We start from the raw sequence: 217,715 nt of genomic DNA, 5'->3' as shown, positions 1-217,715 counted from the left end.
AGTCAAGTAAACCTTCACCAATGAGCTAAGATACCTTTTGTGTTTCCACAATTTACTTAAACACACTAAGTCACTGTCGATTGCATACATTTGTTACTCCTGAATCCAGAAGCATACAACACGAACACACTATAGGTCAAAAGTGGAAAAAACACCTAAATTGGCTTGGGGCCTGAATTGCCATGTTCAATGACCCAGAGATGGTTATCTGAAAGCTCTGGGATTTAAACGTACAACCTTATAATAACTTGCTAAGCATCTTAAGACAATGTGTGATCACTTCAAATACTAGGTCATTAAAGTATTCTAGACAAGCTCCTGACAAGTCAGGACAACTGACCCTACATACAGCACATAATTAGTAAGAAAACGACATGCTTTTAAAATAAACCCAAAAACTTACCTGTTGGAAGACAGAACTTTAGCTTCACGAGCTAAGAAACACAAAAAACTTGAGCAAGTGTACAGATCATGAACTTGAGCTACTGTGCAGCAGTATGGATGGATAGATGGAGTGTTTATAGCCCCGCAGACAGTGACGTATAGCCGAACTGCTCTGGATGAGAGAGCGAGAGGGCTCAGAGAGAGACAGAGAGGAGAAGGGAGGGTGTGGGACCAGCCTCTCCACAAAACCACCTTCAAAGAAAATCATACTGGCAGCACACTTTCAAGACACAAATAGTACAGTGGACACGGCCTGCTGTCAAGCATTTACTTATTCAGTGTGCCTATATTGGCGATCCATGAAAATCAGGGCTAACGTTGGCGTTGGATGTGCTTTGCGTTCCAGGAATGGACAATGCTCTTGTTCTTCCCCAGACATGTGGTCTGATGAACAAAATATTTGCCCAAATTTAGGCTAAATACATTAACACAGATGTGTGCGACTTACATTTACTCAAGGTAGGCGTTAAAGCTAATAACCGCCGCCGCGTTCTCAGCTGGCTGGTTTCTGAATGAAAAGGTATGTTTACAGGATAAGCAGCAGACAGGACGGATCAGGATAAAATCCTCAGCTTAAACCACATAAGTGGGAAGAGGGGGCACCTAATACAGTAAAGAAGCTCTCTGTGTTTATTTACACACCCAGACCAGCACCCAGATCTTCTCTTCAAACACCGTTATATTAGCACGGCTATTCTGGATCAAAGTTGAGCTTACTCAGCAATTGCAAACAAAAGACTTTGCACCTTGGAATAAGACTAGTGAAGAGAGTCATTTAAGGTCTCTTATAAGAATAATCTACATATAAACCTTATGTATACCCCAAGTCTTTTGTCCATTTTGATGCACAATTATTGTTTAATTGTTGAATTTAATGTAGTGAATAAATCCCAAGAGGACTCATCCCTTGCCCCCCATCAACAAGTTAAATTTAGCACATTAACATTAATTTTGCATTAAATTTTGCATAAATTGACAGAACCGGTTGTTTAAAAAGGTTCAGCCAGATTTAGTGAGGTGCTTGATTTGTATGGTAGATCTTTACAAAGATTAGAAAATATCAGAGTTAAATCGAATGTACAAAATCTTAAACCTGCTTTTTACTACAGTGTTAAAAGTTACTGAGTACTGAATCCAACAGTTCTGAGATTCAAATGTGGAGTCACCCATAACCTTTAAAGAAAATGAGCCTGAATACTAATACTGTAATACATCCATGCAATCAGTTCTATGAACTTTAAGCAACAGACCAACAAACCTAATGTCAGTACATGCAGTATGTTGCTACAAATATAATCCTCCTCTACCATCTAGCGCAGTGGTCCCCAACCTTTCTTGCACCACGGACCGGTTTCATATAAGATATAATTGCACGGACCGGCAGGGGCGGTGAGATTTAAAATAGAATAACAATACTACTCACAAATTAGCTTTTTTCACTGCAACAAGACACTGCTCCCACCTAGGGCTGATTGGGGACAATAACACCCGTAAAAAGCAGTGTTTTCATTGCTTATGTAGTGAGCTCTAATTATTTATTCTTTTTGTGCGGCCCGGTAATAAATGACCCCGGACCGGTACCGTCCGCAGCCCGGTGGTTGGGGACCACTGATCTAGACCACATTCTGCATGTGTTACAACAGTGTGGTTTCATAGTAAGAGTGCCTGTGCTAGACTGACCTGTCCGCAGTCCAGACATGTCTTCAGCTGTAAGTGTGTGCCGTATTATGAAGCACAATATATGAGGACACCCAGCAGCCGTGTAATATCGAGCAAAAAGTAGAAAAAAAATCCACTTTTACATCAGTTTGTGTCTTCAGTTCCCAAACAAATTCAGAACGTTTTAAAAGTAAAAGTGATATACATGGTGCTTAACTTACCTAAGCTGATCAGTTAATACATTACAGATTTTTGTTATCCTGTTTTTAATTTTATGCAGATCAAAAAAGATTTGCAAATCGTTGCTGTCTGTTTTAGTTGCATTTTTCGTAATAGGTTATGTGCACACATGCACCCACAGTGAAGTTTTAGGAAGCTGTTATGTATTGAAGCATGGCCCTCTAGTGTACACAATGGGTGGTGAAGAGTAGGGTTTTTACCAGGATTAAAAGACTGGACAATCGGTGTGGAGTATTGTGGTGTTTCAACGATTAAAACAACAGCAATTATTATCTTTAATAATAATAACGTGAACATCATGATCATGCATAAGCTGAAGTGGATCTCATACAATAGCTGCTATTGAAAAAGGTTAAAGGTTATGCAATGACTATGTAATTGTCCTCTTTGTGTTAAATGCAGCAGATAGCATAAAGACCTGGGTGACTTTGATAAGTTATGACCAGAGGATTGGCTTGAATCTCCAAAACAGGGCTCTGAAGGGCTGGTCAGTGGCAGCTGTGGTGAGCACCCAAACTTAATGGTATTACATTTACATTTTTGGCATTTAGCAGACGCTTTTATCCAAAGCGACTTACAGTACAGTTACAGTATACAGTCTGAGCAATTGAGGGTTAAGGGCCTTGCTCAAGGGCCCAACAGCAGCAACCTGGCAGTGTTGGGGCTTGAACCAGCATCCTTCTGATTACTAGTCCAGTACCTTAATCACTAGGCTACAGCTTTGCCAGCTTGTACTGACATGATGGTTAGATGAGGGATGATACAAACTGGGGCAAATAGCTTTTGTTTGTTAAATGAGGGCAGAATTTGGAATGTGACATGATCATTAGTACTAGACAGACTAGTTTGAGTATTTTAGAATATACTGATATGAGATTCTCACAAACCACAGACTTTAGTGGAATCTTATTCACAATGTGCTATAGTGGCCGGACCTCCGTACCAACCCGACTAGCACTTTACCTGGTAGAACTAATCAGGTATTAGTAAAATCAAGACTAACTGAGTAGACAGGTGGATTTAGGTGTGAGTGTGCTGGGTTGCTATTAAAACATTTGGCCAATGGCTACTTGGGCCCTTTGTGGACAGGATTGGACATCCCTGCTTTAGAGTTTATGCTGAATTGAGCAGGGGGGACAGAAAACCCAAAACAAACTCAATGCCCAGACAGGTTGAAGACCTATGGTTGGGGTATAGAAGACCACTACTGAGTTCACTACTGGTTTCCAGTGTTTTACTGTTATACACTGGACACATGCTTACAGTAGCTTGACGGTAAAAGATGTGGAAAACATTATTATATAAAAAGTAAATAATATATGTGAGTTGTTACGTGTTAAATACTGAAACTTAACTGTAGTTAAACCCGTTAATCTGAAATTTAAATCCAGAACTTTCTCTGAAATCGAGAGTGAATCCAGCGTGAGGGGATAATTTTAGGACCCAGGGGTTGAGAAGTGGGTGAAGGTGGGCCGATGGGAGGAGTCAAATGACTGACATGAATATTTCGGAGGCACGGCAAGCGAGTAAATGTGTAGTGTAGAGCTGTTCGACTCCTGAACCGGCGGAGTCGACTCTGATTCTGATTCCGTATGATGAGAATCGATTACTGTAAAGATTCGATTCAACAGAAGGAATTTTCTGGATTATAAAAGCCATAAAAAAGGGATCGAAAAAAGAAACACGATCTTGTTTTACTAAATGTGTGAATCAGTATATAGACGAAGTTGCATGTATGATAAAATAAAGCAAAATAAACTTTTTAAGTTCTTAAAATTGAATATGTCTGCGTTTTGCATAGTGTTATTGAATTAATAGCTGGCTCCAAATACACATTCAGCAAATGAAATTGTTAAAGCTTGACTGAGGTTTGCTACTAGATAGATAGATAGATAGATAGATAGATAGATAGACAGATAGACAGACAGACAGATACTTTATTGATCCCGAAGGAAATTATGAAGGAAGTCCCAACAGCATTATACATCAATGACACACTATAAAAATTCAACAATATAAATTTGAAAAAACAGCACAAACATAACCAACACTGACAGTAATCTGAGTTTTACATATATTGAATAACTACAGCGCAGTTATTAATGATGAATGAATGAGAGTAAAACTGCAGGGAGGTGCAGTTCCAAGTATACATTTGTATTTGTTTGGTACAAATTAAGTACAGACTAAATATTAAATAGTAAAGTGAGTAAAAAGAGTGGTGAGTATTGCACATTGAATAGGGCCAATATAGCCATATTTATATATACATGAACATGCATATGCATGTGTACGCATGTGTATGAATATACTTAAGTACACATATGTTCGTTTGTTTGTTTATTAGATTTTTAACGTCATGTTTTACACTTTGGTTACATTCATGACAGGAACGAGAGTTACTCATTACACAAGATTCATCAGTTCACAAGGTTATATCAAACACAGTTATGGACAATTTAGTGTCTTCAATTCACCTTACTTGCACGTCTTTGGACTGTGGGAGGAAACCGGAGCTCCCAGAGTAAGGCCATGCAGACACGGGGAGAACATGCAAACTCCACACAGAAAGGACACAGGACCTTCTTGCTGTGAGGCGACAGTGCTACCCGCTAAGCCGCCGTGCTGCCCGTACACATATGTACATATATAACACATACATACATGGCTACATGTAGGGGCCTCAGTCCTTAGCTATGACCCGCTGTCCCTGAATGCTGAAGCAGGGTGATGTAAAGCCTGCATGACTGTGAGCAGGGTCATTTCTGTTCCTGTAGCTTCGCATTCATGGCAGATTTGCAATTTGTGTTCTGGTGCTTCAACGTCTGACCAACTTTTGGACAAACTTACATTTGACATTTTCAGCATTTAGCAGACGCTTTTTATCCAAAGCGACTTACGGTACTGTGACAGTATATCGTCTAAGTAATTGAGGGTTAAGGGCCTTGCTGAAGGGCCCAACAGAGGCAACCTGGCAGTGGTGGGACTTGAACCTAGGCTACAACTGCCCTGAGTACTTCTCTTTGAATTGGAAAGCAATGATTGTGAATGAAACAAAATAAAACAAAGTCTGTATTTAAATCAGGGGCGGAACTACCGGGAGGGCAGGTGCACTGGGGACCATGGCGGGTGGAGGCCCTCCACGACATGAACTAAACCCGCCACCGCACTGCCCCCACATTGGCTGCACTCACCAGGTCGTTATTATTATATTACAATATTCTCGTTAAGTAAAATATTAAAAGTGAGTACCTTTAATTCATTCTGATATAGCATTTATATATACAGATACATCAAATATATATGACATTTGTTGAGGGGGCCCAAAATTTATTTTTTGCACTGGGGCCCATGAGCTCCTAGTTACGCCACTGATTTAAATACTCAACATTTTATGATTTGCAGGTGATACAGGACCAATGGGCATGAAAGGTGCCAAAGAAGAGGGTCACACTGGACTGCCAGGTCCATCACTTACAGTAAACATACTGTATGAAAGAAGCGTAAAAGTGGATTCGTTGTTTTTTGTTTTTTTAGCAATGCTGAGTGTGGAATCGATTCCGCAGCTTCAGAGTCGACTCGTGATTCCCAACGTTTGAAATCGGAGAATCGACTCTTTTTGAGATCTCCCGTCCCAGCTCTAGTAATCTAGCAAACTGACCACGGCGATTCAGAAGTAAATAGCGGCTATTTTTGCGGTTGTCGAGGTAAATTCGTGTTAATAGTTTGGCGAATGTCTGAAACTCGGTCGGGAGGCGACGTCTGTGGATCCCAATGCTGGTTTACCGGACAGTCTTTCGGTAGTTGATAATGCTGAAGATGAGGCTGCCGACGGCGGAGGGAGACAGCGACACGGCCGAGGGCGAACGACGCAGGGAAGATAACGGTCAACGCGGCTTCAACCGGCGCTTTAATCCGCCGTTCAACGGTCATAACGGTTGTGAGGAGGCACCGGTGGCGCGCGCTTGCCGCGAGCTCGACAGGGAGTCGGTGTTCGAATGGTTCGGCTTGCGGCTGAGCCCGGCCCGGCGCGTGCACTTTCTCACCGGTCTGCTCCACATGTGCCAGCCGCTCGAGCTCCGCTTCCTGGGCTCGTGCCTGGAGGACCTGGCGCGCAAGGACTTCCACGTGCTGCGGGACGTCGAGGCGCGCGCCAACAGCCCGGCAGACCTGCGGCTCCTCACCGACATCGGTGACCCGGTCGTGCTCTCGCATCTGCTGGTCTGCCTCCCGCTGCTCAGCTCCAAGAACCGGGAGTGTGCCACCGTGCTGTACGGAACGCTGAGCCGGATCGACGCGCTGCACTCGGCGAACTGCTGTGCCACGAGCGCGCCGGAGCCGGTGGATCGTCTGGAGCAGCTGGCGTTGCTGTTCGCCATGGCGTCCCTGCACCCGGCGTTCACTTTCCACCAGAGGGAGGTGATTCGAGCTCAGCTGGACAGAGTGGACGCCTTACTGGAGGAACGGAACCGGAACCATTACGCGTGCACACCACAAACACTGGTAAACAAACCTGTAGCTCAGCTGGTTCGGGTCCCTGTGCCTCCTCTGCACTGCTCCGAGGTGCCGTCGCGATGCTTGAGTGCTGTGTTACAGTTTTTCCTCACATCACTATTAACATTTGCACAACAGTAAGTGCATTCCTCAAAACAGATGATTAGTACAGACTGCAGAACCTAGTTGATAACCTGCAAAAGCAAAATACAAAAATGTTGAACTAGTTGTCAAAATCAGTATGTTGTATGTTCCAATTCAGTTCCAATATGTACTGCAATATTGTTTACAGTTGTGCACAGCTCTACCCGAAGGGTGTTTCTTATGTTTGTTGTAAATACGTTTGCACTTCGCTTTAGCACAATGCTGTGAACAAAGTAGAATTGCAAAGAGCATGTGCAGTAAAAATGTGAAACATTCGTATCGAGTGTCTTGTACTAATTTACCTCATTAAATACAGTAATGTGTAACTTAACTGTAGATTTTAAATGTGTGTGCTAATAGTGTATAGTGCTGTCTTGAGCATTTTCAGGTAGTGTCACCATGATCTGACTTTTTTGCACTGGAAAACACTCATGAAACATGACGAAGCCATCTGACAATCTTGTTCATAAACACTGGTGTCAGGACTTGTTATTTTGATGACACTGACACTCGCTTTTGAGGGATGAACTCTCCATATTGCTTTTGCAGGTTATCAACTAGGTTCTGCAGTCTGTACTAATCATCTGTTTTGAGGAATGCACTTACTGTTGTGCAAATGTTAATAGTGATGTGAGAGTGATGTGCACCAAAGCGACTGAGAAAAACTGTAAGTTACACGTTACTGTATGTAGTGAGGTAAATGAGTACAAGACACTCGATACGTACGTTTCACATTTTTACTGCACATGCTCTTTGCAATTCTAATTTGTTCACAGCATTGTGCTAAAGCAAAGTACAGACATATTTACAACAAACGTAAGAAACACCCGTAATGATTCAAGCAATGAAATGAGGACGATTCGTTTCATAGGGAAAGGGAACGACTATTCAGCATTCATAAGTATAGTTCATTTTGACTGACATGACATAAGCAAATGATAATGTTATAAAACAGCAGAGAATTGTTGGGTCCGTATGTAGGGTCCATAACAGGGTTTCATTACCGTCCATGCAGAGAGCAAAGGTAGAGAATCAAACAACCAGGGACTGGGTTATGTTTAAAATAACTGACAGGATAGTTACAGTTGGGTTCCATCATTTACCCATTAATGCCATGATGCATCATGAGATTTCCTGCACCCACACTGTAGCTCCTTTAATACCTGGGAGTTAAAAATCACAGAACTGGCAACCTTGATCAAATAAATATATAAACTTCCATGTTTTAGGTTTGTTTGTGGGATAAAGGACATAAACAGGCCAGATAAGCATTCACTCGTTTCCCATCCTGAAGTCGGTGTCAGCATCATGAGTGTGGAGTTTGTAGATGATTCACCTGGTAGGCATCAGATGACTGTGAGGAGTTTCACATGACTGACAGCTGCTCCATGATCGTTCTTTCATTCATCATCCTGCACACCAGGCTTCCTATTGGCTGGACGGGTTAATAATACTCGCCGTCCGCGCCAGAATTATGGGTACCCATAAAATATCCAATGGTTTATTGAAGAAACTCACTTCAAAGGAAAGAGACCTCGACATGAACATTTTTTTCTAATCAAAACCACGTGTCAGAATTATCGGCACCCCTGAGTGTAATATTTTGTGCAGCCGGTGTAACGGCACAAAACCGTCCATGTAGTTTAGTGTCCGTTTCAAAGATGAAGTGACCACAACTCCAGGGAGCAAAATGTACCTGTTCCTGCAGGCGGCTCCAGTCGTGTTAAACTGCTTTATTTTGGCGTTTTCAGGTGTGTAGCTGTTTTTATCACTATTGTCTGTTTTATGAAGGTCGACACTTTCACACTACAACTACAATTATGATGGTAGTGCAATGGTTATGTTGTACAGTATGTGATTGTAGTCTAATAGTAATGTCATGTGCGATGGTTATAGGATATGTCATGGTAGTGTGATGGTTATGTGATAAGTAATGGTAGTGTGATGGTTGTATGGTATGTGATTGCAGTCTGTTGAGATTATTATGTTATATGTGATTGTAGTGCGATGTGATGGTTATGTGATTATAGTGTGATGGTTATGTGATGGTAGTGTGATGGTTATGCGATGGTAGTCTGATGTATGATGGTAGTGCGATGATTGTTATACAGTATGTGATTGTAGGCTGATAGTAATGTGATGTGTGATGGTTTTAGGATATGTGTTGGTTGTATGGTATGTTATGGTGGTCTGGTGTGATGGTTATGTGATATGTGATGGTAGTGTAATAGTTATTTGATGTAATGTTAGTGTGATGGTTATGTGATGTGATGGTTGTGATATGCAATGGTAGAGTGATGTAATGGTTATGTGATATGGTAGTGTGATTGTAGTGTGGTGAGTGATGATTGTGATGTAATGGTAGTGTGATGGTTATGTGATAAGTGATGGTAGTGTGATGGTAGTATGGTATGTGATGGCAGTCTGATGTGATGGTTATGTGATATGTGATGGTAGTGTAATAGTTATTTGATGTAATGTTAGTGTGATGATTATGTGATAAGTGATGGTAGTGTGATGGTAGTGTGATGGTTGTATGGTATGTGATGGCAGTCTGATGTGATGGTTATGTGATATGTGATGGTAGTGTGATGGTTATGTGATAAGTGATGGTTGGGATATGCAATGGTAGAGTGATGTAATGGTTATGTGATATGGTAGTGTGATTGTAGTGTGGTGAGTGATGATTGTGATGTAATGGTAGTGTGATAAGTAATGGTAGTGTGATGGTAGTGTGATGGTTGTATGGTATGTGATGGTAGTCTGATGTGATGGTTATGTGATATGTGATGGTAGTGTAATAGTTATTTGATGTAATGTTAGTGTGATGGTTATGTGATAAGTGATGGTAGTGTGATGGTAGTGTGATGGTTGTATGGTATGTGATGGCAGTCTGATGTGATGGTTATGTGATATGTGATGGTAGTGGGATGGTTATGTGATAAGTGATGGTTGTGATATGCAATGGTAGAGTGATGTAATGGTTATGTGATATGGTAGTGTGATTGTAGTGTGGTGAGTGATGATTGTGATGTAATGGTAGTGTGATGGTTATGTGATAAGTAATGGTAGTGTGATGGTAGTGTGATGGTTGTATGGTATGTGATGGTAGTCTGATGTGATGGTTATGTGATATGTGATGGTAGTGTGATGATTATGTGATGGTAGTCAAATGTGATGGTTTTGTGATATGTGATGGTAGTGTAATAGTTATTTGATGTAGTTAGTGTGATGGTTATGTGATAAGTGATGGTAGTGTGATGGTAGTGTGATGGTTGTATGGTATGTGATGGCAGTCTGATGTGATGGTTATGTGATATGTGATGGTAGTGGGATGGTTATGTGATAAGTGTTGGTTGTGATATGCAATGGTAGAGTGATGTAATGGTTATGTGATATGGTAGTGTGATTGTAGTGTGGTGAGTGATGATTGTGATGTAATGGTAGTGTGATGGTTATGTGATATGTGATGGTAGTGTGATGGTAGTGTGATGGTTGTATGGTATGTGATGGCAGTCTGATGTGATGGTTATGTGATATGTGATGGTAGTGGGATGGTTATGTGATAAGTGATGGTTGGGATATGCAATGGTAGAGTGATGTAATGGTTATGTGATATGGTAGTGTGATTGTAGTGTGGTGAGTGATGATTGTGATGTAATGGTAGTGTGATGGTTATGTGAAATGTGATGGTAGTGTGATGATTATGTGATGGTAGTCAAATGTGATGGTTTTGTGATATGTGATGGTAGTGTAATAGTTATTTGATGTAGTTAGTGTGATGGTTATGTGATAAGTGATGGTAGTGTGATGGTAGTGTGATGGTTGTATGGTATGTGATGGCAGTCTGATGTGATGGTTATGTGATGTGATGGTAGTGGGATGGTTATGTGATAAGTGATGGTTGGGATATGCAATGGTAGAGTGATGTAATGGTTATGTGATATGGTAGTGTGATTGTAGTGTGGTGAGTGATGATTGTGATGTAATGGTAGTGTGATGGTTATGTGATATGTGATGGTAGTGTGATGGTAGTGTGATGGTTGTATGGTATGTGATGGTAGTCTGATGTGATGGTTATGTGATATGTGATGGTAGTGTGATGATTATGTGATGGTAGTCAAATGTGATGGTTATGTGATATGTGATGGTAGTGTAATAGTTATTTGATGTAGTTAGTGTGATGGTTATGTGATAAGTGATGGTAGTGTGATGGTAGTGTGATGGTTGTATGGTATGTGATGGCAGTCTGATGTGATGGTTATGTGATATGTGATGGTAGTGGGATGGTTATGGGATAAGTGATGGTTGTGATATGCAATGGTAGAGTGATGTAATGGTTATGTGATATGGTAGTGTGGTGAGTGATGATTGTGATGTAATGGTAGTGTGATGGTTATGTGATAAGTAATGGTAGTGTGATGGTAGTGTGATGGTTGTATGGTATGTGATGGTAGTCTGATGTGATGGTTATGTGATATGTGATGGTAGTGTGATGATTATGTGATGGTAGTCAAATGTGATGGTTATGTGATATGTGATGGTAGTGTAATAGTTATTTGATGTAGTTAGTGTGATGGTTATGTGATAAGTGATGGTAGTGTGATGGTAGTGTGATGGTTGTATGGTATGTGATGGCAGTCTGATGTGATGGTTATGTGATATGTGATGGTAGTGGGATGGTTATGTGATAAGTGATGGTTGTGATATGCAATGGTAGAGTGATGTAATGGTTATGTGATATGGTAGTGTGATTGTAGTGTGGTGAGTGATGATTGTGATGTAATGGTAGTGTGATGGTTATGTGATAAGTAATGGTAGTGTGATGGTAGTGTGATGGTTGTATGGTATGTGATGGTAGTCTGATGTGATGGTTATGTGATATGTGATGGTAGTGTGATGATTATGTGATGGTAGTCAAATGTGATGGTTATGTGATATGTGATGGTAGTGTAATAGTTATTTGATGTAGTTAGTGTGATGGTTATGTGATAAGTGATGGTAGTGTGATGGTAGTGTGATGGTTGTATGGTATGTGATGGCAGTCTGATGTGATGGTTATGTGATATGTGATGGTAGTGGGATGGTTATGTGATAAGTGATGGTTGGGATATGCAATGGTAGAGTGATGTAATGGTTATGTGATATGGTAGTGGGATTGTAGTGTGGTGAGTGATGATTGTGATGTAATGGTAGTGTGATGGTTATGTGATAAGTAATGGTAGTGTGATGGTAGTGTGATGGTTGTATGGTATGTGATGGCAGTCTGATGTGATGGTTATGTGATATGTGATGGTAGTGTGATGATTATGTGATGGTAGTCAAATGTGATGGTTATGTGATATGTGATGGTAGTGTAATAGTTATTTGATGTAGTTAGTGTGATGGTTATGTGATAAGTGATGGTAGTGTGATGGTTGTATGGTATGTGATGGCAGTCTGATGTGATGGTTATGTGATATGTGATGGTAGTGTAATAGTTATTTGATGTAGTTAGTGTGATGGTTATGTGATAAGTGATGGTAGTGTGATGGTAGTATGGTATGTGATGGCAGTCTGATGTGATGGTTATGTGATATGTGATGGTAGTGTGATGGTTATGTGATGTGATGGTTGTGATATGCAATGGTAGAGTGATGTAATGGTTATGTGATATGGTAGTGTGATTGTAGTGTGGTGAGTGATGATTGTGATGTAATGGTAGTGTGATGGTTATGTGATATGTGATGGTAGTGTGATGATTATGTGATGGTAGTCAAATGTGATGGCTATGTGATGGTAGTCTGATTGTATTGTATGTGATGGTAGTCTGATGATTGTACGGTATGTGATGGTAGTCTAATGTGATGGTTATGTGACATGGTAGTGTGATGGTAGTCTGATGTGATGAATATGTGATTACAGTGTGATTGTAATGTGAAATGTAGTAGTAAATGTTAAACCCTATTTGTGAGACACATTCCCTTCATAGTTCCAGTTTTAATGGTCTTAGCTGAGTGTTTTTGTGCTAAGTAGAAGAACAGGGTGTAAATTGCATTTATCTTCATGTCATTTATTCAGTAGCTGTTCAGGCGTTTGCTGATAACTCTGTTATTAAGTTTACAAACGTATTTGATGTAATTTAATTTAACGTCCGACTTCCAGCGCTGCCCTAATGAGTTTTTGCGCTCAGGCCGGGACGCACCGGCTGTGTTTGCTTCTATTCTCCCTGCATCCTTTTGATCAGTATCGGTCCCGGATGAATGGGCTTATTGTGGGCTCAGCATTGTGTGACCAGACTGCGACTTGGCTGTGAATATGTGTGTGTGGGACAATCGGCAGCTACAGGACGCGGATTTTTCAGCTGATGGATTTACGATGGCCTCCAGAATGGAACCTTGGACCGCCGTTGTTGGCCCGTGCCTGATACTGAGAAGGCCGGTTGTGTGTGTAACTAACAGATGGCTAGGGTTAGGGTATATATATATATATATATATATATATATATATGAATGTATCCAAAAGTGTGTAAATCATGACATTAAAATACTAATAAATAAATAAATAAATCTGCACTGTGCCCCACCGCGTGTAACTGGGAGCTCTGGTGGGATAGTAACATTAGACGTGTGTTAATGCTGGTGTACGTCTGCTTTTTCTCTTTTGCTCCAGCAGAGCCAGTATTCTCGGCCAGACGAGCTCTGTCCACACGCGAAGGGCAGCAGAACCTGGCCGTCGTGTCACATCCAGCACCTCAGCAGCGTGCCTCAGAGCGAAGGTACTGTTCATCGTCAGCCTTTTTGAACCCTCTTATGAGTAACGGCTCCAGTTATAGCGGCGTGCGGAGCGTCAGACCTGAACTCTCTCTGGTGTTTCATGTTGCAGTGGTGCATATTGAGAAGATCAAGCTGAAGGAGATCTTGCTGGCAGGAGACAGCCGGGAGTACAGCTTCGAGGTAGGTCTGCTAATTTTTATTAGCTGTGAGCTGTCGGGTACTGAAGCAGGATAAGCAGTTCTGAAGGTTATGAAATAATGAAAAACAGTAAGAGAAACTAGACTGCAGGGTATATGGAGCTCAAGGTGGATTGATGAGGAGGACAGAGTGCAGCACATTGTAACAGCATCGTCCAACACTGTAAGCGTAACCAATCCAGTACTTCAACCGCTAGACTACAAGTCTAGTACTTTAATCACTAAGCTACAAATCCAGTACTTTAACCGCTAGACTACAAATCCAGTACTTTAACCGCTAGACTACAAATCCAGTACTTTAACCGCTAGACTACAAATCCAGTACTTTAACTGCTAGACTACAAATCCAGTACTTTAACCGCTAGACTACAAATCCAGTACTTTAACCGCTAAACTACAAATCCAGTACTTTAACCGCTAGACTACAAATCCAGTACTTTAACCGCTAGACTACAAATCCAGTACTTTAACCGCTAAACTACAAGTCTAGTACTTTAATCACTAAGCTACAAATCCAGTACTTTAACCGCTAGACTACAAATCCAGTACTTTAACCGCTAGACTACAAGTCTAGTAGTTTAATCACTAAGCTACAAATCCAGTACTTTAACCGCTAAGCTACAAGTCTAGTACTGTAATCACTAAGCTACAAGTCTAGTACTTTAATCACTAAGCTACAAGTCTAGTACTTTAACCGCTAGACTACAAATCCAGTACTTTAACCGCTAGACTACAAGTCTAGTACTTTAATCACTAAGCTACAAGTCTAGTACTTTAATCACTAAGCTACAAGTCTAGTACTTTAACCGCTAGACTACAAGTCTAGTATTTTAATCACTAAGCTACAAATCCAGTACTTTAATCACTAAGCTACAAGTCTAGTACTTTAATCACTAAGCTACAAATCCAGTACTTTAATCACTAAGCTACAAATCCAGTACTTTAACCGCTAGACTACAAATCCAGTACTTTAACCGCTAGACTACAAATCCAGTACTTTAACCGCTAGACTACAAGTCTAGTACTTTAATCACTAAGCTACAAGTCTAGTACTTTAATCACTAAGCTACAAGTCTAGTACTTTAATCACTAAGCTACAAGTCTAGTACTTTAACCGCTAGACTACAAATCCAGTACTTTAATCACTAAGCTACAAGTCTAGTACTTTAATCACTAAGCTAGTACTTTAATCACTAAGCTACAAGTCTAGTACTTTAATCACTAAGCTACAAGTCTTGTACTTTAATCACTAAGCTACAAGTCTAGTACTTTAACCGCTAGACTACAAATCCAGTACTTTAATCACTAAGCTACAAGTCTAGTACTTTAATCACTAAGCTACAAGTCTAGTACTTTAATCACTAAGCTACAAGTCTAGTACTTTAATCACTAAGCTACAAGTCTAGTACTTTAATCACTAAGCTACAAGTCTAGTACTTTAATCACTAAGCTACAAGTCTAGTACTTTAATCACTAAGCTACAAGTCTAGTACTTTAACCGCTAGACTACAAATCCAGTACTTTAACCGCTAGGCTACAAGTCCAGTACCTTAACAAATCCAGTAGTCGCCCATGCACCAAGATGCCCTGTAGGACGTTCCATTTTGCAACGTTCAGAAGTTGAAGGACCTGCTGGTATCGTCCTGGTACCGGATACCCCAGGCCTCTTTTACATGTCTCATAGTGTTATTTTGAAAGTATATTAGGTGGGTGGTCCTTATGTTTTGGCTCATCAGGGTACAGTAAACATGTTCAAATGCAAATTATTAATGGCAAACTAGCCACTACAGAAATAAAACCTGGCCGTATTTCGTTTTGTCCCAGCGCGTTCTCCATTCATACAAAACAGCAATCAAGATGCAAAAGTTGATTGGCGTCAGAAATCATTGTTTTATTTGACCATGCGAAGCAAGAAAGCTGATTTTTCACAAGTCTCCACCCGTAATGGAGTTTTTGCACAAAAGCTGCATTTTCAGGCACCCAAACGAGCGTTTTTGGGTACGTGGGAGGCCACATGCTGGAAACCAGACAGAGGAATGAAAAGAAATTTGTGATCTGAACTGTGATTTGTGTTTTCCTCACCTCCTGAAATAAAGTGATGCTTTCAGTGGGAATGCTCGCAGTGCACAGACTGTAATTCTCACAAAGCGTGAGAGACCCCACACATGCACATACAGACAGATTGCCCCCCACTTCCCACACACACACACACACACACACACATTCAGATCAGTCTGATCAGTCAGAGGAAATCTCGCGAGGCGGAATCTCTCGTCAATTAACGTGACTTCAGAGGTAAACAAGCATGGCGACCGCCAGCCAGATACCAAACCTTTTCGGCCTATAATTACATCAAGCAGCACTCGCACCCTCGCCCGAGGTCTTCTGCAAACAGCATAGGGATCTCAGTCAGCGAGCAGCGGCCGTGCCACCCTCCTCATCCTCTCCCTGCCCGTCGGCACGCTGTTTGCGCTGTGCTTGATCCACCTTGTTCCATTTGCATTATACATGAGGCCTAAAAATGGCAGGACCTGGGTTACACTGTGCTGGGTTACACGCCACGCTGAAGGAGCCTCAGTTCTTTCATTCGCAGAGGTCTGGCCCGAGAGGGACGCTGGGCTGTAAACATCCGCTTGTTGACGGAGCGGACGCTCTCGCCGGCCTGGCGTGAAAGAGACCGATGGCTTAGCGCCAGGGTGCCCTCTGGTGTGCGCGCGCTCTCTCTCTCTCCCTGTCCTGCCTGGCGGTGGAGGAGGGGTGTAGAATGAAAAGAAAGGGGTGTTACGAGCATTTTGGCTTCCCTGTTGTTTCTGTAATTGTCACAGGGTCACGCTTGTGGTTCTGATGGGGAAACGGTGCGTACATCTAGCCAGGGGGAACTCCTGCTCCTTAACCCCCCCCCCCCCCCCCAAATACACACACACACACCACCCTTCCTGCCGGGCTACAATAATGTAGAACGGATTTCTAGAGATTTGTTTTCCTCCACCAGAGACCAGTAGGAGTGGTCTGAAAAGTACACTATATGATCAAAAGTATTGGGACACCACTTCTAATTGTGAATTCATGTGTATTTAGTCACACATGTAATAAAGCACAAAGCAAGGAAAGCATCAGTGACCTGAACAAAGCCCTGACCTCAGCCCCACCGATCAGCTCTGGAATGAACCGGAACCTCTACTGAGGCTTTCTTGGCTGACATCACTTTTTTATCCCCACAGACATACGTCAAAGTCTTGTGAGACGACCGAACAGATCTGATAGAGGTCACTCTGTTTTAAAACCATTTATATTTTGAATGGGGCGTCCAGCACGCTCGTGGCCAGGTGTCCAAATACTTTTGGATGAATAAACCACACATGTGCAGCACAAACAGCTTAGCCAGTAAAGTGGAGGCTGCGCAGCAACACAGGACCTGGGAACCTGGGTTTGATCCTTGTGTTTGATCACTGTCTAAGAGGTTTGGTATGTTTTCCCAGCACTTAGATTTCTCCCATCTGTAATAACATGCAGAAACAGCCAGCCATGCCTGTGCAGACGCCCGACGGGCGATAACACAAGATTTAAGCATATTTGAGGTACAGTTGTAGTCTAGCAGCTAAGGTTCTGGACTAGTATACAGTAGGTTGCTGGTTCAAACCCCACCACTGCCACGTTGCTTCAGATAAAAGCATCTGCTGAATGTCTTCACCCGATAAAACTAGTGCTAATTATTCAGCGTTTAATGAGTAGAGCAGAAGTGTCAGAGGTGAGAAGAAAACAGAACCGAGTTGTAACAGGTCCCGGATCATTCGCATTACCACAGACGTAAATCCCAGCAATCTGGTGAGGATAATTTGGCAGGTTCCAGCGTTTCCAGACTCTACTCAGGCCTTGGGAAAGGTCGTTCTTTAACACTGAGTGTTTTCTTTACACTGGGGGAGCTTTTATTTTACATGCAAAACAGCGTTCACGCTTCTTTCTCCTCTATATGTGAGAAACTCTCCTGTCAGAAGTCAAAGGGACCACAACGTAGGAACCAGATTTAGGTAAAATAACTCAATTCGGACTGTTTTGTCCCTCCGTACACTAAGAAGAATTTATGAAGACGTAAATACAAATTAAAAGCTCCGGGGACCTGTCGGTGTGACGTTTTAATGGCTCAAGTTTCCTGCCGTCTCTCAAAACATGACAGTAAGTCAGTTTTAAAAAGGTTCAGTCAAAGCAGGGCTGTTTCTGTCCTGCACACCGTGGTTTACAGTGAAACCGGACCTGCCGCAACCCTGACCAGGGTAATTCGGTCTACAGAAAGCTCTAAAACACAGAACTCTGTGCTTAACTAGGTGTTCTAGTGATCAAATTATGTTCTTTTCTTAAACATGTTATAAAATCGTGTCCAAAGAGTTCAGTGTTTCACTATCTGTCCACAGCATTAATTCCCAGAATGACTTTGGTCTAGCTTGATCTTGTTTATTTATTTATTAGGATTGTAACGTCATGTTTTACACACTCCATGCAAACTCCACACAGAAAGGACCCAGACCAACCCGCCTGGGAATCGAATCCAGGATCTTCTTGCTGTGAGGCGACAGTGCTACCCACCGTGCCGTGCTGTTATAGCTGAAAAGATCACATTTTTAATACTATTTGTTTTTGGAACTGAATCTCCAACAAGCTCATGGTCTTGTGTCCAAATATTTTTGGCCATATAGTGTGTATGGATATGTCGAGTATACGAGCACTGTTTTTAATTGTGAGCTTTAAGCACTTGATCTCCTTTAGTTTGTGGACAGCAGTTTGCTTTATTTTTAGATCCTCAGTAAGTTGCTCAGAAAAGCTCGTGGTTTTTGAGTTTCTAAGAATAAAATCAGCCCTAAAAAGCTGCGACTTTAAGAGTTCAGACTGTACACGGCAGCTGAAGTTTCTCCTGCACAGCAGTCGGCTTTGATTTGTCGTTTTCTGGATCCTGCAGCTCTTGGCTCTGTTCGGCGCATCTCCGGCCTTTCTTCTCTCTCCAAGGGAGGAGCTCATTCGCCTCAGTGTTTTTTTAAGGGGCCGGGGGCGTGGACGAGACATATTGAGGCCACTTGTGAGGACGTGACCAGCCTGCTTTACGTGTCCTCCGGCTATAGCTGACATTACAGAGCGGTGATGGGAGTCACTCCGCCTGTAGAACGAGACGTAGCCAGCACGGATCGAGCGTCACAGCGAATCGGATCAGCTCCTGCTGTGAGCAGAGTGAGATTATTTACTCGGGAATTGACGGAGCTCAGCAGATCTTGATGTATTTCTGCTCTTATTACTTTGTGGTGGGCACGTGCTCAGGAGTATTTTACTCGATAATTAATTTACGATCATCACAACGAGACTAATTAGAATTAAATTGTTTATCGAACTGGACTGTGTTAACTGAACTGAAAACAACCCAGGATTGTTCCTCCTTTCTCTGGATTTGTCCTCCTTTATCTCCCAATCTAGTAATTTTTTTATGCATTTTCTCCCCATTTTCCTCCCGATTTAACGACTCAGTCTTGTTATCTGCTGATGAGAGAGCACGTCGCTGTACACGCCTTTTCCGACACGTGTACAGCCTTCCTCTTCTCGCCCCTGCATTCGGCACAGGCGTCTCTTCCGCCAATCAGGGTCCTTACACAGCATATGAAGACCCAACCGCCCGCCCACCCTGCAGATACGATGGCCGATTAGTATCTGCTGCAGGCACTGCCAATTACGCCCGCCAGATGGCGCCCAGCCGACCGGTGGCAACACCGAGTTTCGAACCGAGGAATTCAGAAACTCGGTGCTGGTGTGCTAGCGGAATATCCCTCTGCGCCACCTGGGCGCCTCCCAATCTAGTCATCTTAAATAAAAATGTAAATTTTAATCGCTCCCTCCGACACGTGTCCAGCATGTGGCTGCTTGTAACTGACAGTGTTAAGTTCCCAAAGAGCCGTATAGCGTACATAGAGCTCCATGTGAACAGCCAGGTCAGTGAATGCTGAGATTCGAGATCCTTAGATTATTAGATTATTGTTCTGAGGACCTGGTTCCTCATTGATACTTACTTACTAACCTCCCAAAAACATACAGAAGGTGGATTAGCAGCACTGTTGTAGGTTGTCGGAACTCCATCGACCTTTTGGCCAGTTGTCCACCTACGTTGGGTCGTATAGTGTACATCTAAAGGAGGAAGTGACTTTAGACAAGTCATTCTGCCCACACACACTCACACACAGCATGCCTGGTTGTGCCATCTGTCTGTATGGGGCACTGGGGAGTACACTCGTGCCAAAATATCCGTCTTCATTCGCTCAAGCTGAACAGAACCAATCAGGCCAAACTGTTATTCATTCAAATCAAACCAAGTTTTGACCAAATGAGCACAAATTCGCATACACAGTCTTCTCAGAAGATCACATAGATGCCACTCTATTATATTAACATTTGTTTTTGAATTGGGATACACTGCAAGCTCATGGTCAGGTGTCCAAATACTTTTGACCATATAATACATATTTTGTTCAGAATTTTGTGTATGAGCCCAGCTTAAATTCCTTCATATTGGAATCACAGCTCATCGTTACATAACCTTGGTATTCTCTCGTCGTACCGTTTGAATCTGAGTCGGTGTGAAAGCCGTCCAAAAGCACCAGTCTGTTCACCAAATGTATGACTGGCTCAATCAGCCCAGCGGTCCTGATTTTATCCTTCATTTCCAGTCGTATCTCTGGAGAACTGGAAGACGGGGACGTTACAGTCCAGGCCGGCTTTAAAACGAAGGATTTCCTTTCTGATCCCCGCTGATCTCGATGCCACCCTGCTATTAAGACACTGGTATTCACTCGTGCTGGCGAGAGCTCAGCCCAAACAAACCTCTGGTTCTTATTAAAGCCGAGGTGTTTGCACTCTGGGCTTCTTCGGTTTATAAAAGGCTGGTTTAGAGTTGCGGATGAACCTCTGGACACCGTAGTGTTGTCATCCGAGGAATGATGAATGACTATGATTATAGCCTTCCGATTATCGACTCCGGCTGCGCCCGTGTCTGCCAAAAAAGTCACACACACAATCATTACTTCTGTCTTTTTTTTCCCTCGGATGAATATGTGCACTGGCTGCACGGTTCCTCGCTGCACCTTCTGTTTTCACTGTAAATCCATTAGCAGAACTGAAGAATGACATTATCGGGCGCTAATCAGAAGGCCCGGTTACTTGCTTCCAAAATAATGATGCTGACCTTTAGTGAATCATGAGTTTTCCATAATGACTCACCATGTGATACAATAAGGATTCAACTCTGGATTGAAATGAAGCTCATCTGTTTCTGGACTTCTGCTGTTTTTGGAACTGGACTATTAATCAGAAGGTCACTGGTTCAAGCCCCACATCTGCCAGATTGCCTGTTGGGCCCTTGAGCAAGGCCCTTAACCCTAAGTTGCTTAGACAGTAGCTTCGGATAAAAGCATTTGCTAAGTGCCAAAAATTTAAATGTAGTTTTGCTGCCTTATGTACACGTAGATCTCTGGTCACAATATATCAGGGGTGGCACAGTGGCTCGGTGGGTAGCACCGTCATCTCACAGCAAGAAGGTCCTGGGTTCAATCCCCAGGTGGGGCGGTCCGGGTCCTTGTGTCTGTGTGGGTTTCCTCCTGGAGCTCCGGTTTCCTCCCACAGTCCAAAGATGTGCAAGTGAGGTGAATTGGAGATACTAAATTATCTGTTTGACATTAAACTTGTGAACTGATGAATCTTGTGTAAGCAGTAACTACCTGTCCTGTCATGCATGTAACAAAAGTGTGTAAAACATGACGTTAAACTCCTAATAAATAAAAACCCTGGTTTTGTAGGTTCTCCTACTGCAGTGCATCCAAACTGTAGGACGCTCACTAGACTATAAACGACAAAGAGACAAAAAGCTTTGATGGAATGTAGTCGTGTCCATAAAGTAGTGAAAGCAGAGCCAGTTTCAGTCATGCTGATGAGAAGTTGAACTCGGTCTCTTTCATTCCAGGTTAAATGGTCCGACTCATCGTCCACCGCTGTGACCAGGAGTCAGCGTGAACTGCAGGACTTTCTGCTGAAGGTATTTTGAAGCGTTTGCTGCACTTGGTTCAGATCCAGCTGTACGTTTTCAGTCCGCCTTGGGTGCACGTTTCTTTTTGTATGTTTTTTTAGACGAAGCATGACCCTCACATCCTTCTATTATAGAATTTAAGTGTAGTTCTCTCCGCCTGTGGGAAGGAAATGTTCCAGGACAGCCAGCAAATCTGAGCCATCAAGATCAGAACAGATAAAAGTCCAGAGTGTAATGGCATTAGTGTAATGGATACACCAGTGTGCAGTGCAGGTCAATGTCAAGGCGGATCAGGTTTCCCCAAAATCGCTGGGCGTCATGCAATAACGCAACGCAGACGTGACACTAACCTCAAACCCAACACTCGCAAGAATGAAGCCTTCATGAAAAAAAAAAGCATTTTGGAACACATCCCTTTCAATTTTGGTTAATTGAGGTTCAGTGCCACTTGAAAGCAGTATGTGGGCTGTCAGTCTAGCAAGACACGTCAGCCAATTAACACCATCTCTAAAGGAAAATACGGTGGTGGTAGCATCATGTTATTGCATGCTTTTCAAAAGCAGGGGCTGACCGTTTGGTCTGAATTAATGGCAGAGTAAATGGTGCAAACATAAAGATCAGAAAAAAGTTCATATACGGTTCGATACAAATCTCAGATTGTGATCATTTATGTGCCGATTAGAAGAGGGTTGAATACTTTATTAAAGGTTTTTCAGGATAACGTTTACTTTTTCCCCTCTGTGCAGCTGTGTAAGGAGCAGAACGCTGGAGGATTTGAGCAGGACGTTTTGAGCGTACTGAGTCAGGCCGAGTGTAAACACAGGGACCTGGAGAGAACGCTCAGGTGAGCAACACCTACACTCCTGCCTCCTCGTCCTCACGATTAATCCTCTAACACAGCTCTCGGTGCTCCGACTTGCTACCCGCACTACAATTTGCGATACACTTGCAATCACTTATATTACTCACCTAATTGTAAATAAATGTATGTGACTTCTGTTTATTTATTTTTAAAAGGGGGCTGAATGTGGTTTGCTGAGCACTGGTAACCATAATTTGCATGTATACGCTCTCAGATGCCAGAACATAGAGTCAAGATGGTGATGATGATGGATTAGACAGTCACAGTGTTATTGTAGAATCAGTTCAAAAACAACAGATCTCTGCAGATACATAAGCGGAGATTAGACAAAACAAACAATAAGTAAAGTAAATATTCCGAGTGCCCAGGTGTCTCAGCGGGATCATCCACTAGCTCCCGGGTTCGAATCTTGGCTGGGCGCCCTCTAGTGAGCACAATTGGCTAATGCCTGCAGCAGACGGAACTGGGTTATCAACGCTGTTTAAGGACCTGGTTGCCCAGGGATCGGGGCGTGGCTCTCTGTACACGTGGAGAATAAGAAGCGATTGGTGGACATTGGAGGGAGTGTGTGTCAGGCGAATATACAGTGTATCACAAAAGTGAGTACACCCCTCACATTTCTGCAGATATTTAAGTATATCTTTTCATGGGACAACACTGACAAAATGACACTTTGACACAATGAAAAGTAGTCTGTGTGCAGCTTATATAACAGTGTAAATTTATTCTTCCCTCAAAATAACTCAATATACAGCCATTAATGTCTAAACCACCGGCAACAAAAGTGAGTACACCCCTTAGTGAAAGTTCCTGAAGTGTCAATATTTTGTGTGGCCACCATTATTTCCCAGAACTGCCTTAACTCTCCTGGGCATGGAGTTTACCAGAGCTTCACAGGTTGCCACTGGAATGCTTTTCCACTCCTCCATGACGACATCACGGAGCTGGCGGATATACGAGACTTTGCACTCCTCCACCTTCCGCTTGAGGATGCCCCAAAAATGTTCGATTGGGTTTAGGTCTGGAGACATGCTTGGCCAGTCCATCACCTTTACCCTCAGCCTCTTCAATAAAGCAGTGGTCGTCTTAGAGGTGTGTTTGGGGTCATTATCATGCTGGAACACTGCCCTGCGACCCAGTTTCCGGAGGGAGGGGATCATGCTCTGCTTCAGTATTTCACAGTACATATTGGAGTTCATGTGTCCCTCAATGAAATGTAACTCCCCAACACCTGCTGCACTCATGCAGCCCCAGACCATGGCATTCCCACCACCATGCTTGACTGTAGGCATGACACACTTATCTTTGTACTCCTCACCTGATTGCCGCCACACATGCTTGAGACCATCTGAACCAAACAAATTAATCTTGGTCTCATCAGACCATAGGACATGGTTCCAGTAATCCATGTCCTTTGTTGACATGTCTTCAGCAAACTGTTTGCGGGCTTTCTTGTGTAGAGACTTCAGAAGAGGCTTCCTTCTGGGGTGACAGCCATGCAGACCAATTCGATGTAGTGTGCGGCGTATGGTCTGAGCACTGACAGGCTGACCCCCCACCTTTTCAATCTCTGCAGCAATGCTGACAGCACTCCTGCGCCTATCTTTCGAAGACAGCAGTTGGATGTGACGCTGAGCACGTGCACTCAGCTTCTTTGGACGACCAACGCGAGGTCTGTTCTGAGTGGACCCTGCTCTTTTAAAACGCTGGATGATCTTGGCCACTGTGCTGCAGCTCAGTTTCAGGGTGTTGGCAATCTTCTTGTAGCCTTGGCCATCTTCATGTAGCGCAACAATTCGTCTTTTAAGATCCTCAGAGAGTTCTTTGCCATGAGGTGCCATGTTGGAACTTTCAGTGACCAGTATGAGAGAGTGTGAGAGCTGTACTACTAAATTGAACACACCTGCTCCCTATGCACACCTGAGACCTAGTAACACTAACAAATCACATGACATTTTGGAGGGAAAATTACAAGCAGTGCTCAATTTGGACATTTAGGGGTGTAGTCTCTTAGGGGTGTACTCACTTTTGTTGCCGGTGGTTTAGACATTAATGGCTGTATATTGAGTTATTTTGAGGGAAGAATAAATTTACACTGTTATATAAGCTGCACACAGACTACTTTTCATTGTGTCAAAGTGTCATTTTGTCAGTGTTGTCCCATGAAAAGATATACTTAAATATCTGCAGAAATGTGAGGGGTGTACTCACTTTTGTGATACACTGTACATCCTCCAGTGGATTGGCTAGGCTAAATTGGGAGAAAAAGGGGACAAAATGCATAAAAAAGTGAATATTCCAACGTTTGGCTCCCAATATCATGACCTGGAACTATAACTGGTTTGCCCGGGGTGTCCATGCTACTTTTATCCTCTTAATATAAGTTTGTTTTACATAACTTGGGGGAAAAATAAAGAAATAAGGACAATTAAGATATGTCTAAGGTCAGCAGGGGAGACTTGCGCTTAAGGAGCATGCACCACTGTAACGGTGGATCCAGCATTAAAGGTTTCCTTTATTTTGTCCGACTCCTGTATACTGACGACCTTCTCTGAATAGTATAATGCTGCAGTATTTAGGTCAGGAACGTGATGATAGTACTGGATGGATTTATCTTCCTCTGGTGGGAGTGCCGCTTCCTCCCTCTGCTGCACAAACAGTGAAAGGGAAAAAATCACACGCACACACACACACACACACACACACACACACACACACACACACGCACACACAGCTGTATGCCGGGTTCGTCCTGAGGGAAAGCAGAGACTAACAACGAGCTACACATGACCTCATGGAACCATTATTACTCCTCCAGTGTCTTCCATGGTCTTGCTTCATCTCATTTCAACTCCTGTTTTGACTTTTCACCCCCAGACTGACCCAGTCTTGATGTGTCTTGTGCAGGGCGAGGTTCTCTTCGGTGCCCCAGGAGTTCCTGAAGATGTGTCAGGCTTCAGGGTTCTTTGTGCCTGCCGCGTCCCCCCCGCACTGCAGCCACTGTAAGCGATCGCTCCGTGTTTATTTACTCTCAGCACCGACAAGCTCACCATTACCCCACAGAATCACAGACCGGGCCGGCTGAGCAGCCTGTACTTTAACTCTTGATTACGGTCTGTCTAGCTTAAAAAATCATGAAATATGAGACTTTTGGTTAAATATCACAAGTAGTATCAGCTCCCATTGCAAAAGGTTTGTTATATTATGTGCATCCCAATAAATAATATCAGTACATCACGTCATTTGTTTAAATAAGCAAGCTTCCCGATATGCGTAAAATCTGTGCAAAACAAATAGCCTTCTTGGTTATTCTGGCATATTTAATATATCACATGACCAGATGTAGCTAATTAAACCATTAATTAAACCTTTATTTCATTTTGATGTTCAGCTTTTTTCTTGGTCTGGTCCTGGAATCACTGTGTCCAGTGCAGAAATGCACCCCGGACCCTAGAATGCACTCCATTCCATTGCGGGACAGTGGGAGCCTAGTGGGTAGAGCTTTGGACTATCGATTGAAAGGTTGAGAGTGCCATGCAGCCACTTTTGGGCCACTTTTGGGCCCTTGAGCAAGGCTCTTAACCCTTTCTGCTCCAGGGGCGCAGTAATATGGCTGGCCCTGCGTTCTGACCTGTATCTGTATGTATATATGACAGATTAAGGCATTCAATTCTAAAAGAAATAAAATAAGGGCAGATTGTAGCCTAACGGTTAAAATACTGGACTAGTAAGCAGAAGGTTGCTGGTTCAAACCCCACCACTGCCAGGTTGCCACTGTTAGGTCTTTGAGTTCAATTGTTTGGACTGTTTACTGTAAGTCACTTTAAATAAAAACACTTTGCAAAGTAAAAAAAAAAGCCAAAATTTGACCGTTCTCCTTCTAAATGTGTTTTTAACTAAGTAGCCTTGGAATAATCGAGGAAGCATCCATCATTTTATTTTGGCTGCGCCTATTTTATTAGATACTGTAGATAGTGCCTACAGTGGATGACTGTACTGGATTTAATTACATGAGGAAGGCGGGGTGTGTGTTTGTTAGTTATGGCCCTCTGTTCCTCTCTGCAGGTAACAGTGCACCTGCTGCCAGGGCTCTTCAGCTGGCTCCTCGTTTCTCAGAGGACTGCTCGGAGACTTCCAGCCTGGAGGAAGGTGAGACACAGTACAGTAGTGTGTGTCTGATGTTAGTTTCATTTAAACTTAGACGTGTCAGTGATTAATCGATTCTAACCACAGCTGACATAGAAGTCATTGTTCCATTAATGCTGTTGGTTTTAGGCTTGATTCTAATTGAAGGTGGAGATACAGACTGTACAGACTAGTTTTATAATTAAAAAAACTTAACTGTTTAAAGATGGAAGCTTTTGTTTAGCCATGATTATAGCCAAAGCAGCGGACGTGGTGTTAAGAATCGAACAAACCGACCAACTGACCTTTCTGTACTTTTTTACAGACCTCGATGCGTATGGAGTCTCCTGCTCAAGAACACACAGTGTTGTCAGCACGGGGTCTGGGTGAGCTCCCCACACAGACATTTACTTTGTTTATAGTGTGTTTTTTTTTTTAAACGTTGCCTAATTTCTTTCGGTTTACCCTTGCCCGCTTGGACGTGCAGTAAGCAGCACATGGATGGCTGCCAGTGGGAGTGTAGCAGGAGGAGTATCCACGACGAGTTGAATGGGGAGGTGACCGGAAGGAGGCGCGGTGCCCAGCCGTGCGGGACAGAACCTGACCAGGTCAGATTCTTAATATCAGTATGTACACGGGATGTAAAGTATCAGGACACCCCTTCTAATCATTAAGTTCAGGTGTTTGTTACACCCATTGTTAATAGATATAAATTAATTATATAGAGTGAATTAAATGCAAACGTTTGGGGAAGTCCCTTTCCTGATTCAGAATGATCAGGCCTACACAACCCTGACCTGATTGGTACGTTGATTGTGAGCCAGTATTTCTGTTCCAGTATCGGTGCCAGCTCTCACAAAGGCTTTTGTGACCGGATTTTTTGTGGATGGCTACCTGTCATGTAGTCATGTAGTGCAATAAACAATTATTTTAACAATAAGGACTTAATTATGTATAAAATATCATAAGAATAAACTCAAAAAAATAAAAATAATAATAAAAATGTGCTGTGAATGTTGTGGAGGTTGTTTTAATCTAGGGGTGTCCAAGCTTTTGCGTTACACTGTATACTGCTGCTATAGGAGCTATAGTTTTGTTTACTCTGCCTTTGCTTCGCTGTGTCCTGTAGGAGTGTGAGAACCCTGCGGTGGGTGTATCGGGTCAGAACTCCGCTGACGAGAGGACTCCGAAGATGAAAGGAAGACCAGTGGCTAAAAGGTTCATTTTTATTATTATTATAATTATTATTATTATTATTGGGATCATTTTAAATTACAGCTGTCAGTAAGGCTATGTATAATATGAATGTACAAGCTTTGCATGCCTGGATTTAGGCGTTTTATCTCATTCTTCATGGCAGATCCTCTCAAGCTCTGTCGGAGTGAATTGCAAGCCTCCGTAAACTGGTCTCACCACAGATTTTAATGGGGTTTATTTTGGGATCGATGGCACAATGAGACAGGGGATAATGGGGATCTGTGAACCTGTCTCATGAAAAAATAGGTTAAAATGCGGTCGGTACCGGACACTTGTCGGAGAGGGGCGTGCGGCGGTTGCGACCAATCTAAAACCAGAAAATACAAAAAAATAGTTGTAAATGATGTAATTAATGATCCAGATTTTATAAGCAGCACGGTTGTGGATCGAGGTTTTATCACTGAAGATCTGTGTGGTTCACAGGGACAGAGGCAGGAGAGCTACGACCACTAAAAGCTCTATAGCCAACGGCATTCAGCGAGTTCCGGCTGTACAGATGATGAACCAGGCCATGTGCAAGGGTAAGTACCAAAAGTGACCAAAAGTATGTGGACACCAGACCATGAGCTCGTTAAACGACAGGGCTTTCTGCAGGCTGCTTGAGTTTATTTGTTAAAGGGGAGATTCGATCCCACCCAGGAATCGGAATTGCTTTTATTTACCAGCTAGTGGATTTCTACTGCACATGCACATCATCGTGTAAACCTGTGTGTGTCTGTACTTTTGTGCTCTGTGAAAGTTACAGGCAGGGACACGTACGGAGACACGTCTTCAGAAAGCTCCAACTCGGTTCCGTCAAGCCCTGTTCATCACCAGCGCAGTCTGGAGACTCAAGGTCAGATCTCTTTATCCTATCTGATACCGTATCTGCTCAGTGTTCTGTGTAATAATACTGGGGGAGAGATTATTCAATGTCTGTGGTGCCTCTGCTTTGAAAATTGTTTTAAGATTTGTGTCAGAAAGCAGAGCATAGTTTGAGTTACTGCTTGTATACTTTGTATGCATCGTCTTTCTTGTTCACGCTATAAAATGTGAGTGGACAGGATCAGAATATATATTAAATCCTGTCAATTACCAGTCTAGCCAATCCACAATACCGATAATTATTTGCTCAGCTTTGGATCATCATGGGTGATGTTTGAAAGCTGCTCTTTATCTTATACTGCCGGGACCTTTAATGGCGACATGTCTTCCGCCACGTAGCACTGTAATCACTGCTGAGTATAGATATATTTAGTGGTTTTAGTTGCTCATCTGGTTATTAATAGTACATGACTTCATCTTGTTAAAGATCTGTGTTTCCCACTGAGTGCTGTGAGTCATGTGTTGTGGATTTCTGAGACGGCTGCGTCGACTTTATGCAGCGTGAATCAGACCATTTTGTGTGTTCTGATTCTTATAGACACCGAGAGTCAGTCGGACAACTCCGTTCCAGAGCCGCCTGACGCCGCCTGCCTTCCCAAGAGCCCCGGAAGGAAAGCGGTGGCCATGGTGAACCCACTGGTGACCGAACTGGAGCGGGCCAGAGCCGACGCCCCCGCTCCCCCCTCGGCCGCGGTGGAGGTGGCCGTGCAGTACGGCAGGGTACGACACGATTCCAGGCCCAGCATGCCCGTTTCGGGAGACCCACCTCCGCCCGTTTGCCCTGACCCACATCTGCCCCCGAGTGCACCCGGCACTGCTGTTCCAACATCGAGGCCCTGCGTCAAGACCAGCATCCAGCCACAGACCTCTCACACCAACTCTGGGTTAGTCCAGTGCCCGCTTGCTAGCAGTGTGCCCATCCAGATGCCCAGTACTGTTCCTGTCCCACCTGCTGCTTTTCCACAGACTGAAAGTACGAGCTACATCAATAACACTGCATGTCCAGGCACACCGGGGACGGTGCAGCAGCAAACGGGGTGCAACGCCTGTGGTTGCCGTGGCACCTGCGGAGGCACCAGTGCCCATCAGTCTCCTGCCAGCTTTTTTCTGCCAGCGCATCCCACGCGCCAGCTCTTCGGCCCACCCGCACCTTTTTTTCAGCTGGCACCTTCTCTGTGCAACACCACCTTCTCCACACAGGCGCACCAAGGTAACGGAACGCCGCTGCCTTTTTATGCCCACGCAACTCCCACCGCGGCCTTCACTACCGGCGCCCTTTTACAAGCCCACTCGGACCACCTGATGTCCGCGCAGCAGCCCGGTTACGCGGCTCTGCCGCAGGTGGCCGCCTTCGGTCGCTTCTACCCACCCGTCTTCCCACAAGTCGGCGCCGTACCCGGCGGCACCGGACTGAAGAAATCCAACAGTATGTCCTGCTATAACTGTGGCATGAGCGGGCACTACGCCCCGGACTGCAAGCAGCCGTCCATGGATGCCGGGCAGCCAGGTAACGCCAGTGCCAGGAGGTGACGGCAGACTGGCACTGTTTTAGTATTGGGTGCGTTTGAGTAGTGCAGATCTACAGATTTTATCCACACACACACACACACACACACACACACACACACACTGTTTGTTTGGTGGTGGCTGTTTTGTGTGAACTCGACGTTTAATGCCACACGTCTGAGCCGTGTGTGTGTGTTTTTGCAGGAGGATTCCGGCTCAAATACGTCGTGCCGCACTCGTCTGAAACACTAGATAAAGCCGATTGACAGTCGAGGACCAAGGTTTCTTCATCTCTTCCCTAAATGAGTGACGCCAGAGCGCCTGTGTTAAAGCGATGGAATATTTATGGTATGTTCGTATTAGAACTTTGATAATACAGTTCTGACTGATTTCGATGAATCTGCTCTTAATTAAAGGAATAGTTCGTGACGTTGTGTCTTGACCTTTGCATCGGAGCTACAAGGCTAATGTACGTATGTTCAGGTACGTGAACACCTGATCAGATCCAAGGAAATGAATGTTGCCCATTAATTTCAGCATTTTTAAACACACATCTCACTGTGCTGAGCTGGTTTGCCTTCATTTTAACTAGTGTTTTAATCCACGCTAGCTGAGTTTGATGCGAGGTGTAAGCGAGAAGCTTGTTTTACACACCGTCTCTATTTTATACACTTCATTCGCTCAGCAGCAGCTACTTTATTAGGTTTATCAGTATGGTACGTTCCTATATTGACCAATTTATGAGCTTCACCGACCTACCTTTCATTAATTCAATTGTCATCAACTGCTTTGTTCTGGTCAGAGTTGCGGCTGGTCTGGTTTCACCAGGAAACACTGGGCGAAAGGCTGGAGTACCTTGGACGGGGTGCCAAACTGCTTTGACGCCCAGGCGTCCAACTAAGTAGTGGACTATCTGTTGCGCGGTCCACTTAGATACCCTGCTCTACCCTGTCTGTCAAAGGAAAAGGACCCCTTTAATATTATTTGGTAGCACTGCAATGACACTGACATGGTACTGAAATGGTAGTGTGTTGTACTGGTGTGAGTTTAACAGGTGCAGCAGTGTTGTTGGGTCCATGCCCTGCGATCAGAAACTAAAAAGAAAATCTACTGATAAAAGACCAAGCAAAAGGGCAGTTGTAGCCTAGTGGTTAAGGTACTGGACTAGTAATCTAAAGGTCACTGGTTCAAACCCCACCACTGCCAGGTTGTCACTGTTGGGCCCTTGAGCACGGCCCTTAACCCTTAGTTGCTTAGATAATATACTGTCACAGTATTGTAAGTCACTTTGGATAAAAAAAAAAAAGTAAATGTAAGATAAACACAAAGGAAAAACTGCTACGGTTGAACTCAACATCTATAACGTGCTAACAGAGTGTGTTCCTAATAAATAGGCCACCATGTTTAAATACACTCAGATTCACTGATACCGGAAGACACAACACCATGTCTTTGTCATCTTAGTGTCACTGCAATAACTGATTGCAAAAATATCTGATCAGTGGAGGTCGTATGGATCTATACTGTCTAAGTGTAGCTCATTAAATGGTCAATAAATGTACATACAGGGTAAGTGTACCTAATCGAGTGGTCACACTTAACATAAGCGATCAAATTAGAATATAGATTTAGTATCATGATGCATTTACTTATCAAATGAAGCAGACAGAAACATGATACCTGTCTCGCCATGAAATGACACATACGTGTTAAACATGGCATTAAATCCAGCTAAATAAATATCAAATGAAACAGTTTATATTTTGACTTCTGATCCAATAACACTAAAGTAATTCTGATCACATTATACCCACAGTTACTCATGTATTATATAAAAGGTTATGACAGCTAGTAAATCAATTAAAATGCTAATTAGAAAGAAAACAAAGATCAAATTTTGGCTCAGGTTATCAGTCAGATGGTAATTATAATAATAATCCCTAAGCACCCCAAAGCAACCGGACTGATGTGAAAGATTTAAAACCTTCTATCAGGTACCTGAGTGGATGTTTAATAACATAATCACGTTTCTGTTACACATCGAGGTTTTCATTTGCTCAGCAAGAAAAAAGTGTTTTACATCAGAGATTTTCATCATTTGCCATGTAGCTCGAGTGCAAAACTGAAAGATTAAAAGATGAAACACGTCCTGGATATTTATTTACAGCAGGAATCACAGTCAGTATGATGGAGTGAAGAACACTTTAACCTTTCCTGTAGGGCAGCACTGAACGTCTTGTGTTTCTTAGTTGATGTTGAGAGACTTTTCAGCACAGGCTCGGTCATTTCTGACGACGGATCTTTCTGGATGAGGATTTACTTCAGAATTGTGTCGTGTGAACAGATGAAAATGCTTCCGAATTTAAGTTCTTGTTAAAAAAAAAAAAAAAGTTTCTATTTCATTGGAGTCGTGTCGGAGCCTAACTTGAGTACTTATCTGGCCTCTGAAGGTTTTTTAGACACCAGAGGATTTTTTTTATACTTGGAGCAGCTACTAAAAGCTAAAGACTGTATTTAAGATGTTTGATTTTTGTTTTATTGTTAAAAAATGGATCTATGTTTTTCAATTCAAGTGTTGTTGACTGTAAACTAAGTAAATGAGACGGTTGTCGTACTGTGAATCACGCTTCACTCATTCCGTTTAAGTGCCGGTTGGCTCTGCTTTGGATTGATGCACTATTGTTTTCAGGCCCGTGTACCTGTGTGCCTGTGTACCTGTGTGCCCGTGTACCCGTGTACCTGTGTGCCCGTGTACCCGTGTGCATGGGCTCCAGGTGTTTTAAGTGCACTGATAAATGACAGCGTTGCTGTTTGCTCACTGCCTCCGTTTATTAAAATGAAAATCTTACTTTCTCTGATCGATGCATGACGCATGAGTTTAACTCCACTACAGACTTCCATCAGCAGCATGGAGCAAAATGCAGCAGCACAAACGCTGATCCGGCACCAAGTGTTCAACGTTTCCACCAGAATCCTTTGTGTAGCCTTTTTTTAGGCCTTAGTGACATTACAAGGACTCGGTTGAGGATTTTGGCCACTGGGAGTCAAACCGTGTGTCTCAGTCAAGATTTATTTTTGACCTTGTTGTGAAATTGTGGGCAAAGTCTTTGTCAAGTGAGCCTGCCTGCTTATTAAATCATTATTTTTTAATCCTTAGAAGAGGTGGCCTATATATTTGTGCTTACTGCCACACGACGTTGACTATTAATTCAGACTGGTGTAAGTGTCTCCTGCGTTTAGGTCGTGCTCATTTCTAAAAGCAGAATTGCCAAAGCAGCAAAGAATCATTTTGTATTGAAAGATTCGGCAGGTTTTTTTCTTTGATTTTCTTACTGATTCTTAAAAAGAAGTGACATTTATTTTGTTTTGATGTTCTGTATGATGAGAACTCGAGGCCTTTAACCTGTTCCGGGCCGTTTTTTTCCCCCATGTACTGAAATGTAGAATTTGTTTGCAGTAATAAAACCCAGGAACCTGCCAACTGTATTTGTTCACCCTGTAGAGGTGTGAAGGTTTACGATGCTGTACTGTATATAAGTTTTATTTAGGCCTCAGAGATTGTTCACTGTATTTCGAATGTACATGTTGATTAATACGGAGAGGTTACACTTTATCTGATCGTATTTGCATTTTAAGCAAATTCATTGTTTTCTTTGTTTAATTATTATTAGCAATAAATGTTAAAAAAAAAAAAACCTCCTGACTCCTGTGTGTTACTTTCAGTAGTCTGTAGGTGGCGCTGTTTATCAGATTATAATGAAATGAAATGAACTTGGTGGTGCAGCAGGTACATGTGGTTACCATCTGATCTGTGTTTAGTTTGACATGTCATCAGTTTCCTCCCAAAATATGCAGGTAGGTGGATTTGTTTGTGTTTGGAGCCTTTTGGTGATTGAGTGTATACATTGTAGGTGCCCAGGATAGGACAGGACACCAGTACATCATCACACATTCACACTGATTTTATTTATAAATGCAAATAATCAAGTTGTTTTCAGGGTCATGACGTGTCTGGTGTCATGTACAGCAGTTTTTTTATTCACTGCCCTTTATTAAATGTGAATCTGGTCCAGAAACCCTTACCAGTAGGGGGATCAACCTGGATAATTGTGCCCATCCTTAGTTATCTTAAAATAACCCTTTATCCATTAAAGTTGGGACATTTTGTAAATTGCAATTAAAACAAGTATCTGTGATTTGTTGATTGCCTCAGTGGGTAGCACTGTCGCCTCACAGCAAGACGGTCTTGGGTTCGATTCCCAGGTGGGGCGGTCCAGGTCCTTTCTCTGTGTGGGTTTCCGCTGGGAGCTCTGGTTTCCTCCCACAGTCTAAAGATGTGTAAGTGAGGTGAATTGGAGATACAAAATTGTTCATGACTACTGAATGAAGCTTGTGTAAGCAGTAACTATCGTTCCTGTCATGAATGTAACCAAAGGTGTGCAAGACATGACGTTAAAATCCTAATAAATAAATAAATCAATGGTTGGAAACTGAGGACACAAATTTTTGCAGTTTTGCAAGTGTAATTCTCTCCATTCTTGCTTGATCTCAGGCTGCAGCTGCTGAACAGTCCGTGCTTGCTGTTACCTGATTCTGCTCATGATGCACGATACATTTTCGATAGCAGACCAATCTGGACTGCAGGCAGGCCTGTCAACCACACCTACTCTATGTCTACAAAGCCTTGTTGTCGTAGCACAGGTAGAATAAGAACCTGACATAAACACAGGCTCTCTAAAATCTCAATACATGCCTGCACATCAATTTGGCACGGAGAACTCGACGGCATGTTTCCACTGTCCATATGAGATGAGCATGTTTCCACAGGTCCATATGAGATGAGCTTGAGCCCAGAGAACACACCGACTCTTATGTCTACAAAGCCTTGTTGTCGTAGCACAGGTAGGATAAGAACCTGACATAAACACAGGCTCTCTAAAATTCCAATGCATGCCTGCACATCAGTTTGGCACGGAGAACTCGACGTCTGTTTTTGGACTCGTATGATCTTGGCATGTTTCCACTGTCTGTAGGTCCATATGAGATGAGCTTGAGCCCAGAGAACGCTGCGTTTTTTCCACACGTAACAGATGTGTCTTTCTCAACACAGGGTTTCGATTTGTTAAGTGTTAAGTGGCGGTTTCGAGAGGGCTCCTTAGCACATGGGGCTATTTTTATCACAGTATTATTTTTCTGGAAAATGTGCATGTAAACAGTTACAGATACTAAAAGGAAGAAAGACGAGCAGTGTCGTTAATCATACATCACTATTTTATTTACTGGATCTAGTTCCCAGTCTGACAGGCTGCTGTGGCGTTGATTACAACATCTGTATTTTCCCCTCATGCTGTAACTCATATTAATACATGTAAACTGTGAAAGGGGGACCAAGCACCTAGAGAGGAAATGCCTTTAGTGAGCGTTACAGTGAGGGTGTGACATGATTCTGTGTTCTGTTGAATCAGAGAAGCATCAGCCGGTTGTGGCGTCTAAAATATCTAGTGTTTGAAATGACCAAGGGCCAGTTTACTGTCCATCGTTCCTGACAAAGTGCGTCATAATGAAAACGTGATCGTGCTGTAGTCTGCTGATGCACCAGAGGTCATAGGTCAGCCCAGTGCAGGTTATTTGAGCAGTTTTGGCACGGCCATAGCGGTCATGGCTGCGATGGTTGGCACGGTGATGTCCCTGAAAAGAGGCGGTGTGTTGGGAGAGATGGCCGGTTTGCTCTGGTTCAGCGTCTCGACGATCATCTGCCTCATGTCACGCGTGGAATCACCCCGGACAGCCAGCAGGGCCACGATGTGCTCCTCCCTACAACACACACACACACACACACACACACGTACGTTTCATTTGCTTAAGTATCCACATCCTTAAATTTACATGAAAACTTTGCTTAGTTCTTGATTCCTCCTCTCAGCTATGCAGGTGAACATAAGCCCCGCCTACCAGAATCTACAGCCAATAGTCGGTGGATAGAAGCTTAATCTGACCTGATGTCTGGATATTTGGAGACCAGCGTGGACACCTCCAGATAGAGCAGAGTGGGGTCAGTCAGCTTGAACACCTCGGCTATAGCGGCGATGGATCCACACAGCCAGTCCGTGTCTTCACCCTAAACCAACCGATCACACCGTATGAGCGCCGAGCACCGATGAAGGTCTGAACTGTACCGAGTCACGGTTTATCTGAAGTAACTCACCGAAGAGAGTTTTTTAAAGAGAAAGCTGAACTGATCCGCCTCTTTGATCATCCTGTCGGCTCCTTCCTTCCTCTCCTCTGCGTTTTTGAACGTGATGCGCTTCTGCATGATGGCCTTTAGGTACTCCACCACCACACGCCGATGAGCCTCCTTCGTCAGCTTCTACACAAACGAGCATGCACATCCATACAGGCTTACAGTCCCAGTTCATCAGAATAAGTTTTATTTATGCTCTTGATAAGTATTATTGTAAATAATTAATGAATATATTTGCGTTTTAAATGTAAAATTTTCAAATACTTCCTCAGTAGTGATGAGTATACTTAATTACAATCTAGAGGCGTATGTTTCCCTCTAATTTTTATTTTTTTGGATGGCAAAACATCAATAAAACGTCAATAAAAAACACTTCACTGTTCTTCACAGTTTCACACGTAAACTCGGTGCTATATTATATATCATTAATACCCACAGACCCTATTTTTCTTTTAGAAACAGATCAAATGGTCTGTGGTCTGGTTTCACAGGGCAACACTGGGCGTAAAGCAGAAAAACCCAGCAGAGCTTTGGCCAACCCCCCTCTCGGACATAACCAGTCGTATGTCTGTGTAGACGCCCGGCTGGCTGATAGCACTGCTGAAATCCTGGCTCATATCTCAGCTGTGATGTGCCACCTAAGTGCCTACTCATGTTTTAACTACAGATGTGAATCTTTTGCTTGAATAATGAGCACAACAACAAACTTAGCTTTGAACTCACTATTAGAATTATTTTGTTTTTATTTGAAAGTCTTTAACAGCATTTATAGAAAAAAAATAAAAGCACATAAAGTGCTTTACTGACATCCAAACAGGCACAGCTGGCTGTCAATGAGCCAGTGAGCTATAAGTTTAATATCACGTCCATAACACTGGGGTGGTGCCGCCAATCAACACTTTCTACCTGACTGCATTAATAATAAAGACGTTCATCCCCATCCTCATTTTTTTCTGATCCTTAATTAAAATATTGAACACACCTGATTATAAGGCGTCTTGATTTTGGAGAAGTCATTAAAGTAGTCCTCCACAGTCACACAGATGGTATCCACCGCATGAGAGCCCTGCAGCCACTTCCGTGTTAGCAGCTCGTTCAGATGATTCTGTTCAGCATGTAACAGATGGATGATCACAAGGCCAAACTGAAGAGACTGTCGAGCTACGGTTAAAAAAACCGTCTTACCTCCAAATCCAAAAACACTTCATCCAGCAGGAACTGGCAACCCACTTTGGCCACCTCGTTCAGGGTCTTTTCGATGCTCGCGTCATTTTGGTTGGGCTCGGTCGACTGCGTGTACTTCCGTTTCAGACTGTTTATAGACTCCCTGATAGAAAGGAAAAGTGAGAGCATCAAGAACACAGATGCTAATGTTTATGCTGGTGTTGGAGTGATCAGAACATTTTAATTAATTTAATATTTTAATAAGATTTGGATTACAGTGGAACCTCGATCATATATGAATACACCGATCAGCCATAACATTAAAACCACCTCCTTGTTTCTACACTCACTGTCCATTTCATCAGCTTTTCTTACCATATAGAAGCACTTTGTAGTTCTACAATTACTGACTGTAGTCCATCTGTTTCTCTGCATACCTTTTTAACCTCCTTTTACTCTGTTCTTCAATGGTCAGGACCCACACAGAGCAGGTATTATTTAGGTGGTGGATGATTCTCAGCACTGCAGTGACACTGACATGGTGGTGGTGTGTTAGTGTGTGTTGTGCTGGTATGAGTGGATCAGACTCAGCAGCGCTGCTGGAGTTTATAAATACCGGGTCCACTCACTGTCCGTTCCTGCCTAGTCGGTCCACCTTGTAGATGTAAAGTCAGAGACGATCGCTCATCTATTGCTGCTGTTTGAGTCGGTCATCTTCTAGACCTTCATCGGTGGTCACAGGACGCTGCCCACGGGGCGCTGTTGGCTGGATATATTTTTGGTTGGTGGACTATTCTCAGTCCAGCAGTGACAATGACTAGTGGATGATTACTGAACTACTGGTCTTGGCTCGCTTCTCGCGGGAATTTTAAACAATCGGACCGGACATTTGGTTGTCCAGATTTGGCCCGTTAAATTGAGGTTCTGCCGGCAAACAATAAAAATTTTAATGTTTTAACTGCACAATCTGGTTTATCGTTGCCCAGTTACGTCTGTTAAATTATGCTTAATGTAGGAAAAGAGGTCTGTCATTAGGGGTCAGTGGAGGCTTTTTATTTTCTGGGTTTTTTCCTTATCTAGTCATTTCCAATTCCCAATCGTGAATCCGCTGTCGCATGCACAACCCGGTCCGATCTGCGGCTGCTTATCACCTGCCATTATTGTGCTCCCACACACAGCCGTACCGCTCAGAACACAACACAGGCGGAGACTTACTTAAAGGTCTGGCAGTTATTGATGATGGCGATCATGTACTGGACGTAGCACTGCGGAAGCTGCCGATCTTTCAAGTGCTCGTCCTTGTAGGCGATGACTTCATCTCTGTACCTGAATACGTGGTCGTAAAAGGAAGAGCGATGCTTCAGAACAAGCTTCAGACGGAGCAGTTTTGCTTTAAAAAGAACTAAATACCAACCTGATGAGGAAGGAATTCATCTGTTTCAGACAGAGCAGCAGCACCTGCTCTTTAAACGGTTCGTTGATCTGAGCTGCAACCTGCAGGTTCTGCTCAAACATCTGAAAAAAAAAAAGAAAAGAAAGACACGCAAAACACACAGCATTACGATACAGGTGAAAAAATATTTAAACGTTATTGAATAATCAAGTACGATAGGTGTGTACCTGGAAGACGATAGCTGGCAGGGTGGTCTGGTAGTAGCCGTTCTGGTCTGCCTCAGGCTCGGTCTCCTTCCGCCAGTCTTTCTTATCGGTTTCTAAAGCTTTCCGCAGCCAGCCTGTGATGTTAGACTGTTGGGAGAGTTTAAAAATGCTTTATTCTGGTCAGGGTCGCGGCAGGACGGGGTTCCGATACTCATACAGGCTCATACGATTTAAAGAAGCCAATACATCAACTTTCAGCAAGTTTTTTACATGCCAAACTCGGACTAGAGACAAGGTTTAAACCCAGGTCCCCAGGACACAGAATTAGTGCAACAATCACATTACCTGCAGGAAATTACAATTATTATCAAAAGTCTTGAGATAACTGTCAACTGTTTATGTAATAAGCCACTAAGAATTTCATTGTCATTTATTTTTATTCTGATCAAGGTTGCAGCGGGTACGGTTCCATCAGGAAACACTGGGAACCAGCCCCTAACCCCCCTCCCCTCAGACATAGTCAATCATGTTGTCGAGCCACTATGATTGTATTAATGTAAATAAAGGCAGATGCTGTAAGGCAGATGTAGCTTAGTGGTTAAGGTACTGGACTAGTAATCAGAAGGTTGCCGGTTCAAACCCGATCACTGCCAGGTTGTCACTGTTGGGCCCTGGAGCAAGGCCCTTACCCCTCAATTGCTTAGACAATATACTGTCACAGTTCAGTGATACGTTTTCTGAAATTGCAGGAGGACATGGCGAGTGTTCCGATTGACATATTTATGACTAGTCATGGTGCTTGGCAGCAGTAGCCCAGTGGTTATGGTACTGGACTAGTAATCAGAAAATTGCCGGTTCAAGCACCACCCTGAGCAAGGTCCTTAACCCTCTAGTTAAGGTCCTTAACTAGAAGTCGCTTTGGATAAAAGCGTCTGCTAAATGCCACAAACGTATCTGTAAATGCTTGGGTGGTGCAGTGCTAAATTACCCCAGCCCACTACAGCTACAGGTTTAGAATCCCCAGCAGTGCTATCAGCCAGTCGGGCGTCTACAAATCAAACTTTTGCTAGTCATAGATCTGGCACACACGAGAACTTACTGTAAAAGTCGCCAAGTATTTGCTGAGCAGGTTGTTCACAACGTCCTCAGGTAACAGCGGCTCCAACAGCTTCGCGTCACACTCGGGGGACAGATCTGGGTGGCCCATCATCTCCGCACTGAAAGACAGCACTTACTTTTTATGCTTTTGTGACAGATATGCATTGCGTGTTAGCTATCATTATCCTATACAAGCAAATGTCAGACATCAAACTCATCTTCACTATTTAACTCTATTAGGAGAATGACTAACTAACCATGTTCTTTTTTTATGAGGCCGAAAATGATCGTGTGGTCAAAGTTAAGCTATGAACTGCCCTAAAAAACAAGCAGTGTCGAACGACTGCACAAGTTGGGTCAGTCTAAGCATGGGGTGGCAAAAGCAGCATAGGAATTGCAAATGACAGGACTGGAAGAAAATTAGGCAAAGGTATCCATCACTGAATCTCGTTGTACCTGTACAATGACAATAAAGGTATTCGTATCACTTTAGCTACTTCCAGCATTGTGGAAACAGTTTGGGGAAGGCCCCTTTCTGCTCCAGCATTGGTTGGCTGAATTTGGTGTGGAGGAACTTGACTGGGCCAGCACAGAGCCCTGACCTCAAACCCATCGAACACCTTTGGGATGAACTGGAATAGAGAGTGTAAACCAGGCCCTCTGGTCCAACATGAGTGTCTGATTACATTACAAATACTGTTCTGGATGAAGGGGCAATAATTCCCACAGACACAGTCTTGAAACTGTGTAGAAATCCTTCTCCAAGGGCGACCAACTTCATATTAATGCTAATGGATTTAAAATAGAACGCCCTGTAGAAAAGCTCCTGTAGGTGCAGTATGGTGTCCCAATACTTTGTGATCATCTCAATTGGTAGAGGCGCATTAAAAAAATACTGTGCACTAGTAAAAAATATTAACAGTTTGTTGTTGTTTTACTCCCAAGAAACTAAGAAATGCAAATAAATATATTTTTTAAACATTATTTTCTCAGTGAGACCAGTAAAGGGTTAAAATATCTAAACGATGAAAGTCAGACTGACCTTTTGTACGTGTTAAGCACCCAGGTGAGCAGAGACACAATCTCGTTGGGCTCCAGGTCGTCATCAGCGAGTTCCTGCACGCGAGCCGACACTGCCTGGTGATAAAGGTCCAGGAACAGCCGCAGGGTGTCATAGTGCGGCGGGAAGCACTGCACCAGCAGGTTCTTCACGATGAGCAGGTCATCCAGAACGTAGCGGCGCGTGATCTCCAGCAGTCGCACCAGCCACATCTTATCGGACTGGCGCGTCTCGGCCTGCGCGCTCTCGATGCGCCCGCTCACCGTGCTCTCCAGCACTTCAGTCATGCGGTTCTTCCACCGCTTAGGCCGGCCTGGCGGGAGAAAAGAGGACTGCTTTTGGCGTTCCAGCAAGCGTCGGTCCATCTTCTCCTCGCGCTCGATGATGCGCATGGCCGACACCAGCATGGTGGGATCGCACCGCACCGTGACCAGCGCTCGCTGCACCACCAGCCACAGCTGCTTGGACAGCTCGCCCGAGAGGCCCTGCACCTGGCCGAAATAGGCGCCGATCAGGCCGGGCTCGGGAGCGCTCCTGCTGTCCAGCCTGTGCTGCTCGTACAGCAGGTTGTCGCGGGTGCACTCCAGGTCCATGAGACGCCGGTGCGCCTGCAGGAGCTCGCCTCGTTCGATCAGCTCACGTGTCTCCTGCACAATCTCCGGCACTAGTGTAGGATAAAAACAAACAAACAAAAAACAATAAGGAAGATCAAAATTTGCCCAGGTCCCTTCTTGTACCACCCAAGACCCCATGCGAAAAAACTACACACCACAAAAAATATTGGCTGCAAACCACAAACACTGAAACATTTTTGGCCTGGTAAAGCTACAGCTAGAGTAGTTTTCTACCTGAGAAGATGTTCTTCAGGTTCTGCACTGCGGAGGCCAGTTGACTGTGCTGTACCACGGCCTCTTTGACATCCTTCAGGTTCTCTATGGTGTTGATGCTCTGTCTCCAGTCCTTACTAAGGTCGGCCAGCGAGTTCTGGATGTCCTTCACGTCACACAGTGCGTTGTGGAGTTGTGTGAGACCCGTTCGTACTCCGTCAAGCTGAGACTGGATAGCAGCCTGAGAGAAAAAGTACAGAAAGCTTTTATATGTAGGGAGAACATGACTGGATTTGCCTTGTTCAATGCTGAATGTCAAATTATCATGCCGGAAGTGGCCCAGCGTTGGCTAAATAACACATTTCCCACACCATCAGCACCACCAGGCTGGTAGCAACAACCATGGCATAGTGGGAGTCACTTAGCTCACATTATTTCCCTTCTGACATTTAATGTGAACTTGTGACCTTCTTACTTTGAGTCTGGCCTCGACAGACGCCTTCTTGCGTGCCTCTCTGCGCCTGTACTGCTCGACTTTATCCAGCTGATCTGAGCGCTGCAGCATCCCGGCCACCCTCTGAACGGCTGTGGCGACGGCCTCTTTGTTCGTCTCCTCCATTACTGCACAACAAGAGGCTCTGAAACACACCAGACAGAGAGTTATAACGCAAACAAAAAAGAGGAAAGATGAACCAAGATCAAGGATGATTTGTATCTGGAGAAAGGTGTGAAAATCTCAGCTGTGGACAAGCATGGCAACACCCACAGTTCTTTCTAAAATCCTTCCTAACACTGGCATATAGTTCAATCTAAGAATCTAAGCTTAAACCTTAATGTTTCCAAAATAGACTCTTTATTTAGTTCTCTTAAACCTGCTTTTTTTGTGGGCAACAGCAGTTTGTTTTTACTGTACAAAGGTTTAGTATTAATTTTCACTACATTGTTTTCACTCGTGAGAAACGACTTCACACTTAGATCGCAGGTTGTCTGGTGTCTCAGACCAGAGCTGTGATGTAGTTTTTGAGCTTGTGAAGGAAATAATAGAAGGTCCAGTATCTCTAGGAAAGGGCATGGGCTAAATGATCATCGAAAACAAGCCCAGATGAATAGAAGTTAACTGAGAGCTTTTCTCTCAGCTTTATTTCACACAAACAGTAACAAAAAGCTCATGATAAAACCTACAACAAATAAAACATCTTGTTGTTCTAAGGTTTAAACTGACCACTATGGGTGGTCGATCGTTTACTGTGGTAGCTTCCAAATTGTGGAATACACCTAAGTCAATCGGTGATGCCTCCTCTCTTTCTTCATTTAAACCTCCATTAAATACTTAAAGCTTTCATTATGTTTTCATGGTTCTGACTGTACTTGAATGTTATACCTGTAATATCTTTATTATTTCTGTTAAATGTGTTCATGTTCTTTGATTATAAAGTGTCCTAGAGCACTGAAAAGGCACCAATATATAAATAAAAGTGATGATCTGTTTTGAAAAGCTACAGTCTGTATATTTACATCAGAACCGCTTAAACTAATTTATTACATTACTGGGAATAATCCGGCAGGTCAAACAGTATCTGACAAGTGGTGGTCCTGTAGTGGTCCCTTTCCATTGATGGATGGAATGGAGTCTGACAAACTTGGCAAAGCAAGAGCTAAATCACAGTCAGTGATTGTACGCCTAGTGACACAAAAGGTCATCCAAATAAAAATAAACACTGACTGGTGTGAAGGTATGGATCAAAAGTTGAATTTCGTTTTACTCTCGGTTTAGCCAACTAGTCTGCTCATCTTAACCTACAGGAAGAGTGGCACAGTGGCTCGGTGGGTAGCACTGTCACCTTACAGCAAGAAGGTCCTGGGTTCGATTCCCAGGTGGCGCGGTCCGGGTCCTTTCTGTGTGGAGTTTGCATGTTCCTCCCACAGTCCAAAGACGTGCAAGTGAGGTGAATTAGAGATACAAAACTGTCCATGACTGTGTTTGACGTTAAACTTGTGAACTGATGAATCTTGTGTAACTAGTAATTACCTGTCCTGTCATTAGTGGAACCAAAATGTATAAAACGTGACGTTAAAATCCTAATAAATAATAATAACCTGCAGGAAAGGACATTTATTACAAATAGTATTTCTGTAATTTAAATTTTAACGATTTATTAAAGGTACAATGACAGTAGTTTAGATTTAGCCTGGCGGTTCTGAGATCTCTAAATCAAAACAAACAACCTAGGGTTTGTTTTTCCCTACCTGTATTCTGCATCCCAACTCGTGAGCTACTGCGGGATTGACTAATGATCTGTCCAATCAGCGTTTGAATAAATTATACGATAGCGAATCAAATCTGAGTAGGCGGGGCAAGTCGGAAAACAGGTAGGGAAAAATACCGCAGGTCTATAAGGCCCGAAACGAGCTAAGCTAATGTTGCTAACAGACATTCTTGCATTGACAATTATTTATGACAATTATTTGTGATTGAATACAATAAAAACTAACAGGAATGACTTACTCAGACACGAATGATGTTATTTATGATCTAAACGACCATCCCTGTGGCGTTAATTTGTTATTTTTCAGCTACTTCATCCTTATCTGCTCGGTATGAATCTTCCTGGTTGTTCGCTCCGCCCAACAACAGCAGCTGCTCTCTGTGTGCCGAGGAGCCGGTCTTAAAGAGTCGATTCCTCTAATCAACTCTGAATTCATGGAGTCGATTCCACACAGTAAAATCGATTAAGTTCGGAATCGAGTAAAATTGATAGTATAAAGCATTTGTTTATTCATTCTTTTTCCCATTTAAGAAACACCCTGAGAGTAGCCAGTCTACCTACTGCTTTATTATTGCTTGGTATGAAGAAACCAAAGTAGTCAGAGGAGCATCAAACTGAAATAGAGAATCAAAATAGAAAATTAAACCTAGGACACTGGAGCTGTATGATTATCAGTACTTTGTTCATCTTGATCAGGGCTGTTGAGACTAACCCAGAAAAAATGGAATCAAGCTGGAAATAAACTCTGGAAAGGAAGCAACCCAAATTAATCAGACTACCCAATGACAAGTTTTTGGGAGATTAGTGAAAACTGTTGTTATAATAATCGAGAGAACATACCAAACTTCACACAGACTTTTACAAGAAGCAATTCCAAACCTTGATCCATGGAGCTGTGAGAAACTGGAATGGGATGTCCAACAAGCTAATGGTCAGGTGTCCCAATACTTTTGTCCATATAGTGTATTTAAATGTGCCTTTAAATTAATACTAAACAATACTGAATGTTTACTGTTTTGATTATTTTAAGTTTTAATTATTATCAAAGAAGTTTAGCTGCAATTTATTTTTGTCCCAAGCTGTTCTCTTCAACAGATCACTATAATTGGCCTAAAACTTGTTAAAATATCAAACAATTATTAACCTTCTCTATCTTTTTTCCTTTTTTATCTTGTGACCAAGACAAAATATTGTTGCAGTCTTTCTGCAAGCTTAACTGGCCTAAAGGAGGGGAAACGTGGAATGATCGAGGGGCTCCCTACTTATTTATTCATAGGCAATTGCTGTTTATAGACTGATTTTTGGTAATATTATTTCTCTTTTATCTTTTATTTGTTTTATCGCCATTATAAGCTCTGTATTTAGAGCCATCTCTATGGCGTGCCATTTGTATGTTTTAAAACATTCTTATAAAAAAAAAAGGTGAAAGGAGTTTTAGGATACAGAGCTATATAGTTGTTTACATGTGCATCAAAACTGTAGAGGTTAAAATTACAACAAATGTTTCAATTTTATGCTTTTCAGAAATTTTTAAATCTTAAAATGAGCAGTTATTCCTCTGGACTGGCATAAAATTTTTATTGGATAAATAAAGGTTAAGACTCTGTTATGCTGTACAACTATTACAAAACATTTATATTCCGACGGGTGTGGTGTCTTCTAGGTTAGCAATGCCCTCATCCACAAGGAAAGGAAGGGTTCCGGAGTGGTTTGCTAAGTATGAAAATTATGTAAATGATAAACTTCAGCCTTCAGTCACCGGAACACGACTCAAATGAACACCTACGGGAGGTTTTGTATAAAGTAAAAGCTAAGTTTACATAAGCTTGTAAAAGGGCACATATGTCACTGACTTTTGGTATTTCAATTACATCTTTTTCTTTTCCTTTCTTGCACAGCAACAAATTAACCTTGTATAAAGTAAAGCTTACTTGGCAGTGGACAGTGGCACCCAGTGTCCAGCTATATGTAACTGATGGCAGACTTGTTTTGGGTGGTTCTTGGATTACATCTGATAATCAAGACAAATTTCACTTAGCATTTGGAGATGAGTTGTACCACTGTTCCACGTACTGTATAATAGATGCAGTGCAACTAGCTTATTCAGTAGGCACAAACCATTAGGCAGTTTTAATTAGTAATAATCAGTAATGAGGAATTAAAAGCCCATTTCACACGATTTTGATAAAATTCATGTGCTGCATGTAGATTTTCGACCTAGTAAACATACAACAAATCCATGAAGGTTTTTTTCTCCCCATCATTCAGTCGGACTGGCATGACCAACAGGTTCCCGACATGTGTCTGCACTAGCACTGGAACTCCCTCTACAGAGATATAATGACCTAGGGCTCGGCCAGAGTTTTGGTAGGGCGTGCTGGAACCCGTCAGCACGTTTTATTACAAAAACAAGTCCATTTCTGAACCCAACATTAAATACAGTGTGTCACCGTTATAATTCTGTACATGATTTTAAGGGGGTTTACAAAAATGTTTATTGTAGAAATATATACTCATTAAAATCCAACAACAGAAGAGAATGAGAGTCAGTATTACCAACATGCAAAACCACACCATCTTGAAATAAGATGAAACTTTCAAAACACGGAATACAAGTTTCAGTGGTTGCTGCTCAGCAGCAAAGACGTGTACAAAAGTATGTGAACTGTGTTCAAAACATTCTGCAATACAAACATATTAATTTGCAAAAAAAAAATAATAATAATAATTTAAACTACAGGAATTGTAGCTCAGATGATGAAATGTTGTTAAGAGTTAGTTACAAAGCTCGAAAAATCATAAAAGAACCATAGAAACGTGTAGAACTTGATCCTGCTCTAACATTGAGGCACTTTGACCCAGATCGAGCTTCTCTATAAGTTTCATACGTTTCTGTACAGACAAAAAAAGCCTCTGGGTTTATTCATCAATATGCTCATATGTAGGGTTATAAAATCCACAATGCATGTCACACAACATTTAAAAAAGCTTTACATTTATTTAGAATTTAATTAACATTCTTTTCATTCTTTCTCTCTCTCTCTCACGCTCTCTCTCTCTCTCTCTCACACACACACACACACAATGGGGCGCTCGCACGCACATGCAAATCTGCTGCCAGTGACGTTTACACGATCCTCCTCAGCCGGCTGTACTGTCTTATTTTTCAAAAGGAGCAAACGTTCAGTTCAAGACCTTCAAATCAACAATCGATGGCTGGAATTCCAGAAAATGTTAACACTGTGTGAAAGAAGAAGAGGCTTTCTATAATTGGAAAACAATCACAATCCAAAACACCCCAGAATGACCAACATCTGGTTTCTACACAAACAGGCTGCTGGGACTCTTGACTCACAATGTAAATCCTGAACAGAATATCATAAAACAGATTCAGAATTGCTCTAGACACACAATACGGCTTGACATGTTTTTGTTGAAGTGCGCCAGGTTGTACATTTATAGTTTGTACATCAATAGACTGCAGAAGCACATTTCTCTGTACACAGTGCAAAATCCTAGAGCCATCAACTGTCATCATCAAAGTCTGACTAATACTGCATTTATGACTCAAACTGGTTTATTCAAAACACTCCTCTAAAAAAACTATAAACATAATTGGAGATGTTTGCCTTTTTGCTGCAGTGGTGGATGAAAACGACTGGGTTTATATATAAACTACAGGTACTACATATATTGTACCTTTTCTCAGGTTCACCTACTATTGATAGGTTGTGTATGATCTTAATTCTGGGGCCGCACCCAGCCCACACTGTCATTCAGAATCCTGACAGAGGTAGGTAGTAATGCGCTGAATAATAAGTAATGCAGGGCTTTTAATTAAAAATGGCCTTCCTTAAACCGTTTCTGCAAAGTTAGAAGCATCAATCATTTTCTATATATAACTGATTTATTACACCTGTTTGCAATTGTTGTGGCTGAAACACATGGATACTTTTGTCCATATAGTGTAGCTGTGTATTTTGTTTCAAATGTATTTTATTGTAAATTGTGTAAATGTTTAATATTAGCAATATCATCAGTAACATGTCCAGGAAGAAACACATTTCTCCCTCTTCTTTACATAGCTACTTTTACCTAAATATTTCCTTTTACATTGTTTATGGCGATTGAAAGGGTTGTGTGTCAGATGCAGTACAAGCATTTGGAGACATCAAATTTCTCCCTGGCAGCGTTCAAAACATAACAAATAGTAATTGACATCTTAAACATCCAAATATGCAGTTACAAGGATTAGACCAAAACATTTCAGGCCTTTATGTGCGCATTCCTGCATATGCTTCCCATCAATGTTCGTGGAAGTTTAACCCTGAATTTATAGAGTTTCTTTCTATACAAGATCTATACAATACATGCACAGACTGTATAGCATAGCATACTGCACATTTGCCTTCTAAAGATGATTGTAGCATTTAAGGCACTTTTCTTTGGAGTTTTGGTAATAAAACTAAATAGGAATCAGACTGAAGTTGTTTTATGATGTTTAAATGTCTGGTGGAGGTTTTGCATTAACCATGATGGAGGGAAACTACATTTGTTTTTATTATTAAATAAACCTCCAGTCCATGCATCAAATCACATCAAATCTTTTGACTTTGTACTTAGAAATATAAACAAATGTACTTACTAAGTATTTATTTGTAAAATATGTATTTTATATATAGCGAGTCGGACATTGGTGAGCCTGATTCCTTTGTTAGTGATTACGATTGGTTAATTTGGTTAATTTGAACCAAAATCAAAATATTTTTCCAACAGTTGACTGAATTAAACAATGAAACAAATCTAATCTGATCTTACAGAACGTCAATTCCCGTTTTGTTTTTGGTTGTTGTATTTTGCTAAATTTATCACCACTGTGTAAATAATTATGTGCAAACAAATAGTTTTTTGCTTTCTCTGAAAATAGCATCAATTACAATAATACAAAATGTTCCTTCTTTTGTGACTCGTTCGTTCACACGGCAGTAACGTAGGAAGGAGCTTTATGATACAAAAATAGATCTCAATGTACATATAACGTAAACTCCCACACCAAACAGGTTTTCTACGTTCAAAAGTGCCAAAATGTTGAAGGACCCCCTTTGAGACACCGGCCTCTAAAAAGGGATATACCTGAGCAGTTAACCTGAAAAGGTAGCACAGAGGTTCCCTCGACTCGTGACGTTATTGCATGTACAAATAGGCGCCGTTTTTGTGCACTATTGTGTTTATTGCACAGTTCGGCACATTTCTGTCGATCTGGTCTTGAGGAAGATCGTGCCCACAGTCAGTCCAGAGCATCGACTCCACCGGCTCTCTTTTGATGGAGTGGAGGAGACTGTGATTCCTCACCTCGTAGCTCATTTTGTAGTCCGGCTGCATGAACGTTTTGGGCTCGGCGGAGCTGTTGAGGTACAGGTGGCAGTTGGCACCCTGGTGCCCTGCAGGATCTGAATGATTCATGTCTTTGTTGAGGACACATTTAAGTGGTTTGCTGGTGCCCGTGTAGAGATATTTGTGGTGTCCGTTGATAGGCTGACTGACGCCCGGCCTGCTATAAAGATCATCGTAGTCTGTCTCCGTTTTAATTTGCTGTGTGTCAGGGTACGTCATGTTGTAGCGCCAGATGCCGTTATGATTTGTGCCGTAGACGCCGCAGCCGTTCTCCGAATCAGAGTCCTGCTCCGTTTTGATGGCAGTCTCAGGCAGAAGGAGGCCGCTGTAACAGTTATTATGTGCCATGTATTCACTCTCACTCTTCCCGTTCCCACAATACCCGTCCTTGTTGGCGTGCCCGTACTGCTTGCTCTGAGACACAATTGCAGGGCAACCAGGGGAAAAGCGAAATTTCCCGGACTGAACCTGCTTGCCCATCTTGCTGTTGAAGTAGCCAGTGGGAGGCGCGTACGAGGCAGAGGGGCAGCGCTCGTCCCAGGTAGCGTGTGGAGTCTGTGCTTTATGGACCCCCCCGGAGGACAGGCAGAAGTTGAGGGGTTCATCCTGGCTGTAGAAGCTTTCTGTATTGTACTGGGTGCCTTCTTTATTAAGGGCCTCCCATGAACCGGTGTGCCAGGTTTCTTTGGAGTTAAACATCAGCATGTCGCTTGAGTCACAAGAGCCATGCGAGACCTGATGCCTTTTTTCACTATGAAAATAAAAACATGGGATGAACAAAGCAGGTATAAAGTCATAATTAGTGCATTTCATATTTGTATAGTGTTTCTTACAATGCCAGCTGGTAGAAAACAGCATTGCCAGACCAGAACAAAATTAGGTAAGAGCAATGACATAACCCCCCATGAAGGTGTTAAATATATGTGTAAATTCTGTATTGTGCATCTAATTATAGCTCACAGTATAAAAATAGAACCCAGCTGTAAAATACTCCCACTTATGTTAAAAATAAAAGTCTGAACTACCAACCTGATGGAGGCTCTCTGTTTACTCTTCATCATCAAACCCTTGATTTTGAGCTCCGTGATGGAGGGTAGCACAAGGGGCACGGCTACACAGAACAGAGCTAGTTGAGGTGGCATCGGAGCTCCAGACTTACTCCTCCTCTTCTGACCATGCAGGAATTTCAGACTGCCCTGAAACTGCATCCTCTAGGTGGAAGAAAAGCAGAAAGCACACAGAATGCATGAAATAGCTCAGCTCAGAAACACACTGATTATGTTCTGATTTATAATGCAATTTATTTTCTGTGGTGTCAAAACAGCAGTAGTGGGTTAGAGTACTAAAACGTTCACTGAGATCTGGGGATCCAGGGTTCGAATGTCATCAGTGCTATTGGCATGGACAATTGGGAAAGGGGCGCTGGGGGATGATGGGTGGCTGAAACAGCCTATGCATTGGGGGGCGCACTTAGCTATTGTCAGTGCGCTCTCAGTGCCGGTCCCAAGCCTGGATAGAAATAGGAGGGCTGCATCAGGAACCAGATTCACTGAGGTGACCCCCATGTGCAGAAGAAGACGAAAGAACAACAAATAAGGGTGATTCCACTATTACAGATTTAAATACTACAGTCACTAAACAGTTCCACTGCCTGGAAGTCGGCTCAGGTTTTGACTTGCTCATTGACACAGGCAACATCTCTACTGCTTATTAGACATGCAAAGTAAGTAAAATTTTAATAAAACTCATTTAAATAGATCAAATAAAGTTTTTATGGAAAGGATGTGACATCTAAAAAGGTCCTTCAAAGACTTCATAACAGTCTCACAGCTATGCAAGTAACTTTGCAAGTAATATTTTTATCAACAGCTTTATTCTTGTTAAAACTGGAAAACACAGGGCGCTAGGCAGGTATACCCTGGACACAGCATAAATCCCCCCATAAAACGTAGCCCATCATATTTGTGTAGGCACCTGGCTGGCTGATACCACCGCTTATATTCAAACACAGATCTCCAAGAGAAGTGGTCAGAACCCAGTTCTCAAAGGCCATGCAGCCAATATATAGATACGCTAGATTAATCCTAGAAGGAACAAGCTTTTCAGGCACATGACTGATGAGTGTGGTAGAGCTAATACCTTCAGATGAAACATAAACTGTGACCGTGTAAACAGATGACTAATGATTTACCAGAAAGCCGGACTTGCTGTCGAGAAGGCAGCGCATCCGGGTGATGAAGCAGCGAGTGAGGAAAGGAGAAAGTTCAGGAGGAACTCCGTCGGACTCCTGAGCGTTGAATAGATTTCTCAGCAGATAGTCTTCATCTGCATGGTTATATATAAACACACAAAGTAGGGTAAGAGGCACTCACTGCATCTCCAGAGTTAACAAAAAGCTTAGGGTAAACCTGATCAGAAATGTGTAAATCACGGTTGGGCTTTTTTGGCAGTGATTTGGAGACGTGACAAGATAAAAAGAGGAAGTGGGTACATGAAACGTTATTGCTTCAATCGAGGGCGCATTAAATCTTATTAAAGAGCTATTAAGTCATAACAAATGATTCCAGGATTAAGAAATCTAGGATTAATATCTATAATGTAAACCCGGTCACAGCTCGCTAGTCACCATGCTGCATTTTTCTCACAATGCCATTAGAAACATTATGCCATTAGATTAGTGGAATCCAACATTTCCGGGTTTTTGTAAAACAATGAGAATTATTTTCACTCCACCATGTCTACGCATCACTTTTGGCAATGCCATATTATCCATTTGTCTCACTGGCAGAGCTTTGAAAAGGTCAGCAGTAAACTGAGTTAAAGTTGAGTGAAAAACGATCCTCAATGCAATGAATCCAGGGGCTGCACAAAGTAAACAATGGAAAAACGGTGTACCAACTAATGATGATGTAGTTCTACATACCAGATCCTGAGGGAGTGTGGTGGTCCTGCTGAGAGGGGTGCATGGCCCAGTGGAGCTGTCTTCTAAACTCCTGCCTCTCATCCACATGGATGTAATCAAACACATTCTGGTGCATCACATCCGTCTGTCGCAGAAAGATGGAAAAACACAACCGCATTTAACCCCCTGCGTCAGTGAGTCCTTTGTACTCGGTCACAGCGACGATCCGGCCACTTAACCTGCTCCATGGTTGGCTGAACTGCACACAATAGCCTGCCACTCCAGCACCAACCTGGTTGACACTGAATGTGTCAGTAACAGGAAACCCACGGAGCGAGCGGTGCTGCTGATACTCCCAAAGGCCCTGATCATTTGCACAGTGGCTCAGAGATGCTACTACAGTACCAGATTTCTAATGACTTCAAGAATATTTTGGCTGCTCTATAAGATGATCAACATGAACATGAAACACTAGATTTGATGGATGATCGACTTCCAAATAACTTTCCTCACAACACAGTGACTGATGCAATGGCAACAGTGCGGTGAGCCAGAGCGAAAGCATAATGTAATGCAGATTAGCAGTGAGCACGTCTAAAATAATCACAAATCAAAAGGGATGTACAAAAGCCTTGTCAAGTAGCACAACTGCAAATAATTAGCCTGGCAATAATTTTACTGATGTGTTTACGATGTACTTAGTTAATCCAAAACTCAAGGTCTACATGAGTATGTGGATTTACAGTTGCTTTACAACCCACTAAAACGTCTGGCTTTAAAAGTTTCTTTTAAAAGCATTACTTTTTAATGGTTTCAAATTGCACAATCCTGACCTTCACCAAGCCGATGAGGTGTTTGTTGCTTTTTGAGAAGCTGTTCTGCATTAAAATAATTCCTTGAAATCTAATAACAGCACTAATCTGATAAAATATAACATGCCAGCATTTTTTTGACCGGCATGAATAATCTGCTCACTGCCAGAATTAGATTATGGTCATATTATCAAACCCACTCGGTAGGGAGCAGTTTAACACAGTCCCAATTGTGTGGCTTTGGTCCTTACAAGCTTTTCTATAATTAGCCATGTAAGCACTTGAAGGCTTCCTTTAATGTGTTTGACAGTTCTTGTGCCTCTCTCTTCCTTCTAGCACAGAAGGGTGGGGAGGGGGGGCGGTGCAGGGCTTCCTTAGAGCTAGTTTTGTTTGGGGTTTGCGTGACAACAGGTTGGCATGCATGATGACAGACAAAACCAAGCAGTGATGAAAAAGAAAAAAAAACAGAAGTGCTTGACCACACTTTTTTCACCCGGTTATGTTCGGCTTTACTATCTGTTCGCAATAAAACCAGTACAACGTTCAACCTTTCTATTATAACACCGACTGCAGCGCTCTAAATGCTTTTGTCTCACGAAGGCTTGCTTGCATTTTCCATCAGCTGCCAGCTCTCATGACTGCTTTGTCAAATGACTTTTGTTAGACGAGCTGTTTTAATGCTTGCCAAGGAAACCTAACACCCTGCAACACACTCAGAAATTAACCTAAGGGTGAAAAGAAGTGACTAGTCTTGCATGCAAACACGGACCGTGAACCTTTCACAAACACAAATTACTTTATTTTGAGACTTTAAATGAAAGAAACAATTCCTCTATTGTGTGAACAGATGTTGTAAGGCATCAGACCAGCGGTTCAGTCCAGGAACCCTCGTTCAGGGCACTACCTTTAAACTATGTGTAATACATGTACTTGAATATGATAAAAGTAAAGGTTTAAAATTAAAAGCTTCTGTTACGCTAGCCCTACATCGCAGAGATCTGGGTTCGAATCTCATGTGCTATCAGCCAGTCGGCTGCTATGTCTGAAGGGAAGTTGCCAAAGCCCTGCGATGGATTGGCACCCTGTTCAGGATCTTCTTGCCTTGCACCCAGTGTTTTTCAGATACATTTGGACCAGGATCAGCCAACAGTGATCAAAAATCACCAGCAAACAAAGTCATCAAGTTTGCTGAATGTGAGTCTGTATGTGATTTGTTGAGGTCAGGTCCATGAGGAGCTTCTATCTTTAAAACAAACAAACAAACAAACAAACAAAAAAGCGACACGTATTACCTGATGGAAGCCCAGGTAGTCTACAATTGAAGACGAGGCATAGAAGATGACTCCATCTGTACTCACAATCAGTGCGAACCCTGTCAGAGACTGGAGAAAAACACATAGCCACATTATACAGTTATACAGCCACAATTACAGTTTTTATTATTATATTTAACATGTTTTTCTTTCTGGTTGCCCAGGTTGTGCAGCAGTAAATCATGCTAGCTCACAACTGCTGGGATACAGGGTTCGAGCAGTGCAACAAGGCTTTTTCAAGGGCCCAATAGTGGTAGCCTGCCAGTGCTGGGGCTTGAACTAAGGACTCTCTGATTAGTCTAGTTCTTGACCACTGAGCTGATTCTGCTCGAGGTTCATTATTTCTATTAAAAGTTTGACTCATCAGAGCAACATATATTTAATATATATGATGAGAAGGCCAAGGGTTCACTTACAGCCATACACTTACCTCAAGTAGATCACTCTCAACAATGCTGTTTTCTAGGTTGGGTTTCTTGGGCTCTGGGCTGCAAACTGCTGTGTTTTGCTTTCTACTCGATTTCTCTTGAATAGCTGCGTACAAGACAAAAGAATAAAATCGTATCAGATGTGTTCCATGCATGTCAACAAACTAAATACTCGTAAATATGGCATGTATAATAGTGTGAAGAGCATCTTATATATTTTTAAATAATAATAATAATAAATAAGCGTCCTGTGCCATGAAGTCAAAGTGAAAAAATCCAGACTGAAACCTCATGACCTTAGGTTGAATTTAGGTTGTGAACTCGGCATTAGGTTCATCACCAGCCTGTCCTGAGCGTCTCCCTCTACAAACACTCCACGACTCTCTCACGCCATCGAAGACACATTCCTCCACACCCTGACCCACCCGGCCAAAATGTAAGACTATGCATGATTCCACTGCCCAAGTCTGTGGCCTGCTGGCGTGCAGGCCTTCACTTTTTAACCCTGACCCTTCGAGAACACCAGCTCCTGATGCTTTTCTCAGAGCTCACCACACCGCTTTCCGTGACCGGCAGAGAAAGACGGGGGGAAAAATAGCTCCCAATGTTCGTGCCTTTGTTGAATATGGTGAGTCAAGTGGCATTTGTTTGCTTTGCAGATCAAAACGGCTGAATGGTGAGAGGCTGTGTAAAACTGTGGGTTTTCCCAGGAATGCTTCTTTAACACAAAACATTTTTACTAGCAAGTGCATGAGCCAAAGGTTAGGAAAGGTTCAGAAATTAATTCAAAACTTTACAATAACTGCAAGACTAGACACTGAGCTATAAATAAACGTGAGACCTTTATATAAACAAATATCAGGTTAACCATTAGATAATTGTAAGACAGTCTAGTAGGAGTAAAGAAGCTATTTTTGGGGAAGAACAAAGTTGTAGGGATTCAACGTGATTTAAAAATGTGAAGAAAAACCTTTTTTTTTTTGCAGGGTGACATTCAGCCTTAGAAACTATTGATGTCTGCTGCTAATACTACTTATATAAGCTGTTATTTATACCAGTTAGTTTGAGGAGAAAATCCTTATTCATCACGGCTTGACGAGAGAAATTCATTAAAGCAACTGCTATTAAAAACGATCCCGTGCTGGAAGAGAATTTAATGCTTTCCACACAGTTTGAATTGAATTTAAATACAGCCTTTAATTTTAAAGATGTTGTAAATAGCCTGCAGTTGAACAGATGTTGTAAATGCTTTTGCCATGTTCAATTATTCAAAATAATTACAGTAAATATGTCAAAAAAAAAAAAACTTTGGATGTTTTAACTTGTTGACCAGCCCAAGTGCTGAAAAGAACACTCAAAACTTCTGAAACTTTGGCTGCAACCCAAACCACATCCTGTGCTAAAAATTATGTCAAATAAGCGCAATTTAGATAAAATAACATTATTACATTCAAGTAAAAAGAAAGGATGTAAATAGTATCACATAAAACACACTTTCTAAAAGAGAGCAGAGAAAAACACAGTAGCTAAAGGAAGCCTGTGACATAGAGAACACATGAACCATGTGATCAGAGGCGAGAATAAACCCAGGTCCTCAGGAACCATGTTGCTGTTCAGCACCCACTGTACCAGCTGTGCCACACAACAATACATTTTATATTAATGATTGTAAACCATCTGTTGTTCTGTATAGCTTGTTATCCTTCTGTACCCTGTCCATCATGAGAGAGGAACCCACTCGGAAGCCCTCGCTGACCAGATACTATTTGGGTGCTGGAACATTCAGCAATAACACTGACATTGCTGTGACGTGGTAGTGTGTGTTGTACTGGTATACGTGTATTATGTGAAGCATATTATGTTTCAATCAAAGTGCAACTACATGGTTGGTGTAGCTCCTAAAATTAAAGTAGTAGGTGAGTGCATTGTATAATATTTCACTTAAGGTGAATTAAAGGATTAGGGTCTGGATTTGGGATTGGGATATTTAGGTGTAGGGTTGCAAGAGGTCCAGTTCCACAAGGAAACACTTGGTGCTAGACAAGAATACCCTGGACCAGGCTTTGGCCACTTTCACCCCAGAAATAGCCATTCATGCCTGTGTAGATGCCTCATGCCTGTGTAAACCCAATAGACTGCTGCACCTCTTGAGCGCCAGTGTAAAAATCTTCTTTCCTCTGCAGGGTTTAACGGGTCTGATGTCTATTTTTAAGTGAGTTGGTACAAAAAAGGATGTTAAATGAGTCACTGTTTCATCTTTCCAAAACAATGTCTGCAGCATATCATCATTAAACAGCCCTCAATCAGTAAATACCAGTAAATACTTTGCTATCTCTGAAAATAATTACAAACTCCGAACAGAAATATACATTCAGTGGAATGTCTGTGTATGGAAAAAAAATGCAATTAGTCTTTAGCTTTGAAAATGCATCCTATAAACGTGCATCTGAGTCACACTGAGTTTGTTTCTCCTGCAGTAACGAATACACTGTCCCGACTGAGGAAAACATTACTGAGTTTCAAAGACAATGGAAACAACGTCTCTTAGTGGACGTCCCAGCTCAGAGCGTGTAATGCCTAACATGTGACTCAGATATTCACTTCCTCTTTCTTAATAAGTGACAAGACGTGCGTCATAATCCTTTGCACGCAGGTAGCATGTGTACCATATATACAGAATACAATTTTTAATAAAATATACAGTAAGAAAAAACACTAATGACTTTTTGTATATACTTCCAGCGTATATAATCACTTTTAATGTACACACAGTGCCTTTTTTGGACAGAAACAAAAAGTACATTTAATTAGAAGAATTCAGAAAACAATGTGGTTTGATAGTACTGCTGCAAAGCCATCGTGGGGAATTACAGCTTTAAGACATTTGTAATAAATGTCTTTGATTTATTTTACATATTTTGTTTTCCCACATTTCTCTTGGCAAATTGTTTTTGATTTCCTAGAGTTTCAGTGGTCCCCCAAATGTACTCCAGAAATCCCCATACATTTTGTTGTATGATTTGCAGTACAATTCTCTGGAACTGTTGTGCTTGCTGGCATTTTACCTAATCTAAAAGAAATATTTAAGGTGTTTGCTGCAATACTTATTTTATTAATTCAGACATGAGCAACAAGCAAACCTCCCCCTTCCCCCTCACCTTGTCCTGGCCACGGGAAATGACGAGTTCAGCAACCGTTTTTGGTTATTTTAATTGTGGCAACATAGATTTACACATTTATTTACTCTTTACAAATCAACTGCTTTTATTTGTTGTGTTTTTCACAGGCAGCAACAGAGATTTCTAATTATTACTGAATTATTACTGTACTATATTATTCTCATTCCACAACAAACATAAGAATATTAAGCTCCAGTTTTGCACAGTTATAATGAAGACTGTTGAGTGAAACATATTCATTTTTTCCTCATGCATTAAATGTATTTCTAAAGAAGGTTTTCTAAAACAGAGTATTACACATTAATATTATTATTTTTTACACGTTAAAAGCTTCAAAACCCAAACCATCTATTTAATCCGTCAGGCACTTTCGCATCCCTCTTCCCTCATATTTTCCTCAGTCATTAGTCACGCAACAGGCTGATCCAAGGTCACTGAAGTTCACAGACATGAAAGCTTCTAGTCATAATGAAGTTGTTTAACAAGGCTAGATATCTGCAGGCATTTATCTGGGCTTTATGCACCTTGTGAGTGAAAAGGGCAAGCAAGTAAATAATGGCAGCAGCAGCAGATGTACCCTAAGGCCACCAGCCATTTTCAAACAAGCCTCCATTTCTATGAATAGGCAGGAGGGCGTGTGGATCATTCAAATGGCGACACATCATTTTACCTATTCATTTAACCCTGACGTTATTGGAGATATTTCGGAATTAGCACTTTCATGATCTGCTGAGCGAGAGAAAGTGGGATTTCACCTGATCTGTGTTAGATCTAACCGCTTCCGATCAGAACCAGAGCTGAACAGAGGAAAGAGAAAGGAAGGATGTTACACAAAATCAGAATGGCTGGGAAAATGTGCGCGCGACCAAGGGAGGGGGGGTGGGCGAGGGATTCCCAAATCCGTCCCGAGTTAATCCCCGTTGCGTGCGGAGACTCAGTGCCTCAGTGTGTGAGAGTATCTGGCCTCCCTTGCCCCTCATATACCAGTGTGAGGAGCGATCTGTTCTTGAATAGATGGTAACTGGATCAGGTTCGGGTTGAAAGCTCGCTCAGTGGCTCCATTTATTCTCTCTAATCTGCTGGTGTCTGACCCTTCACTCCACAACACACAAATATTCACCCACCATTTTCCCTCTCACACGAAACACAATAACAGCCATGCTTCCACCACCCCCCTTCCCCACACCCAGTTTTTTTTTTTTGGCTACACATGCCTCTCGATTGATTCATCCTGATCCTGCTGCCAAAAGCTCCAGGTGGTTTTTGAAGGCAGGTGGATGAGCTACTTTTCACAATCCCGCTGTTTTCCATGGCAGAAAATTTCTCGCAGCAGTGACCTGCTTGCCACATTTCACTCTTGGCTTGTTTTGATAAGGAGATGAAAATAAAAGCGGGCCCTCCTCCTCACCACGACGTTCGATTTACGACCAGATGTGTGATTATGCCCCAGCAACATAATGCAGAGAAGAACTGAACGACCCCCCCGCCGAACACCATGTTTACTCAAGCCTTGTTTCTAAAACTGTCCACATACCACATTTCTAAAAATCTGAAGCCTTGTTTGGGTTGCAGCAGACAGACAGATTAAGCGGCATGTGTGTTAGACGTCATGTTTAATTCAGTGTTAGCTACTTTTTTAGATGTGGTCATTAAGCCTGATGCATCTATGAGGAAGGTTTAGTCCGTATAAGCCTCAACAGAATCTGAACTGGGATTACACTAGATTTATTAAAGCAGTGTCGTGATCTTTACCTGAAGCTCCTTTTCTGTTTCTGTGGTAGCTAATGAGACAGTGATGACAGAGCTTTAAGTATTAGGGCAGGTTGGTTAAATTACTCTCCTGATCTTTAGCGTGTCCAATTTTTACCCAATTGCGTTATGCTTCCTTCCCCTCTATGCTTCTGATCTCGCGGATCAGCCTTGTGTACGGACAGCCACACCCAGATAAGCATTATTCCTGAACTCTGTGTAGACGCCATCAAACAGCCAGCAGAGGTCGTAATTGCATCAGTTACGAGGTCCCTATCCGGCTCCCTCCCTGTACGAACAACAGCCAATCGTTGTTCATGTAGGCGCCCAGCCCAGCCTACAGGGCCAGCCTGTCAGGGATCTACTGTACATACAGACATGACTGGCTGTGTCTGAAGGGGGTGGAAATTGGCTAGAATTAGTTCATCGTCTAAAGATATAGCAAATATAATGTCACAGTGATTTGATTATGTAAATGAAGTGAGTATTAGATAATAAACCTGAATTGTGGTACGTGATGTGTAATAACTGAGACAGTCCTTAATATTACAAAGCCCTACTACTACTACACAATACTAAAACATGGACATGCTTGCCATCTATGCCAGGTGGAATCCATTTGCTGCTGTTTAGGACAGCTAGCTTCAAGTCTGTGTTTATTTTAGCTAGCTATCCCGAGCAGTAAAACACATTCCACATGGTCTTCCAAATAACACTGGATATGAGCTCTGTTCAATCAAAATGTACAATATTACAGGACTCTTCTTATCTGATAAAAGTTTAGTAACACTTATTGTGTTATTGTCAACCAGATTCAAAATACCACAGACAAATAATATTGTAGCCTGAGAGCGGTTACTGGTAAGCACTTCATTTCAGATGAATATTAACCCCAAACATTCACAGAAACTGCAAGCATTAGTAATAGCAGGAAATAAAGAACTATATTTTAGCCACACTCACAGATGACTCAGACTTTACATCCATGGTCGGCACGCACATCTTGGTTTTTGTTTTGGTTCCCTATGTAAACAATTAGAGCTTCATAACGCAAACATGGACGTGTGTGTGTTCTATCTCAGAAGTCGTTCTGACTCCTAAGTTGACACTGAGCTGCTGCGACGCTTAGAAAACTGAAACCAACTCTGAAAATCAATCAAAACATTGTTAAAAAGTTAACATTGTTGGGAAAGTTACATAATAATAATCTACGTAACTAACCAACCAGTCGATATTTTGGGGGGGAGATTATTAAAACCAGTGTAACAGGTTACACTACATACACACAGCTCTTATGAGGGCTACGTAACCTAGGCTGATTCTACATTTACATTTTTAGCATTTAGCAGACGCTTTTATCCAAAGCGACTTACATGATGAGCTGAACACGATGAGCAATTGAGGGTTAGGGGCCTTGCTCAGGGACCCAACAGTGGCAACTTGGTGGTGTCGGGGCTTGAACCGTCAACCTTCTGTTTACTAGTCCAGTACCTTAACCACTGAGCCACCACTGCCATGTAAACAAATTCTAAACAAATGCATACGCTCTGATGTGAATATCAGACCAAGAAAAGACAACACGAACTTTCTTGTGGATGTGGAGAGGGAAGGAAATGTTAAAGCTTTTTCCTTCCCAATTCAGCAAACTGAACCGTTCTGTAGGATGTGCGAATGATCGTGCGTGCAAGCTAAAGCAGTCAGACTGTGGCACTGCTCATGCCACACAGACGAGTTGTGTGTAAACCGGGTGTAAGCTGTTTGCTGCTTCCAAGGTGTCAAAGAACGTACCTAAACTAGCTAAAAGCGGAAGATAGATGCCAGTGTACACCTCTATATCAATGGTACCTTCATTCATATGCAAGTCACCCAAGCTGTGGGCACTGATGCACCCCTATACCATACCAGCATAACAGATGTTGGCTTTGGCTGATAACTGAAAACGTTTTTCCAAAAAAAGCTAAAATGTGGAACTCATCTAAAGACAGCATTTGTTTTCACTGTCTTTAGATCCATCTGAGATGAGCTCGGGCCCCCAAAGAACATTTCTGCATAGAATTAGTGCCATAGATGTCTGTTTCAGATTGCATTTCTTAATGCAGCGGCGGACTGTGTTTACTGACAGCATTTTTTCGAAGTACGTCCGAGCCCATGTGGCTACATTTATCACAGTAGCATGTCATCCGAGGCCCAGAATCCTAAATCTTTTCACAATATTATGTACAGTAGATGGCAAACAACCTATATCATCTGCAATCTTGCATAGAAAAATATATATTTTTTAACAATGACTCTTCTCTCTTGAAGTTTGGTACTAAGTGGTAATTCATGACCCATATTGGCTTGCAGAGACTGAGCCTTTGGTAAATCCTCCTTTTATATCCAATCATGATATTCTCACCCGCTACCAATTCACCTGCTTATTGAGAAATGTTTCAAAACAACATAACTTCAGTTGCTCCATTCTTGTTTTTATTGCACTTGTCTCAACTTTTCCAGAAATAAGATTTGTAACACTTAGGCCGTTTGCATTCATTTTTTCCCATGTCGCAATATAATGGATCCCGTATAATTATGCCTCATGTATATATAAAAAACAAAATAGCATTTCACCAGCCAACATGTAGTCTGTCATCTGAGACTTCTGTTTATTAAAGAACTGTTTTATCTATTTACACCTTTTAGAAGTCTCAGATAGCCTGAGTAAGCTTAGATATTTCCACACAGCAAAGCAGGTCTGAGCTCAGCTGGCAGCTATACAGAGCTGAATGCAGGTAGCTACGCCTTTCCCCTCCAAAGCACACAGTGGGACTATAAAAAGCTCACATAATGCTCCTAAATTTATGCACCAAGAGAATGAGTGCGGTAGTTCAACAGTTGACAGTAGTAGATGAAGGAGTAGGAGTCAGCAGGCTCATTTGTGCAGAGCTGGTCTCATGTGCCCTGATGGACAGATCATTTTCATAAGCGTCTCTCTGAGGTCAGGGCCCAGTCTGCTGCAGTCACGCAAGCCCTGTTTTTTTCCATTCTCATTGCACGAGCAGGCTCTTAAAGGGCCAGTACGCCTGTTTCAGCGCCGACACAGACCGCCGCTATGCGCTCTGAGAAGCGTTCTACCTGCTGTGAGTCATACCGACGGTCCTCAGTGAGATTTTACACGGACTGAAGGTGGAGGATATCAGGTTTAGGGCTGTGAATTCCTGCTTTGTTTTTGGTTAAAGGAGGAAGTGGAGAGAGTAGCGTGCAAAGAGGGCGCCTCAGTTTTGGAGGAGGTTGGTGAGATGAAGCAGATCAGTCGAGTGGGGTGGAGCGAGCGGGGGGTTTGTGGGGATTTTGTCTTTCTCTGTTTAGCCTTCTGTTTCGACTCAGGCTACGGCGGTGATAAAACGACAGGCGTATTCCCCATGACTACGCATATGCAAACAGATGTTACGTGTGCACGCAAATGCATATGACAGAGACAGAAGCCAACTAAATGTGTTGCTGCATCAGTGTCTAACTTAACTCAGGCTGTGGTTTGTCATGCTAAGAAAGTTTGTCTTTCAAAGGGAAACCACTTCTGAGACGAACCAAACCACTAAAATGTTCTAAACCACCATCTGACAAACTATAGAGCCTTTTTACCAACTTTAACATGTTTGGTTCTACTAGAGCTGTCAGTTAACATATTCATTCCTAATAATAATTTATAGCTAAACCTGGTACAATAAATTAATCCCTTAAACCTGGCAGATGTTACTTTCTATGCACCAATATGTCTTTATTATTTATTGATTTTTATTTTTTTTAATGTTCTATTTTTCCCACTTTTTTACCCCCAATTTTCTCCCCTAACCTAGTCGTGTCCAATTACCCTGAGTGCGTCCTCTATACCGATTCGACCCTTCACCGCTGACTGAGGACGCCTCTCAACTGACATACGCCCCCTCCGGCATGTACAGTCAGTACAGACTGCATTTTTCACCTGCACGAGTCGAGTTCATACACCGACGGGCACTGTGTACGGAGGGCCACACCCCCATCAGCATTATTCCTCAGTCGCACCAGTTATGAGGACCTATGATCCGACTTTTTTGCCCCTATGAACAACAGCCAATCGTTGTTCGTGCAGTCGCCCAGCCCAGTCGGAAGGCAGAGCTGAGATTCGATACGATGTATTCGAAACCCCAACTCTGGTGCGCTAGCGTACTTCACCGCTGCACCACCTGAGCGGCTATTTTTGTTTGTTTTTTAACTATTCTTCAGTTAGCTCTTGTAAAAACAAGAAAGAAAACATTAAATCAAGTGTAGCGACCCTTGAACGTTGTCTTGAACACTAAGAAAAAGGAGTAAGGGTTGCAAACCAATACACAACAACAACGATTTTGGTTCCTAAAAATCTGTTTAAAAAAGCTGAAGATTCGTTCATGGAATTTCATTTTTCACTTTATTTTGTTTATTTCGTTGACCTGGGTCACAACAGGTCAAGTTTGACCAGAAAACACTGGGTGCAGGGTAGGAATAACCAGGAAAGGACGCCAATCCATCGCAGTGCTTTGAAAACTAACTCTCTTCAGACATAGCCAATCAGGTCTGTGTAGACGCCTGGTCATTCGATAGCACCGTCTAGCATAATGTCTGGGCCACCCGAACACCATTTACAGAATTTCGGGAGAAAAACAATCAAAGGAATGTAAATGGTTAAGAGAATTAAGGTGTTAAATATGTCTGGCAAATATTACAAATCTACAGCCTACATATGGCTACAAACGTAGCAAAACGAAAACACGGCAAATCAACTCCTGCAGTAAAACCACTGAAATCTGCTCGTTTTCCTCCTGAGGATAAAATCTAGAAAAGAAAACATAAAAATATCCTAAATTAATGGAGAGCATGACAAGAGAACAAAGGATTTGCCAAAAGGAAACACCATGTCAGGTGTACATAATTGCAGCTGTCACGTAACAAAAAGTACAGCTCAATGCCAAACTTTATAATTTGGGTCATTTATTGCTGCTTTGCACGACATTGCGTGCAGATGGAGTTTTCTGTTGCCAAAATATATAAAGCTGCTAATAATTATACATTTTCATTCAGCTAAATCACTGTTATAGTCCGTAAAGTAACAATTTCTCAAAATATTTCAACTATGTCAAACAACTTTTCTAAACCCTCCACACAAACAATTATGACAGGCGGAGGCATGAATGGGATGAAGACACATGGATTTCTCACGAAACGGCGTTAAAAGTAGGACTCGGCCCCCGCGCTAAACCACATGTGAGGAATGTGCAGATTCTCATGGATGTTAGATGCTTGGAACTTTCTTAAGCTCTAAGCTGAGCCTGGCAGGAATCTAACACATATACACATGATAGAAAAAAAAATCAGGAGTGTTTCGCAGGACACGCAGGCTGTGCAGGAATTTCCTCCGATCTGCACGCAATGCCCTGTCAGGATCTGCCAGAGAGAGTGCAACGGCTGCCAAGTGCACACGTAATTGGGATTCCTTCGTGGGTCTTTATGACCCGAGGGCTCAGGGTGCAGCAGTGTAGTGGAGCACCAGACCGCTCTCGAACTCCAACATCTGCTCACTCAGGTTAGACCTGAATGAGCTCTCACATTACTCCTGACGACTCCGCGGTTCTTTCTGAAAGCTGGCCACGTACCAGCGCTGAAATGTTGCGGGAGGACGGAAAGAACCCCAGTTAAAGGTCGCAGATATGACACAAAACTAATAAAATTAATAACACTCTGCTGGAAGTAATTTTAGATTGAAAAGACAAATAAAGACATCTGATTCCTTTTTGTGTTGGTTACAGCTACATTCCTGAAAATTATGAATGAAAAGGAAAGAACTTCCCAGGCTGCAGACTGTAAAAGCAGCTTACCTGGAGCTTTACAAGGAATTATTTACAATTCTGGCAACACTTTAAAAGATCAGATTAGCCTGGGTGTAAATATTCATTCATGCTAGACTTGGAATTTAAACCAAGAGGTTTCATTTCATTTCATTCACTTTTATTAAACCGTCCATCTCATTCAGGGTTGCAGCGGGTCTGGGTTCAATTGCACTGAGAAAAACTGAGCGCCCTGGACAGGGTACCAATCCATCACAGGGCCTCGGACATGTCATCCATTTTAAACCCTCACCCCCGGAAATCAACAATCATGTTGGTATAGACACGACCCTTGATCTCAGTGGTCGTGGACTAACATGATACAACTTGATCACCAATAAAACCAATAAATAGCCTAGGGGTTAGAGTACTGGACTAGTAATCAGAAGGTCACTGGTTTAAGCCCCACCACTGCCAGGTTGCTGCTGTTGGGCCCTTAACCATCAATTGCTATACAGTCGCTTTGGATAAAGGCGTCTGCAAAATGCTGAAGATGTAAAAAGCTCTTTTATAAAGCTCTTTCATTAACAACGTTATCCTGGCTTTGATGCCACCTACAAACACTGGGAGAAAGGCATGAATAATAAAACACATTTATTACAGGGCAACAAACTGAAACATTCACTTACTTCCACCTAGCTAGTCAGAAACAAAGCAAACAAGGCAATACACATACTGGCATGTTTTGTGAAAAAGAGGGGAAATCAAAGTACCCAAATCAAACTCACACAGACGTATGGAGGACACCAGATGGTGTGGTCTGCCAAGTGGAAGACTATGCCTGTCCTGCACAAGAGCCCTGACCTTAACCCCACTCAGCACATTTGAATGAATTAGAATGCTGACTAAAAGCCAGGCCGTGTTTCCTAACATTAGTGATTAGTGATTTAGACCTTGCGGCTAAATGGAAGTGAATTCTTTCAGTCATCTTTGAAAATCTAATGGAAAGGCTTGACTAAAGAGCGGAGGCTATTCGGGCACATATGGTTATGATATTTGAATGTGAGTATACTGTGTGCCATGTCATGCATTTTTGTCTGAAACTGGATTACAGATTTGAACACAGACGTAATGATTCAGTATAAAGTAATGTTATACAAAGCTTAGCTGACATTGGCCTGAAATACTAGATTGATATCGGATCATATTTTCCTGTGTGGACCTCTGAGATGTTTTCCTCTGTGACTGTGGGTGATGTTTCTCCACATGACAAATCATGTGTTTGAACAGAAGACTCCAATTCACTTCAGACTCAACCCAATCACATCTGTAAGTGTTTGGAGAACTTTTCAACATAAGGTAGCGGTCAACACGTACTGGTATTTTATTTCAGTGTTTTCACGCACACTTCTTAGTTTACTAGAATTATTTTTACCCTGTTACACAAAATAAGATAAGGATAAGTCCATGCTATCCCTTAGACACAGAAAGCGAGCCACTGCATATTTTCACACTGCAAAGCAACTGAATAGATCAACACACTTGAAGGAGAATGCTAACATCCTTCTTCCAAACCTTGGGGGTCCTATGAGAACTTGAGAAAGGGAACAAGATTAACCTTATTTACATTATTTAAGATGACCAATGACAAAGAAAACTTTTTTTAGATGGAAGTAAAGCCAAGGTTAAACTAAATCTATTGCAATCATTAATAAAGTACTAAATAAATGAATATAAAATATACAGAAGTATAGGCAAAAGAATGGATATTTTTCCCAAACAAAATGTTTGTGTTGCGCAGTTGATGGCGCAACGCTTAACTGAGCTAGCCCACTACTGCTAGGATCCAGGGTTCGAATCCACAGCGGTGCTATCGGCCGGTTGGGCGACTACATATAGGCGTGATTAAGTCTTGGTGGTGGATGGGTGAGACTCCACGATGATTTAGCACCCTGTTCTGGGTCTATGAGAGGAATATTATCCCTTTCACCCAAGAAGCAGGGTCAAATATGTTCTCTTGGACTCATGAAAGGACGGCTATGGCATCATTAATGATCAAACTCCCAGTCTCCTTGTGCTTTACTTTACTGTACTCATAAGGCAGGGACCATAAGGCTTGGCCCAGCAGCATCAGGAAAACTCCCAGAAGGCAGTGGAACATTCAGTACAATAAGTCACGTCTCTGAGGGGCCACCGTCCTTTCCACGAGGAGCTCAATTACTCCCTCATGTGCTGGAATGCTGGAGTTAATGATTTAATTTAATATGAATGTCTCCTTCATGGTGTAGGGCTTCTGATACATCCTGAACTGATGGTGGCTTTGGGTGGTTTACGGACACACAGGACTGGTAAAATTCTCATATCTCACAGGTCAAGACCTGAGAAACTACTCGATGGAAGTTCTAAAACATTGATATTTATTTTTGCTACACAAAAAGAAGACAAATGTAGTAAACTAGCAGTGCCAATAACTTCATTGATTACTTAGGTCCAACTGTTCGTAGTGTGAGGACAAGACAGCTAATGAAGCATGTCCAAAAAGCTATAACATCTTCATTGAAACGGAGGGGTTTAAGGCAGTGATGCCGTTTGTAGAGCGCACTTAGAGGAAAGCCAAGTGGAAATTCATAGATAAAATCTGAGGCTCTTTTGCAGTAACGGTATCTGTGCATCATTTTTATGTGGATTAAATCAATAGTATTTCTACATTTACTTATAGAGACAGTTTAAATGGTTGTACAGGAAAACAAGGTCCTTGCTGCCCTAAATCTGTTTTCTTTTATAACAGTTTAGAAATCAAAACCATCAGCGGACTTAAACGTCCTGCAACAAAGTCTAAAAATGACAAATACAATGGCCATCGCTTATGACATGTCTCGGTGTTGCCCCATGCTATGTGCCCCACACCAGTGAGTTCAATCTGCAGGAAAAAGTGAGCAAATGTAGCATTAAAGCTAAGCACGCAAGAGCTGGTTAATAGTTTAAAAATGAATATAAATGAAATAATAAAAGGAAACTTAGTCATAATTTGTCTTCAATTTCAGTTTAAAAAAATCTGGAAAAAATTGTATCATGAACACAGTATCGTGAATCGCATTGCATCGTGGGTAGAGTGTATCATTACATCCCTAGTAATATTGGATTCTAATTGTCATCCAAGTAAATGCATTAAAAGCGCATTTTTATAGTCTTATTCATGGTGTGTGTGTGTGTGTGTGTGTGTGTGTGTGTGTGTGTTGGTGGACTAAAAGAACAACGAATCAAAAGTCATTTAAAGTGTATTTTTGCTTGAGAATAAGTCATCATTATGGATATTTATTATAAAATGCAATTCTGTAATGATAAAAGTAAAGACTGTATGATGATCTTGGGTGGAGTTGTTTTTTTGCAAAAATAAAGCACATTAAAATGATGATTTGAAAGCAAACAAGGCCTTATTTGAGTATACAGGCAGCATTTTATGACTAATGTGGCCTCGTTAAAACAAATATTAAGAGGTGCAGCTTTAGAGGTTTAACATGTGATGCATCCACAGCTTTGAATTGGAAATTACTTAATAAATTAACCAAAGTTAGAGTCATGCCCTGACTCATTTTCTTAATCTACACACGGTTTCTTATTAGGCTGTAGTTTATGCTTCTTCTTCATTTGGTGACTTTTACATTTTCCATGTTTTTAAAATGGTTAGAGATGAGACGAGTGAATTCTTATGCATTAAGTGTGGAGCATGTTCAGCTAAAGCCTTTAGCTAGAACAGCACAACATCCAGCAGCGATCCATTAATTCAATATTAAATCGCTTTGCTTTTAAGATAAACGTCTTTATTTTTGTTGTTATGGTGTAATGTTGTAAATTGTCATTTACGAGCAAACAAATGATCACAACATAGCAAACTTGCCAAAAAACTGCCAGTGTTTAGCCGTTTCATTTTCATACATGCAGTTTTTTTAAATTGATGTTGCAGCTGCCAACTTTTGATCTATTGAAACAGTTACACAACAGGCTAATAATGCAAATTCGATGTGTGTACGCAAAATCCTGCACCCACACTGGCTCTTTCTTGTTTGGATAAGAAATAGAACTAAAGGTTGAAAGTCGACTACTTGACCTTCCACTTCCAACAGAGAGTCACCAAAGTTCCATAATACCATACTATATAATTACCAGGTAAAGACAGACACCTTGTACTAGATGAATGATGGTAGTCCATGCAATTTGTTTATAACCACGTTACCAAACCTGGAGAAGCCACACGAGTTTCCACCAAGCAGAACCTAAAATGATAAAATACTAAAATGGATAAGCTTTGATCATACCCTGAAAGAAGCTCTTGACCCGTAGGTAGCTCACACTCAGGCGCAGCACAGAGAGCTTGTCCAGTTTGGAGATGACGTCCGGTGTGAAGGGCAGGAGGCTGGCCAACCGGTCCAACTCGGCATTTAATCTGTCCCTGTGTCGCTTGGATGGGTTTGACTTCTGGTTCGCTGCTGTTGGCTTTCTGTTTGCACATAAAGACAGGATGTGTTACAAACAGACACCCGCCATACACCACTGAGGATTTTAAATGAAGTGGAAGAGTAAACACAGTTTGATGAAAGTTAAATGTGGCCCGGCTGATTCGTTCTCATTTCACTCACATAGATACTTATGACTAATAAAAGGCTTCAAAAATCACTCAACAGCGTAAGGACTGCAAAAAATTCTAATCTGATAACTGCTTCGTCTTGATGAAATGAAAACAAGTTTTATTCATTTTCAAGAAATTAATACAAAATCAAAAACTGAAATCCCTTATTCCCAAAAGAATTCAGACCCTTTGCTGTGGTACTCCAAATTGTGGTCAGGTGGATCCTATTTGCTTTACTTATCCACTGAGATGTGACTAGAACTCAATTAGACTCCACCTGTTGAAATTTGAATGATCAAACAGTTTGGAAAGGCACACCCGAGTCTATAAGGACTGACAATTTACACTGCACTGCCAGGTCAGAAATCAACCCGTGACTTCTACAGAACTGTCTGTGGGTCTCCACCATCAAAATGTGGTAAGAAACAAATCAGGGTCAGCTCTACGTAAGCTGAAGACAGAAACAACTGTTGAGTAAAAGGTAGATGACAGCCCATAAAGGACTCAACATGAGGAATACATTTTCTGGTCTAATGAGAAGAAAATAAAAACAAATAAAATAAAGAATAGGATAACAGCCCAAATCCAAATGTGCAAAGCTTGTAGAGATGTGTCCAAGATGACTTACAGCTGTCTAAGGGGACATCTGTAAAAAATATTTTTATTTAGAATTTATTTTGCACATTTGGGATTGTATGTGGTCTATTTACGATTATAATAAGTTGATGAAATCAATATACTTTTGTAATAGGCAAAGAAAACAAGAAGTCTTAATACTTTCTGAATCCACTGTACATCCCATGACTGATTATGATTTAACCCACCATTTGATTTTTTTTATTTACAGTACAGTAATAACAGAAGGAAAATGAATACTCAGCTGTTTCTGAATGGGCTTTCTTCTCTTTCTTCCGGCGTACATACAGTCTCCAGGTGGAATCATGATTTAGGCGTGACTACAGAAAACAATAGATCAGATACCTGTTAAAATCCCTAATAACAGGAGTTCCCTAATGTTCACTTACAGACTGAACGGGAATCATTAATAAAAGATGCGGCCAAGGTGAGAACAAACAGCAGTAAATATTTTATTAGCTGTACGGCTAAAAATAAACATATCATGCTGTTGCGTGATATTTTTGTATGTCATTGAATATGCCAGCAAAAAAGGTACAGAAGTAGGTGTCGTAATTGATTTTAATACTGATGTAAATTCAGCCTGCATGTAATGGCAGCAAATTTATTACCATATAATACATTGCAAACAAAAGAAGTATAAAATTAAACATCAACTAAACCTAGTTATCAATGTCTTAGTTTTAAAGCTAGAAGTTAGTTGCCAAGCGTTGCCAAACTAGTACATAATGTCTAGCACAAAATTTAAGTTCGCCAGCAAAACACCACATTTAAAAAATATGTCTAATCATTAAACGTTTCTGTAAAAATGTTATTAATTTTACACTTTCTAATAAAATATTTACAATGGTAAGGGAAATATTTTTAAAATAAAACCGAAACAGAAATGTTGGGACAGATGTGGAACGATCAAAACACTTTGGAAAGCTTTGGAACCTTCTTAGGTGATACTATCATAATTGGGTGTAAAAGAATATTATTATAAGGCTCACATTTAGGTTCATTGCTGCAAAAAATGTGTAAGCAAATGGTTAAATTACTTAAAAACAAATGTTTTTCAATGCATTATTGCAAGAAATTGAGATTTTACAACGTACAGTCAAAAACTTTAAAGAAACCACTACTGAATGCTGGTGCTTTTAATCCTTCAATATATACGTACATAAAAATTTAATACATGTCAAAGGGAATTTGCTAAATCCTTTGTATTCCGTACTTCCTATACTAGAAGCATGCATGTAAGCAAAGTTAATATTCGGAGAAACCATTAAATAGCAGCCTAAAGTGTAAGAAATTAAAACCAAAATCCCAGAAATACATAAACAAGTCAGCAGGGATTAAAACTTAAGCACAGCCGACTCTTTAATTGTGATGTGCAAAACACTGTAGCCATATAAACTTACATTACATTACGGTACATTTAAAATCAGATAGAAGCTTACTAGCTGGCTTAGTCTGCATAGTGAATGGATGGATGTTTTTTTTTTGCTGTTTTGACATTCAAAACTTAGTCTAACATGTAAATACCAAAATCAATATTACATCAGCTGTAAAGATAAAAGCATATTTGTCGACAAAACCTAAATCTTACAGACTCTTGATCATGATTGACTGAAGCTGGTGACTTCTGCGTCCATATAAATGGGGCTAGTTTGACTGCCCCATTTAAAAGTCATTAAAACAGTCCTCTTTTGCAAAAGCCGGAACCAATGATTTGTTATTATAATCAAAAGCACGCCATGAAAACACCAAACAGGCCTGCCATAAAGAAAACAAGGAACATTAGTGATACTATCCATGCAGTCAGCTGAGCTTTTACATCATTATAGGTATAGTATGAAATACTGTAAATAACAAGACAATAATAAGTCTCTGCTCATGTTTTATCTGTTGTCTAGCGGATCAGCAACCAAATGAACTTATTCATTATGGTGCCGATTATGAAGCAGGAGCTTTTGTCTTGTTCAGGCTCTAATGCTTGCTTGACTGTGGACAGTGACACTTGTGTTCTAGCATCTTGTAATGTACAGCAGACCTGTTTTTTGCTGGTTTGTTGATGATATCCGACTCAGCATGAAGTGAGATTGTCATATAGTCATTATAAACACCTTAATATTATCACTGTCTTCGAATTTGCTGCCTTGTGCATTAATTTGACATCATATTGCATTTCTTTAATTTATTAATAACTGTTATTATTTTGATTTGTGTCTTTTGAGAGGAGGTGCTCAAATTTGTCTTGTCCTTCTGTACAGTGGGGTTACCTGTGTCTTACCAGAAGTATTTTAATGTACAGATGTCTCTGGCATTCTGTGGACATAATAAATGACTTGATTATTGTTTTCTACTGACCTTGGAATGAGACCACTGTTCCATGTACGTAAAAGTAAACTGTTTACATGGGCACATAAGTGTCACCATATACATAAAGGTTAAATCAAATCACCACCAGAGTTTAATTATATATTTAATTTTGAGAAAATGCACAAATAAACTAAAAGCATTCAACTAGAGAAAAACATACGTTAGCTTGCTGGTTAGCTATGTACACTTTTAACTGTTTACCCAGTTGCACGTCTGTTAATTTGTGTATTTATTTCAATACAAACACACTCTGTACTTACCAATAACTAACCGAGAGGCCCTCAACAGCTGTTAATCCAACTCCTTTCCTCCTGAGGTGAATAAATGTAGCGTGAATATAAAGGAGAGTAAAACGTCCAGCATGTATGTGAGGTGATGTGAGGCGCATCAAGCCGCGGTGGCTGAATGAAGTGAACAGTGAACACGACTCATGTGGCTGATGGGCCTTATATACTCTCGGCTGGGTGGCGGTTACATCCTTGTATTTCAGGCTCGAGCTTGGCACGCGACGCTCTCACGATTCAAACTCGCACTCTCTCGCGCGCGCACGTGCACGCTGTGATGAGTTTAAACCGGCGGATTAGAGCAGCAGCTTTACTCGGTACATTTAATTCTATTTATTTTTATTTTATTTCACTTTTATGTGGATAAACAACACGGACCTGCAGTGTTGTACAGAATTCACTTTTGTCGATTTTCACAGGATTCGGTCGATTACGGGGAAAGAAATTATTAGTATTAATAATAAACCACACAGACTCAATGTAAACAAACTGATACTCACAAGCAATGCAAAAACCTATATATCATTTAAGTGAAAATCAAAAATGAGTTTTCGTAGCCTACATATAAAAATACATATTAATTAAAACATATAAAACATCTTTGTATCGTATTTAGTGTTAATTTCAGTAAATTTTGACATTAAAAACAGAATTTAGTCCATTTCTTTTAAACCTATATGTAATTGATTGGCACAGTTTTCATTGTCGAATATAACAAACATAATATATAATAAAAACAATCCAACTTGCTTCAAAAATATGTATGTAATAAACGATTTGAACATCGGGTGGCACTGCAAACCACTGCAGTATAAACAAGGCACTGAGTAATTATGGTTTGTTGTAAGTAAATAAGTTATAAGTAGTAAATTATTATTAAATATTTGACATTTCTAAGTATTTGGTATTTTGTATTTTGTTTATAATCAGGGCAGTTTACTGGCTAGCTAACTCTGTGTGGTAAATGGATGGTTGATTTTTTGACATTCAAAATTAAGTCTAACTAAAATATTAGAGTGTAACTAAGATCTAACAATGTAAATAAACCAACTTTTTTTAACAAAAAGTAAGGTTTGGTAATATCACATTAGCTGTAATTTAATACAATTGGGCCAGTGATAGCTCAGTGGTTAAGGTACTGGACTAGTAAACAGAAGGTTGCCGGTTCAAGCCCCGCCACCACTAAGTTGCCACTGTTGGGTCCCTGAGCAAGGCCCTTAACCCTCAATTGCTCATTGTGTTCAGATCATTGTGTAAGTCGCTTTGGATAAAAGCGTCTGCTAAATGCTGTAAATGTAAATAAAAGAGTATTTCTATTTGTCGATGACAAAATCTAAATATTTCTGACTCTACAGTACATATACTTGATCATGATTGATTAAAGCTGGCTAACTTTTGTGTTCAAGGTATTGAACTAGTAATCAGAAGTTTGCTGATTTAAGCCCCACCACTGCCAAGTTGCCACTGTTGGGCCCCTGAGCAAGACCCATAACCCTCAATTGCTTGAATTTTATTCAGTGTTAATTGTAAATCGCTTTGGATCAAAGTGTCCATTAAATGCTGCATATGTAAATTTCATTCCAAAAAAATATTTTTGGTTACTCATCCGCTCACAAACAGTATTTAAGTACCAAGTTCTGTTCCAATGCCCCAGTATTTCAAAATACAGTATATGACCAAGCCTCAGACAAAGCCTAGTGTTTAGATGAGCTGTGCAAGAACAGTCGAAGGAAGGATGATGTGATTCACATATTAATTCATACCATAAAAATATTGATTCATAATCATGGACTAGGTTTTTTTTAAACACTAAAGCAAGTTTTGCAGCACCCATTGTTATAGGTACATTTGTGGATGAAAAACGTTTAAAGTAAACATAAAGGAGGTAGATTTAATTCCACAGTACATGCATAACTAATGCATTAATGCTTTCAAGTTAAAAAAAGTTGCGTTTTAAAGTTGAAATCATTTCATCTCACTAATACTGACACAGAATGACCAGCTTTGTGTTTTTTGCGTTTCTTTGGACTGTAACGCTGTAAGAAAATTGCGCCACCTAGTGTAAATATCAGCACACGTACATCAATTTTACCAAAATGTACTTTATTTATTACCACTTTTTAAACAATAGAATAAAGACAGCAAACATGGGGAGAAAAAACAAAACCACTATTCACTAGTCTTCCAACATGTAATTGGGGTTGACTACTAGGAAAGGGTCTTCCTCCTCCACAGGCTCGTCTCCTTCATCCGTTACCTTTTTCAGGCCGGTTTTTGTCAGCTCTATGATGATATGATCCTGTCACAAATGAAAGAAAATCCAGTCATAAATAAACCACAGATATATCGCTTCTTAGCTGCTTAATTTAAATTGTATGCATTTGATAAACCTAATAAGGCAAATTTAGTCAATTTGCATACAAAGGACACAAAGATCAATGTAGGAACAACGTATGTATTAAAAGTCCTGTATTTTAAAGCTTTTAAATAAATAGTGTTACCTTAATATTAAGCATTATTTTTTATTAATTATTTATTTTCACTCTCTGCTTCATCATGCCAAGCGTTAAAATGGCTCATTTACAACCAGAAACACTGGATGCAAGACACAAACCCACCCTAAACAGGGCACTAAGCCACAGCAGGACACCCCACTCATACTCATTACTTCCCAGCTAAAGGCATTTTACTATTTTAGTGCATCTAATACCACTTCTGTATGTTTTTAGGAAATGTGAGGAAAACAAGAGTGTCTAGAGGAAACAGGAAGATGATGTGAAACTCCTTACCGACAGTGGCCAGCATCAAGGATCAACCCTAGAAAACTGTGGAACCGACTGTACTGACTGCACACCACTGTGCCATCCATTAACAGTAAGAGTTTAGTGGCATTAAACAGACTTTTATGAATAGTTTATATTCATTCACTGCTCAGATTTAAGGGGCTGGAGTCCCTCTACCACCAAGCTACCATGAATGAACCCTTAGTTGGATCCTCACTTGTATCTGTTGTAAGTCGGATAAAAAAAAAAAATGTCTTTAAGTCTGTGAATTCTCTGTTATATTTTTTATGACTAGTTTAGTCTGTCCAAATGTAAAGGTAGCTGAGAAAACAGTCCTGGTCATTTTTAATATTGAAAAATGCTGGATGATGTCTTTTTTCTATTTAATCCTTGCTGTATGTTTTGTGGGTAGCATGGTGATCCGCTGTACGTTTTGTGTGATGCAGCTGGTAAACATTTTACACTGTAGTATACTGTGGCAAAATCGAAGGCTCATAACAGCTTGTATAGTTCATTATTTCTAATCATACTCACATAATGGACCAATCGGTGCAACACTTTCTCAACAATATTCTTCTTGGCAATGAGTTCAGCTTCGGACTCGATCTCACTCTCAATTTCCTTTAAGTACCAGTTGATGAGCTCACTCTTCTTTAGAGACGACTCTTCATCCACTGAGAACACATAGCAAAAACCAGTTGGTGATGTGTAACTGGGCTTTTTTGTCATTTTATGGTTGTTTACAGTTAAATTCACTCGTGTCCATTAGAACAAACAATACAATATCTCAGGGGTGGAGGGAAATAAGCATGACTTACATTGTTCTGTTTTCTGCATGTGTAGCACGAGCAGGTTGGAGATTCGACGGTACTCTGCGAAAGACATTCGGAGAGCCGGTTTGGCCGTGGCCGTCTTCTCCTGCTGTTCTGTCTTGCCGGTGTCCATGGGCTCCACTGCGTCAGCAGCAACACCGTTCTGTCCCCCTACCTCCTTGTCCAACAACTCATTATGACCTAGACGTAAAAAGAGTCATGGAATTTGGCCGCCGCATGTTAATGATCATACAGAACATGATCTCAAGTGTCAGGGATCGACCTGCTTAAATCATGCACCTGATTTTGATAAATGCAGTAAGTCAGGTTACCATTCATATCATCTTTTTGCTCCTGATCAAAGTTGATATCAGGAGAGTCAACTCGAATGATCGATTTATTCAGGAGTCGGAAAGCTTCTTTGACATGTTTAGGTTGAACCTGGGGGGACAAAAACCGTCACTCAAAAGCTTAAAACATAACTTGTTGTTATACTATGGCTGAAGTTTGTCTGACCTCGTCTGAGCAGTAGAGCCGAGCCATGCCCTCGGATAGCCGCAGCATGCTCTCCAGCTGCCGGACCGTGATTCTCCAGGCTGATTTAGTGGTGCCACCGCCATCTCTCTGACGCAGCCGCTTATACTGTTCTACCACAAACTCCTGCGCTTCTGGGGTGATCTAAACAAAAAAATGCACATGTACACACTACACATTTGCAATAGCAATGTCAAACGTATTGACAAAGATAGCACAGAGAGAATCTGGCACCGCAATCTAATCTGACAGAAGAATTATAAATAACTTTGTGTTTAAAAAATGTGTTTAATCTCAGAGTGTACACTAAAGTGACAAGTGCCAAGCATGCCCAGATGTGTTTTTCATAAAAGGGTCAGAGATGATCAGACCAAAATAACCAAGAGCTAGTTAATCTGTGCCCAATGAATACTCAGAATTAGTTTTTGAAATCGTAAATAGCTACACATTTAACCTAAATGCATAAAAATGTATGCATAATGTTACATTATAAATCAAAGGTTAAACAACTCATGTGTAGGTTGCTGTAAATGGAGGTGCTCTACAGATGTGAGGATGCTAATAAGCTCTCTTATCTTAGCATTCTAATGCAAGTATTCTGGGCCACTACTAACATCGTATAAAGTAAATCATGTGTCAGACTAAATCAGTCAGCAGACAACCTCTGAACCTCTGAAATTACAGTCGCCCTCTAGTGGTCGGTGTAACAACGTCAACCGGAGCTAAATACAGAATTTAGACAAATGCTGCAAGCTACACTTAAAATACTTTAAAATGGTCTTACCTACATGTTATTTTACAACACTTAAAAGCTACACAACAGTAATTGCTACAATAAAGGTGGTTTATACCATTTTAAATATATCAAAGCAAAAATAACATTAATAAAAATGTTGTGTAAAATGCCATGCCAGCTTTAACAGGTACTAAGACATTAAAGTGGAATCTCTGACCTTTGGCTGAAACTGTCTGGCGAACAGTATGTATCTCTGTATATCTTCAGCGGCATATACACGTTCAACCGACTCTACATTCCTGGCGTGGAGGTCTACAATTCGCCTTGCGATGGCATAATCTGTTACCTAACAAAAAGCCAAAAGAATTTACAATACAACACTAGACAAAAAAGGTTTTAAAACATATGAATATTTAAAAGATGTGCCTGACCTCATTGCACTCATCCACCAGAATGAAGAAAAGGTCAAATCTGGACATGATTGGGGCAGACATGTTTACATTCTGCTTCAGAGACTTGGCACGATTGTACCTGCCATCAATAGGATTGGCCGCTGCCAAGATAGAGGTGCGGGCATTCAGTGTAGCCTAAATATGTACAGACAAGAAAATCTTTTATGTATAATACAGTAGTAGCATAATGGTATGACAGTTTTTAATAAACAGTAAACTGTAAAATATATACTAGACGACTTTTAGATATGTCATAGTACTAAAAGCAGGAAGTCAAAATTAAATTTATTAACCATTTTTAAAAATCTGGCTCTTTTTTATCCATATGCAGCCTCAATTTTGGCGTTCAGTATTAGAAGTGTGAGATTTTGAATGCATTGTACCTTCACGCCAGCCTTGGTGATGCTGATGGTCTGCTGCTCCATAGCTTCATGAATGGCTACTTGGTCCTTAAGGTCCATTTTGTCAAACTCATCAATACAGCAAACTCCCTGAGTCAAACAAACAATCCGTACCTCAAAGTTACCAACAGGTTTAAAGCAGAATCAATGCAAGCCGGTAGTTTAACCTGCTCACGTTATCAGCCAGCATGAGAGCTCCAGCCTCGATGACAAACTCGTGTGACTCCTCATCCTTGACCACAGCGGCTGTGAGACCAGCAGCAGTGCTGGCTTTACCGCTGGTGTACACCGACCTGGGCACAAAGTCCTCAACGTGCCTGAGAGAATGAGAGGAGTGTATGTTTATTTTACCCATAATTAATTCAGACCATTTTTTAGTTTCCACTTCTATACCATGTACTGTGCTTACTTGAGAAACTGGCTTTTTGAGGTACTGGGATCACCGACGATGCAGACATTAATGTCTCCTCTTAGAGAAGTTCCCTCCAAGGTGGTCTTGGCGACACCACCAAAAAGCATAAGCAATATCCCACGTTTGATCTCATCGTTACCTAGGAGTAGTTTTGGCATTATTTGTGAAATGTGGTAATTTGTTTAATCAAAAACAAACCAAATGAAGTAGAGCAGCAGTAAAAGGTCTAACAGCTACCATTTTTCTGACCCTGTCTGGGTACAAGTGCAATAAAGTTTATTAGAAGCTATAATGACTCAATTAAATGTTCTGTAGAACCACACTTTACCTGAAATTAGTCTGGAGACAAAAAAAATTCAGTTTGAGCTTTCTAAGCCAAGACTTTCCTCCTGAATGTACAGTCTTAATAATCAACAGCATTAAAAAGTAAGTTTTCAATAATACTACTAGTATATTTAATAAATGCACTTCCAGTGGTATAGTTACACACTATGTAGCACATTAGATGTGGCTTAGAAGACAAGAGACAGGAAATTAATTCTGTTCTGCAAAAACAATATCCACCAGTGATAACCATGGATGTTTTAACAATGCTCCCCAGCTCACCATGGATAGTAGGGAAGAGGCTGGTGCAGAGGTTGTGGTAGAGGTTCTTGTCCTGGCTCATCTCAAACACCTTCTCCCACTCCTGGACGGTCATCTGATTCTTCACACTTTCAGCCGTCTGATCTTCCTGGCGCAGCTCTTTACCTCCAAACTGCACAAAATTCAGCCAACTTGTGTTTTAGTGAGACTTTATAGCCGTTTTTGAACTGGTCCCCTCATTTACAATGTTGGAAATCTAAGTATGACCTCAGTTGACTGTAATGCTAATCATCTTTGTATGCAGCACTGATGTGTCATGGTCAACTCCAAAATTGTCATAATTCCAAACACTAACCCTGGGATTTGTGGGTGCAACGTAATTTGCCAGAAAGGCCAGTCTGTAGGACAGCTCTCGAACTCCCAAAGCCTTCAGACCCTGGATCCCATCAGCCTCAAAGCCTTCCTTTCCAGTCACTCTGCTGCTGGTTTCAGCCCTTGTGCCTGCAAAATATAAAAGCTCACACAACTACATCTCTACAGGAAAGGATGCTGCGCACAGTATGTGTACAAAACAATCACGTTGGAAGTTAAATCAGTCAATATCAAACCAGCTTTCTTTCTAAAGTCCCAGTCACACCAGGTATTTATAATATAAGTTATATAACTGTTTATGCTTATGCAGTTTAACAGCAGAACATACTGACAGGTTAACATGAATAGCGCTATCATTCTAACCTGAGAGCGCCATTGCAGAAACATCAGGTACTACGATAAGAGTCCCAGTAAAGTCACAGCGGTCTCCGGCCTGCGCCGTCTCCACGGCCTCTGCCCTCAGAATCACCTCCACACTGCGAGGGATTGAGCCTCGTGGTAACTCCGCCTGAGTCTCTTGAATCCGCACCTGAAATGACAAGCAATAGACAATTAGTGTTAATTCATATAAACAGCACTGGTGCATTACCCGGAACTGGATCAGTTCAGCACTGGCATTAAGATTCTGCTGGTCTGGGACCAAGGAATCAGTCAGTAAACGTTTTATATTGTTGACTGTCTTTGGGTAATGCAAATTTAAATGTAATTCATGTTCTTCATGTACTTAGCTTACCTTCTGAAAATCAACAAAACGTGACTTGTTGGTGTCCAGCATGAACCTGCGTCGATTGGCACACACAGGATTCTTGCAGATGGAGGGTTGTGTGTATTTAAACTGCTGCTCCACATCCTTGATGACAGACTGGCAGTCGAGGCAGAGAAAGGTTCCGCTCACCAGCTCTGGGTGAACGGGGTGTGTACGCACCACCTGCCCACTAAAACGTAGCAGAGTGCCGATGCGTGCCGTGGACAGCTCACGGATTCTGGGGGAAAGAACAACGAACAAAATAAACATTTGTTTCTGTGTTCTACTAAGCTTTTTTAGACACCCCATCCAAACCAAAACCCACTCAATTTTAGCATATTTTAACCTTAAGTTTGTCCACTGCTTATGTAGCATGTGTAATTGACAATATTTTCAAAATGGGAAAAAGGGAAGGTACAGATGCAGTAGAGAGATTAAGGAAAATGTTTTGGTATCTTCTTTAGTAGACAATTGTAGATACATGCTAGTAAAACAAATAAATATAAACCATGGTTCTCCAATGCACACAAACTACTTATTCATTCAGAATCCAAACAAACTAAAATTTCTTACTTCTGCCTTGAAGGAAACTCAGAAAATGCCACGTAGAACTCTTTGGACGGTGGTATGTTTCCATGGTCCCGGGCAAAGTGGCGTACTGCTCTACATAGAAATGGGTACACCCTAAATCGGAAATTAAAAACATTTTAATTGGTTAGTCCTAATTTAATTCAAATGTTTATGCTTGGACATTTTAACCGCATAAAAGAATAGATAATTCATACTGAGAAGGTTGGGGTTAAATCACTTACACACAATCCTGTTGAGTCTCATATTAACATCTCAAAGTCAAGTCAAAGTCAAGTCCAAGTCTTTGTACATGCTAATTCAAATTAAATCTAAAGTCTGCAGTATGCAACTTGCATCAAAGTTACATCCCTAATGCAATTAAATTGATGACACTACTAATAAATCACTAATAATAATGCTGCACCTGTATAAGTATTAATAGAATGCTTGCCTACCTGTAGAATTCCTCCTGAATTGTGGTTGCCAGTTGTTGATTGTAGTGTTCGATGTTGGTGAAGCTGACAGTCAGAGTGTTTCTCTCTGGTCGGATCAGCTCCTGAGCCTCAGCCAAATACAAAGGTTCACCAGTTTTGTCCTGAAACCTAAACCGCCACACGTTCATTAGGTTTTTGAGCAAGGGGTATCGGGTCAGAGTAATAAAAAGCAAAACCTTACAAACACTATGCACCTATTAAATTAATAAAATTGAGTACATGCTAGATATAGCATTATAAAACCTCCTTTATGCAATTACAGTTATTATTATTATTATTCAAGCTTCAAGATAATAAAACAGGTTCATGATGACTGGGTTTTAACTCTGATTCTGGCTTAAACATGTGTCTAAAATAACATACAAGCATAGTATTCTGTTATGTATCATTCAAGTTAATACTACAGAGATCCAGATGTTCAGACAGGTAACTTATATAACGTATTAACATCTATAAAAGAAAATCACCTATATCACGTAATAAAAGATATAATAAGATGAAACTGCTATAAATCTTCAGCATTCAGAAGTAAATCACAAAATAACAAAATATCCCGTTAGTGTTTTACAATGAATAAACTAAACCGACAGTATTGGTGTTTTATGCTGCATTAATGGTTTTGAGTTGCGTCTGGGGGACAAAAAAACACCAGCATGAACTTCTCCATCCAAACAAAACTTCAGGATGAATCAGCTTACTCCTCCAGAAACTCCAGGAACAGTTTCTGACACTTCTCAGCGAGGTCGTCCCGCACCTGCACCCCTGCGTTGTTAGTTTCAGTGTTGGTCTCCATTAGGAGCAGGGAGGAGGATATGAGGAGAGCAGGTAACCACCACGACCACGACCAGCACCAGGAGCACAGTTAGCACCAGGAACACCACAGCAAGCGGCAAAACTAACCAACACTAACGGGAGACAAGGATTAATGAAGCCCCACGCTGGTGACGCTGCACACCTGAGCACCGACGTACACTCAGGGGGCGTGGCCACGCGTGAACAGTCACCTGTCTGAGGGATCGTGACTAGATCCTGAGCCAAAAGTTTTTAACCTTTTCGATGCGACCCCAAAACGACCCCACCCAAACACCCACAACCCACTCCACAGGCTTATTGCTGCACTGCATTGGTGTATAGAGGTCCACATTCCACAGGAGGTTTGGTGCATTTCTTATTTACAGATTTAACGTGATGATAAACAATTTAATCAAAATTGTAACATCAAGAGTAAAAGATGGCATTTGCATACCTGATAACGTCACACACATGAGCAGAACTCCAAACTGAATTAACCAGCCAAAGCTAATTAAATTATGTATTATTTTTTAAAAGCCATTATATTAATGTGCCAAACACTCTATCAACAGTTTATAATAATCTCCAGGAACTCTATTTAAATTTCTGGCAACCCCACATGTGGTCTGAACCCAAGGCCTAGTGGACAACCTTTTCATTGAGGACAGTAAACTCTGAGGAATAGCCATTTGAAATTGCACTCCCAACCTCATCTCTAATATACACTCTACTCTATTAATTCTGTGATCAATTATATTTATTTTTGGTATGACTATAAAACTGGATATTTTTGAACACTTAATTGAACCCTTAATTGCCACCCCCCCATATAAAAATAAATAATTTTTAATTAAACTTATTAACCTAGGTTATTTAAACAGAAACACCTTGTACACACATTCACTGAGCACTTTATTAGGTACACACATTTACTCTTTTATAACCTACTTACCATATAGAAGAGCTTTGTAAGTGTACAGCTTAAGAGTACACGTAAATCATCCTCTGTTCCTCTACAGACCTGGTGTTATGCACTTCATTGACACTAACTTGATAATGTGGTAATGCGTGCTCATTGATTCATTGTCCGTTTCACCCCCACTTTATCCTGGTCAGGGTCCCGGTGGGTCTGCTTCACTGGGCAAACGGCAAGACAGGGAACCAGTTCATCACAGGGCAGACATGCGCGCACACACACACCCAAGACAATTTTAGTAGACCTGGCAGAATGTCTTTGGATTTGTGGAAGGAAACCAGAGAAGTGAAATTTTAGACGTGTAGTGTTGTTAATAATGCATGAAGGCATGCATTTGCATGTCTTGTCCATGATAGGCACCACACCTACTGCAACCCTGATCAGAATGAAATGATTACTAGGAAAAATAAAACTTAATAATGATAAATGTTACTGTGGATAAATAAATCTGTGCAAATAATGTTGCACTAAACAAATCAGAGTTTATTTTTACATGGACTTCAATTCTAATCCATCACGATGTGAAGAATTGATTTGTGTGTTTTGAGAAGGATTGGAATACACCTTTCTTTGACCATATGATCAAAGACTGATTTAAAAGCAGGGCCTTCTTCCCCCTTGCAGTCACCTTTAAGCCCATGAACAGGGTCACAGTTGCTCCAGGAGCGTCTAATACATGTCAGAACTGTGGAGTGTCTGGTATCTTTTGGAAGAACTCAAAATCTTCAATGTTTTTTGGTGTCAAAATCGTTTAGATACAGAAAAAAGTAACGCTGGTCCATCCAACAGTTGGTAGCCGAAGCCCTTTGCACCCAGTGTGTCCTAGAACTGGGCCTAACGCGACCCTCCCCAGGTGAAGCAGTCTTTGAAAATAAAATGAGAAATGAAAATCATCCTGTTGCTATTGGAGTTTGTGTGTAGTGTGAAGAGATGCTGTACTACTAACAGACACCAGGCAATTCCAATGACTCCACAGCATCAGAAGCCATAAAGAAAGCTTTAATTTTATTTACCACACATTTAAAAAAGTGAACCACACTATACAAATGGTATTTCTGAGAGCAGGAAATGATGCTGCGGACACATGTAAAGGACCGGGTCAAACACACACTGTTCTCCTTGGGATGTGCGGCTAAAATAATTCCTCTGTTAAAACAACGTTCTGGCAATAGTAATAATAATAATTATACTGCTACACTATGCGGCAGTATTCTTAAACCATCCAATAATCCCTCACTCCTCAATTTTTGTTTTTCTCTCTCTATTTATTTTAAATGCAGATATGCAGTTTGCATGCAAACCGTAGCGTGAAAGGTCTCGGACTGGGTCCATCCCGTAATAGTTAACATTTGATCAGAATAACGTCCAGGTTTATTTACAGTGAAGCACGTCCGTCCTGAGCCAGTTCAGGTGAAGCGAAGGGCTCCGACACACTTGTGGTGTTTTAAAGGGAGGTCCAGCTCAGCAGACTCCTGCTACTATGATATACACACAAACACACACAGCTCTCTCGTTTATCCTGCTTCTTTGCTAGTTTTTTTTTAAACCACTTCCCCCACTTCCCAAATCATCCTCCTGCGTTCATACATTCCCAACGACATAAGCCGGACGTCAAAAGGAATGATGTTTATTACATAAGGGGCAAATTAAAATAGAGCAAGAGAGACAGGGGGGAGGACGATGGGGAGGATGGAAGGGAAATATTTAAGCTAGGTAGCTGTAAGTGTCCTTTTCTCCGTCCACTCTCTCCAGGTATTCCTTCTCTATCAGAATGTCGATGCATTTCTGGAAGTAAAAGCAAAGATACAACATTTTACATTAGAATCAATCCCACAAATCTAATATCTTTCTTGACCAGTGGAAAGCCTGCCTGATTGTACAAGATTGTACACAACAAAGGAGAACTACATGGGCAAAAGTATGCAGACACCCCTTCTAATAAGTGGGTTCAGCTATTTCTAATGTACATTTTCGGCATTTAGGAGACGCTTTTATCCAAAACGACTTACAGTACTGTGACAGTATACAATCTAAGCAACTTAGGGTTAAGGGCCTTGCTCAAGGGCCAAACAGTGGTGGGGCTTGAACCAGTGACCTTCCACACCACTAGGCTACAATTGCATAATTCAGCCAATCCAATTGCAATTGCTTAACATCAAGCACAGAGCCATGCACTCTGCAATGCTGGCACTGGCAGAAAAAAAAGGTTGTATATAAAAATAAAATAAAAAACTCAATTGACAATTTGGCCAATTTAAATATTAGCACCTTTCTAACAAGACAGCTTGACATATTTCACTCCTGGTCAACTGTAAATGCAGTCATTGTGAAGTAGAAGTGTGGAACTACGTGTCTGCTTTCACACCCCACAAGAAAATGAAACTGATCATTTTAAAATGCATAAAATAAAAGAACTTACTCAAGTTTAGCACACTTATGACAAAGAACGTTCGCCTTTTCCAAAACAGTCATTTAAAAGTAAAACTGTGTGATTATGAAGATTTTAAACAAATACCAGCAGTTGTTATGTTTGCATCTGTACTGTAAGCAGTATTAGCTGACAGGATCTTGAGGATCAGTTATTATTAGTAAGGAAAATTGATGCAGCTGCATTCCGACATGGCAGAGTTATACAATAAACACATTCAATAAGTAAATAAATGCAAGAATTTCACAGCAGAATAACAAACAAGTAGAGAATACATTACCTTAATGACAGGGACTCTGGGCTTGAACCTGGAGGAGAGCTGGTTCAGGACTTCAGCTAGGAGCTGTTGGTGCTTTAGCATCTTCCTCATTTTCATGATTCGCACTATGGCTGCCTGTAAACGTGCACAGGTACATTATTACTAATGGGCATACGAAATCAATACTAGTGGGTTAAAACCTGTTTAACCTGGTTACAGGAAGAGTGGTATCACAGCAGACTGGAAATTAAGTATTCACCTGTATTAAGAGCTTTCTGTCTTCCTCGATGTTTTTGTGGGTGGTTTCCTGCTCCTGTTTCTGCTCGGTTTTCATTGGCACGTTTATGTTCACTCGCAGCTTTTTACTGTACAAGAAAATGATGGGATCAACTGGTAAGATGTGCAGCACTACACAGTACTTAACGTCTACAACAGGCCTAATACACCACTATGTGTATCCACTGACTTACTTCTTATAACCCAGGTAGAGCTTTATGAGCGTATCTGGTTTAAACTCCACCTCATCCACGTTAGCGTTCTCATCTTCCAGGACCTGCACCATGACATTCATCAAAACCACACAGACAAAACACAGCTTTTACTTCACGCTCAGTATATTATGCTTTACACTTCATTAGTGCTAACAAACTCATTTCAACTCGAGTCAGACTTACCAGCAATTTGGATTTCAATAAAATTTGCAGAACTTGCACCAAAATGTCCTGCAATAAACATCAAAGCAAAATGACTCAGTTACGTAATGAGTTTTAATCAACAGGTTGGACTTGTGCGCTGCTTTTTCAAACGAGCTGCTCACTATTTTGATTTGTGTGCTGTCGGTCAGCTGCTGAACTGTGTACACGTCCTCTGTGTTGTACTGTAGCAGGATGGCCATCTGAAATGTTGAGGCCTACACACACACGAGTTTATAAATGTAGTTTGAATAGATTAAAGGCAGATAGTATGTGCACATTTGTAACATGTAGAAACAAAACACGAAATCAAAGCAAGTCAGATGTTTGTCAATCAATCTGACAGCATTTGAGAGGATCAGCCATGACAAATGGGAAAAACTGCCCAAATGCAGGTGTGCAAAGCAGTCCTGGAGATTCTATAATGCAGCGGCAGTAAAAAGAGACGCCCGACCTTCCCTTTCTCAAAACACAGGCATTTGAGTTTGTGCGGGCGCCTAGCTAGGTCATTTTGCTCTGCCGAGAACCCTCTGCAGTGGTGTGTTAGCACACTACACTGCTACACCACCATAGCGCCCCATTGTAATACATTTCTGATCTATCTTATATATATTTAAATGAGCAGTTCTCTGTAAGACTTCATATACCTGAATGGGCTGTTAAAAACACATAAAAATAAGTTGGAACTAACCTGGGGCACCAAACATTGGTTGGTCTTGGTTAATACAGTAAAATTATACTTCATGTTTGTAGAAATTGGGAAAATCTGATATTTTTCCATCATGCTGTACATGTACGTATAATTAGCATAGTTGAAAGTACAGTTCAGTAACTGTGTGCCTTACCTGCAGGGTGTATCTGTTCTTAAAGCAGTTGGTGACCAGTTCCCCCTTGGACAGGTGGTAGAGCCAGGTGAGCTTGCGGCCACTGTGTCTGCTGGCATAGAAGGCGGTGAACCTTTGGTAGCTCCTCTCCAACTGTGTGTAAGAGCACAGTGCATTAAGTGAAGTGCTAAAAAACCCGGTCACGATACTGAAATATAGACTGTGTGTGTGTGTATGTATTTGTGTGTATAGTACCTCAGAAGGCAAAGCAAAAGTGCAGGATTGTTGGAAGGGCCAGGAACCCGAGCTCAGCACCTGAATACTGAAGTCCACTAAAGAAAGGAGACAATTAGTAAAATGAATGGAAGAAAAATGACTACATTTAAAAGTGCCCATGTAATGACTGACAAACCTAATTAAAGATTTATTGTAAATGCTTAAAACTGATTTGTAAATTCTAGGCAAGACTTTATATCCAGAGTAACATTAAACAGAATTAAAGCCTACGTACAGTCTAAGGGCTCCGAGTTGGTGAGGTGCTTCTTGAACTGTTCATTAAGGTCTTTGCTGACGCCAATGTCCTGGAACATGCGCTGCAGTTTGGACGTGTACTCGAAGCCGCACGCTTGCTGTACAGACACACAAAGACATATTCATTCATGGATGACAAACACCGATAATGCTTTTAGTGAGCTGGATTGAAATGACAGGTCAGTGTAGGAGTGGTGGTAATAGTGGAAGCTGTCAGAACCTTCAGTTTGGAGATCATGCTGGCCTCGGCGTCATCGCTAGCGCTGTTCTGGTGGACCAGGCGCTTAGCCAGCATCTTCGCGTAGAACTTCTGAAACACGTCTTTATCCTCGATGTACTTAAAGACCACCATCTGGAGGGAAAGGCAATGCAAGAACTCAAATGCTGAGCTATTTTTGAAAGAATTAAACTGCACTAAGAATACACAACATAGAAATAGTCAGGATTTAAATGTATTTGTACTGTTTTGGTCTATATAATGTACTAAACCTCTTATACATTAATGTTTTATTAGCAGAAGCTTTTAATTGCTTTGGGGCAACTTGTCAATGGTGGGACTTGAACCAGCATCCTTCTAATCTAGCCCCTCAACCACTCAGCCACTATCTTAAGTACCTCTATTATCATCTATTATCATTATCATATAAATCAGTTATATTTTCCACTTTGGTCATAGAGGTCAAAATAAAACTGACCACTTGATTCAGAGTGTCTTCAAGTTCTGCTTCCTCAGGGTTCTTGGAACTTTTCTTAAGCAGTGAGTCACAGTATCTGGCCAGAAGTTCAGGAGATTTGCTGGAGGACTGGACCATCTTGGTGACCGCATTGTTGTTGATGAAGCGCCCGCAAGCCTGTTTCAAACAGAAAATGAAGGGAAAAATCTTATTGAGGAAAAAAAAAATAGCAAATTCTTACATAAACGCACTAGGGTTTTATACTGATGCAGTGTACTGAGTACTGACTAAGGCTGCTTGCACAGCCAGGCTGGGTGCATATTCACTTTACCGCTGTGTTAAAGCCTAAATGATGCACGGCAAAACTGCTTTCTGCTGACTGTGCCAGAGAGCGCAGAGCTTAAAAAGAATCCACAATACTGACTGACATTATGGAGGTTTATTCAGATGCAGCTTTGTATGAAATGCATTTTAGTTTATAGCAGAGCTCTCTGCAGTCTCATCCTTTAAAGATATGAGAAAATAACCCAGCAAAAGAATAAAGTGGCTTTATGAAACTTTGTTTTATCAATTTAAGGGCAAATAAATCACACTGAAGAGCTATTAAGCCACGGAAAGCAATTCTGGGATGAGGAAACTTACTCTCTAAAATCAAGCCTCCCCATTTCACATATCAGCATGCCAGAATTTTTCCTCACTGTACAATTTCATTTTATTTTCATGTTTGACCACTGGTTTATCCTGGTCAGGGTCGGGTGGGTCTGTTTTTCCTGTAATCACTGGACGTAATGCAGTAATACACCCTGAACGGCCTAGACCCCACCAACAGATAGTGGGATAACCTAATTTACTGCTGCACCAGCTGAGTGGGCTAGAGTACTGTACAGTATGCCTAATTAGTGAATAGTATATAAATGGTATATAAAGTGTTAAATGTTTTATTTACTTTCATTTAATGGTACAAAAACACGGTACAAAAAGCAAAATCTAAGCAGGTGGAATTGTGGTTTATTTTATATGTTTTATGTGTTATAGGATTTTTACAGTATTGTGGATTATTTTATAGGGAACAAGGGGGGGGCAAAACAAGCCCCCTGACTATCAATTATAAACCAGCTAGTAAATGACAGGTTTACCTTATCCAGTGCAGCTACAAAACCAGCATCGTTGTTGAACGCAGACATGACCAAAGCATTATACTTCTTATGGACATCCAAAATAGTCTGGACATACATTTTAGGGTCCTGTAAGCACGCAAACAAAGTATAAACATTCAGAAAATGTTTCTTTAACCAAGAGTCACTGTCTTATCCTGCCTGGACCGTCAGTACTCACATTAAGCGCAGCCTCCCCACACTTCTCAATAGCAGCCAAGCCCTGGTTGTAAATGTGTGTCTCAAGCAGCTTCTTGAGCTCCCCCAAACCGTCTGTGATCCGGGACACCAAGTTGTACATGCGACCAAGATCTACAGAGAGACAGCGAGAGCAGAATTCATTTACTCAAACGGCAAAGCAACGGATTTTCAAGAGGCCAAACGGCTCCATACCTTCGTTCTTATCAGCATCCAGAAGATTCTGAAACTCCGTGTGGAAGATCTCGAGGTGCTTTTCAATGAGAACCTGCTCACACTTTCTGGCCAGCTCATCTTGTGTGCTCTCATGAAGGTAGACCTGCACCCTCCTCTGCTCCTCCAGCAACCGTGCCTCCGCCTACAGCATGCACATACATTAATACGCGTTCTAACACACACAGCAAAGCATTATACACATTTAAGCAAAAACGTGAATATTTCTAATAGAGAATAACTAGATAAATCTGCTATAAGGTTGTGTTAATAAACATGCATTTCTTATATTGTTTTGCTACAGTGAACTACACAGTAACAGAACACTGTGGGGGGGAAGAACCCACTACAAGAATCTCTGTATCTGACTGACCTTTTTCATGTACTCAGTGACCGGGTTCTGCTGCAGAAATTCAGTGCTTTCTCTTGTGTAGAAGCGCTCAGTGTCAGCCAAGAACTGAGTCTCGAAGTATTCCTTATAGACAGACAGAGTGGGACCTTTGGCAAATGCGTCGTCCTCGTTCAGGCCCAGCTCAACTACACAACAACAACAAAACAAATCTTCCATTAACACATACGCCCATATACACAGATGAGCCAAAACATTACAACCACCTGCCAGAAAAGCAGAAAGGCGACGGGTTGCTGAAAAGATCAAGGTAATTGAAGCCACGCACTTGTGTTGCTCTATAAAGTGTGTGTTCCTGAACTTAAACTGACAAAACAGTAAGAAATAAAATTTGAAGGGTGCAGCATAAGCCAAAGGTACTGAGGACATGACCAGGACTCACCGTAGGACTGAACCACACCACTAATGAGTCTGGTGTTGATGGTTTCTCCATTTCGTTCCTTCTCGATAAGCTTCAGTACTGCATTTGTAACCTGGGATGATAAACAGAGAAGTAGTTTCAGTAAATCTGAATCAACCAACATCCTTTGGTGCATTTGATTTATTTATAGGTACTATTTATGTATTTATTTGGGTTTTAACAATATGCTTAACACATACGCGTGTCAGGTATTACGTTGATGTCTGTATATTTCATGTCTTTATATTTCAGATTGGATTAGATTCAACTTTGCCATTGCCATGCAGAGTGCAAGTACAGAGTCAACAAAATGCAGTAGTGTAAGATGTAATTTTCATATATTACAAAGAGCAGAAGTGACCAAATAAATAAAACAGAAGTAGTAAACAGATATTGCTGATTGTAAATATATACACTATTCATATACACTGCACAGAGTGAGTGATAAGTGAGTAAGAATGCACAGAAATATTGTGGTAATACATGAGTATAAATACAAGAGTATATAAGTGTAACATACATACAATATATACATTACTGTAGTGCAATAGTGCAGTGTGCAAATAGATCAGTTATTTTGGTTTGTGGGTGGATATTGTTTTCCAATTTTACGTGTGGAAAGAAATAAACACTCCATCCAGCCAGAGGTGCGACTGAAAACCGAAATAATCCACACAAGAGCCCTTAAACAGTACAAAAACATTAAACATCCTCATTATGCACCACTGACCTGCTTGTTCAGAGGCCGAAACAGGCATTCTCTCCATGTCACCAATGCCAGCTAAACACAAGAAAAATAAAATCAGACTACAAAAAAAAAACACCTGATGATTAGATTTATAAAGCAGGTCTGATTGAATATTACCGAGTAGATTTCGTAAATGCCCTTGCGACCCTCGTCACATTCGCGGCGCACCCAATGGCGGTTGAGGTAGGCACAGATGCCATTGAGCACTTTGCTGGAGAACCGGTAATCCTCCCACTGCTGTGTGTAAAACTTTAAAACACTCTCATCCATCAGGTCCTCTCCATCCTGAAAATCAAAATGTGATCATGTGACCAAACATGGAAAAATATTTTAAACTACAGCGGTACCTTGGATTTTTTAAATTGGAGTTTAAAAGGTGTTGAGTTTCAAGGTATTTCTTCCCATAAGGATGTATGTTAATGCGTTCCATGGTCCCAGGAACTGCATGTAAAATAATGGGGTTGTTTTTGACTCTTATACACTGAATATAACACAAATATAATATAAAAACACTGAAATAAAAAGCTGATTCTCACAATTTCTCAGAACCTCGAGCTGTAACACAAGTTTAAAAGTGTAACAGGGAGGAAAATCCAGATCAACACAGATACACGTGGAGCTGTCAAGAGTGGATTTGACGGTTAGTCCACACAAATGCAGCTTCGTCTCATATTCACAATCTGATGACGTCTTACATTTACATTTTCAGCATTTAGCAGACGCTTTTATACAAAGCGACTTACACAATGAGCTGAACACAATGAGCAATTGAGGGTTAAGGGTCTTGCTCAGGGACCCAACAGTGGCAACTTGGTGGTGGCGGGGCTTGAACCGGCAACCTTGTGTTTACTAGTCCAGTACCTTAACCACTGAGCTATCACTGGTCCTACGTCTTACCGCACCGCTCGAGCCGAGCGCTGAACAAAGCGACTGTTCACTGTTAATTTTAAATGAAATAAACACATTTTTAAAAAACAAACTAGTACAGATTTCTCAACGAAGGGCGTCAAGTTTCAAAGAGTTTGAGTTTAGGGGACGTTGAGTTACAAGGTACCACTGTATTACAAAAATACTGTGCAAGTGATGCATTTCGCTTACAAACAGGAACTGATCAATTCATCAAATGAATATCGAGAGCATTGAAACACCTGTCCTACCTTTAGTAAGTTAGTAAGGTAGTTCTTCAGGAACTCCTTGAGTCTCTTATAGAGCTCAAGGCCCACGAACTGTGCTCCTCCCGGAGTGGGTGCCTTCTTTGAAGGTTTGGATTGGGGAATGCCCGGCCCGCGGGCCTGGTTCGACTGGTGTACACTGGTGCAGTAATTATAGACATGACTGGGAGCAGCAAGTCAAGGTCTTAACAAATGTTTCAAACAAAAACACAACAAAACCAGTTTGTACTAGTTAGATATTAAGGTTAACCACAGGCCATTATATTAGAGCAAGAAATGAGAGAATGGAACGATTGTACTCTTCTGTTTAGCTAAACAATGAACATAAACATCACAAGGAAACTGCTAGTCATTGGATTTTCAGTGTAGAGAAAATTGTATTTTAGCTTTTTAGCTTATGTATTATAATGTTGTTTATACAACATGTAGTTTGGACTTAGTAGTCCCATAGCAGCGCTCTCAGCTTCAGTCAATATGGTAACTACAATAGATAAACTGGACAAAATAATTGTTTAAAGAAATTAAGAGTCTAGCTACATAAAATGATAGTGTTACTTTGATGACCGTAATTACCTTTATCACACAACCACATATCCTAAAAATATTGTGCACATTTCTTACTCAGACTACCAGTGCTTCAAACTGTGGATAAAGCTCTATTTAAATCCTAATAAACCCTCGTGGTAACTCTAGCTCAGACCAGGAAAGCTTTCGGATACGTGTAGAGTTCCATGTAGCGAGACTTGGCCATGCTTTGGCGAGTGTAGACCTGCTGAATGCCCGATCGCAGGTCATCCCAGATCTGGTCCAGCCCAATCTGTTTGAGTCCATGAGGGTTCTGGCTTCTGTTGGATGACATCCTCGCCCCTCTTCCGATCTACGCTGGTGCAGTGTGTCAGAATCTCCTCCCTGCGTTTGGCTGTTCGAGTCCCTCTCTCAACAAGGCAGCATCCAACTAGTCCTCCATAGGGCACGACGGACAGAGGCAACGGTGTGGAGGAAAAACCTCGGACCTCCAGCTCTTTCAAGTCACAATCAAGAAAGTGATCTGCTGAAATACAAGTTCAAGGTTAGATATTAAACCAAATGAACCGATAATCCCAGAATCATTTAGGGGGCACTTTTTTCTTCGATGTAATACCATTAAAGCCTTAAAGATCATTAAAAAACAATACTAATGAGACACAGACCGGCATGGTGACTATGTGTGTGTGTCTCATTATGTCATACAAGATAAAATAACCCATATTCACATAATACAACACATCATCAGAGAACATAAAATAAATTGATCTGATCCTGATATATTATTTTAAGCCAGGATGATACAAAATACTTGTTTCATACTATTGTATCTGAACATCCTGAAAACATGAGGTTGCTTCTCTTATTTACATTTTCAGCATTTAGCAGACGCTCTTACCCAGAGCGAAGTAGAGAAGTGTTTCCTCTGTAAACACTTCCTTACTCTAGTACGTACAAGTATACAACAGTCCAAAAACACAAATCTGCTGAAACTCTGTTATAACCGAATTATAGGTAGATTTTTTGATAAAGTGTAAAAGCTTATGTTAGATATTGTGACTTTACACATAGACCTACCCCCAAAAAAGCATGGCTGCTAAAAGACTTCCCAAACAGCTTAAAAATTTAAATATAAGTGGAAATTATTCTGTAGTCACATTTTGTTTATAAGGATTGTTTGCTTGTTTTTATATTATATGTAATATAATAAGTTTGTTAATATTCATGACAGGAATCTGTGTTATGTTAGTTTTATTGGCTTTGTACTATATACTGTATATGTTTTTTAATTTGATGATTATTTCTGTATTATCTTGTGTGAGAGCTTCTTTAATGTATTGGACATATTTAGACTTTTATAAGGATTTTAAAGGTGTGTGAAAAACATGATTTTATATTTGAAAAATGTAGATTTTGGTATAATATCTGGACTGTTTTTTTGGACTATACTGGTGATCGAGAATTACAAGAATATTCTTTGAAAAAATAAGAAGTGGCTAGGATTTATCCTCTCATCACCAATTATTATACTGGGACACAGGAGAAGTTTGTATTATAAAGATTTAAAGTGGGTTTGTATATGGTTTGTATATGTGTATTTACTTTCTTTTATTTATTATTTACGGCTGTATAAATGGGTGTAAATTGAACATTGAATACAGTGTGGGAGGCTTTGGATATTGTATATGTAAATAATGTGTAGTGGTCACTGTTTGTATGTAAGTTCAAGTTTAACAACGTGAAAAATAATAAAAATACTTAAGAAAAAAAAAAAGAAGATTTTTTTTTGTTTAGAATAACGGTTGTCTAGTATTTTAGTGTGAGCTAATTAATCACAAATATATTTTATGAATATAGTTTTAGAAAAAGTGAAATGACTGAAGCTGTCTGTAACTGTAATCCAACATCCTTTAGAAGTGTCGAAATCCTAACCAGAAAAAATCAGATTTTCTGTTGCATAAACAGTGCAACTGTGTTTGCAAAGCAAAACGAGGCAACACCGATGGATTAAATGAGGGTCAAACCTAAAATTAGTTCGGCGGCACAGGACAGAAATGAACACAGTCATCCTTAATGCCAGTGCTGTCTCTCCGCAGAAAAAAAACTGCAGCTGCTTCCTTCTGGATCATCAGGGCTTGTGAGGAAGTGACACTACTCATTACATCCCATGGTTTCCTCCTTGTAACCATGGCAACAGAACCACAAGCATGGGCAAGAAATAGTTATCGAGTACATCGGGCCCGAGGCTGCGGCGTAACGGAGCGAAACTCTCGACAAGCTGCCGTCAGGTCATGACTTCTCTCTGGAACAGGGAAGCTCGGTGATGAGGTCGGTTGATGCAGCGTGATGTTAGCACTGACAACAGCAGAACTGAACTTCACGCTGACTGATGACCACTACACATGAACCGCATTCTGACTCATTTAGAAATGTCTGGACACCAAGACTTGAGGAGTTTTATCCTTCCCTGGCTTCCACAGTTCGATTAAAATAAGGAGATCAGTACAGCGTTTGAGAGCGAGGAACAGACACTGTAAGGATAAGTCTCTCCCACATGATGACTAAGCTCCAGTGTAATTAATTAGGCTAATCAGTTGTCTGGCTTTCTGGCAGTTAGCTAATTAGGACAAACAGAAATAAAGGATAAATTCAGGAGACGGCACCAAAGCACCAAGGTTCAATTGCACTATCCTAGTATTTGGTTTTAATGAAAATATTTACCTTTAACCAAAGACTTTGATAAACAGTTTATATCAGGCCAGACAAGTCACCAGGTATAAACTAAAACTATGTTTATAAAACATTACCTCACTTTTATGACTTTTATGATATTACATTAAAATAATGTTGCATCATTGGGGTATAACAGTTAAATACTGCAACATAAGTGCTGTATAACGTAAATTCTGATGTGCACCCTTACGTTTCTATTTTCCCAGTGTATTAAGATTGATCACCTTACTACTTACTTTAGAATTTGATATTTTATCACTGATAAATATACCAACAGTAAATATGCAAATACACCATGAACAACCAGAAACAAGCAAAATCAAATCATTATGTATATAAAATTAGCAAAAATGTCTATATCAGTATTAGTATCTTCCTTTAACACTTCCTTTAAATGTAATACTTCCTAGATATAATTCATCTTCACATTTTAGGTCCTTATTTATAGGCAGCAATATGATCAATAACTGTGCCCTTAATATCAAAATAAACAAAAACAAACAAGCCAACTGACAAGTCTAACAGAGCTAGTAAAAATAAACTGTAGATAAACATTTATAAAAACTCACCAACCACTTTATTAGGTTTACCCACCTTTACATTTATTTCCCATTTTATGAGCTACACTTAAAATATAAATGCTCATTTGTACAAATCCTGACTTTATATGCTTTACCACCCTGCACAAACTCAACCATCAATTGAAAAAGACAATCACAGCACCCTGAGCATTCAGATGGTACCTGTGGGAGGACCAACCTCAGAACTGCAACAACACCAACATGGTAACAACATGGTTTGTTTGTTTGGGTTTATTCGCATATCAGCAACATACTGGCTGTATTTATGGCATACACAGATATTTAAATTGTACAACATTGTTTGTTCAGATCATTTGTTTTATATCAAGTCTGTCTAAAAAGTTTAGAATTTTAATTGGAGGAATCTTCTCGAACAGGTCTTTCATGTTCTCAACCCTATAAAAGTCATCAGAAATTCTAGGACATTCTAACAATATATGTTTAATTGTAAGGGTTGTAGAACATAATTGACAGGTTGGTGCCTGCTCGCCAACCAGGAGGTGTCAGTGGGTGAGGGCAGTATGACCAATTCAGTACCTGGTAACGACATGGTAATATTTTTATTAAATACCCCGTTACTAAATGGTTAGTATCTTCTGATAATACAGTTTGTGGGTGTGGGTTGCTGTAATTCACTTTGTACCCAAAATCTTACCACATGCACCTTCCAACTAAACTGTTTGTTGGCTTTTTATGTTTTTACAGGTATTGTGCTCTCAAAAAAATATATAACTTAACTTCCTTGACAACAATTCATTTCTGCCATGTGTGCTGCGATAGCGAAATTAATACAGGTCTAGTATTAAAATATATAATCACACACACACACACACACACACACACACACACACACACACACACACACTGCACTTAGAAGACACGTTTATCTAAAGCAAAGGGTTAAGGGACTTGATCAAGGGCCAACAGTGGCAACCTGGCAGTGGAAAGGGCTTGAACCAGTGACCTTTTGATTACTAGTTCACTGCGCCACACACACACACACACACAGAGATTTCGCTAAATGCTGGCAAATTTATGTGCATGGTCTTAGTTTGTTTATTTGTTTATAATAAGGAGCTCATAGCTTTATTAAAAATGTTATAACTCTGACAATTACGACACACCACAGGAACATTCAGACCCAGTAAAATGTCACTGGCTGGCCAATTAAAATCTACTTTTTATTAAAAATAAATATTTTATATTTTATCATGCTTAATTTTACCAGTTGCTGCCAATTTGTCAGCAGAGCCAAATATCGCGATACATAGTACTCATAATAAAACTAAAAATCACGATATTATCACTTATATCGTCCACCTTTAGCTAGCTGGCTAATGTTACCGGGAGTGCTGAGGCCTGAGTAGCAGCTAGCAGAACTAAACATCTAATGTCAAAAGAAAAACCCGTAGAAAACATATTTACACAGCTAGATTAACTTAAAATTAACTTAACTATTTATATTCACATAAAATAATTAGGGTAAATTTATTTGCGCACCGCTGAGGAAATCTAAAGAAAAATAGCCTGGTTGCTAAATAGGCGGTCTGAATTGCTCAACATAAAAATACACAAAATAATGTTTGTAATAGAGAATAAAGACATTAAAATTGAAATGTAATTATAAAAATATATCATACAGAAGAAAAGGACGTTAAAAAACAAAATAAAGTAAAATATTTACTACACACTAGTGGAGTATTTATATTTGTTAATATACACGACAAACCAAATACATAGGCTGCGTTTCAATCCGCATAGACCTCACTACCTAGTACGCCTAATCAGTGCGCATTGCATCACCATTACAGTATTATTAGTTCTCGATTGTTGATACCGTAACGTGAGATTTGGGACGCAGCCATACAGAATTAGCAGCCGCTGCTAACCGGTCAGTTCTGCTGACGAGCTAGCCCTGTTAGCATTTTAGCAAAGTCTTACCATTGTCCAACAGCGCTCATATCTCAATCTTCAGACCCCGAACACGTCAAAGCAAAATAAATCTACACAAATTTTCACTTCTCCGATATTAATCCAATCCGTAACCCAAAAAGATTTAGTCCGCAAACACAGAGTCCCTCGTAACGCAGTCCGGTTCTGGCTAACAAAGCTACACTGCAGTTACATCGACAGGAATAAAAGCAGCTGATCCCAAACCGCTGCGTGAACCATCTATTAGTGCACTACACACGGTCTGAAAAAAAGAACCTCTGCACCCTATCAAGTGCACTATGTTTCTAAAATAATGGATTTAAGACTCCGCCGATAATATTTCGTCAAAACTGTGCTCTCAAAAACGACTCCCTAAGAAATACAGAATTTTCCGCATGGCGTTCCGGTCAGGATATCAGATTACGTTATTGCGCATTTCTAATTGCGTTTAAAGGAAAATCTTATGTGTTTTAAATCTGTTTTACAAAACTGTGTGTTTTTCAATTGTTTAAGTCTGAATCATTAAAAATCAGTATACTTAAAAACTATTCCAGACATTTCTAATTTCCTCAGTTACAATGAACTACATGTCTAACTATCAAAATATCAGGTGTTTCAACTGCACCATCTGGTAAAACTTTAATATATAAAATAAGTTATATGCTTCCAGCTTTGTGGCAAGACTTTAGGGAAGGCCTTTTCCTTATCCTTATCCAGGATGACTGTTCCCCTGTGTACAAAGTGAGGTTTATCATGACATTTCCAGTGACACATTCCACAATCTTTCAGAACGCTTTTGACGAGTTTGGCCTTTGACAGTGGCCTGCACAGAGCTTTGACCTCAGCCCCACTGAACACAACTGTAACGACTTGGAATGTTGATTGTAAGCCAGGCAGACTTGTTTAAACTCAGTGCCTGACCTCAAAAAATACTCCCGTGATGCACAAATCCTCACTGACACACCCCAACATCGTTCCACAAGTGAGGAGACTGTTAAAGATGCAGGGGGCTTCATATTCAAGCTGGTTGTTTTGCAATGTGATGTTCAACAACCTAATGGTCAGACCTGCTGACCTGCTTTTGGCAGTGACCTTTTGCAAATATTTCAGGACATGTTGTAGTTGTGGGGTTGAGGACATACAGAATTATCCTACAACATGTTTAAAGCTACTGGCAACAGAGATATTTTTGTACACTTCAAAAAGAACAATGTTAGTCCTGAGCCTCTTTTAGCTGTTTATGTCAAGTATTGTACGCATGTAAAAAAAAAAAATATCAATATAATTTGCAGTGATTTTTTTTTTTTAATAGAAACGTTAAGATTATGGCAGTGCAAAATAAAACTGTTGTAAAGTGTTTTTTTATTATCTATGTCTGAGTCTGTTTTATTTACTGTTCCAGAAGTGAAAACATAGACTGTACAACCCAAAGTATCTGGACAATTGATCATGACCTCATGTCTTGGATGTGGTTGAGATTTAGGCTGTGTGCAGTTTATCTACACTAACTAAAACCATTTCTTTGTTAACCTTAATTTGTCGTCCTGAGGAGAACATTTTGTAGTGGGCTGGTTAAAATCCTGTCTAGAACTCAGAGATGCTTGTAACACCTGAAATGATCAGTTCATGTCTGAAAACTATCAATGTTTCTTACTTGAAGCAGCTATGCAAATGAAAGTGTGCAGAAATTCTACCACGGCAATGTAAAAGGCTAAAGTTTGGTGCTAAAGCTGATTTAAGCTGCTGTTAAGTTTATAAGTTGCTTGCTGACTGTATAAATAAATCCTGACTGTGTTTGTTAAACAGAATTTAATCATAAATTTGTATTATTAATTAGTCAAGTGAGCAATTACTTTTTTTTTTAACAAGGGTGATATACAGTAGGTTGTTGGATAATGTTCCTAAAATTATAAGCACCCCCAGTGGTGCTATCAACCAGTCGGGCATCTACAAACAGAAACATCATGATTGGCTATGATTTAGGGGATAGCCAGGGCTCCACAATAGACCAGCGTCCTGTCCGGGGTATCCTAACCAGGATAAAGCAGTGATGAAACATGAAAATGAAATGTAAATGTTATAAATTTATTGAAGTAAAATGTCAAAGTGCTCATTGTGTAATAATGACTCTGTGTTGTTTAATTAACTGAAGTCATTCAGTGTGACAAACTCTGATGATTCTTTGTAGACAAAAGTCGTGTCTGTTGGCTTAGCTTCAATACTTACCACTTATCAATAAAATATTATTGACTCTCCTGTTCACTAAAAAGTCAAGAAATACCAAGAAAGGAAAGTCAGAATCCAGATAAAACAGGCATAATTCTGTATTTAAAAAGAATGAAAAAAAGAACAAATGATAAAAATGATACATGAATGGTGTATACATTATCATTTCATCTTATCTAAGTATCATTCATTCTGTAGCTAACAGTACATTCAATGGCAAAAGCAATAAGAAACAGGATTTTATTACACACAAAGCTTTTCCTCTATTTAAATAAATACCTTAAATAACTAACAGTTAAATTACTACGAACTTAAAGTTTTCCTCAAAAAACAAAGTAAACTGAAGCTATCCTGTAACTGTGCTGTTATTAAACTGAAAACTCTTGATCTGTGAAAAGGAAAGTGTTTGGCCAGGAATCTTACAGAGCATAAGTGATGATTCTCTCTCTAAAGTGTAGAGATACAATACTGGTCAGTCCATCAATGTTGTGCATCTGTAACTTCATGTGGATGTAAAGAAGCAGTCAGAGCTTCCCTCCCGTCACCCTGATGCAGTGGCTGGCATCACATGTCTCAGGGCAATCCCTTAATCAGCCCATTCCTCTCACATCACATTTACATTTGTGTATTTGGCAGATGCTTTAATCCAAAGCAACTTAAAATTGATACAGGATGCAATTCAATCAACTGAAGGCCTTGCTCAGGGGTCCAACAGCGACAGCCTTAGTTCAGCACCTTAACTGTTGAGCCTTAACTGTGTGGTGGAATTGATGGAATTGAGAATAATGAAGGAAAATGTGGACACACGGTGATTAATGTGACTAATACAATGAGCCAACACAGGCTTAAAGTCTGGCAAATATGGTAGTGTAGTCTGTAACTATAGGTCTGCATGTTCAATATGTTGTGGGTAGTACTGATAAGTAAAATATGTTTTTGTTAGTGCAAGACCTTGTTTAACCACTTAAAAGTCCATTTTAGTCCCTAAATTTTGCACTTTTACTTTAAAAACAAACATTTTTACCAAAAGCCAAATTGTTTTACAAATTCCTGACAGAAATATGCTAAATCCTACAGTTTAAAAATGGGCTTTATGTATTAAATAACTAAGAAGCAAATGGCAATACTCTTGAGCTATATGTTTACAGCCCCACGTGTATTTGATCAGTCGAAACATACATATTAGGTGTCTGATGTTTCTTTCTTTCTTTTTATATTTATAGAAATTATTTTTTAATAAATGTTTCATTACTTACTATTACCATATACTTACAAAGCTAATATTAAGATAAGATAAGATTTTATTGATCCCCTTAGATCCCCTTAAGAAAATTAACTTTGTAATTAATGTATTACATACATTAGCCTTATATTTCCATTACAAAAACAGCAGAAATAAACATCACACACCAAGTACATGTGGGGCACAGGGAAACTCGATGGCAAATCATATATACACAAAATGATGAACACAGCTAAAGAACACATATACAATCTATACAAACAAACTACATTACACAAAAGTGCTGCTTAAACAGTGAGCAAGATCAGTCATTGCATGCTACTGTGCTGTTTCATTCTACTGAGGACATAAAAGTATTAAATACAATCAAACGTCATCGTCTGTAACATAAATACGTATTGTGCTATCGGGGTCCTTGATTAGCTTTCAGGCAGGCAGAAAGAAATACGTCCAGTCGAGATTAAAAATGCACCGGCTGTGTCCATATCTCAGTCAGTGGAATGCAGAAAATATAGAAATACGCTTCTATATGTGAAGGAGATGGATTCAGATGTAAAGGAAGTCTTTGTATCACGCTCCCTCACATACACACATCATCACATGCCACAGGGGTCAGTCAGAGCACATGCGTACGTCTTAATGGAGTGTTTATGTCCTTCACTGTGGAGACTCTCAGTTGTGTTTGTCCTGTTGGGTGACGCTCTTTCTAACACCCCCCACACACACATCTGAGCTAAATGAACCACTCCTTCTTGCTTTCATCGATGGTTTCTGTAAACGCGGGGTCATTCACGATGATGGCCTCGTCGGCGCAGTCTGCTGAATCGGCACCTTTCGCCTCGTTGGTGTGGTACGAACCCTTATGGCGGAACATGTGGCGCACCAGGAACACCAGCGTGCAGAGGATGGTGAAGATCACCACCGCAATGATGCCTACACAACAGGAGGACAATGAGATAATCGTTATCGTGTATTAATAAATAACATCATTAATAAATAATTAACAATTATCATTAGTGTTATATTTGTGCACAAAGTATTAAAATGATATCAGGTTTAATATTATACAATAACAATAACGTGATAATATTATTAATATAAATTAAAAATATATAAATATAAAATTTAATATATATCAATTAATATTTCTTTAATTGATTTAATTTAATATTTATTTAATATTTTTTTAATATTTTTTAAATTTATTTATTTAATTAATTGATTTAATTTAATATTTATTTATTTAATATTAACCTGAAAATACTATAATCATAATTACTACTATTTTACTACTATTTCTATTAAAATAACATTTATTATAATTAATAGTAATTTTTAATTATTTTTATTATTATTAATTACTATTATTTATATGTATTATTATTATTATTATTATCAATTTTATTATTAGAAGAAGTAATAATAGTAGTACTACATTAATGCTTTTTTCATTAAATTTTCTTTTTTTACCACCACTTTATCCTGGTCAGGGAAGCAGTGGGTCTGGTTTCCCCCGGAATTACTGGGCACAAGGCAGTGACACACCCTGGGCAGGACTCACTCCATCAGGGGGCCTCAGCCTTCCAGTCATAGCCAATCATGTCTGTATGTAGATGCCCAACCATTACCAAACTAACTAACCACTACAAATACTTCATATAATAATTGTTATTGGCATCACACTGGCACAGTTGATAGACCAAACAACAAAAAGCAACACTGTTCCTGGGGTACTGGGTTCTATAACTTATTAATTCTGGATGTGAACTGACTTTTACCTGAACACATTGGTGATTCTTTCTTACCTCCTATTATTGCAGAATCACGGTTAAGACCGTCCCGGCTTGCTTGCTCTTCATCAAATGGAAACTGGATCCCTGCTAAACAAAGAATAAGGAGAAAACTAATGCTTTTGTAATTAAATATGGAGCCATTTACATAGGGGCCACCATTACTGCTGTTTTGCAACATAGTTTATTTAAGATTGACATCATGAATATACAGTATAACATAAATGACATTATCATCATCATCATTATCATTGTGTCTCACCTGAGTCGGGGTGCCAGGGGTCGAATGTGGCAGACATGACAGGGATGAGGAGCGGTAAAGCACCACAGTTAGATTCCACCAGCACACCCTGGACGGAGGCCGTAGACGGAGCGCTTGGCCTCAGTGCAGCTTTTAAAGGGGCGATGCGGTTAAACTGCACCCTGGAGAGGCAGCCCATAAAGCCCGGGGTGTTGTAGCGCTCTATAAGCACGGGGTCGACCTGACCCGTTTCTAAAAGAGAACAAATAAGAAAAGATCTTAACACACTGTGTGTCCAGGCTGGTAGCTCCTGGACTATTATTAAATGAGGTTAAAGTTTGCTGATAAAAAAACATTAAAATAAATGTAATTAAATGAAACTGAAACTGCTCACCAAATACTTTTCCAAGGAAAATGGTCTTGACCAGGTTGAATTTAGTGTCAGAAGCATCAGGGAGAGAGTAGCTGACTGTGGGATAATGATCTAACTGTATAAACACAGACAAACAGACACTGAAATCAATTCAACAACACAAATCATCATCATCCTATTATTCCACATCACTCAATCCTGAACGACCACAGAAAAATAATAAAATCTGAACAGTATCTGACCTGCAGTTGAATAATCCTCTCATGTCGGATGATTTTGACGCTGTGTGGCTGCCCGTTAGCCATGTTGCGATGGTCCAGACTGATAGTGAAGGGCTCCTTCAGTCCACCCAGACTGTAACGGATCTGCAGTGTACCTGAGAGAAACAAACAAAAAAGAAATATATGTTTTAGAATCATTTTTATGTTATTTGTCCCCCCAAAAATATATTATAACTACTGCCTTAATAGTATATTATAGATAGATAGTATAGATAACATAGTTTAGATAGTGTAGACAATAAAGTATAAATAGATAGTATAGATAACATAGTTTAGATAGTGTAGACAATAAAGTATAAATAGATGGTATAGATAATATAGTATAGATAGACAGTATAGATAGATAGAAAAGACAATATAGTAGAGATCGACAGTATAGATAATATAGTACAAATATAATATAGATAGATAGTATAGATAATATAGCATAGAAAATTTAGTATATATAGATAATATAAATAATAAAGTATAGAAAATATAGTATAGATAATATAGTAAATATATATAATAGATAAATAGTGTATACAATATAGAATATTGACAACTCGAGTTGCCATGGTGATGGTGGACGCTGGCGCATTTGGCTGCCGCTACCGTTACCGTATTTTACCGTATTTTATTGTATTTTTATCGTTTTTCGTTTTCATCTTTTTACACACCTTGTGGATCTATTTCTTTTATGTTACTTTTGATACTTTTATTTGTGCTTTTGATACTTTTTGTTCTTTCTACTGTACATCGCGTCTGCGGCCGGTGGTGAACGGTGGATGAGTTTTCCTGGGATCGGCACGATGTTGAACTATTCCGTTGACCAGCTGAGGAAGTTCAACAACTGCACTACTCCATCGTGTATTTCAGTCATCAAACAGCTTGGACTCCTTCGCCGGCCTCGTTATATTCACAGGGGCTCCCGGAGAAAGCTTGTTTATCTTCGAAACGGTAACGCTATTCCATCCTTCTGGTCAGCCGTGCGCACTGTCGCTCCGCAAACACGTCATCAGAGCGCTGCTGCCTTGCACACCAGTAGCGGTGTAGTCTCCATGACAACGCTGTCCACGGAGTGGGATGGGAAACGCGGAGTGGACTTAGCAAATCTCCGTTCTCTTCCTCGTTCATCACAGCCAACTACACAACAATACCACTTGAAAATGGCATTGCTTAATGTTCGTTCACTCAACACAAAAAGTACTGTACTTAGTGAATTTATATCTGACAGTGAACTAGACTTTTTCTGTCTCACTGAAACTTGGCATAAACCCTTGGATTATTTTACGTTAAATCAGACCACGCCAATGGGATACTCGTATATTGATGAACCTCGTATGGAAGGGCGAGGTGGTGGTGTTGCTGCAGTCTATAGGGATGATATTAAAATAACCACTTTGTCTTTTCCTGCTGCTCTTTCTTTTGAACACCTGGCTTTCAAGTTGTCAGGGCCTACTCCTCTGGTCACTGCTGTAGTTTATCGTCCGCCAAAGCCAAACGCTTCCTTTCTCTCTGACTTTTCAGATTTTTTAACCCAGCTTAGTGCCCTCTCATCCTCTGTACTGCTTATGGGTGATTTTAACATCCATATTGATGACAACAACTGTAAATTTGCCAGGGAATTTTTGGAATTGTTACAGTGTTTTAATTTCACACAACATATACATTTTCCAACTCATAAAAAAGGTCATACTCTTGACCTTGTCTGCTCTACTGGTGTCCTAGTTCATCAGCCGTCCAGCCATGACCTTACTGTCTCTGATCATTTGACAATCATCATGGACATTGAGGTCACTAGGCCCATCACTAGAGCTAAACGTAAAATATCCTTCAGGAATCTTCAATATATCTCTCCCTCTGCTTTCTCAGATTCTCTTGTTAAAAAGATGTCTGTCTGTCCTGTACTGTCTAGTAATTCATCTGACCTTGTCGATTACTATAATGACATACTCGCCTCATGTCTTGATGAGCTGGCTCCTTTGAGAACCAAATTTGTTTCATTTAGTCATTCCGCACCATGGTACACAATTGAGCTTCACCAAATGAAATCCCGTAAACGCCAGCTTGAAAGACTTTATAAGAAAACCGGTCTAACAGTACATTATCAGATTTATTCTGATTATCTTCAACATTACAAAGACGCTCTTACGGCAGCCCGATCCACTTACTATTCCGAACTCATACATGCTGGATCAACAAATCCTAAGACTCTCTTTTCCACAATAAATAAACTTCTCAAACCAGTTGACAATACTACCAATTCCTTTACAGTTGACAAGTGTAACTCTTACCTCTCATTTTTTCAAACAAAAGTTGAGAATATCCACAATTTTCTGACAGTTTCCCCTGTCATCTCTGTTTCTCCGCCTATCTCATCTCAATTTATTACCCAGCCTCTGTCTCAGTTCTCACCTGTGTCTCATTTGGACCTATCTGAGATCTTAACAGGGATGCGAAGCTCCACTTGTGTTTTGGATCCTGCTCCATCAAAACTTGTTAAGGGTTGTTTTCCAGTTATCTCATCATTTATCACAGAGATAATCAATTCCTCTCTTAGTTCTGGCTCAGTCCCTCAATCACTCAAATTGGCTGCTGTTACTCCCATACTTAAAAAACCTGGACTTGACTCTAACATTATGAGTAACTTTCGGCCCATTTCCAATCTTCCATTTCTGTCGAAAATACTGGAACGTGTTGTTGCCTCACAGCTCAAAGATCACCTAAATTCCAATAATCTATTTGAATCATTTCAGTCTGGTTTCCGCCCCCAGCACAGCACTGAGTCAGCCCTCCTCAAAGTCACAAATGACCTTCTTCTTTCCTCAGACTCTGGACAAATTAATATTCTCGTCCTCCTTGATCTTACTGCAGCTTTTGACACCATTAATCACTCCATTCTTCTGTCCCGCCTTGAATCCTCTGTCAACATCACTGGTACTGCCCTTTTGTGGTTAAGGTCATATCTCGTAAACAGACAACAGTTTGTTAATATCAACAATTGTAGTTCTGCCATTGCTCCACTGTCCCAAGGCGTTCCCCAAGGCTCAGTGTTAGGTCCCCTTTTGTTTATTCTTTATATGCTCCCCCTTGGTGACATCATACGTCGGCATGGTTTACATTTCCACTGCTATGCTGATGATATTCAGCTTTACATCTCCTCCAAATCCATTAATACTGAACTTCACTCCACTCTGACAAATTGCATCACTGAAATGAAATTGTGGATGAAAGCTAATTTCCTCAAATTAAACTGTGAAAAATCAGATATGATCATCGTAGGTCCTACAACCCTGGCAAAAACCACAAAAAATTTTCAAATTACCATTGATAATGACACTTTGTCTCCGTCTTCTAACATCCGAAATCTTGGTGTAATTTTTGATAGCAACCTCTCTTTTGACCGCCATGTAAATCACATCACCAAAACTGCTTTCTTTCATCTAAAAAACATAGCACGTCTACGTCCATCACTCTCCTTTTCTGCCGCCGAAACCTTGATTCATGCTTTTATTACATCCAGAATTGATTATTGCAATAGCATCCTTTATGGTACATCTAACAAAATCCTAAAAAAACTTCAGTATATCCAGAATTCAGCTGCTCGCCTCCTTACTCATACTCGCTGCCGTGATCATATTACACCTGTTCTACAAAAACTTCATTGGCTTCCCGTTGCTCAACGCATTCAATTCAAAATTCTTCTATTCACTCACAAAGCTCTCCATAATCAGGCCCCATCCTACCTCACCGACCTGCTCCATCAGCACATTCCCTCCCGTAGCCTTCGCTCTTCTGAGGCTAACCTACTGTCCATACCCTCTAGGACCAAGCACCGGACCTGGGGTGACAGGGCCTTTTCCATAGCTGCTCCATCTTTATGGAATGCTCTCCCCAAACACCTACGAGATTGTCCTGACCTGTCCAAATTCAAGTCACTTCTCAAAACTCATCTATTCAATATGGCATTTAACTTGTAACAACACGAAATAAATGCTTTTATTTTTGCTATTCTTTTTAATAGTTTTTATACTTAGATCACGACAGAAATGTGAAGTCCTAGATCCTAAAACTTGTAAAGTTTTCAGTTTCCTGATTGCATGTAAATCTGTCCTGTTTCTGTCTAATTTTAAGAAATTGTTCTATATTTGTTGTTCTCTCTCATAATTTAGCTAATTTTTAATGAACTGTCTTATGCTGCTCTCTTTGTTTTTATCTTAATTATTCTTGATGTTGATGTACTATTTTGATTTTGTACTATGATTTGTATGGTGTATGTACGTATTTGTTTTGATTATTTGTCTTATGTAAAGCGTCTTTGAGTATCTTGAAAAGCGCTATATAAATAAAATGTATTATTATTATTAGAATAGATATATAGTATAGATAATATAGTATACATATGTAGTGTAGATAATAGAGTATACATATGTAGTATAGATAGTGTAGATAGTAGAGTATACATATATAGAATAATTTAGTATAGATAGATAGCATAGATAATACAGTATAGATAGATATTATAATATAGTATGCATATGTAGTATATATAGTGTATATATTAGAGTATACATTTATAGTATAGATAATATAGTATATATATGTAGTATAGATAGTGTAGATATTAGAGTATACATATACAGAATAATTTAGTAGAGATAGATAGCATAGATAATACAGTATAGATAGATAGTATAGATAGACAGTATATATAACATAGGTAGGTAGATAACAGTCTGAGTACTTTTTAAGTACACGTCAGTACCTGCATTGCATCATTTCTGACACGTTTAATGTCAACCAGTCAAATTAACAACAAGGTCCAAAATCTACTGGTATTAAACACTGGTAATGTTAACAAGAATCTAGTACCAGTTCATCTTTACATCAAGTAAAATCCCAGTTTCTCCTGTTCCAGTGTTTGCTGTTTCTTTACTAATCTTTAATGTTTTATTCACATTTGAATAAAAGTTGTTTGCGATCTAGTGCACAGACTCACCGTTGTGGCGCAACACCATCGCCATGTAATCCTGAGTCCTGGAGCTGATGTAGACCAGAACCGAGGGGGCGTGAGAGGTGCTGAAACTGAAACTAAGTTCCTCCTCTGTCAGGTTCCCCTCTGTACTCAGAGCTCCAGTAGATCCCTTCACTACCAGCGAGGAGCTGCTGTCGGACATGAAGTCATAGCGGACCAGCGTGCCACTCTCGAAGTAGCCGCCCACATCTGGAGGAGACGGGTATCAAAGTCAAATTAGACAGCTCTTGATGAAAGTACAAATCAATACAGCCTCCAAACAAGCTTAAACAAGGCAGTGTGAGAGGGAATCACCCGATACCCCTGCACCTCATACCCACCGTCCGTGCAGAACGGCCCGTCGAAGGCAGTGAGGCTGCAGTCGCATGTGTAGCCGTTATATTTCTCCACACATTTGCCTCCGTTCTGGCAGCGTGAGCCGAAGCTGGTGCAGTGACCCGAGCAGCCGGGCTTCACCCCCGGGGTCACCCTGGCACGCTCCTCTAGGTCAAGGGTCACACCGTTCATCTTCAGCGAGCGTATACAACCCAGGAATCCCCTCTGTCCTCCTGAGGCACCTGGGATGAAGAACAAACATCTTAGTGAGACTCGCCCAAGGGCAGCAGTCCATAAATAACCATGTTTATAAACACCACATTGATGTGAGTCTTTTTTAGCGTTTATACTTTGCTAAGAGCCAAAGCTGTCTCGTGCCCCCTCAGACACGCATGCAGTATCGTGCACTGACATTCGTGATCTGCTCTTGTCCCTCCCCGTACAGTCCTTACAGCCAATCATGTGTCCATGTTGGTACCCGGTCATGTTGATAACATAGGTGACCTTAACGAGCAAAAAATGTTGTAGGAAATTGTTCAGGGTGTGAAACCCAGTACAATGACCTCTCACAGGGTCCAAATTGTGTACTGGTCCAATTGGATATGTTCCAGCTGGTGTAAAAGTGTACTGACGTTAATTGGTCTTACCCACAAACAGCTGACTGAAGAGCTCCAGGCGGGTGTGGCCATGGGTTGGGGCAGGTCGCACGTCCTTGTAAAGCTTGTCCAATCGGAGCACGGCCTCTTTTACGTTGCGCTCGGCCTCCACCCTGTGCCACTGGTCATTGTTCAGGGGAGTCGGCGAATGCACGCTTAGCTCCACCGGCCCGTTGCCCACGTCGAAGGAGAAGGACACCACGTGGGCAGCTGTGTGGAAAATCACATTGGTAACCTAAATGATTAAACAAATCCACAGACAGTGGTGGCTTGGCAGTACGAGGGCTTGAACCCTCAGCCTTCTGATTAATAGTCAAGAGCTTTTACTGCTTAGCTATCAATGACTACGGTTCCTAAAGAGTAAAAGCAAGCAAAAAGAACAAACATATAACATCTTCTTACATTTTAACTCAAGCCGAATGAAATCGGCGTTGCCCAAATTCTCCAGAAAGACCCCATGTGAGGACGAGGTCTTGAAGTAGAAGGAGATATCAGCGCTGGACTCTGCTTGAAATGTTGGGAAGTGCAGATACGATGCTGGGGTGTTGAAGGACGCAGCATTCCAGTAGTTCCCTGTGTGTCAAGTGAAAACCAAGGAAACATGCAGTTTAATATATAAATGAATTCCTTATTTTTAAACATTGTACAGACATGCTTTAAAAGGTATGTCATCCAAATCCTGGTAACATTTTGATTTAATACACTGTACGTACGATCTCCTTGGCAGCGGAGAGGCCCCACGGTGAGCTTGGCCTCAGATCCAGAGCGCTGTGTGTCCCTGACCACCACCTGAGCGACGGGTAGATGGTCCTTGTACATCAGAACACCTGAGTCCTCTCGCCTGGGAAAGACAAGTGAAACACAGTCGTGGGTGGTTCTGAGCACCAGAGGGCGCTGATGTGCCATCATCGGGTCTCACAGCAAACACACAGGTGTTGAATTAACACTTACAGGGTGTTTAAGTTTGTCCAGCTGGAGTCCAGCGGGTGTTTAATTAACAATCATTTCATTTTATTATCTTTTTCATTTTATTATGTTCTTAAAAGTGAAATAAGTTTTAACTGAGATTCAATACAGTTAAGCTACCAAATACGTTTGACATTTGACATTTTCAGCATTTAGCAGACGCTTTTATCCAAAACGACTTACAGTACTGTGACAGTATATTGTCTAAGCAATTGAGGGTTAAGGGCCTTGCTCAAGGGCCCAACAGTGACACCCTGGCAGTGGTGGGGCTTGAACCAGTGACCTTTTGATTACCAGTCCAGTACCCTAACCGCTAGGCTACAACTGCCCTAATAAAAAGTATAATAATAATAATAATAATAATAATAATAATAATTTCCTTTAATTTTCATTTTCACCACTACTTTATTCTGGTCATGGTCGAGGTGGATTGTTTTCCCTGAAAACACTGGGCACAAAGCAGGAATACAGACCAGAGAGGGCACCAATCCATTACCAGTACTACTGTTACTAATGATACCACCAAAACCAGCACTACTACTACAACTTTTATCACTACAAACACTACCAGTACAACGACTACCACGACTACTACTAACACTTACACCACTACCACTACAAGTAATAATTATAATGCTAATAGGGAAACAATAAACATATTAGATATTTTCAAAAGTGGCATTTAAAGTGGCTAAAAGTGTCTGACATTAGCAAGTTAAGCACACTGTAAACACTGTAACCTGCCAAGATGTGGTTTGCCTATTTCACGTTTACCAGTCTCAGCACCAGTAAATAAATAAGTAAATTTTATTAAGGGAAGGTCCAGGATACTCAGAGCTGAGATCTCACCACTGTCTCTGGTCTGCATCACAGTTGCAGAAGTATTTTGGGTCGGTGCAGTTGCGCTCGATTCCACAAGAGCATTTCTGAATTCCTGGTCCTGAGCCGCCCCAGTAGAAGTGTTTCTCATTCCCTCTGCCGACCCACCAGGTATACGGGGACTCGTCTGACACGTCAAACACACAGACAACAGACGAACATTATATATACGGTATATCATATCATTCAATATCAAGAGTAAACAGATTATCTGTATAACAAGAACATGTGTGTGTAGAAACAAACAATAATTAATGGAGCTCAATTTAAACTGCTCCATCATCAAGCAAAACGTCCAGTTCAGACCCAGTTCAGCTGGTCTGACCAAAATATCTGAGTCACACAGAGCAAAGAGCGGCACACATGGTGACTCCAGATGGTAAGAGTACACACACACACACACACACACACAGAGAAACATATACAAACACAAACACACACACACAAACACACAGACATATACACAAACGCACAGAAACATATATATACACACACACACACACACACACACACTGAAACACACACACACACAGAAACATATATGCACACAAACACACACACACATACACCCAGAAACATATACACACACAAACACACACACACAGAAACACAGACATACACACACACATACAAACATGCACAGACACACACGCACACACATACACGTACACAAACACACATACACAGGCTGGCACACACATACACACATACACACACACATGTACACAGGCTTGCACACACAAACATGCTCAGACACACACACACACACACACTTGTATACCTGGAGAGTTGAGAAGGCGTGACATACGGCATGTGTAGGCCACATACTGCTCACAGTGCTTTGCATTACTGGTGACAGCGTTCATCTACACACAACACACACACACACACACAAGTTCAGAACAATTACTACATTATTCCAAGTAAAAAATTTTAAACAACAGTGTTCCAGTAACAGCAGTGTTCCAGTACGTGTATATAAAGAGGGAAAAGCACCTGCTCAGTGGAGACGCTGTAGTTGAGTGTCACAGCCGTTCCCTGTTCAGGATCAGAAGCTGGAATCACCGAACTCTGAGCTGGAAGACCGTTTGGCAACATCATCCACACTTTGTCCCCTGAAACATCAGCCAAACACACACACACACACACACACACACACATGGACTGGTTCAGAAAAAAAGAGGATCTGAAGAGAAGAATGTCTTTATTTGTCATATATACAGATACACGTGTACAGTACAACAAAATTATTTTTCCATATATCCCAGCTTGTTTGGAAGTTGGGGTCAGAGCACAGGGTCAGCCATCGTACGACGACCCTGGAGCAGACAGGATTAAGGGCCTTGATCAAGGGCTCAACAGTGGCAGAGCCTGGATTTGAACCAATAATCTTATATCTGATAGCCCAAAGCTCTACCTACTAGGCTACCATTGTCCATGTGTCATAACTATTCATATACACATACCCTATGTGGCCAAAAGAATTCGAACACCTGACCATGAGCTTGTCAAACATCCTATTTCAAAAATAAAATAATAATATGGTATAATAACATGTTTCAACAGGATTGGCAAGGTAATGGACTGCAACAAACGTTCACATCATACATTCTATTATTCAGCAGGGAGACATTATAAAAGAGCTGAACGACTGCTGTTTATTCATCAAACCCCTGCTAGTTGATTTAAAACATATTTTCTCTCACTGTTTTCAGCATTATTCGTGGGCTTATTTGCACATTTTTACATTTGAATAAAAGTGCTGAACAGAAAACTCCAAACGCAGCAGATTTTCTTGGACAAAGGAAGAAAAAAAAAAATCAACATTTAATATTTAATACACGGCAGACGGGGTGCTTGATTGAATCCCACTGAAACAGAAGTTTGGTGGTTCCAGTTCCTCACCTGACATGTTGCAGATGACTTTGAAGGGTTCGAGGGGGCCGCTTCCATCCAGATCAATCCAGTAGGAGTCGGAGCTTCGGCCCAGATGCTTGTACTCCTCGCATGACTGCTCATAAATCGCTGTAAAAGAGCAGACGTCAGCATAACAGGAAATGCAAAAGTGTGCAGACACACACACACACACACAAACACACACACATTAACGAGTGTAGATCTATTATGTTTATACATTAATTGGCCACCGAACGAGCTACGCTTACCATATAGATGCACTTGTTGGGAAACAATTATTGACTGTGGTCCATCTGATGGTGTCCACGTACCTTTTATTATGTGATGGTGGATCATTTTGGTTAGAACACTGTTCTCCTCCCAGCATTAACAACAAGGTTTAAAATCCCAATAACACTGCAGCACCTGATGCACCACCCAAAGATCCGGTCAGTGGGGGTCCATTAATGCATGTGGTACTTGTATACAGAGCACACGATGTGCTACGTTTATACCATATAATCACAAAGTGCGTCTATATGGTAGGTGCAATAAATCAGTGAAGCAAATAAAGCGGCTAATGAGAAATGAAAGACATACGTGAGTGGCAGGTCGCTCCGGTGTATCCGGTTCCATCACAAGAACATTTAAATGTGCCTCCAGTCTGAGAACATCGGCCACCGTGTTCACACGGGTTAGGAACACACCTGCAGGGGAACACATCAGTTTGAAAATTCGCAAATGTCGCATTTCTTAATAATTAAACAATATTAATTATTATTATTAATTATTTCTTAAAGTAATCATTGAACCCACAAGTCATTCCAAAGTCACCTAGAAACATTTGATGCAGGACAGAAATATACCCTTGTAATACACCCAATCTCTGGGTATCCTCCTGGCTGTTATATGTTGTTTAAATAGCGGCTCATTGGTCTAGGGGTATGATTCTCGTTTTGGGGGCAAAAGGTCCTGGGTTCAAATCCCAGGTGAGCCCAACAGGACAGTGGTATCTTAGTGGGTTGCTTCGAGCTATGAACCAAAAGGTAGAGAGGTTGAATCCCAGTTTTGGCATTCAGCCACTGTTGGGCCCTTGAGCAAGGCCCTTAACTCTCTCTGCTCCAAGGGCGCTGTACAATGGCTGACCCTGCACTCCGACCCCAGCTTCCAAATGAGCTGGGGTATGTGGAAAAAGAATTTCGTTGTACTGTACACCTGTATATGTACAGTGTATCACAAAAGTGAGTACACCCCTCACATTTCTGCAAATATTTCATTATATCTTATCATGGGACAACACTATAGACATGAAACTTGGATATAACTTAGAGTAGTCAGTGTACAACTTGTATAGCAGTGTAGATTTACTGTCTTCTGAAAATAACTCAACACACAGCCATTAATGTCTAAATAGCTGGCAACATAAGTGAGTACACCCCACAGTGAACATGTCCAAATTGTGCCCAAATGTGTCGTTGTCCCTCCCTGGTGTCATGTGTTAAGGTCCCAGGTATAAATGGGGAGCAGGGCTGTTAAATTTGGTGTTTTGGGTACAATTCTCTCATACTGGCCACTGGATATTCAACATGGCACCTCATGGCAAAGAACTCTCTGAGGATGTGAGAAATAGAATTGTTGCTCTCCACAAAGATGGCCTGGGCTATAAGAAGATTGCTAACACCCTGAAACTGAGCTACAGCATGGTGGCCAAGGTCATACAGTGGTTTTCCAGGACAGGTTCCACTCGGAACAGGCTTCGCCAGGGTCGACCAAAGAGGTTGAGTCCACGTGTTTGGCGTCATATCCAGAGGTTGGCTTTAAAAAATAGACACATGAGTGCTGCCAGCATTGCTGCAGAGGTTGAAGACGTGGGAGGTCAGCCTGTCAGTGCTCAGACCATACGCCGCACACTGCATCAACTCGGTCTGCATGGTCGTCATCCCAGAAGGAAGCTGACGCACAAGAAAGCCCGCAAACAGTTTGCTGAAGACAAGCAGTCCAAGAACATGGATTACTGGAATACCCTGTGGTCTGACGAGACCAAGATGAACTTGTTTGGCTCAGATGGTGTCCAGCATGTGTGGTGGCGCCCTGGTGAGAAGTACCAAGACAACTGTATCTTGCCTACAGTCAAGCATGGTGGTGGTAGCATCATGGTCTTGGGCTGCATGAGTGTTGCTGGCACTGGGGAGCTGCAGTTCATTGAGGGAAACATGAATTCCAACATGTACTGTGACATTCTGAAACAGAGCATGATCCCCTCCCTTTGAAAACTGGGCCTCATGGCAGTTTTCCAACAGGATAACGACCCCAAACACACCCTCCAAGATGACAACTGCCTTGCTGAGGAAGCTGAAGGTAAAGGTGATGGACTAAACCCAATTGAGCACCTGTGGCGCATCCTCAAGTGGAAGGTGGAGGAGTTCAAGGTGTCTAACATCCACCAGCTCCGTGATGCCATCATGGAGGAGTGGAAGAGGATTCCAGTAGCAACCTGTGCAGCTCTGGTAAATTCCATGCCCAGGAGGGTTAAGGTAGTGCTGGATAATAATGGTGGTCACACAAAATATTGACACTTTGGGCACAATTTGGACATGTTCACTGTGGGGTGTACTCACTTATGTTGCCAGCTATTTAGACATTAATGGCTGTGTGTTGAGTTATTTTCAGAAGACAGTAAATCTACACTGCTATACAAGTTGTACACTGACTACTCTAAGTTATATCCAAGTTTTATTTCTATAGTGTTGTCCCATGAAAAGATATAATAAAATATTTGCAGAAATGTGAGGGGTGTACTCACTTTTGTGATACACTGTATATATGACAATTAAATCTCATGGAGGATGATTATGACCACTGATCGTATTTACAAGATGGCCAGAACAGAAAAGGAGCCACTGAACCATGTTAAGTCCCATAGGTTTTGGACGTGTGATAAACGTTGAAGAAAGTGTTATGACAGGACTTGTGGAGGGACTTAGAAGATAAGGAAGACCAAGAAGAAGACAGATTGACAATATCATGACGTGGATCGCATTATCAGGGACTAATATGATACAGACGACATGAAACAGAGGGCGTTGAAGACAGCTGACCCGTCTGTGCAGCCGTTCTTCATCATGACTCACGTAAGTGGGCAAATAAGTGTGTGTGTGTGTGTGTGTGTGTGTTGCTCTACAATGAACTGGCACGCTGTTGTGACTGCACTGCAGAGTTACTTAAGTGAGATATTCAGTCCCAACAATGCAGGCAAGATCAAAATTGACTGTGATTACCTCCTACAGAGATGCAAAAATAGATACAAGCAATAACTCAACCAAATGAAAGAATTCGATTAGATTTAGTCACTCAGTGGATATATGAGAAGTCGTCCCAAGCACTTAGATTAACAAGCTTCAAACTGCTCTTGGTCGAATCCTTGTCATAATGATAAATGAGCATGCGGATATGTGGATGTGTCTGTGGAAGGATCACTATGGCCCATATTTTGCCCCATATGCCGTGCTGAGTTCCCCGCTGAGATGCGCTATGGGAACTGTAACTCCACAGTAGATCTGATGAGAGGTGTTGGGGTTGTTAACATTCGGAGGGGGAATGAAACCTATTTAAACAAATCCTGTGGTTAGCTATTGCTGAAATGAGTACCTCTGTTGCAACACAGAGGCCAGAGAAAAAGGACCAGTCACCAAAAGTTTATAGACACTTTGAAACATGAAGAAAGTCAAGGGGTCTGAATACTTTCTAAATCCGCCGTATGTTATGAGAAATCCACGTTGCCTTCGCCCTCTGTGAATCTGCTTTTTAACCTCTACCTGTCTATGATGGCACACATGTCCAGGCTGACGTTCTCGAAACTTCCCAGCATGTTCCGCTCCACAGCGTGTAGGTCCACCGGCTGCTCGTCCACGTGGATGAGCTGCATGCAGCCATGGAAGGAGCGCTGCGTCGGGGAGAGTTCGGTCCGGGGAAAATAGCCTGCGTACGGAGAGCACAGCGTGTTCGTGTCATGTGATTTTAAACAGCAGAAAGCATAAAGTAGTGCATCACATTTACTGTACATGTGCAGGCTAAAAAACACCAAATATATAATATAAATAAATAAGAACCACTAAATGAAATAAAACATTATATTAGCAGTCAGAAATAATTTTGCTCGATGGATATACTGCTGAATAAAGGGAATTCATCAGGAAGGGCATTGAGCATTTACTATAGGACTGTGCAGTATATCAATAAGAGCAGAACAGGAGGACAAATGCATGAAATACCTCCAAAATAGTAATCTCCCACAGTGCGGATCTGAATGGGGAGCGTGGCTCTGACGGACGAGGTCTCATCACCATTAATAGTAAGCATGGCAAAGCTCTCCAGCGCCAGGAAATGGACGCTGTGCCACTGTCCATCGTTGAGGCCAGAACCTGGAGAGAAAAACGTTATCGTAAAGTATTAGGTAAACATTAAAGGCAAATCTGACCTTTAGTTAGTGATCATTTAAAATGAATCATGATGGGAGCAAATTACCCACCCTAAATTACCAGGATTTAATTCCATTTTAATATTAACAAAACATACATGTTTACATACACTTGTAGGAAACATGTAAGAAACATTTACACTATATGAACAAAAGTATTGGGACACCCCTTCTAGCTATTAAATTCATGTGTTTCAGCCACAATAACTGCTAACAGGTGTGATAAATCAGTCATATAGAAAATGCTTTGCTTCCAACTTCGCAGCGACAGTTTAAGGAAGGTCCTTTCCTGTTCCAGTAAGACTGTACCCCTGTGCACAAAGCGAGCTCTGAAAGCGTCCGGCACAGAGACCTGACCTCAGCCCCACTGAACAGCTCTGGAATAAACTTGAACATCAAGTGATGCTTTCTTGACCAACATTAATGTCCAGCCGTACAAACGCTGTCATATTTTGACTGAATGGGCACAAATTCCCATAGACAAATCTTGTGCAAAGCCTTCTTAGAAAAGTGGATGTTGTTCCAGCTAAAGATAACACAAGAGGTCACTCTGTTTTAATACTATCTGTTTTTGAAATGAGACGTCCTATAAGCTCATGCTCAGGTGTCCAAATACTTTTGGCCATGTGGTGTATATCATGACAGTCTTGGTGGCATTTCAGCAACTTACTTTTCTGTGACTGAATACTGAAACAGGTACTTATAAAGGCTTCAAAAAATCTGCTGGGTTAAAATATATACATACAGCAGATTCTCTGAGCTCATATAAATAGGACGTGTTTGGAACAGAGGTCTCCCGTTAATGTTAAGCTTAGAGAAAGTTTGCTGGGATGGAAATTCTAACTTTTCACTTTTTATATGATACTGATATTAAACTCTGATATTAACATTCTCACAGTTACCGGACTAACCCTCTGCAAACAAATTATGATAGATGTCTGGTTTAAAACAATCGAAATCTAGATAAAACGGCATTACCTGAGGAAATGTCCACCCGTGTGTTCTTTCCCTGAGCGGTGTAGATGTGCACTACCACTTTGCCCTCCACCAGACTGAGTTCCACTCCACCGGGCAGTAAGGGGGCGAACAGCAGCAGGCCGCTGAGACTCCACGTGCGAAACTGCAGGCTCACTGATACGGTGTCTGCATCACTGCGACCCGGCAGCTGCAGAGTGCTGGTGGAGTTAAAGAACGCCGGGAACGTGGACGAGGTCACACACGCGTACGTCAGGTTACGCTGCACGAAGAACACCAGACGGTGAAAAAATAAAAGAATAAAATATATTGAGTCAATTTGAGTGGATTTGTATTGTTTAGGGATGAGGGGTAAATAACACAGACTATGAGACTTGACCTTTAGAAGATGTTGACATATATAATGAAGCAAAGTAGCGTAAACGTTCTGATGTTTACAGATTTTTACAGAAGTTTGGCAACCAGGGAGTCATAATTTATGTTCAGGGCCAAATTCAATGCTCTTTTCAGAGGTGGGGTAAGTGGATTTTGTCCTTCTTATTGAACTGTCCTCAATTTTCCTGCACAGATAATTATATGCTGTATTTAAATACAATTATACTTAAATGCATGTGTGCCTCCAAGCAAATTAAGAAGCATGCCTTTTTCTGCATATCCCAGCTTGTTTGGATGCTGGAGTCAGCCATTGTTGGCACCACCGGAGCAGACAGGGTTAAGGGCCTTGTTCAAGGGCCCAACAGTGGCTGCATGGCAGAGCCTGGATTTGAATGGCCCAATAGCCCAAAGCACTACCCACTAGGCTACCACTGTCCCAAAAAGCAATTTCTTCTAAAATCACAAATGTAAATCATGACACAGAGACTAAATGTACTTTAAGAGTAAATACAGCAATAAAATAAACGTCTGCACAGACACTAATAAAATACAAATGGTGCTTAGCAGCTAACAATAAAAACGCAAGTAAAACACCTACAAAACTGGACGTGTCGACTCTTTTCCTGCGCGAGAGGCTGGTGATGTTGTCTCCATTGTAGTAGATGTTCTCCATGCAGCCAACAAAGTTCTGTGGGCCTCCTGAGCTGGGCTTAGTGGACACGGGCATTCCTCCAAAACTGATCTGTGCACAGATACACACAAAATAAATAATAAATAGTATTAAGATACAGAGGGACCGAAAATGTATACATTTATACACACGTTTATAGTGATTATCTATGTTTTATGCAGATATTTTTCATGTTAAAGTGTATATACATTTTTTGGTCCATTTGTATTAATGATAGTTTATTTATTTAGTTTATTACATAAATAAAATGCTCTCCAAATAAAAAAATTAACAAGGAATGAACCAAAAGAGAGAGGACAGGGCAAATAAAAGATTCTGAGTCATTATATTTTAGTAATATCTAAGTCATATATTCAAATATTCACGCCTGGCTCTCTTTGCATGCTATAAGTGACTCATGGGATGGACAGCAGTGTTGCTATAAGCTAGCTGGAGGCTAATTCAGTATACAGGCGAAATCTCTCTTCACTGTGATAAATGAATAATAATCCTGGACGCACCCTTAAAAAAACCATATATATAAAATATCACCTCAGGATTGCAGTTTTGCTTCAAAGCGCTGATCCATACCACAGTTCTGTGTGGACGGGAGAACTTGTACTGGCGCTATACGTTCTTCTAAAATTACCCATAAGTTTATATCACTGGAATATATTGCTGGTTCTTTTTTATCTGGAGTGTTTTCAAACTCATAACCATGGTTTTTACCGGGGTATAAATATGAGATGACAAACACAGGGCTACTGTCTCAAATACAAAGCCTCACAATTCTGCACAAAGCCAAGAGATGCGCTGACCTCATAGTCCAGATCGAGATGGTCAAACTCGCCGTTGGTTCGGAACCTCTGTGTGTGCTCGTCCAGGGTGAAGTTCACACTCCGCCGGTACCTTTCAACCCTCACAGAGTGCCAGTGGTCATCGTCCAGCAAGCTGCCGCCGGACACCAAGGTGTGACCTTGGATGGAGCCATACTGACTGCTACCTGGAGTGGATTATTAATGGTAAAAAAACATTAAGAGTCATATATTTATTCTTAATATAATGCACATCATGTGCAAAACAAACAAACAAAAAACTAGCACCAAATATTCATTTTATGTTTTTTTTAGATGGACACGCTAAATTGAACTGTACATCTGACCGAACTTCATTTAATAATAATAATAATTATTATAAATAATAAATAATAATAATAGTAATAATAATAAAAAAATAATAGAAATAATAATAATAATAATAATAATAATAATAAATAAGAGCAATAATAATAATAATAATAATAATAAATATATTATAATAATATTCGTACCCAGGTTGATCTGCAGCACTAGTTTAGCTCTGCGTAATTCCAGCGTGAGGTAATCCCCCTGCTGCCCCTCTCCGTGGAGCAGAACCCCGTCTCCTTTAGTAGTCTTAAACCTTAGAGAGATAACATCCTTCAGAATCTTCATCTTCTTCTGCCGGAATCGGTAGGATATCACACCCTGTCCGTCAAAACTGATCACGTCTGCCCCTGGAACCATAATGAGAATATAGAGACTGTTAAAGAACAGAATCAGCTACAAACTAGTCTTCAGAACAAGTCTAGACTCCAGCACAGTTTAACACCTACACTTTTGCTGCTTTGATTTCATTCACTATTAATAATTTTAGCAAAATTTCAGCAAACATTGAGCTGATTATTACAGGATAACTTTACAGTATATATATGTTTTATATTTTGGTTGGAAAGAGTGAGGATGGGAGGAGGAGTAATCGGTCGTGTCTGAGAGATGCTTATAGTCCGGATTTAGCTCCGTCTGATTTCCACCTTTTTGGACGCTCAAAGAAGCTTTAAGGGGAAGAAGATTTTCATGTGATGATGATGTTAAAGCAGCGCTACACGCTCAACCAAAAACATTTTATATGTACGTTAATATGTGTGTGTATGTGTGAGTGTGTGTGTTACTTACAGTAGGCACAGCCGTAAACTTCCACCCTCAGCCCGATCCTGCCCTCTGCACTCCGTTCTAAAGGAATAAAGCGCAGATATCGAGCCACGATGGTGTACTGCAGCTCATGCTTCACCGCTCGCTCAGAGTTCCAGTTCCCTGAAAACGTCTGAGAGAAAAGCACAGAGTCCAATCAGATTCATACACTGTTGTTTTTACTGCATTATTTTCAGAAACAGCCATACTGAAAAAAAGAACAGCATAAAAGAGTGTGTGCTGTCATATACCATTTATACCAGTTACTGATTTCAAATGGACAGTGCTGGTTTTATGCTGGATTAGTTGAAAAGTGAACATTGGTTTAAGCAGCGTTGCTGTTTGGTTAAAGTCTAACGCTATAGCCAGGCTAGGTGGATCTATGAAGCATCTGTTTTGTTATAAATATTAGCAGTGTTTTGAACAGGCTGAACAGTCACCAACCACCATTTGCTGCATTTTAAACACAAAACAAACAATGAAAAGCTTAAACCATCAATATTTTATGATCTGACAGCAAAAAAAGTCGTTGCCGCTGTTTTCAAACTCAAACTTCTGGTGTAATTGCTTTCCCGGTCTGAATACATCAGTCACAGAAAACCTAAACGCACTCGCAGGACGATTATCCTCCGTTCTAATTTGCTTCAGTTCATTAGCTTGGTGCAACTTTTAAAATGATATTTATTATCTCCTGGTGAACAAGTGAATGATGGCTGTAATAAAAACGAACAGCAGCCCTGGAGCCTAATGAGAATCTATTTATTTCATATCTGAATAAAGGGAAATAAAAAACATACGTTATAAATGAGGAATGATGGATTTGAATGTGGTTAATGACTTCTGTAAGGTAATAAAAGTTGGAAAAATTATACAATTAAACAATATTGTGCCCAGGTCACCTCTATAATTCATAGAAAAAAAAACCAAACACAAAACAAATACATAATATATAATTATTTAAATAATTACACGCACATGTAATACTCTACATGGCCAAAAGTTGTATACCCAACAATCAAACATTGCATCTGAAACTGTGGGCATTAATATGGGCTGGTTTCTCTTTGCTGGCACTGTTGACTCCACACCTTTCCTTTTTTAAAGTAATTTAAGACATATCCAGTTCTCCTAATTGTGTTGTATCATGCAGGACAACCATGCTGGCCAAGGAGAACTGCAGACAAGCATCCAACACAAGTCAAATCTTCTCGTCATGCAGGAGAACACACTTTACTTAAGTGTTCCTGTGCCACCTGTGCCAGAATCTCTACTGGCTGGTAATACCCCATCCAGCCTTGCATCCCTCAGACACCAAGCGCTGTCCACATACTTTAAGCCATGTAGTGTATAGTATAAACAGAATCTTATCCCTATGTAATGAACTATCGGATGTTGGATATATTCACCCATATGTTGCCGTCCTGTTGATACGGTCTCCAGTTACTTCCAGTGTCACTGTACAGCAGTCTGTACTGTTTAGTCCAGTCAGGGCTGCTGTATCGACCCTGTGTGGCGATGGCCGTGATCTGTTTCCTTCCTCTGAGATCCACCTGCAGCCACTGGTACGTGTCAGAATCCAGCGGACACCAGCCTCCATTTCCTTACAGACAGGAGAGGGAAAGAAAAATATTCAGACATCACAAATTATTGAGAAATAATGAGCTAGTGGCTAAAATGTGGTAATATTTTCACGTTCCACTTGGAAAGTCATCTTAGATTCCCCAAGGCTGCTAGGGAACTACTAGCATTGTGGCAGGATTGGATTAGTGCAGAAGAACCACAATTCTGCACATTTCGCGTGTGGCTTTCAGGACACCTGATCCAGCTCATGAAAGAAGGGGAAATGTGCAGGACAGTGATTCTTCAGGTCTGGAAAAACTCAAAATTATTGCCTACAGTAAATTAAGAGACAAGGGAAGTTATCATACCAACTCTGCGGTTGAGTTTAGCGTAGCCGGCGCCAAAATCAGGAGCAAGTACAGAAGAGCTGCTGAAGGCGCTGTAGGGGAGAGGAGTCGCCAACACCTCGTCACAGCGCTCTGGAGAGAAAAACACACAAACACAACATTTAGGGTTTCACTAATTGCTTAAATGTGACTAGAATTATCTCTCTCTTTTAACTTTTGTACTTTCTTAGATTTAATTTGTTCAGTACAGTTCATTTGTGACTTTAACTGAAGCTTATGGTTCATTTTTGGAGACTCTGTAAGCATTTTGACGGGAGGTTTTTCCTTGTAGGAGAAAATAATCAAACAAGAGTTCATCTTCAAAGGAAGAGATGGACGAACAGTCATGAAGAGATTGTGGCAGAGAGTTCTAGAGTTTGAAGGCTGTGGAACTGAAAGACCTGCCACCGATGACCGCATGTCTAATACAGGTGACAACTAGATACCAGAGCCAGAGGATCTAAGGGAATGTTTGGGACAACAGGGGTGAAGAAGTGAACTGATATAGCTAGAATTGAAGCCATGAAGAACTTTAATAGTAAGCAGGATGATTTTGTATCTGATACAGGAAAGTTTCAGTAGTCACGGAGGCTAATGGAGGATGGGAGTGGGTATACCATGTAGTAGATTTGAGGACTACTTCTGAATGAGCTGGAGCATCAAAAGGTAAAAGCATTAAGCAACATTTTAGCATCGTCATCAGTGTGCACATGGTGAAGTGGTAGCAGGAAATTTTAGTGATAGATTTAATGTGCTGCTCAAAAGAACCTTACCTTACTTTTTAATAAGTACTGTATTACGTAATAAAATTATGAAGATGATTTACATTTATTCATCATGCATTCAGCTCAAAGTGCCGCACCAGGACGTTACGTCTTGTTCTCATAAAGTGTGGCACATGGAAGGCAACTGAAGCAAACCCTCTACATCTGCATTTTATCACAGCTGAGAAAATTCATGTAAAAAATTCATGCACTCTGACCAGCTCGGGCTACAAGTCAAATTACACAAACAAATATTAATACTAGAAATGTGTTGCGAGTTTGGTTGGATGCATTAAACCAAGAAACACTGGGCACAAGACGAAATACTCTAAACAAGGTGCCAATCCACCTCCCCCTAAGTTAATGCTTCTCCAGGTCATCTCATGCACAATATTTAATAAGAAATATTCACATAATTGCAAATGTCACTGAATTAATGCATAAAATTAATAATAACTGAAATGCCCCATTTGCATTAGGTTCTGCCTGAAATCTGCTCTGAATTGAGGGTTGGATAGAAATTGCAGTTTATAAAAACAGAACGTCCTTCATGCTTAACGGCGTCATTCTAATGTGTTACTCACAGCCAATTAAATGTGAATATGTGCAATTTCTCCTCAAATTGTTTAGAGAAAACAAATGTCAGGTTTGCAAAGTGAAAAGCAAAAAGCTTTCAGACATTGTAAAGCATTTTCACTTGATGTGATTTCCACTTCACTTCACCTCCCTCCCAACACATGCTGGTAGGTAGATTGTCAGCTTAACTGTCCCTAGGTGTTAGTGAGAATACGAGAGGAAGACAGAACGAGAGAGAGGAAGACAGGGAAGGTGAAAGGATGAGAGAGAGACTCAGAGAGAGCTGCTGAGTAACTTGATCTTTATCTTCCATGGCCTCAAACGACTTCCCTCTCAGAAACTCAAAGTGCATTAATATTGATCGACCCGCATTATTCACCTAATGCTAAACCACCATGCTAGCACCAGCACCCAAGCTTTATATCATCTAGGATTGAGTAAATACTCTGTATTTTCATAACATTTTCATGCTGTACAAGGCTTGTGTACTTTAGGGAACCTCATACCGGAGCTACTGTATGTCACCAAAATCTTAATGCTTCTAGTAAGGTTATCCCAGTTCAACATGTCTGACTGGAAAGAGGGTTCCTATGGACCCCTGGTAAAGGTACAGATACGATTACCTTTTATACTTTCACTTTTGTTGCTGACTCAAATATTTTTGGACCTTAAGTTCTGTGCATTTGGGGCACGTGTGACAACAGTTTGTGTCCGAGCTCAGTCCCGGGTTTGTGTCCTGACTCTGGACCACCTAAAACAAAGGTCTGGTGTTTAAATGCTGCTATAATTGAATAATTAGGTGTGTTTTTGTTTTTTTTACCCAAGGTGGTTCTGACATGTAACTTTCACCTACTTGAGGCCAAATCCTGTGAGTCTGAGTCTGCCACGTCACCAGTGCCATTCCTGCTGGACCACTGGATGTGATGGGTGGTGGAATGGTCAGAGACTGCACTCACAATGTCCAGAAACTTTGGATTAAACCTTATTACTGTATTTATAATTTCCACCCAATGAGGAAGGGTCCCTATTAAGTCTGGATCCTCTTAAGGTGTCTTCTTTATAATATAGGCTCTGAATGAGCCATTAAGAAGCCTGAGGACCCAACACAAGACAGAATGTTCTAGAGGAACAATAAATACGATCAGTAGGAGTCTGAATCCATTTGACGGCACTTAAGATGCGCTATTTTTGCATATAAATAGATTAGCTTTGCAGCATCTCTATATTGTCAGCCTCATCTTCTCCTTCTGACTTTGCAAACACTCTCTCTCTTTCGCACACACACACACACACACACACACTCCAATTTTGCTTAATATCTCACAATTAGCATAATCCAATGTCCACATTCATCTGTGTGCTAAATCCACAGCAGCCGCCTCACTTTGGGAACACACACCTCTAAAATGAGAGTCAGTGCTGAGCAGAGTTTTAAAAATAGCCCGTGTGTCCTCGAAAGGGAACGACTGCACAATTGGGTGCCTATTCTGGGTATCAGTTCACAGATTCGTACCTGAATGTGAACCAGCAGATTTAAGCAGATCATCACTCGAGGACTGCGATGGACTGAGACCCTGTCCAGGGGGTCCCTGCCTTGCATTTATGTGTTTTGTGTTCAGGTCTACATCTGTCTGCTTCTCTCTCTCTCTTTATATAAACTGGGTCTCAGCTCAAGAACGTGCTGATCGTCTCGGTGGCGCCGGCAGACGTGCAGTGCATTAGTCTGGCAGAGGTACAGGACCTACTGCATCTCTTTCTGCATCTCAACAATACAAAGCCATTGTTCTTGTGTTCTCAAGCTTTTCCTTTACGAACAGAAATTATACTAGTGTAAACAAAAAACCGAGCACTGATGCATGTCTGATTCACTTAGAAACACTCCTCATAAAATTAAATCAGGCGTTTTAGCCACACATATTGCTAACAGAAGTGTAAAATGTATTTTATAAAGAAATTCAGCTTGACTTTGGTGTGGAAGAGCACCGGCGCCCTGTGCTGCATCCTGACATTAACCTCGCTAAACACCTTTGGGATCAACTGGCACGTCAATTGCCCAACCAGGCCAACTTTTTTGCTTAAATGCTCTTTTAATTATGGCAGAAATTCCCTTAAACCCTTAGAAAATCCTGTAGAAGAGAGGGTGAGCAACACCATATAAATGCTGATGTTATTAAATATTTCAATAACACTCTCTTATTCGACTAGCTTCAGTCTCTTGACACGTTTTTCTCCAATAACTGTCACGCTGTAACACCACCTTTACTGAAGAGACACTTCCAGACTTGTCAGAAACACTCGTTTTAGTGGGAGGTCCTTTAAGACGCTGAGACACGTCGACTTTTCTTAATAATAACCTCCCACCGGCTTAGAAAAAAACGTCAAGTTGTCAGTTCAACAAGCCATGGGTCTTCATGTCAGAGAACTGAAACATCGTGACTGAAAGCGAAAGCCAGAAAGTAGGAATCGAATTACATTCAGCCTGCTGCAGATATTTATATCACACTCTAACTGCAGTGTCATTGACTGTTAAAGCAAGAGAGGGAAAAAACTGCAGTATTGTAGGTACACTGTATGGCCAAAAGTATTTGGACGTCTGAGATTGTAATTAAATCAAACTTGGAGGAATTAAGATAAACAGCTACAGTTAAAGACTCAGAATCGAGGTGGGTTCGAGTAATAAACTGCTGCGCCTCTCAAGGGTCCACCAGGCCTGCCTAAAAAAACTGATGCACTTAATAAGGCCCACAGGAAGAATATGTCAAACTCCTAACAGTAACCAGAATTCAGAATTGACAGCTAACAACACTTTAATTTCTTTTCACATTGAAAGTTGTTCTATAGAAACACTCTGTATTATCATTCCAGTAAAGATGTTTGATTCTCAACTCTCCTGAACTCCGGGTACTACAGTATCCGACAGTATAAATAATAGAGTAAGCCCTCTCAGTTTTCCACACTGAGTTTCTGTATGCATCATTAGTTAAAGCTTGAACATAACTTATAAGACTCAATTATATCTGTGCTAATGGACCTGAAGAACATTCTGAAAAATCGTCCATATAGCTGATCAACTTCAGCAATAAAAGCACTTAAATTACAAAGAAGAGCAAAACTAAACTAAACACACAACAAGACTGGTTTTAATTACTGGTTTACAGTGTTTCCATTGCTATTTATATTCATGTAGCATTCATCACATTCATATTTTATTTATTATTGCGGTTGATCATGCTTCCTGACAAGCATAGAAGGCTTGCGCTCTTCTCTGGGGCTGATAAGATTCATTGGGACTGACAGGCATAGAGGTGACACCTCCATCTGTGGGCCTGACAGGCACAGGATGCTACTTCCATCACTGGGACTGACATACATAGAAGTGACTCTTCCATTACTGGGACTGACAGGCATAAAGGTGACGCCTCTCTCATTGGGAATGAAACAGTATGACTCCTCCATCACTGGGACTGACAGGCACAGAGGTGACTCCTGCACCACTGGGAAAGGCAGAAACTCCATTACTGGGACTGACAGGCATAAAGGTGACTCCTCTTTCACTGGGAATGAGAGAAACAGGATGACTCCTCCATCAATGGAACTGACAGACACAGAGGTGACACAACTATCACTGTGATGGAAAACAGTATGACTCCTCCATTACTGGGACTGACAGGCATAGAGGTGACACCTCCATCACCAGGACTGACAGGCACACATATGACACCTACATCAGTGGGACTAAAAGGCATAGAGGTGACACTTCCATCACTGGGACTGAAAGAAACAGTATGACTTCTCCATCATTGGGACTGACAGGCACAGAGGACTACTATACTAGAATGTATAGGTGCAAACACAACTGGGAGCAACAGGCAAAGAAGCAAAACCTCATTTGGATTTGCAAGTATAAAAGCGTAAGACTTAAGTTATTGGACGGATGGACAATGTATGATTGACCCAATGTCAAAACGCCCACACCTTTATCAATGAGACTGGCAAACATTTAAACCACACCTACTTTACTGGATATGGGTATGATGGTGTTGTAACCCAGATAATTCTTACAGGAACTGACAGAACTGTGGTGAACTGCTTTATGTACAAAAATAATTCCAAATGTATATACAGATCATAGCTCCAAAGGGAGAGCAACTCTATAATCATACAGATGGTAACAAATTCACAGTCAGGTGGCCACATACTTTTGACTATACACAGTGTTCTTGTTTTATATGTTGAGAGGACACTTTTTCCTTTGTAATTGCCATGCAAACTAAAGAGGTTTTCTGAGTAAGAAGAGAAATTAAACTGCTTTCTTCTCGAGGTACTCGAGCAATTCTGGTGGGAGACAAAGCCGAGATGGAGGAGCATAAATTAAATTACACTGACATTTCTATTCAGCGTCTCCCCTCCGGCATTAAAAAAAACATAAACTTCAGTGTTTGCACTCTTGAGTTAAAAAATAAGCATTTAGTGGCACAAACAGTAGCTGCAGGGATCCTGGGGGGTGAGTGTGTGGGAGTTGTGTTGAGACCAGGTGTAATAGCACTGGGAGTGAATCCAGTATGTGTATTAAATTAATCGGCTATGTGTTAGAAGTAGAGTTTTTTGTTTAGTCATCTATTTATGTACATCTGTACCAAATGCATGAACCATGACGAATACTATGAATTATTATTTTCTATACTCTTGCAAGTGCTTAATAATGTCTAATGCATCAAAAGTCTAAGTCCTAAACTTAATGATTTTCATTACAAATCTCAACCACTACTTGAAGACCAAAGAAGATCAATAAGTGCTGACGGCCATGGACCTTCCTCCACAGTTACCTGACCTAAACCCATCAAGCATTTATGAAGGCACCTGAAGAGAGATAAAGCCGAGCGTTCAGTAGCATCACAAGATGTAGTTTGGAATATTGTGAAATCAGGGCCTTCTCATTCACTCACTCACTTTCTGAACCGCTTATTCAATTAGGGTCACGGCGAGGGGTGGGCTGTCTATGGATTGGTGCTGGAGCCTATCCCAGCTTTTCAATGGGCGCAAGGCACACAGTAACACCCTGGACGGGGCGCCAGTCCATCGCAGGGCAGACACACATACACACACAGCCATTCACCTATAGGGCAATTCAGTGTCTCCAATTAACCTGACGGCATGTTTTTGGACTGTGGGAGGAAACCGGAGCTCCCGGAGGAAACCCACACAGACACGGGGAGAACATGCAAACTCCGCACAGAAAGGACCCGAACCGCCCCGCCTGAGGATCGAACCAGGACCTCCTTGCTGTGAGGCGACAGTGCTACCTACCGAACCACCGTGCCGCCCAGGGTCTTCTCCATTCATGAATTAAAAAATTTATGTCAATTTTAACGTTTTTGCTTGAATTTCTTTGCTAATTACATCAATTATAATAAAAAACCCCAGTGTATGACATTTGAGAAGCATTTTACTAACAGTCTCAGTCTGACACCAACTGTTGACATACACCCATAAGGGACATGTACGGCACGGCAGCCTTGGGATTAAATTATTTCTACAGCTGCTCTTTTTCTTTACCTAAATGATTGAAACACATTTGTGCCTCAAATATATGAATTTCAACCTTTATACATTTTCGTGTTTGAACGAGAGCCCAAACTGTGAATATTTCATATTTCCAGGTACCCTGAAGGATGCAGAGCTCTTGTAAGTCAGACTCACAGAACATAACATCTAAGGTGAAACGTGTTCTGTGGATAAAGTAGTTTTGAGAGAGACTGTGTTAGCTTTACAACACCTGAGACTCGACCACACGTTTACACTGGTACAGACCTCACACCTCTCTCACATCTCTAGAGTGTAAAACCTGCTGTATTATGAGGGCACAGATGATAAAAATGAGCCCCAGCAATGAAATATCAGGTTCCTGATACAGCTCTGATAGGTTTTGCTTGATAGAGGCTTTGAAAAGTCCTCTCTGCAATGAACCCGATAACAAAATGATTCTGCACCTGAACGTGAACACGTAGTGTGTGACTTCTGCTGTTATTATTTAATAGAAATGGAAAATGGAAATGGAAATAATATCCAGTACAGTTCTAGTAAAGTCTGTTCATTTACTTATTCATTTTAAAATCCTGCTTAGAGTCACTAAGGTTCCTGGACCTGAAACCCTGGACACAAGGCAGAAAAAACACACCCTGGACAAGACGTCCTTAATCACGGGACATCACACTTATTCACTCATTTACTTAGTTACATCCTGGGGCAATCAGAGTACCCCGAGACAGGGTACTTCAATACCTGGATTGGTCACAAGTCAAAAAAATGGTTTGCGGAAAAACAATAATAAGAAATAAACTAATATTTCTAAAGGTACATAAAAACGAAATGAACTTGCACACAAACACCCCCTTGTGGAGGCTTTACGTTACATCTTGTAAACCACAGTGGGACCAGATTGCCACCAATTTCATTCATTAAGTATATTTTGCTTTGTTTTGGTCTGATGAATTTGATGTTTTGATAAATTTTATGTTTTGATGTGTTGCCTTGCCCCGAGAGAAATCAGACATTTGGAGAACATATAAAACTCCTTTTAGATTATGACCAGAGGCTAATCTTAACTGTGTGATGTGATTAATCCTGCTGTTAGACAATTGCAAGAAAGGTGCACACCAAAAGTATGTGGACGACACTTTTATATCCTGAGTTTGGGTGTAAGGTAATAGGGTATGTCAAATACGAGCAACGACAAGCTTAAGGTTCTGTGTCCACATACTATTGGCTACATAGTGTTGTGGCCAAAAGTATGAATTTGAGTCCCATGTTTGAAGTTCGTTGGCTCGGTGGGTAGCACTGTCGCCTCACAGCAAGAAGGTCCTGGGTTCAATCCCCAGGCGGGGCTGTCCAGGTCCTTTCTGTGCAGAGTTTGCATTTACTCCCCGAGGGCAGTGATAGTTCAGTGGTTAAGATACTGGACTAGTAATCATAAGGTTGCCGGTTCAAGCCCCACCACCGCCAGGTTGCCACTGTTGGGCCCCTGAGCAAGGCCCTTAACCCTTGATTGTTAAAAATTGTGTTCAGTCATAATTGTAAGTCGCTTTGGATAAAAAGCGTCAGCTAAATGCCGAAAATGTAAAATGTAAATGTAAATGTGTCTGCGTGGGTTTCCTCCGGGAGCTCCGGTTTCTTCCCACAGTTTAAAAACATGCAGTCAGGTTAATTGGAGACATTGAATTGCCCTATAGGTGAGTGTGTGTGTGTTTGTGTGTGTGTATGTGTGTCTGCCCTGCGATGGACTGGCGCCCCGTCCAGGGTGTTACTGTGTGCCTTGCACCCATTGAAAAGCTGGGATAGGCTCCAGCACCCCCCCAGTAACAATACAGTAACACTATGCAGCAATACCAGGGTAAATATACTGTAACAGGGGCAATCAGGAAGGAATTCATTTCTTTAACAGACCCCTAGAAATGAAATACTGAATAAAAAGAAAGGAAAAATAGCATTTCCCAGCTAGCACAATCTCCTTTATATAATGCCAAGTGGCCACTTTCCTGCAGTATGAACTAACAGCATCATTAGCAATGGATGAACTCGAACGAACAGTGATAACAGCAGTGTCTCATGAACCATGGCTAGTCGAGTCGCGTCATGCTAGCCTGACTGGCAAAATGAAGCACTGGCGCTGGCATGCAGCCACCCTGCTTTCTCTCTTTCCAGGAATCAAACTCAGGCTCACACAGTCAAAGAAAGCTTTCTTCAGACCTTTTATCATTAATCAATATCAAATTTCATTTTCTGGCATATCATTCCTTCATCCTGTGGACAGCCAATCCCGTTCTTCTCTTCTCACTGATGGCTGCTCTCAGTATCTACACCCCATGTGCAGAAGCCTGCAGGCAGGAAGCATCATCGTGAAATCAATGTTCACAACTTTCCGTGTCTGCTAGGAGTTCCATCATTCGGCAGAGGCTTCGCACTGAGCAGAAAGACACAGTGGCAAAGTTTAACAGACTCTAAAAGCAGAGTTTGAGTCTCTGTGGTGTTTGAGATAAAAGTTTGAGTCTCATCAGTGTTTGAGACCAGAGTTCTAGTCTCAGTGGTGTTTGAGGTCAGAGTTTGAGTCTCATCAGTGTTTGAGGTCAGAATTTGAGTCTCAGCAATGTTTGAGACCAGCGTTCTAGTCTCAGTGGTGTTTGAGGTCAGAGTTTGAGTCTCAGCAATGTTTGAGATCAGAGTTTGAGTCTCGGTGGTGTTTGAGATCAGAGTTTAAGTCTTAGTCATGTTTGAGGTGGTGTTAAAATGAAATAGAATGAAATGAAATAAAACCCTGCGGTGTTGTTTTAATTCACGAACTCAAAGAAGTTAAGAATTCTTAAAAAAGTTGAAGGAATTTTCTGTTTTATGTAACTACAGTTCAGAGAGTTTTTTTTCATTACAGTCGTTTAACTTCTCTTACTTACATAAGCCAGCAGTTGTTCTGTAACCAAACATAAATGATTTATTATTCAACCAGCAACTGTAAACGTTAAAACGCTGACTAAACACTGAGAAAATGAACGCGCTCTTCAGAGAGACATTTAAAAAGTACTGTACTGTAGCTATTTTAATAGCTTTTTTAATAGGAAACTGTCAAAAGAGGGATTAGAGGCACTGAATTTACATTTAATCATCTAACTGGGAAATCAGACATGATCAGACGGACTGGTTACAAACATATAGACAAAAGCTATTTCCAAAATAGTTGGGACTTGTCTGTGATTTGTTAATTCTCTTGAACCCCTAGTCTAGACTAACTTTTACTGACTAAGGTTGTATTTCATAAATATAAACACATTTAATTCAATTCTTGCAACACACTCAAATAAATTGGGACGGGGCATGTTCACAACTGTTACATCACATTTTCTATTAATTACAATTTTTGATAGTTTGGGAACTGAGGACACTGATTGTTGAAGTTTTGCAAGTGGAATCTTTGCCCATTGTTGCAAAAAAAAAAAAAAAAGATTTAGGAGACAGATCTGGACTGCAGGCAGGCCAGTCAAGCACATGCACTCTGTGTCTGCAAATCCACACCGTTGTAGCCCATGCAGAATAAGGGCAGTTGTAGCCCAGTGGTTAAGGTACTGGACTAGTAATCCAAAGGTCCCTGGTTCAAGCCTCACCACTGTCAGGTTGCCACTGTTGGGCCCTTAAGCATGGCCCTTAACCCTTAATTGCTAGACAATATAATGTAATAAGGTAAATAAGGTCTGGCATCGTCTTGCTGAAATGACCATGGAGTTCCCAGAAAAATACACACCTTCGCATCAATGGTGCCTTCACACATATACAGGTCACACATGCCGATTTGGTTGGCTTTGGCATCCAAATCCCTTTTTGTCTTCGCCACGTCTTGATATCTTTGATGTTACAAGCCTAAAATCAACAGGCGCGTCTTGGATTCATTCACCCGCTTTGTTAGCTCATTAACACACGCTGAGCTTCTTTGTTCTGCTGCATTGCTCTCCACACCGTATCAGTTCACACCGGGTTTACAGATGAAGCGAGATCTGAATGCTGATTTAAAGAGAAAGAGTGCGAATGCTTCCTTTAATCCACCACTCGTCTTTATTTTCCATTTCCATTCTAGTCTTGCTTGATGTCACAGTGGAGGAAACTAGCTGCTGCTATTCTGCATGAGAAACTTTACTTGCTTTGTATAGAACTCACGCATAAACTTGCTTACTGTCACATATTCATTATCTAACCGGGATCTAACTTCTCTGTGCTCTTATTGGTGCATCCACATTATTGACCTGCTCATACATTATTTATCCAAGTTCCTAATGGAAGTATTGTGGCTGTGTCTAAAACTGCTGCATACTGTGAACTTCTAAACAATTAATACAGAGTTTGATCAGCACATTCCTGGTAACCAGGATAGAGCACTTCTGTCCAGCGTGCATTTGCCAGTCAAAGTGGAAAGTAGGAGCGAAACAAGTGTGGAAATATTAAGTGCAGCTCAGTAAAAGTGTCCATGTACCCGTATCACTGGTTCTAACACACCTTCAAACTCTGGCTTTTGAACTTTGCATCAGCAACATAAAATCAGGAGGGTTAGTGGTTCTTTTTTATCCTTGGTCCAAAAATATTGTAAGAGTGGAAGTCCATCTTATACAAGGGATCTTCAAAAAGTTTCTGCACTTTTATATTTTGGTTGGAAGCGGTGAGGGTGGGGGAGGAGTAATCGGTCGTGTCTGAGAGACGCTTATAGTCCGGATTTAGCTCCAACTGATTTCCACCTTTTTGGACGCTCAAAGAAGCTTTAAGGGGAAGAAGATTCTCATGTGATGATGATGTGAAAGCAGCGCTGCATCAGTGGCGTATAAGTTGAAGTGCAGAGATGTCTAAATCTTTCAATAGTCTTATGGAGTGTAAAGCAATTACTTCATTCAATAGTTGGACACCCAGCAAGCCTCAACATGGTATCCACAAGACACAAGACTGGTATCTGGTACCAGTATTACAAGCAGTTTCAGAACGTTGTTAGATGGGCCGTCCTACAGTTCATCTGGTGCCATTTCTTCCATGAATAAACATGCCTGGATGTCCAAGGGATTCATCAGACCAGCTGCCTGGCTTCTGTTTATCTGATGTCCAGTTCTGATCCCTCCATGTCTAGTATAGGTGCTTCCAACAGTGGCAGCATGAACAGTTCCACACACATATATGGTGCACATGTACAGTAGGTGTGTTTATCCAGCTTTGCAGTGTTCACTGCACATCTCAGTAGACCTTTTATAAGCAGGTGCAATACTGTGCAGTGTTTAATTTTCTAAACAACACAGCATGTTTCTCAGGAAGCCCTCAGGATTGCAAAACGAATCCACCCTCCCCGAGCCCTTTCGGTATGACTGAGACAGTAAATGAAGGCTATATTGGTGTGTGTTGTAGGTGTTCATAGTTTGGGGCAGTCCGGTGCCTTTGTTTAACTGAGTCCATCTGACAAAGACCCCTGCCTTAAGTTTGGGGGAGGGTCAACATGGCAGAGAGGCGGCACGCGCTTTGACGAATTAGGGTGGCAGGTGCCTCCAGTTTCAATGAGCTTTCTCATTAGCATCACAAAACAAAGACGCTGTAATCTGTGCAAGGGTCACGAGGGTGTGAGCTTATTACTACAGTATGATCAGAGTATTAAAAGATCTGCATCTTTTTGCTCAGTGTATCATACTTTATTTATTTATTTACTTTTATTTCCAGAACGAATGAGACACGTTTCATATTTCTGCTTTAATACAAATTGGCGTGAAGTCTGTTTTCAATAAAATGTTATCATGTAAGATAAACAGACAGCTTAACCTCACGACAGCAGAACATCACATATCAGTTTCTCATTCCTGAGACTTTCGAAACATCTTAAAAAAAATACATCTTAATAAATACCACTAACGACATAATGGTGTCAACACTTAGAAAGGACTAGAATTAGGAGGACGGCTGGCCGTGCAACATCTAATGCTCGTCTCAACACAGACAGCACTTTAAATATTAGCAAGCATCAGAAAACAATACTTCACAAGAAGGTAAAATATCATTTATTTAAGTTGGAGATTGATTTATAATGATGTAGAGGCAGGACTAATACCACAATCATAACCCAGTCTTCTCCATTCATGAACATATAGACCTACTGTGTATATACTGTGTGACGATGACTGATACTGACGGATGCTTGTGTTCCTGTGAATTGATATGTAGGAGGTTCTTGGAGGTTTTGCTTTTATTAGAGGTGTTATTTGGAGATCTAGACAGTTATGCATGGCAGAGATTAGGATGTACGTCTGACATTGAGAAGTGTCACTTTCTAGCCCTCAGTATGGTACACACTACATCTCCAACACCACAATTGGTCTGGTCTATAAGCAGCCAGGTTTTGATGCCCCCTGACTTAAAATAAAATTTCATGTATGTTTATTATTAGCCTGATTCTGAACAGGTTCTTGGATGATTTATAAGAGTTCCTCAAAAATCCAAAGAGTTATTGAGGTCATGTAAAGACTGAACTACTTTGGATTAAAATAGATCTCACAGACAGTCCGGGTCACTGCTAGAAAACATCGACTATCAGAATCAGCACTTTAGGGATTTAGTCATTCATTCATTACAATTTAAACTACGCTTTGCTAATAATATGCATTTATTGTAAAATGCTCATTTTTATTATTTAATTTGAACTTTGAAGCTTGCACTTCTAGTTATTTCTAATTCTCTTAATATTCCTACCAAGGCCTGGAATATTGATTATAACTATATAATATTAATACAGCGATCAATGTCAGAATAGACAAAAATTTGAAATGGTGACATAAATACACACATGGGACATTGATTCAGATTATAGAAATGACCTGCGTACTGTTTAGACTCTCAAGGTTGCCAGATTTTTCCTAAGTATAGCTTAAGGCTCTAAAACACGTACTTCCCTATAACCTTTATAATAAGGAGGCAATAACAAATACATACTGACAATGCTGATCCCATTATGTGTGAGAAAACTGACAGATTTATAGTGAACCCATTAATTATTCAGATCGCTTTCTTTTTGCCTTTTAAAACTATAGCCCATCATTTAAATCGCAACAGGTGGACCTCACCTGTTCTAGACCCATCTCATGTATAATTAAAGCAAACAGAAAGTCCACTATTAATGAGAGATTTTAGTATTTAATTACATTTTAATTACATTTAGAAAAACTCTTAATACCTGTTAACTTTATTATTACCGGTGATCAAATATAGATTGCTGGGTTAAAATGGCAATTACATTTAGTCAAAAATGAATCCACAACAAAGGTCAGGGCACCTAAATACTTTCCGAACCCACTGTTTATGAAGATTGTTTTTACACTGTGATACATTATTGTCTAATTGTAATCAGACTTTGTAATCAAATTAGTGTAACTGAATAATAATGGGTAATATATAAACCATTATAATATATAATATATATATAAACGGAAGATGATCTTGTTTTCCTAATGCCACATACGTCATGTGCAACCAAAAATCCAACATTAAAGCTATTTTTATTATAACAGAACAAAACACTCGAAAACACTGTAAAAAGCTTTATAGCTACAGTATTACTGCTGTGATTCACTCTAGTGTACCATGTACTTCACTTCTCTACGCCAGCATGGCAATTTGCTGCATGCCACCCACTTCACCATCTGTGCCAGCGTTCAGCTAATACATATTTTGCTTCATAAAATGTCTGTCACAGTTCATTTATTTTCAGACGCCACAATTTAACAACTTTAGCACTTTGTTGCCAAGCTGTTGTTGACAATCATAAAACTTAATTCAGAAGTTGAGATACAGCTGTGCAGAAACTGATCTGATTTCATGGTAAATTCTAGAAATAAATATCACCCCACCTAACCTTGGCAACATACTACATTTATTAATAGTCAACATGATTTAAGCCTTAGTATGATTGCACTGCTGCAGATAAAATATATTTTGTTTTTTACAAATAAGGTCAATGATTACAATTATTATTATTATTCAATGTTTACATTTACTAAGACACTGTTAGTAACTGTATCTGAATTTTCTTAGTTTACTAAAGAACCATTGCAATGCATGCTTATAGGGTGTGTGTGTACAGATGGGTTTTTTGTTTTTTTTTATCACTGTGACCATATTTTACCCTGTAAACAGAAAACCAAAACACTGTCTACATGTGTGGCTACATACATATAATCATAATAAACATGCAGAAGGTGGATTGCATCTTTTTTAATGGTATCTAGGTGTAAGTGAGTGATGCCCTAAGATTTTGTCCAGGGTGTATCCCTGACCTGCTGTCTCAGTGGAACATGACCCACTGCAACCCTGACCAGCCCATGCTGCAGTTAATAAAATGCTTAAATAGATGCCTACATGGAATCAAACCCAACCGACTATATAGTAATAAAACACTTGGCTTCTATTAATAAGACGAAAACACAAACTTGAAGAAACTCACGTGTGCATCCTGCAATGCATGAATGATGAATGAATGAATAATATGATGAGATAATTAAAGCTCTCTGGTTGATTAAATTCTGATTAAATAATGGTGTACTCACGACATGCTGTGTATTTCAGATACACGTTCAGTATCCATAACAGGACTTGAAGCTGCACCGCTCCAAACCTCCGCATCTTCACCTCCATCCCCATGTAAACAAAGGAAACCAGGCCGGCTCTCCCCCTCTTGTTCTCTGTACGGGTGTAAGTGCACCCCTCCCCTGTCGGAGGGGTCCCACCACACTGGTCCTGACGGCTTTCCTTTATGTTAGATGAATGAACACAGGCTCCACACGAGCAATCCGATGTTTCCTATATCAGCCAGTAACGACGGCTTGTACATTAGTGTGGAAGCAGCGCGGTTTCTCGAAGCATCTTTGTTTCTCTGCTGGTTCTTTCTGCGTCTGTCCGCCTGTTCTCTCTGCATGATTAAACCTCCATCAGCTACACTGGTACCAACATGTACTCGAGTACCTGGCCGTTGTCTAGTGCTGAAATGAAGCAGGTTTACGTCCCCCCCCGCGGCGTTGTCAAATGGTACAGTCCGCCATGCACATGCATTGGAAAACAGGCAAGAGAATGTACAAAATAGGGGTGATCTCAGGGACGGTGAGTGTGAAAAATAAAATATTAGGTGAAAAAAAAGAAAATAATTTTAAAATATTAATATATATAGTTAGATAAATAGATATATTTTACCATATAATTAAAAGAAATAATAATAATAATAATAATAGCCATCATGTAAGGGGTGGATTACTAATTTACTAATTAGGGGGAAATATTTTTTAATATATATAATTAGATAAATAGATATATTTTAACACATAATTAAATAATAATAATAATAATAATAATAATAATAATAATAATAATAATAATAATAATAATAATAATAATAATAGCCATCATGTAAGGGGTGGATTACTAATTTACTAATTAGGGGGAAATATTTTTCATATATATAGTTAGATAAATAGATATATTTTAACATATAATTAGAAAGAAATAATAATAATAATAATAATAATAATAATAATAATAATAATAATAATAATAAAAGCCATCGTGTAGGGGGTGGATTACTATTGTACTAATTTGACTATAAAAATGATGCAGATGCTGTGGCTTTCAACCTCATCATATCTCAACTCCATTTTCACCTATAGAAGATCCAGACTAACCTACAAGACAACCGCATGCACCACCTCCATCATCAAAACAAACTGAGGGAAGGTCTTTAAGGGGCTCAGAAATAATACTGAACGTTGAGGCTATACCCAAGTGCATTAATGTTATTATGGTGACTCCTTGTGGCCTAACAAATCATTACAACACTCAATGCTAATGTATTATTTTGTTTTTCATTCATGTTCTATCTATCTATCTATCTATCTATCTATCTATCTATCTATCTATCTATCTATCTATCTATCTATCTATCTATCTATCTATCCATCTATCCATCTATCCATCTATCCATCTATCCATCTATCCATCCATCCATCCATCCATCCATCGTGAAGCCCAAACAAGAATCCTGTTTCTGATAAAACATTGCAGCATATTTTAAGGATTTGTACACTTGGTGATTTTGGGCTTTATGTGACTGCTTGACTTTTTTACATGTTGTTAACTTACATTGCAACTTGACATATTTTATCTAGTTAATTTCCCCAAAGGGATCAATAAAGCCTTATCTTATCTTACTAGCAAGCAAAAAAAGTCTTATTAAAACTGTGGATCCTGTGCATTAAATGTAATATTTGTCCTATTTTTTGTGCATTGTGTAAAGTGTTTCCAGGATAGGCTCTGAACCTACTGCAACTCTGACCAGAGTAAAGCATTTACTGCAGAATTTTGTATAGCTCAGAAAAATAACTGATAAGTGAAAAAAGGTGTTTGAATGATTTACTGGATTCATGCCTAGAGAAAATACTCTGTTGCACATTCTCCTAAGATCAAGCAGCCGGTGGGTTCCTAAATATACAGTGGAATAAGAATGAAGCTCCAAGCATGCGGCTAGAACTAAATATCATGGGAGTTTGAATATAAACAGAATAGAATTGCCTCTGGCATTCATACAGTCTCGCTAGCACACAGATAAGTCAGCCTTTATTGCTTTTCATAGACAGACTGCAATGCAGAGGTGAATAATGGACTCAGCTTTACACTATTTTCTTTTAGAATCTTTGAATAAAGTAAAAAAGTCTTTCATTCCCTTTTTCTATCCAAAGTGCTGAAAAGATCGTAAAGGTGCCTCAGTGCTTAGTGGGTCGTAATGGGACTAGATAACAGTCAAACTGAGACAGCTGTCATGTTTACACCTTGATTTGATCTTAGCCCTCCTTCAGGGCAGAAAGTAATTGACTGAAAGTCTCTATGCATTACTTACTCGGCACCTTTACTGAAGTTCACCTGTGCAGAGACTAAAGTTTTCTGTTCTTCTGTCCAAATAACACAGAATGAAAATACAAGGTATGGAATTATTATTTATTAGGATTTTAACGTCATGTTTTACACACTTTGGTTACATTCATGACAGAAACGGTAGTTACTGGTTACACAAGATTCATCAGTTCAAGTTTAATGTCAAACACAGTCATGGACAATTTAGTATCTTCAATTCGCCTCACTTGCACGTCTTTGGACTGTGGGAGGAAACCGGAGCTCCCGGAGGAAACCCATGAAGACACAGGGAGAACATGCAAACTCCACACAGAAAGGACCTGGACAACTCTAGCTGGGGATCGAACCCAGGACCTTCTTGTTGTGAGGCGACAGTGCTACCCACTAATGTTCTGATTAAAAGTGTACATATTAAAAGTGCAATGACTAGGGTACCACCCTACCAGCACCTACCAGTCACTCTGTAGCTATGCCAGTAAACTCTGTTCTCCTTCTGCACCCGGCCTAAAGTATAGGGTACAAAATATGGTCTAACCGTCTTACAAATCGTGGCTGTAATTTGTGTAAATGACATCTGCCAACAAGCAGCTAGATTCAAGAGGGCATCTACTGTATTAACCCTAATTATCTTAAACATGCACAAGATGGCACTTTCTAAATCAGCCATGAATAGTGAGTGGGTAGAAGAAAGAAAGTAACAGCCGTGGCTTCATTATTCCCCCTTTATTTTAAGTTTTCTGTCTAATGGAGTGCTTATTGATCTGAAAAGATGTGGGAACTGTTCTGTATCATTCACCCTAATCAGCACTCTGGGATTTTTTCTAAAGATACAGATTTGAATGCAAGGCACAGAAAGAATGAAGAGAGAAATGGTTTAGACTGGAAGTTGTGTATAGTATTGAAGTACATCTATTTTGTTCTCATATACCTGGTAACATTTCAGTATTTATAGTAATCTTACTGTACTTGAGTAAAAAATATTTCTGGCACCTTTTAATACTTCATTCTCAAAAGGAAATAGTTGCTCACATAATAAAATGTAATTTTTTCTAAATAATAAAAATGAAAAGTTAGTAAGTAAATGAATGAGTTCTTAGTAGCACATGGAGGAAACATAGGTAGGTGGTGAATGCATCTTTAATTGTATGCTGTTCTATTAATTACTATAAAATAATTAAGGGTGCCGGGTGGTGCAGCGGTAAATTATGCTAGCCCACTACTGCTGTGATCCAGGGTTCTAATTCTCAGCCGGTTGGGCATCTACATTAAGACATGCTGCTATGTTGGGGGATGGCCAAGGCATAGTCAGTGGATTGGTGTCCTGTCCAGGGTCTGTAACTGAACTGTGCCCAGTGATTCACACTCAAATCTTTACATCTATTTTTATCATATTCTATTTTATTTTTTATTCTATTCTACATTCTATTGTATATCTGTATGTTCTTTAAGGGGCAGCAAGGTGGTTCGGTGGGTAGCACTGTCACCTTACAGCAAGAGGGTCCTGGGTTTGATTCCCAGGTGTAGCGGTGCGAGTCCCAGGTGTAGTCTGTGTGGAGTTTGTATGTTCTCCCCCTGTCTGCGTGGGTTTCCTCCAGTAGCTCCGGTTTCCTCCCACAGTCCAAAGACACACAAGTGAGGTGAATTGGAGACATTAAATTGTCCATGACCATGAATGACGTTAAAATCCTGATAAACTTTGTCCACTACCTTTTTATTTTTGTATTATTTATATTTATATTTTTTAATATATGTATAAATACTTTTATGTCTGTATTCTTGAAAGCTGCTGTAAAGTGTAAACTAGTTTCCCCCGTGGGATAATAAAAGGCTATCTTAACTTATCTTATCTTAATAAATAAACAAACAACGCAAACACCTTAAAATGCCTTTACAGGTGTGTAAACCTTTGAATGAACCTGTGCAGTGGGTGTATTTATTGAACTGGCACCTAAACAAGAGGAAATTTGCATCCTGTGCGGGTTCTAAACAAAACTGCGCGCTTGCAGGTATTTGCTGCATCTTTGCCGTTGATCCAGCTTGACGCATCATGTCGACCATCTCCTCCACCACCATCTCTTCCTACAGAAAGCGTTTCGGTAGCGAACGGAACGCCGGCAGATCCTCCAACCGCCACTCGAGTCCTGTCGGTAACCGCGTGCAGTTCAGCGCACCTGCGGCTCTCTACCCATCCAGCAAGAGCGCGCGGGTTTACGGTGTGGCGCAGACCGGGTGCGCAAGCTTAGATGTCCCCCTGACCGAGCCCGTTAATGTGAAGTTTAATGCGGCCGGTAAGAGCAAACTGTGGAGAGCGATTGCGGAGGCGGAGTGTGTGGAGCTCGACGCGTTTAAAGTCGCGCGCTCAGGTGAGAAGGCGCAGGCGCAGTCCCTGAACGACCGGCTCGTGGAGCAGCAGAACAAGGCGCTGCGCGCGGAGCTGGAACACTGGCGGGGGAAAAGCAGCTCGCGCCTTCATGACCTGCACAAGCACGAGCTGAACGAGCTCCGGCGGCGCGTGGACCAGCTTACCAATGAGAAAGCGCGCGCGGAGGTGCACCGGGACAACCTGCTCGTGGACATGGAGCGCGTCCGCGGCAAGTAAGTCTTGTGGCATGACCTCCTCACTGCGTATTTATAATTGCTTACGGTCGGTGACTTCTCTGTGCCCATATTAAAAGGGCTACTTTGCACGTTATGCCAAGTTCAGGGAGAAAAATGATTTATTGTCATTGTATGCTGACAGTAAATGTGTCTAAATGGTCTAATCAGGTCTGTTGTTGACGCTGTCCACAGTCAAGCAAGCTTCACAATGCCTGCTTCTAATTCATAAGAGAATTTTAGTAGTTCTAATCTAGCTGTCCATGTATGTGCCAAATTAATTCATAATCCTCAGCAATGTTATCTTAATGTCTGCGTTGGGGTGGTGGTCAATACTTCTGCAGTGTACTGGTGTCCTGTCCAATTTATATAGCTGGACCCACAGTGACCCTGACCAGACTACAACAGTAGTAAATTGTTTACATTTTCAGCATTTAGCTGACACCTTTTATTCAAAGCGACTTACAGTACTTTAACAGTCTAAGCAATTAAGGAGTTAAGAGCTTTGCTCAAGGGCCCAACAGCAGCAACCTGGCATTGGTGGGGTTTGAACCAGCAACCTTTTCATTACTAGTCCAGTAGCTTAAACACAAGGCTACAACAGCACAATCTACTTGATTCCTGTCTAATCTTTTCTCCTGTTTGATTTGCTAGGCTGCAGGAGGAGGTTCTCCACAGAGAAAAAGCCGAGAGCAACATGCAGAGCTTCCGACAGGTACTTTTAAAGGCTCCTACGTCTCCACACTAAACCTGATGTATTATTCAGTCATTAATTTAATTTTCCAGAGTCCAGTATTGCTGGTGGGTCCAGTATTGCTATTTATGTAATGGAAAACATCAACAAGCATCATTTGCAGTAATGCAGACTTGCAAAATGTTTTGGTATCAAATGGCATATTGTCATGGAATCAAACATGATACCTTTTTATCAGATGAACACACTGAGCAAAATAACCACAATAACAACTATGCACAACAAACATTTATGTGAGAATATAAGATAAAATCTGCGGTGTGTTTTGCACATGTTAGTGGAATAATGACTTAGCATTAAAAATAAGGTAAGGTGAACAAACAAGGTCATCGTTTGAGTGGGCCACCCAGCATGGGCACTAGTGCATGTTTGATTAAATTTATGACACATATTAATCTATCTGTATGACGCTGTAGGATGTGGATAACACCGCTTTGACTCGGGTAAACCTGGAAAGGAAGGTGGAGACCTTGCAGGAGGAAATGGCCCTTCTGAAGAAGCTTCATGCTGAGGTGAAGTGATCTAAATGCTGCCTCACACATCTCTGGTCCTATCTTAGATTCATTTCTCTCCCCCTGTCTGTAGGAGATGGCCGAGCTGCAGGCACAGGTCAGGCAGCAGCAGATGCTCGTGAATTTGGACATGACCAAACCTGACCTAACTTCAGCTCTGAGAGAAGTGCGGCTGCAGTACGAGAATCTTTCCACCAAGAACATCCACAAGTCTGAGGAGTGGTACAAGTCTAAGGTACTGATCATGTGACCGGGTGTCCATCGTGGCATGGTGGCACTAATCTCTTCCATCTTTCCATGATGATGGAAAACTGTTAGTTAAAAATCAACACATATTTTGAAATCTCACACTTAGACTAATGTTCTTGTTAGTTTTTTATATGCTGTATAAGCCTCAGGTTAAGAAAGAAATAGCGATTAGCTTTGTGTCTTGAACGAAGCATGTGCCAGCCAAGCTGGTAGTTATTTATTTATTTATTTTTAGGATTTTAACGTCATATTTACACACTTTGCTTACATTCATGACTGGATCGGTAATTACTGGTTACACAAGATTCAGCAGTTCAAGTTTTTTTGTACCTCCACTCCACCTCACTTGCACGTTTTTGTACTGTGGGAGGAAACCGGAGCTCCCAGAGGAAACCCACACAGACACGGGGAGAACATCCACACAGAACTCCACACAGAAAGGACCAGGACCGCTCCACATGGGGATCGAACCCAGGACCTTCTTGCTGTGAGGCGTGCCTCCCCCAAGCTGGTAGTAGTTGTGCAATATGGAGACTAAGCTAATGACTGGCAATAGGGCAGTGGTAGCTCAGCGGTTAAGGTACAGTAGTAATCAGAAGGATGTATATGGTTGCAATTGTAAGATGCATTTGGATTAATGCAAATTAACAAGAAATTAATTGAGAGAAAATGGATTTTGACTCTAAATTTTGACATTAGCACTTAGTATTAATGTTAAAAACAACCCCTCAAACACTCATGTTACGACTGACTGAATTTAAAGCTTGATGTATGAGATGCTAATATAGACAGCGTCAGTTTTTTTGTTATTACTTTGTTTTTGGTAACTTCTTTGGTTTATTTTGTTATCTAATGCTGAACCTGGTTACTCTTTTATTGTAAAATTCCCCTGAATTAGTTTTTTCTCTTGCTGTCTTAGCTTGTGTCTTAGCTTGTGGACGTGTGTTTACAGTTCACAGAACTAGCAGAGGCTGCTAAGATCAACGATGAAGCCCAGCAAACGGCTCGGAAGGAGGCTAGTGAGTACCGGCGCCAGGTTCAGGCTCTGACCTGTGAGATGGACGCCCTCAAGGGGAGAGTAAGTGAAGTGCATGTTACACACCAAACACGGTTTAGGGTTTACAACGATGCAGCCAAAACACACTTGTAATCTAATCTGGTCAGCGGCATTTCAGTTGCATGGTCTTCTAATATGCTAGTCTTCTCTAAATTAATTGACTAGAATTACACTATATGGCCAAAAGTATTTGGACACCTGACCATGAGCTTGTAGTACATCCACTCTGTGTGATCTTTGGGGGAATTTGTGCCTATACAGTCAAAAGACGATAGCATTTGTATGGCTGGGCACTGATAATGGTCAAGAAAGCCTCAGTTGATGTTCCAGTTCATTCCACCTGTCCGAAGTTTCTTTAAACCGAGATTTTCTTCATGTTTTTATAGACCTCACTTTGTGCACAGAGGTACAGGCCTTCCCTAAACTGTTGGCAGCATATACTTTCCTGTATGTAATTGATTGATTACACCTGTTAGCAACTGTTGTGGCTGAAACTCATTGATTCAAAAATTAGAAAGGGTGTAGTGTACATGGTCAATGCAACTGTGACAAAGTCTGTCAAGACCAGAGGCTTAAAGGACATTGATGTCAAATCCATAAGAAACTACTTCCTTTTCTCACAGTCCCCAAACATAATCATTGTATTGAATAGTTTGTTAATAGTGTGTGTGTGTGTGTGTGTGTGTGTGTGTGTACAGAACGAGTCTCTGGAGCGACAGATCAGAGAGATGGAGGAGAACTTTGCTGTGGCATCTTCAGGGTATCAGGGGACCATACGCTGTCTGGAGGAGGAAATCCGCAGCATGAAGGATGAGATGGCACAGCACCTGAGAGAGTACCAGGAGCTGCTCGGCATCAAGATGGCACTGGACATCGAGGTTGCCACCTACAGGAAACTGCTGGAAGGGGATGAGAGCAGGTAAGTAAAGTGTCCTGTGACTGACAATTGAGCCCATTACTGAGAATTAATTTTATTTTAATTAATTTTTGTAGAACACATTCAGTCTGCTTGTATATCATCAAGCAGAAGTTAATTAAAGCTATTATTCCTGTGGTATTAAAATAGAGTGACTTCTACGTGATCAGGCACACCTGACAGCCTTGTATTTGTTTCATAGCAATGGTATAAACTATATTAACCCCATTTCTACATACGTCACCTCCTTAGTAAGTGCATGTTTATTTAAAATAAAGAAAATAATTAATGTATAAATCTCGTAAATGATGAGACTAAAATAACATAAAAAGATGTTTGCAGGTTTTACTGCTACCTCATACTGTACCTTTCACAAACAGTGATACACAAAGATCGACACACAGAGTACAGCCTTGTTAACTCAGCTTCGTTTACAGGAAATTAATGTCTCAGAAAAATGAAGACGTGAAGTGACCTGCGTCATTCCCAGTCGGATTCACACCTCGGCCAAACTCGCCCAGCAACACACAGAACCAACAACACCATCCATCCCCACGAGACCTACAGATATAGCTGCTGCCCCTCGATGGACATCTTTCCATAGTCTTTTCCGCCATGTTAATGACATACACTGCCTTTAAAAAGTATTCAGACCTCTGTAGTGGTTTGTACCTTAGTGCAATTGTGCAAATGAGCAAATGAGTCACGAGATAAAACAAGAGGTTTTTTTCATTGAAACTTTTGGATTTTTTGTTGTACTATTAAAGTTAAGAAGGGCTGCTTTACTTATTTAATATTAGAGAGTTTTAAATACTAGTGAACTATTAATGATATGAATATAGACAAATGCAAATACTTTGATAACTTGGGCTTTGATTACTTGATGTTTATGAATGATAAATACATAATCACTTACTACTTGGAAACTGTAAATATGCTTAGGGCATTATTACCAGTAGTCATATTCCAATATTGAAAAAATACTGCTACAGTAGAATTTTACAGGATGTGTATGGGGTGTACGTGATAAGTGAGTCAATTGCATTGTATGCAAAAACCCAGTTTTAGAAGAAATCTATGTTAACAATGGGACCTTCCACTGTTCTACAAGGTCACCAAAGAGAATATATAAGGGTGTTTATTTTTTCCTGTGTTATCGCATCTCTGTGTGATCCTTTTCTGCAGACAAGATTAAAACTCTTTTCTACTCACAATCCTCTCTGTGTCTCTGAGGTATTTCATTAAGGGTTTTTTTCCACCACAATCCTCAAATGTAAAGATTTATATCGCCAAACAACACTCAGAACTAGACAGTAAAACGTGGGTCATGAAGAACCTTGACTTCGACCTTTGGTGCTGGTAAAGACTTTTTGTGTTCACTAATTACAATACAGACAGTAAAAGCAGCTCCGTCAGTCTAAAATCAGGTTGTTTTTGTTAAACCTGAACGGTTGATGCTGTTTGCTTGAAGTTCATTAGCATGTGGGCTCGGTGTTCTGTTTTGTTTGTGCCAGCTGTGAGGAATCGGGACTCCCCCGACACCAGCAATGTTCCCACAGGCTTCCATGGAAGTACAACTTGTGCCTGTGTGTTTGCTGTCATTACCAAAGTAAAACAGTAAATGTAATGAACAGCATCAGTCTCTGCATCAACACAAACAATAAATACAGTTTATAGATTTGTTTGTTTATTAGGATATTAACGTCTTTCATGACAGGAACAGTAGTTACTCATTACACAAGGTTCATCAGTCCACAAGGTTATATTGAACACAGTCATGAACAATTTAGTGTCTCCATTTCACCTCACTTGCATGGTCAGGTGTCCATGACAAGGGGAGAACATGCAAACTCCACACAGAAAGGACCCGGACCGCCCACCTAGGGATCGAACCCAGGACCTTCTTGCTGTGAAGCAACAGTGCTACCCACTTAGCCACTGTGCCTCCCCAGTTTATAGACTGAGCATTTAATAATGTGAGTTTTATAAACGTATTAAGGTAAAATGTTTACATTCACTCATAAAGAATGTGTATGTCATGGATTACTGTGAATTCAACGATATATGCGATCTTTATTTGTTTCTTTCTTTATTTTCCAGTGGAATACGTTTCTAAATGAATTTCACAAAGAGGCTGTCGGGTGGCGTGGTGGTAATTTAAGGTAGTCCTATACTGCTGGGATCCAGGGTACTAATCCCCAGCGGGGTGTCTATATTTAAACATGATTGGCATTGTGTCCGGCGTGTGTTACTGCATTTAGCCCAGTGATCCTGGGGTAGCCAAATTTAACATTTAACCTTCAAAAGACCTCCTGATCCATCATCACTAATTAAGATATAGTCAAGCTGGTGACTTATCTGTGTCTAGATAAATAGGGCTAATTAGACTCCATCAAGTAGGGCGTTTGAGAAGAAGGAGGGATGGCAAAGCAGCCTAGCCATTGAAAGGTTCAATCCCAGTGCGCTCTCAATGCTGGTTCCAAGCCTGGATAAAAATAGGAGATTTGCATCAGGAAGGACATCCAGCAAAACCAAACTTGGCCAAGTCTAGAATGTACTGTGTTGAAGGTGTGCACTAGGGATTTAAGTATATTCAAATTGGGACAATGTAAAGGGGACGGGGTCTTAGAAATTAGATTGTCTGCTATAAATGTACCCAAATGTATGTAGGTAAGTGATTAAATGGGTGAGTTTGCAGTGCCCTGCAATGATTTGGCACCCCAATCATAGGGTATAGGGTGTATTCCTGCATCACGCCCAGTGACCCTGGATGGAGCCAGACCTACCACAGCTCTGATTAGAATAACTAGAGAATTGTACACAAACCTACCAAAACAGTGGAGAAAACAACATGGGACTGACATTTTATACATTTCATTGTCAGCTGGTAGAGTGGAAACTGGGTATCAGGGTTCCGGGGACCTGGGTTCAAACCTCCTTATGTCCATGTGGGCTTCCAAAAACATAAAAAATGCTGAACTGGCTCTTTTAAAAATGCTTGTAGGTAAGAAATAGTGGCTGAGTGGGTGGTGCCTGGTGATGGTTGGCACCCTGACCTGTCTATCTTGGATTCAGTGTTTGTGGTGGCACCAGTTACACAAATAATCACTGTGTGTTCTGGTAATTGTGTATGTTGAGTGTATTGAGTGTATTGCCTCTGACAAGCATGTTCTTCTTATGTCTGCGTGGGTTTCCAAAAGCATAAAAAAATGCTGAACTGGATCTTTTAAAGTGTTTGTAGGTAAGAAATAGTGGCTGAGTGGGTGAGTGCATGAGGTGCCCTGTGATGGGTGTTTCTTGGGGTCTATCTTGGATTCAGTGTTTGTGGTGGCACCAGTTACACAAATAATCAGCGTGTGTCCTGATAATTGTGTGTGCTGAGTGTATTGAGTGTATTGCGTTTGACAAGCATGTTCTTCTTATGTCGTTGTGGGTTTCCAAAAGCATTCAAGAATGCTGAACTGGATCTTTTAAAATGCTTGTAGGTAAGAAATAGTGGCTGACTGGGTGAGTGGATGAGTGTGTGGTGCCCTGTGATGGTTGGCGCCCTGACTTGGGTGTATCTTGGGGTTTATCTGTGTTTGTGGTGGCACCAGATACACAAATAATCAGTGTGTGTGCTGATAATTGTGTATGTTGTGTGTATTGAGTGTATTGCCTCTGACACTCATGTTCTTCTTATGTCTGTGTGGTTTTCCAAAAGCATTAAAAATGCTGAACTGGATCTTTGTTGCTCGTAGGTAAGAAATAGTGGGTGAGTGGGTAAATGGGTGGTGCCCTGTGATGGACCCTGACTTGGGTGTATCTTGGGGTCTATCTTGGATTCAGTGTTTGCGGTGGCGCCAGATGCACAAATAATCACCGTGTGTCCTGATAATTGTGTGTGCTGAGTGTATTGAGAGACCCATCCCTTTTCAGATGTGGAACGGAAGTGTGTGTTGTATGAATTTCCAGAGAGACTCTTTGTTTACGTGGTTTCTTCACACATGGGGCGAGCAAACTTCTCGTGACGTGTTCCAGAGGGCTACACACCGGAGCAGTGAAGGTCGCTCTGCTTCAGAAGCATGAAGATGCACCATGGATGATGTGTGATGGAACAAACCCAGATTCATTTACATCTGATTTAGTGCAAACACACATGTTATCTCTTTGTCGCTTTAATAATTCACGAATTCACGTGCACTTGATGATGGATGCGGCAGGTGTGTTTGTGCAGCCGGTTTAGTCGCGCGCACCGGTTGTTGGAGATAATGGGCTCGGTCACGTCCGCCCTCAGCAGGACCCGCAACACGCTGGTCAAGGTGGGATCTGCGCCGCAGCGCGAGCCGGGCACGGACGCGGACTCGGGTCATGCCGTGCGCACGAGCGTCCGCGGGGTTTTTCCGGGCCGGCGCGGGAAGGCGCGCGCTAAAGCCGCGCTGCCCGAGGCGAAGCCCGCGCAGGACGGAGCGCCGGAGCCGCAAACTCAGAGCACCACAGAGAGCGGTGAGTCCGGAGTCACTTCCATCATCTTTATAGTTCAGAAATTAGAAGCTTCCACAGAACAATTTTAGGTTTCTGAGTTCTGCGACTGTTTTCTTTTCTGTGGCTGAATGTTCGGAGCGCATATTTGTTTATCCAGAAGTTATTTTATGATTTTCTAAGTGAGATCTTCTGGCTCAGAAATCCACACACAGTAACTTCATTATCATTTGACTTTGACTGGTGGAGGAGAAAGTTCAATATTGCATGGTGACCATATATAAAGTGGAGATGGGCAGCACGGGCAGCACGAGACAGACAGTAACCCACTGTGGGTGGGATGTTGGGGTTAAAAGGATTCCAGTAACTGGTTGCACAGTGGGAGTGTGTACTTATGTGGCTGTGGTTATGGTGGTGGTGGTACTGGTAATAGTGGTGGTGGTGGTAGTGGTGGTGGTTGTACTGGTACTGGTGGTGGTGGTGGTACTTGTACTGGTGGTGGTGGTGGTACTGGTGGTACTGGTAATGGTGGTGGTGGTACTGGTAATTGTGGTACTGGTACAGCCACTGACTGATTTATGAGCGTTGACCTTCATATGGAATAATGGAATTTGACCTCACCTCATATTGATACTCTATTAAACATAGGAAACATTCATTTCAAAGTGTAAGACATTTTATTTTATTATCATCATTATTATTATTGTTGTTGTTTATTATTATTATTATTGCTGTTGGGGTTATATTATTATTATTATTATTATTATTGGGGTTATATTATTATTATGATTTTTTAAATTGTTATTATTATTATTATTATTATTGGGGTTATATTATTATTATTATTATTATTGTTGTTGTTGTGGTTGGGGCTATATTATTATTATTATTTTTATTATTATTATTATTGTTGTTGTTGGGGTTATACTTTATTATTATTATTGTTATGGTAATATTATTATTATTGTAATTATTATTATTATTATTGCTGTTGTTGTTTTATTTTGATTATTGTTGTTGTTGTTGCGGTTATATTATTATTATTATTATTGCTGTTGTTTCATTATTATTATTATTATTGTTGTTGTTGTTGTTGGGGTTATATTATTATTATTATTATTATTATTATTATTATTGGGGTTATATTATTATTATGATTTTTTTAATTGTTATTATTATTATTATTATTATTGGGGTTATATTATTATTATTATTATTATTGTTGTTGTTGTGGTTGGGGCTATATTATTATTATTATTTTTATTATTATTATTATTGTTGTTGTTGGGGTTATACTTTATTATTATTATTGTTATGGTAATATTATTATTATTGTAATTATTATTATTATTATTGCTGTTGTTGTTTTATTTTGATTATTGTTGTTGTTGTTGCGGTTATATTATTATTATTATTATTGCTGTTGTTTCATTATTATTATTATTATTGTTGTTGTTGTTGTTGGGGTTATATTATTATTATTATTGGCGTTATAATGATATTGTTGTTGCGGTTATATTATTATTATTGTTGTTGGGGTTATATTATTATTATTGTTGCTGTTGTTGTTGCGGTCATATTATTATTATTATTATTATTATTGCTGTTGTTTTATTATTATTATTATTATTATCACAGTCATTTTACAGGAAAGAAACAGGACTGACAGTCTGGTTAGCATTTAGCAGCTACCATCTGCCTAAATATAGAAGAGTACAGACACTTGTTGGAATACGTTAGAGGGGAAAAAAAGCTTCACAGAGGCTCGTTGTGGTTCAATAAATAGAAAACGGAATGGAAAAAAGGGACCCAGTGCTTTGAAGCGCATGAACACTGAACATCTGTAAAGTTATAGAGGAAAAAGCTCTTTGATGTTAGAATAACAGCGCACTGATCACAGCCTGATCAGCTCTGGTGCATCAAAGAAGCTTCGAAATCCAATCAAGTATTTTAACTTTCAACCTGTCAGCTTTACATTCACACTGCAGGAGAGTAAAAACGTGGTACGAGCACACAGTAAAATGTAAATGATTTGTTTTAAGTTGAAGGGAGAAGTAAGAAGGTCTGATAATTAAATAATAATCATTCTGTTAATATACCTTTCTTATGTTTGTATTTACAGTTCACTGTAGGCCAGACGTTTTTAGATTTAATACAGTGATTTTGTATTTCAAAATCAGTGGGTAGCACTGTCGCCTGACAGCAAGAAGGTCCTGGGTTTGATTCCCAGGTGAAGCGATCTGGGTAATTTCTGTGTGGAGTTTGCATGTTCTCCCCGTGTCTGTGTGGGTTTCCTCTGGGTGCTCCGGTTTCCTCTCACAGTCCACAGACGTGCAGTCAGGTTAATTGGAGACACAAAATATTCCTCTAAGTGTATGTGTCCTGTCCTGTGACTGACTGTTTTCTACCTTTTGGCCAGTGAATTGCACCCACTGCGATCCTGACCAGGATAAAGCGGAGGCAAAACAGACAGTAAATGAAGAATTGACTTGATCAATATTGCTTTTCAGTTCTGCCAAATGGTAATTTTTGTAATTCTGATAAATGGCTCGGTGGGTAGCACTGTCGCCTCACAGCAAGGAGGTCCTGGGTTCGATCCCCAGGCGGGGTGGTCCGGGTCCTTTCTGTGTGGAGTGTGCATGTTCTCCCCGTGTCTGTGTGGGTTTCCCTCTGGGAGCTTCGGTTTTCTGACAGAAAAGCTGCGATAGGCTCCAGCATCCCCCCGCAACCCTAATTGGATAAGCGGTTAAGAAAGTGAGCGAGTGAGTGAGTGAGTAAGTAATTCTGATGAACTGATGTGTAATTACATTATAATACATTTAATAAAAATGCAAAATAGAAACACGTTCACTGGTGGCCTCAGACTTTGACCCCTGACTGTAACTTAATATCTTCTGACAACCATAAAGTGCATCTTTTCTAATTTAAACTTTGGGTAAAGTGTAGTGGTGCTTCTCTGCCCAGATAATCACCCCGTCCTCACCTCGTTCATCATGAGCGTTTTTTCCATGTGTTTTTCACCTTTTTTTCCATCCCCTCCTCTCTCCTCGCGTCCCGCGTGCACTCTGAATCACTCCTGCCGTTACACTTCCCTCCCCGCTCGCTTTCTAAAGGAAGTGCAGGTCTCTCAGGGGGGCTGGAAATAGGCCCCATGTTCCACTGTTACCATGGCCATGAGCCAGCAACGACCCCTGCTGGGCTTCTCTCGACTCCTTCACGCGTGTGTTCTCTCACTGCGACTCTCACCTGTTGTCTCCAGGGAATCATGGGTAAGGGAGACACCAACCGGTGCTGCGAGGCAAGAAAAGGAAGTCGAACAAGCTAACCAAAACAAAACACACTCTGTGGGTCAAACTTAAGTGTAATATATGGCAGCCAATACACCTTTCGAAGGGTGGAGGGAAACAAAGTACCCCGAGTAAACGAGCAAACATAGTAGTTCTAAAATGTTCTTGTATTATTACAGATATTCCAGTAATAAAAATGATTCAAGAAAATGACTACAGAGATTCACTAACACTTGTAATCTCTCTACACAGACGCATTTTATGTCAGAGAAGAGGGCATGTCTAAATTCTTGCATTCCATTAAAATGCTGCCTAATGAGGTGCCATAATTCTGAGTGATAATCTGACTGAATAACGATCCTTAGCGTCTGATCCTTCCCAGCACTGAAGCAATCCCAGCATTCAGTGCGGCACGACTTTTCCTAGCAAAAAAATGACAAACATGGCGGACGAATAAAATGCGGAGCAACCAACAGAGTTCTCGTCAAATGTAAATAAACTCTGATTGATTTTTACTTCGTATAAAGGTGCACACGTGTCATTTATGTGCTAATTCGGGCCCGTCAGGGACAATTTACCTGTTTTCGGTACATGGAGGGAGATGCTGGCATGCTAGCGGGTTGTGCCACCTCAGCCCATTGGTTTGAATGGTCTGAGGATAACTGTGTTAGCTTAGTAAGTAGTGTATCTAAATAATCTGCCTTATAAGTCGATGTCTTATTAGAATCCTCTCTACTGAGGCAGCTGCCCAGGTAGGCAGTAGGCAGCAAGGCAGCTCACTAGGTTTTCTAACAGACCCATTATGGACTAAAGTACTGTATTAGGACACCCCATTTCAGCCACAACAATAGCTAACAGGTGAAATAAATCAAAGATATAAAAGGAAATTATATGCTTTTAACGTTGCAACAATAGTTTAGGGAAGGCTCTTTCCTGTTCCAGCAGGACAGAATCATTTAACAGCAGAATAGACAGCACCAGGAGGAACTGCAGGAAGATCCACCATAGTTTTTATTCCAAACACACTGAGCATGATTACTTCCCATTCGACGGTGGTTCTGTCTAAATGCTTGTGTGCAGATTTTGGACATGCCAGTGTTATACCATCATGGCTTTATGATGGATGTCCTAGAGCGTATGTGCAGTTCAACACAGAGACGTGCAAATCATTTATTCATATTAAAAATCCCACCGGGAGAGACTGGATTGAAAAAGACTTCCTGAGACTGATTGTTAGGTGCATTAAAGTTTTAATATATTCTATTCTATTTTAAAGCCAGGCTCCTCATTCATGTCCCATCATATTATGCATGTAAATGGAACTTATTATGTCCTTGGTGCTTTAGAAACCAGAGAAACCAGAGTTGGAGGGATGTAAATGCACAGCCTTGCTTTATAAAGGAATTCTAAATTATACTGGGGCAGAATTTGGCAAGGTTCCTACAGGAAGAGAAAATTACTTTCAAGGGACAGGGCACTCAAAATCAAATGTACTCTATCTATAACAAAATTTTTATTGCTTATTAGCTTATATAGGCAAATCATTTGATATGGAGTACAATGCCACTGTTTTACCACTGCTTTGTTCTAGTCTGTGTGTAGTGGGTCTGGTTTCCCTGGATTCACTGGGCACAATGCAGTACCAATACGGCAAATACCCCAGACAATAAGCTAAAACCATTGAGGGGCCTCGGCTATCTCCCACGCAGACCTGGCCTATCATGCCTGTATGTGGACTCCCAACTGGTCGATAGCACTGCTGCATATTCGAACCCTGGATCCCAGCAGTAGTGAACTAGTGTAATTTACCGCTGCTCTACAATACACTACAACACTTATTTTTTCCATTAAATATATAAAGTGTGTTAGAGAATGGTAGAGTTCTTAGTGCCTCATGTTAGTTACCTGACCAGCGTCTTTTGGAGCCAAATCATGTTTATCCAAGCTGCAGCACGGCAAGTGCTCAGCCTAAATCACTTTTTTACTAAAGACCTTGGCAAATCAACTGATAATTGGTCTGATAAAAATGATAATTTAATGGTGCATAATAGCGCTTTTATTGTTTTGGATTGACTATGTATGCTGTTGGTCAATCCACTGAGTACATGGCTTTCCAACAGGGTTGGAAGATTTTAGGGTCATTTTAAGGTTTTACACTTGGTTCATGACAGGTTACCCATGTTTCATCAGTTTATGTTCAATATCATATTTCATGTTTCTCTAGTTCACCACACTTGCATGTCTTTGAGCTCTCCACCTGGGAATCGAACCCAGGACCTTCTTGCTGTGAGGCGACAGTGTTTCACATTTAGCTCCCCTAGCTTAGATAGTTTCCTTTCAATTTGAAATTAATTCCCCCTTAAGAGGGTCTCCTGCAGATAAAAAGTCATATTGTCTGTAAAGCACTGAATCTAATTTCGGATCGCTTAATTGGACCCGAGGGTGACGCAACTGACAGCTAATTTACGTTTCAAACATTCCGTGTCTGACTTTTCTAACCTTAAACAACCTTGCTAATTTGAAGGGATCCAGACGCCTGCGACTCGTCAGAAAGCCAGTGTATTTCCTGTAGGTTAGAAACAGCTTTCACATTACCCTAAATGTCTCTCTAATGAGGCCGTATGTGGGGAATACTCGATCCCCCCGGCCGCTCGCACTACTGTAATTACCGGGCCGTGTCTCCACAGAAACTGCCGGGAGGAACGGCGTAGTCGTGGCCACTTTCCTTCTTTCCGCTCGAGCCTGTGACGGAGAACGCGCTAATGAGCTTGTTTATCCTCTAGTGTTTGCTAACAGAGTCAACACAGTGTCACACGGATTTAATGTTCCTGCAGGTGTAGAACGAGTAGAAAGAGGGGTGAGGGGGATTCCAAAGTGTCCAAAGGTTGGTGGGGTGATTCATCTATTATAGAGTCATCACACTTACATTTTTGGCATTTAGCAGATGCTTTTATCCAAAGCGACTTACAGTACTGTGACAGTATTTTGTCTAAGCAATTGAGGGTTAAACCTTGCTCGAGGACACAACAGTAACAACCTGGCAGTGGTGGGGTTTGAACCAGCAACCTTTTGATTACTAGTCCAGCTGCCCTGAAATAGAAAAGTCTCATAGCATCAACATTTTGGTCACTCTCTCTTTGCCTCCCCTCCCAACACAAAGCACACAATGCTAGATTGAAAGTGGGTGGCACAGTGGCACAACTAAACGTTTAAATGCTAAACAACGTCAGTGTCTTGAGAACCTGGGTTTAACACTCCCTTCCTCATCTGTGTTTGTGACGACCATGTGGGTGTACTTCATGTATCCCCCCCCCCAAAAAAGGTTAGTTAATCTGCTCAACAGACCAGCTGAGGGTCTTTTGTACCCCAAGCAGTCAGACCAACGATGACGGTGTAACACCACACAACGGCGGGACATTAAATCAGACTCAAACTTAATACAAACACCGATCAGCCATAACATTAAAACCACCTCCTTGATTCTACACTCACTGTCCATTTTATTGGCTTCACTTACCATATAGAAGCACTTTGTAGTTCTACAATTACTGACTGTAGTCTATGTGTTTCTCTGCATGCTTTGTTACCCCTTTTCATGCTGTTCTTCAATGGTCGGGACCCCCACAGGACCACCACAGAGCAGGTATTATTTGGATGGTGGATCATTCTCAGCACTGCAGTGACACTGACATGGTGGTGGTGTGTTAGTGTGTGTTGTGCTGGTATGAGTGGATCAGACACAGCAGCGCTGCTGGAGTTTTTAAACACCTCACTGTCACTGCTGGACTGAGAATAGTCCACCAACCAAAAATATCCAGCCAACAGCGCCCTGTGGGCAGCGTCCTGTGACCACTGATGAAGGTCTAGAAGATGACCGACTCAAACAGCAGATATATTTTATTGAAAATGAAAATGACACCATCATTAGTTGGGAAATGGGCACAAATCAGCAAAGTGCAACTAAAGGTCTGAAACAGTTTTAAAACAGAGAGAGGGAGAGAGAATAATGTGGTGGTGTGAGGGAAGGTCAGCCCCGAGGAGGAGGAGGAGGAGGACGAGAAAGACGAGGAGGAAAGAAAGAAAGCAAACTAGCGAAAGCGAATGGCTCAGCTTCATCACAACTTCACCCCGAGGTCTTCACGCTGTGTGTTCGGCTCAGACTCCTCTCTCCTGTCTAACAGGACCGTAGGACTGAAAATAAGTGTGAAATCAAGCGCGCTTTCAGAGGAGATCAGTTTCAGACAGACTGAGGAAGGGCATAGAGGTGGGAGAAGGGAATGACAGATCCGAGCACCAGGAAACAGGGACTTAAGAAAGGCAGGAGTGCCACGTTCAGCATCGATGGATACAGCTTCACTATAGGTAAGAGCTACAGAGAGTGAGAGTAATGAAGTGGTACAGTGAGAGCGAGAGAGTAAAACTGTGGTTTTACACTTGGTGGGTGTGGAAGAGTTGGTGGCGAGAGAGGTATCAATATTAACCGAATATTTTAACTATGCTAACTTTTACACACACACACACACACACACACACACACACACACAGACTCATACAGTAGATTCAAAATATTCAGACCCCTTGACTTTTTGCACTTTGCTGTGTTGTGGATTTGCTTTTAAATAATTATAATTTCCATTTTTATTAATTACAAATCAAAAACTATAATATCACCTGTTGCTATTTGACGTACACCATATGGACAAATGTATTAGGACACCACTTCTGATGTTTGAATTCATGTTTCAGCCACAACAATTGCTAACAGGTGTAATAATTCAATTATATAAAGGTAACTATATGCTTCCAAATTTGCAGTAACAGTTTAGGGAAGGCCCTTTTCAGTTCCAGCATGATTGTGTCCCTGTACACAAAGCAGCTCTCTAAAGACATGAAAAAATGCTCGGTGTAAACTCGTTGTCCTGCACAGAGCCCTGACCTCAGCCCCACTAAACTGTTGAATGGGCACAAATTCCCCCAGCTATACTCCTTCTTGTAAGAAGCCTTCTCAGAAGAGTGTCTGTTGTTAAAGCTGAAAACCTCACACAGAGGTCACTCTGTTTGAATGATTTAGTGTAGTCAATTTGTCTTCCGCTGCTGGGGGATCCCTGACTGCATTCGAGGAGGGTATATTGCTGCTCGCACCTCCTCCTCTGACCCGTACACAGTGGACCCCTTCTTTTTCACCCATGCATTCTGCACAGGCGCCTCTATCTGCTAATCAGGGTCCTTGCACAGCATTTGAAGACCCCACCCACATAGACCCCAATTATGCCCGCTAGATGCATCACCTGGGCGCCCCATTTGTTTTTGAAATGTCCAACAAGCTCACGGTCAGGTGTCCAGATACTTTTGACCATATAGTGTAGTTTGGAAAGACACACACCTGGGTCTGTAAGAGACTACACTTTACACTGCAGTGTCAGGACAAAAATCTACTCATGGTGTTCATTTTTAAATGAAAGAAGCTTGAAGTTAGTGCTCTGGCCAAATTGGGCATCTGGGCAGGAAAGACCTTGATCAAGGAGGTAAGAAATTAAGAGCTCCAAAAGTCCTGGGCAGAGATGAGAGAACCAGTTTTACATTTTCGGCATTTAGCAGTGCTTTTATCCAATTATGACTGAACAAATTTTTTTTGAGCAATTGAGGGTTAAGGGCCTTGCTCAGGGGCCCAACAATGGCAACTTGGTGGTGGTGGGACTTGAACTGGCAACCTTTTGATCACCAGTCCAGTACCTTAACCACTGAGCTATCACTGCACAGTTGGATGGACAACCATCTCTGCAGCACTTAATAAATCAGGCCTTTGTGTCAGAGCGGCAAGGCAGAGGTCACTGTAAAGTAAAATGTATAGAAATGTATGGCCTGCTATGGCCTCTTTGTTTCACCAAAAGTAAGTAGTATGTGAAATATCATAAGCAGCATCATGCTTTAGGGATTCTAGGTTTATTTTCCCATGTATGGTAAATTCAATAACTTATATTCTAGTAATACTTTCTCTATGATGTTCTGAAATGAAAGTCCGTCAGACCTTGGTGTGATCGTCTTGTTAGGACCTTGGTTCACACTTCTTTTGTTACACAAGATGGCATTTTGAAAAAGCTGACTGTCACCATGACAACGAGATGCGACGTGGTCTGCAGGGGTTAGCGGAGCGTGCCAAACTCTGTCTCCCACCTATTTACCTGCTTCATCAGGGTCAGAAATGTACCTTACACTCAAGCTTTATATCCATGCTTTTCATTATCTCACAATCCACCACGATCAGTCCACTTCCTCCACTTCTCTGTACTGGTTCTGGTCAGTTGCAGGCATCTCTGTGTTAGAAATCAGTACAATTGTGCTTGTTCTGATGGAGTCAGCATTTAGAGGCTGTTTTTTATAGAATAACATTAGATGCTATATTTTTTGAACATCTTGCTCCTCACTGTTATTACTTTTCCTCACAACTGTCACAGCTGTTGGTACGTTAGTGGAACAGAGCCCAGGGCAGTCAGGGGGTTGGATGGGTGCGGATTTATGTGTGTGTGTAAGAGAGAGAACAAATGTGTTTTAATGTGTGTGTATGTATGTGAGAAAATACGTTTGTGTGTGTGTGTGTAAGATGTGTTTGTGTGTGTGTACGTGTGTGTGTAAGAGAGAGAAAATGTGTTTGTGTGTGTGTAAGAGAGAGAAAATGTGTTTGTGTGTGTGTATGTGAGAGAGAGAGAATGTGTTTTTATGTGTGTGTGTATGTGAGAGAGAGAGAAAATGTGTTTTATGTGTGTGTATGTGAGAGAATGTGTTTGTGTGTGTGTGTTTGTGTGTGAGAGAGAAAATGTGTTTTATGTGTGTGTATGTGAGAGAATGTGTTTGTGTGTGTGTGTGTGTGAGAGAGAGAGAAAATGTGTTTTATGTGTGTGTGTATGTGAGAGAATGTGTTTTTATGTGTGTGTGTGTGTGAGAGAGAGAGAGAGAGAGAGAGAAAATGTGTTTTATGTGTGAGAGACCAAATAAGTTTGTGTGCGTGTGTGTGTGTGAGAGAGAATGTGTTTTTATGTGTGTGTATGTGTGAAAAAAATGTGTTTTATGTCTGTGTTTTGTGTGTGAGAGAGAAAAAGAGAGTTTTTTAATGTGTGTGTTTGTGTGTGTGTGCGTGTGTGTATGTGTGCGTGATGGGCTGGAAGCGGGTCAGTTTCAAAGTGTGCAGCATTTTAATGACTTACTCTTAGAAATCGTGTCCATTTGAAGGCGTTGAGCTTCATTTTACTGTCAGAGGAAACACAGATGCTGAAATACGCTTACACACACACACACACACACACACACACACACACACACACAGAGCCAGAATCTCTGTACACATGCTAGGCTTTTAATGTCTTTTATTTCCTTTCTCTTGTCTCTCGTTCTTTCTTTCGGTCTGTAGTGGCTAATGAAGATGGGGAAAGCGACAGCAGGCCACAGGCGACATTTGCACGTAAGTGTTCTGCCAAGAGAGAATCAGGAAAAAGCAGCAACACCATTTATACAGACAAAAAACATTATACCTCGGGTAAAATACAACAGTTCCACTTATTTCTATGTACTAGATATGGACGAAAGTATTGGGACACTCTTTTTAATTTCTGAATTAATGTATTTAAGCCACAACAGTTGCTAACAGGTTTAAAAAAATATAGAAAGGAAATGATATGCTTCCAACTTTGCAGCAACAGTTTAGGGAAGGTCCCAGTATGACTGGGCCCTTGTGCACAAAGCAAGCTTTACAAAGACGTGAAGAAAAGCTCGGTTTGAAGAAACTGACCTCAGACCCACTGAATAGCTTTGGAATTAACTGGAACATTAATTAAGGCTTTTTAACCAACGATACAAATGCTCTTTTGACTGAATGGGCACAAATTCCCACATACTTTAAATTCTTGTAAAAAAAAAAGCCATCTCAGAAGAGTGGCTGTTGTTAAAGCTAAAAAGATCACACAGAGATCAGAGGTCACTGATTATAGAGGTTTCTCTACATTGTGGCTGCACAAGTGCTGGAGGAACACATGCGTATTGCATAATGTGACTGTGGGTGCTTGTTATACATCAATCCCAGCAGTTGTGTTTAAACTTTTGATTTTATATCAACTAGAATTTACTGTTTAAAGTCTGTAAATCAAGAATTTACAGACACTGTAAAGATTATATTAACTGTGCTGACAGATTTTGTCCACTAGATGCCAATAGTTCCTTGTTTAATCCAAACATGTATTAAAACGTATAAAAGTATTGCATGAAAATTTAAAATATAGGATTTAAAACTATTTTTAAGGCCAAAAATGTTCCCTTAACCTCACATGTGAATCAGTCAGGACGTGCTTGGTGTCTGAATTTGCTTCTATCGTTTGATATAAAGTAGATGATGTAACTGTAGCTAACATACGAGGAAGCTTTTAGCATCTAGATTAGCTCACTCATTACACACCTCAGAATCGTTTTTAATTACACAATTTGGCCTGAATAACTTCTTGTGTAAAACTGGGGGTCTGTGTGACCCCTTTCACAAATGTTTTTAAAGGCAGACTACATGATTATGTGTTTGATTTTATACACATTTGGCAATGAGACTGAATTAAACACCTGAATTCAATGTTTGAGAGGTGTGTCCCAACACTTTTGTATAGTACATACTGTATATGAGGTGCCTTTAGTGGGTTTTTGTCAGACTGTGGACACTGACACCTGTGATTACAGTAGATGATGCAAAACTGATATGTATAAGATTCCCTTACTTAGATACATCTAAAACTGCAGATCCAGACTTCAAATATGTTATTCATTTTAGTTCGTCCATATTATTGAATTATCTTTAATCTGGGCATTTGAGAACCTGGTCATTTAAAACTTTTCTGTTTTTACTGAAAGGGTCCAAGTCCCAGAATTCGTTGTGGAATCCAGTTTCAGCTGGGACGGAGGTCAACGAACAGTCCAAAGGTCCATGGAGCATTCCAGACGACCCTCGCCGCCTGGAGGAGATACTGGCTGAAGAGTTTCTTCCTACAGACAACCCGGACGCTTCAGAGAAAGCTGCCATCAGGTTCAGTCCTCTTATATTTTCTTTCCCTGCGCTAATCATAATAGAGCTTTCTTTACTGCTTCTGACAAACAGTCACCACAAGGGTGGTGGAGAGCCCTGACTCTCTGTGAATGCCAGATTTTGGGTCTAACACTTATGGATATGTATATGGACACCTAAATAACTCAAAGATACATGCATATTGAAATCATGGATTGCTGCTAGCTGACTTAGCATTTAAAAAGGCTTCTCACTAGGTTTTGAAACAGGATTAAGGAAATTTTATCTAGGTCATTAGTGAAGTTGGGCACTGATGTTGGGCGTTGAGGCCTGGCTCACAGTCAGTGTTTAGTCTATTCCGAATCTGTTGGATGGGCTTAAAGTTAGGTCTTGGTGCAGGCCAGGAAAGTTGAGAACTCCAGTTCCGTTTCATTTACAATTCCAGTTCCAATTCCAGTTCAAGCTCTATCAGCTCTGTCTATTATATTGCCTTGCAGAAAGTCATTGAGCTTCTCAGAATGATCCATTTTACTTTCTTTATAATGATGCACATCATGGCAATAAGTATGACTAAAATATCTGAACCCACTATTTATTAGTAGTATTTATATACATCTACATGCCTCAATGGACATCATGATTTGAAACCAGATGTAGTATAAAGTTGCAGTGATATGTAAACATGTCAGCTCTGTCAGAACTGTCAGCAGGGTTAATTCCAACAGTTATAAACAGTTAAAAGGTGTCCTGAATACAAATAAAAACATCCCGGATGCTATGTGACTTCTAATGGGTCTGATTACCCCTCTCCATTCATGCATGTTACCCACTGACGTCATCGGCTTCTCTTGTATTCCAGCGCTGTTTGTCAGGCTGCATTTAAACACACGTCACACCCACACTAAACAAAGGGGTTCGTGCAGGGACAATAGATTTAGCGGGTTACACAGAGTAAGCATCGAGGTCATTACTTCCATATTGAGCTGTTCATCACATGAACCAGTTCACATTTAAAGTGCACAAACCGATTGGGTTAAATGCCACCGCTGCCGTGATGTGTTCTTTAGAGAAATGGAAAATAAACAATCTCAGGGAGGGATAGATAGAGAATCTGTTTATCACACATCACAGAAACACAGCCGGGTGCCCTCTCTGTGGATTGGGGGTTGGGTAGTAAGTCTCATGTGCAGGAAAGGTAAATGCTAGTTTAAAGGTGCACTGGTCAATATTGAGTTGTTCTTTTTTAGTGTATTAAATTAAAATATCAAATGTTAGGTGAATTTTATCTGATTATAAGGCTGCTGCACGTCGGCATACATGGGATCTGTCAAAGAAAAGCACAGTTGCCATTGATTTTAGTGACAACGATGTGTAGATGAATCATACTCCCTGACTCATGGCTTAGTGTATAAAAATCACACTGCACTGCTTAAGAAAGTGTACTAGTTTCAAATTTTGATGCAGAATGTTTTTTTCTCTTCGAATGCCTTTTAAAAACATCTATTATTTCCAAAAACAGCTTGATATGTGGACCTAACAGAACTCAGGAGACACTTTTACTTAGCATTAGTTCATCACAGATGCATTGTTTGGATGTTTGGATAGATACATTTCACTGTTCAATTCTGGAAATTCCAAGGTCTGGAAAATCTATAACCTTTACTGAGTGAAAATGTGTCTGAATGGTTACAAGTAATCCAAGAACTGCCATATCTTAGAAGCTGCTGAAATATAGAAGTCCTAGTCCTCTGTCAAGCATGCTTTACATTACTATAGGCTTTGAGGCTAAAGGCAATATCGCTATGACTTATTACACCACCAAATAAATAATCTAGGTTGCTGTTTTATGTTTTAATCTATTAGTCAAATTTGTCAGTCACTTTTGTGTGAAGGCATTAATGTGTCTGTGTGTTTCATGTGGGTACTCTGTTTTTCCACTTCTAAAAAACATGCTAATAAGTGGAATAGAAGAGGGTGTGATACCCCACTGTGACTGGCATTCTTTTTAGGCTGCATTCTCTGGTCCAAGCATAAACATTTCTCCTGTAGTTACAAAAATGGCTCATTTTGATCCAAACACATTGAAATGATTGAAATGAAAGTGTGGCATGGCAGCCCATGCGACTCTGTGATTCAGTCTCAGTCATTAGTAATAGCTGTGCTCTATTTGTGCTCGTTATGTTATAGCAGTTAAAGCAGTGAGAGTAGCTCATGTGGCACTTTGTGATAAACGTCTGTAAACAGAAACGAGGCTTGTCATCACATGTTGATCTCACAGCAAACTCATTAGTATGTTACACTGCTACTGAACACACCCATACAGGGTGCTTTATTATCTGCTTAACTGGATGCCATGCTTGGGATGAACCATACGATAGATTAATGCATTAGCTCATTGCCATGCGTTGTGCGTTCAGTTCTCCTCATGACCTGCTCTCTCCAGGAACAGATTCACGTGCCTGTGCACTGCTGTTATCGTTTAGTAAATAGATACTTCAGAACTTCAGTTTAGTTGGATGTATCACTCCAGCTAAATGAGTCTGTCCGCTCTGGTGGTTTAATAATTTGTGACGCTGGGCTGCAATATTCGTTCTTAGAGCTGCTTCTGAAGGATTTATGATTGAACATCCATGAGTACATTATAGATGAGCTTGATCCTGGAGACGCTGTTGATGTGGTCATGATTTTTAACATTTCCCTCCATTATTTATAATGAATAATGTCTAACAACAGTACAGCAATACTTTTACATGTTTGTCTGTTTAAATACATATTTTAGCAAGTGCATAACCAAACCAAAATAATTTACGTATAGAACTGTTTAAATTTAATGTTTAATTCAGTGAGCAGTATAATAAAACCATTATATTTGGTTGTACAGTTTAAATACCATAATTTTTAACTGGTTCCAGTCGTTCCTTATTTATTATCTACTTTAGATCTACTGTTCCCACTCACACAGTGGTCATGATTAATAGTATACCTCCTCCAGAGACGATAAGCCTCGGCACTGTAATGATTTTGGCACGGAACCCTCTCATCTACTTTACTTCTCATCTGATGAGATCATATACAAAGATCCAGGCCATTCCATTCCATACCATTTTATTCTGCTTGTAATGGGATCGCTAGTGGACTGTTACTTAAGGGAACGCCATGCATAACTAAACGCCCATTCTTCAAAGTCACAACTCACAGTAGCTGATAATATTAATTACATTGTGCCCGTGCTGTAATATAACTCATTTATTAAAATGGTAATTCCGTGACAGGAATTTCGAGCTTCTGACGTTATTGCAGAACGAGAATAATTCTGACTATTCCCAATGGAGGGAACGTGAGCTACACCATCCAGTGTTATTCTTTATCCAACACATCAGTAAAATGATACAAATCCTTTGTTGAAAAAATACACAACTAAATTAGTGATCAGATGGTGTGGAAAGTTCTACAATTTCAAGTTTATTTAACTTATTAATTCTCTTTTGGTGATTATTCCGTGACCTTGTTTGACTGCACAGATTACACAGAGTCACTAGAATTACAGTTAGAAGTGTTGGGAGCTCTGCACAGATCTCGGAAAGTGAGAGACTGTCACAAATAAGGAAAGTAAATTAAAACTTTAATACAATTTCTAAGCAACTTGAGGTTCCAGGACCACCTTTCTAAACAGTCATTCTTGAACCAAGGTACATAAACTACAAGCGTTGTTTATAAAGTTAAAAACAAATCACTTCTCTACAGTCACTTTCCGATGCATTTTTTCCAGCATCGTACCAACTTTTTAATGCCATCAGGAAAAATTTTTTTTGATTGAGCTTGTAGCCACTGATGCAGCGCTACTTTTACCTTCTCATCACATGAAAATCTTCTTCCCCTTAAAGCTTCTCTGAGTGTCCAAAAAGGTGGAAATCAGATGGAGCTAAATCAGGACTATAAGCATCTCTCAGTCTCTCAGACACGACCGATTACTCCTCCTCTCACCCTCACCGTTTACAACCAAAATATAGAAGTGTGTAAACTTTTTGACGATCCCTCGTAGATACCAGTAAGAAGTGAACACAGATTTTTACCAATACATTTAAAAATTATGTGGAAAGCCTTTTATAGTGTAAAACTCCATGTTAATGCCCGTAGTTTTGGAATGGGCTTAATGTCATGCTCATAGTGGAGAGTTCTTAGCTAATAGGGCTTGTAGTGTCCAAACAGGTACAACTGAACCTCGATAAGCCAGCTGACCTTAGTCTTACAGTCCAAGCAAAACCTAAATCAACGTGTTTATACAGGATGATGGATGAAGGAAAGAAAGGATAGCCGGAATAAATCGATTCTGCCACAGTTTTATTGTAGTATTGAACATTCAGTGAGTTAGAATAGTTCCTACAGGAGAAAAACAGATTTAAAGCACAGTGAAGGGATACAGGGGTGCAGATAATAAACCATATTTTATGAGCTGTCGATCGGACGTGATGTGGTCTCCCTGCATGGCCCCGCTCTGACCTTTCCTCATGCCATGCTCTGTACACTCTCAGTAAGAGAGAGTATCGACTCAGGACGAAAGGTAATCAGCACACGCTCATAAATAACACTCGTGTGCCGACTGCACACCGAGTCCCTAATAACGAATGATGGGCCAATTCATCTCAATCCCGTCGATACGTGAACTCGGATGCAGCTTCAGGTGTGCAGAGCTCAGGACGACTGGGTTAGTTTCAGTCCTGCTAGAGTGCAGTATTTTAAAAAAGATCATTTATATTTCTTAGGATTTTAACGTCATGTTTTACACACTTTGGTTACATTCACAACAGAAACGGGAGTTACTGGTTACACAAGGTTAATCAGTTCACAGGATTTAATATCGAACACAGTCGTGGACAATTTTGTATCTCCAGTCCACCTCACTTGCACGCCTTTGGACTGTGGGAGGAAACCGGAGCACCTGGAGGAAACCCACGCAGACACAGGGAGAACATGCAAACTCCACACAGAAAGGACCCGGACCTCTCCACCTGGGGATCGAACCCAGGACCTTGTTGCTGTGAGGCGACAGTGCTACCCACTGAACCACTGTGCCACCCAAACAAGATTTTAATTCATGTATTAGCATGCATACATTAAAATAAATAAAACGTCTTATCAGTGAGATATGAGATTAAACAATAGTAAGCAAAGAAAGAAAATGAATTGGATTCATGTTTGGGTGATTTTACTGTCAGAAATCATCTGAATTGTTTGTATTTCATCCACATTGACGAACAGTTTGACAGAATTGCTTCTGCAAACTAACTTCATACATCAGGTTTAGATAATTTAACAGATTTTAATACTCCACCACATGTGAATGATTACATTTACCATCTCTGATTATACTAACCATTAAAAAATATTCAAACTCTCCTCTGTTTTTATTAGCATGCCAACTGCAGATGGCTGCATATGCTAATCTTCTCTTACAGCCTGCTTTTGAATACAAATACAAGAAAAAATACAGGACAGCCCGTGTGGAAATGGAAACAACAGCCTGTGATTGACGACATCGAGAAGCACCACGGTCTCAAAAATGAAACGCTGTGTGGAATGAACAGATTTAATTTCAGACAAAGCGCACATCAAAATGAGATTTTGCATTTTTTATGGCCGGGGGAATGAGTTCCATTTTGATGTGGGTTGTGGAATTTTGCTAACAAATCTTTACTCAGCACTTTAGAAGCCATTGTGGCTAACATAATAGCTAGTGACAAATGGCCATTCATCAGCCATTAATGCCATTTTGCTTAACATGCTACCTAGTATCTTTTTTTTATTATTATTATTTTATCTCCCAATTTATCGTAGTCAATTTGTCTTCCGCTGCTGGTGGATCCCTCATTGCAGTCTAGGATGGTATATTGCTGCTCACGCCTCCTCCGACCTGTGCGCAGCCCTGAGCGGAAACCTTTTTCACCCATACACTCTGCAGAGGCGCCTCTATCTCCCAGTCAGGGTCCTTACACAGCGTTTGAAGACCCCACCCACATAGTCCAGTCATCCCACCCTAGCAGAACCGTGTCTGCTGCAGGCACTGCAAGATGGCGCCCAGCAGACCGGTGGCAATGGCAAGTTTTGAACCGAGGAGTTCAGAATCTTGGTGCTGGTGTGCTAGCGGAATAACCCTTTCTAGTACATTTTTAAAACCTTGTACAGTGGTACCTCATAACTCGACGTTCCGTAAACTCTAAATCCTTGACACTCATTTTACTGTAGCTAATCAGCTTACATTACTCAAAGGAATTTCCATAGAAAGGACATGTATTCAATGGATGTGATAATGCTGTTGTTGATAGCAGTAATATAAGCTAACGGAACAATGCTACGGCTGTAGCTTACAGTTCTTACTAGCACTGGTACCATTTCGTCACCTTTGGTACTATCTGTAAAATGCCAGTGGTGATAAGTAGTGCCAGTTAAACTATATCAAATCGCATTATTCATGGTAAAGCCTGCATTTTAGCATGTTAGCTGTATCTTTAAATGTTAGCTGTATCTTTAATCATTAGCTAATCTTTAAACTCAGTTACTCAGGCTACATGCTGACAAGTATTATGATTAGGCAAGATGTTTCGATCACACAGAAAGACAATTTATAATTGTAATTTATAATTGTAATTGTAATAATGCTGAATTAACTTGGTGAGTCACTTTATATTATTTAAAATGAAAGAGGGGAAGAGGATTATGTTAGAATGTTCTCATTATAATTGTTGGTTGGAATATTAACATTCTGATGAATGAGGTGGCAAAAGGTGGCTGCAGAGTCGAGGCTGAAATAATGCCACTAATTTACTGCTCTTGATAATCTGCAAACATTTTAATTACTGAGATGTCAAAACGTGTCACCCGTACAAATAATAATGGACGATGTGTATGTGTGTGATGCTGGAGAGCTTCTGTCATGCTTCTGTGTTTTGCTAGGAACATTTATGGGGTGTAACAAATGAGCCACATTCCAGACAAGCTACAGAGAGCAGCTACGTTTTAAAGCATTATTTTAATCAGTTTGCTAATTAGCTCTCACTGCTTCTCTCTTGGACCCCGTAAAACCACACATATTAAAAATATTACCATTGGCTTGGACAGGTCCTTCGATTCCAGCTCTGGACTGACTATAGGTTTTGCAGGCTTTGGCAAAGGCACCCACAGCCCATTTTTGGCCCAGTCTGGACAGCCTTGGGTTTTTCCTGATTAGCTCTATTAGACTGAGCCCAATGTTTTGCCAAGTAAGTAAGTAAGAGCCAGGCCCTTGTAAGCCCACGTTTCAGCTCCAGTGTGCTGGTGTACAGGTCCAAAAGTCATCTACTCCAAGCTGTTTCCTATAACCTATAACGAGCACCTGAACGTCCTCCTGCGAGATCTTTCTTATGTCAACACTGATGCTGGGAAAGGACAGTGACATTTGCTTTGGTAGACTCTGATGTGCACTAGAAAGGACCACAGATCCTGCAGTTATGATATGCACATCAAAAGCTGGTGATTTTGGTAGGTACACCAGTGGAAAGTGATTACTTTGGGTTGTCAGCAGTGAAACCTGGGCTGATTAAGATGGAGAATCGTTTACATTTTCAGCATTTAGCAGACGCTTTTATCCAAAGCGACTTACAGTACTGTGACAGTATACAGTCTGAGCAATTGAGGGCTAAGGGCCTTGCTCAAGGGCCAAACAGCAGCAACCTGGCAGTGGTGGGGTGTGAACCAGTGACCTTTTACTTACTAGTCCAGTACCTTGACCACTAGGCTATGACTACCCAGAATCATAGTACTCATGCTGCTGGGAATCCCGATTGTGTTTGAGGAGGGTATATTCGCCTGCGCCACGCCCCTTCCGACGCATGCACAGTCCTCAGTTCCATCTTTTTCGCCCGTGCTTCGGTGGATTCGCACAGGAGGCTCATCCACTATTGCACAGATGCCTCGGCCTGCTAACCAGGGTCCTTACACAGCGTTTGAAGACCCCACCCACTTATTTCGGCCTTTTCTCATCCGGCAGACTCGATGGCCAATTTTGACTGCTGCAGGCACTGCCAGTTGTACCCGCTAGATGGCGCCCAGCCGACCGGTAGCAGAGAATTTGAATGATTTGTGCGACTGTTATTTTCTGTTAATGATGTTTGCATGAAGAATTTGCACAGACGTGAGTATTGTGAGTAAATACAAAAGTATTATAGCAGCTGCACTGTATCTGCTTCCACTGTGATCATACACAGGTTGATCAATTAAAGGTGGCTGAAAATTTCACCCCCTTATTTTTATTTCAGAAAGTGACATTTCCCCACTCACCCACTCACCCCACAAAGTGCATCTTCACCTGTCTAGAGACATCTTACATGTAAAGCAAACTGAAGGGAGAGCAGCGTGAAGGTGTAACAGTGTATGAGAAGGTCAAGAGGGACCGGTGACTTACGCTTCTCCCACTGGCACCGCTGTCTCTTATCGTCCACACCTCCATTCTGTGCAGCTAGATGGACTGAATGGATGCTGGTGAAAGTGAAAGAGCAAGGCTTTTCAATCTTGGCCTTTGAAGATCTCAGAAAAGGGAATGTCACTTCGGTCAGTCTTACCTCCTCCTGCTATTACACACACACACACACACACACACACACCAGGCCCATCTCCACAGATGAAAGCAGGATAGCGATGGTCCTCTTTTGATGCTGTGGCATTATCACCTGCCGTCACTGTATTGTGTAATTGAAATGCTTCTTCAGCTTGAGTCACTCTTGAGTTCTTATTACACAGAGACTGAGAGAGATGAAAAGAAAGAAAGAAAATCACAATATCTCATTTCTAGCTGGATCTCAGGGTCTGTTGAGAGTTCATTTTCGGTGTGATGGTATACTGCATTTCAGCTTTAGTGATTGGGAATGCTATCTGCTAGTATCTGTATCGAGGATAATATTGGGTGAAGTGATTATATAGTATCAGATTGGATTTTACAAAGTTTTCCAGTCCAACCACTGGATGGTTTTCCAAGTTTTTCAATCCACTGACTTTTTTGAAGGATTCCCTGCAATTATATTGACTGTGTTGTATTGTATTGTGGTGTCCTGCATTGCCACTTTGGCCAGCAAAGGGGGCACGGAGGTGCAGATGATTGATGTGTCAGTCTCTGGGCCCTGAGAGAGGCGTGACGTCCCTTTCCCAGGGCGGACCTCACCTGTAAATCCATGTTATGAACAGGGTGCAACAGTTGCCGAGCTATGGGGTTCCGGTCGTGCTTTGCCTATAGGGGTTCCCTATATTGTCATATTGTGACATCCATAATATACACTTGTATATTCTATATCGAATCAGACTATATGCTGCAAGTATTTCTCTCTCTCTCTCTCTCTCTCTCTCTCTCTCTCTCTCTCTCTCTCTCTCACCCCTCTCTCTCCTCCCTCTCTTGCTGTTTTCCTCGCTCTGCCCCTTTCACTCATGGTCGAATCAGAGGATGCATTAATCTCTAGCACAGGGAGAGAGAGGGATTATATGGCTGTGCTCTTAGTTTCCTGCTCTCTGAGGCGGTCCGATTCGGTATAGAAACAAACTGCTGAGCGCTCACACACACTCACACACACTTGCACACACACGCTCTCACACCCTTCCTCTCCAGAACTCCAGAACAGAAGCTTGGAGTGACACGGTAATAAGGGTAAGGCAGGAGAAAAAGGATGCCAGTGGGATATCAGCGCTGGCCACAGCTGCACTGAAGAGGGGACTCTGGTTCTCCTCTGGTTCTCCTTCTGGTTCCCCTCCGGATTTACTGCACCATGGAGTCTCCCACCAAAGAGATCGAGGAGTTTGAAAGCACTTCGCTGAAGTACCTCCAACCGGAGCAGATTGAGAAGATCTGGCTCAGACTCCGAGGACTGTAAGTACTTTTCAACAGGTCATACTGTGTGTGTGTGTGTGTGTGTGCTAATGAATAAATGAGAAAATAATGCATAATGCTATTAAAATCAGAATAAGAGATCTGAAAAGAGTCAAGGCATTCACATTACACATTGCTATAAAATACACTGTATGGCCAAAAATATTTGGACACTCAACAATAAGCTTGTTGGACATCCAATGTGAGGTTTTCAGCTATAACAGCAGCCGCTCTTCTGAGAAGGCTTCTTGTAAGATTTTGAAGTATGACTGTGTGACTTTGTGCCCACAATTCAGTCAAGAAAGCCTCAGTTGACGTTCCGGTTAATTCCAGAGCTGTTCACTAGGGCTGAGTTTATTTAAATTGAGCTTTTCTTCATGTCTTTATGGAGCTTGCTTTGTCCACAGGGCTGAAAAAGAAAAGAACCTTCCCTAAACTGTTGCTGCAAAGTTAAAAGCATATAGTTTTCTTTATATAATAGGTTTATTACACCTGTTTGCAATAGGTGTGGCTGAAACACATTATTTAAAAAAAAACAAGGGGTGTCCCAATACTTTTGCTCATATAGAGTATTTCCTTATAATTTGAAGACCTAGACAATCTTCATTCAAGCTGACCTGAAAGTGGACGGTAACTCTAAGTAATCATCACTGAAATCTAGTTAAATTCCTTGGGTTCACGTACTTTTGCTTGGTCAAATTCAGCTGGTAGTGTGGGTGCCACACAGTAACACAGGTTCTGAGGACCATCACTGTCTGTAACACGTTTGGCATGTTCTCCCCAGTGCCTGAATTGGTTTCTGCAGGCAGTCTAGTTTTTTTCTGTTTTCCTTAAGAATGCAGAAGGTGGATTACCTGAGTAAGGGAGTCAACGACTGAATGTGTAAGAGTGTGGTACCCTGCAGTGGGCTGGCATTCGGTCCAGATATATTCCTGAATAAACATTCATGTGGACACAGGGAGAACATGCAAAACTTTGCGAACAGTGACTAAGGAAAACGTTCTACACTTTACCAAGCTGGAATTCATGAGATTCAGTGACACCCGGCGCTAACGTGTATAAAATCATTCATTTATTGTTTTTATTTTCATGTTTTGCTGCGGCTTTATACTGGTCAGGGTCGTGGCAGGTTTGGTTCTTCCAGAACCACTGGGCGCAATGCAGCCTACCATGTCTGTATGTAGACACCCGATCGGCTGATAGCACCACTGGAGATTCAAACCCCAGATCCCAGCAGAAGTGGGCTAGCGGAATTTACCATCTCACAACCTAAGAATCTGTATAAATGAAATACATCTATTTAATACATTTAATATATAATACATCAAATGTTGATGCAACAGTTTAAGGAAGTCTTCTAGCATGTCAAGTTTGGTGTGGAAGTACTCCACAGAGATGAATGCTTATGGTCTTAGAAAATAAATGTCCAACAAGCTTGTGGTCAGGTGTCTACATATCTATACAGTGATGTGACAAAACATTAGAACCCTTCCAAAAAAGGAATGTCAATACCTGTTTGGTAACAGCTGTGTGTGTGATGGACAGGGATTTATTAAATGTTGGGCTGATGGTAGTTATTGCAGCCGATCTGATCAGACATCAAGACCCAAGTGATTTTGACACGAGCCAAATCACTCTGGTCAGATGTCTGGGTTGAATCTCTGAAGCATCAAGTCCGAGACTTACTGATGCCAGAAGACATGAAGGCTGTGGCATCTGGTACGGACGAACAGAAGGACTGCTGTGGTTTAAACTCAGCAAAATGAACCCATCTGTGTGTGCGGCTGTGTAGCTACAGGCCAGTCAGAGCACACATGGTGACTCCTGTCCCCTATCGAAAGCATCTACAACGGAGCAATGGCGGAAGGGCGACTCAAAGATCACGGCACCAGGACGTGCTGTAGGACGAACCACCTTGCAGCGTATAAGTTGAAGAATAGAATGCCTTTATTTGTCATATACACCGATCAGGCATAACATTATGACCACTGACAGGTGATGTGAAGGCACCTGTTAGTGGGGGGGATATATTAGGCAGCAAGTGAACATTTTATCCTCAAAGTTGATGTTAGAAGCAGGAAAAATGGGCGAGTGTGAGGATTTGAGCGTGTTTGACGAGGGCCAAATTGTGATGGCTAGACGACTGGGTCAGAACATCTACAAAACTGCAGCTCTTGTGGGGTGTTCCCTCTCTGCAGTGGTCAGTATCTATCTAAAGTGGTCAGAGGAAGGAACAGTGGTAAACCGGCGACAGGATCATGGGCGGCCAAGGCTCACTGATGCACGTGGGGAGCGAAGGCTGGCCCGTGTGGTCCGATCCAACAGACGAGCTACTGTAGCTCAAACTGCTGAAGAAGTTCATGCTGGTTCTGATAGAAAGGTGTCAGAATACACAGAGCATCACAGTTGCAGGGCTGTTTCGGCAGCAAAAGGGGGAAAAAAACCCTGGAGCAGACAGGGTTTGGGACCTTGCTCAATGGCCCAACAGTGGGTGCATAGCAGAGCTGGGATTCAAAACTCCCCACCTTGCTGCTGGTAATTCTCTGGTACTAGATGCCACATGACTTTCAGGTGCCCTCTGGTGTCCATGTCTTGGGAAATCAGAGATGCTTTGACAGCATATTATGTGGCTGGTCCTGATGGTTTATGCCTTCAGTGCACGGTGTAATTTAGTGTTTTTGTCCTGCTGGGTATTTTTGAGAGAACAGCCTGTTGTTGTGATGGGTATCAGAGTGTGAAAAGGAAAAAGAACAAAGTGAACAAGTCTGGGATGGAAAATAAAAGAGGAACACAGTGTTCCCAGTCTGGATACACGGCTTAATCTAGTTCTTTAGAAGTATTTGGGACTGGTGTAGAGAGATGCTGCAGGTGAGAGATGTCACTGTTCCACACTCGAGCGTTTCTGCTGACGGATCGAGATCTTTATCAGCTGGTGGTTAACTCCAGAGTGTCTGATGTCTCTTACTATCGTCCTTAATTTCTTTGAGCTGTATTGCTGATGAGGTGAAATGTGTGTGTGTGTGTGTGTGTGTGTGAGTGTGTGAGTGTGTGAGTGTGTGTGTTTCTCGTTTATTTGGTGTGAAAATAAAGGTCATTTGTTCCACCTAATGTGCTTAACAGCTGCGCTTGCTAACCCCCAGTTTATCTCCTCCCAGTGTAGCTTGTTCAATAAAGACCAGTTACAGAGTCATAGTTCCTTTACGTAATCACATTTAAGGTAACAAACCAGTACATGACCAAAAGTATGTGGACACCATTTCAAATTAGTGGATTAACCGATTACTGTCAGGTTCATTGTTAAGAGTTGCAAAAAATATAAAGTTTTTAATAGAGGCTAGTAATGTACACCAGGGTATAAACAAGTTTTAACAGGCACATAAAAATGAGCTTGTACACAAACGCCCCCCTGTGGAGGATGTACATTACACCTTGGAAACCACAGTGGGACCAGATTGCCACCATTTTTATTAATTAAATATATTTCGTTTTGTGTTTTGAGAAATTTGATGTGTTGCCTGGGATGTGCATGGACAAAATGTGGGTTGCTTGAAAAAAAAAAAAAACCTGATATACACTACTGTATATGGTCAAAAGTAAGTGGACACAAGTGGACATAAATATCGGGTCTCCCTGTCCCTCAGTGGTAGCCTAGTGGGTAGAGCTTTGGGCTGTCAATCGAAAGGTTGAGAGTTTGAATCTTCCATGCAGCCACTGTTGGGCCCTTGAGCAAGGCCCATAACCCTCTCTGCTGCAGGGCTCTCTGCACCATACAATGACTGACCCTGCGCTCTGACCCTTTCATTCAAACGAGCTGGGAACTTCCTGGTTCGAATCTTGGCTCTGCTACTGGTCGGCTAGGCAATTGGCAGTGCCTGCAGCAGACAAAATTGGCCATCAAATCTGCTGGGTGGGAAAAGGCTGGACTAAGTGGGTGGGGCCTTCAAATGCTGTGCAAGGACCCTGGCTAGCAGCCTGAGGTGCCTGTGCAGAAGTGCATTAGCATGGAGATCGGTGCGTGTCTCTCCGTGTGCAATATCTGACCTCATGTGCAATTCCACCATGGCACGGCCGAAAAAGAAGGGGTCGAGGGACTGCGCCGTGTTGATGGGGGCGTGGGGCAGATGAATATACCCTACTCGGACGCAATCTGGGTTCCCCGGCAGCGGAAAAACAATTGGCACCTACCTTAGATTATCCCTCATCCTTTGATCTTAGAAATTTGGGAATTTCAAAGTGAAAGCCAAGAGCAAAAAGGTGTTCCGGTTCATTCCAGAGCTGTGTAGTTGTGCTGAGGTCAGGGCTCGGTAGGCTTTTATAGAGCTTGCTTTGTGCACAAGGGCACAGTCATGCTGGAACGAAACAAGGCCTTCCCTAAACTGTTACTACAAATTTGGAAGCATGAAATTACCCTTCCTGTTCCAATATAATTGATTTATTGCAACTTTTAGCAATTGTGGCTGAAACACATGAATTAAAACATAAAGGGTGCCCCAATCAGGGCTCTAGAGTGCGACCAATTTGGTCGCACATGCGACCTAATTTCTCAATGGTGCGACTAAAAAAAATCTGAGGTCGCACCGGTACGACCAGCCGTTCGAGGGGAAAAAAGTCTCCGCTACTCTGAAAGTCTCCCTGTGGTACAACAGACACACATCAGGCCCAAATCATGGTCTAAACCAATCAGAGACAGTGAAGGGCGGGACAATATTGTAGCGGCGATATGTGAGCGACATTCAGCTCAGCCAATCAGAATGCAGCACCAGGTTTATACATGTGCGTTTCGACGTTCAGTTGGTTTAGTTTTGTATATGAGACTCGCCGGACAGTCCCAGCATTAAAGTTCGGTTTCTGGAGCTAGACAGTGAAGTCTACCTTGTCGTGTGCTTTTATTCCCACACCTCCATCACCACACAGCAAGAGACCTGTAACATCCCGGACAGTGGTGAGCCGACCCTCTAGTAGCAATAGGCTAATGCTAGCGGTAAAGTGCGGCGATAGCGAAAGTAAAAACACCACAATATTTTCGTTAAGTAAAATATAAAAATAACTAAAAGACAGTGAAATATTAGAATAAGTGTACCGCAGTAAGTGCACCGCAAGTGATTTTGGGAATCTGTGTAAAAGATCCAGTAAAGCCGATAATATAATGCACTGCATTTAAGATTACACTCTAACACTCTAGAGCCCCATACACACACACACACACAAATATATATATACATATAATTTTAAATATACACACACATATAAATAGATAGACACACATACATACACACATTTACTCTATTATTATTGTTATAATTTTTATAATAGTGTACTATAATTAGACTATAATACTATAATTAACTGTAAAGACCATGGGAAGACCATGGCCGGCAATAGTGTATTTGAGACTGGTTCTAATACATTTCGAATTGAAAGGCTGAAAAGCACAATGCATCTATAAAACACATTACGTGCCCCAATAAATGCACTGCCCCAGTGTCCCCTCTCCCCACTGCCTTTCAGCGGCAGGCAGCAGCAAACAGATCATCAGAGGAGGCCATGTTGACCATATTGTTAGTTAATCATTTACAAGTCAATATTGCCTATATGGACAGCGAAAAAAAAAAGTGAACCTGTAAAACTGCGGTGTTAAATGCGATGCGGTCGAAAATTAGGGTGCACCTAACTTTTGTGCTGGTGCACCTAAGAAAAAAAGTTAGGCGCACCAGTGCAACCAGTGCAACAAGTTAGTCTAGAGCCCTGCCAATACTTATGAAGTATGATATGTATTTGATTGTATACATTTTGCACACAGATGTTTCACTCTGGCTGATGCATGGGCTGATTACAGAGATGACAGGAGAATAAAAAGCTCAGCCTCTTCCTCTACACTATAATTGTGCTTGTGTTGGTTTTGTGTTGTTAATGGTCTTTAGGGGGAAGCTACTTAATAAGCGCTGTTTAGAGGTGTCACACAATAATAGCTCGGCTCCGTCAAACCATCCTGTCCAAATGAGGCATAATAAAGAAGACAATTAGGGCTTTTCAGTCCTGCGTACCGTGACAGTTTGATGGGCACAGTGTACACTGCGGGGTCAGATGAACTGGAGGTGGATGCCTGAACATCACCTCAAGAGATCCTTGATGGAACCTTTGGTGCTTTAATAGCTTCCATTCTTTTGGAAAGCCTGTTCAGTAGATGTTGAATTTTGAAGCCTTAATAGTCTAGTGGTTAAGGTACTGGACTAGTAATCAGAAGGTTGCTGGTTCAAGCCCCACCACTGCCAGCTTGAGCAAGGCCCTTAACCCTTAATTGCTCAGAATGTATACTATAACTGTAATGTAAGTTGTTTTGAATTGAGGCATCTTCTAAATGCAGAAAATGTAAATCTAACACACTGTGTTAGGAGATACAGCTAAGGTGATTAGGCATCATCACTTTATCCAGCATGTGGCATTGCACATGGTGATCTTAGGCTCGTTTCCAGCCTGAGAACATTTGTTACTCGATATCACACCCGTTTTCTGAGTGTGTACGACTCTTGCTGTGCTGTTCCTGCTCCCAGATGTTGCCACTTCATGCTACTGTAAAACAATAACAGATTACAGAGGCTAAAGCTGAGCAGAAATGGGATAAACTAACTGGCATCATATGACGATGCCACATTAGAAGTTGCTGATATGCATTGGCTGATTGGCTGTATGGTTAATTTCAGGCACTCGTTAGGGTTGGGTGTGGCTCAAATAGCGTAACTAACTACTAACTAATTGAACGAGGTATTGTTCTGTACCCATCTCTAGCAGGCTGATGTGCTCAATGGGTCTGTCTGAAAACCTAGTAAGCTGCCTCGCTACCTACTGCCTACCTGGGCAGCTGCCTAAATACAGACATCGAACTTATAAGGCACATTATTTAGACACACTACTTAGTGATTACGTCACCACAGTTTTAGCTTACTAAGCTAACAGAGGCAGCTTTAGGTCATTCAAACCTGCTGAGGCGGCACAACCCGCTAGCATGCCAGCTAACATGTCTCTCTAACAAGCTTGTTCATGTTTATACAAATCGAACGCTCCCTCGTTATTCAGTCAGATTATCACTCAGAATTAAGGCGCCTCAGTAGGAGCATTTTAAGGAATGTAAGAATTTAGACATGCCCTCTTCTTTCTATCTAGAGAGATCACTAGGCTTTCGGACAGACTCACTGTGTCCTCGGGATTCTCCTGGGTACTCCAGTTTACTTCCATCACCCAAAAACATACAAAAGGTGGATTGTAACTGTAAATGTGAATGTGTTTTGTGTCTTGTGATGGATTAGTGTCCTGTCCAGGATTTCATTGTGTTTCTGGACCAGCCCAGACTCTCTGTAATCACGATAAATGGTTATAGGCTATGAATGAATGAATGAATGCATGAACGAATGAGACAACTAGTATGTAAGGATTAAAACAATTATAAAACTTGACTAGCATGTGTAATTCAGTGATATGTTTCCAAACGTAACGTATTTGCTCGTGTTTCTGTGTTGTAACAGGAGGAAGTATAAGAAGACGTCGCAGAGGTAAGGACGCCCGCTCCAGCTCTGCAGGAGAACTCGTACATTCAGTCGATTAAAAATAAACGCATGAATCCAATTATTACATCTCATCGGCCTGAAAGCTGCTCCGCGGCTCGATCGGTTGAACCTGGTTGAATGAGCGACTGTTTGTGTGTAAACGCTTACTCAGTAAACATTTCCTTACTCTGGAACAACACCAGTCTACCAGCACACACATCTGCTGAAATCCTGTTAGAACAAACACACGTAGGAATTTATTTACTGAAAGATAGAAAGGTTAGTAAATGCCAGCTTAGTTTCCAAGGTTAGTTAGGTACTTATTGAAGAGTCAGATCTGCTTCTCAGAGCCTCCAGTTGTGATGGGTGGATCTGGATGAGCCAGACCTGTGCTTTGAAGGGTACGTCTTACAGAACAGGCTCTGATAAGTACTCGGGACCGAGTCGTAGACAAGCATCATTGTTTTAAATTGAATGCGGGCAGCTACAGGAAGCCAGTGTATCGAGCGCAGCGGTGGGGAGATGTCGCAGAGCTCGGGTCGATCGAAAATCAGGCGTGTGGCTGCAATTTAAATCAGTTGCTGAGGTCTGATGGTGGACATGGGAAGACCAGCTAGAAGGGAGCTGCAGTAGCCAATCGAATTGGCTTCCACACATAGGGGTGGACGGATCTTTGTGTCGTTGCAGCAGAAGAACCAGCTTGATCGGGACTGAGAAGCATAGCTGGCTGTCCAAGACTGACCAAGCTTTCATACATTTTTCGATGGGATGGTTTGATCTGAGAGTCATTAAAACATATGACTAGATGTTGGCATGGTGCTCAGATGGAGAGATTTCTATCTCTTGAACGGCCTCTTCATGTGCTCATCAGACACAGTTGGATGTGACTGAGGGAGAGAAGGTTGGAGGGTCTCCCTGTATTGCTGCTAAAACAAAACGTCGAGGCACTAGCTCGAGTGGCGGAGGTACACACAGGGCAAAATGGGTCAGCTTGAGAATATAGGCTGGTAAAAACAGCTGCCAATTATTTCACACATGTCGGAGGGGTGGGGGTGCTAGTCTGCAGCTCTCTTCAGCCAGTCTGGGCATAGTGCAAGCTGCTCCATTCTGTTTGGGATCATGGTGGGTCAGGAGTCTACCAGGAATTTACCCATCCACTCATATATTCACATCTAGAGCCAATCACAAAGCAGCAAGGCCACCTCTTGTCATGTTTACTAATTACTGTGTAGCAGAAAGTGTAGGTGGCTCATATCTTCAGGGTCCTGGAGACATGGGTTTGAGCCACTGCTGCTATAGAGTTTTTCCCAAATGTGTACCGGCTGCATACTGATCCGTCTGTGTAGGTGTGTTGGATAGGCATTCTGTCCACGGTGTGTTCCCACCTTGCTGCCAGGACCCACTGTGACCCCGAATAACTCGTCAAATCCAGATGGCGTTGCTAAACTCAGTGACCCCGATCCGCTCGGCTCTGATGATTAAAGACAGTCTGCGCTTTTGTTCCTGCACTTCTGATGAGGCAGAAAATGTATCTGCACTTATCTGTATTGTTGTGCATCCATCTGTACGCCACTTTACCTTAAACTGTGCCGATACGAGCGGAAAATTGCATCCCCGTCCGTCAGATGGACATCACACGCGTCCGTAGCGGCGCAATCTCAGATTCATCCGGATTAGACCTGTCAGATCGTGGACGGGAGGCTAATCGCAGACTGTCTGAGACACGTCGCTTTGAGAGGACGTCTGCTGGGAACGAATACGTGGCAGCTGCTGCCGAGAGGAAAATAAACGCTGACAGTTAGAGAAGGAGGAAAAAATAACAGCATAACAACACACAGCGTAAAGGTCGGTGATAGAGCACGGCTGGGTCTGGTCTAACATTAGAGAACGAGAGTGGGCTGAATCGGTAGGGCTGCAGGGGGCGGGCTCAGCTGAGAATGCCCTCTGCAAACTTCCTGTGCCACCCGGTGCTGATTGACGGCTCAATAGGAGTCTGGGTAATTATGGCAGGCTAATTAGCTGCACAGAATTCCAGGACCGTGTTATTAGCCACACAACAAGGCGAATACGGTATGTGTGTTTGCTCAAATATGTGATGAAGGAAAAATATGGTTAGGTGAGGTCTGAAGATAATACATTTAATAAAAGTGTGTCTCATAGAAGGCGTTAGTCAGAATGTGGACATGTCATGGGTCAGTGGTCAGCACTTGTGATGACCTGGTGAACTCAGAATCTCCTGTAAGTGGCTTTTTTGATCCTGCTGTGCTGTCGTTATTAGAAATATTAAGTGCTGATAAAAGTTTGTTGCTACGTTCAATCACTTTGTAATAAGTACACAGGTATACAATTACTGACCATAGGACCACTACTGTCCAGATATTATTGGCACTTAATTAAAGGCTGTATTACATTTACATTTTAAGCATTTAGCAGACGCTTTTATCCAAAACCACTTACAGTTTTGACTGAACACAATTTTTGAGCAATTGAGGGTGAGGGCCTTGCACAGGGGCCCAACAGTGGCAACTTGGCGGTGGTGGGGCTTGAACCGGCAACCTTTAGATTACTAGTCTAGTACCGTAACCACTGAGCTATCACTGCCAGCTTACTGGCGGCTTTAGAGGCGTACAATATATGTCGAAACTTATTGGGACAACCCTTCTAAATGTTTGAACTCATGTGTTTTAGCCACACAAATGCCTAACAGGTGTAAGAAATCAGTTATATAAAGCAATTTATATGCTTCCATTGTTTCAGCAACAGTTTATGGAAGGTCCTTTCCTGTTCCAGCATGACTGTGCTCTATAAAGACATGAAGAAAGCTCAGTTTACAGAAACGTCAAGAATCAATACTATTAATCATGTTCTAATATAGTGTCTTGTCTATCTGTATAAATGCAATGCAGCAAATTAGAAGGTTGCTGATTAGAAATGTATGCACGTCTGGACTCCTGGTCATTGTTTGCTGTGTTTTTTTCAAGGTTTAAGTCTGGGGTCACCTGACAGGTCTGTTAGGTCTAATTGCAAATTTTGCTTCTGGTTATTATGTATGTGATTTTTTTTATAGCAACCCACAAGTCTTCCACTTCATGACGAATTTACCTGATTGGTTGAATGCAGCGCTCGCTCGCTCATTTGCATTCATTGCATGAGCTCTAAAGTAAAACAGGATGTGATGCAGCCAGCTTTAAAGCGCACGATTTGATTACGGTCCTGCAAATATGAGCTTAGGAAATAAGTTCAGCAGTCATTTCAGAAGGAGTCGGTGTGGTTCGGGTGGATTTGTGCGGTTCGGGGCGGGTTTAGGTTTTAGGGGACGTGCTGCAATCATCTCGCAGAATTGAGACCGTGATGAGGTGAGACCTTCCAAAGCAGGAGCTCGCTGGAGGTAAATTGAGAGAATATGGCCACAAAATGACTTCAGCAGCAGGTGGAACCAGCAGTAAATGCTCCATTAACTCGTTCGAATAAGAGTCCACGGAGTGTTTGGGTGCAGAACAAGCCGTCCACGAACATCTGGACGACGTCGTTGCTGCGCTGTGGATTATTCAGAGATACAGAACAGATTGAAAATGTTTTGCTAATAAAGCCTAATGAGTGCTTATAAAACAACTTCGTGTTAATAAAACCAGCGATCAATAGCTTGTGTATCCTCACACGTGGCCACTTCACATGATTAAGTGATGCTCTCCATGTTCATTGATGCTAATCGGGGGAATTGAACTCATGAAAATAAATAAGAGAATGACAGAGTAGAGATTCTGTCAGCTGTAATGGATTAGAAAACCCCACTGAGACAGAAGTGCATTTAGGATTAAATCTATCCTGAGCCAGGAGAAACCCATGCCAGGAAATATCCACAGACTGAGTAAAAAAGACCAGTAATGTTCTGGTGTTACAAACTAATCCCACTAGCTCTCGCCAATGCAGATTGCTCAGGAATTCACTGCCTCAGCCATGCCAGAGGTCGGGTAGGTGGAGTCAGGGTTGCATCCTGGCGTTTGTGCTTCTACAGACCGCAGAACAGAATCATCAATCAGCTCTTGGCTTGTAGAGGTGGATGAAGTTTTCACTATGAACCTGCCCGAAGGCGAGTGCCAGCGTGAGGAAGTCCTGATTACTCGGTGTGAAACACGCTGCTGTTCTTTCAGCCTTAATGTGCCAAAACACCACAAGTAGCAGATCTGCTTACAACACGTCCAGACTCGCATAACAAAAGAACCTTTATTGAACAGCTATACATTCTGATTTTGGGTCTGTCCACATTTTACGTCCCTGAGAAGAGAGCGTGTCTAAATTCTTAGATTCCTTAAAATGCTCCTACTGATGCGCCTTAATTCTAAGCGATAATCTGATCTGCAATCTGCAACCAACAGAGTTCCTTTCTAATGTAAATAAATTCTCACTGATTTTACTAATTACAAATTTAGGCTCGTCAGGAACAGTTTAACCGTTTTCGGTACACGTAGGGAGACGTTAGCTTAGCGTGCTAACCAAAGGGTTAAAAAACTAAGTTAGGTTGTGAAACTAACTTGTTGTGAAGCTAACTTAGTGAACTAAAGGTTAAATAGCTAACTGACTAAAGGTTGAGTATTTGAGTTAGGTTATTAAAGGTTAAGTAACTTACTTAATTAAAAGTTAAGCCACTAACTTAAGGTTTAATATCTATCTTAGTTAACTAAAGGTTAAGAAGCTAACTCAGCTGACTAAAGGTTAAGAAACTAACTTAACTAATTAAAGGCTCAGAAACTAACTTAACTACCTTAAGGTTAAAAAGCTAACTTAACCAAAGGTTGGGAATTTACATAATTTATGTAATTTTAGGTTGAGAAGCTAATTTAACAGATTAATTAGTTATCATCTTAAATGAGTTAATTTCTTAGTTTTTGGTTGGTTAAGTTAGCTTCTCAACCTGTAGTTAAGTTTACTTTTTAATCATCATGTAGTTACATTAGCTTCTTAACCTGTAAATCTCTGTTCTTGTTGACCTAGGGATGCAGCGCTAGTTGTTGTTTGCTAGCGCTCCGGTCTGTGTGGTTTTTCCGGACCCTCTCACTGACGCCGTGTGTCTCTGCTGCTGCTGATCTGAAGCTGATCATTAGAGAGGCTAATTGCCCAGTTTAAATCCACCCCTCACCCCGGTCCTAATTACATTCCTCTTGTCTAAGACAGTCGTCCCCGCTTCCATCTCACCACGCCCCCCCCCTACAGTCAGCCAGGTGCCCCCATTGATCTCTGCTGCAGCTGCTCTGTGGGTGCAGGTGTGTTAACGCCCCCTTCAGTCAGAACCACACAAACGCAGATGATACGACGTCTGATCCTGCGCTGCTGTGGTGCTCAAATACTTCAGTCAACACACCGCAGGGGCTCAGACCAAGGGCTCTTTAAGATTTCATTCATTCATTTCATTCAATCATTCATTCACTCATATACGCACTCACTAATTACTTCACCAAATCACTCATTCATGCAATTACTTACACACTTAGTCAATCACTCATTGACTCTGACTAAATCACTCACTCATCCATCCCTTCACTCACTCACTCATCCATTCCTTCACTCACTCACTCACTCACTCACTCACTCACTCACTCACTCATTCCTTCACTCACAGATGTGACCAATCAGAATCCTTTTTGTCAATCAATCAGTTCTAACTGAGTCACTATATTCATTATGTTGGGATGTTACTGACATTTTATTTGTTTCACTGTTATGACTGTGATCTGTTTCACTTGATTGCCTCAGTAGCATTAATATTAAAGACATACTTAAAAATTATGTAAATATTTTTTTCTACTTGGAAACCCCTGTTGCTCTGGTGGGTGCTGCTGCCTTGTGATTAGTGGCAGAGATAAATCCCTAAAGCGATCATAACTCCTGGCTCAGAACTGCTTCATCTCCCGTCAGCCACAGCTCGCCATCTAGATTTACACCATCATCACTCGTTCCACCAGAGCCGAGCCAGCGTTCCCTTCAGCTCCCGTTATCGCTTCTTCCTCCGCCGTGCCTCTGTCGTGCCTCTCGTGGTTAATGAGGCAAACAGAGAGACGTTTATACAGGTTTATTAGGACACGGCTGACCAACATAGATCCGTCAGCCTCGGGATGTGTCTCAGCTATAACTGACCTGAGTGACATTTATTATAGCATTCTTATATTTATTATAGAGGATTGTTCTGTATTTCCTTTTTGTTTAGATGAGCTGATACTAATAATAATAATAACACTAGTAATAGTAATAATAATAACTATTACTAACAACAACAATAGTAATTAATAATAATAACAACATAGTAATGTACATAATAATAACATTAGTAGTAGTAATATAATAACAATTATATTAACAGTAATAAAGATAATAATAATAATTACAACAATAACAATAATAATAAATAATAATAGTGATAATAATAATAATAACAATTATATTGCCGCTCAGGTGGTGCAGCGGTAAAAACACACGCTGGAACCAGAGCTGGAATCTCTAATACATCGTATCGAATCTCAGCTCTGCCTACCGGCTAAGGATGAGCGTCCACATGAACAACGATTGGCCTGTTGTTCAGATATGGGCGGGACTAAGCCGGAAAGGGTCTCTCTCTCTCATGACTGGTGCAATTACGACCTCTGCTGGCTGATTGATGGCGCCTGCACAGAGATGAGAAAAGAGTGCTCTCAGGGTGTGTCTCTCTGTACACAACGCTGAGCTGCACTGCGCTCGTCAAAGTGTAGGTGATAAGATGCATACTGCTGCTGCCCACGTGTCGGAGGGGGTGTGGGTTAGCTTCGTTCTCCCCAGTCAGAGCAGGGATCGGCATTGGTGGAGAGGAAGCATGAAGCAATTGGGCAATTGGATGCGCTAAAAGGGAGAAAAAGGGGAGAAAATGTATAAATAAAATATATATATATATATAAAAAAATTGCAGTAATAATAATAATAATAGTACCGTTGTTGTGAGAAACATGATGGACTCTGTGAGTCTGTCGTTGACTTTCAGCTCTTGTCTGGTATCGTTTGGGATTTGCTGACATGGCAGCTCTTTAAGCCTCATATTAAACTGCTGTTCTGAGAAATTGATTTGCCTTAAATTAATTGCAAAACCCTTTTACTGGGATTACAAAGTCTTTATGAAAACACATATAGAAAAAATGTGACTTCCACTTGGCTCAGCGTTAGTGCTGAATCGAAATTCACATCCTAATAAATTAATAAATAATCATGATGTAATGCACTACATGGACAAATGTTTTCACCACACCCTTTACTACCAGTGATGTAAAACAAAAATAATCTGTTTAATTGTGTGCTTTATCTGCTGTACTGTGTTTGTATGAACTTCCCGCAGTGCCAGTCCCTGAACCAGGAGTATTTATTTTGCTAGTGTAATTATCTATTAGAAAAACACTACACACTAAAGCTGTTTGTTTGAAATGGAAAATGGAGCCAGGCTGTTTATATCAGGTGTAAATTGCGGTCGATGTGCTGGAGCCGGAGTCGTATGAAGCGTGACCTTTAGTAAGTGCTATAGACCTCGTCATGAGGGTGTTAAACATCCTGCTCGGGCAGTTCAGGGATCAAGTAATTGAGCTTAATTGAGCTGCTAATAGAGTTTTTGCTTCAGAGGAGAAGCGATGAACAACATGTCAGGGATCGGACATCATGTATTTATATGTATCTAGAAGCAGCGGTGGCTTTAAGTGAAGGTTGAGAGGAATAAAGGAATTCATGCCCTTACTGAAATTGTATATATAACCTGTACTTTCAATTTGTACTTCCGCGAATGCTAGGCTAATTAACAAGCTGTTAGCTGTGCGCTAACATTAACTACACAACAGTCATGGTTATGGGAAACAATATTTTGTAATATAAGTGTTTTTTCAGCTTACTAAGAACAGACTGATGCAAATTAATGATTAATGATTAATGATTAATTGACTTTGGAATACTAAACACTAAACCTTGTTTTTACATGTGACTACTGCTAGTTTATTAGAAATTAGCGAGCTGGTTTTGTGTAACCTGACAGATTTCTAACAGCTACAGGCCCTGTGTAGCTTCCCAGAACCCCTGGATTTGGCAGATTGGCTGGATTAACAAGTTACTAAATTTGCTGCTTCAACCTGTGTGCTAATGCTAAGTCCAAAAATCATGTTTATTGTGGCATATTTTGAGATTTTTGAGACCTAACATTTAGAAATTACGCCCAGAATCATAGGCATTGTTGTATGATTGATCCTCTTTGGATTTGTTGCTTTCTACAGAGGCTTTTCGTTAGATTTTGAAAAACGATTGCTGGACTTCACTTCCATTCAGCCATACGAACATTACAGAGGTTGGGCTCTGATACCCTGTTTGTCCTAAAGGCTTTGTGTAACTTAGCTTGTCATAGCCATTGGTCCTCTCATGACTGTGTTTAGCTGCTCATCCAGGAAAATAAACTAATCCATGAAGCTCCAGACGAACAGTTATTATGCTAAAGTTGCACAGAATGGAGGTTCCAAAGTCCAACATCCAATGTGACTAGACTAGTATAAAGGGAGCTGTGTCAGTTAGGACAGCGGTCCCTAACCTTTTTTGCACCACGGACCGGTTTCATGTAAGATATATTTTCACAGACCGGTGGGGGTGGGAGGATTTAATATAGAATAACTATAGAATGGAAAATCAGTGTGAATCCTGAGCTTTTTACGCTGCAATGAGATGCTGCTCCCACCTAGTGGTGATAAGAAGCAATAACACCCAAAGAGTTTTGGAAATTTAATTGCTCTTGTAGCGATCTCCAATTATTTATTCTTGCTGTGCAGCCTGGTAATAAATGAGATAAATAAATAAGACGGATGCCCGGTGGTCGAAGACAACTGAGTTGCACTTACAAGGCAGGTCCGACATGGCAGAAATGTGATGAACCGACTTATCAAATCAGTGCCATGATTTGACAGTGCTATATTAAAAGCTTTTCAGTAGGACCCATGTTACTATCATATTACTACCATGTTACTGTCAGTGTTTGTCTATGGAGACTGAATGGACTGTTTAGCATAAATAACTAGATAAATAGAGCTGAACTTGTGGCTATGTGGTGTTTAACAAGGTTTTGGAGACAGATTAGGGGTACACTCCTAAAATCTGACGACGTTTATGAAGTCGTGTCCCACATTGCACCACTCAGATTTATTCAGCGGGGGCGTCACAACTGCTGGAACTGCCACACTGACAATAATCAAAAATAATGACTTATAATTACTAGCAGCGGTGGCGTCAGCAGCACGGTTGATTGATTCGGTTGAGTCACTGGCATCAAGTCGACGGTTGGCCGGCCGTGAGGGACCACTGTTAAGTTTCCAGTCTAAATAAGTTTGTTCTGAATTTTTTATGAAGCGTCGTCCCCGGGGGGCGTTAATAGGTGCCATGCTGCGAGGCTCCCGTTCGATCAGCCTCCATCGAGACACGCCGCCACGTTCATTAGGGTTTCCATTAACTTCCTAATTACAGAGCAAAACAACACATTGACATTTTGCCATTGCTCTCCCTCCCTCCCTTCCTCGGCTGGGCACCACTTTATGTCTACTGCTTTATTTCATCTGTCATTAATTGATTTCCCGTCCACTCACTCTCACACACTTGCTAATCACAAACATGAGGCATTGTGAAGGGAACGTTAAAAAAATGAAAAAGACAAAACAACAGTTAGACTGAAATGTGCCAGTGTTGCCCACACTCCTACACTCTAGGTGGTTTGTTTCCATATGAAGCGGGTGAGACCAGATTTCGGACACTGACCTGTTGCAAAGTGCTGGTTCCCTGATCTGTTTAATGGTGTTATATATAACATTATATAATATAGCACATACAATACCACAGGTTAAATATCGCTCTCACTGACCTGTTATATCTAATAGCATTTTTTTTTTGTTTACCATACCTGAATAACTCCACCGGTCTTCTGGTTGCGAAGTCATCCAGTTAAAAAAGATCACTTTTTCAATAGAGGATCTTCTAAGATTAAAAGATTAATTAGCTGACATATTTATCTTTAATTTTTAATAGGAAAGAAATTACCATTACATCACAGCACAAACACATTTCCGCTGATGGTTGTTATGGAAAAACTAGATTTTATGCTTACTAATGTCACCTCAATATTATTTTTATGCTGCTTGTGCATTAAATCCTCAGTCATGTGGTTGCTTGAGATGTGGCTGGGAGTCTAAAGTACGGAGATTAGCAAAGTGTCTGTTGTAAGCAGATAAGAAAAAAACAGTTAGCACAGAATGGAGGTTCCAAAGTCCAACACCCAATGTGATGCTCTGTTCCTTGTTCTTCTTCAGCTGTTGCACCGCTGTAAGACTCCACGATCGTGCCAATAATTCTTCCAATCCATTCAACTGTAATCTCTGTTTTCATTTATCATCTCACCTTATTTTTCCACGACACGGTACAGAGGCAAGCGGCTCCTCACTTACAGCTTTTTGCCTCTCCAGTTTGCACTCTTTTGCTTACTAAATAGATGAGCTTACATTACTTGTTAGATCGAGAACTTGCTCACATCTTGGCTTTAACTTTGTGGATTTGTGCCTAAACAAAAACACACCGGATGCTTCGATTAAACTCGTGGAATAGCAGCTGTTTATAGCCTAGCAAACCTTCCCGTGTCTGTGTGGGTTTCCTCCGGGAGCTCCGGCTTCCTCAAACAGTCCAAAGACGTGCAAGTGAGGTGAACTGGAGATACAAAATTGTCCATGACTGTGTTTGACATTATAGACTAGAACTGATGAATCTTGTGTAATGAGTCACTACCGTTTCTGTCATGAATGTAATCAAAGTGTGTAAAACATGATGTTAAAATCCTAATATAATAAAATAAAATAAAGCCTACCAAACAATGTGCTGTGTCGTAAGCTACGTCTACATTAAAAACAGCCAGTGTTTTGATGTCCCCATAACTTTATGTAACTTTATTAATGTGCTCATTGGACTTGGAAGCTCTGGTAATTCACTGTAGGCTTTTCTACTGTATACACCAAAATAATTTCTGTGACTACTGTCATCCTGGAATGATGAGACCTCTTACAGAAGTGAGACAGACCGTCTTAGATCACGGTGTGCCAAAAACAAGCTAGACAACAAACACATGTGCTTTGGATGAGAGCTGATACCAGCGATGGTTGTCCCTACACGTTCTTCACTGAATCTATGTGTCTGCTGCGTAAACGTGTTGTTTTTAAACTAAATAATAGATCTCAGTTATTACGCATGCTTATGTATTTCAGTCTCTGGTCATTTAACACACTGGCTCTAATGAAAATATAAAAATATTAATAATAAAGTACAGGCAGCGTTTTTTCGGAATCCCCAAAAATCACCGATGCCGGGATGTTTTTGAAAACGCTGCCTGTAGTTTATTATTAATATTTTTCATTACACTACTTCACCCGAGCGCTTTTATTCTCTGCACTGTGAGTGGTGGTGACGTGCAGAAACACGCCCGGCAGACTCGACACCACATCTCATCCATACAAAACTGCACTTTGTTTTTTTAATCCTCAGTGCCTGCTGTGTTGTAGCTGAGATTAGTGATCTGTGGGGTCATCTGCGCTCTGACCCCACGTAAACGCCGCCCGGCCATCTGCAGAGGAAGATTTGTAATACAGCTCCAGGAATGTAGATGAGCGTTTCTGTTCCTGCACACGTTACTCTGTTTTCTGCTCTGATGAACAAGGTCTGTTCTCGGGAGGACGGCGGTCGTTCCAGGTGAACGCTGAAGTCGCTGAGCAGTGATTAAAACCTCGTTTAATTAAACAACACTTCATTTCCAGTGCACAGATTAACTGGCAAGATTGGTTGGAGGGATTGACTTTAATGTGCTTTAATGTTCCTCTTAAATAAATATTAGTGAAAACTGAAATATTTCGTTGGTTAGATCAAGCCAGAGTGTAAATTATACAGTGGGGGCTCAAATTATATATTTACTTTTACATTTTCGGCATTTAGCAGATGCTTTTTTTATCCAAAGTGACTTACAGTACTGTGACAGTATACAGTCTAAGCAATTGAGGGTTGAGAGCCTTGCTTAAGGGCCCAACAGCAGTAACCTAGCAGTGCTACAGGTCTAGTACTACTAGACCTGTACTTTAACCTGTAGGCCACTTGCCTAACAATATATATGTATGTATGTATGTATGTATGTATGTATGTATGTATGTATTCCCATATTCATGCCTGGACGAATACGATTTTGGACACCTCTAAAGTGGACCGTACCATTTCTCATCTCGTCTGACTGCCTTCACTCCCGTTATTAATTACATCTTCATTAAGGTTGCTGTTACCAGGCCAGAAAAGCCGATGTATGTTAATGTTAGCAGCTATCTAGCTTGTTTAATGCACTTTAAGATTGTGCAACTGCATCCTGATAATAGCTAACATCAGCTAGTTCTGCCTGAAGTTATAAATTAGGTAACTAATGAAACTCCCAACTGTTGTTTTGCCTTTTTTTGATGGGGTCCAAGTATTAATTAGCAGGGTCAGACTTCAATCATCCCATAATTTAAACCATGAGTAAAGTCTAATGCTGGGTCTTAGTCTTAGTCTGCCCAGCATGCTCAGGTGTAAGAAACTGTGAGGAAGTTAAAGTTTAAATGCCAGGACCATGGAGGAAAATGATTCAACAAGAACTGACATTTTTAATGCATCAACCTGTCATTTTCCACAGGACCCAAACTGACTTGATGTTATATAAGTGCTGAACCATTCTCAGCACTGCAAGGACACGCTAGGCTGTGTTGGTGTTGGTCAGGTACAGCAGGGTGGTTGGGATTTTTAAATACTATGTTTTATAAAGTATGTTTTAATTATTTAGTCACAGAAATTAAGTTGTGCCATGACAAATCCTTTACTACTGTAAACATTTCACTTTAACCGTTTGTATCTCAGTGGCTAATTAAGACTAAATTCTGTCACATTTGCTTTAAAGCACGTTTGTTTAACAGGAAACTCCCCACTGTTACATTTTCCTCGACTTCATTCGTCCTCACGAGCCTCCGAATCACCCCGACTCAAATTCATCTGAAGTTTCATTAGCTGAGAGAAAGTCTCTTCTACCCAACAGGCAGTTCAGCATAAATATCCCATGAGGTTCCTGATATGAATAGTGGCCTCGCGCCGGGGCTCGGATTTATAGCTCTGGATTTATTCAGCGCCGTGAAGCTAATTTCACTTTGCCGTCGGTTTTCCTCCGCCGTGAAAGCTTTCGGCTGCACGGATCACATTTACACTGATTTCACCTGGTCATACATCAAACCTGCACATCAGTCCAGTCCATCAGGAGTATTTCTACCATGGTATTTATTTATACCGTGAACATGAAGAGTTTGGCATCATGGGTCAATCAATATGGAGTCTAGCATGTTTTCTTTTGAATTGGATTGGGTGGATTGGTTGTGACATAGACAGTACAAATGAGTAAATAAGACATACATTGAAATAAGTAGTAGTTAGAGGTGCTACACGGCAACCTGGATCCTAGAAACTTGGGTTTGAACTTAGCCTTTGGTCACAGTCTGTAAGGATTATGGCACTCCCTCCTGGTTTAGTTCAACTAAATCATGGCATAGTGTCTTAGCAATGACAAGAGTGGCTCTTTTCCCTACAGTGCTCAAGACAGGGTTGTTGCATGCACAATCCTCCTGTCAAACTTGGTCCCATTCCTGTCATCTCTATGACGTCCTTAGTTGCAGAAATGAATTCAGTAATAAAGTCATATTTAGGGGGTTCACAGAGGGTCAAAATAAAGGTGGTACTGCCCCCCCCATACCAGGAACCCTAGATCTACCCTGACAATAACACTACAGAGTAATGTAGTACTGTGTGCTTATGTAATTTATTCTGGTCATGTTGGGTCCAGTTTAACTTAAAGCTAGATACATGGTAGAAATACACCCTGGCCAATTTAACTCAGGGTATCACTCAATCACATAATGTAATAACTCACTGCTGGTAGAACCAGGTCACAGTTTTTTGTATTTTTTTTGTAGGTTTGTAGGTCTTTTGTTGCTTGTAGGTTTTAAATTTAGCTCGGAGACGAGTTCCACCTTTTGTTTTTCACCTTGTACCTCCACCACCAGGATACTGATGAGACTCGCGCACAATTAAGTCGCCCGGTGAGAAATGATGGCGTTAATTTGCATGTCATTGTGAAAGACCTGACTGTGCAGTGTCATTTAGACAAATGTTACACAGGTGGAGGAAAAAAAACAACAATTTGTGTCATAAAAACCACCTGAAGCAGCGTGTTTATTAAGTGCAGCGCACAGAGGGAATATTACAGACTCACTGAGTCACTGCTGAGGAGATGAAGAATGTGAGAGTTCGGTCGAGCGCTCGGATAGAAACAGTTAGAATGATTACACTGAGGCTTAATGAAAACGCAGACGGACCGAGTCGAGTTCTCAGTTCGTGAATGGAGTTTTTAGAGAGCTGATATTTACTGCATAATTAAGAGCTTATAAATAGAATAGAAATTATACTAAAATACTAAATACTAAAAAATACTAAATACTTAAAAATACAAAAAACCCAAAATCCTTAAAAATACTACTAAATACTTAAATACTAAAAAAACTAAAATACTTAAAAAAAATACTAAAATACTTAAAAATACTACAAACTACTAAAAATATTAAAATACTTTAAAAAACTTAGCAATACTACTAAAATGCTACTACATGTAATACTAAAATACTATTAAAATACTACTGAATTATTACTAAAAATACTACAAAAATATTACTAAAAATACTAAAAGTACTACTTCAATATTACTAAAAATACTAGTAAAAATTCTACAAAAATGTTGCTAAAATACTACTTAAATACTACTAAAAATACATTTACATTTTCTGCATTTAGTGTAAGCAATTGAGGGTTAAGGGCCTTGCTCAACAGCCCAACAGTGGCAACCTTGGCAGTGTTGGGGCTTGAACCAGCCACCTTCTGATTACTAGTCCAGTACCTCAACCGCTAGGCTACAACTGCCCCAAAATACTACTAAAATACTAAAAAAAACCCTACTAAAATACTACTTAAATATTACTAAAAATACTATTATAATTCTAAAAAATACTACTAAAATATTACTAAAAATACTACTAAAATATTACTGGCACCCTGGGTCACCCAACTATATGGCTAACATGATGCCAGCGATGGATTTGCTCACATCTTCAATCTTTCTGAAGTGATAAGTAAAATCATACAGTGTAGAGAACCACCACCAACCCCCCTCCCACCGCCTCTCTCTGCCTGAGATGTTGTGATGAATGTGATTGTCAAGGTTGAATATGGGTGGGCTGCATTAAACAGTCAACATCATGATCCTCCCACTCGTCTTAGCACATCTGTCAGCTTCTCCCTCCCACCAGAGAGACGTCCACATTGTACCGTCTACAGAAAGCATCCCATTCAGACGCCAATTACAGCTCAACTTCTGATGGCTCTTATTGTAACGGTACATCCATTATGTTATGAAATGGAAGGGCTGCAGCGCTCAGCTCCAAATGAAATGGCTGTTCTGGCAGCGGGAGCAGCAGGTACTGTAAATCTACTGTACACTTAAGTCTTTCTGACGTGAATACATTAAAACACTCGGAGTAAATGAATAAATGCACCCTAAAGAACTCTAAAGAATTTGATGCACTGCTGATCTATAGGGCGACAGACAGGAAACACACGGACAGGTCACCAGTCCATCCAGTCCGACGTCCATCATTCTAAATTGAACACCCTGACTATAGAAATCCATTTTTGCTGTTTGTGTATCTGTCAGATTCAGATAAAATCATGTTGTTTGGAATTTAAAGCTGGTCTCTGATAAAATACTTTAATGCGTAATACACATGACACATCATCTCGGACTGGACCCACACGTTCACGTTCTGTTAAAGATAAATCTGATTCAGGATGAACTGAGATTAGTGGGATGGATAAGGACCTCAGGCTGGATGTGTGTCGTGTGGAGGTAAATACGAGGGATTTGGGATCAGGTGGCAGGATGAACAGGGATGAGCTGTTTGGGATTTCCTCCTCTCTGTAAACATGTTGTGGCATTGTTTAGACAGGTCAGTGCTAAACCCTCTTGTCTGCTGTAGCACTGACCCCGAGGCTTTGATTGTTCTCTGACACATGAGGGATGACAGGAGTCCATACTGGTCTTAAGATGGTAACACGATAAATCTACAGCTCGTCGCTTTTGAACCAGCGAGATTAAACAGGATCAGAGAGGCGAATATAACAGATTGTTTTCACACTCAAACATTATTTTACCTTCAGTGCTAAATGTTCCTGACACAGGGTTTATAGTTTTCTTTTATGTTGAGATCTTTATAAATGAGCGCTACAAGCAGGAGACTGAATAGTGTGAAGGCCTCAGAGAAATATTAGGTAGAAGTGGGACACTGTGCACCTCCCCAAAGCTCAGGGCTCTGTGGGTGGGTTGTTGATCTCATTAGATCAGGTGTGTGTCTAACTAAGCTTGGCTGTAAAGGTGTCCGTATACTTTTGGTCATGTAGTTGGTGGGGGTGTGAATACTTTTGCTCAGGTTGTTGTGTGCTTCCATGTTAACGTAAAGCAGAGATTCAGTAGATCAGCTTGCCTTTTAAAAAGTCAATAGAAGTAAATGGGGCAAAAAATGGGTCTAAAAAACGGGCGTGGCGGGTGAATGGGTGCATGTATCCAAAAGCTGTATTCAAGCCGCAGTGTCACCAACTAATAGACACACTAGCACAGTGAGACGGGGGATAATGGAGATCGATGCATGATTGATGTGTCGACTACTGCACATGTTCTGGAGGGCGTGTGTGTTAGTTACGGCCCTCCTCGGTCAGGAATGGAGGTCTGCAGCAGTAGATGTGAAATATGATAGCAGGTAAGTTGGATATGACTAAATCAATCTAATAGAATTTGTTCACTGTGTGAATTATGTGTTCTCTGATCTCTGTTGGTAGTTTTAGATGAAGTGGTGTTTTTGAGGTCAGATATTTGCTCTCCTGACGTGACAGTTATCTGAATGATGTCAGAACTGGATGAAGTGAAAGGTTTACTCAGTACGCTGTTGTGTCCGGCGCTGCGACCTACATTAGAACCGCTCAGTGCTCAGAATCCCGCTGGTGACCCGCCGTGCTTCATCCCGTCTGTCATTCCTGAGAAAATAAAGTGAATCTGTGAATCCACAGAGAGCTGAAACGCATCAGTGAGGAAGAACCGGTCCACACCCCTGACCCCACTGTGCTTAACAGCTGTGCTTGTACTCAGTCCAGCACTCAGTCCCCATAACACCCCTCCACCCACACACACACACTTATTCACATGAAAAGCATCACGTTCACCCTGTTGATGGCTGCCGTAACCTTCACACACTTCCTGTCTGTAACGTTTACGTTGTTGTCTGTAGTTTTGAAGGAAAGCTTGTAATATTTTCTAATTAATCATTTTCTTTGGAATAAATAAAGTATCTGTCTATCTGTCTGTCTGTCCGTCCATCCATCTGTCTGTCTGTCTGTCTATCTACCTAATTGCTTGTTTGTCTGTCTGTCTGCGTGTCTGTCTGTCTGTATGTCTGTCTATCTATCTAATACCATATATATCTATCTGTCTGTCTGTTCGTCCATCCGTCCATCCATCTGTCTGTCTATCTACCTAATTGCTTGTTTGTCTGTTTGTACGTCTGTCTATCTATCTCATACCATATATATCTGTCTGTCTATCTGTCTGTCTGTCTACCTACCTATCTAATACCATATCTGTCTATCTGTCTGTCTATCTGCCTGTTTGTCTGTTTGTCTGCTGTCTATCTATCTAATACCATATCTATCTATCTATCCTTCTGTCTGTCTGTCTGTCTGTCTGTATCTATCCATCCATCCCTGTCTATCTAATACTAACTGTCATTAAGAGTTTGTATTTATTAGTTTAATCTGTAATTAGTTTAATCTTCTCTAATTTCTTTTTTAATACTTCTCTACGTTCTTTAATCGATTTTTATTTTGGGGAGCTGAGAATCTTCACGGATCATCTGGTGCAATTAGCAAAATTAAAATGTGTCATTATAACGTGATGTGTGTTTAAGAACCCTAAGAAGTGGTAGTTTGTGGATATCTGTGTGTCTGTGTGTGTGTTGGGGGTTTAGAGTGGTGGGGTTGGGGTTGAGGAGCGCAGTCCTGGAACGGAGGTGTAATGATGTGTTAAATGCAGAGAAACATTCTCGTAGCGATCAGCGTGGTGCTGAGATCACCCCGACCACTAAGGCCAGTGATAGCTCAGTGGTTAAGGTACTGGACTAGTAAACAGAAGGTTGCCGGTTCAAGCCCCACCACCACCGAGTTGCCACTGTTGGGTCCCTGAGCAAGACCCTTAACCCTCAGTTGCTCATTGTGTTCCACTCATTGTTTAAGTCGCTTTGGATGAAAGCGTCTGCTAAATGCTGAAAATGTAAAGCACGTCCTAAACTAGCAAAAAAAATCACTGATCTGAATTTCAGGGTTTAGTATGAAAAGCAGAAATTTTCTTCAGTATGTTCACCAAAATCTATAATCACTCTTACCCATGAAAGAAAATCAATCTGGCAACTGGTACCATTTGATAGGCACATTTACACACAGTACTGTTTTGCACACATGATGTCTATAAGCTGCACCTCTTGCGTTCTTATATTCTTTTATTTTCTTGCACTACATCGGGTGGTACCAGAGGTGTCAAACTCATTTTCACCGAGGGCCACATCTGCATTATGGTGGCCCTCAGAGTTTTTTGTTTTTCTTGGAGGCTAAATTCTGTTTGGTGTCAAAATGCCAAATTTATACTGTATGTTTATAACGTATATTTACATTTATATTGTACTCCTTTACCACAGACACGGCCTCATCACACAAGAGACGATTCGGTTTCTCTTCTTGAAGCACGAACTTGTTTTCACTTCCCCATCTTTCATTAAATTCCTCCTTTTGCTTCAATTTTCTCTTCTTGTACATTTTGGAATTATTTGTAGATATTTCTTAACATCACTTGTTGGAAACCTGCCTCAGTTAAACGCTTATGTGGAAACAGTGGCGGGATGCGGTCACTTTGTGGGTCACAAAATCGGCATGCATTGTTGGAGATGCAGTTTATGTACGATTTTACAGTGTATTTTAAGACAATCATGCGTCTTTTAAGCTCTTGCGGGCCACAAAAAATGACGTGGTGGGCCGGATTTGGCCTGTGGGCCTTGAGTTTGACACGTGTGATTTACATGAAGTGGATGTAAATAGAGTTTACATTTACGGCATTTAGAAGATGCCTTTATCCATCCTTTATACTGTGACAGAATACAGTCTGAGCATTTGAGGGTTAAGGGGCTCAAACCAGCGACCTTCTGATTACTAGTCCAGTACCTCGAGTGAGTTGTGATCTCATGCACTTGTTAGTGCTTTTACATTTATTTTAAGATTTTGAGAGGGTTTTTTTTCTTTACATATTAGTTAATCCCTAAACTGTAGGTGTCACCAAAATCCTCTCAGTGCGGTTGGGATGTAAATCTCTCATTTTTGTTCCGTGTAGGTTGAGATGTTTGGTGAAACAGCTGGAGCGAGGTGAAGCGTCTCTCATCGACCTGAAGAAGAACCTGGAATATGCAGCATCAGTGCTGGAGTCCGTCTACATCGAAGAGACAAGGTACAGTGTCAGCCTCAGTGCTCAGTTTTTAAAATGATTTTTTAAGTGTAGTTACCTACTTTGTAATTGTAGTTATACAACAAAACTTGAAAAAATGCATGTGTACACATAGTTAAATGGTGCAAACAGAACAGTGTAACCGGTATCTTATCACAGTAGAGAAAAATAATAATATCAGTAATTATTATTGCACAAATAGAAGTTATTTATGTACAGAATGTAAAGTGATCTGTGCAGTTAGTAGCAGCTTGGTGAGGGCAGGTTTCATGTTGCGCTTGATGCAGCGGTGGACTTTGTTAAGTGACAACAGTATTCCGAAGTACTCCCAAGCCCTTGTGGCTATTTGTATCATGTTTTTTGGGTGTATCAGGTTTCTATACCACCAAATTATCAATCAGTGATTCTGTATGTATCTTGATGACCCAGTATATTCAGTCATTCAGTCACAGAAAAGGTTGCAGAAATCATTAATTAATTATTTTATTTTATTTTTTACACATGTACATAAATATTTGACATTGATTTCATGGCATTTCCAATATTCAAGACTACACAAACTTGAATTTAATCCAAAACATCATTTAATTTGCATATTTAAAGCATAATTGTAACATTCTGCTTATATTAAATATGTACGTACATTTTAACAGCTTCAACAACTGATTTCAGCGTAGCGGCGTTCATCTAGCATCACTCAGAAGTGTGAAACGTGTTTTTAATGACTGTCTGCTCTGAATGAAGTGATCCAGGAATGATCCTAATCATCCGGATAGGTGTGGTGACCTGGGTTAAAGAGGTTGGCACGGGTCTAACATCGTTCAGCTGGCATCATACACGATTCTCTCAGCGCCCGGCTCTCTGTCATGGCAGGAATCCTGATGGACGTGAACCTAAAGTGTGTGACGTGTGTGTTTTTCTCCTCCAGGCGTTTGGTGGACACGGAGGATGAGCTCAGCGATATCCAGTCGGACTCGGTGCCGTCCGAGGTGCGTGATTGGCTGGCGTCCACCTTCACGCGGCAGATGGGTCTGATGCTGAGGAAGACTGAGGAGAAGCCGAGATTCCGCAGCATCGTACACGCCGTGCAGGCCGGGATATTTGTAGAGAGGTTTGTTCCTTTGTTTTTATACACAGTCTGACTACATTTTGATTCAAACTTCAATGACACCTCACACTCTTTTAAATCTGATAATGTGGTAGTTAAAGCGGCAAGAGCTGTCATCACAGCTCACTGAAAATTGGCTAAAGTTCTTGCACCTCCTAACCGTCTAAACAACATAAAAAACAACTTTTACCAGGATTTTCCAGATGCTTTACACTTTAATAAAGTCAGATTTTGATCAAACCCCATTTCAACTTCTATTTAAATATAAATACAGTATACATGTATACTTTATTAGGTAAAACCCATCTGGTATCTACGTTTATTTTTTTTCATATAAGCTACACCTAAGGTGGCATGATAGCTTGGTGGGTAACACTGTCGCCTCATAGCAGGAAGGTCCTGGGTTTGATTCCCAACCTGTCTGGGGTGTCTCTTGCCTTTCAAGCAGTGAATCAGACCCACTGCGTCCCTGACCAGGATACAACGGTGGTAAAACAGACAATAAATAAATAAATGATAATAATTAGTTGTAGTATTGTGGTAAAGGGACTGAATTATTCGCTGGTTCAAGCACCACCACTGCCAGGTTGCCATTGTTGGACCCTTGAGCAAGACCCTCAACCCACAGCTGCTTAGACAGTACACTGTCAGTAATGTAAGTCTCTTTGGATAAAAGCATCTCCTAAATGCTGAAAATGTAAATGTAAAACGTAATGCCGACTCCTGCAGTAGTTCTTTTTGCTCTTTGGAGCAGGCGCCTTGGTGCTTTACATCAATAACGCTGTGTGTACATGCTGATAGTCACATTATGGACTCCAGACTTTATCTGAGAGAAACACGCAGGGCTGTATCGACGTTTTAAAATACCTTCAAATGTGCTGCCGAAACACTTTCAGTCTGCTGGAGCTCATAAAGTTCTCCGGCCAGAAAAATCTCCATAAATCCAGTCAGAACATTTAAACCCAACCAGCCATTTCACCAGCCGACACCTACCAAACACGAAGCGACACCGTACTAAAGGAAGATTTTCATTTTTAGCTTTTTTACTTCCTTTATGTTGTAATGAGTTTCTGTCCAGCGCTACATTAAATAAATTAAAAGTAGGGACGCCTACGGGTTTGATTTTTAGTTTGCTAACAGGACAAGAGTCTCACGTGGGATGTTTTAGAAGGAGTCGTTACAGAGAGATGTTAAAAACCCAGCAAAACACAAACGGACTACATGGCCAAAAGTATGTAGCCACTGAAATCCATACATTTAATTGAAGTAAAACAGGAGGTTCTTGTTTATAGTTTTTTTTTTTTTTGTAAATAACAATTAAATCCAAATGTGGGCACTCAGGGGGTGCAGCGGGATATTCCTCTAGCACACCAGCACTGAGACTCACCCCGGTTCGAACCTCGGCTCTGCTACTGGTCGGCTGGGCGCCATCTAGCTGGCACAATTGGCAGAGCCTGCAGCGGACAACAACTGGCTACTGAGTCTGCTGGGTGAGAAAAGGCCAGACTAAGTGGGTACGGTCTTCAAATGCTTTGTGAGGACCCTGGTTAGCAGACGAAGCACAGATGAAAAAGAATGGGAATCAGGGACTGTGCATGCATCAAAAGGGGCGTGGAGCTGGCAAATATACCCTCCTCGAACGTGATCGGGATGCCCAGCAGCGAAGGACTGGTTGGCAACACTAATGTGATTATGGCACAGTAACCTTCAATTCAACCTTCAATTTTAAAACCCGTTGCCTCACAGCAGGAAGGGGCTGGGTTTGATTCCCTGGACCCTCAAAGTTTCCTTCAAAGTCCATGTGGGTTTCCTCCTGGTGATCCGGTTTCTTCCCACAAACCCAAAGACATGCATTCAGGCCAGTCGGAGCTACTAAGTGTAACGTGTGTGTTTCTACGCTGTGATGGACTGGCACCTGTCCGGGTACCTCCTGCCTTTTGCCTAATGAATCTGACCCACTATAAACCTGAATAATAAGAATAATATGTTAAAATTCACTTGTTATTATTGGGAACTCAGTCCATGAATCTGTGGTTTAAGTTGTTGTACTGCTGTTGTTAAAGCTTGTGACGGTGCTTATTTGCTCCTTATCTCCTCCAAACAGGATGTACAGACGAACCTCCAACATGGTGGGACTGAGCTACCCAGCATCCGTCATCACCGTGCTGAAGGTCAGAATCACACTCGTATTAAACACGACACTCTCGTTCCCTCTCTCGCCCCGGAACCTCTGCAGGATCTGAAGTGCCCTAGTTTTTCTGACTCTGTGTTTTTGTCTGCAGCATGTAGATAAGTGGTCGTTTGATGTCTTCGCCCTGAATGATTCCAATGGAGAGCACGCTCTGAAATTCATCTTTTACGAGCTTCTCACCAGATACGACCTCATCAGCAGGTTCAAGGTAAACGTGGGTCTGTTTTGTACCACGTCACGCAACGTATCACACGCTATGTACTAACCATCACAAGAAAAGTGTGTTTACTTTCTCCAGACTCTTGGTTTTGTGAATGTGATTATTAATGCAATGCTTGGGGTGGCACAGTGGCTCGGTGGGTAGCACTGGCGCGTCACAGCAAGAAGGTCCTGCGTGGGTTTCCTCGGGGAGCTCCAGTTTCCTCCCACAGTCCAAAGAGGTGAACTGGAGATACAAAATTGTCCATGACTATGTTTGATTGCCTCCGGTTAAGGTACTGGACTAGTAAGCAGAAGGTTGCTGGTTTAAACCCCTCCACTGCCAGGTTGGGCCCACTGTTGGGCCCTTGAGCAAGGCCCTTAACCCTTAATTTTTGGATAAAAGCATCTGCTAAATGCCAAAAATGTAAATGTACACCGATCAGGCATAACATTTTGACCACCTTCCTAATATTGTGTTGGTCCCCCTTTTGCTGCCCCATACACAACAAACTGTGATGCTCTGTGTATTCTGACACCTTTCTATCAGAACCAGCATGAACTTCTTCAGCATACTTCTTTTTTTGTTCTAGATCCCCATATCAGCTCTGGTGTCGTTTGTGGAAGCTTTGGAAGTGGGTTACAGCAAACATAAGAACCCGTACCACAACCTCATCCACGCTGCAGACGTAACACAGACCGTACACTACCTGCTGCTGAAGACTGGCATGGTGGTAAGTCATAGAATTCAGTGTAGAACCAAAACACCGGGGGGTATTCCTTCTGTTTAGCTCTTCTCGGTGACACCACACCCACCGTGACCCTGATCAGAATAAATAAATGGATTATAATAAACAAATATTTGTAAGCTGCAGCACGACATCCTGTCACGGTTTGCTTTAATCAAACTGTCACCAGCGTTTGTTCTCTATTTGTAACTGCATTATACAAAAACCCAGCAGCACCATCATCCATCACACACACACACACACACACACCTCTACACACACATACCCCGAGCTGGATCAGAATCAATAGCTCATTAAATATTTGTTTAGGTGGTTTGTTCTTGTAGTTTATGTCCTGCCCTCTTAATTAATGTTTCTTTCTCATTATTCTTTAATAAAAGTGTAATGGGGCCGGGCTGTGCCTCATAATGGGGGCAGGTGGGTTCGTTACACAAAGTGTCTTTAGTTGAATTCTATCTCTTTCTCCCTGCCTGTTTATTTGGCATTAACAATGATGTAAAATTTTTATGATGTCTTAATATAAATAACATTCTTTACTGTGAACGTGACTCATATTTCATAAAATTTACATAAAAAGATTATTTATTTGTATTTAGGAGATCTGAACGGATCTAAGTAATTATACATTATACATTTAATACAATTATTATTATAAATTTTCCTCTATTTGTAAAGGAGCTTCACACGGGAGAAAGTACAGAGTAATATAAATAATTTAATGTTTTTTTGTATTTCTATAGTATTAGTTTAAATATATATTTTTAATTTTTAAAAAATTATTTCTTATTGTTTTTTTTATTTCCCTTGTTGTCCCATCTTATTTTATAATTATATATTTTTGTTGTATTTATTATTTCAATATTTATTACATTATTATTATTATTATTACATTTTCTTTTTTGGAGTTTTTTAAATTCATTTCACGTTATAATTTTTTTGTGTAGTTAGGACTAATTTCAGTAAAAATAGAATAAAAATTTTATCACACATTTATTATTATTGTTTATTTATTTTTTAGCACTGGTTGACGGAGTTGGAGATTTTTGCGATGATCTTTGCGGCTGCGGTGCACGACTACGAGCACACCGGTACCACCAACAATTTCCACATCCAGACCAGGTAACACACACACACACACACACACACACTTACACACAGACACACACACACAGAACAAAAGCATATGTAGAGTAGAACACACATAAATTACTTTATCTAGTGTAACACACACACCTACAGACACACACACACACACCTGCAGATACACACACATACTTACACACACAATGAAAGCATGTGTAGTGCAGAACACACATAAATTACTTTATCTAGTCTAACACACACACACACACACCTACAGACACACACACATACACACAAAACGAAAGCACAATAGTGTAGAACACACATAAATTACTTTATCTAGTGTAACACACACACACTTACACACACCTACAGACACACACACACACACACGCAGACACACACACATACTTACTAAAGCATATGCAGTGAATTACTTTATCTAGTGTAACACACACACACACACACGCACACACACACATTTTCTCTCTCTGTCACACACACACACACACACACACACACACACACACACTTCCAGCCTGCAGTTACATTAGCACTCTGAGAGCAGAATTAATGAAACCTCAGTTACGCGGCTGAGGGGGAAAAACAAGAAAAACTGAGTCAGTGACACCGAGCCGAGGCAGAACTGAGAGCAATCGCTCCAGCAGGACTGACGGAGACACTGAGAGGCTAAACACAGAGCTTCTGACGTACTTTGTATTCAGTCAGGTTCCTCAGAAATGTCTCCAGGTCACAGTTCTGATGTAGTGAAGTGTTTGCTGCTCATGTATAAAATTCCCTCAATGCAGAAACATTCAAACATTTTAATCATTCAGGCACAACACAGGGAAATAACTGTTACAGGAATAATGTAAGTCCCAATACGTCCCGTTTAATGTACAACTCGACTTTAACTCAGTTACGTCCGTGTATAAAATCCCAACCAAATTATAATGTTTTATAGAAGTGATTTGAGTTTTGCATGAGAGTCGACTGACCTCAGATCAGAAGGATGCTTTTATTTGTTATATATACAGATTTTTCCGCATATCCCAGCTTGTTTGGAAGCTGGGTCAGAGTGCATTGTATGGCGCCCCTGGAGCAGACAGGCCTTGCTCAAGGGCCCAACAGCGGCTGCATAGCAAACCTGGATTCTTCCGACTGATAGCCCAAACCTGTACGCACTAGGTTACCCTAGTTGCCCTAAGAAGTTACCCTCATTACTGTCACTGCGCTGCTCTGTTCAGATCAGACACAGCGATTCTGTACAACGACCGGTCAGTACTGGAGAGCCACCATGTGAGTGCAGCCTATCGCCTCCTGCAGGAAGATGATGAGATGAACATCCTCTACAACCTGTCCAAAGATGACTGGAGGTAAAACAGCCTACACATGCATCATCACTATCATCATCATCAGTCATGACCGTTCTCATTATTAAGATTATTATAAGCTATCACAGAGGCTTGCTGGTGGCTTACACCAGGGGGTCACGACTCTTGGGTGGGTCGCAGAGAGAATTAATAATAATTAAATAATCAAATATACATAAACATTAAATGAACTTGGGCATGAACGCCCCCTTGTGGAGGTTTTACAGTACATTTTGTAAACCACAGTGGGACCAGATTGCCACCAATTTTAATAATTAAGAATATTTCATTCTGTGTTGCCTGCATTGTGGTGAAAATCATGGACAAAATGTGTTTCACTTTAAAACCCTGGTTCACACTATATGCCCAAATGTAAATGCTGAAATAGGTGGATCGATCATGTGTCGTATTTTGTTGTACACAGGGAGTTCAGAGCTCTCGTGGTGGAGATGGTTTTGGCCACGGACATGTCCTGCCATTTCCAACAAGTCAAATCCATGAAGAACTTCCTCCAGCAGCCTGAGGGGTGAGAGATTCTGACTCTTTACTGTTTTTGACGTCTCTTTGTTTTGTTCTGTTTAAACTGAAGTGCCAGAAAAACTGGTACACCAGTTCTATACTTGATAGGTCCTATATATGACGACACATGAACTCCACAAGATTGGGGAAATGCCAATGAACATCACAGTTCCTGCAGAACACCCCACAATCCTGTTGTTTCCCAGGTGTAGGGTTTCTGTATGGCATCACAGACATGTTCCATAACGTTCTATGGTGACTTCGGTGGGAAAACCAAAACCCCAAACTCAGTTGAGTGTTCCTCTAACCATAATTTGCCGTCTCTTGACGTGTGTGGCAGCGCATCGTCCTGTAGAAAGAGGTCAAACCCATCAGAATGAATTGCAGGAGGCACACGGGTTAATTTAAGCTCAGATATGGAGACGGTGTGGCACAGTGGCACAGCAGATTTTGTGGGTCTTGTACAACAACATGGTTCAGAGAAACCTGGGTTCAATCCCAGCATCCATTCACTTCGTGTTCTCTTTGTGTCTGTGGATTTCTTTCCACCACCCAAAAACATAAGAAAGTATTTTGGGTGCTTTTAATTACCCCTAGATGATGTGTATGGTTAGGTATGTGTGTGTTTATTAAGTTATTCTAGCCCTGGCACAGTGACCCTGACCAATACTGATAAATGGCTAAAATATGTTGACACTAACAGCTGAATGATGTTGGTACTGTGTTGTATGGACAGGATTGATAAACCCAAGGCTCTGTCTCTGGTCTTACACACTGCTGATATCAGCCATCCAGCTAAGAACTGGGACCTGCACCACCGCTGGACCAGCACGCTGCTCGAGGAGTTCTTCTTACAGGTGTGTGTATGAGTGTGAATGATGATCCACACCCTCTCAGAATCTCTGCTTAGTCTTCTGATCCGACCGGTACACAAGGACACAGTCCAACTGGAACATCAGTTCAGGCTTTCTGGACCAAAATCAGTGTCCAGTCAAACAAACGCCCTTTTGACTGAATGGATACAAATTCCCACAGGCATACTTTAACGTTTTGTGAGAAGGCTTTCAGCAGAGCGGCTGTTGTTATAGCTGAGGCGAACACATAAAGGTCACTTTGTTTTAATAGCATTTTTTTTTTATCGGACGTCAAACAAGCTCATCTTCAGGTGTCCAAATATTTTTAGCCATATTGTGTGGACTAGTGTATTTAATATAACTAATATGTAGGGTAAGGTAAGCAAATATAAAGCAGTTACAATAGCTGAACCTTCAACACACTGTGGTTTCTCTGGAACTGCGTGACCACGCGAGTGCTGTCAGAGCTGTAGCTGTGTAGTTCGGTCACTCTGATCAGGAAATAAAAACCCACAACAGTACAAAAACACATCAGCTCGAGACAGCAGGACACGGGTGGGGGTGGAGGGGGAAGGGGGGGGGGGGGGGGGGGGGTCAGGGTTCGTTCTGAATATGCTTGTACTGACCGTCCATACAACCAATCTTACATTAACCAACCTACAGCAGTGGTACATTTAGCTCAGCTGGACAGGGTGACACTACTTCACCATTAATGAGCTTGCGAGAACATGTAAACTTAATTGTGTGTAAATGTGTGTGTGAATGTGTGAGTGAGACCATGTCTGTATCAGCTGCACCACAGTTGAAGAGGAAGTAGAGACACAAAGGGCATGAAGTTAATGGGCAGAGCACCATATAAATAGGCCTAGTTTGGCTAGTTTGTGTCCACAGAGTATGCACAAGAGTTGTCATGTTGTCAAGGTCTGTACAAACACCCAGACATCATGTCATCACGTCATGTTTAACGCTCAGTTCAGAAAATGTTACCTTACACACAAGCATTAAGTTGTTCTAGCACTAGTACTGCAGGTGTGATAGAATTTCTAAAGTAAGGATCTGTATTTGTTTAGATTTTAAGTTCCACAGCTGTCAGAGTCTGATAAAACTGTGGTACTTTACCTGCTTTCTGTCTAATTTCAGGGTGATAAAGAGGCAGAGCTGGGACTGCCCTTCTCACCGCTGTGTGACCGTAAATCCACCATGGTGGCCCAGTCTCAAATCGGTAAGAAATAGAAACACGTACCAAATCTAACTGTGCTTTATTTAGTGTGCAAAAATCATTCTCAGACCTTGATTCACTGAAATACAAACAGAACTGATGGAATCTACACAACCTATGCTTACTCTTAATTATAATATCTGCTCGTTTGTGTAGCACTTTTTACAGTCAACATTTTATCAAAGCAGCTTATAGATTCCAGAACCAAAAACCTCGAATGAACAAGCTGAGGACAACAGTGGTGAAGAAAAACATCCTAAATATCATAAAAAACAAAACATGAGACGAACTAGACAAATATGTCCATCCTAATTCACACATTTTCATACATTTTCTTAAATGCTGTACCAGGTAACACTGGGATTGACAGCAGATCAGCCAGCAGTAATTCCCTTCATAAGATTTTGGATTTTTACAGTATACACATGACATTAGAAATCCCCAAAATGTAAATTCTAGGGGGATAAATTATGGTTATCGTGGCTCCTACTGGTCTGGTCCCTTCCTACACATTAACAAGCCAATGGTGCTTTTATTATTTATCCATCCCAACCGTTTTACAATTAGCATTGTAATGTGTGATTTTTTTAGTCTTAAAAATGTGCACAATTGATCAGACAAAAAACGATGGCAACACATGTCGAACGTGCAAACAGCACTAGCAAAAGAGAACAGAGGCGCTTGTGGCATTTTACTTATTTAAAAGACTAAATTCATTGCACTTTCATTTTACTGGTATAAAGCTGCACATTTTACTAAACCAAGTCCTGCGAATGAAAGAACGTTCAGTTATTTTGGCACTGACAGTATAAATCGTTCTGCGTGTGCAGGGTTCATCGACTTCATCGTGGTTCCCACGTTCACCGTCCTGACGGACATGTCTGAGAAGATTGTGACGCCGCTCATCGACGAGGCCACACACTCCAGTCTGGCAGGATTCCGCAGGTCAAGGTCAGTAGATCTGTCAGGTCACTGACCTTAATCTGTCCAGATCACTGAAAAAGGGTTGAAATTTCTGCTGCTTCTCTCCACCATTCAGCAGTTTCTTCTAATGCACTGAAATGGAAAAATCGAATCATCCGGTCCGGCGGGTTCTGATCTGTTAGCATTAATTCATCTCCGCTGAGCACATTTTAAGCAGCGCTTATTGTTTTAGAGCTAATACGATCACACAGATACAGCTGTGCGAACCAAAAACATCTGTATCACTGAATAGTGAAATGTCAGGGCGCTTAGGTGGAGTAAACTCATGAGTTTGAATCTCAGCAGAGCTCCCGACCCGACCGGGTGTCCAAACAAACACAACTAGACGTGACTGAGGGAGGGAGGGTCAGACGGGGTCAAAAGGGAAAAGGCAAACTGAATAATAAACTACCAAAAACAGGTCTGCACCTAATTTGGTGTCTGCTGGAAAATAGATGACATTTTGCACAACACTAGCCACAGTCAAGCGAGCGTTACACTGCTATGTGTATGTAAACATTATGACTTCAACTGAATGCACTCAAAATAGGGGTTTTCAAACCCTTGGGTAGGTCGTAAGCCAAAAAAAAAGGGACGTGATTGCTGCTTGACATTTGCTACACAGCTATTGTACGGTGCCAAGGAACCCTGTAATTACCCAGATAAAATGTGGTCTGATAGTTATAATCATTTATAAAGATGGAATGATATTATTTAGCTCTATACCGTCTGCTTTCAGGCAATTCTCTCCTGATTGCAGCTATTTTTCAAGCAAACCTCTCAGCTTCAGGTCTTAACCTCAGCATCACGAGCTCTTGCTCGTATTTTCGCATGCCGTTAGTGTCTGTAACCTTTTTTTCATGCAGTCTGAGCAGCATCTCGGCAGCAGAATCGAAACAGACGAGCGTGAACAGCCCGGCGACGGAGAGCAGCGCCTCGCACAACGGCTCGCTGCTCGCTGTCGACCTGAAGAACTTTAAAGCCATCTGGAACGAGCAGGTCCTGCAGAACCGCGAGAGGTGGAAGGCTCGTGCTGCTAAAGGTTAGCGCCACTTAGGTTTACATACCAGCGATTACCAAGCCTGAAGACTCAAACAGAGGACAGGATTTCACTGTCGTCCAACAGGGTTGTTCAAAAAATAATAAGCTACTCATGGCATAATTTAGAGTTAAAAGAATTATTGCCAGCTGAGTAATTATCACTGCAGTAATTATCTAATCAAACGCTCCTAAATTATCTTTACTTATTGAAATAAAGACCAGGCATTGTACTTTTAAATGTATAAACATTTGTTATGATGCAGTGAGGAGCTAAATGATTTTTTGTCATCATTTTACTGCCTGAACTACAGAGACGGAGGAGAAGGCCAGACGTGAGGCAGAAGAGAAGGCTCAACAGGAGGCAGGAGGTCAGGAGGGACAAACAGATGAAGGAACGAATCGATCGGGACAAAACAAAGAGGGATTAGGAGCGGAACCGGAGCCTGGAGGGACAAGTGGTTCAAAACAGACTGAAAATAATGAAAACAGTCAGAGCAATGAGAACAACAAAACACTACACAATGGTATGCTGTCCTAGTAGAACCAGTATATTTAACACACAGACATCCATCCATCCATTCATTCATTCATTCATCCATCTATATCTCTATTTTTATTTTTCCATGTATATCTATCTATCTGTCTGTCTATCTATCCATCCATTCATCCGTCTATCTATCTATCTATCTATCTATCTATCTATCTATCTATCTATCTATCTATCTATCTATCTATCTATCTATCTATCTATCTATCTATCTATCTATCTATCTATCCATCCATCCATCCATCCATCTATCCATCCATCCATCCATCCATCCATCCATCCATCCATCCGGTTAAACTCCTGTACTTGTGAATACAAAATCGTTGATGCCCCAACACCAATTTGGTGCTGCTTGGATTATATTTGGACACTTGGAATAAAAGCTTCTTATAAATGACTCAATATAAGCCATTAACATTAGGTGAGCACTTAACCCTGTATTGATTATGATGTGGAGTGTTTGGGTGTTTGTCTGCTAAATCAGGTGAGGTGTCGGACGAGGTGACAACACCAGGAAGTGATAATGGTGGAGACAAAGCACTTAAAGGTAAAAACACACACTCTGTCTTTACAATGCAATACAAAAGAATAGGCATTCGTACCCATTATTATGTTGCCTTCCTGTTTGTTGCATCTTGGCTTGTATTTGTTACTCATTATTGATTCACTGTACAAAGAGCGTCTTTGAAATCTGACATATATTAGCACCTGGAAGGTCTGAGAGGAAAACAAGGTTGTAAATAACCAAGCCAGACGATTTTACGAAGCACAAAATCAATGTACCATTAAAAAAAGCTGTAATGAGACTACACTAGAAAAAACAGCAGGACTCTTACTTACAGTTTACTTTTTTAAGCATATGATAAGGAAACGGAGTGAATGTGTAACGGTGGTGTGCAGCCGTGAGCTGAGGACGAGGCTGGAATGTAAAGGAACTGTGGCTTTTGCAAACACAACGTAACTTTTCTCCAAGGGCTCAGTGACAACTCCTGCTGAGAGTTAACAGAAAAGGTTGCAAAGATTCCAGACAAAAAGCTTTTTTTTTTCAAAGAGCCGAGGCAACCATAGTGCCCACCCACAGTGGTCAGAGGTGTGACCACCGACAGGTTGTTGGGCTGTAAAAACTCATTGATGCCAGAAGACATTAAATTAGAAATCAGTAAGGGCTTTATGGTCAGTATTTAATTCATATGATGAAATTGCAGAAGCTAAAATCCAGGTGTGTACAAACAAACATAAGACTCAAAATTGGCTGAAGGGCCGCTGCAGA

The 217,715-nt window shown here is 41.0% G+C and overlaps 8 protein-coding genes across 13 annotated transcripts; 3 read left to right on the top strand and 5 right to left on the bottom strand.

The window, feature by feature from the left end:
- Positions 1-5,986: 5,986 nt before the first annotated feature.
- On the top strand, positions 5,987-34,277 carry zcchc2 (zinc finger, CCHC domain containing 2). 5 transcript variants are annotated; one of them, XR_010007591.1, is made up of 15 exons: positions 5,987-6,846; positions 13,633-13,738; positions 13,846-13,916; positions 21,921-21,992; positions 22,730-22,827; positions 25,753-25,847; positions 26,911-26,994; positions 27,296-27,356; positions 27,458-27,578; positions 28,100-28,188; positions 28,651-28,748; positions 28,967-29,062; positions 29,630-30,598; positions 30,802-30,945; positions 32,818-34,277. XR_010007591.1 is itself a non-coding variant. In XM_062988088.1 (14 exons), the coding sequence occupies exons 1-14, from the start codon at positions 6,154-6,156 to the stop codon at positions 30,861-30,863; spliced, it is 2,712 nt and encodes a 903-aa protein (XP_062844158.1). In that variant the 5' UTR covers positions 5,987-6,153; the 3' UTR covers positions 30,864-31,142. The 5 variants fall into 5 exon arrangements, 4 of the variants coding, with proteins under 4 accessions (XP_062844158.1, XP_062844159.1, XP_062844157.1 ...); XM_062988088.1 differs by lacking the exon at positions 32,818-34,277 and having other exon boundaries at positions 13,636-13,738; positions 30,802-31,142; XM_062988089.1 differs by lacking the exon at positions 32,818-34,277 and having other exon boundaries at positions 28,973-29,062; positions 30,802-31,142.
- Positions 34,278-35,850: 1,573 nt separating this feature from the next.
- On the bottom strand, positions 35,851-45,223 carry exoc3 (exocyst complex component 3). Its single transcript, XM_062987853.1, has 13 exons — positions 45,093-45,223; positions 43,062-43,224; positions 42,608-42,827; positions 41,742-42,423; positions 40,701-40,818; positions 39,623-39,748; positions 39,417-39,517; positions 39,218-39,328; positions 38,024-38,165; positions 37,821-37,943; positions 36,803-36,964; positions 36,594-36,715; positions 35,851-36,411 (listed from the first exon to the last, which is right to left on the bottom strand). The coding sequence occupies exons 2-13, from the start codon at positions 43,203-43,205 to the stop codon at positions 36,222-36,224; spliced, it is 2,241 nt and encodes a 746-aa protein (XP_062843923.1). The 5' UTR covers positions 43,206-43,224; positions 45,093-45,223; the 3' UTR covers positions 35,851-36,221.
- A 4,670-nt stretch (positions 45,224-49,893) lies between these two features.
- ahrrb (aryl-hydrocarbon receptor repressor b) lies at positions 49,894-74,464 on the bottom strand. Its single transcript, XM_062987280.1, has 9 exons — positions 74,334-74,464; positions 71,955-72,029; positions 70,763-70,944; positions 55,705-55,808; positions 55,254-55,343; positions 53,171-53,294; positions 52,439-52,572; positions 51,277-51,458; positions 49,894-50,998 (listed from the first exon to the last, which is right to left on the bottom strand). The coding sequence occupies exons 2-9, from the start codon at positions 72,014-72,016 to the stop codon at positions 50,038-50,040; spliced, it is 1,839 nt and encodes a 612-aa protein (XP_062843350.1). The 5' UTR covers positions 72,017-72,029; positions 74,334-74,464; the 3' UTR covers positions 49,894-50,037.
- A 1,997-nt stretch (positions 74,465-76,461) lies between these two features.
- Positions 76,462-84,046, bottom strand: mcm6l (MCM6 minichromosome maintenance deficient 6, like). The gene is made up of 17 exons (XM_062987543.1): positions 83,952-84,046; positions 83,215-83,361; positions 82,763-82,873; positions 82,178-82,427; positions 81,808-81,973; positions 81,428-81,573; positions 81,094-81,244; positions 80,485-80,626; positions 80,251-80,392; positions 80,058-80,165; positions 79,654-79,809; positions 79,440-79,568; positions 78,469-78,630; positions 78,285-78,393; positions 77,959-78,153; positions 77,675-77,814; positions 76,462-76,656 (listed from the first exon to the last, which is right to left on the bottom strand). The coding sequence occupies exons 1-17, from the start codon at positions 84,044-84,046 to the stop codon at positions 76,534-76,536; spliced, it is 2,472 nt and encodes an 823-aa protein (XP_062843613.1). The 3' UTR covers positions 76,462-76,533.
- A 2,586-nt stretch (positions 84,047-86,632) lies between these two features.
- On the bottom strand, positions 86,633-100,665 carry cul1a (cullin 1a). Of its 2 annotated transcripts, none has more exons than XM_062987581.1 (21): positions 100,504-100,665; positions 95,443-95,774; positions 94,709-94,886; positions 93,669-93,836; positions 93,534-93,584; positions 92,786-92,876; positions 92,368-92,531; positions 91,977-92,139; positions 91,765-91,895; positions 91,566-91,673; positions 90,451-90,606; positions 89,976-90,107; positions 89,736-89,853; positions 89,480-89,556; positions 89,246-89,377; positions 88,526-88,618; positions 88,383-88,430; positions 88,179-88,261; positions 87,968-88,073; positions 87,730-87,843; positions 86,633-86,806 (listed from the first exon to the last, which is right to left on the bottom strand). In XM_062987581.1, exons 2-21 carry the CDS (start codon positions 95,580-95,582, stop codon positions 86,726-86,728), a joined length of 2,334 nt encoding a protein of 777 aa, XP_062843651.1. In that variant the 5' UTR covers positions 95,583-95,774; positions 100,504-100,665; the 3' UTR covers positions 86,633-86,725. The 2 variants fall into 2 exon arrangements, with proteins under 2 accessions (XP_062843651.1, XP_062843652.1); XM_062987582.1 differs by having other exon boundaries at positions 95,443-95,771.
- Positions 100,666-104,034: 3,369 nt separating this feature from the next.
- cntnap2b (contactin associated protein 2b) lies at positions 104,035-142,341 on the bottom strand. The gene is made up of 25 exons (XM_062987279.1): positions 142,248-142,341; positions 126,791-126,901; positions 126,269-126,462; positions 124,848-124,995; positions 124,205-124,408; positions 123,693-123,877; positions 122,803-122,946; positions 121,833-122,091; positions 120,649-120,798; positions 120,193-120,355; positions 116,978-117,084; positions 116,387-116,506; positions 115,478-115,596; positions 115,263-115,347; positions 114,452-114,608; positions 113,350-113,477; positions 113,039-113,209; positions 112,628-112,846; positions 111,986-112,222; positions 111,630-111,854; positions 106,610-106,743; positions 106,389-106,482; positions 106,016-106,246; positions 105,769-105,840; positions 104,035-104,896 (listed from the first exon to the last, which is right to left on the bottom strand). Exons 1-25 carry the CDS (start codon positions 142,339-142,341, stop codon positions 104,697-104,699), a joined length of 3,951 nt encoding a protein of 1,316 aa, XP_062843349.1. The 3' UTR covers positions 104,035-104,696.
- A 4,303-nt stretch (positions 142,342-146,644) lies between these two features.
- On the top strand, positions 146,645-151,894 carry viml (vimentin like). Its single transcript, XM_062987321.1, has 8 exons — positions 146,645-146,866; positions 146,918-147,192; positions 147,847-147,907; positions 148,363-148,458; positions 148,532-148,693; positions 149,660-149,785; positions 150,463-150,683; positions 151,118-151,894. The coding sequence occupies exons 1-8, from the start codon at positions 146,645-146,647 to the stop codon at positions 151,152-151,154; spliced, it is 1,200 nt and encodes a 399-aa protein (XP_062843391.1). The 3' UTR covers positions 151,155-151,894.
- A 3,036-nt stretch (positions 151,895-154,930) lies between these two features.
- pde1cb (phosphodiesterase 1C, calmodulin-dependent b) lies at positions 154,931-217,356 on the top strand. The gene is made up of 18 exons (XM_062987278.1): positions 154,931-155,165; positions 165,834-165,884; positions 167,312-167,483; positions 204,490-204,603; positions 205,529-205,711; positions 207,813-207,879; positions 207,991-208,107; positions 208,691-208,831; positions 209,865-209,965; positions 211,177-211,305; positions 211,727-211,828; positions 212,558-212,678; positions 213,816-213,897; positions 214,725-214,845; positions 215,724-215,899; positions 216,210-216,422; positions 216,930-216,992; positions 217,346-217,356. The coding sequence occupies exons 1-18, from the start codon at positions 154,931-154,933 to the stop codon at positions 217,354-217,356; spliced, it is 2,199 nt and encodes a 732-aa protein (XP_062843348.1).
- The last annotated feature ends 359 nt before the right edge of the window (positions 217,357-217,715 follow it).

This window comes from Trichomycterus rosablanca, chromosome 25, assembly GCF_030014385.1.
Source record: "Trichomycterus rosablanca isolate fTriRos1 chromosome 25, fTriRos1.hap1, whole genome shotgun sequence".
Lineage (NCBI taxonomy): Eukaryota > Metazoa > Chordata > Actinopteri > Siluriformes > Trichomycteridae > Trichomycterus > Trichomycterus rosablanca.
Note: the sequence above shows the minus strand (reverse complement) of the source record. Positions and strands in the feature narration are given on the sequence as shown.

Excerpts from the sequence above, each read along its gene's own strand:
- zcchc2 (XM_062988087.1), top strand. The coding sequence starts at position 6,154 with ATGCTGAAGATGAGGCTGCCGACGGCGGAGGGAGACAGCGACACGGCC. Across the intron at positions 22,828-25,752 it reads GACCTGGAGAGAACGCTCAG|GGCGAGGTTCTCTTCGGTGC; the intron begins GTGAGCAACACC and ends TGTCTTGTGCAG. Across the intron at positions 28,749-28,966 it reads GAACCAGGCCATGTGCAAGG|TTACAGGCAGGGACACGTAC; the intron begins GTAAGTACCAAA and ends GCTCTGTGAAAG.
- exoc3 (XM_062987853.1), bottom strand. The coding sequence starts at position 43,205 with ATGGAGGAGACGAACAAAGAGGCCGTCGCCACAGCCGTTCAGAGGGTG. Across the intron at positions 42,828-43,061 it reads CTGTCGAGGCCAGACTCAAA|GCTGCTATCCAGTCTCAGCT; the intron begins GTAAGAAGGTCA and ends TTTTTCTCTCAG. Across the intron at positions 39,749-40,700 it reads AATACTTGGCGACTTTTACA|TCTAACATCACAGGCTGGCT; the intron begins GTAAGTTCTCGT and ends CTCTCCCAACAG.
- ahrrb (XM_062987280.1), bottom strand. The coding sequence starts at position 72,016 with ATGATTCCACCTGGAGACTGTATGTACGCCGGAAGAAAGAGAAGAAAG. Across the intron at positions 55,809-70,762 it reads GGTCAAGAGCTTCTTTCAGG|CTATTCAAGAGAAATCGAGT; the intron begins GTATGATCAAAG and ends TCTTGTACGCAG. Across the intron at positions 55,344-55,704 it reads TTGAGAGTGATCTACTTGAG|TCTCTGACAGGGTTCGCACT; the intron begins GTAAGTGTATGG and ends GTTTTTCTCCAG.
- mcm6l (XM_062987543.1), bottom strand. The coding sequence starts at position 84,046 with ATGGAGACCAACACTGAAACTAACAACGCAGGGGTGCAGGTGCGGGAC. Across the intron at positions 82,874-83,214 it reads ATTCAGGAGGAATTCTACAG|GGTGTACCCATTTCTATGTA; the intron begins GTAGGCAAGCAT and ends TTTCCGATTTAG. Across the intron at positions 80,393-80,484 it reads TCAAAAAGCCAGTTTCTCAA|GCACGTTGAGGACTTTGTGC; the intron begins GTAAGCACAGTA and ends TCATTCTCTCAG.
- cul1a (XM_062987581.1), bottom strand. The coding sequence starts at position 95,582 with ATGTCATCCAACAGAAGCCAGAACCCTCATGGACTCAAACAGATTGGG. Across the intron at positions 94,887-95,442 it reads CGCTACATGGAACTCTACAC|TCATGTCTATAATTACTGCA; the intron begins GTATCCGAAAGC and ends TGCTGCTCCCAG. Across the intron at positions 88,262-88,382 it reads TATTGAAATCCAAATTGCTG|GTCCTGGAAGATGAGAACGC; the intron begins GTAAGTCTGACT and ends GTCATGGTGCAG.
- cntnap2b (XM_062987279.1), bottom strand. The coding sequence starts at position 142,341 with ATGGGGATGGAGGTGAAGATGCGGAGGTTTGGAGCGGTGCAGCTTCAA. Across the intron at positions 124,996-126,268 it reads AACAGGACGGCAACATATGG|ACGTTTTCAGGGAACTGGAA; the intron begins GTGAATATATCC and ends CTTTTCTCTCAG. Across the intron at positions 122,092-122,802 it reads GAGTCGACACGTCCAGTTTT|CGTAACCTGACGTACGCGTG; the intron begins GTAGGTGTTTTA and ends TTCTTCGTGCAG.
- viml (XM_062987321.1), top strand. The coding sequence starts at position 146,645 with ATGTCGACCATCTCCTCCACCACCATCTCTTCCTACAGAAAGCGTTTC. Across the intron at positions 146,867-146,917 it reads CCCTGACCGAGCCCGTTAAT|GCGGAGTGTGTGGAGCTCGA; the intron begins GTGAAGTTTAAT and ends GCGATTGCGGAG. Across the intron at positions 150,684-151,117 it reads CTGGAAGGGGATGAGAGCAG|GAAATTAATGTCTCAGAAAA; the intron begins GTAAGTAAAGTG and ends CTTCGTTTACAG.
- pde1cb (XM_062987278.1), top strand. The coding sequence starts at position 154,931 with ATGGGCTCGGTCACGTCCGCCCTCAGCAGGACCCGCAACACGCTGGTC. Across the intron at positions 208,108-208,690 it reads ACCTCATCAGCAGGTTCAAG|ATCCCCATATCAGCTCTGGT; the intron begins GTAAACGTGGGT and ends TTTTTGTTCTAG. Across the intron at positions 212,679-213,815 it reads TCGAGGAGTTCTTCTTACAG|GGTGATAAAGAGGCAGAGCT; the intron begins GTGTGTGTATGA and ends GTCTAATTTCAG.